A 288,358-nucleotide genomic window follows, 5' to 3' on the forward strand; every position below is an offset into this window, starting at 1 on the left:
GGAAGAAAACTCTGCTGAATGTGACAGTCATCTAAACAATATAGTCGTAGTGCCACTGTGACCAGGAAACTGCAGAATGAAACTTTACTCTTGTCACAAAGAAAGGTCAAGTTTAGGCAAATAACTTCTGCTCTTGCTAGTAATTCATAGTTTTGATTGACTTCAGTAATCAAGTGGTTTTCTTTATTTTGTTTTGAAGAAGTCTGAATAAAATTTTCCCTTTTCTTCATGTGCTTCTAGGGTCATTTCCTATGTAAATCTATTATTTTCTACAGCCATACTCATATTGTGCCCTGTACAGTTTGTTTTCACTTAAGCTTACATCATAATTTTTCTATATTGTATCTTAGTTTTCATCATCTCTTATTTTAAACAGTTTTATGAAAATAATCTTTTGACACATACAGGAATCTTTCAGGATATACAGTATATAAATACAATTTTTAAAAAACCAAGTAGCTTTGATTCCATTGCACCTCAGTATGTTTTTAATAAATGACTTCTCATTGCTCACATTATCAACCTTTCCCCAAAGTAGTGTCAGCTCATTTAGACATTTGCAGCAAAGAACATTCTAGAACCAAAACAGAAAAAAAATGTTTTGCTGTGTTTGTGAAAAGGGTGAAAGTGCTTACCAACCATAAATTTCCCCGTGACAGGGAAGAGGAGGTGACTAGCATTAGAGCGCTGACCATCATCTCCCCATCCGTCAGACCCCAACAAAGCCACTTGGCAGAGACAATGACGGACCCAAAGGTGCTCACACCTAAGTCACTTGGGGGGTGAAGGGTGGATAATGATGCCAGAATCCCTGGGGCATATGAAAAGTTATCTCTGGGACTAGAGAGATTGGTACTTTGTCCCGTTCAGTTCCCGGATCCCAAATGACCATGCATCATTTGCTTCTGGCTCACATAGAAACATCCTGCTCCAAAGCATTTGTCCTTAGAAGCCTGTACAACACTGCTTAGAACCAATTACATTTTATTAATTTTTATTTTTTTTGTAGTTCCAGCAGCCACTTACTCATATATAGGATCGAAGAATGATCCTCCTTTATCTAGGAAAAAAAAAAAAGACACTCTAACAGAATCTGTACCTTTTCACAGAGAAGCTATCAAATCAGCCAGATTTGGCAAAATAACCCTGGTAATCACTGCAGAAAGTGACACCCTTGCCAGTGTCTTTTGCATCTGTCCCTCTATTCTCTTAGGTATTGTAAGGGACAGTCACAATAGTCGTGTCAAACTAGCCTCCAAACTGATATCCTCATTTCTTTTTCTCTCAAGCTCCTTCAAGTAGAGTCTGAGAGCATTCGTGCGTGCATAAGTGTGTTTGTATTTGTGTGGGTTTTGGAGTCTGAATATCTCCGGTTGTGGAATATGCTTAATGTTTCTTCTGAAAAGATATCAGAGGAAAAAGAAAAGGATACTTCTGGGCATCATGCTGCTTTTCCACCTCCCCATCTGGTTGACTCTCTAATTTTAGGCCTCATTTTAATAAAAGACTTTGAATGACTCTGCTTTTATGATTTAAATGGACTTTGAAACTGGGATTTAGCCATCTCATACAACAAAGTGGGTGGACTTCAGACTTCAGAGGAAAAAGAATAAACATACCGAAAGCTGTAATTAAAAATTTCCAATTCCCGCCAACTCTCTTAAAGCAATTATTGTCAAAGTGGAAATCACCAGTGCCCAAATTCAAACCTCAAGCTTTGGAGAAAGTCTACAATCCAAGGGTGGGGTGAAGCAGTTGAAATATTTTTGGTAGGAACCCAGTTCCCCTGGAGAAGAGTATGAACTGTCTGATGTGTATTAAATTTGAAATATATTAATGGCCATGCTTACAGAACAGAGGCCATCCAATTTCCCTGGACACAGAAGACCCAACCAACTGTGAGAAGCCTGGACTCCACAACAGGTGGGCCGTGTGGCCCAGTGCAAGGGGCTTCAACTCCTAAGGGGCCACATGGAGGAGTTGCCATGGAAGGTGTGAAGAAGCGAGTCCTAAAGAAATATTGAGAGGAAAATTCTGATACAGAACAATTTGGATACAGAAGGGTGAAGACCTGGCAGGTATCACAGGTGAGCAAGAAAATGGCAACTCTACTCATCAGTTAAAGCCCCAAACCTTAGACCATCTTTGTCCCTCTTGTGTCTAAAACCCAGGGGCAAAAGCCAAGGTTTGTGGGACCTGAAGTGCATACAATGAGGCATAGGGCTTTTAAAAGTAATACAAGCACATCTCTTTTGGGGGGCAAACTTTGCAAAAAAGGTTGAAGCATACTGAGGGGACCCGAGCTTCATGGTACTAAGTTCCCACTTTGTTCACACTGCCCTTCTGTTGGTTCTACCTTCAGCATATGTCAAGAACCCAAACCCTTTTCCACCTCTACCATCCTGGACGCAACTGTCTTCATTTCTTGCCTGGACAACTGAAATAGCCTTCCATCCATCCACGTGGCTTTCCTTGTCCTTTTCCAGTGGCTTCATACCATAGGAGGTGAGTTACGTCATGTCCCTGATTGGCTCAAAGCCCCCCACCCCTTCCTTGTCATAGTAATATATCAAGTCGTTATGCCTGCCACGGTTCTCTTTACCCAGCCACCCCATGCCTGGTGGACCAAGTTTCCTCTCACCTCTTAGCTCTCACCCCCCAGGATTCGCTGCTGATTTTGGAACCTGCCAAACCTGCTCCACAGCCTTTGCATTTGCTGATCCTGCTGCCCAGAATCGTTTCCCCTGGAATCTTCACTTTCTCCATGTGGCCTTACCAGGGCTGTCTTCCCATATTGCTGTATATAAAACAACCGCACCCACACACACCCTGTCCTCTTTGCTCTGGGGTTTTCTCTAGGACTTACCCTCATTTGCTATGCATCTATTGTTTGTGTCTTACTCTCTCCTTCTAAGATAGGGATTTTCCTTTAATCATTGCTACACCCCCATTAGTAGAACAAGTAGGTGCTTGATTATTTGTGGAAAGAAGGAAGAAGAAAATACCGAACCTGGGAAATTAGGTTAATCGTGATGTCATTGATGGAGAAAGAGAAATTATTTGGGGGGAGATGGTAGAATTCTTTCTTCACGTCAAGCCTCAAGTGACAGAATTTCTTAAATTATCATTACACATTGTGAATAAGGACCTATTGGTTGATGGAGAAGAAAGTAAGCTCTAGGAGTTACCCACCATGAAGAGAACTTTTTTTTTTTTTTTTTTTAATTTCAGGTATGGTTTTGCAAAAAGTCACTAAAATTAAAATGTATTAATTCTCCATTCAAGCTTTACTATCTTTTGCTACATGTTTATTTTATCTTCCTTTCTTTCATTTTCCAAATAGGCAAGAAAATGTTCACAGACTGCAAGGACAACACAGTTTCTCTCAAGAGGTTTTTCTCAGACTGAGAACATAATTCAGCTGGTCACTTCCTCCGCTTGTGATTTTCCTTCTAGGTATGAGGTAGCAAGGAGCCCCATGGGCTCAGAACCAGTCTTCCTTCTCCAGGTGTCCCCAGGGGAAGAAGAGTTCCAGGAGGGGCGTTCCAGAGAGGACGCCGCCTGGAGCCTAAGGTAGTTTAAATGTGCAGTTGCTACTTTTGGATCGTTGCCAATAAAATACAGTCTGTGACTCCAGAGTACAGGGATGCACCTGGCCCCTTCTCCGTAGGGATGCTCTGCTCTCTGGGCTGCTGGCCAGCTGGAAAAGGAGAGTCTGGGGTGGACTTTCTCCCTGAGCACGAGGGTCTGAATTTCCTCAGCTTGGGAGGGATCCCAGTGTTTTGGGATACAGGACTTCCAAATTAGGGCTTTCTAAATAATATCCCCACTGAGGATCCCCTAGGGCTGGGGTCCCCAACCCTCATGCGCAGATGGGTACCGATCCGAGGCCTATAAGGAACCGGGTCACGCAGCAGGAGGTGAGCGGTAGCGTCATCTGTATCTAGAGCCGCTCCCCATCTCTCGCATCACCGCGTAAACTCCACTTCCAGCATTAGATTCTCACAGGAGCGCGAACCCTACTGTAAACTGTGCATGGGGGGATCTAGATTGCGCCTCCTTATGAGAATCTAATGCCCGCTGAGCTGAGGTGAGCTGGGGGGATGATGCTAGCGCTGGGGAGCGGCTGCAAATACAGATTGTCATTAGCACAGAGGTTTGACTGCACAATAAATGTAATGCGCTTGAATCACCCCCAAACCACCCCTCCTTCCTCCCATGGAAAAACTGTCTTCCATGAAACCGGTCCCCTGTGCCAGAAAGCTTGGGGACCGCTACCCCAGGGGACGATTGGGGACTTGTGAGGAGCGCGCCTCGCCCGCGCTAGTTCTATTTATCAGAAGACAAATGTCCTGCTTTCAAGGCTCTAAACGGTGGCCCCAGGAGATCGTGTCTGCCCGGGAGTCGCTTCCGGCGCTGGCGGTGTCTGTTCAGGCTCTAGCGGGTGAACGCAGCAGTCAAATGCTCATTCATTCAACAACTATTTAGTGCGCGCCGGCGGAGTGCCAGGCACTGGCGGCGCGCGGGCGAGAGGCGACTCCGGCTAACTCCCGGCCGCCCCCGGCCCGCGCACCGCGGGAGCGCAGCCCGCACTCCGCGCCCGCCGGCCGCCCCGCCCGGGCGCCGCCCGCGCCTCCCGCGACCCGGCCTCCGGGGTGTGAGCCGGCTGGGGAAGGCGGGGAGCAACCGAAACCCGGCCAGCGCCAGACAGACCCCGCCGGCCCCGGGAAGCTGCTCCCGGGAGGTGCGCGAGGCGGAGCCGCGGCCGCCCGGGCGGGCAGGGCGCGGAGTCCGGCTCGGGGCGCGGGGGCGGCCCCGGCGGGGAGGGCGCGGCCGGCGGGAGGGGCCGGGGCGGCGCGGCCGCCGGGCCCAGCAGGTGACCGCGGGCGGGCGGCGCGGGCCGGGCCCGAGCGAGTCCGGGCCGGGGAGGCGGGGAGGCGGCCCGCGCAGTCGGGCGAAGTTGGCCGGAACATGGCGGAGGAGCCCGGGGCGCGCGGCAGCGCGGAGCGGCGGCGGCCGGAGCCCGAGGAGCTGTAGCCGCAGCCGCCGCCGCCGCGGGGCGAGGTCGCCGCCATGGCCCGCTGGATCCCGACCAAGAGGCAGAAGTACGGGGTTGGTGAGTGCTCGCCCCACCGCAGAGTTCGCGGGAGCGGCCCTGCCCGGAGTGCGCGGAGCCGGGCGGGGGACGCCGGCGGGGCTCGGGCTCGGTTCCCGCCGCGCAGCCCGGGAGCCGGCGGCGATCGGAGCCCTCCCCCGGGGACTGGCGACTCCGAGTGGCTCAAAGTGCAGTTGGGCTCCGGGACGGTAGTCCCGCGCCCGATCCCGAGCTCCAGCGCTCGGCACGGTGGAAACGTCAAGGTGACGCTCCCGCGGGGCCCCAGCGGCGGGTGCGGTTTCCTTCGGGGGTAGGTGGCGGGCCGGGGTCGGCACGTGGGATGCTGCTCATTGTCGCGGTGCTTGCTGGCTTCCCTCTGCGTAGGATCTTCTCTGACGCTCCTAAGTGAGGAGTCGGGGGTCGAGAGTCCCTCTCCCCCTTTCCTCCAGGGACTGGACTCCTGGTAACAGTTGTCAACTGAACGGGAAAGTTGTGGTGTGGAGGTGATGGAAGGGACAGGAAGTGTGTGGCACGGGGAGGAGGTGGCTGGCCCTTGGGGCTGTTTGTGCGGACAGTGGTTCCCTAACGGGACGTGTACGGAGAGCATATAAGGCTGCCATCTGGATCCTGAGTTTCATCGGGGGACAAGAAGAGGATATTTTTATTAAGAAAACGGTGACAAGCCCCGCGCTGGGTGCTTGGCATTCCTAACAGCTGCGCTGGGAGCCCCTAGGATGTGCACAGGGATTGCTTGTTGTGTCGCTTTAGATCCTAAACAGAGGGAGGGGGGGTGGGGGTGGGAGGAAGTTTGACCCAGGTGAAAACCGGGATCCTTTCATTTTTTATCAAAGAGTGAGGTTGTTGAAGTCAGCTGGGAAGACTTCTGCCATTAGCGGGGGCAATTACTACGGGCTATTTAGACCTCGGGCTATGTCTTAGTATAAACACAGCTGACTGTGTTGAGAATTTTATCACCTCCTCTCAGGGTCATTCATTTGGCCTATTTGCAATTTAATCTTTCACTTTACTCCCCTTCTGAGTCTCTATTTTTCCTCACTTTACTGGTTAATGGGGAACAGTCCCTGAACCTGTTAATGCTTTCTGAGGGCAATGTCAGTTTCAGACACACTGTTAACAAACACATCTAGATGCTTTTCAATTCTGTAGCCATGAGTCAGGTTTTTTTTTTTCAAACTGTGTCATATTTACTATATTATTCGTAGATTGTGATCCTTCACATGAATATTATTCCTTGTTTTCCTTTTATCCAAAAAACTGATTCCCCCCCCACCATAAGTTACTTTTAGAATCTATGCTCTCAGAAATGAGTAGAGATGTTTCTTCTGCCCCAGGCCATCATGTCATGATTTAGTCATAACGGTTCAGACAGGGATTCCTAATCAAGTGCCAGCTAATTAAGTAGCTAGTAGTTATGGAAGTGAAATGCTTCAAAATAGATGAAATCTATTTCTTTGTTTTTGAGGACTATGGAGTACTGACTACTAAGTGAAAGTATGTTTAGCAATGCCTAATTACAAAAATGTTACCAATTCTAATTTTGTTTAAGAGGAGGAAAAGCTTTTTCCAAAACTATCGACTTGGGCGTAGTCAATGCAAATGTGTTCCAAAAATGTGGAACCAAATTTGCTATAGTCACAGGAGCAAGTATGATGTTTTCTTTTTAATTGTTTTTTGTTGTTGTTATTCCTGTTCTAGAGTCAGTTACTGTGTTCTGTCCTGAGTGGAATCAGTTCCGTGGTTTCAGTCAAGAAAAATATTTGGATTGCATTTCCTGGGCCCAGGTGTTAGGAAAATGATCCCAGGTTATAATTTGGGACGCTTATTTCACCAGAGGCAAAAGATTCTGATTGGTCTGGATTTGACAAAAGGACCCATGGTTAGGATAAAGTAACTGAAGAGCTAAGTCTCCCTTGTTTATTCCTGAAACTGTTTGGTGTTTCTGTCGCCTCCCTGCTTGGAAGCCTCCCCTGGTTTACAGGAAAAAGTCTTAACTGAGCCCAGATTTCAAGGTTCCTTTCATCTGGTTCAACCTATCTTCACCTGCGTTCTCTCTCAAGCCTTCTTTCATTAACCCTCCAATGCAGGCAAAGTGCCCTAATCGCAGTTGTGCAATGTATTATGGAGAATCGCTCCTTTGGGACTTTGCTCCCATCCTGCTTGTCTCTCGCCTGGAGTTCCCTCCCACCTCTGCAGGGGACAATCTTGCCTTTCCCTGAGGGCTCAAATCCATTCCTCCGGCCTCCTTCAAATTTACTGTCTGCCAGAGCTTCCCAAACCTTCATGCCTCTTCATCACAATTCTTCATTTTGCCAGCCTTGGGTTCCATGAATCAGAAAGTTATGGCTTTGTATTTCTATCATGCAAGAGGTCTACCAGGTATTTATATGGGTGCATTCAGTAACTACTTGTTCTTGATGATGGGGTGCCATTCCAAAGCAGACTAAGCCAATTTCTCTAGTGATGTAATGCAGGTTTTTTTCCCCCTTTAGGCTTTTAGCATTTCATTCACCCCAATAAGAGTTTCAATTTGTTTGGTCAGATGAAGGAAGTGCAAGCCTCCAGTCTGTCGTTATCTCTGCAAGTCAAAAAAAATGAGATATTCTGCAGAGAAAACAAGCGTGGAATAGACAGACTTGTTTAAATACAATTGGGAAAATTGGCTTGTTGGAGCGTCTGCTGGTCAGATTTGGTTTCTGGGTGCAGGAAACTGCAGAAAAGCCATTTTGGAGCATTCTGATGCCTCAGAGCTGGCCCTGGTTTTGCCTGTTGTGCTCTCAGAGGAGTTTGCCTCCGCAGAGCGTTGGTCTCAGTTTGAATTGTTCCTGGAGAAGCTGGCAGTCTCTCCTGCCTTATTTTGTCTTGGTGCCACTGTTGGCTGTGCCTGACATAGCCTAGATTTTTCTACAAGGACTGAAATGCAGTCTGTCTGGGCTTTCTTAGTTCTTAAACATAGCATTGTTGGGCCAATCTCTAGCATTAAGTGGGCCTAAATGGCTTATGCGTGTTATCTGTGTCATCAAGTGCAGTGACTGCTAGATTCTTTAAACTATGGCCCTTTAGTACCCCAGTGTGAGGTGCCAAGTGATTAGGGTAAGTGCTCTTTCCTGGAACCCTAGAAAACTTGTTTTTTCTTTCTTCCTTTTTCTTTCTTATTTTCTTTGTTTCTTTCTCTGTTTTCTGTTTTCCTTTCTTTTTTTCTGTTTTGCTGTTTGAGGATATGACGGTATGAAACACTTTTATTTAGATTTTAAGCAAACAGATAAATACTCAGAATACTCCTGTGATTATCAAAACATTTTTAAGCCTGTTTCCACACAAGCCATTAATGTTAAGAACAGCCCCAGATGAGGTTAATTATGGATTCTCTGCAAAGTCATTCATTATTGCATGTTGGGATTTGCAATTGTATATATTTTTATGATGGGATAAAAGGTAGTTTGGGGAAATACTAGCTTTCACTGTTAGCTCTTCAACTGTGTAGTTGTGCTAGGCCCAATTAGCCCAAAAGTATTGAACTCCATAGAGCAGGTCCTTGAATGCTGATTTAAGATTGACTGCAGACTCTTGCTCCTCTTGTTAATGCATTCAGGTGTGTATTACTTCCCATCCACTTCCTCACTGTGAACAGCATATTCCGTGCACGGTAGCTGCAGGGGTAGAGCTGGAAGGGAGTCTCAGAGACTAACTAGTCCAATTTCCTTTTCAAGAGAGGAACTTGGTGCCTCAAGAGGTAAAGTGAATTGCTAAACACCAAGGGTTCTTGCCCTTTTTGGCTGTGTGAACCCCTTTAGCAAGAGTCTGGTAAGCCAGTGAACTCCTTTCTCATAATGCTTTTAAATGCATAAAGTAAAATCCAAAGGATTAGAAATGAAACCAGTTGTATTGAAATGCAGTTGTCAAGATATTTTTCAAAATTTGTGTATTGTAATATCTGTGCTTTACTAATGCATCAAATAACAAGATCTAGTGGCAGGTCTAATAACTACCATCATTTTGAATTAGTGATGAGCGTATATGATTGTTCGAGATATTTGCAATAACCATAATATGATATGAAAATACCTGTGGTTTCTATTGGTGACAGTTATCTCAGGTGCTATTTGTTCAACTGTGGTTTATTGCCTAATTTAAGTAAATGCTTAGGGTCAGGAAATAGAGATGTAACTTTTTTCCCTATTCATGTTCATGGATCCTCTGGATTTAAACATAGATTAAGAATCCTTGTCTGACGGTCACACAGCTAATTAGTTATAGAGCCATCTGAGTAACAATAGTAACACTTGCTGGCCACCTCTGTACAAGTGACACTGTGCTAGGTATCATACAATTGTAATGACCTGAAGAAGGCTTTGCCTTAATGTGTTCATATTTTAATAACACTGAGGCTAAAAATAAAAGGAAAGGAGAATTTAATATGCATTAAGAACTTACCTTGTGGGGTGCAATTCTGAACCTTTTATTTCAGTATGCACGTGGGGGTTTTAGTGACAGTTTCCAGGGGGTGTCCATGAAATTAAAACATTTTTTGTGATAACACTAAGATGTTATTGTGCTGTTTACATTCTCATTGTCTCATGAGTATACAGTGGTGTTTTCCAGAGGCTATGCGAAGTGTGACATGGCATCGGATTGAATGCAGAAATAGATATAAATATCTGGCTGCCTTTTCTGAAGCCAGACATTAAAGAGATCTACAAATACACAAAACAGTGCCACTCTTAGGAGTGTTTTTGTTTGAAAAAATAGTTTTGTTCATTAGAAAGATATATTTTTGCTAACATGTATTGGGTTTATTATAGTTATCTTAAATTAGTTAAGAAATAAATATTTGGCAGGGTGTGGTGGTTCCCACCTGTAATCCTAGCACTCTGGGGGGCCGAGGCTGGAGGATCGATCGCTGGAGGTCAGGAGCTCAAGACCAGCCTGAGCAAGAGTTGAGACCCCATCTCTACCAAAAAGAAAGAAAGAAAGAAAAAAAAAAAAAAAAAAAAGCTGGGTCTGGTGGTGCTTGCCTGTAGTCCCAGCTGCCCGGGGGGCTGAGGCAGGAGGATTGCTAAGAGCCCAGGAGTTGGAGGTTGCAGTGAGCTATGATGATGCCACTGCACTCTACCCAGGGCAACAGAGTGAGACTCCGTCTCAACAACAACAACAAAAAAAAAAAACAAGGCAACTGAATGCTCTTCCTCACAACCCCCTACACCTTTAAAAAATATTTTATAAATGCCTCAACTTGAACTTCTGATATGATAAATACTGATAGATGGAACCCATATAGATGGAAACTCCTCAGGGGTTCTCAAAAACTGCTTTACATGTTACTCCATTAAATCATTGAGGTAGTGCTGTGGATGCTGTTGTCCCCTTTTCCAGATAGGGAAAAAGGAGGTTCACAGAAGATAAGTTTCTCATGCATGGCCATGTAATCATAAGACATACAGACTAAAAGTCTTTAACCTGTGTTGTTTCCCAAACTCTGCTATTCATCGGTCCTCTTGGTTTTTGCCATGTGCAGGTACCACTGTGTAGCAGCTTGGTGGCTAGTGCCACACCCTTTGCCATTTCATGCCAATTTCATTTTCTATGGAATTTTATGTTACCTGCTCGTTTTCCTTTTTCACTTAAACAATTATTGAAAAAGAAAGCCTTACTATATTCCTACCACCACTTGCTAGAGAAAGAAGCAGCTGTAAAAATGAAGGCAACAAACCTAAGAGCGGTGTATTGGATTCTGGCTAGATGCTGTGGCCTTGTCAAGGCTAAAGCCCGAGGAAATTGGTGCTCACTTGAATCGTTGACACAGTATCACTTCTCATTATTTGTGGTAGTTCTTTTCTATAAAGTCTCAACAAGTGCTGAGTTGGTGAATACTGAGCCATTGCTCCTAGGGGAAATGCAGGGTTAGGTTCCTGTGAGCCTTTGCTCACAGATGGGCATATAACTTTATGTGTTTCTATTTTAAGATAGTATCTATCTATATATATACACACACACACACACACACACACAGAGTTGATTCATTAACCTTATCTGACGCATGCATTTTCTCTGAAGGCACATCACAGCTCTTCTGCGCTCAAGAATGTTAGCACTTCAGCACTACCCATGGGGGCCATTATCAACAGCAAAATCACCAACAAAAAGCACAAAAATGAGAAAAATGTGGCGGTAAATAGACCCCGAAAAAGACGCTTGTTTACAGCAGGAGAACTGAAACAAGGATGTGAAACAGGGATGTCACCCTGTCCGGCCTCAGCTGGGAACTTGTGTGTCATCAGGAGTATTGATTTTGGGGTTACAAATAAAGTTTAGTGAGTAGGCAAATTCACAAATAAGGAATTAGTGAATAATGAGGATCTACTGTAGTTAGCTAAAAAGAGAATTGAAAATAGAATCACTTTTCTTTCCACCTGTGTTTTTTTTTTCCCCACAGATTTGATGCAGTTGACTATTTCCTTCTTGAAATACTTTCTTCTCTGGGCTTCTGATCCCATCTCTCTGTAGTTTTCCTCCCGTGTCCCCACCCTTCCTCCTCCTCCTGCCCTCCTCCTCTTCTGCCAGACCTTTAGATCTTGTCATACCCTGGGCTGGCCTCTGTGCCTTTTTATCTACCTGCCACCGAGTGATCTCATCCCCTGGCTCTCACTCCCATCAGTTTGCTGACTGCTCCCACTTCCTAGTCCCAGCTCAGCGCTCTTCCCTGTGCTTCATAGTCACCCAGCTGTGAACTGGGCAGCTCTCATTGGCTCCCTAACGGGCAGTTCCTGCTTCCAGAGCAGTTTCGATCCTCGCTAACCCAATGCCTGCACCTTCTCCGGTTCTGTCATCTCTGTCCGGTGGCTCAGGCAAAAACTAGGAAGGAGTCATCCACATTCAATCTGTCCTCCAGTTCAGTCTGTCTCTGTCCTACTCCAAATAGATCCCCAAACCCAACACTAGTGTGCGTTGCCTCCTGCAGGGCAGCGGCAGGAGCAGCAGCAGCTTTCTAACTGTTCTTACCCTTGTCCTCTTGAAGTCATTCTCCAAACAGTAGCCAGAGGACCTTTTTAAAGGCAAAAACCCTACATTGCCACTTCCCTGCGTATACCCTGCCATGCTTTCCCGTTGTAGTCAGGACGACACTGAAGCTCCTGCTCATGGCCTGCAAGGCCCCGCGTGGTCAGATCCACTCCTGACCTCTTTTCCCTCCCTGCATTCCAGCCACACCGGCTTTATTTCTGTTTTTCCCACTAGCCAAACTCGGTTTGACTCAGGGCCTTGGCACCACCTCCACCCTCTTGTGGAATGTGCTTCCCTACATATTAAAATGTCCAGTTCTCCTGGATTATTCGGGTCTTCCTTTAAATAATCTCTCCTTAGAGCCTTCTCCGAGAACCCTAGCTAAATGATACCACTGTCCTTGCCCACGCCTTGGAATGTCCAGCCCTGTCCCTTTATTTATTTGTTAGTGTTTGCTGTCTGTCTCCGGTACTGGAATGCAAAGTTATGAGGACAGCAACTCTGTCTTTTTCATCAGTGTGCCCCGGCCCCAGGAACACACCTGGCTCCGAGTGTGCACTCAGCAAATACGTGCTCAGTGAATAAATGCACGCTAGGCCTGTCCACCCACGTTTGTGTTACCTACCCTGAGAGCGATTTTGCCCACACTTGGAAGATACTGCTCTGTGTGTGCCTCCCATGAGGTGACATCAGAAGCAGTAGGAGAAGACGGAACATTTAAATAATAGAGTAATAAACTGTTTAAGCAAAGGATTGTGCGAACACTGTGGGGTGGGAGAGGAATTGAAATTGTAAGTGCTGCATCATTAGATGGGAACAATAGCCCGTGGATTTGCTCTTTGTGTTTATCATTATTTATGGAGGCTTCATGAAGGAAGGGGCATTGTAGCGTTGGCTGCATGGAAAGAAAAAGCTTGACCGTAGTGGTGAGTGGGGTTTAGGCGGTTCTGAGTCATTGCACTGGTGCTGTGCTGAGCACGAGTCGGGAAGGAAAGAGGGTGCAGTCTAATGGAAGGAACAAGACATTCAGATTCATCCGTTACTTCCCATTTCCAGAAAAGGGGTCGGGATGCCTTACAGCAGGAGCATATATACTGTACACTGGGTAATTAAAGAAAAAATCTAAGAGGTCACCGGTAATGTGGAGAAGAAGAAAAAGTAATTTAGAGAACTGGCAAGGGGCATCGAAGCAAAGGTAGTAGTTACTCAGAAACTGGTTTTTCTGAATTTTTGTTGTGGTCATAGCTGCAGTGTAGCCATCATGCCGTCTGAAAACTTAATTTGTGTTTTCTTCTCATCTAAATATTAAGAGACAGACCAGTGCGGCTTGTGGGATAAGGAATCAGGTCTCATTGCAATGAGTTTTCCCATAAAGCAAAATTTTTCCAACTTCTAGCTTATTTCCAGCAAGACTCAACACAGTAACATTATCATTATAACCCGGTGCATATAAAAGCTTTTAGTACTTTTGAAAGAATAAAAGGCATGATCCAGAACTTTGGAATGAGTTGTAATGAAATGGACCCATAACTCTGTGGGCCAGGAACTTAAGGCCACATAGTTTGTTCTTCAGTAAATATTTCAATGAAGGGAAAAATAGTTTTCTCCTTCATCAAATAGGTAGAACCACCGATAATATGCCTACTCTCTGTGGACATTAAAGGACATAATAAATCCTTTGGGAGTCCTTTGACATTGTGTAATTAGCCTCCAGCATTCCTCAGGAATAATGAAGTTTTTATTGTTAAGCATTAGGAAAGTGTTTTTCAGAAATCATTCTGGGGCAGAGCTGTGGATGAGCATTTTAATTGTATTTTTCCGAGCGATGTTCAGGACATGTCCTCTTGGAGCCTGGGCCGGCAGTCAGGGCTCACTCAAACGATTGTCTGGATGCTGGCAGCCGCTTCCTGAAAGAGAGACAAAAGTGGGCTTTGTGTTTTGCAAAGCTCTGTGCCATTGCAGAGCCGCCGCTGTTCAAATGGGTTCACGGTCTTTTTCACCTTTTCTTACTCATGCCATTGGCCCCGACATTCACACCCAATTGAACTCTGTGACTGTCCACATCAGATGATATTTGGACCCCAGAGATGCCCTGTCTAAGCATCCTGGGTGTTGACTGTTTGTCTTTTAAAACAACTTGAGGCAAGGATATTGCGGTAGAAATTAATTCTCTCTTGGAAATAGCTGTTCTGAGTCAGCCAAGGTGAGTAAGAACGCATCCTACCTGCGTATCTGCGCCAGGATGGGCTGGCTGTATTTGATTGTACTCTTGGAGCCTGGGATGGCATGGCTCTCATGCCCCAGTCTTTCCTGCCCATGACCAGTTATAAGACTAAGTCACAAGACTCAATTGTAAAAATCTAGCAGTGTTGCCCTTTTGTATATAGAATCAGAAGATATTAAGAGCTCAAGTATGTAAGCAGCACCTCTTGGCTAACAAACACTCTCGTTTTATAGAAGAAAAAAGCCCCCAAGGCATCAAGTGACTTATCTAACATCACACAGCCAGTAGCAAATTTTTGTTTCAACTTGTCTTCTAGCCCTTTCTCTTTATAGCTCCGGAGAAGAGCAGGTTTCCTTTATCAGATCTTCAAGGTTCTGGAGAGTAAACTCTCCCCTCTTCAATCCTAAAGGGAAAATGCCTGCGTCTCCGTGGAATTTTTTTTTTTCCCTCCAGGTGGAGGTTTTGTTATAAATAAGATTCAGAAAACATCTTCCCTTTTTTAAGCGTTCCGGGAAGGTAGTGTGTCTTGGGAGGTTAGAGCTGCAGAGTGGAAGTCCCATCGTGGGTTCCACGGTTTAGCCACTGACTTCTCATGTGGTTTCAGTCCTTAGCAGTGTGATACTGACATGATATCACCAGTTGCCAAATGAGTAAATAACCTCACATTGTCACCAGGTCACAGGCACGTTTGAGAACGAATGTCACTGTGTTTTTGCAAAGTGTTGCAGGGTGAAGGAAGGAGCATGTCTTGATAATAAAGAGTGATAATAATGACCTGAAAAGGAGAGGACATTTGTATTTTTTTAAGGCCTGTATTTCAAACAAAATGAGGATGCTACGTTCTGGAGACTAACTTAGTTAGGAGAAGTTTGCGTAAGGCATTTTGTTATCCTGCTCTGTTTCTCTTTTTTGGGGGTGGACAGCTTAGCTTTCACCTAGAGGATGAGGTGCAGCCTCAGCTCATGCAGGGATAGCTGCTGTCATTCTCCTTCTGCAGCAAACTCCCCTGAAGTACGGCATTATCTGTCACCCTGGTATCAGAGGCACTCTTGCTAGGCCTCGAGTTTCCTTCAGAACAGAAGTAAATATTACAGCAAGTTGCCCTTGCTCTTTATGGTAAGCAGAGCAGGCCTGTATATCAAATTGTGGTAGCATGATTTGTTTTAGATTGTTAGTTTCCATTTTGCAGGATTCTGAGGCCTGATTTCTGTGAACTTATAGGATTATACATATATTTCCTCAATCAGTGGACACTAGAACCATGTTTACACATTTGTTGTCTTTAAAAAAAAAAAAGGATCCTAAGGGTCACAAATGTTGGGAACTTTGATAGAAATGAAATGACAATGTGTTGTATCTTATAATATTACTGTGGAGTTTATTGTGGTTTAAAATCCAACTAACATTGGTATCACCTGTCAAGTATCAATTACAGTTAAAATGCACATGCCTTTTGACTTAGCTGTTTTATTTCTATGAGTTTATCCTAAAGAGGTACTTATACATGAGGAATAATATGTGGAGAAGGTTATTAATTACAGCATTGTTTATAGCAAAAACATGAAAACTTAAGTGTTGATCATTTGGGGATGGACTTAGTAATTTATGGCACATGCATACAATGGAATACTGTGCAGCCAACACAAGGAATCAGAGTCAGTGACAGATAAAGTGTCTGACAGTGATGACACTAGCATGCAGTGGTTAAAGGATGAGCTTTTAAAAAAAATGGTTCTGAAACAATTGCTTATTTATATTGAAAAAATGTGTCTGGACTTCTACTTAATACCATATAAAAATCGATTCCAGATACATGAAAGATACATCAGTGAAAGCTCTTTAAAGAAAACATAAGACCTCTTCATGACCTTGGAATAGGTAGAGATTTCTTAAAGGGACACGAAAAAACATTAAAAGAAAAAATTTACACTGGGTCATATTAAAATTAAGAACTTCTGTTCATGAAAAGACAACCTTAAGAGATTAAAAGGGCAACTCACAATGTGGAAGAAAAAGCATTCCCAATATACATGTCTGGCCAATACCTTATATTGAGAATATGTAAAGATTGTCTGCAAATCAATAAGAAACAATTACCCAATAGAAAAACGGGCAGAAGATTTGAATAGACACTTCAGAAAAGATGATTCCAAATGTACAGTGATCATGTGGAAAGGTACTGGTCTCCATCTCTTATCAGGGAGATGCAAACACAATGCCAGATGATTACAGCCACACCAACTAAACTGAAAAACAAAACAAAACAAAACAACAAAAACAGGAATACCAGCTGTTGGCGAGGGTGTGTGGCATGCACTGGTGGGAGTGTAAATTGGTACAACCACTTTGGAAAACTGTTTAGCAGTTCCTGGTAAAGTTAGACATACAACTCTCCTACAGTTCTACTCGTAGGGAAATGAAAATACTTGTACAAGAATGTTCATAGTACACTATTCAAAATAGCCCCAAATCAGAAACTGCACACATGTCCATCAGCAGTGTATTGGATATGTAAATTGTGGTATTCTCACACAGTGCAATTCCAGAGGACGGTGAGAAAATGCATGATTTACATGTACATGCAGAAATATCGATGAAGCTCACAAGCATGAGGCTAAGCGAAAAGATGCAGACATGTGTACATACTGTATTGTCCCTTTAAATAAATGCCAATACAGGCAAAGCTAATTTTTTTTAGAGGTTAGATGGGGTTTACCCTTGATGTCTGCAGGTTAGGGGTGGTGGATGTGCTGGAAGGAAGGACTGAGGGACATTTGGGTTATTTGTAATGTTGGTGGTATTTCTTGACCTGGGTACTGGATAGGTGGGTGTATTCAGTTTGTGAAAATTTAGTGAAATGTACATATATGGTATGTGTACTTTTCTGTATGAATATTAAGTCTACATAAACATTTTAGAAAAAGTGAGGCAGCTCTATATATGTTGCTGTAGACTGTTTCTAAGATATGTTTGAATAAAAGAGCAAGATACAAAAAGGGCACATACTATTAATTTTATTCACTAAACAAATATTTTTGAAGTACCCACTATGTGTCAAGCACTGTTCTAGACAATGAATGCAACAGACGAAAGTGGATGTTCGTGTATACTTGGAATGTTGGGCCATTTCTGAAAGTTATACACAAGAAATTGTTCATTGAGTATTTCTTGGAATGGGTGATTGGGTGTCAGAAAGGAGAATTGCTATGGAGTTTTTGTACCTCTTAAAGTTTGTGAAATGTGAATGGATTACCATTTTAAGCAAATAGGTAAATTGAACTTAATCCTATTATTATTAATGTAATTTGTGAGATGAAAGGAGGCAGCCGTCATCACTTCTGCTTTGCAGACCTAGCAACTCAAACACGCTGGTTTGGTGGTTTGCCCCAAATCACACAAGATGTCTTGGTTGGCTTTGGCAAGCAAGTCTCCCACGATATCTCCCAAATGATGTTGACTCTTGCATATTCTGGCAAAAGTCTAACTGTATATGTTCCTGTAAATCTTGATGGCCATCAGAAATTTAATACACTTTGCTTCCTACCATTCAAGTTAATTACATATGACACACTCCCTCTCTTGGTTTATAATTAAAAACCAAATCCAAAGATGTTGCTTTGGTTAAGGGCAAAATGGAATTTTCATGCTTATGCTAGTCTCATCTCTTTATAATCCTAAATTTTAAAACTTGTAGAATCACGTCACATTTCATTAATTTTAATTTGTTGGTTTTAAAAATCTAAATGACTTTCATGGTGGATAAACCTGTAGTTTCAGGCTTTGACTCTTCTCTCTGTTTGAAGGCAGGAAAGTATGATGTAATTGTCTTATTTTCATAAGGTAACGGGTAGTCCCGTGGCCTGTGTAACACTTGGTCTTGCATTACATAAAGTATTTCAATAATGAAATGGAACATTTATATGTAATTATTTCTATAGTCTAACCATGTCGCTAGTATTATACACCTTTTAAAAAAAATATGTCTGAGTTATGGAAGAATATTGAGACATAGATGTTGATTTGCTCAGTGCCACAAGTTAAGCTAACATTAGACCCTGGTTACTACTTCTAGTCCTGCAGACGGTGTGCGGTGTGGGCAAGCCATGCTTGAAATCAGAGTTGTTGAGGCAGATATAAGAACCGTTGGCTGCGGAGTGAAGTTTTGGACAGTAGCTCCTTGTCGCTGGGATTTATGAAATCCAGATCTATTAACTTTTATTACTCTTTGCCTTTGTGAAGTCATATAAGGCTCTAAGCCAAGGGAGAAGGTAGGAATAAAATGAGCACACTTCCTGGTACAGTGGGCAGTACGCAGTTGTTATCTGAAAGTTTGCCTGACGGTACGTTAGCCTGGCAGTCAGGTGTCCTTGTTTGCAGAACGGGTTGCTGACTAAGTAGTTAACATTGGTTGGCTCTGAACCTGTCCTCAAAGGTCCAGTCTAGATTTGAGTATATTGCTGATTTTAAAGCCTTATGGCCAGAAATGGCCTGATCTTATAAGCATCTTCCTGGAAAATGTTTGAACTCCAGGGGTCTTTGGGTGATGGGACATTTGCTTTCTGGTCCTGTGTTTTCAGGGTGGTGCTCACTCACTGGGTCAGAACAGTCTGGGATCCTAAGAGGTATGAATGAATGAATGAATGACTCTACAGACAACAAATTAGCATGGGTGTTTGGAGTCACACCAACTTGAGTGTGAATCCCTACTCTCTCTGGCTGACCTACTTACTGCTCTGAGGAAGCCCGTATTCGCCCGGCACCTTCTGTGTTCTAGCACCCACTGGGTGGTTGTATTATACAGTAGTCCCCCTTCTTTTGAGGTGTTGCAATCTAAGACCTCCACTGGATGCCTGAAACCAAGGACAGTACCGAACCCTATAGACACTATGTTTTTTCCTATACATACCTATGACAAAGTTTAATTTATAAGTTAGGCACAATAAGAGATTAGCAACAATAACTAATAATAGAACAATTATAACCATGTGCCAGCATCATTACTCTTGCGCTTTGGGGCCATTAGTAAGCAAAATAAGGTGACTTGAGCACGAGCCCTGCCATACTGCAGCAGTCAGTCTGATCACCGAGCCAGCTCCTAAGTGACTAACGGGCGGGGAGCTTCCACAGCATGGGTATGCTGGACAAAGGAAGGATTCATGTCCCCACAGGATGGAGCAGGTTGGCACTAGATTTCATCACGCTCCAAAGGATGGTGCACAATTTGAAACTTATGAATTGTTTATTTCTGGAATTTTCCACTCAGTGTTTTTGGACTGAGGTTGACTGCGGGTAACTGAAACCCTGGAAAGTGAAACCGTGGATAAGGGAGGAGTGCTATATAATATAAAGAACACATAGAACATGCAAAGGAAGAGTAGGCGGGGCTTCTTAAAAGCTGGTGTCCTTCTGTTTGGCATGTAAGAGTGCCACAAAAGACACTTCCAGCCTTATGAACTCAGACATTTGTGACCAGTAGCTCTACGCCAGTCATTTCTGGTCCTGCCACCCAGACTGTCATAGAATCTGAAGGTAGGAATCCATTGAGGACAGAATCCTGAATGATTATCTTTTGGGCCTGTAAGCCTGCCTCAAAAAACAAACAAACAAACAAAAAAACCAAAAAAACTGATGCCAACCTGAGTCAAAGAGTTGTTTGCATATAAAATACCCCAGAACCATTTTTCAGAAGACCCTCACAGGCCTTGGGAGAGGTTAGCATCCAGTTCATCTTTGGCAGTATCAGGATTGCTGCTCAAGATTGTTTTCAAATTGCTTGAGTGCTTCAGGGAGGTCTACCCGTAAGCTCACAAATTCGGAAACGGTTCCGAGTCTGTAGAAGAATTCTTTTCATGTTTGAGCTCTGATCTAAGTCAGCCAAGAGCCTTGGAAATTTTGAATCTGTCTCTTATATTTTCCTTCCTGAATTAGATATGGGTTTGCTTGCTCAGTTCAGATTTTGACAACATGATTTATTTCAAAAGCAAATAGCTCACTCTGTGAAGCAAGCCATAACCCTCTCACTTTCTCCTTTGGTGGCATTTTGATTCTGATTTAATGCAGTGACACGAGGGCAGATTTGAGGCCAGTGAAAGAAAGTGCTCCTCATTTGTTGCCCAGAAGAGTAAATTTTTGAAGAATAGATTGGAGTCTCTTAAGGAGGCTATGTGGACACGTGGATTTTTCCTTTCCTTTGCTCTCTTTTTCTCTTTACTTTTGGTTTGATTTCTTTTAGGTCCTGGGGGTAAAATTCCATGTTGGGGAGGCATTAGCAAATAGTTACAACACCTTAGGAAAAGTACAGCATCTCTGTGGTCCTGTCTTCCTAAAATTGCTCCTATCAAGAAATGACAGGTGAAGGGAATGAAAATAACTAAAATGAAACGTGTTCCACCGTCGTCTTATGTGTCTTTATCTTCTTGAATTTATCAGCAGCTTGGAGTGACAGGGTTTTATAGTTGTGGCAGATTAGAGAGTTTTGTTTGTTTTTCTTGTAGAAACAGTCACTTTACTTTGTTCTTTTGTCTGCCTTGGTTCTGAGAATTCTGTGCCAGTTTTTAAAAACATGTGTTTGGATTAAGCTTCAGGAATTATCGCCTTCATAAAGGTCATTTGTTTTTATATTCTGGGACATTTAGGGTTTTGGGGGATGATGGATGAATTGAAACTAACAGGGAAGTATCAATACCAGGCTTAGGAAGTTGGGTTTGTATTTTAGTCTGTGTTATAGGCACAGTCAAGGGGTTTGACTCTCTTTAGTTTTTCCATCTGTAAAACAAGAGTTGATATTTTCTGTTACCTTCTGGGCTCTCAGTGTGAAGAGTTTTCAGTGTTTGAAAATTGCTGCAAATGAACTAAGTAGTGCCCATAAGGCCACACTGATGGACCAGACATTTCAAGTTCTGAAGTTGACGTGCCGTTGAACTTTCTGCCTGAAGATTTACTCAGGAGGCTTTGTGCAAAGAACCCCAGTACTTGATGGCTGCATTTTCTTCCCATGCCACTACAATCCAGTAGTTTTTCTTCTAACTTCCTGGTGGCTTCATGTACTCTGCAGACTGGTGAAGTGATCTGTACGTAAAGAACTAATTTTCTCCACTTGATGCTGGACTTGTGATCTTGAGCATCTGGTTTCCAGTCCTGAGATTTCCCCAAACCTCTGAGTCATCTTTCCCAAAGTATTTAAAGGGAGATCGGTTTTAACAGGGTGCTCTGGACTAAATTATGACCCCCTAAAATTCCTATGTAGAAGCCCTAGCCCCCAATGTGATGGTATTTGGAGGTGGGGCCTTCATGAGGGGTTTAGTGCCCTTATGAGAAGAGACAGCAGAGAGCTTGCTCTTGTGAGGACACAGTGAGAAGGTGGCCGTCTGCAAGCCAAGAAGAGAGCCCTCACCAGAAACTGACCATGCTGGCACCCTGATCTTGGGCTTGTAGCCTCCAGAGCTATGAAAAATTAAATTTCTGTCATTTAAGCTATGCAGTCTGTGGTATTTTGTTATGGCAGTCTGAGCCGCCAGAGACACAGGGGGTTAAGCATGATTTGAAGTACGAATCTGCTGTTGCCAGATCGAAGCTTAATCTCTGTGGTTTAATCCCTGACTGTCCTCTTTTACAGGCATTTGGATCTAATGAAAGTAAATCAGACACACATCAGATACGCCTTTAGCAGGCTTCCGGCCTTGACAATCCTGTTGCTGATTCAGTTGTCAGGGCTCATATCAGCTGGGGGACTCATGAGCTAGCGGGTCTGGAATCGTAGGAGCAGAAAGGGGAGGGAGAAAGGTGTTACTGGAGACTTGTGGAAATAAGTTTCCTGAGTTTGTTCTTCATGTATTTACCAGGTGTCTAACTGAGGACCAGATGTACGCTCAGCACTTGTAGATTCAGAGAAGTGGGCATAGATTCTGTTCATGGGAAATTGATAATGAATTAAAAGACCCCAAAGTATAAAGCCATAAATACAATAACTATAGCAAAAGGAAGGCTGAACGTGAAACGAGTTGCAAAAAAGTACATTTGTGGTTCTGGGAATTTAGGAAAACAGAGGTTATTCTAATGGAAGGACTTGAGGCTTCAGGGAAGAAGTTGAACTTCATGGAGATGGACATTCAGGTTGGGGGAGGCTGGGGATACAGTTTGCCATGAGCGCTGGCTCCAAAGCAGGTGTTTGTGGCAAGTGGCTAATGAGGAAGTTGCGCATTCTGGTTGGAGCAAAGGGTGGGTGAAGGGGGGAAGACGGAAATGATACAGATTGTGGGGAGACTTGTTTACCTTGGTTTTTTTTTTTTTTTTTCTTTAACTATTAATGCTGCAGTGGTGTGCTGGTAAACTAGCTCTCCAGAGGGGGCTGGGGAGCCCTGATTTGTAGTATTTGCCCATATCTGTGGTGTAAACACTCCTGCTGTGGCCAATTTCAGACTAGCAGTGGATTAACAGATAGCTCATGGGGTTTCTGAAAATGTAATGGTTGGCCCTCGCAAACCATATACATTTGCTGCAGCATACTATGAAAAACCCAGGTTTCTTCCTATATTACAGTTGGTTACTGTCCCTGTCTGTCCACAGGCTCTGCGGAAGATCCAGGGAAGGCCTAGGTAGCCTTGTTTTACACCATGTAAGACTCCCACGGCCATCGCGGATTGGTCCCCCCGTGGGCACACCACCCTAGGGAGGCCATTGCATAGGCAGTGACGTATGGTTTGGCACAAGGAAATAGTCAATCAGATTCCCTGCCTGGTTCGTTTCTGCCAGAGGGAAAAGTTAAGAGGGTGCCATTTGAGAGTGCTGAGTCAGCAAACTGAAGTCACCTGTTTGCAATGTTATGAATGGAAAACCACGAGGAAACGGATTGACAGAAGGGAGCAGATGCGGAGAGACCCCACAGCCTGTGGGAGAGGGGGGCATCCAGCCCTAGAGGGGCCCCTGCTCTTAGCAGCTTCCCAGTTCCAAGTCTCAAACATCCCCTTTGTGGCTTGTGGGTCTCTGTTCCTTGCAACATAATGGCCTAACTGAAAAAGTTTATGTGGGACCTCAGGATACTTTGCAGAGCTTTCTGGGAATACAGACACACCTTGTTTGATTGTGCTTCACTGTATCATGCTTTATAGATATTGAGGCATTTTTAAAATTATGTAAATTAAAGGTTTGTGGCAACCCTGCATTGAGCAAGTCTATGGTTGCCATTTTTGCAGCAGCATGGGCTCACTTTGTCTTTCTGAGTGACATTTTGGTAATTCTCACAATATTGCAAAACTTTCTTCTTACTATGTATGCAATGGTGCTCTCTGATCAGTGATCATTGACGTTACTATTGCAATTGTTTTGGGGTGCCATGAACCATGCCCAGCGAACTTAATCGATGAATGTCATGCATGTCCTGACTGCTCCATGGACTGGCCATTCCCCTGTCTCGCTCCCTCTCCTCGGGCCTCCCTATTCCCTGAGACACAACAGCATTGAAATCAGGCCAATTAATAACCTCACAATAGCCTCCAAGTGTTCAAGGGAGAAGAAGAGTCACATGTCTCATTTAAAATTAAAAGCTAGACATAATTAAGCATAGTGAGGAAGGCAAGTCGAAAGCTTGGATAGGCTGAGAGCAAGGCCTCTTGTGCTAAACAGTTAGCTAAGTTGTGAATGCAAAGCAAAAGTTCTTAGAAGTGCTACTCCAGTGAGCACATGTATGGTAAGAAAGGGAAGCAGCCTTATTGCTGATAGGGAGAAAGTTTTCATGGTCTGGATAGAAGATCAAAGCAGCCACAACATTTCCTTAAGCCAAAGCGTAATCCACAGCAAGGCCCTAACTCTCTTCAGTTCTACGAAGGCTGAGAGAGGCCAGGAAGCTGCAGGAGAAAAGTTGGAAGCTAGCAGAGGTTGGTTCATGAGGCTTAAGGAAATAAGGTGTTTCCATAGCATAAAAATAAGGTGAAGCAGAAACTGCTCAAGTAGAAGCTGCAGCAAGTTGTCCAGAAAATCTAGCTAACATCATTGTTGAAGGTGGCTGCACTAACAGCAGATTTTCAGTAGAGACGAAACAGCCTTATATTAGAAAACGATGCCATCTAGGACTTTCATAGCTAGAAAGAAATCAATGCCTGGCTTCAGAGCTTCAAAGGACAGGCTGACGCTCTTGTTAGGGGCTAATGTAGCTGGTGACTTTAAGTTGAAGCCAGTGCTCATTGACCATTGTAAGAATCCTAGAGTCCTTAAGAATTATGTTAAGATCTACTCTGCCTGGGTTCTAGAGATGGGACAATAATGTCTGGGTGACAGCACATCTGTTGACAGCATGGTTCACTGAATATTTTAAGCCTAGTGATTTCTTTGAAAATATTACTATTGCTCATTGACAATGCACCTGGTCACCCAAGAGCTCTGATGGGGAAGTACAGGAGATGAGTGTTTTTCATGCCTGATGACATAACATCCATTCTGCAGCCCATGGATCAAGGACTCATTGTGACTTTCAAATCTTATTATTATAACAAATACATTTCATAAGGCTATAGCTGCCATGGATAGTGATTCCTCTGGTAGAGCTGAACACAGTATAAAAACTTTCTGGAAAGGATTCACCATTTTAGATGTCATTAAGAGCTTTAGTGATTCATGGGCCAAAGTCACAATATCAACATTAACAGTTCAGAAGAAGTTGATTCCAGCCCTTATAGATAACTATGAGTGGTTCAAGACTCAGTGGAAGAAGTAACTGCAGATGTGATAGAAATAGCAAGAGAACTAGAATGAGAAGTGGATCCTGAAGATGTGGCTGAATTGCTGCAATCTCATGATAAAACTTGAGGAGTGGATGAGAATTTGCTTCTTACGGATGAGCAACGAAAGTAGTTTCTTGAGATGGAATGTATGTGAAGATGCTGTGAACATTGTTGAAATGACAACCAAGGATTAAGAACGTTCCACAAACTTAATTGATAAAGCAGTGGCAGGGCTTGAGAGGATTGACTCCAATTCTGAAAGAAGTTTTACTGTGGGTAAAATGCTATAAACAGCATCACATGCTACAGAGAGATCTTTCATGAAAGGAAGAGTCAATGGAGGCTGCAAACTTCACGGTTGTCTCATTTTAAGAAATTGCCACGGCCACCCCAACCCTCAGCACCCGCCACCCCGATCAGTCAGCAGCCACCAACATCGAGGCAAGACCCTCCACCAACAAAAAGAGTAGGACTCTCTGAAGGCTCAGATGATTGTTAACATTTTTTAGCAATAAAATAGTTTTTAATTAAGGTACATACCTTTTTTTTTTTTTTAAGACATAATTTTTTTAGACACCTAATTGACTAGAGTGTAAACAGAACTTTTATAGGCACTGGGAAATCAAAAAACTTGTGCGACTTGTTTTATTGCAATAGTTGCTTTATTGTGATGGTCTGAACCTGAACCTGAACTTTCTTTGCGATACATCTGTGCAGCAAATTTCCTAGGAGTAGGGGACAAATGATGTGCTTCTGCCTGAGGTTAAAATATGCCCCAGATCTTCATTTCTTTGCCTTCCCTCCCTCCCTCCCTCCCTGTACTCTTCCCAAATGGCTCGTGAATATTATTTTTTCATTCTTTTTCATTCCAGCAGAGCCGGTTTGGAATTCACGATGTTGAAAGCAAAGCCAGTCGGACATGTGGTGGGCTGCTATTTCGTTGGCACTTACCGTTATAGGAAAAATCACAAGAAAGTTGGAGCCATTAGCAGCAGGGAAGGAAAATGAGCTCTTTATTTGCGGAGGGCATCTGGCGAGGGAGGGGATGTGAAGATGTCCTGGGTGGACCGCATTAATATGAAATGCCGTTTGAAAGGGGCCGAGGGCAGATTTGTGCCTTCATCTCTGTCTGATGCTCTCACCACACGCAAATTTGTGAATAATTAAATTGTTAGGAAGGGCAAGGTCATGCATGGCTGTTTTTGCCCAAGGCTCAGCCAGACCCACAATGAGGTGGCTTTTCTGGGAGTCCAGGGGCCCAGTCCATGGTCCGTTCTGGCCATGCAGGGGAAGGGACGTCTCTCTCAGTAAGTGAGCATTGTGGGGCACAGGGCGGAGGGAAGAGACCACGTAGGCATCTTTGGCAAATGTGGATTCTGCTTCGAACTCTCGTCACTCACCAGCTGTTTGTTCTTTGGGGGAAACTATAGTTTTCTTCATCTCTAATGAAAGATTTTGCCCAGAGGATCTTAACTGTTTGTTTGAGACATAAAGCTCCATTGAGACTCTAATGAAAGCTATGGGTTCTTGCCGCAGAAAATGGTGCACATGTGTGTAGATGACATTTCGCATACAATTTTAGGGAGCTTACAAATCATTGGGGACTCGAGGATCCAGCTTAAGGAAAAAAACAAAACAAAATCCTTGCATTAGATGATGACTGAGCTTTTTTGTGTCTCTGAAAATTTCATTTTTCCGAAACTTAGAGTCCTGGAGAGAGATCTGGGCTCAACAAGAGACAAGACACTCTACTCTCACAGAAATTCACACACAAGGCGCACACAGCACAGGAGGCTCGCGTGTGTTCCTCAAAGGCTCCATGACCTCTTGAAGTGTGCATTCTAGGCAGGAAGAAACGGGCAGTCAATGCAAAGTATGTATCACATAACGTCAGTGATAAGGGCTATGACAATATTGGTAAAGCGCAGTGACTCTGTAGTGCGTGATGGAGTGGGGGTGCTGTCAGCTCGAAGGTTCATCAGAGATAGTGCTCTGAGGAGGGGACATTTGGGAAGATACCTGAATAAAAGAGGGACTGAGCCATGCAAATCTAAAATAAGAATGTTCTAGGCAGATGGCTTGGCAGAGGTAAGGAGCAGTGAGCAGGGCTGCTGTGGCTGGAGCTGAATGAGGGGCGTGGGGAGGGAAGGAGACAGGTGGAGCGGTTGGCAGAGTTGGGATGGGGGTTGTTCTGTGTCCACTGGAATACCAGTGTATCTACTTGAGTGACCTCTAATGGTGGTTATTCATAAGCCACCCATTGATTTGATAAGCTCGGTTCATTGCCCGCCATGCGCAAGGCAGTCAGTTAATGGAGTAAAAGACAGTGCTCCTCCCACCTGGCTGTGTGTCAACAGCACGTGGACAGCTTTCTAAAGGGAAAGGTCCCAGAGCCCCACCCACAACCCGAATCGCCAGGGTGCGAGGCCCAGGCCTCTGTTGTGTTTCGTTTTAAAAACTCCCCAGGGGTTTCTGATATGCCAGACTTGCTTTTGGGCATGGCATTGGAATAAGATATCCCTGTCTTCAGGGAGCTTACGGTGGAGCAGAGGCATGGGACGGTGCCTGAGTTATTTCGTGCACGTGGGAGAACATTGTGTGTTTCGTAAGAGAAGCACAGAAATGTGCTAAATAGGGTTTCAGAAGAGGAAGGGAATACTTTCAATTGGCGAGGTCAAAGAAAGCCCCAAGAGACAACTAAGCCAGTTCATCACCTATGAAACAGGGCTGGTGTTAGAACTTACCGCAGAGCTTTGTGAGGGCAAAAGTGAACGAGCACCTAGAGAGCTTTCCAAACAGAGCCAGTCACGCACGTAGTAAGTGCTCAATAAAACACGAGCCATTTAAGTTGGGTCTTAAAGAGTAGTTATAATTTCTAAAATATAAAACGCTATCTACATACTTTATCATCCAGTAAAGATTTTTTTTTTTTTAAAAATACAAAGCTTCCATGTGAAGAACCATTCACATAGCTAGCTATTTTGTAAAAATGTTGGCTGGTAGCTCTATGAATAGTCTTAATTAACAAGAGGATCAAGATTTTCCAAATCTAAATCCATCAGTATAACCTTGTGCAGAGAACATTCTGTTCCGGACATTAGTAGGTGTTTCACGTGATATACATTTGAACCCTCTTCGCTATATTTATTTACTGTTTCATTTATTGGAGCAGTTTTTAAGGACCGACTGCGGGTCAAGCATGGTGCTAGGGGCAGTGGGCAGGTTTGGAGTGGAGGCCTGGGGGCGCTGACATTGGGGAAATGAGAGGTACACGTAGCAGTCAAGTTGAGTCTTCATTATGTAGGTACCACCGAGGAAGGGGTCTGGATCTACCTCTGCTTGCAACATCTGGATCCCATTTCAGTTGGAAAGTCTGTTTTGAAAGAAAATATCCAGATGTGTCATGTGACGGTAACTGATTCGCTCGAAGTAGTTAGAGTGTTGGAATAATTTTGTTTATGTCCATGCTTACGGGTGAGAGGGTCAAAAACCCCCTTGTGCTGGACTGTAGGAAAACCTTGGAAAGCGGGAAGTGTGTGCAAGGCCAGTGATTGTAGATGGGGTTGATACCTCCCTATGCCCTCTCCAGACGTTGCATACAGATGTTCAGGAAATAGATGAAGGCAGCGGTCCCCAACCTTTTTGGCATCAGGGACCATGGTCATGGAAGATAATTTTTCCATGGACCTAGGGGAGGGGGGGGGATGGTTTTGGGATGCCTCAAGCACATTTCATTTATTGTGCACTTTATTTCTATTATTGTTACATTGTAATATATAATGAAATAATTATACAACTCACCCTAGGTTGGGGACCCCTGGATTCAAGGCATAAGGGGTTGGCTGCGTTTAATTAACCCTTGAATTTGGACGGTCAAAACTTGGGTAAAGCTGAATCTGTTGCTTAGGACAGTATTCCCCGGCGACTTAAAGGATAGGCTCTTGATTCCCAGAAAAAGGCACGGTTGATCAGAAGCACGAGCCTTGGGGTTTGCTACTATGGTTGTGGGTGGGTGAGTTTGTTTGAAAAGCCCCCCGCTGCCTGGGCTCTTGGTGGAGGGGCAGGGTGTTTGCTGGAATGAAAGATGGAAAGTTCAGCCCTGGGCTCAGTGGGAGTCTAATCAAGAGAGAGGTTTCCTGTGGCTCAGGCCCAGGCCCACGAGGCGGGGACGGGGAGGTCTCTGCATTTCCGGCCTGAAACTAATTGGCAGCCTGGAGAGCCCAGATGGGCTGCAGTGACATCCCCAGGGTCTCCCCGGTGTCCAGAGCTTGCCTCACCTAGACAGTTGCTTTTCGCACAAAAGTCAGGAGCCTCTGGGAAGACAGACATGTAGCAAAACAAAGCTCATAATCGTTGGGTCTCAGCCCCGTCCTGGCTGGTGCAGTATTTGTAACTTTTCCTTTGTGCTATGCATCTGTTAGTGCCTCTTTTCTGAAGGTTTTCAGGACATGAGAAACGGGAGACCTGAGAGTTTTGTTTCTGTTTACTAGTTTTTACTGCTGTTTGGTGTCTCCATTTCCCTCGTGCTATGGCAGGGCTTCATTAGCAGCTGTTTCTCAAGTAGCCCTCCAGGAGGAATAAACTTTCCTTGTGACTATCTCCTCCGCCCCTCCAAGGAGAAGCAATAATGCAAATTAAATGCATATCCAGAATTGCAGTCACTGGAGTTCTGACATCGTAAACACATTTTGTCTAGGAAATGACTGCAGTAGAGCTGGGCACTGTCATGCTTCTTGCTCTGGCCTTGGCAAAGCAGCCTTTGTAGACACGTTGGAGAAGGGTGGAGAGAGGTTGATGGTTTGATGAGCAAACCTGTTACAGGTTGAGTGTCCCTTGCCGTAGCAGTCCCCAACCTTTCTAGCACCAGGGACCTGTTTTGTGGAGGACAGTTTTTCCATGGATAGGGAGTGGGGTGGGGGAATGGTTTTGGGATGATTCAAGCGGATTACATTTATTGTGCAAACCTTTCTGCTAATGATAATCTGTATTTGCAGCCGCTCCCCAGTGCTAGCATCACTGCCTCAGCTCCACCTCAGATCATCAGGCGTTAAGTTCTCATAAGGAGCGCACAACCTGGATCCCTCGAATGTGCAGTTTACAGTAGGATTCGTGCTCCTGTGAGAATCGAATGCTGCTTCTGATCTGACAGGAGTCGGAGCTTATGTGGTGATGTGAGCAATGGGGAGTGGCTGTAAATACAGAGGAAGCTTCTGATGCCTGTAGCTCACCCACTACTGTGCGGCCTGGTTCCTAACAGGCCGTGTACCTGGGGGTTGGGGACCACAGACTTACCTGAAATGCTTGAGACCAAAAGTGTTTTGGATTTTGAATTTTTCTGATTTTAGAAGACTTGCAAATGCATAATACTTACATATACATAATTTTAGGGAAGGGATCCAAGTCTAAACATGAAATAGCTGGAAGGTAAGTTTGTACTATATTTTCAGTAATTTTGTACATGAAACAAAGTTTGTGAACGTTGAACTGTTAGAAGCAAAAGTGTTACTATCTCATGTCGACCCTCAAAAAATGTTAGATTTTGGAGCATTTTGGATTTCAGGTTTTGGGATTAGGGATGCCTGTGTGCCAGGTTCTGTCTGCTCACCACCTACCCCTCTACTTTTAGAGAACTAATTCTTCACTTTGCTTGTTCCTGTTTTGACCTCGGGTGTTCTGCTCTTTCTCCCGGAGTGTTGGGCGTACAGGAGTGGGTAGGGACATGAGCCTGGAGACCATGTCTAGTGTGTGGGTGGCAGGTGGCTTGGGCTCTGGTGATCCAGGGCATGTGAGCCGGGAGTGCCATTTCCGAGCACCTCTGATAAAGGGGAAGTGGCATTTTCCCAGCAAAACATAGGTTGTGTCTAATCTGGTAGTTCCCAGTCTGAGTCTCATATTTATCTCTTCAGCATCCAGGTGGATGACACACACCGTCGATATTGCTCATTACGCACAGTGGGTGACTGTTGACGTGGGGGTGCTGGAGGAAAGCACCCTGGCTGTAAGGTTCTGTCACTTGCCAACCCCCGCCTCCCCTGACCCCCACCCCCACTGCCACTTGGCTGAGGTGGTGCCCAGCTCTCGTAACGCTTGCCTTCAATGCCAGCCCCGGCACCTCTTATCCTGTGGGAGTTAGAGTCTCATCAGTTCAGTGGACATTGCTTGGTTGTTCATCTTCCACAAACCGTGTATTTTGTAAACATGAAAGGGGCCAGAGAGGAACAGGACATGGGGTTGTAACATACGGGAGAGGCCCGTCTGTCCCAGGCCGCTCCACTGAGGTCATGGCACGGCACCGAGGACCAGATGGGATGCCTAGAATCAGTGTCCCAACCCCAACTTTGTTTTTATCCCCCACTGGCCAGCTGCAGATTTCCTCTTGCCAACACCAAGCTAGAGACTAGAATGAAAGACTTCCTATAATTCTGGCTGGACATACTTCTCCCATGCATCAGCCGACGAGCCTTTTGAAGGATGTGGCATGATCTGTAACTGGCGGTGGGAAAACGTGCCAGTCACGGAGCTGGGGGCGTCCTGGACTCTGGCGTGGGAGAGGGCATCATCCTGCCCACGGCTGGGATGTGCCCCTCCAGGCCGGGGAAGGCCTGAACAACGGTTCAGCTGGTCTCTTTGTGTCTGTTTGAAAAGCGTGGGGGACTTGGGTGACCGGTTTGATTTCAGCTTTAAAACACGGGTAGGCTAGAGTGACACTGCAGTCAACATATTCTGTGGGAACAGAGCACCTTTGAACAGTGACAGTGTCCCGGGGTGGGGCCGTGGTCGGGGAGGTGTCTTATCTCCTGTGTCCTAGATCCACAGAGGTGGAGGAGAGAGAGGTACAGAACTTGGAGTGCTTCAAGCATGGAAAATGGCTTCTTCCACACCCCTGAACCTCAGCACCCAGCCCAGCATCAGAGACAGGGGAAGGGCGCTGTGGGGACTTGGATACCGTGTGCTGGTTGGCGCTCATTCAGGGTGAGGGACACACCTCTCCACCAGGGCACAGGTCAGGAGAAAGGAATTGTTCTTCCCAGGCTGGGCAGGAGAGCGCTTTGCAGTCCACTCGATCCCTTGGACTTTGTGTTACTTCTATTTCTGGCAACAGCATTTCTGATGACAGTTGTGTGTCATGGGAGCACATTTTTTTTTTTTTGCTTTTAAATGTAAAACGGACCATTTATTAAAGGAGTATTGTTCTGTTTTTAAAGAATGTACAATAATAGAAAGTGACAGCTATTAACTTGGATATTATTTCTCCCAATTTGGATAGAGAAAAAGGTTATTGTCATTTCTATATTAGGTAATTAAAAAGTAACACATCAGGTTTTTTCTGAATCTTTTCAAACTCTGGAAACGTACACACACACACACACACACACACACGCACAATTTTATGTAATTGGGAGAAAAAATTTAAAACTATTTTGTGTTGTTTAAGTAATTATGTTGATGATTTCTAGACACCTTAATAATGAGCAACTTAAAAAGGACTAATTGAAGTTAGGGGTTTGAGTCACAATCAGTTTACTGAATTTACTGCTCATGGAACTTGCCCGATCAATGAGATTAGCTTATTTGAGAGTTTGGGGTTCTTCTTTCTGAGCCAGCTGATACCAGCATCGAATGTGCCAGACATCAGGCAAATAGTATATTGTTCTAGTGCATTTAGTTCCAGTAACCCAGAACCCAGCAATCAAGCTTGGGTGGGCTGTATTGGCAGAGAACAATGGCTCAAGGGTGCTGGGGGAATGTTACTGCCCAGGCCAGCACTTGCAAAAAAGAGAGCCACATCTGTGATTTCAGAGAGCCATAAGGTAGTTTTAGAGGGTACAATATACATGGCATTAATTTAACATTGAATCATATAGCGAGGAAACAATTCTTTTTAAATTCTCTTTCAATATGTGTGGTTTCACCAGATAGAAAGTCTCAGTGGAGCGTTACTGTCACCTCTCTAGCATTTGCAGTCCCAGTCTTTGCAGGCCAACCGAACTACTAAGGTTGTTCTTTGTTGTGTTGTCTTTTATTTAAGAGGAATGGTGCTGGTCTTCCAATTACCATAAAGAAATAAATTGAAATAAATACATTTCAAATGACTCTAAACTACATACATATTAGAAGAGCAGTGAGTTACTTGACAAGGATATTAAGGCGTTAATATTGCAGGTGGTTTGCCGATAGAACTAAAACCACGGAGGTGGTACGTGAACAAACGCAGTCTGGGAAATGCCAGCCCAGGTGATTGTTGTCTCTGGAGCTTGTTTTGAAATGGCTTTGGTGAGTCTTTTCTTCGGTGTAAGTGATACTCTTGTAGGTTCACCTGATGAAGTGACAGGGGCTCTCCGGCCTTGGTGGACAGGAATGGAGGGCAGAACGTCCGGGTGCCTTCAGGTTGGTGGCGAAGCTGTCATGCAGGCTGAGGTTGCCACAAGGCAGTGTGGCAGGGCCCGGGTGACCGCAGAGGTCAGCTTCCAGCCTGCTGACCACACACGTGCAGCCACAGCCACGGTGCCCTCCCAGTTTTCACTGCACTGTCCTGCCTCTGCAGTGCCTCTCTGTGACATGTGGGCCTTGCCATGATCCGGGGATGGCTGGCTCGGTACAAGGCGGTATTACTGATGTAACCTTAGTGGTGGCTACAGACACATTGCTAGTCTCCGACTAGTAGGATCTTTTAAATCCGTCAAATGGTGTTTATTTTGCATTCAGCTCTGTGCTGGGGGCAATGGAAACTGCAGAAGACGATAGCATCATTCACTTTCCAGTTGTGAGCATGGCTGGGGGTGTTTCACGGAGGACTTCACTCTGAACTAGATTTTTAATTTTTTTATTTTAAGACTTTCAAATGCCTTCATCTGTAGAATTCTCTCTGGAGCAATTCAGAGTCTCCAGGAAAAGACCTTCTGCTTTCATAGCTGGGCAGGACAAGCTTTCTGCCAGAGCTCTCGGCTCCAGCACCTCACGTGTGCCTGGTGTGCCCGAGGCTGGAACATCTCTCGTTCAGTTTTCACAGAGGAGGAACTTCATGTCTCTTGCTGGGGTGGAGAAGGGGTTGTTTTATGGATACGTGCAGGAGGTGGTAGGGATGCCATGCGTTTGTCCTACCACTCAAGTTTCCCTGTTTCCTGACAGCCTGCCTCTCTGGTCCGTCCACAGTCGGGGCCAGTCTACCGATATTGCTTTATTTCTACATGTATTTTCCAAAACCCCTGCTGTCATTAGGTAATTAGCTTATTTACTGTCTTTTCCCAATCACAGCTAAACTTTGAATCTTCTTGTCCCTCTGTTTCCAAAGGAATATTTTCCATAAATCAAACTACTGGATCAAAGAGTAAAAATATTTGAAATAATCTGAAGCTTTTCAAACACTGGAGCTACATTTTGCCAAATCTTAAATTTGTTATCCTTGTCCACATCATATCTGCCACCATAACCGTCACCCACCACCACCACCACCACCACCACCATCATCAGTTGAGCACTTGCAGGGACCATGCTATGCTAAGCACTTTTCATTCTCATCTCATGTAATCCTCATGGTGATGGTGCACAAAATTCATGGTTAGTACCCAGATGGGCAGAGGAGACCATGGAGGCTCAGAGAAGTTTAAGAACCTGTCCAGGGTCCCAGACCTAGTAGGGGTGTTGGAACTGGGATTCATATCCGGGTGTGAGTCCTGGCTCCCCACCCCAGGGTGCCCTGACTCCAGCTTCCTAGGGCTTGTCTTCAGGGCCTTTGGGAGTGAAGAAGTGTGCTCAAGTTAGCAGGCAGCATTGGCTTTCGCTGAGGATCTTTGCTGATTCTGAGGACACTGTATTTTCTCTGAAGGAAAAACAATGAGTTGGTGTTCTTGTGTTCTTCCTGCTGGTCCGCTCTGCACCGTTATTCAATAGGGGGAAAAAAAAATGTCTTTAAAGCTCCAGCATGTGGATGGTGCTTTGGTTTGGATCCTAGGGGTGGATGCAGATTTCTCCTGCTTTGACTAATTCCAACATTATTTCAAAGGGGATCTGAGAGGCAGCCCATGCCCTTGAGGGCCTGTGCCTTATCACATGTGAGTTAGTTCCCAGACAGTGTCTTTAAACTAAATGGAAACAGAATTCGTTCGGTCATATTATGTTCACTGCTGAGGTGGGTGGATATGAGAGCTCTCCTAGGAGACAGGTGGCCTGAATCTGCCCCTGGCTCAGACAGCCCTTTATTTTTCTCAACTATAAATAAAAGCATGATGGGCCCTGTCTCTAGCTGTTTCACAGAAGTTCCACATGAATAAGTAAGAGGATCTCTAAATTCGTCCTTTTACCCTCTAATCAGATAGGGCGAAGACCAGGAATCATAATTATTGCCTCATTAACACACTGAGGTAGAGCTTATTAGAAACTGTTCCTTTCTTTCTAATCTTCCTTTCATCCACCTGTTCCTAGCTTTCAGCAGAGGATGCTGGCAGCGCTGGCGTGTTCATGCTCATCTTCAGCACGCCCAGCCCACGTCAGCTAACAAAGACCTTTACAAAGCATGGAGCAGATTCCCATCGGCAGTAAGGGTGGCGTGTGCGGAAATTTGCCAAAAGCGTCTTCCACACTTGGTGCCCTCCACAGCTGCCTGCCTTGCAATCAGCACCCCACGTGCCCCCTTCATGGAGGGCATCTCATCCCACCTGGTGCTGCGTGCTCAGCTACCACTCAGTGTTTCCATGGAAAGCCCTGGAACTGAGGAGTGAGTTAATCCGTCTTCGCTCAGGCCCCTGAGCTAAGATTTGGAATATGTATCTGAGATCTTAGTCCCCTAAGTAAAGTACAAGTGCTGGAATGTTTTATGATTGGGAAAATGAATAATAGGTGAAGGATTTTTCATATGTCCATTTTTATGCCAACACTGGGCATGAAAAAATGAAATAAGAATGAATGATAAGAATGGTTTGCTATTATTGTCGAGAAGGAACTTCTTTTTAGAAAGAATGTGATGAGTGCACATTTAGATGTTAAGGTGGATTTAGGCCCTTTGGGATAGACGATTAATTAGATTTGTCAAAATCCTTCAGAGGTTAAATTTCTGTTAAGTGAAAAGACCTTGTGCTTTGTGGATGAAACATGGAATTCACATCCTTTCAAAACGGGGGAGGCTCATCGTATCAGAACATTTCCCTGACCATCCTACAGAAATATTACCCATCCCCCTGCGTTATTTTGTACAGCTTTTACCATCTGCCAACTTCTTCTGTTTTATTTCCTGCTACATCTCCAGCAACGGGAGCAAGGCTAAATTGAACCCAGTTAATATTTGTTGCATGAATGAATGAATGAGGCATTTTTACCTTTAGCATTTTTCATGCGTCTCACATTTATGTAGTATCTTTGAGTTCCTAGAATTCTTTGTAATACCTATATCTAAACAAATGTCTCCTTTTCCCCCTGTAGCATATATCGTGGACATTTTCATATCCATAAGAAAAAGAGCGAAGAATTACGTCACTCTGAATCTCATTCCCTTGCAGTTAGAAAAGTGCCAGTGAAGTACGAACAAACCTATCTTCAACCAGGGATGGGAAACCTTCATTTAAAACAGATAGTTTGAGGGGAGATGGGCAAGAACCTATAGGGGTTGCTTGGGGCTCCCTCTGCAATGAGAGACATGGTGCCATCTTTTCTTCCTGTAATGTATTAGATGTAAAAAGGCAATCCATGTGTTTTACAGAAAATCAAATAATAACAATTAATAAAGGAAAAGTTCTTGTCTTCACTGGGTCCACTCCCATTCTGGGCCATCCTGCTCAAGAGACTGTGTTCAGAAAGTTGTGTGTCCTGTAGCCTAACAATCAAAAACCTAATAACCCAGTTAACAAATGGGCAAAGGACTTGAGCAGATAGACATTTCTCCACAGAAGATATAAAAGTGGACAATGAGCATATGAAACCACTTGTCATTAGGGAAATGCAGATCAGAACCACAATGAGATACCATTTCACACCCCTTAGGGTGACTGCCATCAAAAAGTCAGAAAATAAGTGTTGGTGAGAACGTGGAGAAATTGGAACCCTTGTGTGCTGTTGGTGGGAATGTAAAATGGTGCAGCCCCGTGGAAATCAGTATGGCAGTTCTTTAAGAAACTAAAAACAGAATTGCTAGTTGCTCAAATAATTAAAAATAGAACTATCATAGGATCCAGCAGTTCCACTTCTGAGTATATATACAAAGCATTAAAAGCAACGTCTCAAAAAGATATTTATACACTCAAGTTCATAGCAGGATTATTCATCATAGCCAAAGGGTGGAAGCCAAAAACGTGTCCCTCAGTGGATGAATGAGTAAACAAAATGTGGTATCTACGTACAATGGAATATTAGTCAGTCCTAAAAAAGAAGGAAGTATGGCACATGCTACAACGTGGATGAACCTTGAGGACATTATGCTAAGGGAAATAAGCCAGTCACAAAAAGACAAATGCTGTGTGATTCCACTTACATAAGGAACCTAGAGAAGTTGAATTCACAGAGACAGAAAGTAGAATGGGGGTGGGCAGGGGCTGGGGAGAGGGGTAGTGGGGAGTTATTGCTTAATACAGAGTTGTGGTTTTACAAGATGAAAAAGTTCTGGAGAGTGGTTGCACAACATTGAGAACATATTTAAATAACACTGTTGAACTATACACTTGCAAATGATTAAGATGGTAGATTTTATGCTACATTTTTAAATTAAAAATGTGAAATAAAACTTAAAAAGAGGGTAATATGTGTCCTCCATACCTGTCTCAGTGCTGTTACAAGCCAAAGTGTATACAGGTTGCTTTTTGCTTCCTGTTTGTTTAAAAAAAAAAATTTTTTTTTAAAGGATCATATTACATACATTACTCAGCAACTTGCTTGCTTTTTTTTTTTTTTTCCTTTTTAATCCACACCATGGGCATTTTTCCAAGTCAGTGAGTATAGATCTGACTCACTTTCCTTTACAAGGTGACTCATTGTCCTTGGGATGTGTGTACCATGATTTATTTCATATTTCCTTTTTCTGAGCCTTTGGGTTATTTCCAGTTTTGTTGCTGCTACAAACGAGGCTGCAGTAAGCAGCCTTATTTGTATTCCTTTTCATAGGGATGCTCTGATTTCTGCTGAATTTCACAAATAATTGCCAGGTCAAGAGTATGGTCAGATTATTTTCCGCAAAGTTGAGAGCAGCGGCTACATTCACATCAGACTTTATGGGAGGTCTGCTTGCCAGCCTTCCTGCAATCGGTGGGTGGACGATGGCTCACTGCGACTTTTCAAACTTGCAGTTGTGAAGTTGAGTAGCTTTTACACACTCGTTAGTTACTTGCATTTATTTTTAGTATTTGAGAAAAGATAGGGAGTCTGAATTTGTCTTCTTTCCAGGTGAATAGCCGATTATATCAGCACAGTTTATTAAGTCCTTTTTCCCATGAAATTAAAATGCCATAATCATATATACCTCTGGAGATTTTCCTAGACTATTGATTGCATTGATTTATTTTTCTATCTCTGTGTCAGTGCTAAATTGTTTTGAGTATATAGAACCTTTATAGAAACTAATGTCTCAAAAGGGAAATTCCTTGCCATTTTCCCCTTTTCAAAATTTTCTTGTCCATTCTCAGATGTTTTTACTTTCTTATGAACTGTTAGACCATTTCGTTCAGTTATTTTAAAAAATCCTGTTGAGGTTCTGATCACATTTATTTTATTTATTTATTTATTTTAAGGTTGTTGCAGGAATTTATTATTTATTTATTTAATTTTTAAAAATTTTTAAGTTTTTTTATTTCAGAATATTACAGGAGTACAAACGCTTTGGTGACATAATTGCCTTTGCACCGACCGAGGCAAAGTTACAAGTGTGGTCATCCCCCAGACAGTGTGCACCGCACCCATTAGGTGTGAGTCTTCCCATCCCCTCCTCCCTCTCCCACCTGCCCAATCCCCAGTGAATGTTACTTCCATATGTGCATGTGAGTGTTGATTGATTAGTACCAATTTAATGGTGAGTACACATGGTGTTTGTTTCTCCATTCTTGGATACTTCACTTAGAAGAATGGGCTCCAGCTCCATCCACGTTAATACAAGAGGTATTAGTTCCCCATTTTTTTTGTGGCTGAGTAGTACCCCATAGTATACATGTACCACATTTTATTAATCTACTCATGTATTGGTGGGCACTTGGGTTGTTTCCACATCTTTGCAATTGTTAATTGTGCTGCTGTAAACATTCAAATACAGATGTCTTTTTTATAGAATGTCTTTTTTTCCTTTGGGTACATGCCCAGTAGTGGGATTACTGGATTAAATGGCAGGTCTACTTTTAGTTATTTCAGGTATGTCCATACTACTTTCCTTAAGGGTTGCACTAGTTTGCAGTCCCACCAGCAGTGTATGAGTGTTCCTATCTCTCTGCATCCACACCAACATTTGTTGTTTTGGGACTTCTTAATATAAGCCAATCTCACTGGAATTAAGTGATATCTCATTGTGGTTTAGATTTGCATTTCTCTGATGATTAGAGACGTTGAGCATTTTTTCCTATGTTTGTTGGACATTATCTTCTTTTGAAAAGTTTCTGTTTATGTCCTTTGCCCCCTTTTTAATAGTGTTGTTTGATTTTTTATTGCCGATTTGCCTGAGTTCTTTATATAGATTCTATTTATCAGCCGTTTGTCAGATTGTATAGCATGCAAATATTTTCTCCCGTTCTGTAGGTTATCTGTTTACTCTGTTGATTATTTCCAGTCCTCTCTCCTAGATGATTGATCTGGAGGTGAATATTTGTTTGCCACTTTCGATCCTCTCCGCAAGAGCAGAGTTGTATAGTCTGCTTCTAGCCTGCCATCTTGTCCCTGATTTTAAATATAGTTACAAAAATGCAATTTTTGAAAAATCAGATAAATTATATAAAAATAATCAGTTAACTATAATATTATACAATGAAACTGAGATTATATGACTGAAAACTATGAAATGGTTTGAGGGAGGGGTCTGGGAATGTAGAAGAATACTGATTTTTATCTCGTGTATCAGTTGACTAATGTTTAATTAAAACTACTGATAATGGATCAGTATAGGTTCAAGAGTTTTTTTTTTTAAGTGTCAAAGCAGTCACAAGTAGAATGAGCTTTTCTGTGTTTTCATTGAAAATTGTAAAAAGTAAGATATAGGTTGGGCATGGTGGCTCATGCCTGTAGTTTCAGTGCTTTTGGAGGACAAGATGGAAGGATCACTTGAGGCTAAAAGTTCAAGACCAGCCTGAGGAACATAGTGAGACCCCAGCTCTACAAAAAATAAAAAATTAACTGGGCACGACGGCGTGCACCTGTAGTCCCAGCTACTTGGGAGGCTGAGGCAGGAGGATCCCTTGAGCTGAGAAGTTTAAGGTTATAGTTAGCCATTGTACTGCAGCCTGGACAATAGAGCAAGAGTTTGCCTCTAAATAAATAAATAAAAAAAATAAAGTTAAGATATAGTTCATATACTGTAAAACTCATGTTTTTTAGTGCATAGTTCTGTTAATTTTGACAAACTCAATCATGTAGCTATCACTGTAATCAAAATCACCCCCAGACTGTCCCCATACTTCTTTGCAGTCAACTTCCCCAGCCACAGCCCTTGGCTATCACTCATCTGGCTTCCTCTCCTAGAGTTTTGCCTTTTCTAGAACGTTCTATAAATGGAGCCATGCAGTATTTATGTATCCCTTTGAATCTGGCTTCCTTCTCTTCATACAATTCATTTGTGGTTCATTCATGTTGTGTGTATCCGTCGTTGTCCTTTTTACTCCTGAGTAGAATTCCAGCGTAGGGATGGACCACAGCTTGTTTATTCATTCTCTGGTTGTAGGACATCTGGGTTGTTTCCAACTTTTGACGAGTAGGAATAAAGCCTCTCTATACAGAGAATGACCTTATTGTATTTCCAGAAGGGAAAATAGGAAACCAGAGTCCACAGAGCAAGAGATGAAAAAAAAAACTAAACAAAAGATAAACAAGAAAGCACAGAAAATGGAAAGCATAAAGGGAGATGGCAAAAATGAGATTTTTAAATGAAATTTTTAAAATTTTTAAATATTTCAAATATTTATAACAATGACAATATTGTTAAATGACAGAGAATTGAGAGGAGGAAAAATGGCTTTAAGATTAGGCAACTAACTTGACCCTTCCTGCAGTTTCTTCCAAGGGCCAAAGAGCTACCAAGACAGAGAAAACCTGGAATCAGCCCTGTCTGTCAGGGAGCTATGCCGTGTCCGTGTGCGGGCACATTCTCTGCCAGTGATGTACAGGCAGAGCTTGACCAAAAGGTGCTGCAGGAACACTCTGCTAAGCGGGAAAATATAATTTAGGTGAGCAGAGACTAATCTATGCAGGTCCTCTTTTGTGACCGCTGGGCAGGCAGCCCTGTTCAGGAAACTGTGTCAGGGAGACCTCGGCTCCCAGGTCCTTGCCACATATGAGCCTCTGGTTGGGGGATGGGGGGTCACTTTGCATGAAGCCTCTGGCTGGGGGGGGGTGTCACTTTGCATGAAGCCTCAGGAAGGGACCTGGACAGATCACATCGCACAGCAAGCTGTATTGATTAAGCCCTAAATTAGGTGGATGAGCTGAGTGTTGTAATCCGTCAAAGGCTGGGATCATCAGGGCGAGCCTGTGGCTGAGTTAGCCTTTTGTAAATTGAATTTATGGACAGGATTTGGTCCCATGGAGGAAAGTAGAGAGAGTCACTCAAGCGAGGAGATTGCAAAAAAAGACTCAGGAATAAGCTTTGAAAGTTCCTTAGTCACAGCATCAGTAGAAAATAGGGGACTATTGGAAGATGTTTGAGCTGGGGCATATGACCTTATATGTAGTGTCCAAAGAGTATTAGACTGGCAGGAGAATGCAGAACACTGTCAGAGTACCAAGAATAGCTGGTTCTTCTCGTGCTAAGTGTTTGAGAAGTGCTAATTAATCTCCACCACAAGCCTGTGATGTATTTGTTGTTGTTTGTCCTGTTTTATACATGAGAAGAGAGCAGAGGCAAGGCGACCCGGTCAGTAGGTCAGTAGCCAGTCTGGGTTTTAGAGGAGGAAGTTGAAAGATGAAAGTGGTAGGAATGGAGTTGGGGAGTGGAGATGGAGCCCTAAGAGGGCTCTGTAGTCATCTAACTGAAATAGACCCATCTTGAGTGGCTTGAGTTTTTTTTTTTTCCTCCTCACCTTTTCTATGCCCTGATATAAAAAAAAAAAAGATGTCCTGTAGGGCAGGGAGTGGTTTAAGGGATGTGAATAAGTGTGATACAATGTCTGCTCTTTTGGTGGTACAAGATCTTATCTTCCTCTGTTTGTGGTTCCCAGAGAAGCAGCAGAAGTTGGAACTGCCACACTTGCCGTTTGGAGCCAGTGCAGTTACTGAAGCCCACTGCTTACCGACGAATTCATTATATTGAAATATAACATGCCGATGTGGAAGATTGGGAAATATATTTTCCACTACTGTTAGAGTGGTTTTTATTTTTAAACTCCAGAAAACAAGTTTAAATTTCTGGTTGAAAACATGTTTTTTGTTTTTTTTTTTTTCTTTTTTCCTAAGAACGATTTAGATTGTGTTGTAAGTTAGGTTGTTAGATTTTGTGGACTGTGTTTCCTTTTTATGAGCATGCATGCCCCAGATATTTCATTGCTTTGGGGATAACTCAAGAGGCATGTTGAAATTGTTAAACTTCCCCACTCTGTTTTTGGCATTTTCAAGTGTATTTGAAAAGAAAGTGGAGTTCAGGTGAATTTTTTAAACTGTAATGGGATTGTAATGAAACGCCATCTGTGAAATTTAGATTTTTCTTTTCTTCTAAAATTAACTCATAGAAATACTGTATTTACCTTTCTGAAGACGAGAGGAAGGAATAAGATTGAGAAGAAGTTTCCATATCTTTGCATTAAATTGATTGCAACTAATTGTATTTTTGAGAAGAAAATTTTATTTGGTTGTTAAAATTATATATATGAAGAGGATACATTATCAGAGGGTTAGCTCCTCATACTACATAGACCTGATGTTTGCTTGCTTATTTGATTGATTCATTCACTCCATTGCATAAATGGTAATTGGTCATTTGTTTTTATTCCTCCATTGTTTTCATTGTTTACTTCAGAAGTGTAATTTAATACAGGGTGGAATCTATTATGAAGATCACTTATGTGGCTCTTGAAAAACAATTGTTCCAGTTTATTCATCCGAGACTACCTCTAACTAGCTGTATGATCTTAAGCAAGCTACTTTATTTGGGTTGTAGTTTTCTTATACATGAAAAGAACAATTGGATGTCTTCCAGTTCTAAAGGTTTCTGAAATTTAAAAAAATAACAATGTTTTATGGCACTCACCAATATTTTTTTTATGGTACCAAAGAGCATTTGTGTTGGCAATGAATCTGAAGCTGGACACACAGGTGCATGGCTATAGTACCAGCTACTTGGGAAACAGAGGTGGAAGGATCGCAAAAGCCCCACCTCCTAATACCATCCCACTGAGCATTAGATTTCAACATAGAAATTTGGGTGGGGACACAAACCTTCAGTCATAGCCCTGCACTGCTGAGTACTCAATACCCATGTATCATAAGGTTTCTCAACCCTGGTTGTGGGGACTGTGAACTGTTCTCAGCCTTGTGTGAGGGTTGGGAGTTGTTCCCTTGCTCTTTCCCAGTGGTTTTTTCCTTCATATACATGTGCTGACCAATACTGAGCTGCAGACTTGAGGGGAACCTTCTACACTTCTGTGGCACTCTCTCTCCATGCCATCCTCTTCCTGTTCTCTGCCCTGCACGTTCTGGCCACCGTGCCCTGAACTTTCAGCTCTCTTTCCTCATCTCAGGGTGACCACTGCTCCCTGCACTGTAGCCTGGGCACTCTGGCCAAGTAGGAAGCAGAGGCAGGCAGAGACTGGCCTCATGAGTTTGTCTTCTCTGGGGCATCACTCCCCGCATTGTCTGTGTTCACCCTCTGAAAACCAGTGCTGTAGATTTTGCCTAGTTTTGAGTTACTTAAAGCAGGATGGTTCATCTGGGCCCCTGGGGCCATGAGTGGAATTGAAGTGTGTATTTTTTACAAAGAAAAATAGTCCAGATTCATACTGATATTTCCAGTTCATATAGATCATCCCAGAGTTAGTTAACTTTTTTGGCTTTGTACTTGTCTTTGATACTGAAAAAATCTTGGTTCCAAAGTCATTACCATTTATCGCTTATTGTCTTCTTATTTTATTCTTACAACAATCATAAGAGGTAGGCAAAATACCAATTCACTTTATAAAGAGAAATTTGAAGCCTGAAAGATTAAATCGCTTGCCTGGAAGTCCGGGATGATAGTTTTTTTTTTTTTTTTGGCCAAGCTATTGAAAGTATCTTCAATTGACATGACTTTGATACTTTTGTTTCACCTTGGTCTGTCACTTTTCACCTTCATGCACACACATACACACATGTGTGCACACACACACACACTCTAAGCTTCCATGTCCTTATTGATTAATTTCTTTGCAGCTCAGCACCCTTGCTGGCCTTGTCTAGTACCATGATTTTAAATATCATCTACACTGTCATGATTTCTACATTTATTTAAATATTCAAAACCTTTGCATGTAGTCAGCACACACACACACACACACACACACACACACACACACACACATATACACACACGCACTGTCTCAGTATCTCTATGTTGATATCTAATAAGCCAAAACCAAGCTCTATACTTCTTTCCTAAACCAGCTCTCCCTAGATCTTCCCTCCTTTTCCAAGACTGCAACTTTCCTTGTGCCACGGGCAGGGAGAAGCTCCCTGCAGACACTACCTGACCCTCTGTCACCACACCCCACAGTCAGGTCACCCTCAGCTTTCCAGAACCTCCTATGACACAGGCAGACAGGACATACAGCCCGGTACTGTCACGGGTCCACACATAGCAAGGACAGCTGGGGGTTAGCAGGCCCCCCACCTCTGACCCACAGACAAAAGCTTCCTACTTCCTTGGCCCCTACAAGCAATGGGAGTCCCTGGAAATTGCCAGACACACCCCAGTGTTCGAAACCACCGGCTGTCGCCCCAACCCATGGCCGAGGAGACCTCCTTTCCAAGTAGACCTGGCCCCGTTATCCGTTTGAATTCAATGTTCCTTTCACAACAGAGATGGGCCGTGTGCTCATCTAGGAAACAGGAGATTTGACCAAATGATTTTCTCAGATCCTTCGGTTTCTAGCTTTTTCTGCAGCTGTCTGGCTCTTCTCATTCCACCTTCCTTCCTGGCCATGTGCATATACATTCTGTTTTCTCACTGCAGTTTCAGTGGTGTGGATAATACCGTATCTGAAGTCGAGATTCATTGTAAGACCCTCCTGAGTGAGATTTGAGGGGTTCAGGGCGTCCGGCCAGAGCCTGTCCTCAGACGGGCCCAGGGCTGACAGCTCTGCTGTGAAATAAGCCTACGTCAGAAGCAGCTGCTGTTGCGGTCACGTTTTCAGGTTGAGGTTTTCAGATGCATGAGTTTTGCAGCCTGGTCGGGGATCATTCCTTATCTCAGTGCAACGTGTTTAGTCTCAGATTCACGTATGCATGGAGAAAATAGTCCGCGACATTTTGGAGTCCAATATAAAAATACTTTTTCTAGGTTCCACAGTAATCTCTGGCGTTTATCTTAGATTCTCTATTCCTCAGTTATGAGTTCTGTTTGTAACTCAGATGCAGGAAACTTGACAGAATCTTAGATGTGACCATCTTAATCTTAGATCTGTTCAATTTTTATTTAATAAAGGCATCTACCAAGAAGAAAGGGCAGCAAGAAAATGGTTAATGCACTAAAATATTCCCCAACTCTGCTGCTTGGAGGAGCTGTGTACTTAGCTGCCTTCAATAAAATTGCTTTGCTCTCTTCAAGGTCACCTGTATTTCGTTGTCCAGCCAACCATGACCTTGGAAGGACCATTGAAGCTGACTGTTCTGTGACTTGTGCATTCCTTCCCGATTCACAGTTTGCATTGAATGACTTTTGCTGGCTTACTGATGAGGGCGGAGTGTCCATCTTTGAGGGTACAGGTGCCACCATGCCCAACATGGAGAGCGGGACAGTATAAGAGAGTGGAAGGTGACTGCCCTTTAATGACTATTTACGAGGTGTTAGTCACAGGCCTGGGACTCTGTACACATTCTCCTTTTTGGGCGTCATAAAACCATATGAAGAATATACAGTTGCCTCCACTTTTTAGATGGGGAAGCTGTGGGGGGAAGAAAAAAAACACCCTCCTGTATTTGTAGAACATAGAATTTTTGTTCCATAATTTTGAATTGCCTTGTTTTCACTTTCCTCTTTTAAACATTTCATGTAAATTTAATTTCCTATTCATGTAAATGAGACGGCTTATAAGTCATCATTTGTTACTAGTGAGTCAATCAGTAAACTACCATTGAGTTTATATCTGAGAAATATTTCAAGATATTTACCTATTTCATCCACAAATATATATAATACTTAAGATACAAATTTCTAAATAATAGCCAGTAAATTGGTCATGAAATCTTCTGTTCTCCTAAACGGTCCAGAAAATGAAGTTAAGAATCCTGTAAGAGCTTGCTCTTGCAGCGTACTATTGGCGAGAAGTCCTCACCCGATAGCCCCAGGGCCTGGATAGGTCTGAGCAGAAAGGCAGCTCGATGGTCATCTCCTTGCAGAAAAGCTGGTTTGGAATCTACTTGTAATTATCAGCCTAAAACTGCAGGTTTTTGCTTCTAGGTATCATACCTACTGTTGAATATGACCCTCCAATCCTTGTAGTATAATATAATTAAAGAGGAAAGAGAATGAAAATCTGCTTGGCCTTCTATGGGATCCCTGCATTAAAGCAGTGGTCCCCAGCCTCTTTGGCACCAGGGACTGGTTTCATGGAAGACAATTTTTCCACCGACCAGTGGGGGCAGAAGAGGATGGTTTTGGGGTGATTCAAGCGCATTACATTTCTTGTGCAGTCAGACGTCTCTGCTAATGATAATCTGTATTTGCAGCACTAGTATGACCGCCTCAGCTCCACCTCAGATCATCAGGCACTAGATTCTCATAAGGAGACACAACCTAGATCCCTCCATGCGCAGTTTACAGTAGGGTTCATGCTCCTATGAGAATCTAATGCCTCCACTGATCCGACAGGAGGTGGAGCTTACACAGATGAAGCTTCACTTGCCCGCCCACTGCTCACCTCCTGCTGTGAGGCCCAGTTCCTAACAGGCCACAGACTGATACTGGTCCATGGCTCGGGGCTTGGGGACCAACAGCGTTAAAGCCAAGATGCAAATCAAAGATGAGTTATGCCTCTTTAGTTTATATAGAATTAATGTCTGAAACTAGGCAGATCAAGATAATAGTGGAAAAGAATAAATTTAGTCCTCTTTTAAATACTGTGAATAGTATACAACTCATACTGCGGTCTCATTCTATGTTTATTAGGTCTCTCTTTTGTAGATTCTATCAGAGGACTAATAAAAATGTAATGTTTTAGTTATTCTTCAGAGGATCGTAAGCTGAGGATTCCTGAAAGAATCTCATTCGTTAGAAATATTCATTACTAGTCGCCCACAGACTTTTCATCTTCAACACTGATCCTCAGTTTGCAGCCTGCAAGTCTGTTCTGTTGGTTTCTTATTGCATAATCCCAGGACTTCAACTTTCTTCTCTCATGTAAGCCTGGTTTAAAAGAAAGAGCCAAATCAAGGATTTGGTAAAATGCAAACTATTATGTCTTGTCTACTTGGCTCTGCAGAATTATACTTTGCTGTTATAAACAGTAAGCTGCTTAGGGAAGAATTCCAGCAATCTGTCTTTCCCATCGTTGCGCATAGTATGTGCAGCAACTCCCTGTACTTGTTTAATTTTTTCAGTCAAAACAAGAGATTGTGGTGGTGCCTGCTCATTCAAAAATGATACAACATGTTTCTTTTGCCTCTTACCGTCACTCCATGCACCAGAAGACGTTAGAGCCAAAGGGGCCTTTAGAGCCAACCCCATTTTACAGATGAGAAACTGAGGCCCAGACTCAGTAACTCATTCAAGGTCACGCAACGTGTAAATGGTAACAGTGAGTCTTGAATTTTGTTTTGCTTAACTCTAAGGTCTTCCTTGGTTTCCCTTTTCTCTAGCTTTCTCTATAATAGATATTCACGTTTTAGGCAGAAAATACGGCCCGCTGAGTGCATTAGTTGTATTCCTGTTCTCGAAATTGCACTGCACTAGCAGGCAACATGATCACCAGTCACTGGTTTTACAATAAAGCTTGTTTTTTACAAGTAGGATTCTCATTTAATGAGAGAAATCTAGGCGCTTCTCTTTGTTTCTAGGATATTCCAGGGCATACTTTCACCATCATGCACCAGCCTGGTAAAATGCGGTGAATGGACCATCTTTAGGAATAGCTTTGCTGCTCACATGCTGGGTTTAACCCGTCTGTATCTCAGCCTCCTCATTAAGTAACGTGGCACCTATATCCACATCATACAGTTACTAAGATATATCGTATATAAAGTGAAACTGTAAAATAGAAAGGGGATATGAGGTGTATTAAGGTGAGGGATATGGAGGGCAAGCCACTAAGAGAAGACTTGGAATGAACAGACGATGGCTGTAGGTGATTGGGAATCTTGTTTTATACTTCTTCTGCCCAGAGATATGAAACACATTGTACAAATGTCCTCTGGTGACTTTTCACTCTGGTGAAAGGCGTTGTGGAAGGGATGTGCTTCCTACATGAATCTCTTGTAAGCTTAGGTTGGAAAGGCAGATTCTGATTCTGTCTTGTGATAAACAGAAAGTGGCCAGAGAAGTGATTTTAGTATCCCTTTCTTGAGTGATGGGAAACCATAGCTACCTCTCCACAAGAAAGCAGAAGTGTGTTTGAGTTTGGGGAAGAAGTGGTGAATAACATTTTGGTGTATTTTATAGGAGGAATAAAAATATTATTTTTTAAAAAATGCTACTTTCTAAAGTCATTATTGCACCTTGAGCACCTTCTTTGTGTCTAAGCTTGGACCTTGTAATGAGAAAGACACAAAAGTCATCTGTAATGAGGACTCCATTCATGAGGGGGTTTCTTTGTATTAATAGTTGTTGGCAGGCGATTACACTGCGATTAAAAACCCCAACTGTGCTGAAAGGAAAAATTGTGGGATGTCAGAAGAAAGATCCATGCATGTAACAGGGAGCCAGTAGTCATTTGATGAATTGAATTGTGGATGTGAGATTTGGATTGTTATAAAGACAAAAACAGGCTGTTTGTTCTAGGCAGGACAAACCACGGGTTGAGGCCAGAATTTAGGGGAGAATATACGAGTCATGACCGAAAAAGAGGTTGGAATTTGGCAGATGATGGAGGCAAAGATGGATAATTAAAGCTGGGATAACTTTTGGAGCACTTTGAGTTAGGCTGAGGGGTCTAGATTTGAAGGAAACATATTGGTCTTTGGTGCATGTGTGCATGTGTCATGCATGTTTCCAATTGTCCTTGGTAGCTTTTTTGTGCTTGGAGATACCAGTGCAAGATTCTGCCTTTGAGAGCTTCTGCTTACTTTCCCAGTGACTAAGAACCAGGAAGAGATGAAGCTTGGTCATTACAGAACACTGTGTGACACAGTGACCTCATACTTCCTGGTTCCATCTGAGAGGGGTCCAGTGGAAGGAACCGTTTCAACAGAAGGCCGTGAATGGGGGACTAGCGGGCGTCAAGGATGTAAAGTTTGCATTTCTGTAGAAAACCAGCCACACTCTTAGCAGGCAAAACATTCAAGAACCGGCAGTCACATGAAGGAGTTGAACTCAGTAGAATAGCTGCTGTGGCCCAGTGACCCATGAACAGGTCTAGGAATTGGGAACTAACTCTTCCTTCTGAGTCTTGTACAATTTCACTGCTTCATCAGCCAATCCCTGTTTGAAATTCATAGTCTAGACCAAAAGCTCAATAGGGAAATAAATTCCAACATAATTTGTCCCGGCTTTTGTGCCAGGACTACAGAAGAACACTATTTGGATGACTTCCTTCATAAAGGAGAGGCCGCTTGAAAAAAGGTGGGGGGACCTGTGTTCCTTCCCATTCACAAACAAATTGTGACGTAAGCCACCATGCAGGTGTCGAATGCACTCAGGGAAGAGCATGGAGCTCCCACCATTGGCAATGATAAGGACACTTTTCTTTCTTAATTACGAGTAGGATTTTGTTTTGTGATTGTGGGCTGTGCAGAGGGATGGAGTGACCATCCTCATGTGCTCATCGGGCTTGCAGAGACGGGGAGCAGCGTGGGTTCCTTGGGCCAGCGTATAAATGGCTAGAGCTGAACCTCCAAGGTGGTTCTTTTTCCCTGGAAGGGATGCAGATCACTCGTCAGTAGAGTCAGGGCAAGAAAGAAATCTACTTAAAAAAAAAAAAACAAACTCAAACCCCAGCTTCCTTGAAGTTCCTATAAAATCCACACAGTTTAAGTCTATAGTTCAGTGATTTTTACTAAATTTACAGAGTTGTGTAAGTGTCACCACAATCTAGTTTTAGGATATTTTCATGTCCCCCAAAAGCTCGCTAGTGTGCGACGTGCCCAATCCGCAGCCCCACCGCAGCCCCAGCAGCCCATAGTCTGCTGTAACGTCTCTCACAGATTTGTGAAATGCCTGTTCTCGACATTTCAGATACATGAAATCGTAACATATGTGGTCTCTTGCATCTGGCTTCTGTCATTTAGTGTAACGTTTTTGAGGTTCATCCACGTCAGAGCATGTGTCTATTATTCCATTGCTTTTTGTTGCTGAGTAGTGTTCCATTGCCTGGATAATGCCATATTATTATATCCTTTGTCAGTAGATGAATTGTTTCCATTTTCTGGCCATTGTGAATACTGCTGCTGGCCTGGTTTACTGTGGCTGCTGTAACAAATGACCAAAAACTTGATGGCTTAAAACAAGAATTTATTGTCTCATAGTTCTAGAGATCAGATTCGGAAATCAAGGCGTGGACAGGGCTGTGTTCCCTCTGGAGGCTCCCGGGGGGATTCCGTTCCTGGCTTCATCCAGCTGTTGGTTGCTGGCAGTCTTTGACTTGAGGTCTCGTCATTCCAGTGTCTGTCTCCATCTTATTGCTCTCTCCCTGGTGTCTGTCACAACTCCCTCTGTCTCTCTCGGAAGCATATGTGTGGTTACCTTTAAGGCCCACCCTGATAGTTTAGGAGAGGCTGCCCCTCTCAAGATCCTTAACTTAATCAGCTCTTTTGCCAATAAGGTAACATGCACACGTTCCAGGGATTTGATGTGGGTATCTCTGGGGGAGCCATTTTCCAGCTATGAACATTGACGTACACATATGTATGGTTTCATTTCTCTTTGTAGATACCTAGGAATGCAATTGCTGGGTTGCATGGTAAATGGATGTTTAACTTTTTGAGAAATTGCCGTACTGTTTTAAGAAGGGGCTGTATCGTTTTACATTCCTACCAGCAATGTATGGAGGTTCTAATTTCTCCGTGTTCTTGCCAATTGTCTACCTTCTTAAAAGTCATAGCTATTCTAGTGGGTGTGAAGTGGTGTCTCACTGTGGTTTTCATTTGCATTTCCCCAATGACTAATAGTGTTGAATATCTTTTCATGTGCTTATTAGCCATTTATAGATAATTTTTGGTAAAATATCTGTTCAAAGCTCTTGACTATCTTAAAGTTGGGTTGTCTTCCTCTTTTTGAGTTATGAGCTAGTCTCCTGGTTTCTACACCCTGGCCCGGCCATTGCCAGTCTTAAGGACAGTGGTGGCTGAGGTCACGGTGATTGGGAAGTGTGAAGGCCGCCTGGTGCCTTGGGCTGGGGCAGGCGCCATTCTTGCATTGCACCCTGTGCCAGTCTGTCACTGGGGGGTAGATGGGACTCCAAGTGGCTTTTTGGCCACCAAATACTGTGTCAGGGAAGCCAAGAGATGGCTCCCCTATGTCCTAGAGATCATTAGCCCAGTGGTATTGTAGGCTTGTCCGATGAACAAGGGCACTGACCAATAGACCCCACAATATATTCTCATTGTAGCCTGGTTTCTTCTTTCCTAGTGCTTATCGCAATTTTAATTACATAGTTATTTCTGTGATTATATATTTAATATCTTTCTCCCTTGCACTAGACCGTTACGTTCCCTGGGGACAGGGGTCCTGTCTATGTGATTTGTCACTCTGTCACTGGTCTCTAACACAGTATATGACCCATGGTAGGCAGTTGATCAATACTTGTTGGATCAAGGAAATGGGGGTCCCTTCTCTACTTCACAGTGGGGAATTTACACGAAATTATTAAATTGTTCACTAACCCCTGAATGTGCTATTTCGTGACCTATATTCTAATTTTCCCCTTTTATTTCTCATTTTCAGCGATCTATAACTACAATGCTTCTCAAGATGTGGAGCTCTCCCTGCAGATTGGCGACACAGTTCACATCCTGGAGATGTATGAGGGTGAGTCCGGCCGGCCTTCTGCCAGCCCGGGGCAAGGGCAAAAACAGTGGACGTTACTTATTAACAAAGCACTTAGAGTAAACATCAACACGCTTTACTTCCTGAAGCCGCGATAGTAAAAATACAGGAAGTACTTAGGTGACACAGTTTGGTACTGAGGGTGATTTCAAAACAGCCAGCTGAATACATGAGTGCAGACGTGCGCAGACATGGGAGTCAGGACACGTGGCTGTGTGAAGGACGCTGTCATTGTGCTGCAGCCATGGGGTGCAGAAGGATCAGCCACAGAGCTGGCTCACGGGAAGGCGCTTGCAATGTGGGTTTGTGGTAGCTCAGAGGAAGCATTGCTGATTAAGGGTCTCTTTCTACTCAGCACTTAATGTTGCCAGGTTGGGGGAAGAAATGAGGGAGAGACTTCCTGGGGTTGCTGTGATTCTTTCCGAGAATTAGGTCAAGACTTAAGCAGGTCCAGAAAACCTGCTTGTCTGCTCCAACTAGGTCGGACGAGGGTGGTGGTTCAGTTAACCTCTTTGTGGGCTTAGGACCACCTGTTTGGCTGCAAATCACCCAGCATGTCTGCACCCACCCTGGGTTTCTAGCTTCAACTCAGGTTCTCTAAATCCTAGGAGGAGGCTTCCTCCACATTTCCACATTTCTAATCCAAACCCCCAGAGCACAATAAAGCATATTTGGGCCACCGAAGTTGAGAATCAAAGCCAAGAACAATCTTTAGGGGCCCAGTTACTCTCTCTGAAGGATGAGGTAGGAACGAGGTGGAAGCTGGACAGAATCAACAGGGTCTCCGTGTTTGCAGGGTCCGGCCCCCCATGTAAATGCTGGTGATGGTGGAATGCAAGGTGGTCCTCCAGGACCCCGTGCAGGTTCCTAGGGTGGGACAGGATGATGCAGGATGAGGAAGGGGAGAAGGGAAGGCAGGAGGAAAGGAAGGGTTTGGGCGTAGAAAAGCCAAGTCATCTGCCTGTCTGCACAGGAGTCTCTGTTATTATTGCTGCTTCTCTTTAGTTTTTGGCAGAGGGTTGGGGTTTCACGTTGTCCTTTTCCCTTTCACACAACTCAGTGCAACCATATAGGTCCCAGGGGCAGGTGGAAGACAGAGACGGCTGTGTGCTCTCTTCCCTCTCCATTCTCTCCACTGCTTTTGCCCGCATTATCTCAGGCCCAGCCAAGCATTGATTCTAAGTTACCAAGACAGTCAGCTTATCTTTCGGGGGCTCCTTTGCTTATGAAAATCACAGTCCCCTCCAACCTCACCAGGTCATACCTCTTTGTCAGGGGGATAGATTAATCCACTCTGTGTATCCTCTATGGGCATATATTTTCCTATTGTGCAAGTGAAAAGCTTATGTTCCATTTTTCTAACTTTTCTATGTGGGCTTGGCAAGAATGTATATTTAAGCACCATTCGGTGCAAAGTTCTATATGTGATAGTTAGATTCGAATTTCTTAGTCATTTTTCAAATTTGTTACGTGCTTTTTCCTGCTTTTTCTATTACTGATAGAACTGTGCTAAATCTTCCACCGTGATTCTAATTTGTCCGTGTCTCTTTACAGTAATGTCAGTTGTTGGCTTTTATGCATTCTGAGACCTGTTAATAGGTGCCTACCATTTTAGAATTGTTACGTTAAACAGGTCCAACTTTTCATTTCTGTTTATTAAACCTTTTATCTGTAGTGCTGCGTTGTGCCTTACTCTGTTTTGTCTAAAATGACAGCCAACTCATTGGTAGTCCTGGACTCTGGTTTTTATCTTCCTGGCCCTACAAGGCTGTCGCAATGTTGCTTTGCTTTTCAGCCACTCGGATCTTTCCTTAAATCAGCAGATACCCCAAGAGAGAAGCAGCCCCAGATGCTCGGCTGGTCATTTTAGGTTTTGGTCTCTTTCAGGTCTTGACCTGATAATTCTTCCTTGCCCTGTTATCTCTCGTGTGCGTGTGTGTGTGTTTGTGTGTGTGTTTTGCCAAGGTCTTCTAATTATCCTGTGGAGTGTGGGAGGGAAGAATGGAGAGTTGGTCTGAAGCAAAGTAAATGATGTTTTTAAAATACATCATGGAAATTCTTTCTTCATTTTTATGTGACCCCAGTACATTTTTTTTGAAATGATTAACTGAAGAACTTTATCCGGTTAGGGCTCATATTAATAGTAATTTTAAGTGTGTCCATTGTTTATATTTATACTTTACCAAGTGGTCTCCTAATTGGCCAATGAACATCCCTAAAGGCAGCACTCCTGGGGACCAAGCTAAAGTGGCCACTGAGCTTAAATATAAATATAAACAGGCACACAAACACATCCATTTCAAATACCATGGACTGGAGTCCAACAACTCCAAAAGCCACATGCTTCTAGCATATTGCAGTTGACACAGTGATACCCTTGTAGGAAGTGCTGGCCCAGTGGCCAATCGTACAAAAACAGTTAACTACATCAGTGTTGCATCTTCAGTACAGTGGTCCACGTGCTGTAGGTCCTGCCAGCAAGAAGCCAATTTTCTTCCTAATTGCCGCCATAAAGTATTTCCTGTGTCAGCCATAGAACTCTTCCGTCTCAAAGGACATCAGTGCCTGTTCTTTAAAAGTGGACTCGTGTCAAGGTGTGAACGAGGAGGCAGATTTAGAACAGGAGTCTACATCACGAGTTCACTGAGTTCATTCACTACCAAGTGGGACGTCAGCTTGACAGATGGATTACTATATGGGATTATATTTTTCAATAGTATTTATTTTATGGGATTAGTTTTTTAAACAGTGCCTGCTTTGCCAGATGCCCAGCGATAGGTTCTTGTATCTGCTAAGTACCTAGAGTTCTTGGCTGGAGTCTCAAATTCCTTTATTATTTTGGGCAGTTCAGGAGTAGGCGAGGGCAGGAGGGCTTTGCAAACATGAAACACTGTGGAAATGCTGAGTAATAACTTGTGTTCTAGCCCTCCTTTGAAAAAATAAACAAAACGGAAACACCCACAGGACTGGGTGGAATGTAAGGGTGATGCTGGTGCCACGTCATGGCCCCAGGGGCTTTGTGTCTGTCAGCTTCCTCTGTCTGCACACTCTTCCCCACCCTGCCCCCGAGATACACACATACCAGATCTGCTTGTGCTTTTCTGGTGTGGACGTGAGTCTACCCAGACATGAAAAATTCTTTTTTCTCCAGGACCCACAACAGAATGCCTTTTTCTGTTTCCTGCCCAGTGCTTGAATGAATAATTTCTGAGAGTGACAGCTCCTTGAAGGCAAATGTGCTCCTCCTCCATCTACAGGGACTGTGCCTACCTAACTCCTGGCACACAGCAGGTGCTCAGCAAAAGTCTGTTGAGTGAATAAGAGAAAATAAGACACCAAGGCAAGCTGGTAACCCTGGATCTTACACAGCAGAGCTGTTGTTCTCCTTCCATGGAAATATATGGGGGTGCAGATGCTGCCCTGCCCTCTGTGCATTGTAGGAGGATTTAGTCATTGCTTCAGTTTTTGTGTTTAAATTGTAGCTTTATTGAGATATAACTCAAATACCACACAGTTTACTCATTTAAAGTATACAATTCAGTGGTTATTTACTAAGTGCACTGTACACAGAGTTGAGCAACAGTCATCACTGTCTACTTTCAGAACATCTTTGTCACCCCAGAAAGCAGCTCTATACCCAGCTGTCATTCCTCCCCTGGCTCTTGGCAGCCTCGAATCTACTTTATGCCTCTATGGAGTTACCTATTCTAGACATTTCATATAAATGGAATCTGACAATGTGTGGTCTTTTGTGACTGGCTTCTTTGACATAGCATAACGTTTTCAAAGCTCATCCATGTTGTAGCATGTATTAGTACTTCATTTCTTTTTATTGGTAAATATTCATTGTATGGATCTGTGACATTTATCCGTCAGTTGATGGACATTTGGGTTGTTTAGACTTTTCAGCTAATAGGAATATTGCTGCTATGAATATTCTTGTACAGGTTTTTGTGTGGACATATGTTTTCATTTCCCTTGGGTAGATACCCAGCAGTGGAATTGCTGGGTCATGGGGTAACTCTACGTTTAATCTTTTGAGAAACTGCCAGACTGATTGAGCTTTGGCTCCAAAACAGGAGATCACAGTCCAAATGAGAGAACTTCCATCACTCATTCCTGCTCACTGATTTCTTCCTCTGACCTCACCCCTGAACGTCATTTGTTACTAAAAGATGAGGGAAAGGAGTAGAATTGACTGAGAAGCTATATGCTGCTCATTCTTTATAGGTCCCCAAGAGTTATTTGCTTTCAGAGACTTTATCAGGGAACAGAAATGCTTAAGGACCGAAGCCAGCGTCCTTGCCTTTCTTCTCGGGTGCTGGCCTGCCTGCCTGTGGCTATTGCTGTATCTTTGTTTCTTTAACCACGGCAGGCATTTGGCAGGGAGATGGCTGTTACTTATCGTCAATGTTCTTTCTCACCCCACATCCACGGCAGAAAGAGCACTGACGCCTGGAGATTCCAGCTGTGGTCATTTGTTCATTCAGCATTACTTGCTGAGCACCTCGTATGTGCCACGTGCATTTATTGAGCATGAGAGATGTTGTAGGCACCGTGGTCTCTTGAATGACAAAGTCCAAGTTCCAGCTCTCGGGGTTTACACTGGAGGGATAGACAAAAAGAAGGAAACAAAGTAAGAAAACAGAAAAGTTCAGATCCATTCTTAGGATTGCCATGGGGAGAAGAGGTGGTGTGGCAGAGACCAGAGGTGGAGAGTGACAGAGGAGGAGGAGGACTGCTTCAGCTTAGGGGATTTCGTCCCTTGTCTAGGTTGACTGTCCCTGGTCAGGACACTCCATCTCTCTTTGTGTCACGGTCATTTCATCTAAACTTGGGTTGCTTTTTGAATTGAAAGTGAACAACTGTAAGTGCTTTGAAAAATATATAGTGCCTTATAAACATAGGGTTTCAGCATGTTACCATAGAGCTCTCCTCTCCTGTGATTAACCACAGTCTGGTCACACGTGGCTTCAGGCCCAGATGCTCCTGTCCCTCCTGTACTGGTTTTGTCTGTTTAATTCATATCCATTGAATAACTCGTTTTCAAGCTCCACAGACCGCTCACAAGCTTAAGAGAAAGGGTTACTGCTGTGAGCGCTGATTTCTGGGGTAAACACAATACGAACAGGCCTCGTTGGAACTAATACAGTAAGGGAATGTCTCAAAGGTGATCTGAGCTCTACAGAGGCAGGCACAGCACAAAGTTTTTTATTATCTCAGGACAATTTGGAAAGGATAGCACAAATACATGGACAGGAGTCAGAGGAGATGGGCACCCCTGAAAAGTTGAAAAGAAATAAAAAGAAGCATTTGCTTATGGACAAGAGATCCCCAATATCCCTTGTTATTTCTTCTCTGTAGAACAAGGGCAGTTTTAAAATGCACCTTAATCAAGAAATCCACTCCCTTATAACATGAAAAGGAATAAAAATGATTATGACTTTAGCTGCACATGTTTTGAATCTCATCTTCATATAGCCGGCCTTTGTGAGGAGGTATAGAGGACGTTGTTATGACAGGTATATTACCTGGCAATGCATTTTATCTCTAAGGCTGACAAAACTTTCTAACAGACGCATAAAAAAGGAGAGAGTGCTTTTGAAGATTTTTTTTCCAGCGGAGGATTAACAATCATCTTTCTGAGGTGCAGCGACGAGATTATGATACAGTAAGGTCCCTAACTTTTTGAGAACGTCTGATTCAGGAAGATGGATTGTCACGTTCTGCTATCCTGCGTGATAATTAATCAACCTGGTAACTTTGAAATCTCTTTCTTGTTCCTCCTTTCTACTTATTTCTTTCTCTGCTCAGTCAACCAATGTGCCCAATGGTCACAAGCCAAACAAGAGACAAAATAATCAAAATTGATTTTAAAAATCAGTTCTTAATAATGTGTAAAATTTGACCGAGTATAAACTCCACTAGAGCCTTCGAGGTATTTGGAACTTTTGTTTACTTTTGTCACCCCACTAATCAAGATAATTCAGTTTGTTGTTAATTCAGAATCTGTACGGTCACCATGATCTAGTTACAGAAAAAACTGCCTTTCGAAAACGTAAGTGGCAGTGAGCCCAGCAGCTTGGATTTTATGACAAGCACTGCGTGCTGCAAACATTTGGCATTAGCCCTGAAAGCAAATTAGGCCATGTGGCATTTTGTTGAGTGTGCTTGGTCACTTCCCACATCTGTCTGACCTTTACCTTAACTGCAGCTTGTAAACTACTGCTGTTGGGGACATATGTTCCCGAGATGTTTTTTTCCAAAAGAGATACATGGCAGTAGGAATGTGTTTACCAGAAAAAAGTAATTAAAAGGAGGAGGGCCAGTGAAAAGTCTTATTTCAGAATTAATCTTACAGAAAAGAGAATGCCTTCTCCTATTTTTCCTTTTGAGATATATTTGAATATGTTTTTTTCTTTCTTTCTTTCTTTTCTTTTTTTTTTTTTTTTTTTGAAACAGAGTCTTACTCTGTTGCCCCAGGTAGATTGCAGGGGCATCATCAGCTCACAGCAACCTCAAACTCCTGGCACAAGCAATCCTCCTGCCTCAGCCTCTTGAGTAGCTGAGACTTCAGGCATGTGCCACCAGACCTGGCTAATTTTTCCTATTTTTGGTAGAGATGGGGTCTCACTCTTGCTGAGGCTGGTCTTGAACTCCTGACCTCAAGCAATCCTCCCACCTCGGCCTCCCAGAGTGCTAGGATTATAGGTGTGAGCCACCACGCCTAGCCGAGATTTATTTAAATATGCTTCTAAGATTTCATCTTTAAAATGTACATTATTCAGGTATAGGCATATGTAGAATCTCCTAGTGTGGAGGTCAGAACTCTTTCTTCAGTGGTACCTTCATTCCTTTACTGTGTCTTGAACTGGTACTTGGAGTTGACCCTTTGGGCAGCTCCTATGCACTCAAGGAGGCAAGCTCAGCTGAAAGCCAAGATGCTTTTGGGAATGCTTTGGAGGAAAGTTCCCAGGAGCTTTCAGTGTTCTGCAAAATCAGACTCCAAGGGAATCTTGGTTGGATCAAGGGGTCAGAAGGGGGCATGTGGTGGAGCAGGCTTCTTCTACCGCATGCCACACATACCCATTCATGGCTGTCTTCACACCTCTGACTGCTGGGCCCCTCACATTATTTGGTGTGTAACCTTTAAAATGCCTTAGGTGTCTGATCTCCACATAAAACCACCATGGTGCTGGGTAGGACTCAGTTAAAGAGTGGCATAAGGTAAAAAATGAGTATAAGGAGAAAGTCTTAGAGGAAAGTTCAAAATGGATTGAGGGCAAATGAATGTAAGATATTTCTCCTCTTGCTTGTAGCTGGCGAAAAGGTTAGATACATACATGCCTCTGCCTTGTTCATAGTAATATAAGAGTAATTTATGATCTTTAAAAGCATATGATGATGACAGAATTCAAAGACTCAGTATTGTCGAAATGTCAGTTCTTTCCAACTTGGTTTATAGATTCAGTGCAATCCCAATTAAAATTCCCCTAGTTATTAACATCATCTCTTCTACCGTTTTCTTGGGGCAGGGAAGTTATTGTGTTGGAAAATACTACGCTTCTTTTTTTTTTTTTTTTTTTTTTTGAGACAGAGTGTCACTTTGTTGCCCGGGCTAGAGTGAGTGCCATGGCGTCAGCCTAGCTCACAGCAACCTCAAACTCCTGGGCTTAAGCGATCCTACTGCCTCAGCCTCCCGAGTAGCTGGGACTACAGGCATGCGCCACCATGCCCGGCTAATTTTTTCTGTATATTTTTAGTTGTCCAGATAATTCTTATTTCTATTTTTTTAGTAGAGACGGGGTCTCGCTCAGGCTGGTCTCGAAGTCCTGACCTTGAGCGATCCACCCGCCTCGGCCTCCCAGAGTGCTAGGATTACAGGTGTGAGCCACCACGCCCGGCCAATACTACGCTTCTTATCTGGCACTACAGCTCTGGTGTGAAGCATCCTCTTGCGTGGTGTTCCAGCTGCTTATGTATGTCTCGACTTTGTCATCAGTAATTTAAGAATAACTTAGAGAGGTTCTGCTCCTTCCGGGGAGCACAGATACAATCTTCAGAAAAGGAATTAAAATGAACTGCAAACAGAGTCATCAGTGTTGTCATCAGCGTAGGAATCAAAAGAGAGCCCTAAGAGCTGGAGACGGTTGGGTACCTTTAGCTTCTCACTTATCTGACGTTATTGAACATCCCTCTGTATGCTGGACATCGACCTAAGGACTTTGATATACCGAGTCTCAGTTATTACAATCCTGGGAGACCAGAGTTACTGATGCTCTTTTAATTGATGTGAAAACCAAGGTTAAAAAACTTGAGGAGGTTCACACAGCTGTTAAATGGTAGGGCTGTGTTTCCACCAGGGTCTCACGGAATCCAAGCACAATGTTCTTTCCACCACACGTGGCCCTTCGGGAAATGATGCTTATGCTTTGGACTTAACATACAGTTTTCCAAAAGGGGTGAGGTTCTTTTGCTTTTCAAATAGTTGTCAGACATTTTTACCAGCACCCCAAATGTGTCTCTATTGGGGTGAGCTCATACCTCCTCCCGTGGCTCTTCCAAACAAACATGCCACTGTGGCCAGGGGGTCCTGCTGCTGTCATGAGAGATCAGGGATTGGGGTTCATACTCCCAAACTCCCTGAGGCCCCATGGAGTCTAGTGTATTTCCTTATAAAAGACAGACCTCATTAAATGTATCTTGATTAATTATACCCTCCTCTGGTTTGTGTTTCAAACTCACAGTGCTGATAAATCCAGTGCTCCATCCTGCCATTTCAGCTATCTCCAACTGGTTGGATAAGTTAGAGAAATTCATCACAGAACAGCAAAGTTAGACTTTTACCAAGGACTAACCGCTAGCAGGATTACTTTACTTTAAAAAAGAAAGGGGGAAAAAAAAGCCACATGCAGAAAATATAAAGGGAATTGGCAAACCAGAGCGGAGATGTCGTCCAGCCTGGAGGAAATGTTATTTCCATCCTCTCGCTGAGCTCCGTGGGGCCTGGGAAGGTCCAGAGAGGTTTCCTAGCTTTGCAGTGGACGTTTGGATCTGTCACCTCTCCGTTCCATGCACTGTGATTTAGCTCCGTTCCTCCCCCGTCACCACCTGGGCCACATCCCCCTGCTTGTCTAAGGAGGTATTTGCTGGTTGAAAATAGAAGTCTCTGACATCACCACGTATCGTAGGCGACCACAAGAAACCTTCTTGGCGCTTTTAGCTACAGCGTTAGATTTGATGGCGTAACAAGATTTTAAAAAAACGTAAGGATATTTTTGTGGAAGGAAATGTAAGAGATCAAAGCCTTTGACAATGAGAGAAATGGAGTTTCCCAGAGCTGGTTATTGTGGAGCCAGGACAGAAAAGCAGGCCTTCTGATTTCAAAAATGTTCTCTTTATAAAGGAGCAGTGCCTTGTCTTTTCCGAACATTCTGGGCTCCTGGGCAGGATGCTCTGGCTCTGCCCGTCTCTGCCCACTGGGCAGGGGATCTCAGGAGAAAGAAGGTTCACCCAGACTTTGCAGTCCAGTTTTGTCTAGTAGGTGCAGATTTCCTTGCATATGTCTTGCAACAGTCTATTCTTTTATTTATTTATTTATTTATTCTATTGAGACAGGGTCTTGCTCTGTCACCTGGGCTGCAGTGCAGTGGCGTCATCATAATGCACTGCAGCCTTGAAGTCCTGGGCTCAAGAGATCCTCCTGCCTCAGCCTCCTGAGTAGCTGGGACTACAGGCATGCACCACCATGCCTGGTCCATTTTTCTATTTTTTGTGGAGATGGGGCTTGCTCATGCTGGTCTCGAATTCTTGGCTCCAAGCAGTCCTCCTGCCTTGGCCTCCCAGAGTGCTAGGATCACAGGCGTGAGCCACCATGCCCAGCTACAACAGTCTATTCTATAATATACCTGGCCAGTAGCTCAAGGGGACTTCTCATTCTCATTGACGTATTCATCGAACATTTATTGAGTGGCTGCTGTGTGCCAGGTCCTGCAAAGGACAGGTTCTTTTTTTGTTCATCAAAAATATGAAATGAAAGTTGGAAGCCACATCTCTTTCCACTTAGACAGTGTGCCTAGTGTGTGTGTGTTTTATACTTACCAAATTCCATGGCCAGACTCACCTCACCTGAGAGGCAGTGCGTTGAGCACGTGTCCTGTTGACTGTACTCTTAGCACTGCCAGGGAGGCAGCTTAGTGCCAGGAAAGGGTGATGAGCTGGCAGGCGGGATGCCTGTATTTGTGTCCCCAGCATAGGTAGGAAGTGGCTGGTTGACTTTGGACAAGCCTTTTCAATTCCTTGCCTGTCTCCTTTCTTTTAAGTAAGGGTGTTAGATTTCAGTGAGCTCCGAGTTGCTTTGCAGCTCAAATTTGCAACACCTACCAGATCTGCCTATCTCAAAAGCACAAAATGGAGCTAAGATAATTCACTTGGAGGACTGACTTGTCGCACACAAAAATACAAAATGATAGAATCACCTTTTACTGTCTTGGCATCTCTTGAACTTGACTTTCCAAAGGCCCAGTGAAGTGGTCAGTGCGTTTGGAGCGTGAACATCACGAAACTCGAGGCTCTGGAAGGCAGGGAGTGGGAAGGGACAGCCACTGTCCCTCTGAAAGGAGTATTTCAGACTGAGCCCTTTCTCTGTGAGGAGTTTGCACCCCGCTCTTCTGCTCACTGGCTTCTTTGTGGGACAATGGGCTTCTGTTTGAAGGACAGCTCTCTGGCAATGGAAGATTAGACCATGACCATGGAAATCGGACAGGTTTACCTGGCCCACAGGGGATGGAACCTTTGACCTAGGCCTAATTAACTGTATTTATCTAGAAGCTACCAGACAGTGGCTCTCAAAGGAGAAACAACAGGATTTAGCACCTGCTCCTCCCCTGTGGACACCTCCCCACTCCCCCACACACAGACACACACACACACACACACACACGCACACAACATGGGTGCATGTGAACAGCAGCTCCTTGTCTGTCTCTTGCCTTTAATTCCTAGGAGATTAAAAATAATTTGTTGTTTTTTTTTATTGTATACAAGAGGGAAAACTTAATTTATCTTGTGATCGCAAAATAAGGAGAGATTTTTACAAAATACTCCCTAACTTACACATCTAAATGATGTTTTCATCGTTAAAAAAAAATCCTCAGTCCCCCCTAGAAATGGCCCGAGTCTGCAGAGTATTCATGACTCTCTCCTTTGTGTGCCGATATCTCCAAGCATTGCCATTAAAAGCCCTTTTGTCTTTAGTGATTTGTTTATGGATCTGTTTCCTTCCTCCTTGCAGACGATGTCAGGCACACTGGTGTTCAGTAAGTGTTTTTATGTATAATGAATGAGCGGCCACGTTAGTAGTGTGAGTCCTCAGCTCGAATGCACCTACTCATAGAATTTTCTAACCATGCTTTCTAAAGTAGCACCATCCCTATGAGTCGGCTTCCCACATGGCTCTGTTTCACACCTTCATAACTTTTAGCCATTTGTGAAATTACTTTTTTTGTTCATATGCTTGTGTGTTTATACATACATGTTATTTTCTTTCCATTGTTAAGTAAGATTTAGGATATAGAGACATCGACGTCTTGCCTTTCTAACATGTATAACTGTTTGCTGGCTGAATAAATGAATCTCCAATCTGCAATTGAACTTTTAAAAATAGCAAAATTTGTCCAGAATGAGTTTTGGAGCATGGAGTAAGATGAATAATGTCTTCAAGAAGACTCAATACAAAGTCAAGTCACGGAGAAATAGTTCTGTGATTTTTTTTCATTCATGACTCAAACTTGTTTGAGAGGCAGTTTCAAACAGAAATAGTTGTATTTGTGCAATGCGATTCTATATGACTTGCAGGTGGTTACTTTGCAGAGTAGTATTCATTGGTTAGTGTAAATTTGCACATTTTTAAAAAAATGCCATAAAATTTGTATTCAGTGAAATACACTCATCTTAGGTATATAACTCAATGAGTTTTATCAAATGAATGCAGCCCATGTACCTGACACTCCACTGAAAACATGGGACATGTTCCTCACCCTAGAAAATCCCCGGATGCCTTCTTTGCACAATTCCCACCCTCAGCACACAGCCACTGATTCGGTTTAGATCACCATGAATTAGTTTTACCTATTAGTCAACTTTATGTCGGTAGAATTACATGTGTCTACTGTGTTTGGGTCTTTCACTCATCATGATGGTCGTAGAGTACAATTCACCCTATTTAGTGCGCAGTTCTGCCTGCTTTGACAAGTGCATACCATCGTGGAACACAACCACAGTCAAGATCATGGATCATTCTGTCGGCCTCCCATGTTCTCCGGGTGTCTTCGTAGTAGTCGACCCTGCAGCCTCTCCGCACTTGGCAACTATGTACGGATCTGTTTTCTATGCCTGTCATCTTGGATGTGCTCAATTCTGGCTTACCAGGATTTATTGCTGTATTTTTTTTTTTAATCAGCTATATGTGTCTGTAAGTTTAAAAGTCAAAATCATTCCTCCAAGGTTTATAATGAAAAACAGCAGTCCCTTCCTGACTCCTCCTGATTTCCAAGGAGTTTCAACTCTTTCAGAAATCTTTCGACTCCTTTAGCCAATTTTTGTGCTATATACCTCTTCTCTTCCAAATAACTGTGCTTTTAAACTTGATATTTCTGTTTTCAATTTTACTTATCTACTTTTTACTATGGAAGATGAGGAGTTCTCTCCCCTATACTCTCCACCAACTATCCAAACACCCATTTATCTCTAATGTAGATAACCAAATATAGATATATTATTATTTCTTTTGTTCTTTTAAACAGTTATTATTTGGATTATTATGCCTATGTAATATAAGCAGCAGAGGTTGTGGGATGTTCCTTGATTTGTTTTTATAGAGCTAATTCCTTTTTTTCTTGGTTCTCTGCAGACCTATCCCTGTTTCCTACTCAAGATTTCTGATAGAAGTATTTACCTCCTTTGAATATGTTCAGACAAACAAGATAATTTCTCAGTTCCCTTTCTTCTTGGATTCATTCCTCATGGAACCCTCTGTCCTCTTGCCTCATTTTGGACTGGTAGCTCTTTAGGCTGGTTTTATAGGTCTCTTTCTGAAATCTCCCTCTGTCATCTGTCACAGGGTCAGAAAAATAGGAACTAACTAGATCAACAGAGCTAGGGTTGACATGCATTTGTGTATATATAGATTAGCACCTCTGCTAATTTTGACCGATTTTGTCAATGGGAAGTCACACATTCACACGGATACCTTCAGTTCCAACCCAGCAGCACAGGGTTCCATCAAGTTTTTTCCCTTCTTGTGCTTGTAACTCCTGTGACAGTAAGAAACCCGACTTCCCATATTCTTAATCTATTGACACATTTGATCGATTCGCTAGTATATAACCAATCTCCCATCTTAATTAGCACACCGTGTCCCCTAAGTATTGAGCAACTCCTGTGGGTTCACCTTACATCCTGCAACTTCCTGCATCCTTTCATTGCTCCCCGTTTCCATAGCACCCACCAGTCTCCTCACTGGTGTGTTCCTCTTTCTACTGTTTGACCTCCCACAATCCATGCTCGTATAGCAGCCAGGATGCTCTTTAAAAGCATAAGGCGTGATGACATTTGAAGCCCTCCGATGCATCCTGTTGTACTTAGAATAAACCCCAGGTCCCTCTGTGGTGTATATTAATAATACCTGTATGTGTGGCGATTAATCCTGCCTGCACATTAGCGTCACCAGGGGAACTTTTGAAAAACACTAAGCCTGGGTCCCACCCAAGTCCAGTTAAATCAGAGTATTTGGGGGTGTGGCCCAGGCATCGGTATTTTTAACAGTTCCCTGGTGGGTCTCGTGGGTGCCCAGGTTGAGAACCATGCCTGCCTCTAACCACCTTCTGTTGCCTCCTTCCCCTGCCCCTCTCTGCACTGAGCTCTGGCAATTACATTTTCCTTCTGTCATTGAACTTGAAGCTGACCCTCTCCTCACTGTCTCCTCGCTCGATTTGTTTCTGTCTGTAAGTTTCTTTCCCCAGATCTTTTCATGGTGGTTCCTGTTAGCTTCTCAGAGTGATCCTTCCTTGATCATCTTATCTGAAATAATGTCCCTTGTGATGCTCCTTGAGCACTTCTTCGTACTGTCATTATCTCAGATCATCTTACTCAGTTTTTTTTTTTTTTACATCAGAGTGTAATCTTCACGATGACTCTTGCTGTCTCCTGTACTGTGGTGCTTAGATTAGTGCTTAATAAATGTTTGCTGGGTGACTGCGTGTAGCAGGGAGAAGAGCCAGGTAAGAGATCTGTCAGCGAGAAAGTGTGCAATAGCTGAAGAGACACTTGGGTAGGTGAAGTGACCTGGAACAGGAGTCTCAATGGATGGAGATTATCTGAGAAGCCAGGCAAGGTAAGTAACTGTGGCGGTGGAATTAGGAACTCCCTGATGTTTCCAAATCGGAGAGGACAGGTTTTTGTCTGGATTGGGGTAGTCCCAGGAAAACAAATGACTTATTATCCTACTGGAAGAACAGCCCTTAGCATAGAGTAACATTATGTGTTCACAGCGGTTGCTATGAAATCACTTTTCGAGACTGTCATTTCAGCTCAGTGTAGGACAGATTAGCTCTCTGGACTCACTCCCTCATTCCTTTCATTCCCTTCATTTTAATAACTTAATAACTACAGAAAGCCTCTGGGGTTCTGACAACCGGTTCGCACTCTACCCATTGATTACAGATGCTTGGTGATATACCTCTCGTTGTCTCTTAGCTTCAAGATGCAAAGCCTAAGAACATGCTGTATTTCATTACGATTGTCTTACTTTAAATATTTGGGATTAATTGGAAAATTGTGTTCTTGCTTGTATAACAGCCCACGTTTGTAATACAGAAATGAACAAACATACTCGTGAACTCTTACCGTATCCCGTGTGGTTATTAGCCATTGAATTTACGGAGTCCTGGCAGTCTGTGATTAAAACCCCAAAATAGACAGCATTCTCCTACTCCCTGACGCCAAGGAAAATGAGCATTCACTTTCACAAATCCAGCACGATAATTTCGTGCCTTTAGGTAGGGGTTATGCACACACTACAATTCTAGAGAAAACTTAGGAGGTTAAAAAAACCTTTCAACAATGACAGGTTTTGGAAGCATAATTCTGTGATGAATGGCTACGCAAAACACTGTTTACAAAAGTGCAGGTAAATTCTTCTCAGAGAGTGGAACGAAGTCTCTATTAGGACAGCTTGGCTTTGTAGAACATAGAAAGATGAAAACTGCTTGGAAGAGATGAAATTATAGTTTCTCAGCTTGTCGCCCCAGCCCTCCGACCTTGTCCCAGGATGACATTGAAGCCATTCATTTACGCAAAAGCCGTTTTCATGTTTTCACAGAACCAAGCAAGTGTGTGCAGATGGGTTCAGACTCTTGAGACCTGGGAGAGATGCTTACCTTGGGGGTGTTCTTACACCTGCACCACTTACCCATGGGCTTCCTAAACCCAGGACAGCGTTTCCTGTTCAGATATCTCTTTCTCAACCATGTGTCCTGATGCAACCACAAATGCACACCCTAGTATACCACTCCTGCCTGTAAAACATGGCAAAATCCTTTAAATTTGGGAATGCCATTGACAGTTCAAAATTTGTGAAAAGATTATTGAATCTGTGTCCAAAGAAGGTAAACTCAATTTTCTACTTGTAACATATACAAAATAGATTGTGTGTCTTTTTTTTTCTGGGTGATTTCATTTAGAGAAAATTAAAAGAGTTCTAGAACCCTGTTGGCAGATGCCTGAACTTTTAAGTACAGTTTGCATCTACTCACTATATATGATGCCTTACATGTGTCTTCTACTTACAACAGAGTTTAGTTAAGCAAACCGACCATATTGACACCTTAGTTGATAGGCATGGGAATGAGGGAACTTAGTACCATGAATTATCTATAATATAAAGTATCCAATAAGTATTTAGTATAAAAAGTCTGTTCACAGACAGAATAAGTTGTATACTCCCTCTGTAAGATGGAGAGTTGGAAAATATCCGTAGGTTTATTTGTCTTTATTAGAATTTCTAAAGAAGTTAAAACCTTTACCTAAAACCTCAGCAAGCAAACTCATAACAGCCTTTTATTTGGAAGGAAGGGGTGCTGATACTATTACCAAGAATTGCACAAAACATTATTGTATTATTTGGATTTTTTTTTTAGGTGTAAATATTTGTATATATAAGATTTGCTATTCCAGTTTAAAATTGTTCCAGAATAGTGATTCTTAACCTGGGAGCTCAGAGCAAATATAAATTATTTTACAATATCTATTTTAATAGTATAAGGTGACTTACAGAATGTATGTACACAGTGAAAGTTCATATTCATTCATGCAAAACCACTTACTGAAAGGAGCTTTTCATGCAAGGTGTTGAGGTGATAAGAGGTTGTGGCGATTTCCATCTTGGTTTTTTTTTTTTTTTTTGCCTGATCCTTGATAAGGTTAGGTTCTAAGTGAATTTTAAATCCTATTATTAAAAGAATACAGTTCTAAAATAGATCTAGATTTTTATTGTGTAATAAACTAAAATGTTCATATTCTAACATATCATCTACTAATCGTCTCTTGGGTTCCATCCCAGGATCACTAACAGAACGCGAGAATGTGTATTGCTAATGTATTACCCAGAAAACATAAAAGATTTTGTGTTCTCTTATGCCCTGACAGGTTGGTACAGAGGATATACCCTCCAAAATAAATCTAAAAAGGTATGGCTTATCATTGAATTTTCTATTTCGTTTGAAATCTGTCTGCAAGTTTTGTGTTGTGCTATCTGATCCCCTTATCTGTTCACTGCTGTCTCTAGACCTAGTTTGCTTTCTCTTTGATGTCTCTTCTTTTGATTTGAAACCAAATTCTCTGACCTCAATGCTTAAGTGTAATAATGCAAGTCCCATAAACCATATTCCTCGCCAGCCAATTGAAGGAGAAAGTCCTGGAGGACTTCTTGCTCCAAGCATGGTGGTAACACAGCAGCACTGCTCTAGTGGGGGTCTCTCTTTCAGGGAGGGAGGGACCTGTGCTTCTCCCTCTGTCCTTTACTTCCAATGCTAAAATCCCAGAACAAAAGCATCTTCCAGTTTCCACTCAGTTCTTTCCTTCTTTGTAAACTAGGATTAACCATAGTAGTGGTTTTCAAACTGTAAGCCTTACAACTCCAATATACATCATGAAATCAACATATAGTGGGTTATACCCAGTATTTTCCAAAAAATGAAACTGAAAAGTAGAGAAGAAAATAAGATGTAATGGTAAATATTGTTTCACAAAACTTTTGTTTCAGGTGTATATTTTTACGTATTTTTAAATTATATTTTATGTATTTTATGTTTAGTGCTAGGTTGCCATAAAAATGTGTCTCTTGCTGTTCCTCGTGGGCAGAGTTTGAAAAATACCAACCTAGACAGTTCTTTTTCCCTATGCCAAAACTATGAATCATCAGGCTAAAGAAAATCTATTAATTATGTTAATACCTCCCACGGTTTCTTTTCTGTCTTGTCAGCACTTTATTTTGGATACTGCTCGCTGGGGCAGTGTAAGTAACATGTCAGCACTTTCTTTTGAAAGAGCAAAGTTGATAGGGCCTTATTATTTCACAGTTAGTTTGCACGCCAAATAGTGAATTAGGAAAGGGATGAGAGAAATGTTTTAGAATTTATCAAAAGGGAGTAAAAAAAAGAACCCACAGTTTTTCTTCTTCCCACACAGCATGAGGTAGACGTGCTCCTACACAGATAGGCTTGTGCTGGGCACCCGACTCTCAAAAGAGCAGAGCCCAGAAAAACATCTTTCCACAAGGTATAGGCCATCAAAAACCAGGACTGTTTTCTGGTTTTGACACTTAATTCATACCCACTATTTGCACATGTGTGTGCACATGCACGTTTTGTTAACTTTGAGAACTTAATAATCTGGCAAAATAAAGGAGGTTTTAATGCAAATATCAGCTCCCACAATTTTGGTCCTTTTGTCTCTGCCCAAACCCTGATACTGAATTCTTCTACCCATAGTTAGATTCTTGAGCCACGTGTCTTCTTTTCCAAACTAATTAATTTCTTTTACTCTCTTGCTGACTTCAATTTCTCTCAGCCATCAAATGGAGACCTAAGAGGCAGACTTGCAGGAGTGAATGAGAACAGGGTAGGACTAAAGGGAAAATCTTTCTCTGGGGACCCGCAGTGACCCAGAGCACCTGGTGTACGGCCACTCCCGCACCTTAGCCCTGTTTAATTTACTCACAATGATGGAACCGGTGGTTATTTCAAAGCATGATTAGAGTTAACAGCTTTGATGCCCTGAATTTGTTAAAGAGTAGGAATTCACAATCCTTAAAAAACAAAAAAGAAGTTAACCCTTAAACAAAAAAACTATTGTCAGATAAAATCATATGATGAACTTACGGAACAAACAAAATTCTTGATTTTTTAACTGGTCGATGTCAATTATGTTGAAACAAGGCCCTATACCACAGGTCTTCCTTTTCATAGGGTCTATGGTATAGAAGAATCCTTTTGATCATAGAAGACCTTGGTTTCTAAGGCATCCTGTGATTTCCTAATACTGTCATCCTCTTTATTCATGGGGGACTGGTTCCTGGACCTCCCTTGGATACCAAAATCCATGGATGCTCAAGTCCCTGATCTAAAATGGTGTAGTATTTCCATGTAACCTACATACATCCTTCTGTATTCTTGAAAGCACCTCTCGATTACTTACAATACCTAATATAATGCAATGTAAATGCTGTATAAATTGTTGTTGTACTGTATTGTTTAAGGAATAATGACAAGGAAAAACTGTACGTGTTCAATTTTTTTTCCCAAATACTTTCAGTCTGCAGTTGGTTCAATCTGTGGATGTGGAACCCCCCCCCATATGGAGGGCCGAATATGTGGAAATCCATCCAGCTAGCAGTGCCCCTGTTGTCTGTTTTGAAAAGAAGATGGATAGGGTGCTGCCCTGCTAGGATCAGTCCCTGCTAGGACAAGTTCTGGATGTGTTTTTAATTTTTTTGTATTCATTAAAGTGTTCTTAAAACCTTTTAAGTTTAAAACCTCATCCTTTAGAAGAATTATTTTAGTAAGACCTATTGTTTTTGATAATTAGAGAAAAACTTTGTATTAATCATTGAATGAAATGTTGGCACAAACAAGGGCCATGCATTTATGTGTTGATTTTTTTTTTTTTTAAGTTGAAATATTTTTCTTGCGGAGGGAGCTGGGAAAAACAGAGAGAATTGAAACAGTTGTCATGAATGATGTTCAACTTTTGATACCCCTTCATTAAGAGATCCAGTCCATTAGAGATGCTGTCTTAATGCTCTTTGCCTCATTTCCCGCTCCTTGGAGGAAGAGCTGCTTGAAAGGCCTATTATTTTAATGGAAATGCGTGGTGTCATTTATAAGCTGACCCAGCCATTTAGAGTGGTGATAAAAGGAGCTTGTGGTTTTACAAATTGAAGAAGCCAAGAGCTTTTCCAAAACTGATTATCGATCCTGGAAGGACTGTGGGTGTGTGGGTAAGGGTGACGTCTAGAAACTCATTCATTTATTTTTTTATTCAAGCGAGTAGGTTGCATTGAGGAAAGAAAAGCAGAATTGAGAAATAGGCTATAAATCAGAACTATATTACCCAGGCTCACTCTGGCTCTGTGTGTCACATAGGAATTTGTCAGAGCAGTTAAATGACTGTAAATGGCAAGTGGCATCATGGAAAGATGATGCCTGCAAATGACAGGGTGGTATTAATAATACAGCAAAGTAAATATTCTCTTAATATGAAAATCATTGTGTCTGTACACCCAGTATAAATTATCTGCTTATGATCTGCTTAGATGCCACAAAATCCATCATTGCTTATGTGTATTTCTGAATACTTCTTTGGCTGTTTCCCTGTGATGAGGAGAGACCAGTCACCAGGTTATGAATGCATGAAAATTTTAATTGGTCCTTTACCTTCTTTTGTAAAAAAAAATTTTTTTTTTAATTGGGTTAAACTATACTTAATCCAATTTACCATCTTTAGCATGGTCCTTTACCTTCTTGATTTGAAAAAGATTCAGCAAGGATATTCCTTTGGACTGGCAGTGTTACGTTTTATTTTAACCTCCGGGTATGGATCCTTATAACTAAATAGTTCATCCCTATTCAGTGTCCTCTGCTGCCCTTTGTTTTTGAGTTGTGGAAATTTTTTTTTTCATTGTGGTAAAATACATGTAACATCAAATTTACTGTTAGGACTGTTTGCAAGCATGCAGTTCAGCATTAAGTACATTCACACTGCTGTGCAACCATCACCACCATCCGTCTCCAGAACTTTTTCATCTCCCCAAGCTGAAGCTCTGTGCCTGTCAATCACATTGTCCTCCCTCCTAGTCCCCGGCAACCCCCACTTGTCATTCTGTCCATGAATCTGACTACCCCAGGTGCCTCACAGGGCTGGAATCATACAGTATTTGTCCTTTTGTGACTGACTTATTTCACTGAGCATCGTGTCCTCAAGGTGAGTTCACGACATCCAAGCGATGGTGCCCCACAGAGATGACTGTCAACAAGTCATTTACCTCAGCTCAGCAGACAAAAGAAATTTCCTCGGGCGTCCTAGGGACGGATCTGGAGTTTCAGAACTCCAAAAATCAGGCCCCAGAAGAATTGCACACACATTGAACTTTGGTTTGTTTTCAGTGGTTTGATCGGTTTTCCAAAATGGCTCTGAATCCTGTCCCCATAGTGAAAGAGGTCATTGTCCGCCTTTTCTCTATGTGTGTTCTTGGTCTTGTCAATTACGGATTGGGATAGTGCTTTCTCACGCGCACACCTCACGCCTGCCCCTTTCTCAAAGCGAGGAGGAAGAAGGTGTGCACTTTTCTTTGGATCCTTCTTCATGGTAGGCAAGGATGGCCATTTGCCTCTGACTCGAGCAGTTACAGGATCTGCCCTGTCATCACCAGTGCTGGGAGCAGCTTAATCTCAAATGTTCTTTGCTGTTTCCTGTTTTACTGGCAAAGGATGAAAAGGGAGAAAGAAGAGTATTTCACAGACTAATATAGTACATGCAGCTGGACCCAAGATCAGCCCCTGTCAATGTTCACTCGTTTCTAGTCTTTGCGTGGATTAAGGATCACTGTGTGCACACTCATCTTGGACCATGGTCCTCTGGGCAGTGGCATATCCCCTCCCACCTTTGTGGTCAGCCACCCCTGATGTGCGGCACCCACGGAGTTCATGCCAGCTCTTACAGGAGCAGAGCTAGGGACAACTGAGCCAACGGTACCAGCTACACGGGCTCTTCTATATAAAAGAGCACATCATACAGTGATACAGCACAAGCTTGTGGTATTTAAGAAAATCCACATCTACGACTTGCTTCATCTTGGTTAGATCTGGTCCTCAATTCTTCAGTTCTACCCAGCAGTTTCCTGTCTTTTTCTGAGGTCTTTCTGAGCCTTAGTTTTTTCCCCATGGGCAGTGCCATAGTACTGACGTAGAATTGCCTCTTAGGGATGTAGTAATAGAATGAACAGCATTTGAGGCTGTGAAGTGCTTTATAAAAATAACAGGTAACTAACACTCATTGATTTGGGTGCATTTGGTTTAAGCGGAAGTGGAATTACTTTAGAAAACCACTCACATTTTAAGGGCGACTGAGCACTGCGTAGCCTCCGTCTCACTCATTATGTGAAACTGTTGAAGGGGAGCATCTCACGGCTTGTAGGGTCTGAGGGGTTTTAGGAGCCCATCATCAAACTCTTTATTTACCGTTATCGTGGCTCTGAGCTGACCTGGGCATGTTTGCCACTTCATTTATGACACATTTATCCTGTGCGCTTTGAACCCAAATCTTCATTTCTCCCTGTTGCATGTTCCCACCATGCCGTTGCTGAGGTGACCAATGTTACCGATGTCCTGCAGACCTGACTGCAAGGTGTAGCTATTGTCCAGGTGTTTCCCATTCATTCTTGCTGTCATTTATTCTCTTGACTTTGGGCTGGCGGTTTGTTTTATGGCCATCTAACCAAAGTTCTTTTCTCTGCAGGGTATTTTCCCTGAAACGTATATCCATTTGAAGGAGGCAACTGTGGAAGACCTCGGGTAAGTTCTAATCTTGAAGACTCCTAAATAGTAATGAAGATATAAGATTGTCATTAAAGAATAACTTATGTTCATTAATATCACTCTCATCCCATCAGTTCCAGCACTCCTCATATGAGAGAGAAATGAATAAAAACTTCTCCATGATATAATTCCTTCCTCTGTCTTCTCTTTCTATAATTGCACCTCCCTGGCATTTTCCCCCAGAATTCACTAAAGACAGAAGTGATGAACTTGTATTTGCTGCCTGCTCACTGATGGCATGTTATGGGGTGGGGGAGGGGTTGCGTGCATGAACATTTGGAGCTGTTTGGCTGGGAAGCCCTGAGAAGCCCCCAGTTTGGGGTCTTTGAGAGTTACGTGAGTAAGTGACAGCCTGCACATACCTGCTCTGAGCCTTGGATAAGTCATTTTGCCTCAAGTGCACCTTGGGGTTTTTTTTACTGCAGGTTGGGGAAAACAGTGTGGCCCCACGTTGGTCATGATCCCTACGTTGGTGTGAGATTCAGAGGCCATGCTGTGTGCAAATGTGCTCTGCAGATGAGATCTGTTACGCTTCGGGTGTTATTTCTTGCCCACCTCATTCGTCCTGGAAATTACTACCTTTGTGGTAGTTAAGAGTGAGATACTCAGCCCTAGTGACAGAGAGAGGCCGCCTGGGGGATGATTCTACAGGCACAAGAGTTCTGGAGGTTCTAAGGAGGGGCTGGAATAGGGCTGGGGTCCCGGGGCTGATGGGGAGGAGAGTGGGGCCGCGGGAAACACGGGCAGTTGGGTCCCAGAGCCACGCAGCCTGCAAGCTGGGAAGAGCATTCTCAGTTGTAGATCAGCAACCACATCTTACAGACGAGAGGCGGAGATGGGCTCAAATTCACCCAGCTCTTTGTTGGCAGAAGCAGAAGCAAAAAGCAGGTCTCCTGTCCCCGTGAAAAACCCAGTGGGCCATTCCCGGGCAGCCTCTACTGTCACTGCCACCTTGGGGGAAAGGTGGCGTGGGAGGCACATTCTCACGAATTAGGGTTGCCGGATGAGGTGCAGGTACCCCGTTACATTTGCAATTCAGATAACAAGTCATTTTTCATAGTGTGTCCCAGATATTTCATGAGTCAGACTTTATCTGCAGTGCAAATGCACCTGGAAATCCTGCGTTTCTCCTTGTTGGGTCTGGAAGTCCCACCACTGATCCTCATTCGTTAGCTTGTTCTTGCTCTCTCCTTTCTCCTTTCACTAATCATAAAAGTACCGGAGAGGATTTACATGAATAAACGAATAAATGTAGTGCCTACCTTTACATAGGTCTTCTGTGAGTAAGCGAGGACTTTGATACATGTGCATTTTCTGCTCTGTGAAACAGCAGATGAGAAGATGACCTAGGACCATTTCAGGAGAGGGTGCTGCCTCGGACCCTCCTGGCAGATCCCATGGGAGGTCACAGCCCTGGGACCTGGTGTGCCACACACACCTGTCCACCCACCTTCCACGATGAGACGGCTGCTTGGAAGAACCAGCTAAAATATGGGGTTTTTGCTTCTATCTTTGAGAATCAGTGAAGCTCAGTAATTGAAGCCCCCGAAGACATGCACCATGGGGAGGTTGAGGCTGGGCAGTGGGCCCATTGCATGGCAGAAGCATGGTTCATTTTGGGGCCCATGCTGTTCTAAGCTCCTTCTCCTTTCTCAGATGCTTAGAGGTGGTGAAGTCCCCTACACAAACCACTCCCCTGCCCCATGGACAGGCTTTGCACGTTTCAAGCCCAGCCAGCTCCATTTTTGTCCTTGAGTGTCGGGGAGTGTGATCCCCATTGAAGGGCGCAGCGCCAGTCTACCGGGAGTAAAGCGAGCATCCGTTTGGTTCTCCTTAGGCAGCACGAGACTGTGATTCCCGGCGAGCTGCCCCTGGTGCAGGAGCTCACGTCGACGCTGCGAGAATGGGCCGTCATCTGGCGAAAGCTCTACGTGGTGAGTTTCCCCCCGGGCCTCGGAGCCCTAATGTCACTCCTGGGCCCTCAGCCCGTAGGTCCTCTGCAAGGTGTCAGCCACTTATTAGCTGTCTTTGCAGAGCAGGACGCATCTTCCCTGGACCTCCTGTGGCCAGTAACCAGCAAATTTCCCTTCCCCAGAGTCGGATCGCTGACGTGGGGATTGAGCGTGGTCATGGCTCAATCTCTTCTCAACTGATAAACTTGCTGGTCGTGAAAGTGACAGTGATCGGAATCACCGCAAACACTTACGTAGTCCTTCTAAGTGCCACAAACTAGGAATCCTCAAAATACTCCTACAAAGTAGATGCAATTGTTAGCATCAGTTTGTCAATAAGGAACTTGAGGGTCATGCTCTTATCTTCTCCATGTATATGTACCAGTGATTAGAAGTTTGTAAATGTTTCAGTGCTCAGCCACGGGAGGGTGGCATTCGTTACCGTGGCCAGTGTACCGTCCAGACGCAGAAATTCGAGCAGTGCTAATCCGTGGTCTGAAAGTCGCCTTCCTAGGGCAGACTCACGGTACTCTTTCTCCCAACATGAGTTTGACCTCAGAATGCTAATATGACATGCTCGTTCAGTGGGAAATTATACAGGAACCACCATGTCTTCGCCACGATAAACTGTAATCACGAGTTGCATGCAGGTTTGCAGTCAGGACTAAGCAAATCTAGCATTTAATATTGTCAGACCGAGAATAGCTATCTTGCAAGAAACCGGAAATGCTCAAAGTCCACAGGTAGTGAGTCTGCCACAGGTCCAGTCTGGGAAACTCTTTCCTTCACACTGGAATCCAGAAAGACTGTTGATTCTAAAGTTGCTTCTTTCCTGGAGACCTCATAGTTAAGATCTTGCCTCTGTTGGTGGCATTTCTGAATCTTCTCTCGTTAGATGTGTGAATGAGTTTGTCGAGGTTGTAGACTAGACTCGGTGGCCCGAGAGCCACTCTCTTTCCTTTACGTGGCTTTCCTTATCTAGGTTTTTGTTCAGTCATGTGTTGATTCTTCATTTTGACTCTCCAGAGATAATCTTACTAAGTTGTTGGGAACATCTCAGTCTCGACCCTAAGTACTGAAAGCAGTCATCAGAAGCTCATTCTAGCATGACTTCTAAGCATCCACGTCACATGTTTGATTTTCAGTCCGGGCTGTTGTTTCCCATGATGAATCACAGCAGTAGAAATCACCAGCTCCTTTGGTAGAAAAGCACATGACATCTCCCAGCCTTCTCATCCTTCAAGACCTCATTAAAGTGCTTTGTTCTTAATGTGTCTTCGAAACACACCAATCTATGATGTTGCCTTCTGGATTATAGGAGCACTTACTGCTGAACCCATCGTCTGACCCTGGGGACAGACTGCCTTGTAATAAAGGTGATCTTTTGATCTCTTTATGCTTAGTTGAGCAGAGTTAAGTTCCTAAATCATAAGGAGGATGGCGATGCTGCCGTCAGTCCTGTGGCCGGCAGTGAGCATCTTGCACTTACGTGGGAGCTCTCTCCGTTTCTGGTTAATTGGTTGGTTAGCGGTAGATACAAGAAGGCTGATGGATGAGGAATTGTGTGTACCTGGGTTTGGTCCTTAACATGTTCTTTCTGGAAATTGGTAAGTGGTGAAACGTATTAGATAAGAAATATCAGGAAAGGAGAGTTTTCTGTTTGGTTTTTTTTTTTTTAGAGGTGGGGTCTCGCTCCTTAGCCCAGGCTGGAGTGCAGTGGCACAATCATAGCTCACTGCAGCCTCAAACTCCTGGGCTCAAGGATCCTCCACCTCAGCTCCCCAGTAGCTGGGACTACAGACACGCACCACCATGCCCGGCTAATTTTTTTTATTTTTTAGTAGAGATGGTATCTCACTATGTTGCCCAGGCTGGTCTCCAACTCCTGGCCTCAAGGGATCCTCCCACATCAGCCTCCTGAAGTGCTGGGATTACAGGTGTTGTGAGCCACTGCACCTTACCAAGGAGAGATTTTTAAAGATGTGTAAGAGTGAAGAGTATAAACAAGGTAGACTTTTTCTCTTGCACTGTTGTGCTCAGTTTCTGTGTCCTCTATACATCCACAAGTAATCCTGCCAGGGCTGCTATTGAATAGAACTGAGCAATGAGAGACTGAGGATGAAGAAATAGGACTCACGCATGTGGGCTAAGTCCCTTAGCACTTAAAGGTGGTAAGCTCTTGTCTAGGGTTTCCTGTGTGGGAGAGTTTACTAGCAACATTGGGTTTTCAGTGGGGAGAAACAAAAAAGCCATCCTCTCTCTGAGGACAGCGTATTTCTCATCTTAATTTAGATAGCTAATAAACTAATTATTTTGGCTTTTGTGAATATTTTGAAATGGCTTATAGCTGCTGTTGATTGGCTAAAAGACATTCACCGTGGGAATTCTCAGCCAGTCATCCGGGCTGGGCAGTCTGCTGCTGCCTTTGATATGTGATACCCAATGAGGGATAATCCACTTCAAATGGGCTTGTTGTTCATCCTGGCTTTCTCTGTGGTGTTTTTTTTTTTTTTCCCCCATTCCTTCCTAAAGCATTGACAATTCACTTTAGGCAGAATTTCTGACCTTCTTTCTCAAAAATTTGCATGTCAAAGTAACAAACCTCAAATATTCTGTTTCACTGGGAAACAAGTAAAAGATACCCAGACCTCTGGTTTTTATGTCCCACCCCGCTCCTTGTACACTTGCATTAATGTTTTTGTTTTCTGATTCTGTATGTAAGTAACTTTAGTTTGTGTGAAGGTAAATATAGATCCCACTAGTATACATCGTTACTTTCACTTTTTCTCTCATGCATTTCCTCCCATGGATTAAGAAACCAGGCATTCTGTTCAATGTCTTTTTTAAATTCTCTAAAATATATTTCTTAGTTCTGCTCTTTTCAGTGTAAGTTCACCAGAGATTTATATCAAGGATCTAGAGTCTTCTATGAAGGGAAAATGGAGTCCACTAACCAGATTAAGCCAAGCTGTATAGACACTGGTGTTTATTCTAGAAATGCCAGGCATGGTGGCTCGTACCTATAATCCATGCATTTGGAAGGCCAAGATGGGAGGAACGCTTGAGCCTACAAGTTCAAGACCAGCCTGGGGAACATAGCAAGACCCTATCTCTGCAAAAAATAAGAAAAATTAGCTGGGTGTAGTGGCACGAGCCTGTAGTCCCAGCTACTCAGGAGGCTGAGGCAGGGGGGTTCGCTCAAGCCCAGGGGCTCAAGGCTGCAGTGAGTTATGATGATGCCACTGCATTCCAGCCTGGGTGGCATAGCAAGACCCTGTCTCAAAAAAACAAACAAAAAAATAAAAAACCAGAAAGAAAAAAAAAGGAAAAATATTTGTCTAGCTATGATTTATTTTTAGCAATCGTTCAGTAACCATGTGAAATAATCATAAATACATCTTCAAGGGGAGGGGAGTATCTGCCCTAACAGAGGAGAACCCACTCATCCAAAGTAGGAAGAAGAGGTGATGGCTCCCCCAGTGGTCCCTCTTTTATTTTGTTATATTAGTGTTTCTGGTTTCTGTTGAGTTATCTTTCCTGGTGGTGTTGGTCTTGTGAGATGAAGCACGTTGTAGGCGTCGACACTGGCCTAGGAATGAGGATGCTCCGTGTCCCGTGCAGGTCCTGTCCCAGGGAGCTCTGTGTTCTTGGGAAGTCACTTGAAATCTTTTTGCTTCTCTGCAAAAGTGATGTAAAAGCTGCCTTGTTGACCCCACAGAGCCCTGAGAGCATAGAACGGATGGTGGTGGTGAGCCATTCTGCAGACAGACCATCAGGGATTCTGCATGTGGGAGCCTATGATTCTTAGTGTTATCTAAGCTGGAAACAGTAGCTGTTCTGGACGTCCCTTCTCCCCCCGGGGCAGCCTTGGGGCAGCTTTCCTCTCCCCCAGCTGGCTGCCTGAGACTCTGCAGCTCCCTTCTGTGTGCCCCCCACCCCCACCGCCTTATCCAAGGCCACTCCTTTGTCTTGTATAATCGTCTTAGGCGGAGTGGCCTTGAGCACTCAGTAGCCAGACTGGGTTTCTCACCATAGATAGCGAGGCCCCTTGGTTTAAGTTCAAGTCCAGGAGGCACGAATCCTTCCAGAATGCAGAGTGTGGGTTCACAGCAGTGTCTGGTGAGCTTTGCCTGCCCTGCTGTTCCTCAGTCGGAGCTGCCACTGGGTGTGTTCTCCGTGGGTGATCGGGAGAGGAGGACATGTGCTCGGGGAGGTCACCTGGGGAGGTGCCAAGACCGTGGACGTTGAGGTCAGAGAGGCTGGCTAGTTCTTAAGTTCTGGCTCACGCCCTTACTGGGTCTGCACTTTGATATTCAGAAAAAAATAACAAACCCAGTAATAGTTACTGAAAACAAACAAACCCAAACAGAAAGAACTTGGATTCGGAAGGCTACTAGCTGATCCTGCGGCCTGAGACACAAGTCCCTTGATCTCCTGAGTTTTATTTTCCTCTCCTAAAGTGTGGATGATATATAACATATGCCTTGCAAATTTCCCGTAGGAATTCAGTGGGATAATCTGTGTAACACCGCCAGGACGGTACCTGGCACACTGTCATCAATAAAGGACGGCCCCTGACTGTCCCCAGGCAGCTCTGCTTCTTGAAAGAGCTGACCGATAAAGAGAAGTGTCAGGAGAAGAGTGAGATGACATGGTGGCATCTGCCCTGAGGTCGTGCAAGAGTGCGCTCGCCTCCTCTTCATTTTCCCCAGCCTTGGAAAGTGGATCCCGTGAGCTGACCTTTGGCCTCTTCTCCTTTCCTGCTGCTCCCCTCCCTGCCTCCACGTGAGGTCCCCCCATAGATGGGGGAGTGCCAGCGCATTGACAGGACGTGGTTGTGTCTGTGTAATATCTAACTTTATCTTTCCAGTAACAAGCCGGCTGCACTTTCTGAACATAAACAATTCTACCTTCCAAGTCATCGTGTCTTATTGTCTCAACTAAAAATCTGATCTTGAAAACTGACAAGTGAGTCTATTCGTGGGGACAGTGGGACCAGAGTTTTCAAATGCAGGACTGGGAATTCTGCGATGTTTGGGTGCTGTAAACATACTGTATACCATTTTCAGTGAGTAGTGGTTGGTCAGGCTGTTTTCCCTGTGTAAGTTCGGGAGACTGGATCTAATCCTATCTCCTTGTAGAAACAAAAGATCTCCTTGGTGGTAGAAGGTGGTTAATACAGAGCATGGAATGAATCCAGCGAATTTAGTTGCTAAATGGAATTCATAGAAAGGACTGATCTTTCCTCATTTGAAATTTGCCAGTAATATGAAACCCTGTGCTGTCTACAGTTCTGGAAAAGTCTGGGGCAGAAGGAGCGCCTGCCACTGCGGTGGGGTGGGGGAGCTTGTAGAGCGCCCTGAATGGCCCTTTCTTCCCACCATGGCCCATCCAGGCAGATTACAGCTGCTCAAGTCTAATCGTTTTGAACTGGTGGTTATTACTAGCGGCCGGAGTACAAGCTCTGAGGTATAATTAAGCTGGTGTCATGGTTTGGAACCAGCATCTGATCGCTTATTGCCAAGCACTGCAAATTCCTGTAGCAAACTTCGTGCTCTTGTCAGGGCGTTTTACCTGCGTGTTGCAAGCCCTGCCTCAGTGTGGCTCTAAAGAGAGGTGACATGTGACGTGGGAAGGACTAGGACTGGACCGGGGCGGTGCTTTGGTTGTTTTTCCAGGTTTGCTTTTCTCTGACTTGGTTGCCCTGGCTTTCAAGATTTCTTTTAGTGTGGGAGGAAAAATGGGCTTTAAGTTGAATCTTTTTCGGGGGGGGGGGGGGGGGGGCGGAATCTAAGCCTTTGCGGGTAAGGCAAAGCTTTTGTCGGACAGCAGAGGCACTTAGGATGGAAAGGAAGTGTGTTGGGGCGGTGGGAATTCCCTTCCTCCCAGAGCTCCGTGGAGTCAGCGCAGCTGCAGGACACGGCAGGACCAGAGCACGTGTCTGCACGCCGGGAGTCCCAGCCACGCGGGAGAGACGTGCGATTCAGGGCAAAGAGCCCTGCACGGGGGGGGGGGGAAATTCGATATAGCACCGACCGAGCGTGCAGAGAAGTGAGGAGTGAGATGATCAGAGTCAGACACAGCCAGGAAGTTGCCCGGGAGGAGCAATTGGGTTTCCTGGCTCAGTCGTAGACTCAGAGACGCTCACCCCTGGGAGTAGATCTTACTTCCAATCCCTTTATGTTGCGAATGGGTTTACCGCAGAGGGAATAGTCTGCCCAAAGTCACATAGCAAATTAATGGTAGAATTAGAGGCAGGAGCCAAGCACCCACACTTCCAGCCAAGCACGTTTCCTCTAAACCATCAAATCCGCAAGGAAGAGGAGAGCTGGGTGAACAGAGTCTCTACTGATTCTTTTACACACGGAGCAGGAGAAGACCGGAGAAAGGGGTTTTGGCTGTGTTCTGCATTCTTTTGGAAAAGGAAGACTAGAATCCAGGTTGTCCAGCACCCTGTGAAGCAGAGCCTTTGTCTACACCAACGAATCTCAGAGTTTCCATAATGCTCAATGGTGATGTCTGCATTCCCATCAGCATGGAAGGCAAAGCTATTTTTTTCTTGTGACCTGTGTTTATCTCTAAAAATTCTTAAAGAAAAAAAAATAAACATCTGGACCAGGAATATAAAAAAAAGTGAGGCCTTAGACATCTTCAAGTAGGAAAGAGGGAGAAATGCTAAAGCAAATGTGGGAATGTCTTCACTCTCTGATAGAAAAATAGTTAGATTGCTTTATTTTGTGTAGCTACGGCCCACTCACATCCAAACCACAGTCTTAGGAAGGTGGCAACGAAGTCCATTTCCTTGAAGTAAATGGGGAAATGGCTTCCTTTGGTGTGTGGCAGCTTGTCTGTTCAGAATGAATTTGGCAGAGTGAATCAGAGAAGAATGGCTGTCTGCATCCTTCTTTGGGACAAGAACTTGGCAAACAAGGCTGATAGGGACAGGCAATAATTAAATTGCCGTGGATAGTGTCTAATATAATTGAGACCAAGAACTTGTGAACACGTGCCCCAAACAAAGCGCTGTCTCACGCAGTGGGTCCCTGAAGCCTTTGAGCGGCCCCTCCCCCCAACTTTTTTTTTTTTTTTTGCCGTATTATGAGAAGTAATATCTTCATTAAAATGAGAAAACGTTAAAAAAAAATGGGTGGCAAGAAAGAAAAAAGAGATGCCCTTTCTGGCTAGCGGTTTTGAAACGCAAAATTTGATAGGCTTATTTTCTCTCTTCTTTTTCCAGTTTGGAAGACAATGGGAAATGGAAACATTTATATAGGATTAAATGAAAAAAGCAGGATTTTTTTTTTCCTTTGCTTATTAAAAATAGAATTTTTAAAAGTCTCATTCTTTTGCTTTTTTAAAGACTGGCTGATGAGGAAAAGGCAATTGAGAAAATGCTAAAAGCACACGATGTAGGCAGTTTCATGACTTTAAACAGGCTTTTTTCTCTCTTTTTGAGATCAGCACTAGCAGAGCACATTGCAATCACAGATAAATGGATTCTGCATCTCTTTGCATTTCCACAGAACTTTGCACTTGTATTAGGGTTTTTAATCACACTCTGCTAATCTCATTTTTGTCTCCCGTCACCCCCAACCCCCCACTTGTACACTGGGGGGTTGGAGGAAGAGGAAAAAAGTGGTTCCAGGTAGATGAAATAGCATCTTGAGAGATCTGGAGCGTTCAGAAGAAGTGGACGTAGCTTTGCATGGAAGGGAATGTAAATGGTCCAGGTGGAAATTGTGTGCAGTGCAGCTGGGAACGTAGGCAGCCGCTAAGATGTGAAGGGACTTCCAATGTGATCCACTATACCTGGAGGACAGTGGAACCCACAGAGGAGGAACATGGCCAGAGTTTTAGGGTACATGGGTCATTTGGTATATTTATGATTCAGGACCAACCGTGTATCCTATGATTGCTTATTTGTTTCTGTAGGTGCAGTAGGGGCGGGTGCAGGAATGGCTCAATATAAAGCCATCCCTATTAATATTTTAAAAAATCCCTCAAAATGCATGGCTTACCGCATGACACAATTAATCAATTAACACCTTATAAGGAACCATCCTCCATCACAGTTTTTTTTTGTCTTTTCCTCCACCTCATTTTCCTATCTCAGAACAACAAGGTTACCCTGTTCCGCCAGCTGCAGCAGATGACATACAGCCTGATCGAGTGGCGGTCCCAGATCCTGTCTGGGACGCTCCCCAAGGACGAACTGGCAGAGCTCAAGAAGAAGGTCACAGCCAAAATTGATCATGGGAACAGGTAAACCAGGGGTGGCTTTTCACTGAAAACTTAGAAAATGACGAGCACGTTCATATAATAAGGACACTGTTTACAATGAACTTTTCATCTTAGAGTTGCCAAAGAATAATGCTCACTGCTATCTTTTTCTCTTAGGAGACATTTAATTTTGTTGAAAAAAATTTTGAGTCCAGGTGGTGGTGGCTCATGCCTGTAATCCTAGCACTCTGGGAGGCCAAGGCGGGAGGATGGCTTGAGGCCAGGCGTTGGAGAGCAGCCTGAGCAAGAGCAAGACCCCAACTGTACAATAAAATAGAAACACTAGTGGGCGTGGGGGTGCATGCCTGTAGTCTCAACTACACAGGAGGCTGAGGCAGGAGGATCACTTGAGCTCAGGAGTTTGAGGTTGCAGTGAGCTATGATGATGCCACTGCACTCTAGCTGGGCAACAGAGAGAGACCGTGTCTCAAAAAAAAAAAATTTTTTTTTTTTTTGTAATACTCTTCATAGCCAGACTTGCTGGATTTCTGGTGTCAGGGAGGTAACAGATGAACAGGAAAGACAGGGCTTGGATTGAAGCTGCTCCACTACAAAAACAAACCCATAAAACTGAAAGTGATTAGCCACCTGAAGCTGACACTTTCAGATCCCTGGAACTGTATCTATTTTTATAATATTCTAACAGTGGTTTCTAAACCAATACCAGAGTCTCTTTTTTTCTTTTCCATCTTCCTCTAACTGGGACTGTTCTTTACAGGGTATGGAAACCAGATTTGCCAGGGTAGTAAAACATGTTTATAGCCTGTTGATTATGTCCACAATCACCTCTAAATAGTTAATGACTTCCTGAATCTTCTGATTAGCTCAGGCAGAAATGGAGGTTATAGATATTACTGCCTTTTGGAAAAAAAAAATCAGACAATTTATCCAAATTTGTGGTGGCCTGGGATTCTGGCCTCCTAACCAGCTCTTTTTAAAAGGCCCAGGTGGTTCCTCGGTTAGTTTTTGTTGGTGATTCGTTTGGCATTTGGTTTCATTTTCCAAATTTCTTCAATGTGTGCATATGTGATTTTTTTCTTCCCCCTTTGCCCTACTTCTCTAACCTCAGGATATTTGGATATCTCTCAGAGACCTATTGAAATACAGCTCAGGCTGGGCATGGTGGCTCATGCCTGTAATCCCAGCACTTCAGGAGGCCGAGGCAGGAGGATTGCTTGAGCTCAGGAGTTTGAGACCAACCTGAGCAAGAGGGAGACCCCATCTCTACTAAAAATAGAAAAATTAGCCGGGCATCATGGAGCGCATCTGTAGTCCCAGCTACTCGGGAGGCTGAGGCAGGAGGATCACTTGGGTCCAGGAATTTGAGGTTGCTGTGAGCTAGGCTGACGCCACTGCACTCTACCTAGGGCAACAGCGGGAGACTCTGTCTCAAAAAAAAAAAATGATTAAATTAAAAAAAAAATTAGCACTTCCCTTCCCTGCTACTTGGCCACCTAGAAGAACATAGCTGTAGTGGTTGCACTGCCAGTCATGTTATGTCAAGGGACTTTTTAAAAAGCCAACTAAGGTGGGGCGAGGCAGCTCTCCATTGCACATATGCTGCCTCTGTCTTTGGGGTCTTGCTACAATGACATTGGCCCGGAGGTTCCCCCCGTTCTCCGGCACACAATGTTAACGTCCCATAAACGACAGAACATGCTCACTTCCCCATTCCAGGCCTTGGAACCAGCTCAGGAAATGAGGCTGTTCTGTCAGTGTATCCATGATCCCGTGTCTCAGCAGCCGGCAATGTCACCATTCAGGAGCCTGGGTGGCCTGCGGGTCTGGCTGCTGTGGAAAGGAACCTGCCAGATTAAACCAGTTGACGGAGATGCTGAGAAACAGGGAGAAGGGAAATTAGGCATTTTTGCTTTCTTCCCAAAGATTTGGCATATTTTGCTGTTATCCCCGAGTGTTCCTGCTCTTTGGACATCCCCACTTCCAAATCGCTGGTGCCTGGAATGCACAGTGGGCATTCAGATAGCAGTATCCCGTTTCCACCACAGTCCTCAGCTTCTTGGAACTAAGCAATATTTTTTCTACCTCTGTGTGCACATTGGGCACAAAAGCCTTGGGGGGAGGGATTGTGCACACCCTGTATTCCCGTGCAGCCTGCGGACCTACAACTTTGCACAGCCAGATGTTTCCTTGTTCCAGTTGCTGCAATAAGAGCTAACATGTATTGAGAGCTTACTATACGCTAGCCATTATATCAGGAGCTTTCCATGCATTAGATCATTAAATTCTCACAACAACCTTGAAGGGTAGGAAATATTTACAGATGAAGAAACTCAAGTTTGCAAAATTAAGTAAATTACCCAAGGTCATGAAGGTTGCAAGTATTAAAGCCAGAACTCAAATCCTGGTCTAAACAACGCCAGCGCTCATGCTCTGAGATGGGTCATGAGGTCGCAGTAAGCCAGGATTGACTTCGTTGACCCTCCTTTACGATAGTCTCGAATTAAGTGAGGAAATCAGGTCAAGCCCTCCAATGATCATGTCTTGGTCTTTCATAGTTCTGATGCCAAATAACCGAAGGCGAGGGAAAGGAAGCATTGGTTAGAGGAATTTGATCGAAATCAATGCCAGTTTTACTTTTCCTGTTGAGGTTTACGTTGCATGTTCTTACATGAGTTTGGCTAACATTATCTCAGGAGTTTTCTTAACATTGTTGTCACATGGAAAGGTGGCAGAAACTAAAAGGAGAGCAGCCAATGCGCTCTTCTTAACCTGGCTTGTCCAGCACTCGACCTTTCTAACTTTGACTCCCCTGGATTCCTTGATGGGGGCTCTTCAGTGAAGAGTCCGCCCCTGGTGAGGAGTCCCGCTGATGATGCCATTCTTTCTAGGATGCTCGGGTTAGATCTGGTGGTGCGAGATGACAATGGGAACATTTTGGACCCGGATGAAACCAGCACCATTGCCCTCTTCAAGGCCCATGAAGTAGCCTCCAAAAGGATTGAGGAAAAGATTCAAGAAGAAAAGGTACACTTCCTCACGTGTGCAGATTCTGGCCACTGAGGTTCCATTTTTGCTTTGGATTGTGATGAAAGAAAAGAGTTTATTTTTCTCTTGCTGTCTTTCTGTTCCCATGAGTAAAGATTTGTGTCGATTTTCTGCAGTGTGTAGTTTTTACTTCTTTAGCACAGTCGGGTTAATATTTGTGTTTCAGAATCCAATGGCAACCCATGCCTGAGGTGACGCCTTTCCAGGGGGATATTTTGTTTCTAGTGAGCGTTATTTCTATAGAGAGTGATAATGGATCATGGTTTTTGTGCTTTTGAACTTCATCCAAAAGCCATCGCGAGAGATGAGAACTTCTTAGAGTTACCCAAACCATACATTATCCCCTGTAGACAGCATTTATTGAATTATTTGGGTTCAAGACCCTGAACAGGACAGTCTCAATCATCTAAATAAAAATGATTCTATTTTGCTCGGTCCACGGATCATTGATGCCTTTACATACACTTTCTTTGCAAGCGTGTCTCCTCTCCGGTGATGGTTATGTTTATTCCCCATCTGCAGGTTGACTGCTTTGCCTTGCATTTCCTGTCTGCTGAAACCAAGATGTTTTTCTCTCTTTCCCTATGTGTTCAGTCGATGTTGCAGAACCTGGACTTTCGGGGCCAGTCCATCTTCAGCACCGTCCACACCTATGGCCTGTACGTGAACTTCAAGAACTTTGTCTGCAACATCGGGGAGGACGCGGAGTTGTTTATGGCCCTCTACGATCCAGACCAGTCCACCTTTATCAGGTAGCGTAGACCCAGATCACCTGCTGCTTGCTGACCTTGCAAAGACACTCAGCCTTCAGCTACCCCCTCCCGGAGGAGCTCCTTGCTAGATTTGAGAAGGGAAGATCGAGAAATCTTCTAGGCAGTGGAAAGTAAAATGCTTTGGGCTGTGAAGCCTTCACGTATCGCTCCTGAAACAGCACAGCCACGGTTTGTGGGATTTAGAGATCACGTAAACTCATCAAGACATACAGACAGGAACAAAGAATTCAAAAGAGGAATGAGGGGAGGGTGAGGGCGGGATGAACAGGTGGAGCATAGAGGATGTTTAGGGCAGTGAAACTGCTCTGTGTGACACTGTAATGGTGGGTACGTGTCATTCTGCATTTGTCCAAACCCATAGAATGTGCAACAGCAAGAAGGAAGCCAAATGTACCCCGTGGACTTTGGGTGATAACGGTGTGTCCAAGGTCTCCATGTAGGTTCATCAGTTGTAACAAATGTACCACTGGAGTAGGGAGGGATTGTTGATGGCAGAGGAGGCTGTGCCCGTAAGGGGTGCTGTGTGGGACTCTGTACCTTCAGCTCAACTTTGTTGTGAACCCAAAACCGCCCTAAAAAAAAATCAAGTCTATTAAAAAAAAAAAATTTTTTTTCAAAGACTATAGGGAATGATAATGGCCTTGTTCAGCCCTAGCTCTGGCACTGCCTCTGAGCAGCTAAGAACGTGTAGATTTATTTTTGAGAAGGTGATCATTAAAAGTAATGATTTACTAATTGTTCATTTCTTAAAAAATTTTTTTCAAGTGTGGTATTGGGGATTTACAGGATGCAGAATGATTGTTATAAAATAATTAAATTCTTAATCCAGCAAAGCTGAAATTTTTAGGCAAAGAATTTGGGATGGAAGGCAGTCTCCGGCGGTAGAATCCCATAGGAACAACTGTGTCTTCCCATCTCGAGCAGTGTTTGTCGCAGGTCTGTGTGGGATGTGCTCTGTGGAGCTGCAGCAGGGACGTCCCTCCAGAGCGGGTCACTGCAGGTGGCCGTTGATGTGGTCTCGGTTCCCACCTCGTTTCCTTTGACTCCTGCCTGTTGAGTTTCACGGAGCATTTCCAGCCCTTCCTTGTAGCCCTGTGAGTCTGTGCTAAGGGGAGCCTCCAGCCCCAGGCTGCCTCTCATTAAGAATAATTTTTTTTTTCTTCGCCAGTGAGAACTATCTGATCCGTTGGGGCAGTAACGGGATGCCCAAGGAAATAGAGAAACTCAATAACCTTCAAGCAGTGTTCACGGTAAGTCCTGCCTTCTGCCCAGTCATTTTCCTTCGTTCGGATGGGAGCAGATTCACGTGATGAGCAGAGGAAAACATGAAAGATGGAAAGAAACATCATCCTAATCCCCCTGGCAGGAATAACCCATTCATTTATTCAACAGACATTTATTGCACACCTAATAGATGCCGGGCACTGGCTTAGGCACTTGAGCTACATCTGTGAACAAATGGGGGTGGGGTGGGGAAGAACTCTATTCTCCAGCAGCTTTTGTCCTGATGGGGAAGACAGATAATAAACAATTCACTGAGAAAATTATGTAGAGTATTAGACGTCCTAAGTGCTTTGGGGGGACTGGTGTCGTCTGGGCTGGCAGAGGGGTGCTGTTTAGGTTGGTCAGGACAGGCCTCTGTGAGACGGAGCCATTTGAGCTACAGTGTGAAGTTGATTAGAGTGAGCTGTGCAGATAACGGGGGAGGGGGCGGGGGAGAACTTTCCAGAAGAGGTTACAGGTGGGACAAAGGGAGGATCTAGACTGGTTTTGCGTGCATGTATTGAGTGGGCTTTCCCTCTCCAAAGTGCTGCTACATGTGGCTCAGAGGAAGGACATGTATTGGGCTGTGGTTTGGGACAAGGTGACTCTCTCTCTCGGAAAAGGAACCTTTGAGGGGGCGAGTTTCTCACTTTTTCATGACATCAGTTCTTAAAATGCTCCAGAGCTGCTACCCCGCCCTGAGAAACCTTGGTGAGCAGGGATCACCCGCTCCCGTGTGGCCTGAGGGAGATAGATGCTCACCCCCAGTTTCCTTCCCTCCTTGAGCCCACGGGTCTTCGCTGCTGCTTCTGTTCCTCTTAGGGCTGGGAAGGCAGGCTAGGGCAGTGCGCCAAAGAAAGTGACAGGGAGGAGCGGCACAGGGTCACTTTTACTCCTCTGTGAGCGTCCCACCCCCAGGACAAGCTGGGCCGATCCCTGTCCCTGCACCGAGCCCCCTGTGTCTTCACCACCGTGTACCTGCAGGCAGAAAAGCTCCTAGAGCTCTTCCTCAAACCTCTCCGCCCCCCCAACACACACAGAGCGTTTCCTCAGTTCTAAGCTATGTGGGTTCATTCCTAAAATTAAAAGGCATTTATCAGTCCATTTGTATATTTACAAAAACACATCACAAGGGGTATTATTGACTATTTGGTCCATCTTCTCATTGATACTATTTTAAAATAGCTGCACTTCATGCCCCCCAGTTAGGACCATCTTGTATGTAAATTTCACATCCAGCCTTTTCTATTAAAGAAAATGTGATGACTGTTTCCTTGGTCACAAAACATTCTTCAGATACGTCATTTATAAATGATCACATATTATTTAGTAATACATTATCCGCAGTCTCGCTGTCCACAGTTTCAGTTACCTGCAGTCAGCCCCATGGTCCAAACATATTAAATGGAAAACTCCAGAAATAAACAATTTATATGTTTAAAACTGCACGCCATTCTGAGTAGCGTGATGAAGTCTTGAGCCCTCCTGCCCCAGTGCTGTGGGCCTCCCTGCCCATCAGTCACTTAGGAGCCATCTCAGTGGTCATGTCGACTGTCCAGCGTCACAGTGCTTGTCCGCGTCACCCTTATGGCATCTAATAATGACGCCAAAGCACAAGAGGAGTGAGCTGTCCATTCAGATGTGCCGGAGGGAAAATGTAAAATGCTTCCTTTAAGTGAAAAGGTGAAAGTTTGTCATACGTGTGTCCGTACATGGCACATGTAGCGTAGTACCGTCTGTGGTTTTAAACATCCCCAGGGGTCTTGGAACACATCCGCCTTGGCCCCAGGAGGGCTACTGTGTCAGTGTTCCACAGCTTATGTAACCGGTTACCTGGAGTCTTTATTATTATTTTTTTTTTATTAATAAAAGCCTTGCAGAACCTAGAATGGAAATTCAGGATAGATGTTATCATTGCTGTATGTTCCTATCTTGGAGACGTGAGTTAACTACATTACAGGGGCTGGATTTGGAGTGATGGCTTTAAAAGTAATTCTTGATTCAGCGAACCGGCCTCGGGCAGCTGTTTCATAAAAACAATTTGGGATCTGATTAAATTATTTCTGATGTTAAATTGAATGAGATACGTGAGCTGCTTCCTGGGTTTACTCACCCATCCTGAAGAATACAGACAAGTATTCTAAGAATATTAGCCACAAAAAAAGGACATTTCATCTACACGTCTCTCATTATTCAACATATACCGAGATGCTCTCAATGAATACTTCTCATAAGTCAGGTGAACAATTATAGAAAGCAGCATCTGTGTTACAGTTGCTTCACGGGATTGTTCTGAAGATGACATGAAAAGTCCCAGACTTGTGGCTACTCAGTAAACATCAGTGTTAAACAGGTTTTTATTTCATTTGACACTGAAATGCATCCTGTACTGAGATACGTCCTGGAAGGACATAAAGTAGCAGCAATGAATGTCCTGATTTTTCAATACCCTACTTAACTCGATAAACTGGAGACTTTAGATTGACTATGATCTGATTTATAAATTTTGAAGTAGGAACTGGGGAACAAAAAAGTGCTTTTTTTAGGATCACAAAGTCATTTTCTCTGATGCCGTGATAGTTCTTGGATGGGTACGGGGAAGAGAGGAGTCGTTCTGGTACTTCGGCATTGAGAACTGAGCAGTATTTTGTGGTAGGATGCAAAGAAAAGACAGACTCGGGTGGCAGCTTGACTCAGCCCGACCTCCTCTCTCGCACGTTCTCTGCCCCTTCAGGATCTCAGCAGCACGGACCTCATCCGGCCCCGCATCAGCCTGGTGTGCCAGATCATCCGCGTGGGCCACATGGAGCTGAAGGAAGGCAAGAAGCACACCTGTGGACTCCGAAGACCTTTTGGAGTGGCAGGTATGAGACACGCCCAGAGCTGACTGTGAAAGGTGCAGCCACTGTGGAAAATAGGATGACGGTTCCTCAAAACATTAAACGTGGAGCTACTGGATGATCCAGCGATCCCACTTGATAAGAATTGAAAGCAGGGTCTCAAGGAGGTATTTGTACATCCATGTTCGTAGCAACGTTATTCACAGTAGCCAAAAGGCAGAAGCCACCAATACATGAATCCATCAACACGTGAATGGATAAACAAAATGTGGCATATAGTATACGTACAATGGAGTATTCCTTGCTTTCAAAAGGAAATTCTGGCACATGCTACAACATGGGTGAACCCTTGAGGACATTATGCTAAGTAAAATAAGCTAGTCACAAAATGACAAATATTATATGCAGCTACAAGGGTCAAATTTATAGAGAAAAAGTAGAATGGCAGTTGCCAGGGCCTGGGGGAGGGGAGTGAGGGGCGAGTGGCTAATGGGGACAGAGCTTCAGTTTGGGAAGATGAGAAAGTTCTGGAGACGGATGGTGGTGATGGTTGCACAGCAGTGTGAATGTGCTTAATGCCAATGAACTATACGCTTAAAAATAGCCAAGATGGTAAATTTTATGTTATGTGTGCTTTGCCACAATTTTAAAAATTAGAAGAAGGAGGGAGGGGGGGAGGAAAGGGGGAAGAAGGGGACGGGAGAAGGGAGGCCTGCCCAGGGACAGTGAGAGAACACATTGTCATCGCCGGCATTAGGCACACTGTCAGCTCTCTCTTGGATTGTGTGTCCTCACCCGGCTCGCGTGCCTTCCTTCCCCCTTGGTGCCCAGGACACAGCAGAACCTCAGATGTGACTGCTGCGATACTCCTGCCTCCATCTCACCAGCACGATTATGTTCCAAGCCTTCTGCGTTGTCTGAGTTACTTTCGAGAAGGTGTTTCTTTCCTTATCTTTCTTTTTCATTATGAGTGCTGTCTCAGATAGCGGTATTTCTTTTTAATCTCCAAACAGGGTATCTGGGAGTGGATTGTTAATGTGTGTTTTATGGCCACACTGTAATTTATTAACCCAGGGATGACCTCTTGCCGGGAGCCCTGCCTGATTTTAGCAGCTTCGGAGTGGCCCGCTTATTAATTCTCTAGACAGCGGGGCGTAGTGGCATGTGGTTTGGCTCTGTGATCAGTGTGGGGCTCAGACCCTGGCTTTACCACTTCAAGACTTGGGGCAAGATCTTTAAACTTCCTGTGCCTCAGTTTCCTCATCTCTCAAAATGGGGCTAAGGTATCTGTATAAATAGGATAGCACATGCAGTAGGCTTGGAACACTGCCTTACTATGAAGTGCTCTTCTTGTGTGCAGAGGAGCAAATCACTGTATGATCTATTTTGTGCCACTGGTGACCCGGCTCACGTGGAAACCAGGTGAGAATATGTCCAATCAAAGCGACAGTTGACCACTTCCAGTCTAGAGTTTGTCTCTCCAAGTCTTTACTTCTTTGGACACTCCTGCCAAAAATTTATATTCTCTGTGGCTTTGAATGCAGGCTTACTGAAAAGTAATCCGGTGTCAACTTTCTCAAGAATTTAGCAACTTGATCTTGTAGAATCTTTAAAGGGGGCAGTCTGCAGGCTTGATCCAGTTAAATCCAGGCCTTTTCCGACCACCTCATGAATTGCCCTCTTACTGGGCTGGATGGATACGCTGGGAATCACGGTTGGCAAAGAAATAAAAGAAACGTCCCTGGTTGGTTGGTATCTTTCTTCCCCTGGTGTTTTATGTCGGCCGGTACTGTCCTTTTCCATAGTAACTTGCTGAGGCATGAAGCAATTACTGTCTTTAATTGAGTTTATCTCTCTCCTAGTGATGGATATTACTGATATCATACACGGGAAGGTGGACGATGAAGAAAAGCAGCATTTTATTCCCTTTCAGCAGTAAGTACTTTGGCGCTTCTCCCAGGTGACCTGCGACCCGGATTAGCCGTCTGAGTGGGGTGTTCACGCAGAACCAGGTGCAGGAATCATTTTCCTAGTTAGGGAAGATGGTCACATAGGAGCTGGACAGAAGACTCTTTTCAAAGTCCTTTATGTTGGACTCATTTAAGACGGTAAACAGAACTTTCCTGATTCTACAGAAATGCCCAGAGGAAAATATTAATAAAAATAAATCAGATTCCTGTCTGTCTGCACCGGAATCCTGAGGATGGTGCCATTTTGGTGTCAGAAGTGCTAGAGTGTAATATGGAATAGGAAGACAAGGAATCACGTGGGATAGCACAGGGCTTCTCCAACTGCGTCGTGCATACGAATCGCCTGGGGTCTTGCTAGAATGAAGAATTTGATTCGATAGGTCTGAGGTCTGTGTCTGGCAAGCTTGCAGTCGATTACTGGTGCTACTACTGGTCAGGGAACCACACTTTGAGAAGCAGGTTAGGAGATAAGAGAGTAAAGAGCCAAAGAACCCATGGGTTAGGGTTCTTGCAGGGGGACAGCCAGCCTGGCAGTGCATGAAAGGATTCCCCATACTGAGCTTCAGGAGCTGGAGCCCTGGGTGGGCTACTGGGGGGCTGTTGGGAGCAAACCTCAATCCCTGTAACTGGGGGCGCAAGTGTGACTGGCTCCAGGACCGGCGTGGGGGGTGGTGGCCTGGTGGCCACTGGGGACATTGCCAGAACTGACCCTTACCGGTGTGTCCTCAGCTGATCCTATCGTATGCATATATAATGTACTATATATGTATTAATATTGTTATATATACATAGTAGGAGCAGCATTCCTGGATATGAAAGTTACCTTAAATATATGTCTTTATATTTGTTTTCACCTTCACAGCGGGTTTCTTTCTTTGGTTATGTGCCTCCCTGCTTAATTTCTGAACCAGCTCTCCTCCAGCAGCCATGCCGCCACAGTGAGCCCTGAGATTGTCCCCACTGTGAAATAATACATGCTTTGAGTCCCCGGCAAACCCAGCCCTAATTTGATGACTGCACCCCATGCAGCCAGCAGCCACAGCAAAGCGTTCACCATGCAGATGGCAGCCTCTGGCACTTCACTGCTAAGATTTAGAACCTACTTCGTAACCTATTTCATAACCTACTTCAAAAACTTTATAGCGTTTTCCTCCAGGAGGGTTTTGTATGTGTATTTTGGAACTCCATCTAGAGAGAGTCATTTGGGGGGAAAAAAAAAAAACCAACATCTCAGACTAGAGCAGCCCCATTTTCCAGCCACACATGCAGCGTGTTTTATTGTCAGGGTACAAGGAGCCCCGCAGGGAAAGCTGGCCAGAATGTGGCGGTCAGAGAAGACAGGGGACTATTGTGCTGCGCCAGGCCGATCGGCAGTTACTGATAGCGTGTCTGCCGTCCACAGAATGGGGGCTGTGTTGGGTTCTTTGATCAGCCTTTCTGAGCCTCAGCCTGATGTGAGCATTCAAGTGAGCTTGTTTGGCCGCGCCCATGCCATGGCGGTCCTGGATGTAGTTTGTCACTGCATGGACATCTAAGAACACCCGCTAGACACCTGGCATTTATGCTGCTCTCATACATGGAGTGTCAGCACTGCATGGGAGCCTCAAAAGGCATACGACCCAAGCCCGTCTCCTGTCTGCTGAGGAAACTGAGGCCTGGAGGAGACTCTTGCAGAGCTCACTGTCAAAGACAAGTAGAACCGGAAGCTCAGCTTCCTGTCCCTCCCACGGGCTGTCCTTTATAAATTCCATTACGGCAGCCTCTTCCACCTCAAAAAGAGCATGGAGCATTGCCTGAGATTTTAGCTGTTAACATTTGGCTTTCAGTTTTGTTTATTGTTGGTTTTTTTTTTTTCTCTCTCTTTGCCTCAAGTCATTTCCAAGATGAATTTAGTGTTTCAGATAGACGCCCCATGGAAAAATAAAGTGACGATGGAAAGAGTTTAGTGTTGTATGTCCAAGTTACTCCCATAAAAGCCACCACTATCAGAGGTTGTGCTACAGACGCTTCCTGTCCCTCCTTACCCCTGATTTCTGCCTCTCCCAGGATCGCGATGGAAACCTACATCCGCCAGAGGCAGCTCATCATGTCGCCCTTGATAACGTCACATGTGATCGGGGAGAATGAGCCACTCACTTCGGTCTTGAACAAAGTGATAGCAGCGAAGGAAGTGAATCACAAAGGACAAGGTACACAGCCCGGTGGCCCTGTCTTACTGAGCTAGGAGGGGACTTTGCTTAGGGTGGGGGGACATGCAGAGCTGGGTCCTTGGACTCCTGCCCTTGCATTATCTTTCTCTGATACAAAACAGCCTCTGCTGGGGTCCGCCCGCCGCACTTCTTATCAGAGCCTTTGAATACTTGAAGAACATTGAGATACACCCAGTAGTGAGTTAGATCACAGTTGTATCTCGTATATTCTGTGGAACAAATTTTTACCCCCTTAATCTTGCCTCACTTTTGTCTATCCTTCGCTTCCGATGCCGACTCCAGGTCAACACACAAAGAAAAAGAGATTGGAGAATAATTATGTTCCACTCTGAATAGGTTTACCCCATTACATTTCCTAAAGTTGAGAGGAAGGAAAGTAATGTGAATATGTATGAATATAAAATAATGCAGAACTTTTAAAGTTGTTTACGTTACCTCTACATAACATTCTGTTGATACAGTTTTAGCTAAAAGAAGTTCTGCTTATTGAAACTGCATTTTAAATCAAATGGAATCTGAAAACAAATAACTGAATGTGTTTCTGGTTTTTTGGAGCTCTTAGCCTAATAGTCGAATATAATTTCAGTTAGAGTGGAAAACTCTTATACTAAATAGATTGTTATATATGTTTACTTTTAACAAAACTGGAAAAAAATTCATTTCCTCTCGTTGCGTAACAAAACAAGCACTTTTCAACTGTTTTTATGCTCTTCACAAATATTTTTTGTGGCTGCATAATATTTTGTTGTTTAGATTTAAGAAAATTGAATCCCCTAGATAAACACTTGAGTACTTCCTAATTTGTTACAATTATAAATTTAAATAACTCTGCTATGACTATCTTTATACATAAAACTGTTTGTATATTTAGGACTACCTCGACAAGAAAATTCTTAGAAGTCAGATTTCTGAGTCACATGGAGGAAACAAGCTTAACACATTGACTGCCACACTAGAAGAAAAAATTTTTTCCCTGGGGCATTTTATTTAAAACAAACAATCCTTTCTAGTTTGTTATTTTTTATTGTTTTCTGTGCTTGAGTTATATGCACAGAAATGCAATCCATGTTTTTAGAATTAAATTGTCGATATTAATTGTAACGATAAGGACATCAAGAAGTAAGATTTTCATGAACCAACTGCAGGGTTTTGCTTCACGTGGCCCCAGTTACAAAACTAGCCTGAATTAAATACAACTCACATGGCAGTCAGTGTGTTAATCCCAGAGATACACACATTGCCAGATTGCTGGCCATAGATTTCTATCAGTGGGTAGTAATCACCACGTTGGAGTGTTCATCCTACCATACTCTTGCTCACTTTGCGGACTGAGTTTTGAATGTCTTTATCTGTTGAAAGGTGAAACATAGACTCCATTAGTTCATTTGCATTTTAAGAAATAACTTGAAGGTGAATTAATCTAATCTTCGTATGTATTTGTGAGTTTCCTAAAGTTTTCCTTCTCAGATTATATGAGCTCTTTATGTAATGAGGATAATAATCTTTCTTATTTAAGACACATATTTTTCCAATTTTTGGTTTGCCAAATATTTATGAGCTTCTTTTACTTCCATGTGAATTGTCTGTTCATGTCCTACTTATTTGAGAGAATCTTGTTTTTCTTTTAATGGATATAAATTCACAATTCCTTATGTCACCCTTTTGTAGTGTACTTTTTACTTTTTTATGTATATCAAAAGATTTTAGATTGTATATAGGTAATTCTTTTGCTCTTATGATTTTTTTCATTTGTTTCTCTCTTTAGAAAAGTGGTTCATTCTCAGAGGTTTAATAACTGTAGATGTAATTTTTCTTTTAATTTTGTCTGTGTCCTACTTATATTGGGAATTTATTTTAATGAAAATACAAGGTGTGAAATTAAATTCTGCTTTGAGCAGCAAGAAAATTATCCCAGCACATTTATGAAATTATTGGGTTTTTTCGTGATTCGTTATGTCTCTTTTGCCATATATTAAATTGCTATATATTACAGTATTTAATTTCATTGTTTTATGTATCTTTTTTACCTGTAGTATCACACATTACTGTAGCTTTACAATATACTTTGGTATTTGATTTATATTAGTATATCTTTTTTTTTTACCACTAGGATCACATATATTGTTGTAGCTTTACAATCTCTTTTGGTGTCTGATAGGGCCTATTTCTCCTCATTTTTTCCCCAAAATAAACATCTGTTCACATCTCTGTCAAATTCTCAAAGAAGCCCTATTGTGATTTTGATGGGAGTGTTATTAAAAGTATATGTTAACTGGGGGAGAATTTATGTCTTTATAATAAGGTATCTGGTTATTACTATACAGCTTACATGTTTTTCTCAGCACTTACGTGTATGCATTATGTAGATCATACAAAGAACTAACAGTTGATCCTTTGTTTCTTTAAAGGTCTTTGGGTGTCCTTGAAGCTTTTGCCAGGTGACCTCACACAGGTTCAGAAGAATTTTTCGCACTTGGTTGATAGATCAACAGCAATAGCGCGGAAAATGGGCTTTCCTGAAATAATATTGCCAGGTAAACAACTTTTACTCACCTGTTAGCTTCCTCCTAGGCAGCAGTTACTTCTTTTTTTTTTTTTTGAGACAGAGTCTCGCTCTGTTGCCCGGGCTACAGTGCCATGGCATCAGCCTAGCTCACAGCAACCTCAGACTCCTGGGCTCAAGTGATCCTCCTGCCTCAGCCTCCCGAGTAGCTGGGACTACAGGCATGCGTCACCATGCCGGACTAACTTTATGTATTTTTAGTTGTCCGGTTAATTTCTTTCTATTTTTTTTTTTAGTACAGACAGGGTCTCGCTCTTGCTGAGGCTGGTCTCGATCTCCTGACCTCAAGCGATCCTCCTGCCTCGGCCTCCCAGAGTGCTAGGATTATAGGCGTGAGCCACCGCGCCCAGCCGGTTACTTCTAACTGGACAGTTGAGGCCATTGGGTCTGTAAGATTTGGTTGTTTATGTTCCGTGGCACCAAAACAGTGGGAGATGCAAACAGCGTTGCTTGTGGTACCTTAAAAAACTGCCAAGCGTACAAGCCCGAGATGATGCTTTTAAACGTCACTCAGAATTTTCTACTCACTCAATTTTCCTTTATACTCCACCCGAACCCTCCCAAATAGCACAGAGTTTCAGTCCAGGAGACGAATATGCTGCGTTTTTGTGTCCCTTTTCTCATGGTGACATTCCAGCATGTGGGCTCCTTGCTCTGCCCAGTCTCAGGGACGACCCTCTGTTCCTTTCTCTTACGCTCCCCCTGAGCTCTGTCTGTCCTCATTCTTGTTGGGGACAAGAATGTAAACATTCTCTGGTTTCTTGTTTTAGGTTCATCTTTTCTGCCACCATATGCTGGTGATCTCCATACGTGTTCTGTTGAATTCCCTGACTTCACCTGCTTAAGTTCTTAATCTTCATTCTAGTGAAAGGAAATTGGTCCGTAGAGGAACTTTATGTATATTATTATAAACTAACTGACATTAATAAAAATTCTAGAAAGCCAACCATGCCATGTTAGAAAAATTCTGGAAAACCAGCTTACCTATTGCATGAAAAACTCAGGTTATTTTCAAGTAATACAAAATCTTACTCCTCCTTTGGGAAATGAAAGGACAGTAATAATTGGTTGCTGCACACACTATATCTGCACCTAGTGGGTGTTAAATGAATATCTGTGGAACGAATGAATAAAAGAGTTACAAAATGAGGTTTTCTTCCTCATAAAAAAAAGGTTAGTTCTTTGCTTATTTCATCCATTTCAGAGCTATTTTACCCTAATACACACTCATCAACATTCTGGGAAAATGTTTTGTCTTGAGGATGAGATAAAGTGAGAATGCTTAATGGGAACAAAAATACAGTTAGAATGAATAAGATCTAGAAATCGGTCGCAAAATAGTGTAAATATAGTTAACAGTAATTTATTGTGTATTTTAAAATAACTAGAAGAGTGGGATTGGAATGTTCCTAACACAGTGAAATGATAAAGGCCTGTTTGATTATAACACCTTGTATGTGGGTATCAAAATGTCACATGAACCCTATAAATACATACAACTATTATGTATCCATAATTAAAAATAAAAATTTAAAAAAGCACCAGTGCAGGAAAAAAAAAATAACTATTGGTAATATCCCATAACTGAAGGCAGTTTTACTGCTATAGCAAGACAGGAATCTGAAAAAAAAAAATAGAGAAATTTATTTTTTGGGCAAGGTGAGTTTCTCTTTGAAATCTGGCGTGGTATGCGTGGAAAGGTAAAATGAGATAAGCTGAAAAGAGAAATATGCAGAGAAGACTTTTGTCGTATGAATAGTTGATTATAAAGCCAAACCATTTCATATTTTATTTATCTTCTATGTCTTATTATTACATTTTGAAGCTTAAAAATGTCATCTCTCAGCAACACTCACAGGGTGGGTTGTCATGTTGCAGGAGATGTTCGGAACGATATTTATGTCACCCTCATCCACGGCGAGTTTGACAAAGGGAAAAAGAAGACACCCAAGAACGTGGAGGTGACTATGTCCGTGCACGACGAGGACGGCAAGGTGTTGGAGGTAGGCGGCATTGCCCAGAAATCCTGCTGTCGTCATACCCAACTTTATGATAACCATAGACTTTTGGCCTTATTTTAATTTCTTCTCCACATCAGAGTGGGTTTGGTTTTCACAAGGAAAGAAATATAAAACCTGTTAAACTTGTGGTTAGCAATGACCAGTTTGACTACTGAGGCCACTGAGACGCTTACTTTTAAGTGTCCACGTGGTGCTAGGAAGTAACTCCAGCCACCAGTGATTTCATGTGTGTGCGTCCCACGCGGAGGTGCTTTGTCATTGCCAAGTCATTTAGCCACTTTCAAGCTTGATCGGCTCCCCTGGGGCTGAGCAAAGTGGCCCCGTGCTCCAAAGGCACAGGAAGGCACATTGCTTCTCCTGAATGAGCAGAACCGAAGGAGACGTGTCCGGCAGAGGCTGTTAACCTAGACGAGCCCTTGGGTGGAAGTCAGCTCCCACTGCTCTTTAGTTTTAATGGCCAGGAGACTGAAGGAGATCAGAAGGGATGAGTCCCTTCCTTTGGGAGACACGGCGGTTAGTGGCAGAGCTGGGAGAGGATCCAGGTCTCCTGATTTCTGGTCCAGAGCTCCTCCAAGCCTGGCAGCTTTCTTTCTGTCCGCACAGAGACATAAGTCCTGATTCTGACATCGGAGAGGAGGACTGGCCATAAGAGGTCTCCGTGGCCTTGACAGAAATCTGGCTCCTCTGGTATGAGCCGTAGCTACCGGCTTTGGAATCCAAGGATCAAGCTCTTGCTTCTTTCAACGCCCCATGTGTCCCATTGTGTCACTGCTTAGGGAGCAATGATGTACAATCCTGCCGTGTCCCGTGGCTGTTATCATCTTGGAAGGAAACACATATCCAAATGGTTTACAAAGTCAAGTGGGATCCTGTGTTAGGGAGATAAACAGACTGCTTGGACCACCATATGGGAATGTTTTATTTATTTATTTATTTAGAGACAGAGTTCGCTCTGTCGCCCAGGCTAGAGTGCCATGGCATCAGCCTAGCTCACAGCAACCTCAAACTCCTGGGCTCAAAGGATCCTCTTGCCTCAGCCTTCCGAGTACCTGGGACTACAGGTGTGCACCACCACGCCTGGCTAATTTTTCTATTTTTAGTAAAGACAGGGTCTCACTCTTGCTCAGGCTGGTCTCCAACTCCTGGCTTTAAGCAGTCCTCCCGCCTGGACCTCCCAGACTGCTAGGATTATAGGCATGAGCCACCGCGCCCAGCTGGGAGTGTTTTATTTGTGCCATTGATAAGAGCCCTCAAACCCAATGAGCTCATTTCAAGTATACGTCTTCTCCTGGCTGGTCGTTGCATAGCTTTGCCAACTACCTTGGAAGTGCCCCATGGAGTCCTGGTTCTACTGAACTAGCTGGTTCATTCCTAGGAAAGGATGCATCTCTAAGTCTGGGTGATGGTGCTGTACCCACACACCAACCCCCCAAAGCAGAATGTAGACAGGAAGGAGAAACCCCTTCCCCCAGACAGTGGTGTATCTGACCTACTGTAGTCATCGTCACCAGGCCTCCTGTTCCCTGAGAGAGAAAAGAAGAGGAAGGAGTCAGGGGAGTGCATGGCTAGGCATAGAAGAGAAAAAAGTTACGGGAAAGAGGAGTGTTCTAATGGTGCTGGGTCCTGGAGCTGCTACCAGATACATACACTCAGACCCTCAAATAAAGTGGTAGAAATTCTCTACTCTTCACCCCAAACTTAGCTTAGAGATGCCAGCGTAGGGTATATGTGGACATGTTGGGGGGGAAGGGAGTCATGCATGCTGTGTGGAGTCTCCTTACTTTTCTGGACAAAATTATCTCTTCCTCATTTTCTTTTTCCATCCAAAGAAAGCAATTCATCCTGGTGCGGGATATGAAGGCATTTCAGAATACAAATCAGTCGTCTATTATCAAGTCAAGCAGCCCTGTTGGTACGAGACTGTCAAGGTGAGAATGAGTCTTGGGCCACCCCTGTCAACTGTTACACTGTGTTTAGATTCCTGTCTTCTTTTCACCCCCAAATCATTCCTATTTCACCCTGATGTTTTAGGTAAGTTGCCTATGGTGAGCAATAAGAAATTATCTTAATTATAATTCTGTGGAAGAGCATGCATCCCTAATAAACTCAGCGTTCTTCAGTAACATTCTCATTCACAAATGTACAGAAATTTGAATAGAGAAGCTTCTGGTTGTCATGAGGTAATAGGCTGCCAAGATGGTCCAAAATCAAATGGAAATTTTCACACTGTGCAAGCAGTTTCCTAACATTTTTTTCCTCCTTGGCCTCTAACCAAGTTTTCTGGGCCTCTTTTCAACTTAAATGTGTGTTACAAGTTCCAAAGTGCTTCTCAGATCAGTCATCTCCTTTGAGCCCCATATCAGCTCTTGCAGCTAAAACAAGCAGGTGTCGCAATGCCCTTTCTCTGATTAGGTACTGAGACTCGAAGTTCAGTGACTTGCCCAGGTCCTAGAGCTAACTAGTGTCAGAGCCTGAACTGGAGGCCACTTCTGAATCCTAGGCTCCAATAGCTTTTTTTTCCCTTTTTTTTGAGACAGAGTCTCGCTCTGCTGCCCCGGGCTAGAGTACAGTGGCATCAGCACAGCTCACTGTAACCTCAAACTCCTGGGCTCAAGGGATCCTCCTGTCTCAGTCTCCTGAGTAGCTGAGACCACAGGTGCACGCCACCATGCCCAGCTAATTTTTCTATTTTTTATTAGAGATGGGTCTCACTCGTGCTCAGGCTGGTCTCAAACTCCTGACCTCAAAGCGATCCTCCCACCTTGGCCTCCCAAAGTGCTGGGATTACAGGCATGAGCCACTGCACGCAGCCTTCCAGTAGCTGTTTCTGATTGTTGAAGTCATGTGAGCTGTCCACAGCAAAAACAAAAAATATTGCACTCATCTCTTAATTTAGAAGTAACCATTTTCAACAATTTTATATAGTTCATATGTTTTGGGTGATGCTGTTTATACACACTTATATTGTGCTTTTTAAAACTTCTTATCTCAAGGCGTAAGTTCTTTAGACGTGTATTTTTAGCTACTTGCATAATGTTCCAGGATATATATGATCATGCCGTAATTAAACTACTCACCACAAATTTCTGCTCTTCTCATTGCCCCATGGCACTGTTTTCCTGCCACCTGTATATGTGTAATCAGCAGAAAGCTTCTTTGCCTGCAGTATTTTATCTTTTCCTTCTGTTATCGACCCTAATTGTTACCATATCAATATACACCTTGCCATCTGAAAAGTCCTGTATAGACCTGAAAGTAAGAATCTTTTCCCTCTGAAGTATTTACTGTTCATATTTGAGGAAAGACTAGAAACTTGTAATATTTCTGTACTCAGAATCTATGATAAACAGCAAGATGATCTTATCTTGAGGTTCTTTTGGTTTGAAAATAGCTGTTTTCCTTTGAATGAAACCTTATACCAAATCTCACCCTATAGTAATCAGCGCTGTTAAAATTGAACCTAATTCTGTAAAATGAGCCATGCATGCAAAGCACTGTGTATCTGTAAACTATTAATTTCTTGCTGTTATGCAGGTATCCATCGCCATAGAAGAGGTCACACACTGTCATATACGATTTACCTTCCGACACAGGTCATCTCAGGAATGTAAGTATCAGGAGATCTGTGACATATTTCTGTAAAAAAAAAAAAAAAAAATTTACTCTTCCTTGACAGCCCTTTTGTGGATCTAGAGAACAAGATACTTGGAAACTAAATACGTGGCAACTTTATGTCAGAATTCTTTTGTGCCAGGGAAATCAGAATCATGGATTTTGCTGGGCTTCCAGGGTCTGCATTAATCACTTTATATCAGAATTTCCATTGAAATATGTTCTGTGAACACTGACATTCTCGGACATGTGAATAGATGCTGCATGACAGAAAGGGTTTCATAGTCAATAGGTGTAGGAAATGCTGTATGTTATATCTCCTCCTGAGATATTCACAACACGTGTTGCCATATTGTTGAGAAGTCCTGCAGCAAGAAAACTGTTTAATCTCTTATCCCCAGAAATTACCATTTTAATCATAAAAGAACCTATTTCAAGTCTTGGGCCCTGATATGTGACAGCCAGCGGGACACTACCACTCAGAGTCTCTGGGGTCTGGTTAGGAAGATGAACAAGAAAATAGGTGATTACATACAGAATAGTGTTCCCAGACTGGGAGGTGTACGTGTGCAATTTCCTACATCTTAGCTGAGACTTGAAGGTGAGTAGATGATGTTAGCCCAGTAAAGGGTGACACGGGAAAAGTGAGATGAGCTCAGTATGGCTGAAGTGGGAACAGCAGGGGCAATACAATCAGGATAGGCCATGCAAAATTCCCATTTCTGTGGGTCAAAATAGTCAGATATCAGCCATTTCATATGGTTCTAATGTAGTACTAAGTTAGCAGTTACCAAGGTCTTAGTTTGTACCGGACATTGTGTGATGCCCTATTTGTACATGGCTCTATTTCATATCCATAATAATCCGATAAGGCACATTCTACTTTTATGAACATTTATACACAAAGACACTAAGGCCCAGAGAGGCTAGATACTCGCCTGGTGTCACAGGGCTGGCACGTGAGTGAGCTGGTGTGACACCCAGGCAATCTGATTCCAGCAGGGCTAGAGCTAGATTGTGAAGGATGAAGATGTCTTTGAACCATGTCATGGAGGAACCATTAAAGGCTGGTTTCTGGTTGGGTGTTTTTAGGTGATAGGACAGGTTGGACTATGTTCATACCAGCTTTATTCATAATTCCCCAACCCTAGAATAGCCCAGATGGCCATCGGCAAGAGAGTGGATAAACAAACTGAGTTATGATCATACGACAGATTACTGCTCAACCAGGGTGGGGACCCAAGAGTCAGAGCAGACCTCAGAGCTGTGTGACGAGAACAGGCCACAGGTTATCCCAGCCACAGACACCGAGGCGTGTGTGGGACCCAGTGAGCTCAGAGGCCAAACCCCAGAGACCCAGAGAGGGGCACTCTGACTCCTTGGGAAGCCACACCCTCCTCCTCAGCTGCCACAGGGCACACACATCTGCCTCTCTGGCACCGAGGCTCATGTGTTGACGGGGAGGATGGAGAGAAACCTTGGGCAGCATCGTAAAGGTGTACAACAAATACCTCGCAGACTCTGTTGTAGGACAACAGAAATTGAGACGGCTCATTCAAGGGTTTTGAAACAGGGCGGTTGACTTAGATTGGGTTTGATTTTGGAAACCTCACTCCAGCGTGGAGAGAGCACTGGGCAGGAGAGCACTGGAGACAGAGGGGTTAGGAAGGTCTTGTAGAAATAAAGGGAGGGGGTGAGGGTGGCCCGGATTCAGGTAGGGCCAGAGGAATGGAGAGAAGGGACAGGTTCCAGAGGTGTTGAGGACGTGGAGTTGACATGGGGTAGAGTTGGATTATCTCACGTGTTAGGGACTGTAGAAAGAGGAGCACACTTGGGAGTCCCAGCCTATTTTGGTGACACACACGGCACGTGTGTTTTTTTGCAGCCTGCCGAAGCACGTTTGTTGTGATATGGTTGAAGTCACACCCCAGAGCAATACGTGAAACCAGCCGTCATGGCTGTCGCCTCCTGGCGTCTTTCCGCACTGCTCAGACACATATTTCTGTCTTTTCAGCCAGGGACAAATCGGAGCGCGCCTTCGGGGCAGCCTTCGTGAAGCTCATGAACCCGGATGGCACCACTCTGCAGGATGGGAGGCACGATCTGGTGGTTTATAAGGTGGCGCTGACAGAATGAGGCCCAGACAATGGCTGAGAAAATATTTTGCTCCCTTTGAAACTGGCTTTTAAGGCTCCTTGCAGATTTATGTGTACAAACATCAGGAACCTCTCTAGAACTGTATGTGTTTGCCCATTAAAGTCTAGAAACCCAGGGGGCTCTGGTCACACCGGCTGCGTGGTCTTACACCCCCTTTCAGGAGAGAATGAGTTGCATTATTACTTAGTCTTCTAAGAAACGTCTCACCCTCTCCTGCAAGTGGGGTTGCACCGCAGTAATAGTTAAGGGCTGGCCTCTTCCGATCGGCTCTCTTCATCGTCCTGCATGGCACACAGACAGTTGCACTGTTGGGTGTGGATAGAGTGTGGTGAGTGTGGTAGGATGTGGTTTTCAGATCACTATGAACCAGATACCATTTCTCTGCTCTAGGGGCCTTGTTTCCTCCCCTACGGGTTTGGTCCCCATCCTTCCCTCCTAACTGTTGCTGAGTTGCTGAGCTATCACTTCCACTGAGGTTTTAGAATATCAAGCAGATGCTGGAAGATCTCATTTATCCAATAACATCTGGGGAGTTTTCACCCAACTGGTAGCTCGTTTGATTGCATCCACCTGTTGAATATTTTTCTTAACATCTTAGTTTGTAAATAGTTTTGGAAGGCAGAGCAAGTTATCTCCTCCTCCGTCAACCCAAAGAAGTGTCATTGTGGCCATTTATGGGTTCAAGAAAAGGAAACTCAACTTTATTCTGTAATATATTTATTATTTTTAGCATAGACTTAGATCGTCTTTCTCGTTTACAGCTAGAAACCACAAGTTCATTCAATGATGAAATCATTTTTCTGGGTTGAAACTCTGTGGAAAGATATCACAGTGTCTCAGAGGTAGAAGGGACCTTGGTGGTAATTAGATAAAGCCACACTTCTCATTCTGGAAATGCACTGTGCTCGTGATAGAACTAGTCTCATTTGCATGTAAGAGATGTCCCCCATCATTTGGTGGGAGCATCTAACATGCTTCCTTTTTAGGGCGACAACAAGAAAATGGAAGATGCTAAATTCTACCTGACCCTGCCTGGGACCAAGATGGAGATGGAAGAAAAAGAGCTCCAAGCATCCAAAAACCTGGCCGCCTTTACCCCCAGCAAGGATAGCACAAAAGATAGCTTTCAGATCGCCACCCTCATTTGCTCCACGAAGCTCACCCAGAATGGTAGGTGTGGTGACAACACTGACACACGTGAGCTTTCTGCTCGGTCCTCTTTTGCTCCTTAGTTAGACCTATGGGGCTGGACCGTCGAGGGCCAGGGCATCCGAGGTGGGATGTTGGATTCTGCTCTCTGCTTTTCAGATGTTAATCCGGGTAGTACTGATCAAATTGCACATCTGCTTCTGAGGTTCGGTTGTCTCTCCTCAAAACAGGATGAAAAGCGTTTCAGTATTTTTAAATATCGTAAAACCTATAAACGTACTCATTAACAGAGACTGTGAAATTCAAGCCTTGACGTTTCCTTCCTTCAATGCAAGGCAGCAAAGAGCCCTGATAATGCATTCTGTATATGCAACAAGAGATGTTAGTAATAAGGGTGGGAAAGACTGGCCAAGAAATAGAATTAGTCTCCTATCTCAATAGGTGTGGCAGGGTTTCTTGTTAGAGTTGTGGTTTTCTTCCACATATTCCTCTGTCCCATTTTTTTCCAAGAGTCAGGGGTTTTCCATAAAATCAGCTAACTCGTTCAAATGGGACTTCATTCTTTTTTTTTTCCTTCAAATCTCCGATACTGATTTTAACTTCTTTTGTGTCTATCAGGGCATTTGATAACAAATAACAGCTTATTATTTAAGTTATGTAATGTCTAAGGAGTCCTACTGAAATATTATAAACCAACAGTTAGCTGCTCAGGGGACTTGCTTAGAAATTCTGTCTCCCAAATGTGATATAGAGGATTACTGCCTTTGGCCTTGTGGACAATTTGGGTGAGGTGCCTGGCAGGAGCTCTGCTTTGAGGAAGTGCAAAGACAGAACAGTTTAGATATAAGGTACCCTCAGGGGCCAGATGCTGGTTGATCTTTAGAAGGGGTCAGTATTGAGTTTGTTTTGGTAAATCGTGGTTGACTAGAGAATAAGGACAGTATTTCAACTTGGACAAGGGGCTAGATGGAGCAGAGTGAAGTTCATGCCTGAGTCATTTGGAAAAGTAAGAGCACAGTCACCAAAAACTAAGCCAGAAAGTGTTCTGAGTGTCGTAGAAGACATGACAAAATTTTATCAGTAATATACCCCTTGTTATGGAAAAAGTAAATATAATAAACTGCTGGTAGATTAAAGGGTATGATATTTATGGAGGATTTTAAATATCTTCAGACCCTTTGGCTGGGCCATTTGACTCCTAGAAGTTGAACCTAAGTAAACAATGAGAGATGTGCACAAAGACATATGTATGAGGACGTTTGCCTATTATTTATAACAGGGAAATTCTGGAAATAACCCAAATGTGTCCAGTAGTCAGGGTCAGTTTAACTAAATTTTATAATATAACTAAGTGACAAAATATGTGCAGCTGCTAAATATCATCTTTCAAAACATAGTCAAGGACAAGGCGAATTTTTTGATAATACTGTGTGTGGTGTGATCTCAGGGTTGTTTAAATCCACGGGAACAATTGGGAGCCAGATTGCCTGGGTTCAGATTCCAGCTCTGCTACGTACAAGCTGTTTCAGGATGGGCAGGTGACTGGTCTCTTTAAAATGAGAGTAATAATAGTATATTTTGAAGAATGAACTAAATGAAAATAAGTGTCTAGCCCGTTGGAAACACTATATGAATATCAGCTATCATCGTCATCACCATCGTCGTTATTTGTACAAGACTAAAAGGAATAATTCCAAAAAATTGGGTAATTCTTCTTTTCTTTATTCTGTTTGGTATTTTCGAAATTTTTACCTATGCAATGTCAAAACGTTATTTTTTTAAGTATGGTGGTAGACGATACAAAGCATAAATGTACTTTTAGGACTATCAAGCGATACTCGAGAGGAACGGCAGTTATTAAACATCTAGTAGATTATCCTTTCCAGACTAGAGTTCAAAGAAGAACAAAGAAAATAAGAAAGTTTGTAAAGTTAGCTTGTAATGAAAAGCAAAAGGAATTTCTGTTAGAGGTAACCATATTGTTACATTGTTTGTTATCCAGAAGTCAAAAATTCAGGAAAGTTTATTGGAAAGTTGCAGTCCTCAGTTTAAACACTTGATCTGCTGTCTACTTTACCCTGTCTTCTAAATGTTCTTAACCTGTGGTGTCCTGACGTGGCAGCCACTACACACATGGAGCTTGTGAAATTTAAATTCATTAAAATTAGAAGAGAAGGGTTTGGGGAGATGTTGGCCACAGGATACAACATTTCAATGAGATAGGAGGAAATAGTTTAGGAGATCTATTGTACATCAGGGTGACTATAGTTAATCATATATTGTATACTTTAAAATTGCTAAGAGAGTAGATTTTAAGTGTTTTCACCACAAAAAAATAAGTGTGTAAGGTAATGCATATATTAATTAGCCTGATTTAGCTATTCCACAGTGTGTGCATATATCAAAATATCCTGTTGCACACCATAAATATACACAGCTTTTATTTGTCAATGACAAATGATAAAAATAAATTAAAGTTAAATAAAATTATGGATCAGTCACTGTAGTCACATTTTAAGTTCTCGGCTAGTGGCTTTCATATTGGACAGGGCAGATGTACAATGTTTCCATCATCACAGAATGTTCCATTGGATGACACTTCTCTTTGTTGTCATTCCCATTGAGATCTGCTGTTCCGATCTCAAAAAAAAAAAAAAAAACTCAACATACCAAAAAAAAAGAAAATCTTAAGTAATATCTTAGTCCGAAGGTTTGAAGAGGCAAACCTTGTCTGATCCCGAGGGGGGTGGTCTGCTGCCAGTGTGGACCGAGTGCAGGGAGAGGGGACGGTTGGAGACACCACCAAGACATTGCCAGCGTCAGAGGGAACAGGGCGTTCCAGGAGGCAGACAATCGTGGATTGTTCGTGCATTTGCTTTCTTCTGACTTGATGGAAATTATACAGAACCAATTTAATTTAATAAAAAGCCGAAGAACATTAATAAACCATCCATTCTTCAAGGGCGTTTACTGAGCAGAGAGGGTGGCTGTCCCCTCTCCCTGAGACCGTGACGAAAGGCCTTTCTCCTTCCCCTCAGGGGGAATCTCAGGCTCAAAAGGCTAAAAGCCACTGAGGTTTGTCACAAATAGTCTCAGAGACTCTCTTTTTTGTTCTGTTCGTTTTTAAAACGCTAGAACGGACCAATTGTGTGGGATCATTTGTTGCTTGGCCCAGATGGAGGGTGGGAATGGGTCTGTTTCAGGAAAAAGAGAGAGGAGTTTGTGTCCCTGCAGGTGGAGCCTTGTGCCAGGTGGGGCACACTTGTCATTTCACTTTACCCTCCACCACCTGGACATGAAGGCACTAACGCTGCCATGGTCTTCCCGAGTTTGGTGACCAGAAAATTGAGTTTTAAAGTGGTAAAATGTCTTGCCTAAACTCACAAGCCATAGCCTTGAGTTTTGAAAAAGATGTTTATAACTCCAAAACTTAGGATTTTTCTTTCTTTTCTTTTTAGAAGTATGTGTTCCCTAATCCTCTCCCAAAGGCAATTACTGCCCTAAAATGTGGGGATTGTCATATCCTTTCTTTTCTTTATAGTTTTACTATGTGTATAGCCCTGAAAAATATATTATCTAGTTTTGCATATTTTTTTACTTCATATAAATGGCACCATCCTGTATGAATTCTTCTGTAACTTGCCCTTTCACACTCAGCATTCCCACAGATTTCGAATATTCTATACTCTGCCACACTTCTGATGGCAATATAAACTGGGATAATACTTCGGATAACATTTGGATAATATCTAATATGGCTGTAGGATGGTCCTTCCCAGTGACCCAGGCATGATTGGGGCCTAAACAATATGGAAGCCAATAAAATAAATCCATGAAGAAGACTAACTATTCTAATGAATACTATACATTTGCAGCTCCTTATAGATATTTATACAAATCCATTGATTAAAAAGTGTACCCATTGCTACTTCCACTAGATAATACTCTGGTAATAGCAGCTTAACGTACTAAACAAGATGATAATATAGTCACAGTCCAGATAACTGCCATTTCCCTGTGACATTTTTAATAGCTCAACATTCATTAAAGCTATAAGTAGCTTAAAGATCCAAAATTCTGCATTTTAAATCCAAAAACACCTCTGAGGTTTTCATCCCAGATTTGCGCTTAGAGCCACAAATCTGTTCTACCTTCCTTTGAAATAGCAACCGGTCTGATGTGCTTGTCTGTCTGTTTCTTCAGAGAACTCTAGGGGAGGCAGTAGGATAGAGTAGCAAGGACTTGGTTTTTGGAAGCAGATAAATCTCTAAGTACATTCCATTTCTACCACCGCTTAGCAGCGTGCAACTTAAGTAATTTAGTTTCGTAAAGCCTCAATTTTGTCATTAAAAAATGGAAAAAATAAAATGTACCCTACGGTGCAGTTGTGACGTTAAAATGAATTAATAAACATATCTATATTCTTTATATATATATATATGTATATATATACACACACACATATATATATATATATATATATATATATATATATATATATATATATAAAAGTTCCTTTTTCCCTCTCAATCCACCCAGATGTAGATCAGGGACAAACTAAGTAGGCAGCAAATCAGAGGTAGTAAAATTACATAAGAATCCTTTTGTAGGTTTATTTCTTGTGACTATGATGTCATTAGAGAAATGCAAGCTGCAGTCAGATATTCTTTTATGTACTTGTACATTAGCGGGTCATTTTTTTTCTCTTTGAAAAATGGGAGAGGACCACAAGGTTTTCTCTGACTTAGATAAGAGATAGTTAATTAAAAGAATACATAAGATACACCTTGAATTAGCCACTGTTAAAGGCAATGGTTATTGTCTAGAGAACGTAGCTGTGTCCTGAGATGGTCTGGGCTTCTCCTTCTAATCAGTGTCTAATGTTTATGGTTTGTGGTCGTTCTTCCCAGTGGACCTGTTAGGCTTGCTAAATTGGCGTTCCAACTCCCAGAACATTAAACACAACCTAAAGAAGTTAATGGAGGTGGATGGAGGAGAGATTGTTAAGGTAGGTTCATATATTCATCGTGAGACTTATACCTACTGTATCGTTAGTTTACCATTTTAAATTCAACCATTGTAAATATAAAAGTTATCTACGTTGCTAAGGAAGTGTGCCAGTTTTTAGGAAAATGCTATTTTTAAACCTATTGAAACCTAATTGTCCCCAAATTTCTGCAGAATGGAGCTGAATGAAAGCGCCAAAATAACCTCTCTGTTTTTCTTACCTTCAGTTTTTGCAAGATACACTAGATGCACTTTTTAACATAATGATGGAAATGTCAGACAATGAAACGTATGACTTCCTTGTGTTTGATGCACTGGTAAGCAGTTAAACATATTCACTAGAGCTTATTCTTACAGCTGAGTGGTTTTCAGTATTTTACTATTATAAGAAATTGTGATAAATGTCCTCCTGCCTAAATATTTGTTTACATCTGTTTCTCTGATTATCTCTTTAGGCTAAATTCCTAGAAGTAACACTAGAAACAGATGACTTATATTCCAGGCCTTTATTTCTTTCTATCCTGCTAGATCTTGCTTTTTGATATACTTTCTCTTTTTCATTAGGGAAAACAAGGTGTTTTATGACATTAGAAATCAGGAACCACTTTATCCACTTTACTATTATCTAGTCACAAACCAGGAAATGACTTTAACCAAGAAGATTGTTGCATGTTGCATACATGTGCGCTTGTGTGTTCACGCAAGGGAGACTGAATTCATGAGTCAGAGATGAATCTTAGCCTCATTAGGTACAGGATGCACTCAGCAGACAGTTGAATTTGTCACACAGAGTAATAGAACGTACAACCCATTCTAGGAACTGAACTCGGAACAGGAGTAAGTGATAGCAGAATCTAAGCAGGCCAGAGGTGGCAGTGCAGGGCAGGAAGCCAAAGGGTCCAAACCAAGCCTGATTTTCACATTGTTGGGGTGAAAGTTCAGGACAGGCTTTCACCTGAATGTGGCAGCTGAGCAGGAAGGTCAGTTGCAGCTTTAGGTGATTCACCAGCTTGGAGAGATTGATCAGTTTAAGAAGTGGGCAGGGCATTAAGGCTCAGGATGTAAGATAAAAAGAGGAAATGCCACCCAGATGAGATCTACCCTGGGCAGGCTCAGGTTTTGGGGAAAGAGAGACAATAGTTACGGGCACTGTGCAACAAGGTCGGGAGACAGATTCCTGTGGGACAGAGCAGCTGGCAGTGGGCATGTATGGATGTCCCAGTGCCTCTTCCTTTGCACTTCCCTGTCTTAAGCAGGTGCAGTGTGGTTATTTGTAAGTTACGCACCTGTAGCAGTGCAAGGTAACATACAGTGGGCGGGGTGGGGGATTGGGAGACCAAACTCTGTTGACGTTCAGTTACTGGGGACACTCAGACTGTACCCAGGAGAAAAATGTCATGAAGTGTGTCACTAGCTCCATCCTTAGGTCAGAGAAAACCCCTTTCCAGGGCCTCCTTCCTCCTGCCCCATTTTCTTCCCTGACTTAGGTTACTTGTGCACCAGCCACCCTCTTTTTGGGACAGTCGGCTCCCTGAGGCCAGGGATGCTGGCTTGGATTGGTTTCTTTGCAGCATCTAATGCAGTGCCCGACACAGAGTAGTCTCCCTGTTCATGTTAAATAAATACAAACCCACAAGATTTGACTTCAGCTCTGGATTGGTGCAGTGGGAATGCCCCAGAAATGATCTAGGAAGGAAAGGAGGCACCGAGATGTTAAATTCCAGCTTGTACAGGGTCCCGGGGGTTGTGCTGTGTTGCTATTTATACTTTTCACCTTTGGCAGGTATTTATTATTTCACTGATAGGAGACATCAAGTTCCAGCATTTTAATCCTGTACTTGAAACCTACATATACAAGCACTTCAGTGCCACCCTGGCATACGTGTAAGTATGATCCGAGGGAACCGTGTGTTGATTTATTGGGTCTGTGCTCTGAGGGCTGGATGGTCGAGAAGCAGGAGGGAGCTGTGTTCAGCAAACGTGGCTACAGCGCAGACCTTCATCCTCCTGGCGGAAACGGGGAACCGTCTCGGTACCCTAACCCTGGAACAGGGGTCCATGCCAGCCCTCCCTTCCGGATAAGGCTACATCTCCTTAAGGATCCAGAATATCTAGGTGAGGTGCTGGAGCCACTTGGGAGCAGAATGAAGGACAGATGACCAAACTCAGGATCTTAGGGATTGGGTATTGGCGGGATGAGCATGAGGAGATAGCAAGGGGATCAAACAGTGTGTTAAACACTAAGCAAGACCAAGGCTGGAAGAAGAACAGGTCGTGCCCTTAACCCTATACTACAGGTGCTTTGTAAGAGGCATTTCTTACAGGATATGAGGAAATTTCATTGTCCTGCTTTTTGCAGAAGGAGGAGTGTCCTCCTCCTTTGGTTTATAAGCCCCTGACTATGGAAAGCAACTAATGTCCACTCTGTGCTCCACCCTGGAGCTCTCAGCTCATTGTGGCATCGTACGTGCATGTCACCCCCTTGCATCCTGGTTACTGTGCAGAATGTGATGAATGGAGCAGTCGGAGTATAGCTGGGATTGGTCAACAGTCTTTTTTTTTGCAATGGCTTGTACCAACTCATGTTGGTTGCTGTTGCTGATCTGTCAGGGCAACCACCGACCTGATCTCTCAGCAAATACTCCAGCCATGGGTTCTTTCCACTTAACGGCCTCACATTGCATGAGGGCAGTTGCCACACGTGAGGAAATCCTGTCCTTGTGGCTCTTAATTACCCTGAGACAGAGGTGACACTCCAGGTGGTATAATCTGGGTTTATTTACAAGACTTGATCAATTCTATATGTTTCCCCTGGATCTTTTGTTTTTTATAATTCTAAAAAAGCTCAGAGATTCCCAGAAGGGATGTGTAAAATATGAGCGCCCTCAAAAGTCTTGGGTTAGCACGAGATTAAGACCATTCCTAGCCCAAAACTCTGGAAGGACACAAAGAGCAATCTAAAATTCTAGAATAGTTTTATCTGTTGAGATGCTCAGAACCAGGAATGTTCTAGAGAGTCTGATTGAGCTCCTCTCACTGCACTCAATGAAGCTTCCATCTGTTTCCGTATTTATGGATCCCAAAGGGTTTTGGGTGGAACGGAAGGAATTAGACTTCTTCTAAGGCAACTGCTTTAGGCAAGCATAATTCCTCCCTTAAAGGAGAATCTGAGGCCTGGTGTGGTGGCTCCTGGCACTCTGGGAGGCTGAGACAGGAGGATTGCTTGAGGTCAGGAGTTTGAGACCAGCCTGAGCAAGAGTGAGACCCCATCTCTACTAAAAATAGAAAAATTAGCCAGGTGTGGTGGTGCACACCTGTAGTCCCAGCTACTTAGGAAGGTAAGGCAGGAGGATCACTTGAGCCCCGGAGTTTGAGATTGCAGTGAGCTATGATGACACCATTGCACTGTACCCAACGTGACAGAACAAGACCTTATCTCCAAAAAAAAACATCTGAAGGTGTCTGTATTATATCCCAGAGATTAAAATAGCCTTGAGATTTGGATCACTTCACCTCTTTCATTTCTTAACCCTTTCTGTTTCATCCCACAAAGAGAAAGAAACCTCCCACTATTCTAAGCAGAAGGGTAGTTCCAAACCTAGACTGTGGATGAGGAAACTAAATTGGAAAGGAGTTAATTTTCCTGTTCAGGGCATATTCTGGAAGATATCATTAGAGTCACAGCTTCTACTTCCAGTATGCCAGGCGCCCTTCTTACATAGCTTATCCAAGCCTCAGAGTACCCTGGTGCCCGTTGCCTTAATTTTTCTTTCTCACCCTTTTCAGGAAACTCTCCAAGGTACTGAACTTTTATGTGGCAAACGCAGATGACTCCAGCAAGACAGAGTTGCTTTTTGCCGCTTTGAAAGCCTTGAAGTATTTGTTTAGATTCATCATCCAGTCTCGAGTGCTCTACTTGAGGTAATTGTCACTGCACTAAGACGTTGATACTGTCAGTGCCTCCTTCATGTAGTTTCCCTCATTCTTCATGCTCAGGTTGAGCACTGGTTTTTTGGTACAACAAATTTTTTGTTTTAATGGGAAACGTGGGTCCAGCCACAAGCCAAGAGCACGTGCTTCCCAACAAATCTATCTTAAAATTCCTTTTAAAGATGGAAAGTCCAATTGTTCTTCTCTTTTTCTTGTGAAGATTTTACGGCCAGAGCGAAGATGGAGATGAATTTAACAATTCAATCCGCCAGTTGTTTCTCGCTTTCAACATGCTGATGGACAGGCCTCTGGAGGAAGCCGTCAAGATCAAGGTCAGCAGGGTGTCGTCATGGGTTCCTCTTCTAAGGCTGTCAGTGAGGATGTTCTGGGACAACTTAGATTGGGCCGTCACGGGAGAGAAAGCAAGTAAATGGTGGTTCACGGAGAGCTTGTGAATTTTAGTATGACTTGTAGAACGTAAAGGAAAAAGTCACTTATCTGTGGATGTTTCTATTTTCAAATGTCAGTTTGCCAAAGACAAGTTACCCTTTTCCATGACATCTCTTGATTGGCTGTCGTGACCCCCATTTGACCTCCTGATTTCAGCAAACTGATCCCAGTGCTGTTACAGGTGACGATTTTTTATTCTTAGTTCTCCTGGGTCTTCCCAGACGCATAAAGTCACCGTCATCGTCATTATCATCAAATTTTTAAAAATACGAAATACATAATCCCTGAAGACTCAGATTTGAACTTTATTACTTACACTCTTTATATCAAGTTTGTGAGGGAGACTTTAAGCATTTAACTACCTCCTTAGATAGAAAAACGAATTTCAAATGGACAGCACTTGCTAACGCTGAACACAAGGTAGCTGCGTTTGCAGGAAAAGGATTTTAGGAGATCGTGTATAGCAACACCAGCTTTCCTTTTTATTGCGAGGGTATCTGTGTCCAGTTCCCAATTTAAGTTCCAAGTACAGCCTTTTCTTCCCGGGATCACATAGCAATTCTGTATTTGTCCGGCTTGGCAACTGAATTTGCTTTTGGTGTTTTTCTTATAGGGGGCAGCTTTGAAGTACCTTCCTAGCATAATTAATGACGTCAAACTTGTGTTTGATCCTACTGAGCTCAGGTAAACGGCAAAAAAAATAATAATAATTTCTTGAGTTTAACAGAGAAGCAGCTCCCCCGCTTGGCTGGAGCCTGGGCTGCTGCAGGTAGCTTTTATTTATTTTTTTTAACAAGTATTAACAGAACACCTTTTTGTGCTCAGTTTCGTGGAAGATACAAAAGAACATACAGAATCTGCCCTGAGAGTGGTTTGCACTTTCTCTGGGGAAATAAGACATGCAGACATAAAATTAACTCTAAAATATAGTGCATAATGATATGCTTCCAGCCCTCCCAGGAATGCAAACTCAGACTGCCATCGACATTAGGACAGGGCATTTTGCCCAAAGGCAGGTCTGGAAAGTGACAGTGGACACAGTCAGCTGTAAGGCGGAGTCCCCCGGTGAGCCAGAAATACTGTCTCCCTGGCACTGTCTAAAGACACACCCTCAGGTCATTTGGGAGTTTTCCAGATAAACCTCGCCATGCCCAAATCTCAGAGTGGAGGAGAAAAGTTTGAAATGATGCCTTCAGCGTGGCAGATTGAAAACACTGACTCCGGGGTTCTCTTCCAGCGTGCTCTTCTGCAAGTTCATTCAGAGCATTCCGGACAACCAGTTGGTTCGGCAGAAGCTGAACTGCATGACCAAGGTAGTAGAGAGCAGTCTCTTCCGGCAGTCGGGTGAGTCTCCGCCAGACACTGCTGCTGACCGAGATGTCAGCCCCGTTTCTTCTGCAGCCAGCATTCCACATTTTTCTTTTAAATGTTAATAATGTCCTAGCCAGTCATTTGTTGGCAGTGAGGGACTTCCTGGAGGATCAGTTTTAAGGAGAAGCGGAGATTAGCGCGAGATTTCCAATAGTTGCTAAAAGAACAAAAGCATGGGTTCTGTAATCTTTAATTAGAACCGTCAGCAAGTGGCTTATTAATTTTGTCCTCAAAAAAGAGGGACCCAAGAAAGTAAAAGGCAAACAAGAAAGATGGTCCTTTTAGACAAGTTCATCTTCTTCACTCTATGCTCATTGCATAACCTCAAAAACCAGGGCGCAGGGAGGCCCGGCAGTGTGTCAGGTTCTACTTGCACCGGCTCGGGAGAGCTGGCCTGTACAGCTCTTCTCAACTCCATGTTCAGTGGTAGCCGGAAATTGACCACGATGGAAGTATTTACACAATGGCAATCGGCAAACACTATAAATTAAAGCTTCTCTTTAGGAGGCACAGGGGAGCCAGGGTACCAGCATACCACTGTGAGTGCCGTAGAGGGGAAAATGTCTTTTACGGTGATAAAATACTTTTCATTTTGTAAGTAGAGTCAGGCCTGTAGCCACCCTAAATCACTGTGCAGCTTTCCCAAAGCTGATCGAGGAGGAGGTCCAATACCTGGTCATTCCCCGTAAACCCAAGCCTTGCTAGAGCGGGGCAGCTGGGGGAACTTCTTCTGGAGCTACTACCAGGGCAGTGAGTGGCAGAGGGCGACCTCATGTTATGCATTTATATTGCCTGGGGGTCTGCGGATCGGCCAGCCCCTGCCGAAATCAGACAAGTTGAGTGCATTGTCGATGGGAGAACCCTCCTGGCCTTGTCCCTGGCTAGTGATGTAACTTTGGACAAATAAGTGACCTTCTCTAAGTCTCAGCTTCTATTTCTGCAGAAGGAGGAAACTGAACTGGATCATATTGCCGTAGCCTCTTTCGGCTCTGATATTTTCCAACCCTGTGAATTTGTGCTTAGAAATTTCAAATGTTCCTAGGACATAGAGGTAGAGGTAACACCTTCAAAAAGCTAGTGAATGTTCTTAAGTAGAGAACAAGTTATTATTAAACCTTTTAATGTGCATTGATAATCTCTGCCCCTAAGGATACAGAAGGGATAACAGATAATAAAAATGAGGTATTTTGAGCAAGAGAGCAAGTAAATACTAGATAGTTCTAGACAAAGTCTGATCACTGTTAATAGTCATTTCTGTAGCATCCAGAGTACTTGGACTCATAAAAAAGGTGTTATAATAGTGACGATCCCAGTAGGAATATATAATAGATCATACATTACACTTTCTGTAATCCACACCCCTGCAAAGACTGTGAATCATACCTAAATGTACTAGGGAAGCTCAGTATTTATAGGAATTTCATAGTGAATGTTCTCCAACAGGTGAAAAAAAATTTTGAAAAAGTGTTTGACTTGCTTAGTTTTCTTAGTTTCACATGACTCCACTTTCACTTATCAAATAGGCATTTTAAAAAGCTAGAGAACTTGTTAAGTACTTGAAACCTTTTGCCGAGTCCTCACATTTGCTCATGGGAGGAGTTACTTTTCTTAGTCTGTATAATCCAGTGACGAGGCTGACGTTCGGTGCCCAAAACCAGGTGGTCCTCGGTGGCCCGGGGGACCCCACTCCCGTAGGGCTGGCTCCAGAGCTCGGAGCGGCCGGGACAGGCCTCGAGAGAGCTGCGGAGAGACGGCAGGCAGGCGGCTCGGGGGTGGCACGGCTGCGTGTGACCCGCCCGTGTTTTCCGTCCCAGAGTGCAGAGACGTGCTGCTGCCGCTGCTCACAGACCAGCTCAGCGGCCAGTTAGACGACAACTCCAGCAAGCCTGACCACGAGGCGAGCTCGCAGCTGCTCAGCAGCATCCTGGAGGTGCTGGACAGGAAGGATGTGGTGAGTCGAGTCGTCACCGACGTGGCACCGAGCTCACGTGGCCCCTTCGCGGCAGTCAGGAGTGATTCCGTGGCCTTTCTGGGCTTGGGTCATTTTGAACCCGGGTGTTGGGGCAGGCTGTGCCCATTTGGGAGGTGATGAGAGAGGCCAGAACCTCCTGTGCACACCTAGGTCCAGGTGAAGTCAGCTCTCTGCTGGGGCCTCCCCGGGCTGCTTTTCCTGCTCGTCATTGACATCCCTGCGAGTACTCTTAAAAATCAGAGGCCTGCTGAGACTTTCTGATTTTGTGCAGAAACCTCTGCTCTCTTATCCTCTGGTGCCTGAGCTGCTAAGAAGTTCTCAATTTCATATCCTCTTTGACACGCATGCTTTCTCTGGAGCCTGGTGGAAATTACATTTCTTATCGTGGGTCTTCTCTGTGATCTGGCCCCCGTCCCTCCCTCAAATGGGGCCGACCCTGCCTGGATTTACCACGTCCCAGAGACAGCAATAGCCCGCAGACCTAGGCGAGCCCCAGGCGGAGGAGGCTAGAGAACTCTGCAGCATGTGTTCGGCTGAGCAGTGGAGGACTCAGGGTTAAAAAGAGATCTTGCCCCAAACCACAGTCCCCACATGCGTGCATGCTCTGTGGCACAGGTGTTGCCACAGAAGAGGAAAACCACTCTTGGTTTTTGCCTATAGCCTTTCTCTTACCAGTATCTTCAGATTCTGTTCTGCCAAAACACATGACGATCGCTCTGCCTGTCCCTATGGCTAAACCCTCGGCTCTCCTGTCAAAATCCACTGCCGTGTGGCCCCAGCCATGATTTAACTGGCACGTCTGCATTTCTGCTGATCCACACCCTGGTCTCAGAAGCACCCCGGCCACCACTGCTTCTCTAGCTCCTGCCCCCACCCTTGTCCCCCACTACTGAGCCCCTGCCACCCACTTACTGTTTGTACTGTTGATTTGATACCTATTCATTAGACATCATTCTCCCTTTTTTGATTAAATGTGTTTGTAGAAACCACATTATAAAATGGCATAAATTTTCCCGAGGAATGTTGTGATTAAGGGTTTGGTTCCTAACCAAGGATTTGTGTCATGAACACAGTAATTTTTTAAAAAGTTAACTCTTAGGACTCGATAATTATTTAAGATAAAGTTCTAAGCCCTATGAATTTGGCAGCAGTGTGCTAGACAATTTGGTTTGCCCAGAAATCCAGTGTTCTAGAAAGCAAATCTTTGTGATCCACAGTTAATTTGAAATGTAGGTATTGGGGTGTTTGGCTTCTGGTCCCATTATTTCCACCCTATAGCTTTTTGTCCTTAGGCAAATCTCTCAGTGCCTCAGTTTCCTAGTCCGTAATAGTAAGAATTATTCTAGATGACCTCTTGGGTCTCTTCCACTTCTGACCCTATTCTGTGATATATAACATCTCCACCTACCTTCCCTCTGCACAGAAACACCCTTTGGAAATGACTTGAATGTATTTAAATCCTGTGCAAGGAGATTTAATTGGCTTGATTTTTGTCTTCCCAATATAATATTCCCTGTAATGAGCAGAGGCATTCAAAATGATTGATCTTAGAGCTCTATGAAAGTACTAAGTCTCATAATTTTTTGTTGATCATGGTGGCACATTTTTCCTCCATAAGCATTTTTATACGTATGCACTGGGGCAATGTCACTGAAGTCAGTAAATGAAATAAAAAGCAAGGGAGGGAGGGAATGAAAGACTAAAAATACTTGATACTTTGATAAAGTTGCATATAGCAGTAGACAGATCCTACATGATCTTACTCATATGTGGAATCTGTACTAGACAGAAGCAGAGAGTAGAACAGCAGTTCTCTGGTTATCTGGCTGTGGGGGGTGGGGCAGGAGGCAGATGGGGGGATGTTTGTCAAAGGGTACAGAGTTGTAGTTACAAGATGAACAAGTTCTGGGACTCTAATGTACAGCATGGGTGGTGATGGATATGTAAATTTGATTATAGTAATCAGTACACAGTGTACAGGTATATCTAGACAACATGTAGTACACACTGAATATGTATAGTCTTTGTCAGTTAAATATTTTAAAAATAATAAATAAAATGTTAACAAGCCAAATAATACGTACAGCAATCATTTAGTTAATTGGAGCATTAACCAAAGCAAGAATGAATGAAGGCTTTGAAAAGTCAAGTTGAATATTGGTAAATTGGAGCTGAATGAGTGTGATACCTAACTACAAAAAAGGAAAGAAGGAGAAAGAAAGAATACACATTTATTAGACACTGTTGTTTACATCAGCCCAACTAATTCTTACAAGAAAACTATTATCATCCTCCTTTTGCAGCTATGAAAACTGAAGCTTGGTGAAGTTGAATAATTGCTCAAAATCATACATGATAGAGTCAGAATATTCAATCCTTATATTGGTCTGCTCAGTATTCCGTAGAAAAATACCACAGACTGGGTGGCTGAAACAACAGATACTTATTTTCTCACAGTTCTGCAGGCTGGAAGTCTGAGCTCATGGTGCCAGCGTGGTTCAGTTTTGGTGAGGACTCTCTTCCTGGCTTGCAGACGGCAGCCTTCTCACTGTGTGCTCACCCGGTGGACAAAGAGAGATCAAGCTGTCTGGTGTCTCTTCCAATAAGGGCATTAATCCCATCAGACCAGAGCCCCACCCCCATGACCTCATCTAACCTTAATTGCCTCCCAAAGGCCTCATCTCCTAAGGCCATCACGTTGGGAGTTAGGGTTTCAACATATGTGTTTGGAGGAGACACAAACATTCACTCCATCACAATCCCCTTGACTTGAATTACTTGATTTTCCTTCCCCAACACAGAAGGTGCCAAGAACTTTGTATTTTTGCCTTTCAGTTCCCAGACTTGTGCCTCATTGTCCTGGGCAATCCTGCTCTGTTCAGCATCAGAACCAAATAGCTCATGCTAATGGGGGTTCCCCCAAAACTATTTATTGAGGTGGTGGCAATGGCGAGCTCTCAGCGAACCTGAACAGTCTGGGTTATCTGGGAGGCATTTGTTCCTGCATGCCCATGTTCATCTTTTAAGTGTTACAACTGATCATTTTCAGTTGACTTCTTCTGTAAAGTTATATATTATTCCATGAAAACATTTTTCCTTTTTGGACAAGAGATGCTTCGTAGGGAAGAGCTGGGAAGAGATTTAAACATTTGTCCAGGTTCCCTAAAGGAAAGTGAAAGTGAGTCAGAAGAAAGGGGTGTCCACTCCTGTGTTTTGCCCCCAGGGCCCCACGGCGCTGCACATCCAGCTGATAATGGAACGGCTGCTGAGAAGGATCAACCGCACGGTGATCGGGATGAACCGGCAGTCTCCCCACATTGTGAGTGTCTCTTCGGTGGGTCACATAGCCGCCACTGCCCCTGTGTCCCATCTGTCTGCTGGGAGGACTCCGGGGCTGGTGGCTCCAGACCAACTTCACACGAGGCCCCTCACATCACAGTCTATGGGTTATAACCCCGAGCAGATCCCGGTAATGACGTGAATTTTCTATAGAGAGAAGGTGATCCAACATGAACCACCCAGCCCCTTTGGTTCAAGGAAAAAAAGCAGTCATTTTAACGACCTTGTGATCGGCATGCTTGTGGGAAGGCCTCATGTTTCCCGTCTACTACGTCTAAATAGATGCCAGAGAAAAAGTATTAATGTGATTGAGACCACAGGTAACTGTCGAAAGACCAAGTGGTGTCATCATTAAAATGAGGCATTTTTTGCTTGCTGTATTTTAATAAGGTTAGATTTCAACTAGGGAACATAGGAAAAGAACTATCTCAAATTGCTAATATAAATAAAAACCATCCATCTATTCAACAAATATGTATTAAGAAACTATTGTAAGTTGGGCACTGTTCTGAACACTGGAGATACACCCATGAACAAAACAGAGCAAAACTGCTGCCTTCGAGGAGCTTCCATTCTATTAAAAACAGTAACAGCCACAACTGCAACAAAATAACCTGCCTAGTATTAGAAGGCAGCAGGTGCTATGGAGAGAAAAATTGAGCCGCATAAGGGAAGTGAGGGTGAAGGAGTCACAAATTTAAATATAGTAATTAAGAATAGCTTCCCTGACAATGGCTCATGCCTGTAATCCCAGTACCTTGGGAGGTCAAGGCAGGAGAATTGCTTGAGGCCAGGAGTTCAAGAGAAGCCTGGGCAACATAGCAAGACCCTATCTCTACATAAAATAAGAAAAATTAGCCAGGCTAGGCACGTTGGCTCATGCCTATAATCCTGGCACTCTGGGAGGCCGAGGTGGGAGGATCGCTTGAGGTCAGTTCCAGACTGAGCAAGAGCAAAAATACAAAAAATAGAAAAGCCCTTCGGACCTTTAGAATGCTGCGTGATTCCAGTTGGTATGGTCTGAGCGTAGCTCACTGGGTGGGAAAAACCAAAGAACATGGCTCTCAAATCTTGTTTTGTTGGCGAGTGGTCTAAGGAGTCCTGGATTTCTGTTTTCTTTCTCCTTCCAGGGCAGTTTTGTGGCTTGCATGATTGCCATCCTACGGCAAATGGAGGACAGCCACTACGGCCACTACATCAGCACTTTCAAAACCAGACAGGACATCATTGTAAGTTGTCTCCACCGGGGCCTGGGAACATGAAGACTTCATATATGTAATAAAATAACTGGAAGTCAGCATCCATCATGAATCCAGGGCTCTCTTCCCATCCACCGCCAATGCTGTGTGACTGTCCATAGTGAAGACAGAAAGGAAAGGGTTGATTCTTTCTCTCTTTGGTAGGATTTGAAGACAAGTGCAACACGTATATCCAGCGTCATCACACACACCCTATGTCTCTTGGATTGAGAGAAAGCCCTTCTTTAGAATCATCTGTTTTGCTCTGACAAAAAGGATATTGTTTCATATGAGGGAATGGTGGTTGCTTGTGCCTGGCAAGGATTTTAGGAGGCAGGTTGTGCAAAGGCTTCTAATGGTTGAGGTCATAATTTTGGAGTGCAAAGCAAGAAGGGGGTAATCTCCTACCCCTTAAAACATCTAGAAGTTACCTTCAGTTGGAAATATTCCATTCTCTTTTGGTTTCAAGCAGGGAAATTGTTCCCATAGTTGCCATTAAGCACAACTCTAAGAGGCTGAGTTAGGCCTGAGCCTTCCCTTCAGGGAGCTGTTCCTGGCTGTTAAGCCATCCATTAAGATATTATCTGATTCTGGATTAGCAAACTGGTTCCACATCGCATGAGTCTTTGCTCTGGGTAACTTACCACCATCCATGCAGGTTCCAGCCTTTGGGCTCTAGATTTTCGACTTTCCGCCTATGTTATACTGAGAGTGTGTGGCCAGTGCACCCAAGGATATGTAGCTGCCTCCTTTCTTTGATGCCCAGGTAGACAAACACAAGGAACTAGAGAGAAGGTGTTGTTTATTATTATAGTTGGTCCAATGGTGGACGCTTATCAAGCCATGTTGAACATGAGCCTCCCCCAAGGCCCCGCTCTGGTGGGCACCATGGCTCAGGACCCACAGTGGCACGTAGATGTCCACATTTTACAAATGGTACAAACTGAGGAGCAAGAGGGTCAGGATGAGAGGAGGGGAGGAGAGATGGAGGCCAGTGGTATCAGTGCATTCTCCTCCACCTACAGATGATACATTGGATAAGAGCATGGGCTTTAGAACACCCAACTCTGGGTCTGAATTCTGAGTATTTCACTTCCTGCTTTGAAATTATGGGCAAGTTATTTAACCTCAAGAAATCTCAATTTCCTCATCTGTAAGATAGTTACCTGCCTTGAGGGTTAACATGAGTATCGATTGAAGCATGCATAGGAAGTACCTAGCTGTGTTCAAGTTGACATTTAGTTAATGCCCATGAAGACTAGCTGTTTATAAGAGTAATTTACTATTATTGTGATAGAAGATAAAATTAACAGTAAAATATTTTAGTGATTTTTTTTTTTTTTCAAATTTCCTTCAGAAAGCAGGTAGAATAGGGAAATTCTAAATTCAAACTCGTAACCATTTGGCTCCATTGTTAGGTAGAAAAAAAGAAGCATAATTCCTGCTTGCCAGAGGGATGGTGAGGTCTTCCATCTGTATTATCTAATTGAAAGAGGATCCTTATCCCTATGAGGCAACTTGCCTGAACTTACAGTCCTTGGTGGCAGAGCTACAGTGCACAAGGAGGCCTCTTGCCTCCAAGAAGACTGTCCTTTCGCTGTCGTGCTGCCTTCTGAGTGACTCACATGAAGGACATTGGGAAGTGGTGGATGAAATGAGGCCTTGGGATTGTCTGTGAGTTACCTTGATTATGCTGTCTCGTTAACTTAGATAACCAAGAGTTGCATGTAGGGTCAGTGTCCGAAGCAGATAGCTAACATCTAAATTTCATTTGAAAGAAAAAGTGAATAGAATGGTTCATAAATTGGTGGAAGCACTCAAAAATGTATGCTGCAAAATTTTAAACTCAGGAAATATGTCTAGAATTTCAGAATTGAGGGTGGATAAGTCTAAGTCGCCACCAAACCAGAGGACAGATCAAGGATGGCATGTGGCACACACTTCCTGGCCAGCATCAGTCACGTGGCCATGCCGTTGGGCATCTAACGTGCAGGAGGTTCGCTGACATGACCAATGTATCAGAAAAATATCATTGGAAATAGAACCTGGGCCTCCTGCCTCTCAGGTTCAGAGTTCTTACTGCTACATGTAGTACTTAAAGTAAGGACTATGCAGGTTAGTGCCAGAGAAATTGGACGCATTTTCATTTCAGGAATCCCAGTGGAAAATATCTAAATTTAGCTAACTAATAAAAAGGCTTGCAAAAGTTTTTGCTTTGATTCTTAGTCTGATTGTTCTATTTCTGAATTACTTTTTGCTCACAATCCCCTTTGGACTAAACAGGCTGCATGTGACAGCCTTCCTGGGATAGGGAAGAATTATGACTCTGCTTCTTGTACACAGTATTTTTATTCAGTTCTAACCATAACAAAGGGGCATTGAACTCAGATCTGTTAAAAGTATCCATTTTCTCACAATTGTTGGTGGATTATTTTTTTAAGTGCATGAGACACATCCAGACTACACGTGACAGCAGAGGACTAAAGAGATAAGAGCTGTAAATGTGGGGTCTGGCGCCCCGAGTTCTCATCCCAGCTATCCTCCTTCCTAGCTTCTATGACCTTAGTGAGTTGTTTAATTTTTCCCATCCTCAGTTGTACCATTTGTGAAATGTGGACAATTCTTTTAGTCTTGGTTTTCTTTAGAGGGTCCTATGATGTAAAAATCAAGTCATGTGATAGCTGTAAGAGTGTTTTCTCATCCCTAGAAATTGTATGAGGAACATGGGCCATTACTGTGGCCCTGGGAACATCTTATCTTGAGGTCTTGGTCCTTCTCGTGCACACGCTGGAAGAAAGCTTATGTGTGTAACCCAGTTTTCCCCCAACCATTCCTCTCTTCTCTGCAGGACTTCCTCATGGAAACTTTTATCATGTTTAAGGATCTGATTGGAAAAAATGTCTATGCCAAGGATTGGATGGTCATGAACATGACACAGAGCAGGTGAGACGGGCTGGGGCCGCCCCTGAGGCCTGTGACTGAATACTGGAGCCTGTTGGGTGAACTTTGGGAAGTGCTGTTCAATCTTTTTGCCTCCCTCCGGTCCGTCATCTGTAAAGCAACCCACCCTGCTTTTCTAGACATACCTTTCACTGTTTCCCCGTGGGTACAACCTGTGCTCCAGCCAAGCTGGCCTCTGCCCCGCCCCAAACACAAGCTCTGCTTTGCCTCACGTCACATCTTCCTTTTGCAACGCCTTCCCGTCCTTTCTGGCTGTTGGCCGTCCAGCCATTCCGTAAGGTCCTTCCCCACAGTCACCTCCAGAGGAAGCCTTTCTGACCTGGATGTCATCTTGTCTCCCTTTGATTTCCCAGACCCCTTTGAAACCCTCCCATGAAACTTTTTTCATATTCCATATCAGGTCGTGGTTAGATTGATTTACATGTTGTGAATTTCCCGCCACCAAGCTATAAATATCTTAGGAACAAGAACTGTCTTTCAACACAGCACCTAAGCCAGTGCTTTGCAGTTGCTGGCCCACAGCAAATACTTGCTGAATAGAAGTGAAATGAACTGAATATATGTTATATTGAAAGAGTTTTAGAATTTTTGATGAGCTTAAGCCAGCTGTGGTGGCGTGCGCCTATAGTCAGTCCCAGCTACTTGGGGCGAGGGAGGGCTGAGGTGGGAGGATCGTTTGAGCCCAGGGTTTTGAGGCTGCCGTGAGCTATGATTGGACCACTGCATTCCCGTGTGGGCAACAGAGCAAGACCTCATCTCAAAAACAAAAGAATTTTTAACGAGCTGAAGCAAATCATTATCATAAGCCTTATTGTTAACTCTTAATGATACCTGATTCTGAGTGATTCTACTCTGATACCCAATTAGAAAAACCTTTCCCACTGCTGTATGGATTAGAGAAAAAATTGTATCAGAGACCCTAGGCTTAAAAGGGAAGTATGATATTGCCGTTCTGAAACTGAAGAGGCCTGCTTTGTATTAACAGACTCAGCTCTCCCCAGCTCTGCCCTCATTTACCTACATTCTGATACAGCCCTGAGTGGCTCCTATGGTCAGTTCTAGAAACTGAACGTCCGTGCCCTCGTTGGTCTCGAAGGACATTGATAGATCATAAGGTCTGATGTTGTCAAGTCCAGGTTCAGTTTGGTTTAGTTTTTAACATAGGTGGGAAAATGTTTCAAAGGTCATGCAGTTGCCTTTTTTTAGCCAATGATTTCCTCCCCCAGGGTCTTTCTCCGTGCCATAAATCAGTTTGCCGAAGTTCTCACGAGGTTCTTCATGGATCAGGCAAGCTTTGAACTTCAGGTAAGGCAGTGACCCACCCACAGTACACGTGCCTGCAGCTCTTAGCCCCGGCAAGAGAATTAGTCCACTTGGAAAACGTCGCCTCAGATGTCACCAGTTTCAAATGAAAACAGTTTTCTTGTGTTTTCTCATTTCCTAAAGCACCACACTCCTGTCACACTGTTCTCTCGACATAGTAAAATAGGTTTCTTTCCTTCTGTCTGTAAAATACATGTAAAAAAAAGTTAAAATGATAGAAGATATAGCTAAACAAAAAGAAGAAAATGAAAAATACAAATAGTTCTTTTCACTGTAAACATTTTGGTGTCGATCCTTTGTATATATACACACAAATACCCATATATATTAATAGTTACAAAAACACAGATAACTCTCCTACCTGCAAATGAGTTTAGTTCTAAAGAGCAGTTGGTATGCACAATTTTTTAAAATTCCAAAGTATATATATATATGTTAATACTTATATGTGCGTGCATATGTACATATGCCAAAATGGAATTAAGCTGTGTAATTCTTTGGTAACCTATTAATCTACTTTATTTACTTTTTCAATGATCTGTGATCTTTTCAATGATGATAAATATTTTCACAATATTTTTAATGGCCGAATACAGTCTGTTACGTGACTGGCCCGTGATTGATTTAACCAAATTCTTCTTATGAACATTTAGATGGTTCCCGTTTTCTGTTATGTTAAATAGCACCATAATGGCCTTCCTTGTTTTAAACATTTTAAAATAGCCATAGTTATTTTTCAGGATAAATTCCCAAAACCATTTACTGATTCAACAGTTTGGCAAAATTTTAGGGCTTTTGATGCATGTTGGCAAACTACCTACTATAAATAGGTTGCACGTCTTGGCAGCAGTTTCCTTTATCCCAGGAGTAAAGAAAAATATAATCATTTGGATTTTTTTAAAAAGCTGGATATTAAGTCTCAAAACTTTCAGGACTGAATAATTGAAACCCAAGAAAAAGAAGTCTTGTTTTTTTGTTTTTTTTTTTTATTAATCCCTGGTTAATGACTTTCCACCATGTGACAGTGTTTTATTATGACCCTTATTAATGTTATTTTCCATCTCTTTTTGCCCACACAATTAATTCTGAACAGCTCTGGAACAATTACTTCCATTTGGCAGTAGCATTTCTCACCCATGAGTCTCTTCAGCTTGAAACCTTCTCGCAAGCCAAGCGCAGCAAAATTATAAAAAAGTAAGTGTCCTTTTAACCTCGTTTAAGGTTGGGAAGGGGATTTTTTTGGTTTATATCCAGAGCAATGTTTTTGGAAATATTGATGGAAATTACTGTTCAGTGGCTGCCCACGTTGTTAGTGAGGTAGATTTTTAAATAATTACTTAATAGACTTGATAGTCCCCCAGGTTCACGTCTCTTTTCTCAAGGCCCCGTCCGTCTTCCCATCAGTCCCGTGCTTTTTATCAGATCTACCTGGAGGGGCTCTCACCTGTCAGCATGCTCATCCCCAGGTGCAGCTGCGCCTCTGCTGGCAGCTCCTGCAAATTGCAGGCATAGTGCCCTCTCCGCACACTCCAGCACAGTTGCTCTGCCTCTCGGTCACTTCAGCAGAGAAGCTAACACTCAAACGTAACCTAAAAATGCCCTCCAGATTCCTGGCCTGAGTTCCAAAATGGAATGATGTGCAAGAGTGGTGAGAAATGTAGGGAAGCTTTTCTTTGCTTTCATCTTAGGTCTGTTTCAGAGTTAATCTGAGAGCCTGGAAACTCAAAGACTGTGTAGTTAAAAAAATAACTTGAGAAATTTATTACTTAAAGACTTTGAAACTTCTTACTGGGATATCTGGGATTCTAGATATCTGGTATTCTATTCTCTCTCTCTATATATATATATGTACATATATAAAATCTTCTTTAAAGGATGGATTTGATTGTGGTTAAACAATCATAAGTGAGGTTAGTTGATGCCAGCTCTTATCAATAAAATAGCTAGTTAGGATTAATGATTCTGGTTTGGGATCAGTAGGACTGAATCCAACCTATATAACAATATGTATGAATATGGGCAAAGATAAAACTTGGAAAATAAATCCTTTTATATTAAGGTAGAGATACGAATGAAGGTTTTTTCCACACGTTCTCTTATTTTTAGAAGTAGCATCAACACTACTTTATCATGTAGTGTCTATTATGTACGAGACCTTAACTACATTTGCTTACCTAATATTAACAATGAACTTAGGTTAAATATTTTTGTTAAGGTGAAATCGTAGGAGAAGTTTTAAAATGTGATTTTTTTTAATGATGACTCATGAAGACATTTCCAAAGGAGGAATTTGAAAAAAATATTGAGGGCAACATTAGTGTGAGTAGAATGATGTAGAGCAGTGGTTGTAAGGTGAGGTGTAGGTCTGGGTTCGTGTTCCTGGGGAACATTTGCAATGTCAGTGTCTTTTGACTGACTTCATTTCCGATTTTCCAACCCCCCAGCCTCTGCTGCGGTATGTGGGGTGGGGTTGCCTCGGGCATGAGTATTCTTTAAGGGATTTCCGGGTGATTCTGATTCACTTCCACCCAGGAATCACTGTCTAGACCAGTGTTTCTCACTCTTTTTCTCATTATGAACTCTGACAAAGAGCCCTTTTAGACACTGTTCTGCTCATCATACCCCCCCATGAGATTCAAATATGACAGATACCCCGCGTATCATGTGATGTACTATATGTCTATCCATGCTGTATACATAAAAACTATAAAGGTTTTGTTGCCCCCACGGACCAATTTTCACCCCTTTATGGACAATCTCACCTGCATTGAGAATGCATGGTCCAGAGCTTTCCAGTGTGAGTACTTTGAAGAACATACTGGAATGGTTGTATGTTACCAAACATAAGTATATGAAGTCAGCATGTTTGTTAGACATCAGGCACTGTACTGTGTAAATCATCCCTCATTCATCTTCCTTTTCCCGAGTGTTTATATTTTATTTGGTTGTTTCTTTGTTTCACAGCCACCAGAGTGTTTCTCTCGCCCTTCAGTAAGGTTGTTAATCTCACCTTCTCAGTTTTTGTTCAGCGTTTGCATTTGGCTTCTCGTGCCTTGAAAGTCCCCCGTCTTCCGTGTGACACAGTTCTGTTTGGGGCTTGTTAGGGAATCAACCTCGTCTCTTACAGCGAGCTTGCCTTAAAGGTGACCCAGAGGGACACAGGCTGTTTTGATACCCCTCATGGTTGTGTTATTTGCATCTCAGTTCCACTGCGAATTCTTCTCCTGGTTTGTGATCTTCTTCCTAGATACGGGGACATGAGAAAGGAACTCGGCTTTAGGATCCGGGACATGTGGTATAACCTGGGTGAGTGTCCAGCCTCAAACAGGCCCCAGCACAGCTTCTGTGTGAGAAGCATCCCACGGTGAATTCTTTTTTTTTTTCTTTAATTTTAATCCAAAGAATCCTGAGATTTATTTGTCTGTGAAGTGAAAATTGATTTGTTGGTTTCACGCCCTCATCTCCACTGGGACATTGATAATGAACTCTTACTTTTGTATCCACATGTTATCAGAACATAATATTTAGTCACTTACTTCTGAATTGGGTTGATGTTTTTTCCCACATAAATTTTTCTTACGGGCCCTGTGGAGGAAGATTCTAACACTTTACTTGCGGTGAAATGATGTTTTAATGTCCTCCTTTACTTTTATTTCAGGTCCTCACAAAATCAAATTCATCCCAGCCATGGTGGGTCCCATTCTGGAGGTCACTCTGACCCCCGAAGTAGAGCTCCAGAAAGCCACAATCCCCATTTTCTTTGACATGATGCAGTGTGAGTTCAATTTCAGTGGCAATGGAAATTTCCATATGGTAAGAAGTGGTAGGCCCTGTCAACTTAGAAATGCACGTGTAGTCAACTCTCATTTGTTTTCTTTCTATATAGAGAAGCAGTAGCCCGAATAATACAAATCAAAGTTGACCTAAAAATTCACTTTACATTTTACTTTGTAAAGCAATTAGATATATAATCAGATATTCCAGCTCAGAGCCTGGAAGAAATCTTTTTGCTGCATGTCTTTCCAAAAGCAGCACTCTGTCTCTGGGTAATTAAAAGTAAACCTCATGCACTTTAATCCTGTCTCTTTCAGCATCACTGAGAGAATAATGTAGTGAATTAAATAAAAGAATTATCTGGTATAATACAGCTGAGGTCGTGATGCCATAGACTGAGGTCCGAACCATTACTCCAGCTTTGAGAACGTGGTTTTCCTTATGCCTCTGCTCTATGCCTCAGTTTTCTTATCTACAAAATGCATCAATATTGAAAGGAAGATTTTGCAGCTACGAAGCTCTGCAAACCAAGACTTAGATAAGAAACAAAAATAAAATAGAAAATTAGAATCATGAAGCTATATTTATATGCATGGTTGTAGCAGAAAGTAATGTTTTAGATAATTTTTTTAAAATAAATGTAAAGCAAAGGACAGAGTAACATGAGACTGCTTTAGAATGCTTCCATGGGGCCTTGGTGCACTGTTCATGAATGACTCCAAGTGTGATACTTCCCTGTATATGTTGGAAACAGTTCACAAGTCAGTAGAGGGTTTGGACCAAATCTAGAAAGACTGGCCATAACCTCTTCTAAGGATGGAACATCATGCTGTGAACTTCTCACTCTGCTTTCAGTTTGAGAATGAATTGATCACGAAGCTGGACCAGGAGGTAGAAGGGGGCAGAGGGGACGAACAATACAAGGTTCTTCTGGAAAAACTGTGAGTATTTCAGAAACAAAACCTCGACTCGGTGGCATCATTTAGTCGTGGAGCAAAATGGAGCTTTTGCTGCCCCAGTAGAGCGACCGAGTAGTCTCAGCTCCACCGGGGTCCCCCCGACCGTGATCCTCGGTGCTGTTAATGGGGTGTGCACCATCCGCTGCTGACACTGTTTATCCGATGTGAGTCAAATGCTCGTGTTTTCCTGGCCGGCCTGGCCCTGGAGAACACAGCAGATGGAGGGAAGGAGGAAACGTACAGAACGGTGGCATTGTGCCCAGTATTTGAATTTTTGAACTTCGACAAAAGTGTTAGCACCTCTAATTATGGCTTCAAAGCAACAAGCTAAACGGAAAAAAAATTTCAAGGTCCACTTTAGATGTAAAAATACCTTATGCCCCATAAACGTCACCTCGACCACCCCCTCCCCACCTCCACCCTCCCGCCCTCTTTGTCCTCCTCTGCGTGTGGGGAACAACAGCACAAAGAGCGTGAGAGTGGTGAGAATCACTTGGGTGTTGAGCTTTGGGGAGAGATTGAGCTTCAGACCCTGTTTTCACCAAACACTATGAGTTCGGGTTTTGACCAGTGATTCAGCCTGTCCTACACCTCATTTTTCCCCATCTCTGAGAATAGCATCTATTTCTTGGTATTGTTGGGAGGGTTAAATAAGACGGTGTGCTAACATAGCGCCTATAGCAGAGTTCACGCCTAGTAAATGTGGGCTGCCCTGTTGTTTGTGGTTGTTACTGTTATTATTTACAAATCTTCCCATCATTCGGTTCTAACTACTCTATTTTATCACTTTCTCATGTTCTCTGAACTTTCATAATATTGACCAACAGTGTCACCTACTGAGCACTTGCCCCAGTTGCTTTGTTACTCACCTATTCTGTGGACTAGATACTGTGCTCGAGGACAGGGACTCCACCTGTTTTCTTTCTTTTTTTGAAGATTCTCTAAGGACCCAGCATCCTGAATACTCAAAATGGAATTGAATTGATGAAAAGTCTGTATTTTAAAAAACTAGAAGTCTTTCCTATTTCATTTTTAATGATGAGACCTTTTGGTGGATTTTTTTTTTACCATGTTTCCATTAGGTCTCTCTGTTTGAGCTTCAGACCTCCCAGTTTATAACTTTGGCAATTGTGATCTACTATGGAAATAAATGAAGTTACATGTATATGTGCGCGTGCACATAGACACTATTTACACATGATAAGCTACTCTTTTTTTTTTTTAATCCTACAGCTGATTTTTCACATAACGATCCTACTTGGCTTTCTTGGTTCTTCCTGGATCACTAACTCAGAAAAATATAATCTACAAGTCTCCTGTGTCCAAGAAAAATCTTAGAGTCTGGGCTAATTTTTGGACCCATATCTCTCTCTTTTTTTCCTCCCTTTTCCCAAGTTTTTTTTTTTCTTCTTTAATTGTCTAATCTGAGAAGCCCCAGAACTTTGCTCTGTGTGGGTCCAAAGGGAGAGGATTCAAACCAAAAGTTTAGCTTCAATTTGCTGCATTTTCATCTGAAAATAACACTTTTATCTAAAGAGCCACGTGTCTGGAGGTATATCTAGTTCCTCAGTTCGGCATCAGTACAAGGGTTTCCAGGATGCCCAGAAGATGCCCTGAGTACCAGGCCTTAGGGAGAATAAAGATGTAGGAAAGATGGTCTCATTCAACTGGATTAGAACCCTCAGACAGCAGGGCTCTCGCTCCTGTGATATTGACTGGAAAAAACAAAAACACCAACAGTCAAAGGAGGACATTGTGGGCTGGGATTCTAAGTGACGGTGGGACTAGAGTTAAGTCGTAAAGAAAATGTAGAACTTGAGTAGAGAGTACAGCAGAAGTGGGGCTGCCAGGCTAGGATGGTGTCCACCCAGGGCGTGCGTCTGCTGACCTGGCACGCTGGGCTGTCTACTCTTGTACCACCTGCTCCTGAGACCTTGGTCGGTGCTCATAAATGGTGCTGGAATGGCAGAGTGGAACACAGGCGTTTGTCTCTCCCTCCGCCCCTCCAGGCTCCTAGAACATTGCCGGAAACATAAGTACCTCGCCAGCTCTGGGGAGGTGTTTGCGTTCCTGGTCAGCAGCCTCTTGGAGAACCTGCTGGACTACAGAACCATCGTCATGCATGACGAGAGCAAGGAGAACCGCATGAGCTGTACGGTTAACGTGCTGGTATGTGCCAAGCCCCTGGGCTACTAGAGGGCACTGCCAGGCTGCCCCTGCACCCCCCGGCTCAGCTCTAGGCAGGTCTCGCAGACACGGAGGCACTCGGGGGGCACCTTCACGGGGTCTGTGCCCTGCCGAGTCTAGCTGGAACACCTGGCTCAGCTTTGGACTTAGATACCAGCAGCCACAGACCTTGAGGATAAATTTGGAAACAGGGTGGAAAATGCAATATAAGCTCTCGATTCAACTCTTTTTTCTGAAGACTGTCTTCAAGCTGTCTCCCTGTTGTATTTATATGTGGTTGGTTTATAGGCAAAGTCGAATATGCGTCAGAAATGCTACACCCTGAATAGAGAGTTAGTATGTGACATCTTGGTGACCGCAGGACTCTTTAGTCTTGCCTTTTTCGGTATTGTTAACTGGGACCACAGACCTCAGAGGTTTGGCTCGCCATGCCTTCCTCTGCTTAAACAGACCCCAGGAAGACAGTATATACGGCAGCTTGAGTATGAGTCTGGTATCCATTCCATTAGGTTTCTCACAGTCTTCAGAAGTATAGTTTTTAAAAAAAATTCTTCAGCTTATCTTCGCTATAACCTGTTGCCTCCTTTTCTTGTGGGGGTATTCATTAAAGGGAAACAATGCCTTTTGGAAAAGTGACACTGTTGAAAAGCAATGATAGTGGTTTGGCCATTTTCGTGTCGAGCTCGCCAACAGCTCTTGATTTATGGTGGTATTTTGTGATCCTGGTTTTTTTCTTTTTTTCTGGCAGAATTTCTATAAAGAAAAGAAGCGAGAGGACATATACATAAGGTAAGGGGAAGGAAATTTTCAGCTTTTGCTATTTACGTCATGGCTTTGCGACTTATTCCTTTAATAATAAACAAATACTGTGCCCCAACACCTTGCTTGTTGCTTTGAGAAACACCTAAAGGTGTGTGATATAGTCAGTTTGCCCCGAAAGGATAAACTTTTTAGATAGATGCACAAACAAGTACAATATGAAGGCACGTGTAAGTGAGGTCCTGTCAGGATTGAGGGGAGGGATGGAAGCCTTCTGGCCGGGGTGTTGAGTAGAGGCCGTGGAAACCTATCAGTGAGTCTCAGCCTGGAGCCCGTGAATCCTTGAACATAAAACAAACTCATACATAGCCAGTACCCGTGTTCATGGGGAGACATTCCATAGCCTTCATTGGCGTCCCAAAGGGGTCCAAGACCTAAAAAAAAGAAAATTAAACACCACTGCCTTAACGGTAGAGTAGAAAGTAGACTGGATGGGACAGGAAAGATGCAGAGGCGGCAGGAGGTAGCGGGCAAGTGTGTGCCTGTACGGTAGCAGGGGACGGGGTGGGCAGGGGATCAGGCAGGGTCTGGATGTGGAATGGGCTGAGTGCTGGGTCAACGCTCGAGCAGCAAAGTAAATACCTATCTCCCCCTCTTCCCAGATATTTGTACAAGCTTCGCGATTTGCACTGTGACTGTGAGAACTACACGGAAGCTGCCTGCACGCTCCTCTTGCACGCCGAGCTTCTGCAGGTAAACGGGCTGGGGGGTGGAAGGCACACGCCACATGGCAGCTGTTCAGTCCTTTGGGACTAAATTGTATCCCCTTCATGATTTTGACGAACAAGAGCCTTACTCCAGGGATACCCTTTTATCCGAGAATATTTTTATCCCTTCTAAATAGGCACAGCTAATTTTCAGGTCAAGATTGGGGAAATGTTGGTTGTCTTTTATTTAAGACTCCTTAGATGCAGAGGACAAATTACAGGCCTCTGGTCATTGACATTCTAATTAAAGAAATAAAACACGCATTGATTAAGGTATAAAAAGATCTGTAAAACTGCAGAGAGATGAGTTGTGAGTGAATATAGTACCAAAGAAGTCCTTTCTTTTTATACTCTCTCCTTAACTAAAATGATGCTTTGGCATGGGTTCAGTACACCTCTACAGCATGAATCTCAAATAATTATTTCTGGCCCTGACCTCCTCCTCTTAACTTTGGATTCATGTACAAATGGTTCTTTCAACATTGATGTTTGAATGACTAACAGACAGCTCAAGCATGACATATTGATGACAGGAATCTATGTCCTGCTCCTGCTACTTCCCATCCCATCCTGCCTCCCTTTTCCTGTCGTGTCACTAAACACCACCATCTACTCAAGTGGCTCAGACAAGCTTGTAGTCGTCTTTGATTCTTCTCTTTTATTCACCGCCTCCCACTTTCTCCATGAGCGAAGAGGGTGGCCCCTGTGTCCACACTGTGCCCCTGACCCACCCGCTGCCCGTATCCCCCTTGCCGCCATCCCAGTCCATGTCACCAGCATTGCTCACCTCGAGTGCTCCAGCAGCCTCCTGTTACATCTCTCTGCCTCCATCCCTGTCCCCAGCAGTTAATCTTCTTGTATAATTTAATTTTTATTTCACACGAAAGTAACACATGCGTTGTTCTAAGCTACTAATTCAAGACAGGAGTCTCCTGCCTCACCAGTTCCCATGGGAAATTCACAATTCATAGTTAATATTAGGGCACAGAAAAAGCTTATTGTGTCTGGGTTAGGGGTGAGGCTTGGTGACTGTGGATTTCGCTGTAGAGTGGCCAGAAAGCAACCCCGGCGTCTGTAACTGTAAGTCTTTTCATTTGGGCTGCTCAGAAAATTAAACTCTTCCTCTCCTGGTGTAAGGTACGAGATGTGAGTGCTATTCAGTAGGGATGCCGCTTGTTAAGTGTAGTTCAGATTTTCTTGCTGGTATAAAATCCCATCTGTATCATGTACTAAATTCCCACGTTCGGAGGGGGTCTCTTTCTAGTTTGCTTATGCTTTTGCACGGGTCTCTGTCTATTCATGCCCCAGGACCACAGTTTTAATTATTAGTTCTTTATAGTGTTTTATTATCTGGTAGTTACTCTCGATTGCTCTTCTTTTTCAGAGTTTTCCTACCTGTTCCTTTTTGTTTATTTTCCCATATGGACTTTGGAATCATGGAATTTAAAAATTAATTTAGTGAGAATTTACATGTTTATGAAATAGAGTTTTCTTATCCAAAAGCATGATAGGACTTTCCATTTGTTCACGTCTGCTTTTGTGCACTTTCGTGGTGTGTTCAAGTTTTCTGCATAAAAGTCTTGCGTTTTCTTTGTGATGTTCGCCGTTAGAAATCTTACCTTTTTGCATTTATTTTTGTTTGGTTTTCCTCTATTATCTTCCATATGGTTATTTCCTGTGTATCTGAAATCTGTTTATTTCCAAATATATTAATTTTTTTTACACTGCTACGACTTTTATTGTGTGTGTGGTAGTTTTTCAGTTGACTTCCTTGTATTGTGAGGAATACAACCATGATGTTTGCAAATTGTGCTAGTTTTACCTTCACTTATCCATTTTTATTCTCCTAATTTGTTTCTTTTATCTGATTGTGTTAATGATGCCTTTCAGTACAGCAATAATCATATTGGTTGGCAGCCTCACTTCGTTCGTGCCATGGGAATGCCATGATTGTGTGTCCATTTGGCATGATGCTTATTGTGGAGCTTGTTTGGGTATATGTGTGTATATGTGAGTTTTGTGTTTAATAAATAACCTAACATAAGATATGGATGAGTCAAATATACATACAAATTTTTTTTTTAGCCGAATATTTGTTGCATTGATCTCTTTAATTACTTGGTTGCATTAACCTCTTTTGTTGCTTTTGTTTGATTTCAGTGGTCTGACAAGCCCTGTGTGCCCCATTTGCTTCAGAGGGACAGTTACTATGTTTATACCCAGCAAGAGCTTAAAGAGAAGCTGTATCAAGAAATCATATCGTATTTTGACAAAGGCAAAGTGAGTACTGGGTTGTTTCCTTACTAGGGGAAGGAGGACAATGGCTGCACTGTTGCAGTACAGTTCTGATGCTCACCACCTGGACTTAGTGCAGACTACACGAGTTAAGGGCACCGTCCCCAACAGGACGGCCCACACTGCAGACGGCAGCCACGAGTTTGGAGGGTCTGAAGGACCATCTGCACTTCTGACCAACGTGCCCATTAATGTCGGAGGTTCCCATGGCCCCCTCAGCTTTGATAATTCGCTAGAACAACTAACAGAACATAGTAAAGTATATTTAGTGATTACAATTTTATTATAAAGGACATAGAGCAGGACCAGCCAAATGAGGAGTCATCCAGGGTAAGGTCTGGGAGGATCCCAAAAGCAGAGCTTCTGTGTCTTCTCCCCGAGAACTTGAGGCACATCACCTTCCTGGAAAATAGATGTGCTCTCCAACCAGGAGGCTTACCTGAGCCTCAGTGTGCAGAGTTTTTATTGGGGTTTCATTGTGTGGGCGTGTTTGGTTCATTGTGATTTCACTTGATCTCCACTCCCTCCCCCCTTTCCTAGAGATCTGGCTGATACCATGTGGCTCAAACCCCCAGCCCTCTAATCAGATGGTTGGTAAACTGTTTAGTGCTAAACTGTTTAGGATGGTTTTTTTGGACTTTTTCTCTAATTTAATTCTTCCTATAACCCTGTTAGGTAGATAATATCTCTATTTTACAGGTGATGAACTTGAGGCCCAGATGGCAAGTGAAGCTCAGACTTTTGGGTCCCTGCAAACTTTAACCCTCTTAAAAATTATTGAGGACCCCAAAACACTTTTGTTCACATGGGTTATATCTGTTAATATTTATACTCTTAGAAATTAAAGCAGAAAAAATTTTAAGTATTTGTTCTTTTAACAATAATAATAAAACTTATTTATTGCCTGTTAATATGAATCATATATATTTATGAAAAATCACTATATTTATCAAAGAATTAGTGATATGAGTGGCATTATTTTCACAAATTTCTTTAATGTCTGGGTTAATAAAAGATAGCAGGATTCTCTGATTTGCTTCTATATCTGTTCCATTGTGATATCACACATGTAGCCTCATGGATATTCATGAGAGAGTGAGTGTGAAAAGGGGACAATAATAGCATCATTAGGAAGATAGTTTTGACCCCATCAACGCCCTGGCCCCTGTAGGAGCCAGAGACCACACTTTGGGAACCTCTTTGTAGACAGTCTTCCTGTCTCTTACGTAACTTAGCATTTGGGGAAGGGAAGAGGGGACTCAGGAAGGCCACATCACTGGATTTCACCAGTGGTGGTGACTGGCTTCCTGCACCAAGTCCCGCTGATCTAGAATGGGTTCCAGATGTCACATCTCAGAGCTTTTCGGTGACCCAGCCCTGCAACTTCAGAGCGGGCAAATGTGACAAATGATGCCTTTATGAGATTTAATTTTAGAGTGTTTCACGATTGTGGGCTGCGCATACATTCCTTCAGCAGCCAGAAAGGATGGGATACAGCACTTCGTTCCCGGGAACGAAGCAGGAAGTGAGCAGATGCTGCGCTTTGAGTAATACCCATCTAAGAGGCATTTCGTGAAATACAGAAATGATTAGAAGGCTCGATCTGGGATGCTGGCCTGAGACACCGGATGTGTGCATTAGCCTGTGACTCACACAGCTGTTAACGCTCTAAGGCATTTCCTAAAACTTCTATCCACTTAGTAAAGACTTCAGCACCCTACATGAAAATGCAGTTTGCCAAATCCCATGCAACAGTACTGTTAGCGTCTTCTCTGTCCTCCCCAAACAACCTACCTGCACACACATGCACCCCAGAACCAGAGTCCCATAGAAGCTTCCTTCCTCCTTCAGCAAGACTCTCATGTTCTCAGAACCTGGGCTTTGGAAATAGTTCTTCTCTCCTTTCAGTTGTCCATGCTTTGCCCTTTAAACTCAATCTTCTTTTGTCTGGGGACACGCACATGGTGTTGTTCATGTTCTTGCAGACAGACTCACTGACAATGCCAGGCAGCCAAGATCCACGATCTTTATGATGTCAGGAAAGAAAGGTTTAGTTGATCCAGGGGATGAAGCAGGTTGGGAAGATCTCCAGAAACTCAGCCCACCTGCCCGCTCATTCCCGGTGACTCTCCCGTGGCTTTTGCAGCTGGATCAATGACTGCTTCGTTCTCCACTTTTAACCCTACTTTTGTTTTCCCGAAGATGTGGGAGAAGGCAATCAAACTGAGCAAGGAGTTGGCCGAGACGTATGAGAGCAAAGTGTTCGACTACGAGGGCCTTGGCAATCTCCTGGTGAGTTGGGGTCAAATATGTTAGGTCTCCAATGGGGCTGCTAAAATTAGCGTTCACCAAAATGTTTTTGCAAGTTGAAGAAAGTCGGGATAAATGGTGTTCTTTACAATGGAAAAGTAAACCTTGCTGGAAATAAAAATGAAAAACAATGTGGTCCAAAAGCTTGGATCATTATTTGTCCAGATTATCCTTCATGGAAGGCTCCCTTCCGTGGGGCAGGCAGGGTTGCCTCGAAAGGGCGGTAGATACTGAGCCTCAGATAATAGTGACTTGGAGCTGTTTTCCTCTGCACAACTTTCAGGGACCCCTGTCTGCAGCTCTCTCTTTCTTCCTGGTGCCATTTGGAAGATCTTTTTGTGGACCTTCCGTACCCTCAGCCATCAACAAAGCAAAACAAAAATAGCAAACATGATATTGCATTTCATCATTTTTAGTGGACGAGTTACGAAAGGTCAGGTCACCTGTTGTCATGGAATAATAATTTATTTTGAGGAGCTGTTTGTCAAGATCACCTTGTATTAATAAAAAATGTACCACTGTGCTATGCCAGCTTCTGCCATGGCATGCAAAAATATTCACATGTTTTATCAACCGAATTGCACTGAGATGTTAGTAATGTAACATGGTACCCATCTAAGAAAACATTATTCTGACAGAGACCGTCACCTAGAAAGGGTAGTAAGATAGGCATGCTAACCATTGTGGGGGAGGGGGTTAGGGACCTCCCCAAAGCCCCCTGGGTCTGGCTACCTTCCTATCTTGCCTTCTCTGTGAGCCTGAGCTGGGAAACCACTCCCCTGGTGAAGAATTCAAGACAGAGGTGGTACCAGATACTGAAAAACAGACCGTCACCACCACCTTCTGGGCACTTACAACTGAACCGAAGACTTTAACCCAAACCACTGCACAAACTGGAACACTGATCGTCTTCTCCCATGTGTCTCCTTAAGTGCAACTAACCTTTTAGAGGTCCGGACCCCCCTTCGAGAAACTGCTGAAACCTGTGCCCTGCCTCCCCACGCTGAAAAGTGAGTGTGTGCACACGCTTCCATGCACAGCCTCAGCGATTCGGGACCCTCCAAGGCACATTCGTGGACCCCAGGTCCAAAACCTCTGATCCAAGAACAGGATAACCCTCTTGCCCACATGATGTTTCCCAAAGACCTTTCGTTTCTCTGTGTTACGTGGGAAACAGCAAAGCAAACAGTGTGATCTTTTTTTTTCCCCCATAGTGTTCTTGTGACCTCCCAGTGGAATGTCTTGTTTTGTTTTCCAGAAAAAAAGAGCCTCGTTTTACGAGAACATCATTAAGGCAATGAGGCCTCAGCCTGAATACTTTGCAGTTGGATACTACGGCCAGGGCTATCCTTCCTTCCTGCGGGTAAGAAACCTGAGGGTGGTCCCCAAAGCCCTTAGGCCGGGCAGGGTGAAGGAGGGAAGATGCTCATTTCTTTTCCAGATGGACAACTGTGTGCTAGCAGCTGCCCACCGTCTTCTCGCTGTGGGAAGTCGGGGAGGGAAACCACTTCCTGAGCGGCCGCCCCTGCACCCCACACCCCACACCCCCGACACCCCTGGTGTTCTGCCAGGTCTTTTGTGAAATGACTTTCCTCAGGTGGACGAACAAAAAAGGGGAAAAACAAAACCATTCCGTCCACTTGTCAGCGGCTGTGGGTCAGGCTGGGGGAAAGCATGGACTGACTTTTAGTTGCTTATTGTATTTCCAGCCAGAGCTAGTTTGAAAACAAGTATCTGAACAAGACTGCAAGAGTTTCCCCGAAATAAAAAACATTTTTGTTGCACTACTAGTGAGGAGGATGGCATTCTTCTTCCATCTCAAAATTGTCTATAATGTGATATTGATTTTATGGTTTCAAAATCAAAAACTCTTATCTCCTACAAAAAGGAAGCCTCTTTTGGAGCTGAGCTTTGCTTAAACATATATTATCCATCTGCTTCCCCCTAATGTAAAAAAAGAAAAGAAACAGTGATAAAGGAAGCAATTTACAGTCTTAACAGCACTTAACAAGGAGACAATTCATTTGCTCCTTCAGTCAATATTTACTGAGCGTCTGCTCTGTGCCAAGCACAGACAAGGCATTGGAAATATCATGCTGATTACTCTCAGACGTGGTCTCCATCCTCTTGGATTTTACAACTGAATGGGGGAGATGTTAGTAACATGTGAATGTGAAATGTAGACTGTAACCAAAAGAGGCATCCTGTGCTGGAAGCATCACCAGGGAGCATTTACCCAAGTGAAATAAAAACCTATCTTTTTACAAATATTGTACGGGAATGTTCGTAGCACCCTATAGCAGCTTTAATGATAATTACCAAAGAATGGATCCAACCCGGATGCTGCTCTGGTGAAGGGGTAAACAAACTGCAGTATATCCATGTGGTAGAATACGACTCAGTGATAAAAAGGAATGAACTCCCAATACACACAGCCACAGGGATGATTGTCAAATGCACTGTGCTAGGGGAGGGAAGCTAGACTTAAAAGGCTATATACTCTATGATTTCATTTGTATGACATTCTTGCCCAGGTGACACTCTCTGTTGGGACAAAACAAAACAGGTTGGTGGTTGTCTGATGGGTGGGGCAGAGGCTGGGCTTCAGAGGGGCATGGGGGAAATTTGGGGTGGTGATAAAAATGTACTATTTTTTTATTGTGGTCATGGTTACATTTGTCAAAACTCACAGAATTTTACACTAAAAGGGTCCATTTTATTGTATGTAAATTATGCCTTAATTTTTAAAAAAGAGGAAGGATTTCCCAGGGAATTTGTGCTTTAACTGCAGTCTGAAGGGTGCGCTGGGAGGGCAAGGGGATGGGAGAAGCACTCCAGGCAGAGGAAGCGGCAGGCGAGGGCATGGCAGTGCCGAGGAGGGAAATGGGACAGTGCAGCCGGCACAGACAGCACTGGGGGAGCCAGCAGGGAGAGGCAGGAAGGGTGGGAAGAGCAGGCGATGCCCTGGGGCTGCCTCGGTGTTCTGTCTGCATCCCTAGAGCAGTGGGGAGCCGCTGCAGGTTTTTCGTGTTGGAAAAGTCATCTGGCTTTGGTTAAGAGAGTGGATGGGAGGTGTGTGTGGCTAAGCCACTACGAGACCATGGCAGATGTTCAGGCAGGAGATGACATGGTGGACTTGGCAGGTGGTCCTGGTGGCTTTAGGGAGAAGTGGAAACACTAGCCTGGTGGAGATGGAGTCCCAGGGTCGGATGATTGATGGGCTACGCAGGTGAGAAAGAGGGAGGTATCGAGAATGAGTCCTCATGTCCAGCATGCATCCTAGGAGGGGTGGTGGAGCTATTTCCTGGGACAGCAGGACTGGAAAGGGACAGAGCTATGGAGGAGGAAATTAATTTATTCATTGAGTAAATGTTTTTTGAACTCTTGCTGTGTACCTTGCACTGATACAGGCATGCAGGCAGAGTCTAAAACAAACCAACCTCCTTAAATTATCAAGCTTATATTCCAGCTTAGAGAAATCAAAAAGTAAGATAAATCGGTCAGGTATTTAGTATGTCAGATGGCCTGCAGCACTGCCTTGTACAGTGCAGGCAGGCATTAAACGTGGAATAAAGGACTCTAGGGAGGTGAACAGAGAGGCAGGGGGCAGGGGTGGAGGTGCAAGTTTAAATAGGGTGACCAGGAAAGACTTCAGTCAGTTAGAAAATGACACTCGAGCAAAAACCTGAACGAAATGCAAGAATAAGCCATGCAGCTGTCAAGAGGCCGAAGGAGCATCCTAGCCCATGGGAACAGCAGGTTCAAAAGCCACGAGGCTGGAGAAGTGTGAACGAGAGGGAAAGCCGGGTGGGATGGCTGTGGGTGCCGGATCACAGAGGGCCCCTCGGATCTTTGTCAGTTGTTTGTCAAGGTTTGGTTTTGGATATACTCAAGGTGCAGTCAATTTGGAACATCCCAGAGACTTGAGTCAACCGTGTGCTACGTGGATCTGGAATGCCAAGGAAAGTTCTAGGCTGGAGATGATAGTGAGTTATTTACCTGTAGTTAAAATAACCATGATTGGAGATGAAAGACCACCATTCAGACTCTGGCTCGTTCTCCCAGTCCAAGTTCATTTCTTCTACCCGAACGCTGGGCTTTCTGCCCCTGGGCCGTGTCCCTCCCACTTACCAGGCCTGGTTGCTCTTGTCCCTTCTCTTAACCCCTCCTCACTCTGTCTGTCCTGCTAAGCCCAACCAAGGCCCACATCTTCCTTGAGACCTTCTCTTTCCCGCCAGGCTCATCCTTGCTGACCCGCTTCTGGTTCCTTGCACAGTGACCGTCCACATCATGCAACTAGCATCTTCTTACACTCTGCTCCCTTGCCCACTGTGATTTTGTCTGAATGATGGAATTTCATAAAATGCGTGAATCACGCAGCTCTTTCCCAAGCTTGGAAAAACATTATCATTTATTCCAAAAGATCTGGCAGTTTTCACGGCCTCCATTTAGTGTTTGCCCAGGAGGTTGTACTGCCTTCCCTGTACTTACGTTATGTAAAATTAGCAGGTTTACTTATTTGTTTACTTGTTTGTTTTTTATTCTCTCATGAGAGCAAGGTCACCATTTCCCTAGTGTCCTACGTATCTACTGTTTGCTCAATTAATATTTTTTTATATGAATAGACAAGTGATTTTCAAAAACGTTTTACAAGATAGCATGGACCCAAGTTTTGGTTAAAAATGAACCATGCATGGGCTACCAATGTAAGCTATGCATCCAAGCTGACAACCAGATGAGAAGAAACCTTTAAAACGTGGCTGTTTGCACTTGTACAGGCAACAACGAGACAAATTACTCCCGTGCCTGGGGCCTAGGAAATGTCTTTGGGAAAAAAATCCAATTTTATTAAAGAGATAAAATCTGCAATTTGGAATGGGAGAATAGTATTTATTTTTTATTTTTTAAGAGACATGGTCTTACCCTGTCACCCAGGCTGGAGTGCTAGTGGCACGATCATAGCTCACTGTAGCCTCAAACTCCTGGGCTCCAGAGATCCGCCTGCCTCAGTCTCCTGAGAAGCTGAGAATATAGGTGTGCACCACCAAGCCTGGCTGTTTTTTTTTAATGTTTTGTAGAGACAGGGTCTCGCTATGTTGCCCACGCTGGTCTTGAATTCCTGGGCTCAAGAGATCCTCCTGCCTCAATCTTCTGAGAAGCTAGGAATATAGGTGTGCACCACCAAGCCTGGCTATGTTTTTTTTGTATTTTTTGTAGAGACAGGGTCTTGCTATGTTGCCCACGCTGGTCTTGAATTCCTGGGCTCAAGAGATCCTCTCGCCTTGGCCTCCCAAAGTTCTGGGATTACAGGTGTGAGCCACTGCAGCTGGCCTGAGAAAATAGTATTTAATGCTCTTATTTTCTATGAGACTTTCAGGATGGCTGGGGACTGCTGTCTCCTGTGCTGTTACTGTATCACTGTGTGATTCAGTGATACACGTCTCATCATCCTATCCTAAAGCAGTTCCATTTAAAGTGCTGATCCACAAACTGTTGGTGGATCACAATTAAGATAGATAAGAGTTTTTACCTGAGTGTAAATAATGCATGCACTTCTTTCATTGAGAATGTCTTGCTGTGAAAAATATCAGCATGCCTGGTAATGTTGTGGATTCAAATTAGGGTGCAAGCCCCCTTTTTTTCTGAACAGACCATTTGCAGACTGGCTCTGGTCCATGGGCCACATTATGAGTGCACCAGGCTGAGTGTTTTTTATGCTTGTGACTTAACTCCCCAAATACACCACAGCTGTGGTCAGATATGATGGTTGCTAGAATAGATACTCAAGGAGAACTCGATGATGGTGGATTGAACGTTGGCCGGGGAGTACAGTGGCTCTCTCAGTACCCAGAACTCCAGCTGCCTCTTCACTCCTCCTGTTTGATGATTTCCCGTACTGTCTCTGACCTGCAGAATAAAATCTTTATCTACCGGGGGAAGGAGTACGAGAGGCGAGAGGACTTCAGCCTGCGGCTGCTGACGCAGTTCCCCAACGCGGAGAAGATGACCAGCACCACGCCCCCGGGAGAAGACATCAAGTCCTCCCCGAAGCAGTGCATCCTTGCTGTGGGGAAGAAAGACCCAGAGGCTCTTCAACCTGGTGCAGCCCCAGCTAACCCAGAGAGCCCAGGGGTTGCGGTCCCTTCTTTGCAGACAAAGGTGTCCTGTGTCCGCAGCCCGCCCATTTAGACATTCTGCTGCAGGTTCCCATTCTATGTAAAGTACTTGGGACCCTAATATCCTTAGCTGGTGGGTATGAAGTCATTAAAGGGGAGAGATGATAAGCCGATCTTGAACGTGAAAGGATACAGTTTGTAGCCAGATAGGGAGCTTGAGTAGAACATAGACTTCCTGTTCTGGATTCTGTTGCAGATTTTGAAACAGTGTATCTGCAACTGGGGGTGATGGCGGGAGACCTCTTTCTAAGACGAGATCATTAAATCAGAGAAGGAGCCCTTCCCGCTGAGCTGGTTTTAAAGCCTGACTTTACCCAGTTACCGGGTGGGTGGCGTTGGGTTTTAACCTCTTCATTTTCACACTCTTCATCTGTAAAAGGAGGATAATAATATCCATCTTGTGGTGTTGTGTATATTAGAGAAACATGTTCAAAACACCCAGTGCAGTGCCCGGCTGTGGCACTGGAGAAACAGACGATATCCAAAGAGCAAAGCAATTCCTGTTGCCTGGGCTCTGGCATTCAGAGGGATGTTTGTTCAAAAGAAATTATTTGAAACCATTTCTAACCACTTATTTCCCGATATCTCATGGATGCCTGTTTTCCTGTGGCGAGGATGTTTGCCGGGTGTCTGACCCATGGAAATGTCCTAGGATCAATGCCTGACTGAGGCATTTCAGTGATACATAAGGGAACCCCATTTTCAATGCAGTCCTGGCGTTCGGGTCAAAGGGAGCGATTGGCGCCGGTGGCATTTCCGGCGGGGAAGCAGGAAGAACAGGGGGCCCTGCTGCCTGACACCTTCCTGGCCCAGTTCCTTTCTTTCCTTAACGAGCTTCTCAGACATGCAGTGCTTCACTGTGAAGCCCGTGATGAACCTGCCGCCCAGCTACAAGGATAAGCCAGTTCCGGAGCAGATCTTAAAGTGAGTGGTTCTATATTTTTTAAAAAACATAGCTGGGTGCTGTGGCTCACGCCTGTAATCCCAACACGTTGGGAGGCTTAGGTGGGAGGATCACTTCAGTGCATGAGCCAGGAGTTCAAGACCAGCCTGGGCAATATAGCAAGATCCCATCTCTAAAAAAAAAAAAAAAAAAAACAAAACAAAACTTTTTTTTTTTAATCATTAGCCAGGAATGTAGTTGTTTGCAGTCCCAGCTACTTGGGAGGCTTAGGCAGAAAGGTCACTTGAGGCCAAGAGTTTGAGCTATGATCATGCCACTGCACTCCACCCTGGGCAACAGAGCAAGACCCTTTCTCTTAGTTAAAAAAAAAAAAAAACTTTTGTTGCTTTCACACCCTTTGTCAGAAGTACATAAAAACCCAAGCCTTAAATTCATTACAGTTTGGAAGACCTGTCTATTCTATTCTGAGCATAAGATAAAAGCTTAGTAATTCAAAGGGATGCAGTGGGGGTTGTTTTTTTAGGCAGAGGGAAATGACTGCTAGGTTTCAGATCCCTGAGTATTTTCACTCAGAAGCATCACTGGGGGATTAGGCCCCAGTGACTGAGGGCCTCTTCCCTTCTCTTGAGAAGCTAAATGTTAATGGGATTGCTAGAACTTTTATAAAACTATACAAATTTGGGTGTAAGTACATAGGCCTTTTACAATTGTGAGCTGCGAAATAAATTCATAAATTATATGAAAGTAAGATATGAAATATAATCAAATCGTGCACTGCCTCCAGCCTTCAGTGTGGAGAGTCTGTTGGTTGTGAGGCAGCTCAGGGGATACAACTCAGCCCGGGGCAGGTGGATCCCAGGTTTTGTTGAAGTCAGGTCCAGGAGTGCTTGTTTGATGAGAGGTTACAGCCTCGTTGCTGTGTCTTGCTCCAGCTACTACAGAGCCAATGAAGTGCAGCAGTTCAGATACTCCCGGCCGTTCCGGAAAGGAGAAAAGGACCCGGACAATGAGTTTGCTGTGAGTCCACCCCTTTTTCCTCTCTACAACACGGTAAAGTAGACATCGAAAAGGGAGCCCTTCTCTCTAGCCAGCAAAGGAAGCAGAAACACTGGCACCCCTGGGAACAGAGGCTTCCCCTGCAAATTACCTAGATAGCAAGTTACCAGCGCAATAGAAAATTCTAGACTGGAAGTCTAGAAACTGGGCTCTGCTCCTGGGCCAGCTGCTAATAGGACCCTGGACAAGTCACACCTGTCTGGGCCTCAGGCTTCCATCTGTAAGGTGAGAAGTCCCAAGTGGATCTCTTTCAGCTTTAAACATCCAGAATCCTTAAATTGTATGAGAAAGTGTGGCCCACTCACGCAGGAGGCGTTTGGGAATGCAGTCTCACTTCCCTGAACCCGGGAGTTTGGCTGTTCTGCCCGGGAACTGACCAACATTCCATGTTTTCCTTTCCTGCCACCAGACCATGTGGATTGAACGGACCACGTATACGACGGCCTATACCTTTCCCGGGATTCTCAAGTGGTTTGAAGTCAAACAGATTTCCACAGTGAGTCATTCGAAATGGGAACTGAGAAAAAAACTTTGTCTCCAAATATAATCACGGCCTTTGTTCGGTGCCCTCTGCAGTTCGCACCAGCGAGGCCAGCCTCCTCCGGCCAACTTTGTTTTTCAAAAGAGAAACAAAAGGCATGCTTGTATTATAGAGCTCCTTTGTAAAACTGATGTTACAACACCAACCCTAAAGGTTACTCGCAGTGAATGACTCTTTTGTGACTGGAGGAGTGTTGTCTCCTCCCTGATCCTGCCAGCCGCAGAGGCATGTTTGGAATGCCACTTTGGAGCTTCCTGCCCGGTTCCATCTTCTCTCCCAGAGCCCTTTCTCTTCTCTTATTCTCAGCTGATCACATCACCGGTCACCCCAGACTCCTCCCTCTTCATCTTGCCCAGAAGCTGCTCATTTTACCTTTTCAATACTTACTAAATCTGTTTTATTTCCAGCCTTCTAATTGGCCTCCCTGCCTTGGTCCACTTTCTTCACTGCCTCTGTGTGAATCCCATTGAGGAAACCTGACCATTTCATTCATTCTGATGCTTAGAGCCCTCCGTGGGCTGCCCAGGGCTGGAGTATAAAGCCCATACTCCTTAGCCCATGCATATAGGCCTTAGCCACCTGGCTCTTCCCCTCACCTCCTAGGGAATCTATTGGAACAAAACTGCTCGTTTCATGCTGTTTCAGTCCTCCATGACCTTGGATCATCTCTGTGTAAAATGTCCACTCGCCACTCCTGAACCTCGCTAACTCCCGTGAGGTGCAGTTTAGGCACCATCTTCTCCATGAAGCCATCTCTGGAACACCCAGGCTGGGTCGGAGGGCCCGTGTCTGTGTGTTGTTGCATCCCGGGCATGTTTCTAACCTACCACGTTTCCATGTCTTGAGACCCCACTAAAACCGCAAGCTCCTCCCAGCCGTGAAGTGCATCTTAATCACTTTTGTAACTATGGTGCATGGCCTGGTACTGAGCACAAAGCAGGTGTCCAAGAAATAGTTCTGGAACAAATCTGAAGTCTGATGGGTCATAGATCATCATTCTTCAAGCATGGGTGTGATTTTTGGACAGAGACTTTTGGAGTCAAGTGTGGAGTAGGAGGTCAGCTCACTGGCGCTGGCTAAAATGAAGAGGAGATGGTTCTTCGCAAAAGCTGGCTTTGAAGGCGTTTCCGTAGGAAGAGCTCTCTCTGACTCTGTGCTGCATCTCATTTCATTTTCATCCAACATTCAGCCAGAACAATCTAACACATCCTGTTATTTCTGACCTCCGTTAACCACGGGATCCATGCTGAGGTTACTTATGTGTGGTCCGAATCCTCGGCTTCGGGCATCACTTGCGTTTTCTCACGAGGAAGCATCAGACGTTCTGCCCGTGGACATTCTTGGCTGTGCAGATGTGTCTCAGATCTGATATCTGCCATTCTGTTGTCACTGACCTCACAAATCGCCAAGGAAGCTCCGTCTAAGAAATAGTTCTTACTACAGCTCCAGTGTTTTTCTACTCGGGTTTTCTGCAGCCACTCTGCCCGGAGGAATATTCTTTACTGTAGCTCCAATTTTTAAGTCCTCATTCTACTTCCTAGGGAGATTTTAAATAGCTACTTTGCATCTTACCGCCCTGTCAGAAAACTGCAGAATCCTAATATGCATGACCTTGAGCAGCAACACTTCCCTCTTGTGTAGCTTATGGGTGTGTTGCAACTCTAGAGGGGACTGGTTGAACTTTTTTTCTTTCTTTGCTTGGAGCTGACCAATGTCCTTGTCCCCCCATGTGCTCTGTCACGCAGGAGGAGATCAGCCCTCTGGAGAACGCCATCGAGACCATGGAGCTGACCAACGAGAGGATCAGCAACTGCGTGCAGCAGCACGCCTGGGACCGGTCGCTCTCCGTGCACCCGCTGTCGATGCTGCTCAGCGGCATCGTGGACCCTGCTGTCATGGGCGGCTTCTCCAACTATGAAAAGGTGGGCTGGGCCCCAGAACCCCACTGGTGGCCATTGTGCCACTGGTGAATTCGTTTCCTGCAACTTCTCTGGGAGATGTCTCCTCTCTGTGTGAACAGGCACGTGGAGTTAATGCAAAGATTGGCCCTGACCTCACACCTCTTACAGCCAGGGGTGCAGACCACTGCCTGGCAAACCCTCACTGAAGTAACCCACTGTGCCCCTGGTCACTTCACCTGCTGTCCTCTCTCCCACTGCCCCTGAGAGGTATGGGGTGAACATGTGGACCCCAGAGCCAGGATGCTCGGGGAGGGAAGCAGCATCTCTGGGGAAGGCAGAGCCTCTCTCTTCAGAATTAGCTTCTAGCAACCCCTGCCCCTGACTGGGTGTGCCATGGGCTGTATGGACAAATGGTGGACCTGGGTCTACAAGTAAATTAGCTAAGTCTTCTATCTGTTATTCTGAGCAAACATAAAAGGAGTACTCAGCACAACTGAATCCCTTGTGTAGGGTGTGGATATAGCACTGTCTGAAATGCAGGTGATGCATTCGATGTATGTTAAGTACAATTCATAGGGGCAGCATTTTTCATTGTTACGGAATGCATTCAGTAGCTAAATATTTTTGGAGTCCTCTTGAATATAGAGTGACACATTTGGCAAGGAAACCCCCGTGGAGTCTCCTGGAGAGTGGGTGAAAAGAAAGGGGTCAGCTGAGAAGAGCGAGCGCTAAGTGGGCTGGTGCTCTGGGGTCCCCTGGGAAGGACAGGGGCTTTGTGGTCAGTCTCCCCTGGGCCCCAATTCTGACTTCCCATTGGCTGCTGTGTACTATTGGGCAACACACTTCACCTCTCTGAGCTCCCCATATCTGTGAAGTGAGGAAATTACCTAGCTCACAGGATTGACTGGAGGACTAAGGGAGCCCTCCTGCACACAGGGGCCTTCATGCAGTGCTTGCATAGAGTTGAGGCTTCACCAGCGTCAGTTTCTTCCTACCTCCATCTGTCTGCTTGGAGCAGAACATGTAATTGAAATGCTCTTCATGGGTGGTACCCCTGATGCTCTGTGGCTGCTGCTATAGTAATCTTCATTCTTCTGTTTTCCTTTAACTTTTTAGCCTTTTGTAGTCTTACTATACTCAGCAGTTGGGAAAGACTCAATGCCAGAGAGAAATCCCAGTTTGCCCATGTTAGGTTGCAATGATAATAATGTCCAACATTACAATGGAAGTCAATGCAAAAATAGGATCCAAAACATTAGTACAATACTTTTTAAATACTATAATGCTTTAGTGTGTACTTTTTCATATACACTCCCTGGTGCTGATTTTCATGTATTTTTCCCAAGTATCAATTTTTACAGAATGCCCCTAACCCATAGATTTATATATGCCATTATGTGGAATAATATATAATTTCATGTGAAGTTTTTCCAATGTGACAGTCTTCTAATTAAAATGGGGAGGGGGAAAGCAAGGATAAGCATAAATTTCAGGACCTTTGGCTTAAAACACTAATTTATACTTTTAATTAATATGTATGAGTTTGTATATTTCTAAACATAAGAAAAAGGTAAACTCATTCATCGCTAGGACCTATTGTGATCAATTGAGAAACACATCGTTGCATACTTGATGTATGTGACCTATTTTAAGGCAACTCTTTGTTCGTCCCCTAAGTGATAGGAACACAGGAGCTGTGTGCTGTGAGTCATCAGCCTTTTCTGTTATGAGGCAAAACTCTGCTAGAAAAATGAATTTCGGGGCACTCTGCTCTGATATTCCCTGACTGAAGTAGTCATTGCTTTTGGAACTTCAGTGCGGTTTATCATTTATCAAAAAATTGCTTTAACTTTCAAATATTTAAACTGCTCGGATATTGAAAGGTAAAAGTAGATGCAATGTGAGTAGATACTACTTTTCATTTATGTTGACCCTCCCTCAAGATGGGATTGTGGCTAGAATGAGCTGCTATGTGGTTGTATTGTTCATGCTTCCTTTTTTACTGTACTGGGGCTGCATATGTTTTTATTCTTTGTTTTATTAGTTTGTTAAGGCTGCTGTAACAAAGTTCCCCAAACTAGGTGGCTTAAAACAAAAGAAATTTATCATTTCACAGTTTTGGAGGCAAGAAATCTGAAATCAAGTTGTCACAGTGTTGGTTCTTTCTAAGGGGAGAATCTTGGTTCTATCCAAGTGCCTGTGCCTCTCTCTAGCTTCTAGGTGGTTTGCTGAAAAGCCTTGGTGTTCCTGGTCGAGCAGATGGCTGTCTTCTCCTCACACCCCCCCCCTTTTTTTGCCCCACATTGTTGCCTTGGGTAGAATGCAGTGACATCATTGTAGCTCACAGCAACCTCAAACGCCTGGGCTCACGAGATCCTCCTGCCTCAGCCTCCCGAGTAGCTGGGACTACAGGTGCTCACTAGCATACCCAGCTAATTTTTCTATTTTTAGTAGAGATGGGGTCTCGCTCTTGCTCAGGCTAGTCTTGAACTCCCGAGCTCAAGCCATCCTCCCACGTTGGCCTCCCAGAGTGCTAGGATTACAGGCATGAGCCACCATGCCCAGCCCTCCTCGCATCGCTTCACCTCGTATTCTCCCAGTATGTGCACATGCCAGTCTCCAAACTTCCCCTTTTTATAAGGGCAACAGTCATATTGGAGTAGGGGTTCATCGTACTCCAGTGTGACCTCATGATAACTCATTACATCAGAAGACCTATTTCCAAGTATTTTGAGGGCACACATTTCAACCCCTAACATCTGCCCACAAGGTAGAGTTTGCATGTATTCTGTTTGCCACACAAAATGAGCCAATTACTTTTGTAATTGTATTCTGTAGTTTCAGGAGTTCTTGGGTTTCATACCATGGGATTTTGGCTTTCCCAGCAGTGAGGCAGATGAGTGAAGGGGAACTTTGAAGGTTGGTCTTTGATAGCACTTCTAGAAGAAGGTTAAGGTCCAGGGAGGAAACCTGTGACTCCCGCCTTAGCCTCTGTTGGAAATGTTTGCTGCAAAATTCTGTTTCTCTTTCCTAATGAATTCTGTCTTTAAAATGGTCTCCTACATAAGGCCTGTGTTTGGAATTTAAGTTTGGTTTTTATTTGCCTATGCTAGGGCCTTAGCTGGAGGGGCCATGAATGTTTATTGATGAACATGGTCCTGACATACAATGATAAGGGCAACCAGCATTTCATATTTTTAAAATGTCTTCACATCTATCCCTCATTTTGTTTTCAAAATAACCTTTGGATAGGTGATTAGCGAGAAAGTACAGATGTTAATATTCACTTAAGATAGGGGAAAATGTGATACAGTCCTTATCACACGGAAGAGCAGAAAAACTGTCAGCTACATCTCCTGCCTGTTAACTTTTTGCTCCTTCCCTTATAAAAATCTATGCACTTAATTGAATTAGTAACCTTAATTCAATTATTAACCAGTTGTCGTTTGGCCTTTTCTTATTTGATTAGTGAGTTTGTGTGTGTGTGTTGATCATTGAGAATGTAACCTTGTAGCAATTTGCATGATTCCAGAAAGACTACAGAATAGCACATACTTTTTAAAACTGTCTACTCTGGTATGAGGGCTATCCCAGGAGAGGAATGAATTTTTAGTTAGACATTCCTGATTTATCAGAACATAAGACATTTTTCACCCTTCCAGGCTTTCACCCCTCCCTTTTAGGATCACATGCACAAATGGGAATGTGTTCTAGTTAATTCTAATTAATACTTGCACTTGCTCTGCTTTTAGGCTTTCTTTACAGAGAGGTACTTGCAGGAGCATCCTGAAGACCAAGAGAAGGTCGAGCTGCTAAAGCGACTGATAGCATTACAGGTACCGGGGGGCGGTGTGGGGTGGCCGGCCACAGTGAGTGCAGGACTCCACCACGTTCCCCTGGGCCTAAGTCTGCAAGGCCATGTTCAGGGTTGCTTTTCTTTTTCTAACCCTTATGGAACTGCGACCTATCTACACATTTGTTTGTTTGGCAAAGTGACTTAGGAGTGGCATGTGATTAAACTGCACAGGGTTGACAGGGGCCTTCTTAGAGCTGGGACAAAAGTCCATCCATTGGTTCCCTGGCCTGTGTTTCTAACTGAGAGATGTCGGCCTTGGTTTTTTTCTCTCTCACGACTTCAGTGGACATTGGTGAAAAATGCAGCCGTCCACTTCAGCCTAAGGCTCAAAGCTGTCAGTCGCTCACCCGCGGAGGTACCCAGGGCTCTGTCGGGTTTGCCCCTCAGCCCTTGCAAGGTTGAGGGCCGACTGTACCTTTATTGTGCGTGTTTTTCCACATTGTTGACCAAAGTCCGTCCGGTTCCCAAGCCCTAAGCTGAGAAGTGGCCTCATCGGACGGTGCTGTGTGTTCTAGCCCCCACCCTGCCCTTCCCCAGCCCCCAGACCTCAATGATTCTTCTCCTTGAGCCCTATCTCATTCCTCCTGTGCCCCTCTCGGCAGATGCCTCTGCTGACGGAAGGGATCCGCATCCACGGGGAGAAGCTGACGGAGCAGCTCAAGCCGCTGCACGACCGCTTGTCTTCCTGCTTCCGGGAGCTCAAGGACAAAGTCGAAAAGCTCTATGGGGTTATAACGCTGGTAGGCTCGGGCTAAGCAGCCTTCATGCTTTTTCTGGCTTCTTCCATCTTTTATGACGCTGATCAGTTTTGCAGACGCCAGATGAGTCGTAATAGCTTAGATACGGCATGAAAGCACCGGGGCAGGTGGGAGAGAGCACGTTCCGCTCTTGATGGCTCTGAGCAGTCTGTGAGCCGAGACGGAGCTGCTCAAACTCAAGCAGCCACCAGACCCACCGGGAGGGCTTATGAAAACACGGGTCGCCGGGCCATATCCCCAGGGTTTCTGATTCCGTAGATCGGGGCTTGGGGCCCACGTAGTTACATTTCTAACTAATTCCCAGTTGATACTGACCCTGCTGGTCTGGGGCAACAATTTGAGAACCACTACCTTAGAAGCTGAGGTTTTCCTAAGCTTAGACCCTGCTTATTCCTTCCTGTCTAGCCAAATTCTTATAGTTTTCGCTCCTCTTAGAAATATCATCTACTTTGATGAAAAGTTTATAGTCTTAACACCTTTGAAGGGGAGAAAGAATGGTGAATTGCATTTTTCAATGCATGTAGCTGATTTTGTGATTTTTTTTTTTTTTTGGACAGCTTTAACTTTCCTCTAGCTTCACGGATCTCCTTTTTCTTGAGTTCACCCTGTTCTTTTTAGTCGTCTTATTCTTCAAGCCCTGATTTTCAAATTCCTTCCTCAAATCAGACCTGTGAATTTCTTTTCATGTTCTCTTCTCCCTTATTCCCATACATCCATCTCCGCTGCAGTTTCCGCCGGAGTCTCTTTTTAATCATCTTTTCCAGCCCTCAGAGTTCATTTTTGTCTTCTTCCTAAGAATTTGCCTTCTAACCTGCTGCTAGTTAAGAGTTTTCTTCTCGGAACATTTGTCTTTGGCACACGATTTTCTAGAAAGCAAAGACTGTGATTTTGACTTAATGAACTTAGTCATTATTAGAACGAGGCCAGTATTAGTACATTTAATGCAGTGGTAGCTGCGGGTAATACTACTTGTGGCATTTCTTGTGCACCTAGATCAGTGTTCCAACACCGCTTAAGATTCGCCAATTTAAGCTTCAGGTCTTCAGCTTCCATCTACAATTTTTCTCTTAGGCCAATATTTCATTTAAAAAAAAAAAAAAAGACTGGAAGAAGCTAAGCTGGAGAAGCAGACAGAGGGTTCTGCTGTTTCATTGGTGGGCAAAACGCATCTTAGTTTTTCCTCTGTCATGTGTCTGGATAAAAATCGTGACGACTTTTTCTCTAGTCTTAGAAACAAGGTAGGTTTAACCGAAGTTGTGTCTGTGGCTAAGAATATAAACATTTACAGTATTTAACAACTGAGGCAGCACAATCACCAACCAACCACTCAGAATGGGGTGCCAGCCCCCAGATAAACAGGCAGCCATGCCAGCTCGTAGGGGCCGAGTTGCAGCCACCTAACCCCGAGGGGCTGTGTGTTTTTCAGCCACCCAACCTGACAGACAGGAAGCCAAGCCGCACGGGCTCCATCGTGCTGCCCTACATCATGTCCTCCACTCTGCGGAGGTTGTCCATCACCTCCGTGACGTCCTCTGTGATTTCCACCTCTTCAAACTCCTCTGACAATGCTCCCTCCAGACCAGGATCTGATGGGTAAGGGTTTGATCTTTCACTTTTAGAAGGGGTGGGGTGATGCCTTATTGATACTTGCCTCTGGTCACCACAGTGAAGCTTAGTCAATGTAGGTGCGTCACCCCCTGAGAAAAATAATTCAGAGTTCATGGTTATTAGCCTTTGGGTCACTGTCACTATCTCTCTCCTGAGGAAATGTCATTCTTAACATAATGATAACAATAGTTACTAAAAGTGAAGAATGAAAAAAATCACACCACCCTGTTCCATACCTTATATAATTTTTTCATTATTTCAGTTTTTAAAAACAATTGTTAAATTCATATTTATTTCATGAATAGGTAATATAATCACATGGTATGAAATTCCAAAAGTACATGAACAATCTCCCTTCAATGTCTGACTGTCAGTGACGAATGTCACTTCCCGGAAGCAAATGATGTTAACATTTCAGGTTCTTAGTAAGCAAGTTCTTTGTAAATACACAGGCAATACCTAAATACTTGTTATTCTCAACACTTTTTTAAATACAAATGGTAGCATTCTCTTAATCTTTGTTTCATTTAATATATCTTGGAACTTATCCCGTTTCAGAACATAAAGAGGCTCCTCCTTATGCTTTCTGTAGTTGTAGACATCTCATCATGTGTCTGTACCGTGATATAAGTTGAGTATCCCTTATCTGAAATGCTTGGGACCAGAAGTATTTTGGATTTTTGATTATTTTTGGATTTGGGGATATTTGCATTATACCAGTTCAGCATCCCTAATTCAAAAATCTGAAATCCAAAATGCTCCATTGAGCATTTCCTTTGAGCAACATGTCAGGACTTAAAAAGTTTCAGATCTTGGAGTACTTGGGATTTTGGAGTTTTGGATTAGGGATGCTCAAATTATATATTCCACCCATGCCTACTGGACATTGAGTTGGTTTCAGTCTTTCACGGTCACTGCTATGTGGCAATTAATAACCTTAAATGTAGATTATTTTGCATGTATACTAGTCTATCAGTATGAGAAAAATCCTGTAAGTGAAATGGCTCTGTCAGAGATACATATTTAGAATTTTAAAAATTATTTCTAAGATGACTTCCATAGGGATTAAATCAGTTTACATTGCTGCCAGCAACATACAAGAGCACCTGGTTACCCATCCCTTGCCACCAGATTCTATTAATAGTATCAGTCTTCTTAATTTTTGCTAATCTGATAAGTGGAAAATGTTTTCTTGTATAGGTTTTTTTTGTTTGTTTTTTTGTTTGTTTTTTTTTTATTTCTCTTGTTTTATGTGAACTTGAGCATCTTTTCATTTGTTTAGTAGCTGTTTGTATTTTATTTCCTGTGAACTGTGTTCAAATGCTTTTTTCTGTTGGATTGTTGGCCTTGTATAATATGAGTTGAAATATTTCCCGCAATTTCTTTTTCATCTTCTGACTTCTAAGTTTTTGCTTCACATGTTTTGTTTGGGTTGTGCTGATTTTTTTTTTATGTAGTCAATAAAATCAATATTTTATTTTATGACTTCTGAACTTTATGTCACAATTAAAGGCCTTTCCCACTCTACCTTTTTTTTTTTTCTTTAACTTTTAGGGTTTCACTATTCACAATTAAATCTGTGATTCTTTGGAATTTATTCTAATATAACACATGAAGGATGGAGCCAAATTTTTTTTTCCAAATGGCCACCCAGTTTGCCCTATAACATTTAGTGAGCAAACCATCTTTTTTCTACTAATTCGCAATGTCACTCTTACCAAAATTCAGATTTCTCTATGTTCTTTAGTCTGCTTATGGACTTTTCCCCTATTTCCTTGATCTGCCTATCTATTCATGCACCAAAACAGTGTAGTTTTAATTACTGTAGATTTAAAACATTTTTATTTTCTAGTATTTCTTTTCAGAATTTAATCTGTCTAGTTTTGCTCATTGCTCACTCTTGGATTAATTTGTCTAGAATCCTATCACTGTTTTTATTAGGATCATGTTAAATTTGTGGACTAACTTTAGGAAGATTGATGGCTTTTTGATGTTGAGGCTTCCTTGCCAAAAATATGAAATGCCTTTCTGTATGTTTAAATTGAAAATATTTGAAAGAAGTTCATTTATAGTTGTGTTCTGTCTAAGGTTACTATTAATGTTTTTAAGCAATCTATTACTAACATACTAGAAACTGTTAAAAGAAAAAATGCTTTATAACTTCACTTAGAGATAACCATGTTAAAGTTTAGTTATATTGATATAACACAAAAAAGTATGTGTCCTTTTTATACCAGTGGAAAAGTACTATGTCTGCCATTTTGTGGCCCGCTGCTTTATTTAATATAAATGAGTATTTACACATCATGAAGTATTTAAGATAGTGTTAAATATAAGTCAAGTCACTTGACTCATTCCATAAATTTTTAATTCTACATTATAATAACTATATCATAAAAATAACCTATCCAAATGGCACCCTACCTGGAAATCAAATATATAATTTTTCTTAAATTATTTCCACTTTCTTTTCCATTTACATAAATATCTTTACATAGCTCCAGTTATAACACAGATAGAGTTTGGTAGTTTGCTTTTCCTCCTTGTCTTATTAGCATTTTCCATATTGCTGTGTAATCTCTATTGGTATCAGTTTTTATTGCCCTTTCTGATGGCAGTAGACCATTGCATCATACAAATATACCATAATTAACCCTTCCCCTACGGTAGACTATTTAAGCTATGTCCTTATTTCTGAACAATTAATCATAAAAGTTAATTATAAATTTTAATGCAAAAATATTGTATCAGTATAAAATATATTTTTATTATTAAAAATTGTAGGAAACACATGTGTACATATAGCTTTCTGGGTATTAGTTAGGATGCATTCTAAGAAGTGTAGTGTAGGTAGGATTTGAATGCAAGCTCTCTGGCTCCGGAGCATGTGCTGTTATCTGTTGCATAAAGCTGTTTGTGGAATTTTTTTACTTGGTGGATTCTGTCTTTGCCCGTGTGTTTCATTAAGACCTTTTCCTGCGTCAGATAAATATTGACTAAGATTTTCATCTACTCATTTGATGGTCTCATTTCTGTATGTTCACACCTTGAGATGTTTGTTCAGTTGGGATTGAAAATTTAGATTTGGAACCTGAGAGCGAAGTCATGGATCCAGATTAGTGATATGAGCCGTCAGAACACCCCCAGACCTTGTGGAGTGAATTTTGACTGCCAGGTGCTCCATGTTTGTGACTTTTGTCCCTTTTCCCGGCTTGCAGGTCAATCCTGGAGCCACTTTTGGAGCGCAGGGCCTCGTCAGGTGCCAGAGTCGAAGACCTGCCCCTCAGGGAGGACGGCGAGAACCGGATCAGCAAGTTTAAGAGAAAAGACTGGAGTCTGAGCAAGTCCCAGGTCATTGCAGAGAAGGCTCCAGAACCTGACCTGATGGTAAAAAAAAAAAAAAAAGAAAACAGAAAAAAAAAACATGAGTGCACCGGAGGCTTGCTGCCACCCACCCTGTCCCCAGGCACGTCCCATGCCCTCGGTGGCAGTGCAGCACCAGACAGAGGCCTGGCTGTGCCCTGTCTCAGGACACGGCGGCCTGTGGTAGTGTCAGATTGCAGATTGCGGTGAGAAAAGCACATAGGGAGAATTTCAAGTCTCTAAATCAATATTGGTGCAAGATCTTGGACCCACAGCATAAACGTGCGGTTGATGCCTGGAGTTGTGGTTCTCGCCACTGTGTTCCATGAGTCAGTCCAAACTTCTCATTTCTATTTTGTAATTTTTTTTTTTTAAATGTACTTTTTCTTCCATTCGCCACATCGAGTGGTTAGTGTGGCAAGACCAACTTTCCCTGAGAATCGAGGTGGCTTATTTCCAACATAAATGGCACACAGTCCAACGATGGGCAAAGTCACGTCCAAAGCCAGCCAGGAAATAACCCGTGGTTCCGTGGTCTTAGGTAGCGTCTCCGGCCTGGTGCCCACCAGATGACAATGCGGGAAGCTTAAAAATGGCTCCAGGAATTAGGTCCTTCTGCAGGTTTCTGGGCAGCAGACAGGGCTGCCCAGAGCCTTGCTGGGCTCAGCCTTCCTCCCCGTGAGACCGTTTTGCCGTGTTTTCCTCCTTGGTCCTAGAGCGCGGCCAGGAAAGCACAAAGGCCGAAGAGTCTCCAGCTGGTGGACAATCGGCTGACGCCGTTTCACGGTTCTTCGCCTCCCCAGTCGACGCCCTTGAGCCCGCCTCCGCTCACCCCTAAAGCTACCAGGACCCTAAGTAAGTTCTCCTGTATCCCTTGTATTCTTTTTACTAGGGAACGGAGCATGTTTATGGATCTGAGCAGTTTTAATTAAATCAGCTACAAAGTATGTAAGACCATATTGGTTCGATCCAGTGGTGGTGGTGTGAGTGTATGATACAGTTAGCCCAGATTTTAGCCAGGAGGCCTTGGGCCACAAGGACTCGTTAAGCTTTTCTGTATAGTGACCCCAAGGGTCTTAATGTCCCTTTTCCAATTGTGAAGGTATAAATGAGGTAGAGCTGGACTAAGGCCAGACAGAAAGCAAATAACTTATGAATGAACCATTGGGTACATAGACCTGTATGGGGACAAGTATACTGGTTCCATATACTACTTACAGTCTAGCTTGGGGAACCGGGGTACACAACCCTTGAAGAGAATTACAATGTACCCGTCGTACAGAGGCACAGTGGAGGCATCAATCTGTCAGTGCCAAATGGCAGACAACTGTCAACCGAGTTTTAATCAGGTAGTTTCCTGGAGAACTGGGTATTTTCCTAAGCGCTTGGGAATATCAGAGAACACAGTACTACCATAAGTTCCAGAAAATAGTCTCATCTTCAGCTTAATAGTAAAACACCTTCAGCAAAAAAAAAAAAAAAAATAGAAATTTCACTTCAGAGCATGTGAAGCTTGTGGAGCCTTCTGGCGAGTGAAGGGTGTTACCTTTGTCACGTGGGGCAAGAGGTCTTTCTCATTCTGTCCACAGAAACCATAGAATATGGCTTTATGGCTCACACCTGTAATCCCAGCACTATGGGAGGCCGAGGCGGGAGGATTGCCTGAGGCCAGGAGTTTAAGACCAGCCTGGACAATATAGCGAGACCCTGTCTCTACAAAAAATAAAATTTGCCAGGCGTGGTTGGCGCTTGCCTGTAGTTCTAGCTACTCTGGAGGCTGAGGCAGGAGGATCACTTGAGCCCTGGAGTTTGAGGCTACAGTGAGCTATGATTGTGCCCTTGTACTCCAGCTTGGGCAACAGAGCAAGACCATGTTTCTAAACAAACTGAAAAAAAAAAAAAAAAAAAAAAAAAACAACCAAGAATGTGGCTTTAGTAATTTGATTGACCAGGTTGATTTACGTCAATGCTTAGATCTGCTTATAATGGGAAGCAGAATTTTTATGAGATTCTTTGACACATTCTTCTCTGTGTACTTAATGTCATTTCTAGGCTCCCCGTCTTTGCAGATAGACGGACTGGTGACTGCTGCTGTCCCGCCCCCACCGCCCCCCAAAAGCAAGCCCTATGAGAGCAGCCAGAGGAACTCCACCGAGGTAGGGAGACGATGGCTGAGTGTGGCCAGGGAGCACCACTCTGCAAAGACAGCAGTGGCTTTTGCAAGCTTTTCAGCGGGCAGGTTTGCCCGTAGACCGAATCGATTCTCGGTTCATTCTTGAAACCACAAGAGATAGGAAAGTTTTCAATAGGAAGAAAAGATAGGCAAGCAGACCTTTTCCTACGATTGAAGGTAGAGCGAACATCCTCTCTACCTCACCGTAGGGACAGGGGCGTGAAATAAGAAGTGAGTTCTAGTTCATATTGGAAAAGTTTACTTCTAAGTGAGGGACAGTCATTCTGCAATGGCCTCACGTGGGTTTCCTTCATTCACTCAACAAACTTCTGTTGAGTGCCTTCTATATATACATGCCAGGAGCCCGAGTGTTGGGGATGTGGCAGTGATTGTGTGTATGTGTCTGATTAGCTCGAGGAGAACAAGGGAGGGCAAGTCAGTCTTATTTCCCTTTACACTTTGCAAAGGCTGCTCAGATAAACTCAGATCAATTGGAAGCTAAAGAAGAAAGTGGGAAGGAGAAGGGAGAGTTGGGAGGGAAGGTAGGACTCACGTCCGATTTCACGTGTCTGCTCCTGCAGATTGCTCCTCCGCTGCCTGTCCGAAGAGAAGCCAAAGCCCCGCCTCCCCCACCTCCAAAAGCTCGGAAGTCTAGCATCCTCTCTTCTGAGCCTGGCTCCCAGTAAGGACCTTGCCCTCTCTCTGAACCTCCGAGTGCCTTGGCCACCTGCCGCCTGAGACCTGGCCTCCAGGAGCCGGAGTGCTCATCACACGGGGCTCCCTGCTGACTGCGCTGCCTGATCTGGGATGCTTTTGTTCTTCCGAAAGCTCCTCTTTGGTCGCTGTGTGAGGCCATGCCACGTCCCCCTCCAGTCCACAGGGAGTTCCAGAATTGGCCAAAAATCTTGTGTATTTTTCAAAGGAAAGATCTCCTTCACCGTTAATAAATTTCAGCCTCAACCGCAGAGACACGGGGGTCTGCAAAGTTCTCCTGCAGTGTTTGCAGAGCACCCCCGGTAACCTATGCCTTGGAGGGATTTCTCGCTTTGCTTCTGAAAAGCTGTGCTGAGACTCGGTTATTTTTCTCTTGTGGACACACCTATCCTATCCCATATAGCATCTTGGAAGAGGTGGATGTCAAGTTCACTTTGGTAGCCAAGATAATAGTATCTTGCTAAAGTCTACCATGTCTCCTTTGAGCAAGAAAACGCACTTTTTTCATGGAGGTTGGCCACTCTCGGGCATGAGTGGCTATCATTATTGAAAAAATCGTGAGCCCTGAGCTCTTGTGTCCCCTCACCCCGTCCTCTTGTGGCACAGGAAAGCTACCCTCTTCCTGTCCCCGCCAGAATCCTGGCACACTCCCGACTAATGGCCCTCACTGCTCCCTCGGACTGTAGACCCCTTGGAAGCTCTGCCTTTTGCACGTCCAGTTTTTGTCCTGTTACCTCCTCTGAGCTCAAATCACTGGCTACACGGGACTTAGGAGCCTGGTTCAGCAGCTGCTTTTCCACATCCTACCTACATGACTCGGTGGCCCCTCTCTGCTGCCTGACTTTACCCTGGAGAATACAGTGCAATATTTTCCTTTGATTATTTATTTCTCTTGATTGTGGAATTAATTTGATTACTTGCTAATGGTACTAATTGTCAGTGCTCCTTTCAGAAGGAAGAAACGGGGTGATTTTGATGACCAAATATTACATACACATACATAAACAGACACACAAAGCTGTAGACGTTTTGAGCTGGCAGGGCCTCAGAGGTTATACAGAGAAACCCCTTTATTTAGTAGATTAGGAAATTGAGGCTATACACAGAAAATCGTGCTACAGATTCTTACTAATAACCCAGCTTGCTCAATTAAGTTATGCCCGGGGAACACTTAGATCTAGAAGACAACTCTGACGAACTGTTTAATGCCTACCCCCAGTTGGAACAATATTTGGAATGTCCCAGATGTTTCCAAACTGCTTAGGTATTTGTGGCAGCGTCCTCTCCCCGGGGAGGTCAAGAGAGCAGAGACAGATTGCAGCTGTGTGACGTGGCATCTGCCCGCGTGCCTTGTCACCCCACCCCGTCTTCCGGAGAGACGTGATCAGGTCATCCCAAGGGGCAAGGAAGCAAAAACCGGGGATAAGACCTTCCACACAAGTTGTCGTGAGGTTCAAACGAGATGGAGTACGTGAGGGAGCAGATGCTTTTGCAACGGTCCTTTCTTTTCTCTGCCAGGCCTGAGTAAGAGCTGGAACTCTCTAAGAGCATTATTGATGCTCCTTTTTTTTTTTTTTAAGGTAATTTGGAATGTGAGCGCAGGTTAGTTCTGCACTTCTCAAAAATGTAGCATCTTTTGGAGGCTTTTGCAAAATTATGTCTGAGCCAAAGTGTTAATAAGACCTGAAGAGGATTTTAAGTGGGAAGAACTCAAGCTCCATGGAGAAAGGAGGAGGCCACAGAAAGTTTGTGTGGAGCTACGTGGAGCCTGGAACAACTTCTGAGAAGTCACTTTGCAGACTACCGAGAGGAGATTTGTATGCCTCACTCTACTTTTTGGGCTGCCATTAAAACAGAAAGATAATCTAGGTCACCAAAAAACCCCTCAAACCTCAGGCTAATCCTTCCAGCACAGTAGAAGTGAGTCCCACAGTCTGGTCTTTGAGTGGAGACTGGGGAGAGAGGATCATTAGTGCCCAGATGCCTGCCCTGTTTTGATAGAACGTGTTTTTCCATATGATTCCCATCCCACATGCATGGAAACGATAGCTCTCTCCTGCCTGAACACAAAGGGTTCCAGGTAGTGTTGTGGATAATAGGTCAGAGAGGACATCGAAGGTTCGTTGCTTGGGAAGCTATTGGGTAGGAAGGAGTCACGTTTGACAAAAAGTTATAAATAATGCCTGTGCTGAAGTCAAAGAGGAAAACTGCAAAGAAATGTCTCATGATTACTCTAAATATGGAAGAGATAAGGAGCAGGGAGGAAAAAGGAAAATATCTGGTCTTTATGTTTCTTGCTTAGAACTCTGGAGTATTAGAAGACATTGAGATTAGCCCCCAAATTGTCACAACGTTTGCAAATATTGGTTTGTGGGTTTGTGATGGTATTTTTTTAATCCCATTTTTCTCTCTCTGTCCTGGTGACTTGTCTGGCTTTGAGATTTTTTTTTTTTTTTTAAGAATTGTGAAGAGTTGTAAAGAAGGTAATATTCAATATATATTAAATGTTCTTATGGAATGCCAGGCACTGTACTAGTCCCTCGAGATGTGGTAGTTTGACATGTTCAATGGGAACAGCCCCCGTGTATAAAGGCAGATCACACTAGTGTGCTGTAGGATTGGAAAGTGAGTAGTATGAGATAACAGTGAAACCCCGAACAAGGCTGTCGGGCCACGGGTTGCTTCCTCCTCCTCCACCTTACCCCCTTGACTTTGACAGAAATGCAGTCATTTGCTCCTGCCAGAAGAACCCATTGAAAACTGCAGCCACACAACAATGCATTAGAGAAAACAAGATGTGAAGCCAGATCTAGCTCTTTCCTAGCTGGGAGAGTCCTTCCCCTCTAGTTGCGTCGAGGTCTCCGGCCAATTTCTTATTTTAAAATTGAGAGGGAGCTTACATGCAGTGAAGTTCACACACCTTAGGTGTGCAGATGGGTGAGCGTTCACAGAGCTTTACACCGGCGTCCCCACCTTTCAGTTACAGGCGTTGGTTATTTCCAGCACCCCAGGTTCCCGTGTGCCCATGGCACCGTTTTCTGGAAAGGTATTTAGAAGCCCCTTCAAATCTGTGCCTTCCCTTCCTCACGTCTCAGGTATAATGAAGGGGGAGAAAAACCCCGCCGTCACCACAAAACAAGACTAGAAAGAGTTGGGTACCTTTTAGCAAGTCAATTTGTAGTCAGTTCCTGGGTCTCAATTTCCTCATCTGTTTAAAAAAAAAAAAAAGAGAGACTACATGAGTTTTAGAATTATTTCAGCCCCAGCTGCTCTCATTTTAAATGAACAAAAAGAGGGAGAATCAGACGGAAACTAAGTTATGGACAAAAGCTTCTAGGTCCAGGCACTGTACTTTTCCCATTTTTCATCCCAAGTTGGTGCTTTGATCCTGCCATGCCCTGGCTATTAAGACAAAAAGATCTGTGGACATTAAAATTAGGACTATGCCAGTAATCCAGTACACATTGAAATATTGACACAAATCACTATAACTCTCTGCAACAATTTATAAACAATGTCATTTCCATAACAGTCTTCAGGCTTCACCAGCTATATGCCTGTGTGCATTGTAACTAGACTTTCAGTTCATTTTAACAATTATGCCTTTTTTTCTCTATATCATTTGGGAAGTTGATAAATATCACTTCCTTGGAAACTTTCATTCAGCTATATGTCTGTTTTTTTTTTTTTTTTAATTAAATTGGAAAAGGTAAGTTTCTCTTTGGATGGGTTGAAACTTGAACCATCAATTCTGTAATAATTTGCAGAAGGAAGAAAGTGGTTTTTCCTTTCAGGTGAATGATTTCAGTCTGATTCTTAGGATCTAACCAAAGCTGGTCTCCCGTATGTGCTGTCCAAACTCATCTATGAGTCACATTTTTGTGTCAGTTGTTCACCTAAACTTTGTGAAGAATTCCTTCTATATGATTTTGTAACTAGTTGGATTTCAAACATGGGCAGTTAGGATGGCGTGCATTGAAGTAGAAGACTTTTGTTCAGATTTGCTGTTATTTATTTTTTAAATTAAAAATGGAAGTGTATTTTAAAGTTTATCGTGTGTTTAGTTTGTTATTACTCTTAGATTAATGAGATGAGATCAGTCCCAAATTTGGTAACTGTTCGTCCTTTGGGATACGCCACACCCAGTGTCTTTGCTTGTTCCCTTGCAGGTGCTGCTGTTTTAAGCCTGGAGTCTTGTTGCCCAGAAGTGATAAAAACTGCAAACCATTTGGTTCATTTCACCTCTTCCTTCCAACCCTTTGGCAACTGAGCTGGCAGTTTTCTGATAGCTCATTTAATGTACCTGGGTTCCATTTCTTTACTCGTTCGCCACGGATAATTAGGCAGAGGTCAGGAGAGAGAGAAAGAGGTTAAAAGGGGTAGGACTTACGTGGAAAGGAGAGGAACTGCTTCTCAGACTAGGTTGAATGCTGGTGTCACACCCCAGACCGATGACATCAGAATTGCTGAGGGTGGAGAGTGGGACCCCAGGAATCTATGTTTCTTTTCAGTCTCTCCCCCATGTTATCCCAGTGTTGGGCCAAGGTTGAGAAACCTCTACCTTAGAGGAAATACAGCTTCAGAAAATTGGTGTTGTGTTTAAGATGTGTTTCATAAAATCCCTGCTGGTGGCACGTAGGATCAAGTTGGAGTAGGAAGGCAGCCACACTTCAATGAAAGTATTAATAGCCCCACTGATTAGTCCTGGGCTTAGGCTTAAGATTTTTTTTTTCCCCAAGAAAGATTCACTAAAATAACATTTCTCCCTGAGGACCCTAGATCCCAAAAGAATCTATTCCAGTGCTTTGAAACATCTTCAATCTGTTGCTTTTTAGAAGCAATAGGCTCCACTCTGTGTGCATGAGAATCACCGGGATGCTTGTTAAAAACATCCCAGTCTTTGGGCCCCAAAGACTGAGACCATAGAGCTGGGGAATGTTTTGGGATCTAGGGTCCCCAAGGAGAAATACTACTCTAGAGCTTTTTCCAGTCATCTATGAGATACGGCAACTTCTAAAACTTGCTAAAATGATCAATTTTTAAGCCTCTTTTTTTGCTACTTGATCTTTTAAAGCCATATACTTTCAAGAACCCATCTCATTAAATATATCATTTGGTGTGTTTCCTCACCCTTTATTTTGAAAGACTGAAGATTTTTTTTTTTTTGGAAGCCATATTGATGAGTTAGATGGCTCTTCTGATGTAGGAAAACATTTATCATTTTAATAAAGGGGCCATTTTCACTTCTTCCTCTTGGACATTTGGGCCATTTGAGAGTCAACGGTATCCAACGTGCTCACATGACCTGCAAGCTACCAGATGTCACTGAAAGCCTCTGACATCAGCATCAGGCACCTGCACAAGCATCTTTTTATCCCACTCGGGAAGGCCCACAGCTGGATCCAAAGAACTCATCGCAAAGACAAACTTTGGCAAAGGAAACCTGGTGCTCCGAGCAGGATGTATAAATTAGGTGGGTGTGTTGTCAACTAATGTAAAGATTATAAATTATATTATTTTCCTTAAAAAAAGGCAGTTGGTGAGTGATTGGCAAACGGACGCCTCTCACCCTGCTCGTTTGTATTGATGAATGAAATAATACAGTTTTGCTTTTGTTTCCTAGAGCCAGTTGTGGATCACATCACTGCCTAATTTTACTAAAGAGGTGAAGAAGTTCTTTGATTCAGTTTTAGAGATTCTTCAAATGCAGGCATTTGGGTAAGCTAGCGTTGTGCACTAGCAAATATTTATATTAAAAAGGAACAGTTTTTTCCCCCCGTGGAATGTTTCTGCCCCGTGTTTTCAACTTAGCACAGGTCTCCCCCTTTTCTGAGATAGAGGGAGGGGGGAGGGGAGAGGTTTCATTTGTCTGATTAAAAGAGAAAAAAGGGCCTGGATCTTTGCCATGTCAATTTATTGCTGAGACATTGGACACGTTATTTGAGATTTGAGTTTTTCAAGTGATCTCATAGCCACTTGGAAGTTGTGTGGGTAAATGGGAATATTACTGCCAGTGCCTGGGACCTCACGAGAAATGGTCACCAGTAAAACTAAGTTGACTTATGAGCCCCAATGTCCTGTTTCAGCCCCAATTAACAAAATAACCCAGCTTCCAAAGTTCGATTCCACTGACTGCTCATCCCAGAGCGGCACCGGAGCAGTGAGCGTGGAACTGGAGAGGACTGAGTGGGTCTGTTAAATTCCCTGAGCCCAGGTTCTTCATTTTAAAGTGAAAACAATATCTGCGTTCCAAGGTTGTTACGCTGGGTAGTGAAAATAGGTGTGTGCATGTCTAGCACTAAGCCTGACGCTGGTCTCCTTGGGGAAGGAGTGGTGGCCGGGCTGTTTGACCAGAGGACGCGGGGACCACACAGTCCTGTCTCCAGTGGACTATCTGCATTCCTTCACGTTTCTCGAATGAAATACCAAAAGATCAAACAGGTAAACATGCTATCATTTTTAGGCCTTAACCTTAGTGTGCAGCACTCGGACAGACCCCGTGGACTAGGAGTCCTGCGAGGCTTCCTCTCCCCCAGCCTCTCTCGGGTTCCAGGTGACTTTTAACGGGATTGGGGGTGTTCTAGGGAGGAAGCCTTGGCCGCGGCCCCACCTTACTCCTGCAGAGTGTGTCAAAGGGGAAGTTACAATCCCATAGAAACTGTAGCTGAATCGGTTGTTTCTGGCTGGACCAGAATGTGGCTGTCCTCCTCGTGGGTGCAGGGCAGGGGTGCTGGACAGCCTGGGGAGCTCATCAGTCCACAGGAGACACTGTCCCCTCTCCCTTCTGCCACCTGGGCCCACACGTGGACGCCTCCCTTGGGTGGGCTCACAGCGTCCCTCCCCCCAGAATTCTGAGTTAGAGAAAGACTTCACATTTATGCCACTGCATTCACAGCACAGCACTTTATTATGAAACACGTGCAACTCGGTGTCAGAATTTCTGAAATTCACACAGTTGACAGACACTCAGTGGGTCACGAATTTCAGTGTCAGAATTATGCTTAAGTATTGATCCTTCTGGCCCAGTGGATTTAACTCTTCTTCTGCCCAGTTTCCTCTTCAATCAGACTTTCCTGGAAAATAGTTGAGTAACAAATATGTAGAGGTTGGCTTTAGTAATTGAATTTCCTTACCTTTTTGACATTTTAATCTCTAAAAGATTGAACGAGAAGGAAAAGGTCCATTTGCTTTTGTGTGCAAGAGAGATATGATCGATTGTCTTTTTAACCTGCTTAAGAAACACAAAATCTTCATTAATAGTTAAAGGTTAGGATGTGAGGGAGTAGATGGAAAAAAGGTCTGATCAATCAGTTTGCTAATTTTTTTTTAAGAGATGAGGGGGTCTCACTCTGTCACCCAGGCTGGAGTGCAAGTGATGACCCTCCTGACTCAGCCTCCTAAGTAGCTGGAACTACAGGCGTGCACCACCATGCCCGGCTAATTTTTAAATGTTTTTTAGAGACAGGCGACTTGCTATGTCACCCAGGCTGGTTTCAAAGTCCTGGGCTCAAGCAATTCTCCCACCTCAGCCTCCTGAGTAGCTGGGATCGCAGGTGCAAAGCCACCATTCCCAGCTTTAATCAGTTTGCCAATAAGCCAGCCTTTGCTTTCATTCCTTCATAATGTCATGTTTGGGAAATTTCACTGCTTGCTACTATTTTTATCATGTAGTAAGCAAGATTAGAAAAAGAATGGAAATAAAGATGTCTGCCCACTTCTTTCTTTGTCCTGTGGGTATGGAAGTTGAAGTCACAGGCGAAAATTAAAATTATAACTTATCTTCATATGTGATTTATTCAGCCTTTCCCTGGTCCTGGCTGTAACTGATAATTAACTGTAATACCTTCTGACTACTGCAAATAAGTAGACCATGAACTCAGAGAACACCAATATTGAATTCGGATTCAATTTTTATATTAATTCTCTTTACACTTTCTTTCATCAAAAACTTTTATTAGATTATTAGATGTCCATTTTTGGTAGATGTGGCTATAGTCCTATAAGAAAACTGGACATCAACACTGTGGCTTTGAATTATAACATTATTGGTTTGGAATTTTTATATTCCAAATGATGGGGGGGGGGAAACAACCTAGAGCACTATCTCTGATTGCTGCATTCCCCAGGGTTCTGGAAAATCATGTCTTATCAAGTGCAATTGCAGAACCAGGTGGAGGGGTGTGGATTTGCCTACAGAAGAGTAGTCGAGGGGCTTTGAGGATTATACTTGAAGAACTGAAATATAGTGGTGGGAAGAAATTTGTCAGTCATCCCAAAGGCTAGAGCCAAGGTCAGCAGATAATGGTTACAGAGATTTAAATTCAGCTTTTAGGGGGGAAACATGGAGAGGGGGGTTCCAGCCCTAGTGCTGTCTAACCACTGAGCAGGAGTGTCATGAGGGCCCCAGCTCAGGAGGTATCCCCGCAGTCAGGAAGGTAAGCCCCGCGGTGGCAGGGAGGTGGCCGTGCTAAGCGGTCCCCAAGGGCCTTTCCACCTCTAAAGCTCTATGTTAAGATCACTGTAACTCACCAGGGCGCCTTTCAGGTCCCCGAGGGGTGAACGTGGATGGCGGATGGTGCATTCAAAGTGCTGGGGTTCTGCTAGTTGATCCACCTCTTTGGCTATCTGAAGAAAGAGAATGTCATTCTTGGAGACGGAGATAAAGAAATGAAATGGTATTTTTTTTTATTTCCACCAAAAAGTGTCTGTGCGGAGTGAGATCAAGGAGGTTATGGGACCGCGTGAGGGGCTGGGAAAACTGCAGGACTGGGGTGGGGTCTTTGAGGACACAGATCTGCCAGCAGGCGAGTCTGCAGAGGAGCTGGGGCCGGGAGGTGACGGAGACAGTAAGAGGAGACGTTTTCTCCTTAAAGATGATGACAGTAAAGTACTTCGTGCCTCAGGAGGGGACGGTGCCTGCAAATGAGTTTACAGCTGCGAATAGCGTTGGTTTTTATTTTCTATATTTTACTAAATAATGTCATAGTAAATGAGATTTGCTTCACGTCTACTCTGTGGAGAGCAGACTTCGGATTGTCGGGCTTCCTTATTTAATACTAAATTATCTTTATTATTTCTCCCAGAAGAGAGATTTCTTTCCAATGAAAACGAAATGGTTTTCAGTTTCTCTAGCTAGGTTCCCATTCTCAGCCCTATGTTATTTTTTTTTTTTTTTTGATTAATGAGCGAACATAGATGGCCTCTTTCATGAAATCCTTAAGCTCATGTCTATGAAATTAAATCCACCACGTTTTGCACTGTACTATTTTGTCGTCCTGAGTTTGCTAACTCCTATATTCTCCAACTTCTTTGCTTAGATGCCCTTGTCAGGGAAAGGAAATTCTAGGGCATGCATTCTTGAGAAGGATACCTATTTATAAATTATAAAAATGCACTACTGATCTATTATCATAGATATTTTTAAAAGATAAAATAAGAAAAAGACATAAACAGAAGGTCTAGGATTTTCTTCCCAAATCCCAAAGAATCATCTTCTAATAGAGAGACCTTGACTCCATCCCATCGTTTCTAACTTCTTTGGCAATTCCATACTCTCAGAGGACGACGCGTTATCTTGTGCTGGTTGCTGTATTTTCTTGGAATTTGTCCTGCTCTTTGTTTCTTTAGTCTCTGTCTGAGTTGAAAGTAGGAATGGGACTTCTACCTGGTGAGGGTCGTATCTCCCTGGAGTATCTGGGGTGGAGCAGAGTAATGCCACTGCAGCTTGTGCCGAGTGTTTAATATAGTTAAATTGAATCAAATAAGCTACGTCTTATGTTGAAGCTAAGAGAAACTTACCTCGTGGAAAGACTCAATCACGTTTTCGGCATTTCTCTTTCCCCCGGGGCGCAGTCCGTAGGACCAGTGCTGGCTGGAGCAGCCCTCCACGCATAAAGTCAGCAGGATGAGTCCAACTAGAAGTTTTGGAATTGGCGCCATTCTAAGGAACAAGAATGTACAATCAAAATAGAGCCAGGCTGGGTTAAGTAAAAAAGGTAAGACCTCTTTAGTAAAAAGGCTAGTGGTATCTGCTTCTTCAGCCCTACAGGAGAGGGACGTTGGAGTCATCTAATTCTCCCACACAGACACTGAAACGCAGACCCCTGCTTGCCTGCCTTGAGTTTCTTAGCCATTGGGGACAAAAATCAGTACTTGAAACTCACATGTTAAGGACTTTTTAGTATTAAAGTGGTCTATTTTTATTTTTATGATTTATTTGGCTATCCAAACCCCATGTTTCATCCCTTAGAAAATTCACCTTTTTGCCTTAACATTTTCCCCATCGGGTTAATCTTCACCTCTGTCCTTCCTGAGATAAAGAGAGCCGGGACATCTGCTCTTACTAAGGCTCTCTGGCTGATATAAAGTTGCCTGACATTAAATAGCTACACCATGGTACTAATGACATTTTACTATCTGTCCTCTAGTCCTTCAGGCATTATTGCTGGCTGGACCATCTGTGGGAAGGAGCGAGGACTCAACGCTGTTCAAAGCGGTAAGTCCCAGACCAGGTGCCTCCCTATCAAAGGGGGCCTCTACTCACCTAATGCAATGTGTCTCCAAATTAATTTTCATTTGATGAGGAAGAGGCTACAGACAAAGGCAATACTGGTTGATGACCTGTGAGGTTCCCCAAAGGCTGAGTTGTGGCTCGTGGTGAAAAGGACAGTGAAGGTCAAGGCTTCTTTAGATACCATGACACCTGGACTCAGCCGTTGGGGTATAAAGTGCCCTGCAGACATACAATCGCATGCAATCTGAAAAGGAAAATTAGTGCTGGAAACAGAAAGCACGTTACCTGTTTAGAGGCAAAGAGGCAAAAGGATCCCAGGCTTCCCTCGAAGTGTGTTGAGACTGACTTTCCTATTTTCCCAGCTTCCTTTTTATATGAAGCTTTTCCAGGACATTGAAATCTTTCCCGCTGGTAAATTACACTGCACATTGGACTACGCTTTCTTTTTAATAGTATTTTTTTTAATCCTCACATAAAACCCCTTAATGGTGTATATAATTGGAACACCCCCTGGTGTATCTGTTAAATGTGCTTAAGTCTGGCCATTAAAACTTCAGCTGAAACTTTTATAGCTGAGGCCACAATTCAAACAGATTAAAATCTAACTAGGTTGGACTCCCTTGAGAAAACTGGCAGACTTAGCAAGAGTTCAGGGAAAATAGATGGCTTAGATTAAGGGAAGTTAAATGCACACATAAAAACTTTCACCAAAGGAGGCTATGCAGTGAATAGAGGAACTTGAGTCAAGATGCCTGGGAGCTGGGCTCAGCTCATAGAGTCCTCATTGTAAAAAGGTTTAGACTAGATGATTGTAGAGTTGCTTCCAATTTAAAAAATCTGATGTAATGGCCAGGCACACTGGCTCACAGCTATAATCTTAGCACTTTGGGAGGATGAAGTGGGGGGACTGCTTGAGGCCAGGAGTTTGAGACCAGCCTGGGCAACACAGTGAGACCCTGTCTCTACAAAGAATATGAAAAATTAGCTGGGCATAGTGGCACACACCTGTAGTCCCAGCTACTCAGGAGGCTGAGGCAGCAGTAATGCCTTAACTTAGTAATGCATTCACTAAGGATAGGTTTGAATGAGTCAATGAATGAATAAAAAGTGGGAACCTTTTAACCAGATAAAGCCTAATGCTTTCTCTTTCAGCATCAGAGATAAATTTTATCTGACATAGAATTAAAACTTCATGTACAATTGGCTATAAGGCCTGTTACATCAGCTAAGCTTTAAGATGGTTGAAAAATAATTGGGTAATTGTTCATTGTAGAGCTGGGATTGGCAATTTCCCTGCAGGTAGGATGCTAAACTGCTCAGTCATGGCCCAGTACCTTCTGGAGTAATTCTATTTGCAAGGATTACCGAGCAAAAAGAATGGCATCTTGCCCAAATACACTCCGTGGCTTTGCTCTGCAATGTCTGTGGAGGTTGTTCCATCCTCATGATGGGGTAGAGAAGAGGGTAAACTTTAAAGTGTAATTGCAAATAGAGGGGAATTTAAAACCTAAGTATTTGACTTTATTTCATTTAGACATTTGGACTAAGAAGTGCCATTCTGATATGAGGAGTGGAATCTCATCTCAGTGTAATATGTAAGTAAGGAGAGGCTGTTTTTCAACAAGAGTTCATTATGTTTGAACAGCGTTAAAATTGGCCAATTCATTTCCCATTTGCTTAAAGAGATGTGCTTCTAAGTGTTGCTTAAGCAGAACATGTGGTCTTTGATTAGGACTAATGAAATGGGAATTAAGACTTGTGACCACTAATGTCAGGTCAGTCACTTCTCCCTGCATAGGCACCACTGGATTTATTTTAGGTTATTTCTGTCAGTATTACGTTTTTGAAAAATGCTTTGAAGATTTTAAGATGAACATAGCAACATGGTCTATGAATTCATTCAGTATACTGTGTGTCCACCAATTCTGCATCGGCATTGTCTTAGGTCACACAGATCTCAAAGGCAAAAGCCGGATTTGTTGCGTCTTGCTTTCTTTGGAAACAAATAGGTTATCAAACAACTACACAATTAATGAGTTTTTGATGTTTAGTCACAAACTTTGAACCCTTTTATGATTCTGCTGTTAGGTCAATTTACCATGGAGTTAAACTTAATAAATTGGGTTTAAATAATTGGATTTTATATTTGTTATAATTTTTTCCCCTAAATTTGAAAAAATGGCTTTAGAGGAAAAACTGCTTCATTTTTGACATCAAAACACCTCAAAATGATTATAACAATGATGATTTTGTGATCTTGCTGACAGACGAACAACTCTTTTTTTGCCCTAATGTAAAATCTCAGCAGGAAGAACTCAAGGTGCTCTCCTGCCGACATGTCTAACCGGGTTGTGAAAGGGTTTCAGAGAATTAATCTTAGGATAAGGTGCTTTATACTGAAATAATGGAACCACTTTTCTTTGTAGTAATGAACCTTTTAATTTTAAAGATACTACTTCCTTGGAGATTTAATACAATTCTAGCGTTTCTCATGTATTAAAGATGATTTAAAGTGGACTTAGAGTAGGATTTACAGTATTAACTGATTCACAAAATGAACAACTGGAGAAAATTTTCCAAGTCTTGCTTTATGATAGAAACCCTCATGGGAATGATAAATTTACATTTTGTACTAAAATTTTCTTGAGACTAGTTGGGGGAACTAGATAGACTACATTAGAGTATAACATGTATTGCTTTAGGTAATTACTTGAGTACCAACTTTTATCAATGTACATAAAGTAGCTAATTTAAATTTAAAACCTTTGTCGAGTCATCCTTCCAACAACTCTATTTTTACTTATGTGTACAGAGGTTTCATACACATGGGGTTAATGGAAGTTTTACTATTTTGAAACTCTACTCCCTCCTTAAAATTCTGTCTCCTAGTTGGTCAGGCACAGAATGTTTTGGGGGGCATACTACTTATCCAGCCTAAAAAAGCTAACTGTTCATCACCTGAAGACAATGAACAGAAACAGATGAATTATTGGGAAGGCAGTCTTTTTCTCTGTTCAGAATTAATAAACTTTGTGGTGGTAGCATGGTGGGTTTGTATAAGAGGGTCCTAAAATAATCATGTTTAAATCAATGAATTTACTTGAATGGTACTTAAAGAGACTAATCCATAGCAAGTGTTATGCTGTATTTCCTTTTCTACCCACACCCTCAGGGCTGGTCACGAACACATATTGAAGAAACGTAAGCAAAATACAGAAAGTGCTGATTTTCAAAGGTAAGAGAAAAAAACGCCTTTCAACATTTTATATTGTTTATTAATGCAGAATACATTAGATCTAAAATTTGTAGCTTCTACACACACCGTGTTTAGATCTTTCAGATCCTTCTGCAGTTTTAGGTTATGTCTACAGAGGTACCTTTAAGTAAATGAATAACACAGTCTATGATTATTGAAAATATAGTACAGAGTGAAATGATTTAAATATAATTTAGGCACATATTGATTATGAAAATAGATATCTCTCAATACAATACTTCTCTGTCTTGGTAAAAATAATAAAGCAAAGAAAATAATTCATTTCTGAAGTTGCTTTCCTTCACTTGTAAAGGTCCAATCTCCTTCCAGCTATGCATATGTACCCTTTACTGTTAAGGAAAGCTTTGCATATGTAGATATAGAAGAATAAGCTACGTAAATACTGAAGATATGTCATTCTCCCAAAGGAGACAAAAGTGGTTTTTAATGATTCATTGCCTCAAGTTGATGAGTCTACAGAATTCAGAACCCATTTGGACACAGCTCATATCCCTGCTCTTCGGGTAGACCTAAGGACACCAGGTTACGGGTAGGGAGGTACGGGCCCTATTTCTGCTGCTGCAGTGAGATAATGACTCAAGAAAATTGGACTAAAATTTGTTAGACACAAAACAGAAAATATGAATAAAAGAACCACAGGTGCTGACTGGTATTACATCTTAGACTAGCCAAATGTCTTTGCTTTTAGTAATTTTTTTTTTTTTTTGGTGGCTATAATCAAACTGTCAGGTTAAAATTCCTCCCTCCCCATTGTCGGGGTCTAGCTGGAATGATGCTGCCTTCTGAAAAGCAATGCTGCCATATTCACTCACATTGTATAGCTTTGTAGTGGATTTAGATTTAATACCTATCTCTAAGCTGGCCCTGTTTAAAGCTATTTGGCATTTGAATTAAATTAATATTAATGATGCACCTTGGTTTTTTTTGGAAGCACCTGCTTATGCTTCTGTTGATTGTATATGAGAAAACTAGGCTAGTAGTGTATGTAAACTAGATAGAATTGCCTGGTCTGATGTTGAGTGGAACTTGCCTAGAATAAAATTCTGAGAAATCTTCATTTAAAAGTTGTAGCTATAAGTAAATTATTCTTCCATCTGGAGCGTTCCACTGTACCTACAGAATGACACTGATATAAAATGATGTCTTTCTTTCCACTCTGTCTCAATCAGTAAGAACTGGATATTTCTTTAATTTAGCTACTGTTTCGTTCTAAAAAATAAACATTATAAAAATGAACCTGAAAAGAGAATCGTAGGAAGTCTGACCTCACCATATTCATACGGTGTGACAGGTAAAGAGGGAGCCATCACTAAAGCTATTTATAAACCTGAACAACCTTTTCAAAGTTTTCATAAAGTGTAACAATTTAAATATCCATACTGCATCTAGGTATTCAATAAATATAATTGCATATGTTGTGCTTTTCATAAATTAAAATCCTCAAATGCATCTCAAACCAAGATGGTATTTCCACATCATGCCTATTTAAAAGCAAATATAATAGCTACTATTCCTGGTCATAAAACCAGGCAAATCCCCCAACCCCATTCAAAAGGCAACAATATAATCTAGTTTCCCTACATCTATTAAATGGGTGCTTTTTCCATTAAAAGCAGAATGTGGAAAAAAAGTCAGTTTTTTCCCTTTTGCACTGCTGAGAACAAGCATAATCCTCTAAATGTTTTTTTAAATTCCCTTACAGTGTTATTTCTTCTAGACAACTGAGTGGGTGGAGAAAGAAAAGTGATAAGGAAAACATGTTTCATCTTGGACCTCTTCCTCCAGCCCCTGAAATTCTCATCTGACACTCTGTGACATGTGTAGTGGCGTCAGCATCTCTTCAAATATAGCTCCCTTCACGTTGGAACCTCTCAGGTTGGCTTCTTGAAGATCGCACCCAGACAGATCACAGTTCTGTAAGACAAAAACAGTATGCATGTAACTAATAGGGAGATTTAAAGCCTTATTTGTTTCTTCTGTGTCTTTGTTAGGAAAATGTTTCCCTATAGTAAAACTCAGTTAATGTCTGGAAAACTTCTGACTGTATTTCCTAAAGTCAGATTTTCTTCTGCCTGTATTTGTTATCTCTAGTTGATATTCAGGTTGACTACCACCACATGAGGGGTCTTCAAAACATTCATGGAACATTATGGAAAAACTATGCATGGATTTCAACTCATAATGCCTACTACTGGTATACCCACTGAGAAAAAAAAGATAAACTTGTTATATAACATGTCTGAACAGGATCTAATTTGAGGCACTAAGAGAGATAAGACATCCGCTTGAAAAGAGCCTGCAAGAACGAACATCAACTTTATGGTGAAGCTTGGGTGGAAGAATGGTGAAATCATTGATGCTTTATGAAAAGTTTGTGGGGACAATGCCTCAAAGCTCATTTTAAGAAGGGACAAGATGATGTTGAAGATGAAGCCTGCAGCGGCAGGCCATCCACATCAATTTTCAGGGAAAAAATTCATCTGGTCTGTGCCCTAATTGAAGAGCACCAAAGATTACGGCGCTGGTTATTGTTTCTGCTGTTAGACATCTCAACTGATGCAGCTTACACAATTCTGACTGAAAAATTAAAGTTGAGCAAACTTTCCACTCAGATGCCAAAACAGTTGCCCCCAGGGCAGCTGCAGACAAGAGCAGAGCCTTCAGTGGAAATTTTAAACAAGTGGGATTCAAGATCCTGAAGCATTTCTTCAAGGAACTGGAACAGGAGATGGAACATGGCTTTACCAGTACAATCCAAAGGACAAAGCCATGGCTACCAACAGGTGGACGTGGTCCAGTCAAAGCAAAAGCAGAGGGTCAGGAGAGCAAAGGTCAGGGCAACAGGTTTTAAAATAGGCTTTTCCTGAACCTAATTTCAAACCTGGACATCATTTAAATTTCTCAAGTACTTTAAGAAATAACCTGGCTCATTTAATTCTGTCTGGAATTAAATTTTATGGAAAATACAATACATTAGATTACTAATGCATCAAACTTATCTACTTAAGAAGGACCCAAGGGAAAGAAGAGAAATGAAATCAATGACGGATGTGTCTTCCACTCTGGAACTGGCACCTATGACTAGGTAACTGAATCCTGCTCTGGAATTCAAATTTCTGTAAATATGCAAATGTAAAGAAAACAGTCCTCTGGCTGTGTGTCGGCACGTTACCTGGCAGTTTTACCAGTCAACTACTTTGTTTATTACTTCAATAAATTTCGCATGGGATACTCAGTAATGCTAGATTAACAAAAACTCTTTAAATGTTGGTGAACTTACCTCTAAATCAGTTCCTGCTAGGGTTGCTCCTCTGAGGTTACAGTTCTTCAACTTTGCATTTTTTAAGGTAGCCACTCTCAGGTTAATCCCTGTCATTTGACTTCCTTCCATATCCACACCTTTCAGATTAGCACCTGCCGTGAACATATTTTGGGAGTAGTTTAACTTAAACATATTTGTAATTTTCTTGAAGGTGGATAGCTGTAAGATAACTTACTGGAGTTGAAAGATGACAGCCTCCTTTAACTTTTGGAAATGAATCTGAAATCTCAGTCTCTCAACCAACTTACACTTACAAAGAGTTCAATGTTAGCCATTTGTCTCCTTACACTACAAGAATGTTTTTGTCAATACTTGTCAGGGAGAAACTCAACTCTGTCATGCGATAAATAGCCCTCTATCATAAGCCCCATAGGTTTATGACAAGGGCGATAAGTACTATCTCCTAAATATACAAGTAAACAAAGTGACCAATTCACAAAACAAAGCAATGACGAATTAATAAATACATTAAATCTAAAAATGACAAACCTTGCTAGCTTTGTGCAAACTGAAATTCTTCCTGTTGTTCAGAATAAGACTGCTTTGTGCTATTTGAAAGTTAAAGATGTTGATATTTAATTCTGCAACTAAAAACTCATTAAACATTTCTTCTGAGTCCTCAGTTATAATTAGCATATGACTGAGACCAAATGGAGGCATCCTATACCTTTGCAAATTCTCCATATATGATGAGAGAAACAGCTATTGTGTTTTATCCTTAATAATTACTTTGCTGGGCTTTTTCCTCTACTGTCTGCCTTCACCGTAGAGCAGGCATTTATAGGATCTTACCTTCTAAATTGGCTTTAAGACCAGAAGGATCCTCAAAATTACACAGTTTCAGGGATGCTCCTTCTGCATTAGAACAGAGCATCTTGACTCCCTGGAGATTTGCACACTGCAAAGAAAAGAGAAATGTTTTTTTCAAATTTGTTCAACTAATAAGAGAAAAATATAAAAAATGAGAAAAACCTCAATTCAACACACTATCAATTATGTTCTGTTTACAATACAGAATTTTTTAATCAAACCCAATAAGAACTGAGAATGTTTTAAGGAAATAGTTCCTTTAGAACTGTTTTAAAAGAAATAAACACCAAAGTAACAACAACATGCACATTTCACATGAAATTTAAGGGTTTAGATAAAGAAGTTGGAGAAGTCAGAAGTGTGACATTGCTATTTCTTTTTTCTTGTTTTTTGAGGCAGGGTCATGCTCTGTTGCCCAGGCAGGAGTGCAGTGGCACAATCATATAGCTCACTGTAGCCTTCAACTCCTGGGCTGAAGCACTCCTCCCACCTCAGCCTTCGGAGTAGCTGGGACTACAGGTGTGAGCCACCATGCCCAGCCTCCCTATTTGTATTTTTACATGCAGCTCTGGCATGAAAACATGATGGCCAAAATGCATGGGTAAGGAAGGCATAAAATTGTTATGGGTATGGATTTTCTCTTCCTTAATACTGTAGGAATCAGTAAGTGAAATCTTGATGTTCCAAGATGCTACTACCACCTTCATGTCAAATGTCACAATACTAATACCAGCAAATAAAGGAATCGTATAGCTACAAAACACAAACAAGTTGCTTGTCAATCCTTCTGTACCAACCATTGCTACACGTTGTTAACCCTGAGTACCTAAATCACAATGCATGATGCAGAACAAAGAGGTAGAAAATATGTTAAGAATTTTAATTATGTTCATTCATCTCAAAGGGTTCAATGCCATTAGATCTGAATTCTGACAACCACTAGCTAAGCCAGAAAGCTTATCAATAAAAGTGACATTAACATCAGATCTTTTTCATAAATTGTGCCGACAAAGTAGAAGAAGATTAAATGTGAAAGTGTTCTAAAAATGAAGTCACAGTATGAACAATAATTACATTTGTTGTTATAATTAGATCAGTGAAATAGTTTAAATTCCTAAGGCTGATCAAAGTCGTTATAGCCTTACCTATCAAGAAAAATCTTTTTTACAGATGCAATTTCGTTCACTCTACTGTCAATTCTAGTAAAAGGGAGATGAGAACGTCAAAATCACAGATAACTGACAAACGCTCGCTCATTCCCATCTGTGCCTATGCCTTAACACCAGGTACGGCAGAAGCTCTGACTAGACAGGTAAGATAATAAGGATCTGGAGGGAGCAAAATAACTAAAAGAGGACTGGATTTTATGTACTTGAAATTATAACCCAAGAAGCTGACATATGCAAATAAACCTCTCTGGTTCTTTATGTAGTTGCTAAACCTTTCAGATCTATGTTTAGTAAAGGGTGTTGAAATTGTAAAAACAACTCATTTCACTTTCAGACCCCTCAGTTTTATCATCAACATAATAAACTGTTTTCAAGTAAAAGCTCCAGTGAAAGACAGATAAAATTCCTGTTCCAAAGGTTGAGACTGTTCAACAAACTGATTTTCTCTTGTAACCAAAAATGATACTTACGTCAAGCACTGATCCAGAGAGATCAGCTCGTTCAAGATTTGCACAGCAAAGATTTGCATGTGCAAGATTGCAGCGGCTTAAATTGGCCATTTTGAAGTTAATGTATCGAAGGTCCAACCGAGAAAGATCAGCACCACTGAAGTTCAAACCCTGAAATAAAAAAGCACAAATTGTCAAAATAATTAAACCATCTGTTCATATTACACTTAATTACTACAGCTAACCACCAAACTTTTTTAAAAGCAACTAGCAGTTCAGTCACTTGGAATTTATTATACTACACGATCAAATGGAACTTAGATACATCAAATTAAGTATCCTTAATGAGTTCATCAAAAAAGAAACCCCAGGCCGGGCGTGGTGGCTCACGCCTGTAATCCTAGAAGTCTGGGAGGCCAAGGCGGGTGGATCACTTGAGCTCAGGAGTTCAGGACCAGCCTGAACAAGAGTGAGACCCCGTCTCTACTAAAAAAATAGAAAGACATTATCTGGACAACTAAAAGTATATATAGAAAAAATTAGCCAGGCATGGTGGCACATTCCTGTAGTCTCAGCTACTCGGGAGGCTGAGGCAGAAGGATTGCTTGAGCCCAGGAGTTTGAGGTTGCCGTGAGCTAGGCTGACTCCACGGCACTCTAGCCCAGGCAACATAGTGAGACTCTGTCTCAAAAAAAAAAAAAAAAAAAAAACAACCAGAAACCCCACTGGTAAATACATAAGAATATAGCCTGGCTATACTTCATTTATGTACAGAAGTTTCAAAGAGGGATCCCTGTTAGTTATATACCTGCTGATAAGTGTTAAGTCTAATTATGTTTAAATTATGTTATTAATCCAATAATTCAAGACAGTTTTATTAAGAAAAAATGAGTAGAGTGAGGGTATGTGTTTTAAGAGGCAAGGTCTGTCTCTGTACCCAGACTACAGTGCAGTGGTGCCATCATAGCTCACTATAATCTTGGCTTCCTGGGCTCAAGCAATCCTCCTGTCTCAGCCTCAGCGACCACCAGCGTGTGCCACTGTGCCCAGCTTTTTTTTTTTTTTTTTAATTTTTGTTCTTCATAGAGATCCCGGTCTTGCTCTGTTGCCCAGGTTGGTCTTGTACTCCTGTCCTCAAGCAATCTCCTGCCTCGGCCTCCCAAAGTGCTGGGATTACAGGTGTGAGCCACTACCTTCAGCCCATATTGTGGTTTTTAAAATTTGTAATGCTACAACACACAAAAGTAAAAGTATCTGCCACTGACCAGGCCATATGTAGCAACTGCACAAATACTGACTCTAAAAAAAATTGCTACAATTTTCATGCAATACTCACAAACTGCTACATAAGGCATAATTAGACAATAAAAAAGGCTACTGCCTCCCTTTTTAGCCAACCACTTCAGAATTAAATCAACACTATAACCCTTAATTAAATTATATCTTGCATGAAAAAGGAAAATAAAGCAAAAAACATAAAAAACCCTAGAAGGATATAAAATTAAGTCACAGATTTGCTCATACAACTAACTCTCATTAGAAGCCTGCTTTAATTACCTGGCAACGCAATTCTGACTTGGTTGGAGTTGCTAGCAGAAATCGGACAAATTCCTTTCGGGATATTGGTGAGTGATCCTCTGGTGGTTGAGAATTCTTGAAAAAGAGATTAAAAAATTAATGGGGCTTTGGGGGGGTATTCTCCAATAGACGTAACACTGGCTAATGTAAAAAGAGCCTTACCTTTATTGCCACTTCTAGGTGTTCAATCAGTGAGTCAATACCAAAAAATCTGGCTTCTTCTAACACACCTATCAGAACAAAAATGACTTGACTTTTACAGAAAACTATTCATTTTGATATTTAAAGAATTTATGTTAAATTCTCACAATGAAATTGAAATTTAACAAGTAGTCAGACAATATAGAAGAAAAGTAATGTTTAGAACATTTAAAAATATTTGTAAAAACAAAGGTCTAAATTATTTATATTCTGAAAAAGGAAAAATAGAAAACTAATGAATTTGAATGAAAGCCTTTTCAAATATTGAAGGTGATGGATATCCCAATTACCCTGATTTGATCTTTACATTGTATGACTATTAAATTATACATACCCCCCAAATATGTACATTATGTATCAATAAAGATTTTTACAAAAGAATGAAAGCCTTCCATATTTCAAAATTATTTGATAATCAGTTTAAATAGGCCACAGACAAGAATTCCTAATACTACATATTCTTAAAACTGACTTCATTGTAAATTCAATAAAATATGATTAGTTCACTTAATATTTAATTGACTTTTTAAATGGAGCAGATCTGAATAGTTTGCCACAAATACCTTTTACATACTGAATCAGAAAATGATAGAGGTGAATAAAAGTTTAAAGTTGGCTTCACAATGGAAGTCAGAAGTATAACTCAGAAATTTTTCCCATGGGAGAATAAATTTTAAAATTTCTAACTGATAAAAGGGATTCATCTATTATTTACTTTTAGGTGACTTGGTATGCTTACTTTCTCACATCATCAGAGTGTGTGGGAATAAATCTGGGATCCATTATCTTTCAAATGAAGACCTCAGTCTTTCAGGTGGTTGTTTACTTGGTACAAAACTAAGGACTCAGGAATTACACAGAAAGTGAGACATAATCCCGCCCTTCAAATAGTTCCAAGCTAACAAAGGTAACTAAATATAGCTATAGAAAACCATAAGCAGTTATTTGGGAAGAATAATATCTTTTCTGTGAAAACCAGCCACCCTGGCATGGGGTTTCCAGTCCACCCCAGAATGCCTTGATCTCTGGATTCCTCCTGAAAGGGCAGCCATACCACAATATCTGTCCCTGGTAGAAACCCATCATAAGAGTGGGTCTTGAGGAGGAGAAGGTAGAAAAAAATAAATTAAAAAAATAAAAAGAGAGAGAGGGTCTAGTGGGCCTCACTCTCAATTTGCCAGGATTTTCTGGGTATATTATAACCTCTCGAGGAATGGGGTAAAGATGCTTTTCTCATTCTAGGTTTAAAATTAAACCTTTAAAACTTCCAAAAAGCCTTAGAAATACAAAAAAACATACATGGAGGACAGTAGAGGAAAGGAGTGCATTTTCTATTAGCACCAATAAGACCTGGAGTTGAATCCCAGCTCTGCCGCTAACTATACCTTTTTGGTCTTACAGATATTGCTGTAGATTATTTTAAAGCATATAACAACTTGGGACAGCCTATGGGCCATGTGAAAAGTCTGGACTGAAACTATACTAACTAAAAATAATGCTTTATAAAATGAATCCAGTGGAGAGCTCTGCTTTTTGAACAACTCAATAAATAGGAGAAATGGTTGAGAAACACGAAAAAGAAAAAACAAGCAAATCTTGGTAATTGCTTACATAGCGGAAGTCTGAGATAGCATGGATATATTTAACATATTCCTCATGTTGTTTTCTAGGCAGGGAGGATACAAAATGCTATCAATGCTATGAGGAATTAAAATGGGAGGAATAAAAGAACCTATACGACATCCAACGGTGAGGTGTAACATGTACTCAGAATAGGGTGGTCATTAGCAGGAGAAGCCACAGGGTAACACAGGTGCTGAAAAGAAAACGCTGTGTACAAGAGCAGATCACTGGTTATTTTTATAATAGTAACTTCTGCAGAATAACTAAGATAATACAACAGGTTGTAAAGGATTTAAAGCAATAGTTGGTAGAAAGTAAAAGAAAAAAAAACAGTAAGAATTGAGTTGCAAATAGTTGATGGATCTAGCTGACAGGGTCAAATAATGTGATTTTTTTTGCAACAGGTACATTTGAAAGGGAATAAAGTTTAAATAAAGCCACATTAAAGTTACTGGGTGTTCTGTATTTCACTACAGCGACTGTAAACTAGTAGTCTGTGGACTGATTCTGATACGTTCAGCACGTAGTGTTTTCAAATCAGAAAATGTCACACAGAATTTTAGATATCCAGCTTTGCTTTATAAATCAAGGCTCTGGCACCTTCAGTCCACATTCCAACATGGCAACAATGTGCTGAAGCTAAACAAGCAGGTGAACTCAAGACTGTCACACTCCCCACCTCTCCTCAAGTACGAACATCAGATGAAATTCAGCCACTTGGAGGCCAATAAACTTCCAAATATGCAACCAGTGTTTTATAATGGCTTTTGTCTACATCATCTTCACAAACGTTCACAAAAATCTTGTGATGTCGGTAGGGATGAGAGTATTTTTAATGCCCTCTTTTCAAAGGGGACTTGGAGAGACTTTCCCCATTTAATCTTCTAGTAAATTGTAGAATCGAGACTCTAATTGAGGCTATTATCCAAAGCATGATTTTCCCTTTTGACTACTCTAATTCTCAGTATAATGGGAATGTCCATAACTTGGAGCCAAGTTACAGTCACAATTCAACTAAAAAAAAAAAAAAAAAAAAATGAAACAACAAAATCCCTTAAAGTCCTTTCCAATAAAATTGAAATCAATTTAGAATTTGAAATTGAAATTTATGGGTTAGATACAAACCTATATGTACGAAGACTACCTACCTGAAAGACCACCTGCCTGTGTCTGTATCTGTGTCTACACCTATAGACATTCATACATAGGAAAACATTCATATACATAGTTCAAAATGTGGAAAAGATGTACTTTCAACTTTATGAAAATATACTAAGTGAAAACAAAATAAAAATTCTAAACTGATAAAAATGTGAGGAATTGTATAATTATATTGAAAACTCACCCAATAAATTAATGCCATCATTTACAATGAGCTGTCCGTGACGCAAGTAGTTCAAAATGGGTTCAAAGTACTCAGGACTCCGGTCAATTAAGAAAGCTCCTCTATGATCTTGCTTATTTCCCCAGACGCCTGTGTTACCATTACAATGAAGAAAGCCCCACATAAACAAAAAAGAAAGTTAGAAATTTATGGGAAGAAAATTGTGTAATTTACCAGTAAGTTTTTACTCTTGCAAAAATTATTGACATCATTAAAAAGTACAGAAGGTCAGGAGTTATAAAGATCACATAACATGTGAAAAAACTCACCTTTGTCCTTAAACATGTGGGCCAGCATACTGTCGGGTTCTTTATTCACTAAAGTGCTCCTAAGAATTCAGGGAAAAAAATTGATTTCTCCATTTGTCTTTATAAACAAACATATTTAAGTCAAGAGTATACTCGATCCCAGCTGCTCTCTCAAAAAGATGCATGCTACAACCTGGTAGGAGTAATGCTGGGAAACAAAAACGTGCAATAAGTTGCCACTTATCAAAATCCCTTCTAAATTGGCACTTCCTTTGACTTACATATTGTTTTAGTTTCCTTTACTTTAAATGTTAATCTGTCTTGCTAACAAACTATTATATAATAATATTCTTGATCTTCTAAACTTACATTTTTCTGATCACTTTAATAAAAGCAGTTGTAATCTCTATATATTCCAGTAGTGTTCATTTTTACTTGTATTGCATGTGTATTACCGAATACCGAAAAAGCACACTCTAAAACACAATTCATGCTTTTTATGCTTTCTCTAGAATGATTTGTGACCATGTTTTACCTTTTTCTTCAAAAAAAGTTCTAAAAATGGTTTCAGATCACATAGTATATCTAAGCAGCATTTGAATATCTTTTAAGGAAATCAGTAGATTGCAGGAAAAAAAAATGGTATATAGCATTCCTTTTGGATTCTCTTTCTCTCTAACACACATACACGCACACCTACCGTGTAGTTGTAAAGTACCGCCCTCCAACATTTAATGTTAGCCAGTCTGTGTGGGATCCTGACAATCCTTCAGGTGGTTTAGAATCTGTCTGAGGATCTAGAAATGACACGTAGAAAATAATAAAAATATTAAGATTGGTGATTCTGGGAAGATGACAGTTACTTAATTTTTTAAACTAAATATACACATACAAGTATACCAGAAATACTAGGAAAGCAAAACCCAAACCCAATGACTGCATCTAAAACAAAACTAGGTGATAATGTAGTCCCACCAAAACCAACAGCTGTAAGAGTAGCATGCTCTCAGCACCTGTGAAGGAAAAAGCAGACAGAAGCTACAGGGTACGTGATGAACCCAAGAATGCCAAAGCAGTCCATAAATATGGACTTCATAGCTCAGTAAGACTATCAGAAAACAGCACCCTAGAAGTGGGAGGGGTATGTCTACACAAAAAGTGGGTGACGCAAGTAGTTGACAGTAAGATCTGAAGGGGCTACAAATAAACTCTCAAAACCCACCTGCCAAACTCTCTTCTAAAGACAAAGCCCCATACTGATACTAACAAGATGTTAAGAAAAGAATCCAAGTTGAACAGAACGAGACAACAGAGACAAAAAAAAAAAAAAAAACAGTCCAGATAAAAGTTAAGAAGGTCTACAGACCAGAATATGTCAGAAAGCGAGTCAATTTTTTTTTTTAACACTTCACAAAAACAACAGAAAAGAGAACTAAAGACCATGAAATTAGAAAAACTTAGTCCTCCTCAAGTTAAGGAAAACTAATTTCACATAAAAATGAGTAACAGAAAAGGATTGAGATCAAATACCACACAAAAGTATTAAAAGAATAAGAATTACATTCTTGTAGACAATAAAAACATGCCACAAAGAAATGCCCACAAAAAAGATAAAAACTAAAATCTAACATTCCAAAACACATGAAACGAAATAAATAATACCATATATAAAATAACAGCCTAAACCAGAATTATAAAATTCAGAAATGAGGTGAGAAAACTCAGGATAAAGTTAGAAAAAAAAGAAAATCCATTTTGAAAATGGAGACTAAACTAGAATACAAGAGTGAATAAACACAACAGATAATGCCTTAAGGGAAATAAAAGGTAAAAAAGAAGAAAGCTTTAAAAATCAAAAAGAAATTAAGAAAGAGATAAAATGGATTTAACAGAAGGTTCCAAATTTAAAAGACAAATGTAGAAGATCCAATATATATATAATAAGGAGTCCTGAAAACAGGAAATCAAAGCTAGGGGGACAAAATAAACACATAATTTAAAGTTCAAGGAAACTTTACTGGAATCTAAAAATACATATATTTGAAACTACATATTGAAATGACCCACCACATACCTGAGAAAATCAACCCAGAACACCAAGAAATAGTCTATCCTATGGGTGATCTAGGAAAAACAATCACTTAAGAAAGATCGGATTTTTTGATACCACCATCCATGCCAGAATAAAACATAGTAACATATTCCGAGATGGTCAAAGAATGAAATGTGAACCACGGATTTTTTTTTACCACTTACTGAGGTATAATTGACATACAATTTTACCACTTCACTGAGGTATAACTATACATATTTAAAGTTCATAATTTGTAAAGCTTTGACCTGATTTCATATCCAACCAAGCTGATTTTCAAGGATAGAAGCCATATGTTATCTACTCTCAAGATGTCAAACAATATTGTTCTCACAGGTTCTTGGAGAGGATTCTACTGAGATCAAGTTTCAGATAACCACTGGACACATGAACAAAAGGAATGGAGATAAGCATTAAATACACTTAAACTAAATGAGGGTGCTAAGGGAGAGAGCACAGTATACAATGAGTGTATATTCTGATAATGTAGAAACAATACAATTATTTCTTAAGCAACGGAAAAAAGGAATTAGCATACATAAAAAAATGTTCAACTGTTTTTAGTAATCATATTGGTGTTCAAAGTATTGGGGTTGTTACTCTGATACTTTTATGTGTGTTTTGCATGGGATGAAGTAGATAAGTAATTATGTGACATTATAATTCTATCAATCCCTATGTCCCTGAAAATCAGGATTATTGATATGGAAGAAACGAAACACAGATGTAAGATAGGAGGGGTTAAGTAAAAACCCTATGGTCCTGAATATAAACTGGAAGTATTAATATGAACCCATGCGATATTAAGTCCATCCATATCTTATGTTATTCAGCAGTCCCCAACCTTTTTGGCACCAGAGACCAGTTTCATGGAAGACAATTTTTCCACAGACAGGGTGGGGATGGTTTTGGGATGATTCAAGCGCATTACATTTATTGTGCAGTCGAACCTTTCTGCTAATGATAATCTGTATTTGCAGCCGCTCCCCAGCGCTGGCATCACCGTCTCAGCTCCACCTCAGATCATTAGACATTAGATTCTCAGAAGGAGCTGCAACCTAGATCCCTCCATGCGCAGTTTACAGCAGGGTTCCTGCTCCTATGAGAATCTAATGCCACCCCTGATCTGACAGGAGGCGGAGCTCAGGCTGTGATGCAATAGGGAGTGGCTGTAAACACAGATGAAGCTCCGCTGCGTGGCGTGCTGCTCACCTCCTGCTGTGCGGCCTGGTTCCTAACAGGCCAGACTGGTACCAGTCCATGGACCAATACTGGTCCGGGGGTTGGGGACCCCAGTTATATATGACATATAAACTTTATATCAATAATATGTATTACATTATGTATAAATTTTGTTTCTAGCTAGCTATATATTTCCAACTCTGTCCCCCAAAAGGCCTAGTAATGCTGATGAACAACCCAACAGCGAAGAGCCTCCCTAGCACCTAGTGTCTCTAAATGACACTTCCCACTAAAAGAAATCAAGACTTCTTGGAAAAAATGTAGATCCAGGTCTGGGACAGGAAAACGTTAAGATGAATACCTTGTTATTCTAGATAATAAGAAATCTATAAAAGACAAATGGGGTTGTGGTAAAAGGACTTAAAGAGGTTTCCTATGGCCACAGTAAGACAATCTAAACATCAATAAATGCAGGGGATGAAAACATAGCAAATATTTTTAAATCCAAGAGTTCGTAACAATAGGACAAAAATAAAGCCAAACCTTAATTGATTACTTTTCATTTTGTTTGTTTGTATGCAGTGAACCAATTAAGTGACCACTGTCTGCCAACCACTGTTATGTCAGCAGATAAAAGAAGATGAGGAAAAATTTCAGTTCACAGTTTAAAGGTAGAGACACAGAGAAGAGAATGCACTGACTTACAAGTTGGCAAGTGTCTGAGCAACCATCCTGAGAACTACTTCCATGCATCAAATACAATTAATGTAATACTTTAAGAATAAGTAAACAGATATTCAGGGTGTGACTGTATGGAACTAAATAAATCAAATACTTTTAAAAGAATATTTACCTTAAAGCTTTAGGTTTTTTCTTTTGAGATACACAATTGTATAAATTTTCTTCCAAATCAAAGGGTAGTGCATGTGTGTGCCTGTGTGCACAGCTGATGCCAAATCATTTTTTGACTGATCACTATGAAGAATTGTCAAACACTACTTATGCAAGCAGTATTTGCTTAGAAATATGTAGTATAATACTTAAGAGAAATTTTGACAATTACTATCAAAGAAAAAAGTCAACAAAACTGTAGTTTCAGAGCATTTTAAAGGCATGTAAAATATGAAGTATCCATATCAAAATATGATCATGTAATTCAAATAAAAAATTTAACACCCTGAGTGCAGACTCAAAAAGGATGTGAAGAGCTGAATACCACCACAAGACCTTTTTTAGCGTTAAGCTTAATAACCTCATTTAAAATATGTGCCATTTCATCTTTTTTATTTTAACCAACAAAACTGGTTTTTAAGGAAGTCACTTACCAATAAATGGCTCTCCTTCACACACAAACAAAACATCATCATCCCTGGAAAAATCAAAATTTAAAAAGCCACCATCAAAATCTAGAAATCACATTGATCATTTGTTGATTATAGGAATGATTCCTTAGAATTATATAAAATAGGTTTTTCTATCAGTCTTTTTTAAAATTTAAAACCCTGCACAATTTTGGTTTGGCTATCAATCTATACAGCAAAGAAGTTACGTTTCCAGTACTTTATCCCCGCAACTTAACTATCCCTGGATTTAAATTCAAAAATAAGATCTTACACATGAAAGTACTTTCAAAATAGAAAATAAAAAATTCCACTATACAAATTATGTGAATTCAGCTTATTAATTGAAGAATGTACTATTAAGCCCAAAGGATATGATTAAAGCCACAGCCAACTCTTTCTGTTTAATTTTTTACCCCTAAATAAATGATTGAGATTGTCTCCTGTATCATTACTTGCTATGTGCTTTGGAAATGAAATAAAGCTTCATATTAAATCTAGGAAAAATATAACTGGAAGTAACTCTGCTATAAACACTTACCCGCAACACATCCACCATAGACCCAAATGTAAATTATTACACATAACTCACAATTCTGGATTATCAGTGTATATCCTCCTCTTCCTCAGCCCTAACCTATCACATGATTCGTATAAATGATCAGAGACTGTACTGTGAACCAAAACCTAATAAACAGGTAGCTATTTTATAGCTCAGAAGGCTTCAGTTATGACCTTCTTTTGTAGAAGTTTTTTTATTTCCTATAGGACATCAGAGGAACACACTGAGTGTTTCTAAGCAGAGTCTGTAGTCTGTGAAGGAGAAAGCTAGACTGATGCAGATCATCCAACAATCGGACTCAGTTATCCTTAGAAACTGAAAGAAGCTGGGAGATAGATATTAAAAAACTAAGAAATTCCCCTAACTTATTTGGATTTCAAATGTAGCCTATAATATTTTCTACTTGTTCACCATTCAACTTTTTCAGATTAGTATAAAAATTTCTTTTCATACAAAAATCAACTGCTAAGCTGTACGAGCTGGGTAAGTCACTTCACAGATGCTCAGTTTCCTCATTTATAAAATAAAGGAATTAGAACTGATTAACTTCAAATGCAGTATATTATATTGAAAGTTCATTTGGATCTGGATTTATACAGAGACTAAACTTTGTATATACTATAATTTAGAGCATCATCATCTTCACACCATCAATTAAAAAAACCCATGCTTTACAATTAAATAACTTGGGCAAAGCAATTTTAGCTGGTATAGTCAGTACTTAATTTGTGTTCCCTTCACTATCTTCTTTGTTAAGTTTCTTCCTGCTCCAAAATTCTACCCTGTGAAGACTGAGTGAGGTCAACTACACACTTCTGTTAATCTGCCTAGGATATTTAAAAAATAAAAAACAAGCTCACTATTGGGGTGGATCACTTACGATATCTCTACCTAGAGTTCTATCATATTTAGCAAGTTTTCACAAAAACTGGTCTCTATAATGTTTATAAAATTCAAAGCAGTTTTAGGAAATGAATTTAATAACAAGCAGTTGCATATAAAAGTAAAGTGATCAATTGGATTTTTAACATTAGAAACTGCATGTCTTACTAGGTTCATCTCTAGTACCACAAAGAAGAAATTTCTCATGCCATATGTGAACTATGCAGAAAGATGATAGGTATACTGGAATTACTAAGGGTTTTCTATCTGATCAATATGCCCTAAGTCCAAATGACTTAAATTTCAAAGAGCAAATTCTAGGCAATCACTTGCCCAACTCCTGTACACTTGACAGTGATTAAACTACTGCTTAAGAGAAACAGCCTAGCACCAGGAAGATGAAGCACACTGTTGACAGCTTATAAAAAGGTGAAGGTTACCTGATCAAAGCAATATCATCAATCAGTCCACCTTTCCCATTATACACACTGGTGGCTTTGATGCCAAGTTTACTGCTGGCCACAGAAAGCAAATCGGATAAAGTTCCATATACAGCAACTACCTGTAAACACATCAGATTAATTTGAACAACTTCTTTAATAAATTTCATCACTCACAAATTGTAAATCATCATACCACAAACAGAACTAAAAAATCAGATTATCACATAAAAGGAGATTTCAAGAGGTTCTTTACAGTGTCTCTTTTTCTTCTAGACCCATACATTTACTTAGTGCCTAATACTGCAGATTGCAGAATGGCAAAATTACAGAAAAAGAAATCACCTCTGACTAAAACCAATCTACAATCTTAAGGTATGTTAAATATTAATAGTGCTCCAGTTCTGAAGATAGACCTGTACCAGAAGAGTGCTGTCAACTGGGGCATTTTGGGGAAGGATTGAAGGCAAGAACAACGTAAAGGGAAGTAGGTGGATTATAAACTATAATGCATAATCGAAGTGCCCATAAACAGATGAGTGGGTAAACAAAATGGTATATACATACAATGGAATATTATTCAGCTATAAGCAGCCATGAATTTGACATGCACTACATATACATGCTGTATATGGAAACCTGAAGACATTATGCTAAGTGAAATAAGCCAGACACATAAAAGGACAAATATTGTATGATTCCACTTACATGAAGGCACCTAGAACAGGCAAATTCATACAGACAGAAAGTAGAATAAAATGGTAAATCTTGGCATATTTTACCACGATTAAAAAAAGAATGCAAAGCACTTGGCAGTGTCCTGCACACAGCAGGCATGCCATAAATAATTGAAGCCTGAGTAAAATAGGTCTCCCATATTTCCTTTCACTTTTCACCTCTGCAACAGAGCCTGTAATTCTGTTATGGCACATACACATTCCTGGGACAAAGGGAAGAGAAGTACAGCACCTAGGGCATTATGTACAGCAAACCTGATGTGTTAAGGCAAAGACCATGAAGAGTACAGAGAGAGAAGAAAGAAGCAAAAATGCAAAAGATTAAGGGATCAAGTAAGGCAGGTGCAAAACAGCTATTACAGTCAGGAAGGTGCCATGAGGGGAGGGTTAAGAAGCTCCTGCTTTCCAACATCAATGTTCTTGTCATGATTGCTGTTATACTAGAAAATTTTCTAAATCTTTCTTTTGCCTCTTATTTGTTTCCTGTATTTCTCTACAGGGCTTTCTTCTGCCACATGTCCTTGCCCTAACATCCACTTTCTCCCTCAGCATTTCTTTCACTTCTATTGGCCATACTGTAAAATAGGCACAAGTTTAACGTATCTGTCTACGTTATGCTCCTGTACTTCATTTAAATGTTAGAGCTTAAGATTTTAAATGACTTATTTTTCAAAATATATCAAATTAAACTGTTGTCCACTCCTGTGTATTAATAATTGAGTTGGGTTTTCCTATAGGTCAGTTGTCTTCTAATGAAAATAATGGCTACTCACCATGTTCTAAAGCTGCACTGCCCAATGTGGAAGCCACTAGCCACATGAGGCTATTTCAATTTTAATTTATTAAAATTAATTAGAAGTTAAAATGCAGTCCATTAGTTACATTAATCATATTTCAAGTGCCCAACTGTGAAAGTGGCCAGTGGTTACCATACTGAACAGTGCAGACATGGAATATCTCCATCGTCACAGAGGTTCTATTGGACAGTGCTGTCCTAAAAAGCAGAATACAACAAAGAACAAAAAATAAAATCTTTTTTGATTGTTAGGCTTTCCTATGACAAAGCAATCCAAAGTAACAAAATGATGGACTCTAACTCAGACCTGTTTGTTGTTTTTATGTAGTGTTCCCTTTCTCGCCACTGAAGTCAAATTTGACCCTATGACAGAAAATGCATACTGTTTGGCAAGGACTTTTCTCAGGGTAATCAAACCACAACAGGTGTTTCCTTCTGGGCCACAAAACTGCTAAGGAGCAGAGTCTAGTGTGAACTGAGTTCAACTTTTATTTGTCACTTAAATCAGTCCTAACACAGTAGCAAAAACAATTTACCATTTCATCAAATATTTTCCAATCTGACTTTCTATGTGCAGCCTAAAGCTACAATAGAATAGTTTTAATTTGTAAGAAGTTGTTCCTAATTCTGTGAATGTAGGTGAACAACTATCCCTTGGCAAAGCTGATGAGCAGCACTAAAGAAGTACATCCCTGACTGAATGCTGCCCAATCTCTGACTCAAGAAGATTACTCCCGCCAGCTTACTGGAAGGATCCACTTGGCTAAATGTTACAAAGCCTGGCTTATGGCAGGCCTTTGACAAATATTTCTTGAATGGGGTGTAAAATTTTGATTCCTTTCATAGTGTTGAACTAGGACACACCTTTTTGGGTAGGAGTCAGTTATATTTATTTAAGTCTCTTTCACTAAGTTGAAAAACAAAGTACACAGCATAAACACGATTCTAAAGTGATATTCATATAACTATTAAAAGTGGCTGTCTTTGAATAATGGAATTATGGTTGACTTATTGTGAGTTTTTTGTTTTCCAAATTTGTTACAATGAACCTGTATTACTTATGCAATTAAGGGGCAACGTTTTAAATTATTTTAAGGTCTCCATAGCTCCATACTAGTTTTACAAATAAAATTATTTTAGCATTTGGCAGTCTAGCAGTTGACAATTAACCAAAGGGTCGTCAATTAAACAATTAAAATTAATACGAAGAATCTTAGAATTCTATAAATTTGAAATTTCCCTTAAGTTGAGGCAATATATTTGTTCTTCACTTGGAGGGCTATTCTTGGCATTTATTCTTCAACTAGAATCACCGAAGCATACTAACACTACCAAATAAAAAAGGAATTATACTGCAATACTAATACTCAAAATCTCTGTATTTTATGTAAACTAATTAGAAATCAGGTTTAAAAATACAGATATCAGCATAAAAATGTCCTACACGTGGAAAAAGATTTTTAAGTTACTGAGAGAGTTTCAAACAGACTGGCACATGTACTTTGCTTTATGTCACAACTCTGTTGGGAAGAAACAGCAATGAAAATATTGCGTATCATGGATATAAGCTCTAGTTTATTTTTTAGGGCTTACTTTAGTACTCATACTGAGCCAAAGAGAGGCCAAGCATTTATAAAATAATCATGCTGATAAAGGTGATTTGCTCTGTGTGTTATTTCCATCATGTGGAACTGATGTTTCCATGTCACTGCCATTATTTACTTTAATAACGTAGGCACTAAGAACCGAAGCATTTTATGGAATAAATTGAGATGCACATCTATCAAAGTTTATGAAGATTATATTATACTATGATTCAGACTTAATCCTTTCTAGATTTCAGATTCCATGACAAATGAAAGCTATTTACCACTTGGGAAAGTAAACGGTATACTATGCCTACCAGGATTTGCTAATTTTAATTTGCCTTTAAATCCATTTTTAAACTGTAAACTATGTTATTTAAATTTAAAAATTAAAATCTGCCCATGTATTTAAAACATTTATTTTTTTTAAATCCCCACGATATTACATGGTACACAATCAATAAACACTTGTTTAATTTCTGCTTGCTGATTTACACAACAAAACCATTAATCATAATTAAAAACTATTATTTATCTATTTATTTTTTAGAGACAGGGTTTTGCTCACTACAGCCTCAAATTCCTGGGCCCAAGCAATCCTTCTGCCTCAGCCTCCTGTGTGGCTGGTACTACAGGTATGCCACACCCAGCTGATTTTTTTTATTTTTTGTGGAGACGATGTCTATGTTGCCCAGGCTGGTGTTGAACTCCTGGCCTCAAGCAATCCTCCCACCACAGCCTCTCAAAGTGCTAGGATTACAGGCACGGAGCCCAAACACAATTAACAACTAAATGTAGAACTCAATTTACTCTACCTATACTTTTAGTCTAATACATTTTAAAAATTAAAATTATTTTAAGCCTAAAAAAGATGATATAACTAACTCTAAGGTGAAGAAAGGTAATAAAAATTGAAACTTCTAATCATACCAAGTGTTGGAGAGGACATGGATCAAAGGGAAGGTTTATTCAATATTGGGAGGAATATAAATGCAATGACTTTGAAAAGCAATTTGGTATCATTTTGTGAAATTGAACATTTACATAACCTTACACGTGGTAATTACACCTTAGAGTAGGTGGTTCTCAAACCTGATTAGAATCACCTGGAAATTCCACATAGAAATTAAAAATTCATGGTCCCAGACCTACTGAATGTTAAACTCTGGGGATAAAGTCCAGCAACGAGTTTTTTCAAGTCTTCCTGGTGATTCTGATGCATGCTAAAGTTTGAAAACCACTACCCTAGAAAAATGCTTACTGACGTGCACCAGGATACATATACATGAATATTCATGGCAGTACATATACAGGAATGAATATATTCATGGCAGCATCGTTAATGGCAAAATATAAAGAAAATAAACAACCAAATGTTCATTGACAGGAAAATCATGGTAAGATTTTTAAATAATGGACTTTAATAGAGCAGTGAAAATGAATAAACTATCACTATGTGGGACATTACAGATGGAATTGAATGAAAAAAAGCCAGTCCCAGACGACTATACATTACGATACCAATTTGAGACATGATATTCCCAAAGCTGGCAAAACAAAAAATATGTAGTTTTCCTATACATATATATGACAAAAATATTAAGAAAAAAAACACGAGGCAAAGAGAAATACAAAACTCATAAAAATGGCTGCTTTTATGGGAGAGGCGGAGGAAGAAGAAAGCGGATGAGCATGTTACATTACTGGTAATAAGCTATTTCTTGGGTTTTGTGGCAGGTTTAAGGATATTTGTTATATGATTTTTCTTTTCATGTTTATGTATATTAATATCCTTTACTATATTCTTTTGTACATATCACATACATTAAGAAATATTTAGGTTTAAAGAGTGAACCCTCATGGGGTTCTTTCTTATTAATGTTTAGATTTCAAGAGGCAGAGGTTCCCACAGATTGTCACCTTTCTTCAATTCTAAAAATGTAATGGGTTCAAATCTGGATACTCAATACCAACAACATATTTCTGACCTAATATCAAAGCCAGAAGAAAACAGTTATTTCCTGGACCAAGAATGCAATCATAGTAGAGAAGGAAGATGTTTCCTATCCCACTATGTTTGCAATGTTTGGCATGGTGCCTCACACTCAGAAGGTACTCGGTAATTGTTGGCTGAATGAATGAATGATGAATGAAAGCATCAGTATACAAAAGGCCTATGACTTGCACAGCTCATCATTTAATTTTCTGAAGTAAAAACAAAAACTGAGATCAAGTTGTATAGAAACTTTGCACTGACATCAGGTTGCTCAGAAGCCACAAACTACATTCAATTTCCTTAATACAAACTTTTACAAAGAATACTAAAAAGAGAACAATGGGAATTTTGAGGCACATGGAGAAAGGAGGATTGGTACAAGCACAATTATTAATAACTCCTCTAGAGCAGTTTAAAAAAACACCCAAAACTTAAAAGATCCCAGTGTTTTAAAACTGTGGCCTTCAAACGTTTCTTACTATGCACCTCATTGGTAAAACATTTTTGGGCATGTGCTCAAACATTTGTATATTTATTTATTAATCAACTATATACCACTGTAAGAAAGTATATGTTTTCCCAAAAATGTGAGTACTTTTACTGACTTATCCTATGAGTTGGCCAGTAAGAATCTTCTAAATATTTATCATTAAATTTAGTGAAATTCTGCCAAATACAAGATTGACTTTAAACATTAAAAATTAAAAAAAGAAAAAGAAAGAAATCTGAAGCTATTTGTCATCATGTGCTAGAAAATATTTCTAAATATCTTGCTAATTAGGATGACCTCATCCTATCATCGGCTAATATTTCAAAGAACAATATACACTTAGGAAGAGGTTAATTGTTAATAGCAGTTATTAAATAGCACTTCAAATGGTCTCTAAAACTTGGGACTGGTTGGACTTCTCAGATCCAAAGAGATCCATTTTTTTAATCTCATAGTTTGTGTTAGGAGAAAGGCACTTCTGCCATTTTCTTGTTTACTTGTGCTTGCATAATTAATAGTCTTCAATCTGCAGTTTCTTTGAAGGAATCCTTTAAAGCCACTTGGCATTTTGGTGAAGATTAATTTAGTTAACACTGGATATAAATCCTAAAGTGGCACTTGTAAGCTTCTGTAACAAAATACGTCATGGCAAACCAATCAGCAAAGAAGTCACTATCAACCTATTCACATGTCACTGCCCTCCCTCCTCACAGACCTGAGACCAGCTGATACATTCAGTGACTGGAGGAACCTGTGGTTTTCTAGAGCAGAAAAATCAAGTTTTCATATTATTTTATGTTTTTAAAAATATAAACAAAAGGCATATGCTAAACAAAAGGCATATTCCTAAACTCCAATGGATCGTCTTGCGCACCCTCTGTGGTGCGCCACCTCACTCTGGAAGTTAGAGAATGCATAACCCTCACTTCACAACATCAAATACATTCACTAGTTATACTGAAATTTATTTAGTACACAGAAAATTCACAGGGAGCATATGACAGAGTACCCTGTAACAACTTGTTGCCTCCCCACTCCCAGGCTTCATGGCCCACAGTCTGGCAACCACTAAACAAGCTATGAGAGGGAAACTTATTTGAAAAAACAGAAATTATTTCTAAGATCAAGAAACAAAAACAGAAGCTAGGTAAAGGAAGTAATTTAAGTGATAACAGATATTCCAACTGGTAGATGGGAAATCAAAGTCTATTTGAATAGTACTTTTTCTCCTGCACATTCTTAATGAACATTCATATCATGATCAAGCCAATCCAACTAGTCATTTTATATATCTAAAATGCAGGCTGCTATGTATTATTCTGCTTTGTCACATACTAGTAATTATAATAGTACGTTTTAATCAGCTGAAAGGAGAGGAAACACTGACACCTTTGGCTTAGCATAGGTTCTCCATTTGAGCAGTAAGGATTACGGCATTCTTTTTAATCCAGTATTCTCCAGTTTGAATTTTTGTAATATAAATATATTTATCTTAAATTATTTGAGATGCATTTTTCCCAATCTTCTGAAATTCTCTAGCAAAATATTTTGAAAGGAAATAAAAGTTAAATCCAAAAATCTAACCTAGTCAAAACTATACAGCTTTAAGAGCAATATGGAAAGACCATCTCAATCTTTGACCTCAACAAAATTCGGTGGATTCAGAAGAGATTTAGAGCATAGTTAAACATCTACGGCTGGGTCTAAACATTGTCTTCCATGGAATAACAAAGCAGAAATAAATGTTGGATAAAAAGGTCAATCCGAGGTTTGTTTTTGAGAGATTACATTACGATTCTAACTGTGGATATAGTACTAAGTCTTTCTTACAGTAACAACATGTGTTTCAGATTATGAGCAGTAATTAACTACAGGTTTACAAAAGTTAATAATGGTCAGAAATAAGGTAAACTTTGTGAAACTTATTTCTGAGGTAGCACTCATGAAAACTCAAGAATTTGAATTTATACCAATTCTCTTTTTGCACGAGTATTAAATCTCCAAGACCAGAAGAACACAAAATTATAATCAACAAACCACACTGTGGCTCAAATTTTCTGAGCATGTTTACTCAAAAATTGCAGAGTAGTTGGAAAGCCATTTTTAAGGCCACTGCACAATTACGCTATTTAAAAATTTACAGTGTTTCCAGACTATGCAGGAAGCAGAGTATTCGCGCAAATAACAGAGTGAGGCCAATTCACCTTTACCTTCGACTCTACAGGCTTAATCACTTCTGGTAATCATTTAGCCACTCAATAAATGTCTGCCTTGAACAGTCAAAATTTTCCAAAGTAGAGCAACAACTTTCATGGGTGGGGCAAGAGGCTGAGAAGGCACAGAATTTATTTTGGCTTGCTCCGGCGTTGGAAAAAATATTTAGCACCACACCCTCGACACAGGCCTAACACGGCAAAGGCTACTACTGTCAAATCAGCCCATTCTGATCTGTTGTCACGGTCCTCTAAGGAACCAAAACAAGGCGAAATAATGAAACAGTACAGAAGTTTGGCGGCAGCGGGGCTTGGGGGATCGGGGCACCTAAAAGAGAGGGAGGAAAAGCATCCTGACGGTGTCCCAGGTTTTTTAAATCTTCGAGGATGGAAGAACATTTTACTTATCCGCCGGTAGTTTAATTCTTTCCACCTGGCCCATCTCACATGCTCTAGTCATCACGGCTACCTTCCTGAGCAGACCATTACTCAGCACGCAGGTGGACGGGCAGAGCGCCGGCTCCGGCCAGCCTGGGGGAGCGGGCCCTGGGGGACGCGAGGGAGGAGGACACCCCAGTGCCCAGCGCTCAGGTGACAGCGGCCCGCCCCACGCCCTCTGTGCCCTCTCGGACCCGCAGCCCGGATTCGGGAACCGAGGAGGGAGCGACCCGCACCGGCCCCCCGCGCAGCCGGGGAGTTGCAGGCGGGCTCGGGCACGGAGCCCGGGGGTCCAGAGGAGGCCGCGGGGACGCGACGTTGCCCCCGGGACGCCCCCCACCCGGCGCACGCCCACCTCCCAGCCCTCAGCCCAACTTCAGCCGCTGCCCGGCTAGCCGCGTCCGCGCCCGGCTGCTCCGGCCCACAGCCGTCCGCCGCGCCCCTCACGACCCCCTTACCTTCCCGTTCTTGGGGCTGCCGTTAAGGAACAGGGTCACCCGCCTCATCGCGCTGCCCCCGCCGGGTCCCGAGTGAGCCGCCACCCTCCCACCTTGCCCTCCTCCCACCTTTTTCTCCTCCCTCCCGTCCCCTCCCTCCACCCACTCGGGCTCTCCTCCCTTCGCCACCTTCCTTCTCTGGCGGACACACCACACACACACACTCTGTCCCACACCCCGGGGTTGGCCGGTCCTCCTTCCCACCCCGCCCCTAGGCTCCTCAGCTTGTCTGGGGCCCTTCCCCCACCTCTGCGAGACTGACACTGCGCCTCACCAATCAGCCCGCCGCGCTGGCCAGAACTCAGCCAATCGGCACCCTGCGTTGGGTGGGCTCTGGCTAACCCTGTCGGGACGGTGGGAGGGAAAAGAGGTTGCAGGGTAGCAGACGGGAAGGTATTTCGGCCAATCAGAGCAGAACCTGGAGCCGAACGGCGGCGCCAAGCGATACTGAGCAGGCGCAGATCCAATTCTAGGTGGTGCTCATCTGCATGCGGAGGCGGGGTTTGAAGAAAGGAGGTGGAGCGCTAGACGGGCACCAGTCAGCACCTCCCCCTGCATTAGCCCCGCCCACTCGCCCAACCTGAGGAAACGGCCGCCGGGGGGACTGACTCATTGGGTAAGAGCCATCGTCGTTCTGCCAGGATTGGCCCAATGATTCTTTTCGAAGTTTGCAGCATCCAATCGAAAGATGGGAGGCGGAGCTAAATGGATAACCGATGGGTTAATCCGCGAGACGCTCATGGAAAGTAGTCCCCGCGGGCCCAAGTTAGCAGCTGGTGTCTCCGGCCAGCGGGTTGAGCGCGGCTGGCGGCGGTTTCTCCTGGAGCCCGGGGGAGCAGCTCCTGTGCCTGAGACGGCGAGGAGCGGGGCCCAGGAGCGCTCGGGCCGCGCTCGGACGCCAGCGCGGCGGCGGCGGAGAGGTTCGTGAAGTAACGCCGAGGGGCGGGGCCGCGGTTTGAATCCGGCGGCGGCGGCCGGGCCCGGGCAGGGCTGGGGCGGCGCGGGCTGCATGGGTGCGCGGCTGCGGGGCTGCTGGACGACCCGGGGAGCAGTCCCGCTGCCGGCCAGGCGGGCAGCAGGTGCTTTCCCCGGCCGGTCCGGAGAGCTGGGCTCTGGAAGGCGCTGGGGACGCCCGGGGCTGCGGCGTGCGAGGCGGGCGAGTTGCCGCGACGGGACGACGGTGCCGCTTCCCCGGCTGCTGCTCGGACTCTGTTCTGCTCACCCCGCACCGCGGAGCCAGCGGCCCTTCGAGCACCTGCTCTGGGTCCCCGGGCCCACACGGACCTGCTGAGGTAGAATTCCTGGAAACGCGCGGAGCTGCGTCGTTCTCGGGGTGCCCTGGTGGTCCCCGCACTCCCTGAGGGTGAAAGGCCTCGGCTTCTGTCTGGGCTGTGGTTTGTTTTAGCTCGAACTGCAGTTTCCTCCCTTTCTTTCTCTTGGATTTGAGCTTCAAAAGCACTCCCTTAACATGTGTTTTCATGCCAGTATGAATTGTATTAGAATTCAGTCATGAGTGAGGTTCTTGATCGAATCACGTTAATTTTGCTGGTTGGGTTATTTTTTGTTTGTTTGTTTTTCTTTCTTTTCTCTTTTTCTCCCCCTCTTCATCTTTTAGATGGATGCCAAGTCAAAAGACAAGCTCTCGGAAACCAAAGAGTCTGCTATCACTAATGCTGGTACGTAGTGATCTGCTTGTTGCCTCCTTGTGAAATTTAAGATGTAGGCATTTATTTGTCTTGGTAATGATGTTTAGCCCCTGCAACGTGTTTCTGTTTCAGAAAATGCCTCTTTCATTTTGGGAACGGGGAAGATTGTGACTCCTCAGAAGCATGCAGCAGAAGTACCTCCTAATCTTTGCACGACAGATGCTTTTAAATCACCTATGAACTTTTCCACAGTAACCGTAGAGCGATTGGGAATTACATCTGAAAGCTTTGTTAAGAACTCTTCAGGTAAGAGAAGTTGTCATTGTAGTGTTTTTCAAGTTTAAAAGTAACTCGTAAAACTCAGCTTTGTTTGTCTATATGTACTGTTTTACTACTGTAGGTGTCTAATTTTTTGCAAGCTTGCTTTTTCAGGGAGACTTCCGTGCACATGCACAGCTCATTTAGCATGGCAGGAATTAACGGGATCCCGGGACACCAAGTGTAATACTGTTCCTAGGTCAGAGTTGTGCTTTATGCCCATACCGGACAAGAATGGTGTGTGATCACTTTTTGACCTGACACAGGGATACAGAAGAGTGTATGACATGAATAGTAATGCATTTTATTTTCGTATTTGGCAAAAATAAGAGAACGTTTAAGAGCAATTAAGAAAATACAACATGGAAAGATTGGAATGTGCCTCCCTCAAAAATCACAAACTGAAAATTGACTCGGGCTAGTCTTTAAGCAATAGAAATGAAATTCATCTGTGGAGTCTAACGTAGATGGAGAAGAAAGAAATACTGTATGGGAATCTAATTGACTTAGAGCAGCCGTCCCCAATCTTTTTGGCACCAGGGGCCAGTTTCATGGAAGACGATTTTTCCAAGGACTGGGGATGGGGGGTTGCGGAGCTCAGGCCGTGATGCACAGCCCGTTTCCTAACAGGCCACGGCCCAGGGGATGGGGACTGCAGGCTTAGAGGACAACATTTAGAAATGGAGGATAATGGAGGATTTTGGAGTCACAGGGCACTATAATACGTGAATGAGATAAGGCCAAGGGGCACACCATCCTGTCTTTCCTTCTCAGTAATATTAGTCCCTTACACCTTTAAAAAGCCAGACTCACTTTGTGTGCATATGCCAAAATTCAGGGTAATGCTTAAGGTAGGTAGATATCTAAGAGAAACAAAATCTTCTTCAAGAATTAAGAGTGTGAGAGTGCCTACGTGGAGATCTTGCCTTTCAGGCCAAGACTGACTAATTCAGAAAGAGAGAAATTCTTAGTCAAAAGCAAGACATTACCCACCTGTATGTGCAGGAAATATGGGACAAGAAAGAAAACTATTAATTAAAATGTGTTCATGTATTTATTCAATAACTATTTAATAAATGCTTTCGATGTACCAGGTTCTGTTCTAAGATTGTGGACTCAATCAGTGGACAAAACAGAGACCCCTGTCCAACTGATTATGTATGAACAACTTGGCCAGTAATTCTCTACTTAGATTTCTGTAGCATGTATTTATCTTGTTTTCTCTCTCAGGCTGGTACATCACGAGTCTTGGACATGATTACTAATGATTGCCTTGTTTTGTTGCAATTTATAAGAGTGTTTCATTACAGGAAAGTCATCATCCTATCTTAAAAAATCCAGACGACGATCTGCAGTTGGTGCTCGGGGCTCACCTGAAACAAACCATCTGATTCGTTTCATCGCTGAGCAGCAGAATTTAAGGACTGCTAAGAAGTCTCCTTGGGCACGGGATTCCCCTGCACAGGTATGATTTTCTTCTAGGTTCCATCATGAAGCTTTTGTGCTATGCTTCTGCCTTCTCGTGTATCTCATCTGTTTTGGATCTGGAGAGAATTTTCTCTGTGTTTTAACAGAGTATGCAATGGATATTTTAAGAGTTATGAGACCCTGGATAGAAATGGCTTTCTAAAGGAGCTTTCTGTTTTATTTTGCAAATTTTTTCTAGTCAGTGTCCATTTTTCTATAATGAAGTGAGGCACTACAACCTTTTTCTTTTAATAGCTTATTTCTGAGCTTCTAGTTTTTTCATGACTACTATGTATTAGTTTATAGGGGCAAGGGTTTCCCAGGGCAAAATGTATTTGGGACAACCGTGTGGAAAGGAGCAAATTATTCATCTTCTGATGGGGATGTATGTAGCTATACAAAGCAGTCAAAGAGGTGTCATTATTTAAAGTAGAAGTTGGATCATTCACCCTGCTGCTCAGAAACATCCCGTGGCTTCCTGTGATGCCGTGAATTACACCAAGACCCCTTCCTGGAGCCTCATACCCTCCTCTGGGCTCCTCTCCCCATGTCCTCCCAATTGCTGGGCACGCTGGCCTTCGTTCTGCCCTGTGCTCTTTCCACCCAGGGCTTTAGCTCTTGTCCTGCCTTGTTCTTGCAGAATGCTTCCCTCCTGTGATGTCTTCCCTTAAACCACTTTCTCATTATGAGTTTTGGTTTCAACTCAGATTTTACTTGAGGCAGGGTTCTGTCCTGGTTCTAGCCAACACAGCACTTTTAGGGGCCTGGCCACATTACTGTTTTATCTTCTCAGTAGCACCTCTTGTACCTGGAGCTATGTTAATAGGTTTTCAGAATTTCACTCTAGAATGTAATTTCTCCCCTGGATACTGAGCCCCTGGAACAGGTTCTGGTCCATGGAAGGAATGTTGAGTGACCAACACAGTTCATAAGGCAAAAGCATCAAAAAAGCAGTACATTTGGGATGTTTCATTTATTTTGTATATGAGCATTGGTCTCTTTCTCCAAGAGGAAATAGAGAAAAAAAATTTTGACTAGGGAAACTTATGATTTACTTTAAGCAGCGCGTCTCAAAGTGCTCCAAGTTCCTAGGGTATTAAACCTACCCCTACCATGTTGAAATAAGTACCAAAAAAAGCACATTCAAGGTAAATTGTATGACCTTGAGATAATTTTTCCTCTATCGCTCATATGTGGATGAGTTGGCCACAAGCCTTTTCTGAATGTTATGTGCTGTTTATGTCATAAAGGTTGACATCATCAAGCATATTTGAATTTAAAATGTTCTGTTAGCGTGTAATAGAGTTTGCTTTATGAGTGTTCACTGGGGATAGAATCAGTATGTGAATACAGCACCATCACACATGGCTTCAAGACTTTCGCTGCTTCTCCATACGGTAACTTAAAGAGAGGTAATTTTTTACTTTTGCCTATTGATGTAATTTTTTAAATTGTCACATGCTCTCCATTGGTGGAATTGTGTTCACAGTCCAAATGATAAAGGAAAAAAAAATCTGGATAGAGAACTTAGTCAGTGACTTATTTTATATGTAAACTGAACTCTTAAGTTTTATATTACTTTCCCTTATCTGGCACTTCTATCCCTGATAGTATAAATTTCATTTTAATCAATCTTTGGTTGGAACCCTATTAGTGGGGTTTCCAGAGAGCTGTGCTTACACCATCTACCTTTGCATGTTAAGCAAATGGCTGGCTTCAGCCCTAAGGAAGCAAGCATCCTCCAGGCCCCATGCAATCAGGAACGTTTAGCTGGGGAGAGCGGGAGGGGAGAGTAATGTGAGCATGGGTATCTGAGCACATATGGACCTTCTGTGTCCCGTCCTGGCCTCCTGGGCTGGAGGGTACAAGTGGACTGATGCAGGTGCACTGAGACGTACGTGTGACACATGTTTTGTACAGATGACTTCTCATGGACACCTACAGCATACCTTTGGTAGAATTTGCAAATGAGCCGGTTCCTCCTGTTCCTTGTTCCTTGCCTCATCCCAGGCTTCAGTGGGTTTTTTGTGCCTTCCATATAATCTCAGTCTAGCCTTTCAGCATTTTTGTGCTAAACATCTCTTTCCTTTTTCCATTCAAATTTGTTTCACTGAGATGAATCAGGCAGTAGAAGCTAAGGTATGAATGAAAGCCCAAAACCCCTCAGAATCCTTCTAAACGTTGTTTATTCCCCAAATAATGGGGGATACACTTTTTATGAGTCTCTTTTTAAAGCATGTTCTACCTACTCCAGACATCTTTTAGTATGATCCAGGGATTCATCAGTATTAACCGGCACATAGCTGTACATCTCTGTACATATAACTCTGTTCCTCCTTGCTCAGGCTTTGCTAAAAGTTGGAGGAAGAGCAGAGGGGAATCTGAGATGATTACAGCTCACCGACTATTCAAACTGGAAATGTGTAAATCCACGGTGAAGAGGCTCTGCCACACGAATCCATTACCCCTGATCTTCAGAAAGCCTTTGGTGTGCTATATTCGCCTTGAATTCAGTGGCTGTAGGCCTAGAATATAGAAACTGTGTTTGATTTGATTTATGATACCCTGTATGTTTTGTACTTTCACAGGGCAGCCCTGCACTGTATCGAAATGTTAACTCTTTAAGAGAGCGAATGTCCTCTTTCCAGTCAGTTTTTCACTCCATAAAGGAAAACGAGAAAATGCCTGACCGTCCAGAATTGTCAGAGGCAGAAGACACAACAGACTTGAGTAAGTAGAAAGAATTCATGTGATTTTGACTTATGTATTTATAAAGATAAGCTTCTAAGATGTGAAACAATTTCGTTCTACAAGTGAAAGCAATCTTTTCAGAGCCCAGGTGTATTTTTTGATGGAGCCTAATATTTAAAATTTGGAAGATTTCACACAAAAATAGGGATTTCTGTTTTCTGTTAAAAACCCTAATATCAGGCATTCCTGATTGTACATTTCCACATGGTCACAATTTTAAGTTTTAAAATGTCAGAGCTAATTAGCTCATTTCACCTATAGACTAGAGCTTATAACAAATCTGAGTTTATAAACCTTGATTTTTACAAAATTGCTATTAAGTTTGGCAAGCATTTATATGAATACTGAACACCAAACCTTGATGTGAAAAACAAATATGTACAATCTGATAATCTACCATATTTTAACTCTTAGATTGTATTAATAATTCATTTACTTTTTCAGTAATTTTTTATTTTTTATTAATCACAAAGGATTTCAGACCAGAATTCAACAAAATCTTGGCCTTACTGTAATCATTATAACCATTTCTCTGGTGCTTTACATTCTAAGGTTCCAAACGATTTTGTTTTGACTTCTTGAACCGTCTTCAAGTGCACGTCTCAGTACCTACTTGCATGCAATGCTCTATTAACCCAAGACTGGTCCGATTCATCTACCTCTATGGTACTTGACCACAGAGGTAGATGAATGTACTAATTTGTGTTTGTAGTTTGTAACCTATCTTTTTGGTTTTTCCCTGAGTTTTAAGATTTATTTTATTTACATCATTGTTGTAATTCTGCAGACAATTAAATTCCTTTTTTGTAGCTAGAAAGAACTAAGGTATATTGTAGTTGTATTTTTCACAAATCATGCAGTGTTAGAACGTAAGTATATCCTTCAAAATGTTCAAAATAAAAGGTTTTATTGTAAATTTAAAAACAGATACCATATCAGACATGCAAATGTATTTTAGGAGATCTTTGTACGTTTTAAGATCTGAAAAGACGTAATTCAAATAATTAAATTTATTATTTTCTTTTCAATAGTCATATTCTCTTGCCTTTCTGTTAGATTTCCTTTTTTGAGGAAAGTGTATCCTATATTTTCATTTTTATTGATTTAGACTGAAGCACTAAATTTTCCTAAAATTATTACAATGTACAAAATTTTAAAATTATAATGTAAAATATTATACCTGTGTCATTTTTAAAAAAAAACTTGTTTTGTGCGTATAGCCAAAAAGGAAGATCTTAGTGAATGCCAACAGTCTGGGTTCCCTGCAGAGTTACCATCCAAACGTCGGAGAATATCCCCTGAGAGCAACTCTGACGAAAATCAAACCGATGCTGAAGGAAAAGTAATTGATCTTCAGATATTGAGTATTGATACAGACAGAACATGTACAACTGAAACTTCTGCTGATCTTTCTCAGGTAATTCATTTACTTTACACATAGGGAAATGAAGCTTTGGTTTTGTGCACATACAATTTTAAGGTTGTCGGTGTCGTTCTTCAATTTTAGCACTTTCTTCTGCAATGTCATAGCTGGGGTTTTAAAGTGTGTGTGTGTGTGTGTGTGTGTGTGTGTGTGTGTGTGTGTGTGTTTCCTATCTGCTAATTTTATTATTATTGGTTGGTATTTGTTGTTACCAGAAACAGTTTGGATGGATATGTTGCTTTTGATTCCTAACCTTAGGTAAAGGACTTTGTTGCAAGGGTAAGCCTTGTTGTCTTCTGCAAGTGAGGGATTGTTCTAGAAGGTGATGGTTCAACGGGGAGTAGGTAATAGTCCTGCCCTTAAGCAGCTTTTTTTGTACTGGGGAAGGCGATGTATAAACAGATGATTTAAACATAACTGGTGAATAGAATGAAGATTCGTATGGGGGATACTCCTCAGGCCTGGGGTTCTTACACATCTTCTTGCTGCTACTGACTACTGAGAAGTAGGGTGCTATTTAGCAATTTCTCCTTTGCTCTGTTCACTTCTTTCAAGTAGTTTTAGGGATTTTTGTGGTTTATAACTACCTAAAGCCTGTCAAGATTATCAAAAGATGATAACCGACGTGACTTACTAAGTTAGGAGAAAAATAATACTGTTGAAAATCTGTTGACCTTCCCACAGATGTAAGCAGGGAGCTAGTCTCAAATGACTGACTTTTGCTTGGTACTCTTAGTGCCAGTTTGACCCAGTAGGTTTTCATTTCCTTCGAGAGAGGAGACACCTAATGCCATTGCAGTTGGAACTCTTTCTGTACCTTCTCTTTCACTTAGCTCCAGCAGTCATCCTGCTCATCTTATTTGGACTGGCTGAGTAGAAGTTTGATAGTTATTAGAGATTCTTCAGGGTCCAGTGTGTTTCATTTGTATCTCGTGGTCCCTTCTTACCTCTGCATTATTCAGGTTACTGTGAAATCACCATCGGACAGAGGCAGTAGTAATTTTTTGTTATGAGAACGTTGATGAATTATGTGGCCATACACCACGATTTAGAAATTATTTCTGAACTATATGAGTGTGTTTTCTATCTTAGCTGTTAATGTTCTTCCCAGCCTAGCTATTGATATCATTTGGTGTCTGACTAATAATTATGTAACACATTTATTTTGAGAATTTTTTTCTTTAAAGGCTAGCAAGTGACACAGCTTTCTAGGCTTTAATAAGGCAACAAAAATGTGTCCTTTAAACTTTTTCTAGGGGATTGAAAATTGTCTTGTGGGATGTTTAGGATGCAATTAGGGTGCATACTCCATTGTTAGATAGCTGGATACTTTGAGTTCACTAGTAATGAAGGTGGTTGAACACCAGATTTCCAGGTAATCTATGATGCTTACTCAAATCTTCAAAAAGCTGTCAGTAATACTACAAGTAATAAAACGTGATACTTCTCTACTCTTTAAATGTTTTCCCCAAGAAATCATCTGAACTTGCTTCAACGCAGTCTGGAGCTTCAGTTGAAGAGTCTCTTCCCCTCACAGAGTTCACAGAGGCCTTAAGTGGTAAGTGTTTAATTTTTTCTTAGCAAATGTGCCAGTGCCCCACTCAGTGGACATGCATGATTAGTGTTCCTGTTCACGCTGATGGGAAAACTAAAATGGTTCTCTACTTTTTAGCATCTCATGGCCTAGTAGAAATGTGTTAGAATTCTTGTTATGTGAGGGATATTCTCTTCTTGGAACTGCACAGGTTTGTCATAAATGTCCTTTATTCTGTTAAGGTGCATTCTATACCTAATCTGTTGAGATTATCTTGAGATGGTGTTGAATTTTGTCAGATGCTTTTTCTGTGTCTATTAAGATGATTGTATGATTTTATTTTACATTTTGTTTATGTAGTGTATTACATTTATTGGTTTAATAATACTGAACCATCCTAGCATCCCACAGATAAATCCCACTTAATCATGGTGAATGATTCTTTTAACGTGTTCCTGAATTCAGTTTGCTAATATTTTGTGGAGTACTTTTTTATCTGTGTTCATCAGGGATATTGGCCAATGTTTTTCTTGTAGTGTCCTTGTCTGGCTTGTGTTAGGGTAATGCTAGCCTCATAAAGTGAGTTTGGAAGTATTCCTTCTACTTTCATTTTTTGGAAGTGTTTGAGAAAAATTCCTCTTAGTTCTTCTTTAAATGTTTGGTAGAATTCAATTGGCCATCTGGTCCTGGGCTTTTCTTTGGTTTGAGACTTTTTATTATTTCAATCTCTTTACTCATCATTGGTCTGTTTCAGATTTTCTGTTTCTTCATTATCAGTTTCTTCTATGTTATCCAATCTGTTGGCATATAACTATTAATAATAGTTTCTTATGATCCTTTGTATTTTAGTTATAATGTTTTCACTTTCGTTTCTCATTTATTTGAATAGTCTCTTTTTTTTTTCCTGGTTAGTCTAGCTATGGTTTGTTTTGTTTTGTTTCAAAAAACCAACTCGTAGTTTTGTTATTTTTCTATTGTTTTTCTAAGTGTTTCATTTATTTCTGTTCTGATATTTGTTATTTCCTTCCTTCTGCTTTGGGCTAGTTTGTTCTTTTTGTCATTCCTTGAGGTATAATGTTAAATATTTTATTTGTGAGCTTTCTTCTTTTTGGATATAAGTGTTTGCAACTATAAATTTCCCTCTTAACACTGCTTTTGCTGCATTCCGTAAGGTTTGGTATGTTGTGTTTCTATTTTTGTTTGTCTCAAGGTATTTTTTATTTCCTTTTTGATTTTTTTCTGTGACCCATTGGTTGTTTAGGAGCACGTTGTTTAATTTCAACATACTTGTGTATTTTCTATGATTTCTTATACCATTGTAATCCAAAAAGATACTTATGATTTCAGTCCTCCTAAATATAAGATTTGTTTTGTGGCTTAACATATGGTCTATTACGGAGACTGTTCTGTGGACGCGTGAGAAGAATGTGTATTCTGTTGCTGTTGGATGGAATGTTCTGTATATGTCTCTTAGAATCATTTGGTCTAACAGTAGTTCAAGTCCAGTGTTGACTGACTTTCTGTCTGGATGATCTTTTCATTGCTGAATGTGGGATATTGACATCTCCTTCTATTATCGCAGTCTTTTTCTTCAGATCATTTAGCAATTGCTTTATGTATTTAGGTGCCTAATATTGGGTGCATATGTATTTACAGTTTCTATGTCTTGGTGAATTAACTCTTATTATGTAATGACCTTTGCTTCTTTTTATAGTTTTTGCCTTAAAGTCTATTTTGTCTGATATAAATATAGTTATCACTATTCTGTTTTTGTTTCCATTTGCATGGAATATCTTTTTCTATCCCTTCACTTTCAGTCTGTTTGTGTTCTTAGTAGTAAAATGAGTTCTTGCAGGAAACATGATTGGATCTTGGTTTTCTTATTTGTTTGGCCACTCTGCCTTTTTTGGTTTTTTTCCTCACCTTCCTGGCAACTATGGTTTCTATTAAAACGTGTCAGTGCTTGACTAGTACTAGTCAAGAATTAGGCTGCTGTTTCAAAGACCCCAAAATATGACAACTTAAATAAGATGGACATTCCCTCCCCCTTGCCCCCCCATGCAGAACTCTGGGAGGCAGTCCAGAGCTTTCACTGGGACTTAACTAGGATTTGATCTTATTACTTGTCTTCCTCAAAATGGAGCTTCCCTCCATGGTCTAAGACAGCAGGTCAAGCTCATGCCATCATGTGCCTTCCCGCCAGCTGGAAGGAAAAGGGAAGGAAGAGGGAGGTGGGTACAGACCCTTTAAAAGTGCCATCAGCTTGGAGAAAGATCCAGGTGCCACTCTGTCTTTTTATTGGAGAATTTAATCCATTTACATTCAAGGTAATTACTGATAGATGAGGACTTCCTGCTGCCATTTTGCAATTTGTTTTTTGATTGTTTTGTGGGTACTTGTTCCTCTCTTGCTGCCTTCCTTTGTGGCTTGGTAGTTTTTGTGTTGAATCCTTTCTTTTTATATTTTGTGCATTTACTATAGATTTTTGGTTTATGTTTACCATGAAACTTACATAAAATATCCTTATAACAGGCTACTTTAAGCTGATAACAACTTGCCTTTAATCGTACCTGAAAACTACATTTTCACTCCTTTCCCCCCACCTTTTAGGATTTTGTTGTCAGTATTTACATTGGTCTTTATAATTTGTATCTCTTAATTTACTGTAGTTACAATTGTTTTTAGTAGTTTTGTCTTTAAATCCTCCTACTAGGGATAAACTTGCTTCATATTGCCACCCTTGCAGTATTAGAGAACTCTTGAGTATGACTATGTATTATACTGTTGAGTTTTTTACTTCCATATGTTTTTTGTTATTAATTAGAGTATTTCCTTTAAGCTTTAAGAACTGTGTTTAGCAATTCCTATAAAGCAGGCCTAGTGGCGATGAACTCCCTTAGCTTTTGTTTGTCTAGGAAAGCTTTTTTTTCTTCCCTCATTCCTGAAGTATTCAGGTGAAATATTCTTGGTTGGCACTTTTTTAGGGTTTTTTGTTTTTCCTTTTAACACTTTGAATATATCAGCCTACTCTTTCCTGGTCTTTAGGGTTTCTGCTGAGAACTCTGCTGAAGGCCATATGAGACTCCCATATGAGAATCTGACATGTTTCTTATTTCATGCTGCTTTTAGTATTCTTCCTTTGTTCTGGTTTTTAATAATTTGATTGTGACGTATCTTGGCTTGCTTCTCTTTGGGTTGAATTTGGCAACCTCTGAGCCTTTTGTACCTAGATGTTGTCGTAGTTCCCCATATTTGGGAAATTTTTAGCCATTATTTTCTTAAATGTCTTTTCTAGGCCTTTTTCTCTCTGCTTCTCATGAATTCTTACGATGCAAGGATTAGTTTACTTGATGTTTTTTTCATAATCCCCATAGCCTTCCTTCATTCTTTTTCATTCTTTCTGCTCCTCTGCTTAGATAATTTCAAATGCCTTGTTCTATAGTCCAACGGGGTGTCTCAGCCTTTCTCTCAAGTTCTAGGATATTTAGGATGGTATTTTTGTGTGTGGATAATTGGATTTCTCTGGGGGACAGGGGATGATGCCAGAGAACCCTTATTCAGCCATCTTGCTGACATCACTGTAGTGTTTTCTTTTATACCAAAGTACATATGAGTAAGAAATTAGATAGAATTCAGATTTAACTGGGCCCCCTGCATCTTTATGTGCTAAGTCTGGCATTACAAACAGATTTAGACACCTTCCACCTCTCATGTTTGTGTTTTTATCTCTAAGAACCCAAGGTTGCTGACTGTGTAGAGGGCAGAGGATCCAGGGATGCTCTTTCACTTGACGCCTTCCCTGCAGCTGTGAGCCCAGACTCAGTCCCTGCCTTCGGGTCACCAGCTACTCCGGTGTGCAGGAGGGACCTTCCATCCCATGAGACCTTTGTGCTTCGTTCTGTGCTGAAGAAACCCTCTGTCACAATGTTTACAGAGAGCTTACAGGTAAGAAGAGGGTTACATTTCCTAAAGCAAATGAATAAAAATTCATTTTGGTTTAAAGCAATACCTCTGAAATGTCATTTATCATACTGGTTTAAAAGGAAATGTCTTACCATAAACTTTTTCCTCATCTTTTCTCATTTATAGTATTATGTGGAGTTTTTCTTTTTTTTTTTTAAATAAAGTATGGATTTAGTATGCAGCATTTAATGTAAGTAGAGTGTAATTTACAAAAGGTTCATAATCTTAATTATAATTATCAATGCATTCACATAATTATAGTTTACTGATTAGTTTTATATGATGTTAGTTAATCATAATTAATGTGTCAGTCTGTTACCTGTCTATCCACCCGAAATATCTGGTCTTAAAAATACCTCTTACAGCTGTGCTTTTTTCCCTATGCTGAGTTAACCTGAGGAAAGAGGAAATTGATGGAAAGTAGCTGGCAGTTCTTGAGTGGTTTCCACTGATAGTTCTGGCATGTATACAGCAGTACTTTAAGAAAGGTATTGGCCCCATTTGACACACACTTAGGTTTGCAGGTTGTTATGGGAACCCAGATAAGTTTGACTTGTTCACAGTGCCTTGTTCAAATCCAGACTTGCAAATTAATAGCTGGGCAAATTATTGAACCTCTTTGTGTCGGGTTTCCTTGTACGTAAAAGGATAATACTAGTAATTTAGCCTATAGGGTAATTTGAGCATTAAAGGGGATAATAATATGAAATCGCCATCAGTACGTGGTACATCAGAAATACAAATCTTTTTTCAAACCATAAGCATTTTAACATTACTATGCCTACAAATCTGTTTCAAAAGCCAAAATGAACTAGGTAACCTTCCATCTACATGGATAATTGGTATTCAATTGCTATTTTAAGTGTTTTAACAACATTTTGGTTAAAGAGCTGATTTAGGTCTGTGATACATACAATATTGCGTGTTCATATATTTCGTTTATCTTTTCCTCAAAGGGACTTGACATACTAATGATCTGTATAACTCTTACTTATTAGCAGTATGGCACAGCAAACATCATCCTGTCATTAGTATCAGGTGAAGATTTGGACAACTAATGATCTTTATAGTAAAAGGCCACAGTTGGTAGACAAAGAAAAATTTGAGTTGTTTGCTAATTTTTGTGGTTGTTTTAATTAAAAATGAATCTAAAAGTAAACATGAACTTAGTTGTGTAAGTTAGCTTGGTTCACATATTGGTATTCCTAACACTGGTCAGGAAAACGAACTGACTTGAGAGATAACAGATTAAGGAGGTTTGCTTGGAGCAGGACTATTTCTTAGAGCAGGTGCTATTTTTGGAATGGGTCTGTTGAAGAAAATGAATAACTCTCAATAACAAGGACTGGTCAGGGCTTCAGGTTGATGCTGGACAAGCTGGTGGTGATTAAGGGAAGACTTTAATCTGTCCACAGATCTGGCAGAACTCTAGTGGCCGTGTGTTTAGGCTTGCCCTAACTTTTTCTATAAGGTTTACAATACCCCTTCCTTACTAACTTGCCTACTCTGTAATCTTCATTTGGAGAAACACAGGGGCAAATACCACCTTCTTTCCTTTATTTCTTTCTCAAGAATATACTAATGTAGATGGGAGATTTAAACGTTTATAAGAGGTGTCGTTCCCTTGTTTAAAAGACAAAATACCCTGTTATATCGTTTAACCTGATGGGGTTTTTTCTTGTTTTAGTGCAGTTCTTGTATCTCAGACCATTTATATAATTTTTCTTATCTGACACTGTACGTTGTACATTTAGCCCTTCAAATCCACTGGTTCTGCACCTGTGGATTCAACCAACCACAGATTGAAAATACTCTGAAAAAAATCAATTTAAAAAAATCACAGCACAACAGTAAAAAGTAATACAAACAATACCATGTAACAACTATTTACATAGCATTTACATTGTATTAGGTATTATAAGTAATCTAGAGATGATTTACAATATACAGGAGGACGTTTGTAGGTTCTATGCAAATAGTACACCATTTTATATAAGGGAATTGATCTGTGGATTTTGGTATCCACTGGGTCCTGAAACCAGTTCCCCCTGGATATTGAGGGATGTACACTGTACACTGTAATTCTAGCCATTCACATGTTCCTTAACTTCATTTGCTAGATCAAAGATGAAAGGAATTTAACCCAAATTTATTGATTTCTGTTCTTTAATTTTGGCCTAAAATACCATCTTCTAAAGTAATATCTAGGGAACATTGTTTTTATTTGTGCCTGATATCATGGTGTTTTAAGCCTGAATGATTATGAAAATAAAATTAACCTTCAGTACTAGAGTATCTGTTTGCCCTTGGTGGAAAAAACTCAAAATTGCCATTCTTAATAACTATATATTTTTTATAGGTAAACATTCATTGATATTTATTTTGTTTAGGAACATTGTAACAACCTCTGTGATGATAAGACTCATTCAAGCTTCATCTCAAATCTTGCAAATTGTTACGAAGAACGAAAAATGGGTAAGAAATTCATATTTATTTTTAAGCCTGAGGATATGATTTTCTTGTTAATAAAATCTGATCTAGCATGTGGAATTTTAAGTGATCTGTTAATGCCTTGATGCTTCTGAATTTACATGGGAATGAAGAACAGCTGGGAGGGAGAGAATCTCTTTGGAGAGCCTCAGAATTGGTCTGTCCATTTCACCTATCCATTTTTACTTAATGGTGGAACTTGTAAAGAAAATTTATATTCCAATTTTATAAACTTTTAAGGTATTCATGCAAAATTTTACTTTAAAATCTATTACCATATTTTAATTGGAACGTTGTTTATTTTTTCCATTTTGTGTTTGTTCTACAAACTGTTTTGTATGATACAAATAACAGCTGAATATAATCATGTTAAAATATCCCAGTATATGCCTTTTGGATAAGAAATACAGCTTAATTTTTTAAGGTATTGCCCTTTATTTTATAGAAGATCAAGAAAATTGTAAGGCACCGGCCTTTGTGAATATGAGGAAGAGGAAGAGAGTTACTTTTGGGGAGGACCTCAGCCCTGAAGTGTTTGATGAATCTTTGCCAGCAAATACTCCGCTGCGTAAAGGAGGAACACCTGTTTGTAAGAAGGACTTAAGTGGGATCAGTTCCGTACTAGAGCAGTCACCAGTTCCTGAGCGATTACCTCAACCAAATTTTGATGATAAGGGGGAGAATCTTGTAAGTGTGAAAAGTATACAATAAAGTTGCTTATATTTTTACCAGGCCTCACATGTTTTGCATGAGCAGTAATTATGCTTTGAAGTCATTAGATGGACTAATGGATATGCCATGGTTTAATCTATTTTCTATGTAGGTTTTTCCCTATTACAAACAGTGCTTTGATGACTTTTTGTGAGGCAAGAGGATCGCTTGAGCTCAGGAGTTTGAAACCAGCCTGAGCAAGAGTGAGACCCTGTCTCAAAAACAAACAAAAAAAACCAAAAAAAAAAACACAAGACGAAATAGAAGAAAGGAAATAATTAAGATAAATGCAGAAATCAATAAAATAGAAAACAAAAATCGTTGAAATCAAAATATAGTGCTTTAAGGAAAATTAATAAATCTCCAATTAGACTATTCAGGAAAAAGGGAGAGAATATCAGGAATGGGAGAGGTGACCTAAGTACATATCCTAATAAATATTAAAAGGGTAATAAGAGAATATTATGAACAACTTTATGCCAATAAATTTGACACCTTACATAAACTAGGCACATTCCTTGAAAGACACAAATTACTAAAACTCACTAAAGATGGAATCAATCACTTCAGTGGCCCTATATCAACTAAAAACACTTAAATTGTAGTTAAAATCTTATCACAAAGAAAGCTCCTGATCTGGATGATTTTACTGATGAATTCTACCAAACATTTGAGCAAGTTATACTGTTTCTACACAAACTCTTCCAAAAATTGAGGACGTGAGAATACTTCGTAATTCATTTATGTCAGCATCAACCTGATGCTAAAATCAGACAGAAATTACAAGAAAACTATAATTCAGTGTCCTCTTAGACATAGCAATTTGTAAAAAGATGATACATTGTAACCACATGAGATTTAGCCTAGGAATGCAAAGTTGGTTTAATGTTTGAAAAACAATCAGTATAATTCACCTTATATATACCTTACATAGATGAAGACAGAAATATGATCATGTCAGTGGATGCAGAAAAGACATTTAATAAAATCTAGCATTTATTTCTGATTTAAAGAAACAAAAAACCTGAGCAGGGTGGTGACTAAAGGGAATTTCTTCAAAGTGGCAAATTTTATCTTTGAAAAATCAACAATTACTGTCTTACTGGCAATTATATAGGAAAGAAGATTTTGATATCTGTGTTTATATTGCCATTTTACCTCAAAGTTCCCTGAATAATACAGTGTTAGATTGTGTTTTTTAATGAATTTTCTTATTTACTTCATAGGAGTTAGAATGTTTTAAATAAACAAACCAAATAGTAACTTATCAGTGGATCATTATGGCTACTTTCACTTAAAATTTTATTGTTTAGTTTGGTGGATTACAGTTAATAAACATGGTTTCATTATAACGATGATTAGATATATGTAAAGTATCTATATTTTTGTTAGATATCTTTGTTTTGTATTGACTTTAATCTTTTATAGACTGTCCATCTTTATGCTTATTACAGTTCCCTCCTATCAAAATAAAGTCTTAACCATTTCTCTTGCAGGCACATTATATGTTCACTGAATTTAGTGATGTCTTAAGTTCTACTCTTTTTTTTCCTTTGTTTAGGAAAACATAGAACCACTTCAGGTATCATTTGCAGTTCTGAGTCCTTCTAATAAGTCTTCAATCTCTGAGACTCTTTCAGGTAGTAACTTTTGTTTATCTTTTCATAACTGTTGTTTTCAAAGTGTGTATATGTGAAACTTAATCTTTTTATTTTCTTTAAAAATTTTCATATTTGTTATAGTAATATATACTTGGTTTAAAAAGCCTAATAGAGCTGGGCATGGTGGCTCACACCTAGAATCCCAGCAACTCGGGAGGCTGAGGCAGGAGGATACCTTGAGGCCAGGAGTTAAAGACTACCCTGGTTTATCCATAACCTTTCATTTTTTTTTGAGACAGGATCTCGCTCTGTCAACCTGGGTAGAGTGCAGTGGCATCATTATAGCCATTTAACTTTCTTAGACAAGTAGCCTCATTCTTCAAGTTGCTATAAGCAGTGGAGTTGGCCTCTCTACTCTTACATATCAACAGTAAGTTTCTATTTACAGTTTGCACAATGGCAATGATCTGGATTGTAAGGGTCATTGTTAAATATCCAAAATTTTCCACATATATTAATATGGTATTTTTATCACGTATACATACTGAGGTCTCTGGATTTTTATGATCGTGATATGGCAACAAAGATCTCTCCCAGCTTTTCTTACAAACCAGGATTTGGCTGACAAATGTCATGGGGTGGGCCCTTAGGATGGGAACCTTTATTTGTGTGTTTTCCTTGGTCATAATCTTTTAATGGCTTCTTGTTGACACAAACCAACCTTCCTAGCACAGAATCCAAGCCGTGTATTATTAAGTTAGAGTTAAAATGTGAACCATAGTCTATCACATTCCAAAGCTTACGCTCTTGAACACATTACTGCCTTTCATTCATACTATTAAAAGTGATAAAATTTTCTTAAACTTTGCAAAATTAACTAAAGTATTTAGATGGTCATCTTAATGCCCTTCATTGCAGTTTCATTGTGCAAAATGTAGCTAGGACTAATTGGACATTCACAAAAATACATACATTTATTGTAATATGATTTAGTCTGCTGTCCTAACATGATAATATGTTAAGCAGTCGCCATGCAAAATGATGAAAGTTTCTGAGTATTCAGTAAACCTAAAGCTAAAAAAAAAAATAGGTTTCAAAATTTATTCCTCTTAGTAATTAATTGTTTATGTTTAGATATGATATTAAACGCTAAGGTGGATGTACAAAAGATTATCCAGTGTATCCAAAAGGTGATATGTGTTATAATTTTGTGTTCGCTACCCTGATTCTGCTTGTGTCTTGCTTATCAGGCACTGATACCTTAAGTCCTTCAAATAACCATGAGAAAATATCCTCTTGTAAAGTTGGCAGAATAACACGGACTTCTAACAAAGTAAATGTAAGTGCTTGTATTTAACACAATGTATTTGTTTTTAAATCTTGCAGGATAGTTTTTCTATTTTCGTGATCACATGCTGATGGATAAAATCTTGGCTTGATCAATGTCATTAAGAAACTAATATCTTATCTAGCTTATAACCTAGGGTAATGTTTTCCTGATTTGATCTTAATTAATTCACTTAGAAATAAAATCTGATAAAATAAAGTGCTTTCAGAGTTGCATTAATGTGGAAGGCAATCTGTTTGAAAAGTTTGTTTGGGATCCATATGATTTTATGAATTTCATTGAGGTGAAAATGAAGAAGAGCAGCATGTAGTTAAAAGAACCAGACAATGACAAAAATATAACCTTTCTAAATTGTGCTTTGGTTTGTTTTTTACACTGGATTTTAATATCCATTGAATGCATGTATCTTTTGCTATTTTATTAAATTAGATAAAATTGGATTTTTATCCATAACATCGTAGTGTACAAACATATATTATGCTGTTATAGTTGAAATCATAGGGGTTTTAGCTGATATGGTTGGATGATAAGCACAGAATTCAAACATAAATAATCTAAAAGTTCATGTTTTTTTTTTTTCCTGTAACCCAACAGCAGTTAGGTGTGCTAAATTGTGGTTGTCTAATATTTGATGAATGAATAAATCAACTAATTCTTATGCTGTTTCTAAATATAATACATAATTTTCTTCCCTAATATGATTGGGTAGTATATATATGTGCTTCTGGATCTATGTTTGAAAGATCAGCAGTTGGTCATTTATTTCCTCCATTTGAGTTTTGGTTAAAATGCTTCTAATGGAATTTGAAAATTAATAAGAAGTGGGATGTAAAATGGTAGGAGCATCATGGGAAGAAAAAAGTGAGAGCTGTACATTAAAATGTAACTGCTTGTGCTTTATAGCGTGCTTACTTTAAGTTTTCTTTATAGCAATGGATCGATTTTGCAGAAGAGAGTGTTTGCAACTTATTTAATACAGAAGTGCAGCCCTGTAAGGAAAAGAAGAGTAACAGAAGGAAGTCTCAGGAAGCCAAGTGCACACACAAACCTAAAAGGAATCAGGTAAGTGGATGTTTAAATATACAGTGAAGAGTAGAAGTGATATATTTCTTTGTTTTACGATTAGGAAAATATAGAAACAAAATGGTTGCCAGTTAACATTGGACCAAGATTATTAAAATCATCTTATCCTAGAGAATAGAATGATCCATAGAGGTTATACACTCAGCTGTTAATTACCTACAGGACATCTTCTGCATCTTTTTCATGTTTGTGTTGCATATGTCCGGCAGGGTAAATAATGGGCACTCAGACGGGAAGTTGATTCTCATCTTTGAATCTAATCTGAAGTCTCAACCTATTGGGAATCCCCTGATATTTTAGATAGGGATGATTGTGCCGTCTGGTATTTGTTGAACTTCTCTTCCTGTTGCTGAATTACTTTCCTACATTTAAGAAAATTTTGGAAACCAGGTTTCAGTCTTCCTTAATACTGCTAGTCATCTCAGGTGCGTCACCATCCGTGTGGTTATGGCCAGTCTAGCACCGTAACCCACTTCCTTTCCCTCCACTAAAGTGACCCGAAGCCACCTGCTCACTCTGCCATTTCTACAACTTGTTCCTACCTAACACCTTCCCACTTGTATTTGTGCACATGTATATAGCTCATTCTCTGACTCAACCTCCTGTCTGTCCATCCTGCTCACTCCCTTACTCATGTATAGGTTCTGCACTAAGATGAATCCTCCAGCCCTCTGTTTACACTCTCAAGCTTTCAGATACCCCTTAGGTTCACACTTCTTTCTTCATCTTGAACTGCATTTAATGTTTTCAACAGCTCTTGTCAGGCATCTCAGCTCTGTAGCCTTCTCCATTCCAGCTCATCCATCCCACAGAATTTCCACTCTATCCAATTTAACATCGCCACTGGGGAGACTCACAGGTGTGGGGGCTGGTGCTACTACACATTCATTGTTTCAGATACTATCTGAAGTCTGTCCTGATTTCTCTCCACTTTGCCACTTCACTTTAATTATTTTCCCAGGTATTTAGTAACTTTGTTACTAAAATCCGATGCATACTGTTCAGTCCTATTCTCACTTGACATCTCAGCAGCATTTGACATAATTGAACACTCTTTTACAGTCGCTGTTAAAGGTTTATATTCTTCCCCTCATCCTTAAATGTGTGTGTGTGTTCCTAAGAATTCTACTCTTTGCCCTTCTAAATTGTTTGTTTTCTGGGTGATTTCATATGCAGTGTGGTTAAGTGACCAAATTTGGAGGCCAAATCTTCCTGACCTGTAAATATACATTCAACTACCTACTAAACATCTCTTCTTAAACAATCCTATAAGCCCTTCAAAATCAACATTTCCGAAACTAAACTTATCAATTTCAGCACCCCACACACACACCACTGAAAACATTTCATTAACTTCCTACCCCTTCCAAGAAATAAAAATGACCGATTTGCTTAGTTGAATGACATGATATCCTTGAGTCATTAAATCCACAAGAAACTGGGTATTTTCCTGATTTAGTTCCTTTTTTTAAGTTCCATTTTATCTTTTGATAAAATGAAAGATCCTCTTTCTGAAAAACTGCACATATATTTTTAAATATGTGTACAACTTATTGCATTAGGAATTGACTTCATATATTTAAAAAAAAAAAAAACTGTTACAAAGATTGTATTCCTATTTCTTAAGATAATAAGTGGCCAGGAAGTTCAAGAAGGATTGAGCATTAAGTTGTTCCAACCCCTCCCAAGACTCTGCTGAATTACTATAATTTATGTAATAAAAGGAACAGACATAGAATAGCAATGAGGAGAGGAAGGGAATGCGGAGGGGTATTAAGCAACAGATGACAGCAGCCTTCAGTGAATTTCTAGAAGACAAAGCAGATGGGAGCATGTTGACAGATAAAAGAGGTGGAAAGATTTACAGCTCAGATGTGCTAGGAGGGAGCTAGAGAGGAGCTGGGAACCAGCCTGCTTATGGGAATCCCAAGAGACCCTGGGCCCAGGATTGGCAGGTACGATGGATGGTGAGAGTGAGAAGTGGTACTGCAAAATAGAGAGATTAATTGAAGTCCTATATATGGGACAGTTTGCACCAGTTGGCATGCTATCGACCCCCCACCCTGATACTCAGAACAGATGTTGTCATCTAGGTTAAAGCCCTCATCCTGGCATTTGGGAAGTCCCACAGTCTTGACAGCCAGCTCTTGCCCTAAAGCAAAACCTGAGAGTTGACACTTTCCATTCTGCCCTGCCCTGCCGTGCTCTGCACAGAGTTCCTAAGTAGAAACTTAGATGCAGGAAAGAGACTGAGCTGGAAAGCAGAGGAAATGCATACCAGCTTATCCAATCTTTTCTGAAATAAGAATTAGATGTCTAGAGAGTAGAACCAATAACATGAAAGAAAAAAGACCAATATTAATGAGTTAAAAACTGACCCCAGAGAAGTCGGTTATTCAAGGAATGGGAGAAAATGTGTGATATACTCTCATATACTCAGGTTTAAGAAACTATTATTTGCATGAAACTAAGAAGGGAATGCTGTGAAAAAGGAATAGAGAAAAAATAATTGCAAAAGTGTAAAATTTAGTAATTGTACTAGAGAATAGAGTTAAGGAAAGGGCTTTGTGCCCCAAGTGCTTTTTTCCACCCCATCTCTCCACTCTAAGTTAATTGGCAGTGACAAGATAACTCCATAAAAATTTTCACAAGCCGTTAGGAAAACAGTATGGAGGTTCCCTAAAAAATTAAAAATAAAGCTACCATATGATCCAGCAATACCTCTTCTGAGTATCTATCTGAAGAAAATGAAGTCAGTATGTTGAAGAGATAGCTGGACTCCCATCTTCACTGCAGCATTAGTCACAATAACTGAGATGTGTACTCAACCTAAGTGCCCATCAGCAGATGAATGGGTAAAGCAAATCTAGTATATATGTAATGGAATACTATTCAGCCTTAAAAAAAGAAATCTTGTCCTTGTGACAACATGGATGGACCTTAAGAACATCATTCTAAGTGAAATAACTCAGGCACAGAGAACCAACTGCAAGATCTCACATATATGGAATCTAAAAAAGTCAAACTCAGCAAAGAGTGGAATTGTTGCCGGGGGAGCTGGTGGGTTGGGGGTTGAGGGATGGGGAGATATTGATTAAAGGGTACAAAGTGTCAGGTGGGATGAATAAATTCTGGAGATCTGTTGTACAACCTGTTGACTAGTGAAGTATACATGAAAATTGCTAAGAAATTCCATCTTCAATGTTACCACCAAGTACGTGAGGCAATAGATGTGTTAATTAGTTTGATCTCATCATTTCAGGATGTTTACATATATCAGAATATCATGTACACTAATATATGTAAATTTTGGTCAATTGCACAAATTATATTTAAATTGATCAATCAAAACGGAATCTAATCAGGCTCCTAGATCTAGTTACCAATTTATAGGACGTACAGGGGACAGAGGAACATAAAGACGTACCGTGACTATGGTCAGCCAATTCCAGAATTGGGCTAATACTGTGGAAAGGATGCCTTAGTTTGTTCACCAAATAAATGGCAAGGGAAATAAAAGAAGGAACCATTAGTAGAAGACTTAGGAGCTACATCAACCAAATGGAATGTTTGGGGATCTTATTGGGACCCTGATTTGAGCAATTGTAAAAAAAAACATTTATGGGCCACTTGGAGAAACTTAAACTCTGAGGAGATATTAGGGAACATTCCTGTCATTAGGGTTTTTTGTGTTTTGCCTAATTACATTTTTTACTTACAGATCATTTTAGATACGCATGCTGTTCTAAGAAGTAATGCAGGCAGATCCCAAGTACCCTGTACCCAGTTCCCCTGATTGTGATATCTCGAAAAACCCCAGCAGAATATTGATGCAGTCAAGATACTGAGGGCTCTCCTATGGCCCTTTGGTAGCTATATCCACTTCCCACCCATAACCCACCTCGGCCCCTGGCGACCAGTGATCCCTCTCCATTTCTATAATTTTGTCATTTGGAGAATGTTATAAAAATGGAATCACATGCTATGTAACTTTGAGACTGGCTTTTTTCACTTAGCACAATTCTCTGGAGATTTGTCCAGGATGTCACATGTATCAGTTCCTTTTTTGCTGAATCATATTTGTAATTGTCTTGAAAAAGAGCGTGATGGCTTGCACCTGTAATCCCAGCACTCTGGGAGGCTGAGGCGGGAGGATCACTTGAGGCCAGGAGTTTGAGACCAACCTGAGCAACATTGTGAGACCCTGTCTCTGCAAAAAATAAAAAAAATACCTGAGTGTGGTTGTGCGTGCCTGTAGTCCCAGCTGCTTGGGAGACTGAGGCAGGAGAATCGCTTGAGCCCAGGAGTTAGAGGTTGCAATGAGCTATGATGATGTCACTGCACTCTAGCCCAGGCAATAGAGCAAGACCCTGTCTCAAAAAAAGACACTGCCAGGTTTCAGATGAGATGATAATTAATGCCTGTGCTATGCTTTAAAATAATCCAAGGGAAGGGTAGATAAATGAATCATTATCATATGTTAGTAGTTGTTGAAGTTAGTTGATGGGCTGCATGAGTTTCAGTGAACTATTCTCTCTCTTTGGGGGAGGTTTGAAATTTTCCATTATACAAAGTAAAAAGTATAGCACTATTAGCCCCTTATTCAGAGAGAGGGAGCTGGCCACAAGAACTAAAAATGGAACCAGTAAATAAGTAAACAGCAGGAGTAGAGGAGTGTACACTTTATCATTACAAGCCTTCCTGTACAATTTGATTTGTTGCCATGTACGTGAATTATTTGTAACTAATTTTAAAGCTATTCTCTGAAAACAATTTGTCTTAATTGTGCAAATAAGCCAGAAGATAAACATTTACTTCTGTTTCACGACCTCCTTCACTATGTGAAAGGTATCAGTGATTTGGGAGTAAATGGGGCTGCTTTAGGGTAATACGTTCAGTTGTCCTTTGCTCTGAGTCATAAACCAGCCTAACCACTTCTAGATCGAATGGCTCCCCCGAGGTTCCCATCATATAGAGCTTCTTTTGTTTATTACACTATAAGCAAAGCTTTTATACTGTCGTAAATTCAAATTTTGGTAAGTTTCTGGTCTTTGCTGATATAATCTTCTTATGGACAAGATCAGCACTGCTAGATAAATTTTTAGGACGAACAGAACTGAGGTGCTTTAATTATCATGGAGGGCTGGGTGCTTCCATTGGCCCATGACCATGAAAAAACGAAATTTTAGTCTTTCAGTCATGTTTAGCAGATTTTATGTAAGCTGAACTGTACTTCTTTTTCTTTGGTATTTATTCATTCATTCATTCATATTTGTTGAGTAGCCACTATGTGCATGGCACTACTGTAGGTGCAGGGGACATCTTGTATTATACAAACAAAAATTTCCAAAATCACGCTAAATGGGAATTTTTTTTCCTTACCTATTTGTCAAACTGTTCTAGAGGTTATGACCTGGTGACACTGACCATAGTATATTAATTGACCACATAAGGCCTATGTCCTACAATAATACTAATATAATTTGGTATTAAAAATTAAAAATTTGTGAGGTAATAGATATGGTAATTAGGTTGATTAGCCATTCCACAATGAATACATGTATCAAAACATCATGTTGCACACCATAAATACATACAACTTTTGTTAATTAAAAAATATATTTTTCCTCATATCAATTCTCAGAGTAATAGGAAGCAGTGTGAAAGAACAAGAACAGCCAACACATAGCTCCTCCTGTGGGTCGAGCCCTGTGTTAACCATATGCCACGTGTTGACTCATTAGTGCTCACCACAGCTGTAGGTGATGGTACGTGCTATTACGATTCCTATTTTGGAGAGAAGGAAGTTGAGGTAACTTGCCCAAGATTATAAAGCAGTTAAATGGCAGAGTCAGGATTTAAACCCAAAGTATCTGGCACCAGAGGCCAAATGTTTCTCTTTTGCATTTCATCTATGAACCCCAAGTTAGGGCTTTTCCTTTCTCTTGGCTTCCTCATCCACTGACCACGCCAGCATTTTCCCGACTGTTCCATATAATGTCAACAGATGTTCCAGGAAAAAAAACTTAATGGAAAAATATTTAACCCAGCATTTTCCTAATGTATATAGAGATTATTTATACCAAGGACTTCTCAGAGAATTTCATGTTTGGTGTATATTGTAAATCACCAAGAGGAACATTCATCTTGTACAGTTCTAAAATTATTTTTCCATGGAATGTTTTGTTTTGTTTTGTTTTTACAGGATATCTATAGATATCTCTAGGAACACATAGTTCTGTGCCATTTCTGTGCTCTTGAATCTCATTAGTTTCACCCAAATCTTCTGTGCTCCCCCAAATGATCTTTCTTAAATATGAGATCAAGTGTTGCTCCCTGAGGCACCGTGCAGTGAGCCCTTACTGCTCTCATGTGGTCCACTGTGCACAAGGGCTCTGTCTGCTCTGTTAGTGTCTTCTGCCACCCCCGTGTGGCTCCGCTGGCTACACACTGCCACGGGCAGCCTTCCTCTGCCCTGCTGCCTGACCTTGAGCTCGTGCCTGTGCCTTGCCCTTCTCTGTGAAAAGCCCTCTCCCCACCACTGCACTTGGCCAAAAACAGCTCTCCCTTGTTTGACATTTGCCTTGGACATTGCATTTTCTGCGGAGTGTGTCTTGAACACTTTCCGCAGGCCACGTACCCATCTTCTCAGTCTGTTATGGTACATATGGATGGTAAGTATTTGCCTTAGGCCGGGGGCTGCTCGAATACCATATCCTGTTTGATTTTAGATCCCACACCTAGCAAGTTATTACCTGGCATGCAGTGATTTCTCAATAAGTGTTTGATGAATTCCACTTTCTGGAAGCATTAATTGTTAAAAACATTTTACGTTGACCTAAAGTCTGGTTCTCGCCCACATTTCATGGCTTTTGCTCCTAACAGCCTTTCTAGTATGTCAGTATAGTGTTTGAGTTTCCCTGAAGTCTCTTTCATATGAAACTTTTTTTTTTTTTTAACAGAGAACATTATTTCTCAATTGCTGCTATGGCACTCAGAATTGAATATAATACTACATTCTGGGTATTACTAAAGCAGTTTTTAATTTGTATGGAAACCCACATATTTTCTATTATTGTCAGACCTTTGTCCCCCCATCTTTTACTTGTGCTTGTTAAAATCCATGTCGTTTTGACTTGTTCCTCCTACTCTTGATTAACTCATCTGTTTGAATCAGTTCAGCTAGCTCTGTGTTATTTTCACAATTTATGTTCATGCCTATTGTTTCTTCTTCCAGACCTAGGAACAGAAAGCCATGGCATTGCAGTGGGAACTCATGCCAGGTTAATCCTGAATCATCATTACTACACCCTAATTATAAATATCTCATGTCTTAACGTCTGTGCAATTCTACAGCACACTGAGCACTTGCCAAAACAAGAGCTGGGTAAGGGAAGAAATAGATAGATGCTGAATGATGATTAGAGATGTTATAGAAGTTAAAGGGTCAAAATTGTACATGGTGCTACATCTTTCTCAACTGCAGTGTTTTAATACATTTTCTCAGGTTTTAAAAAGTTACAGAAAGAAGAAAGGAAGGAAAAAGAAAAGTGTTGAGAAATCTTTATATGGGGAAAGAGACATTGCTTCTAAGAAGCCTCTCCTAAGTCCTATTCCTGAGGTGCCTGAGGTCTCTGAGATGACACCCTCAGTTCCAAGCTTCCGAAGGATGTGTTCAGGTATCCTGTCCTTTTCCTGTTAGTTATATTTTATCTCTTCTCTTCACTCTTTTTGTTGCTATTTCACTTTTTCCCCCATTTTCCTGTTCACTGCCTAAGGAGTACATAAGTAAAAATAGCATGTTGCCATTTCCTCATGTTACCATAAAAATTTTAAGTGAAGGAAAGCTGTAGTTAATAACTTTCAGGTAGCTTAAACCCTTTGCAGAATCTGATAAAAGCTCTGGATCCTCTTCCCAGAAAAGTGAGACGCAAGATTTTACGTATAATTTCAGGGGAAATAATTTCTGCTGATCCTGTTTATTTATGCTTTTTAAAGGATTTTGTTAAATTAAAATGAATTCCATTTGGTGATATGGTCCATCAGTTAAAGCAAGCAAGGTGATGGTTCAGTAATAGATATATCAGTTAAGGACAAAAATTTTTAAATTAAAAAAAAAAATCACCCGATGGATGTTTCATTCAAGTTGGCACTGCTAAGCATCTTCTAAAAATAATGTTTATAAATTAAGTTCAATGAACTTGAATGTTTTGTTTATAAGTTAAGAGCAAGTCAGGTGATACCCTGGGTAGGTAAAAAAATGGATTGGAGTTGCTTCTGGTTTGTAATACCTGAGTTTTAAATGGATGGAATTATGCTGAAAGTAATAAGGATATGTGTCCATTTGGCTTGTTGATTTTGTATAGAATCATTTTACCAATAGCTGCCTTTGTCAATCATCAGATATTTATAGCCTGCCTTGTATTTGCATATACTACATAGGATTAATAGTAGACTCGAGGATGAATGAGGTACATGCCACTACAGACTCTTGGCTTCTGCGTTAGGATAGTGCAAGAGTTTAAATAAACAACCACCTCACAGTTGCACACACACCAGCTCACACTCTTCTCCTGCCCTGCCTTTTCACGTACAAGGGATCTTCCCCCCCACCTCTTTTTAATTTGGCCTGATATTGCTTGTCTTCCAGGATTTCACTGTGCTCTCTGCCTTTCTAGGGAAACTGTTCGCAGTGCACCTTTACCACCTGGTTTTGTGATGGTCTCTTTTCTGTGTGCACTCCCATACCTGAAATTGCAGTCTCTTTGAGAGTGGAAACAGTCTTTTCATTTTATCCCTAGTTCCTGACAGGAGTTTGCCAAAAGGTGTTTAAACAATGACCGTTGGTATAATTTTCCACCTTGCATCCTATTAGAGAATTTCTTTTTAAAAATACCTGAAGCATTTTTTTAATCTCTAACCATTGGTATCACCTGCTACTTGGTTTTAAAGCAATTTAGTTCCTTGCTTTCTCCCTCTTTCCCTTCCTCCCTCCCTCTCTCTCTTTTACCTTCTCTAGTATGTTGAATTTTTAAAACAATACATAAATATCAATTTCTAAAGAAATATAAAGAGCCCAATGTTTAGAGCTGTGTAACAGTATAAAGACACATTGATTGACACTAATTGTACCTGACCTGTGTTAATCTGTGGCTTTACATGACATGATTTTAAGTACCCTAATCATACGTACGTTTACAAAGTGAAACCATATGTTTTGTATATCTTCCACTTTTTATTTTGTTTAAAACACTTTTTATATTCATCTCACTGGCCACTTAAAAATATTATTATCTGATATAACTAGAGAGATGGCATCCAACAGTACTGAGATTGAGAATTCATAAAGCCTGGATTCATTTAGGCTGTGTCACTTACCAATCTGAAAAACCTTGATGATGGGTTTTTTTGTTTTGTTTTGTTTTGTTTTGTTTTGTTTTGTTTTTTTACCTATGATATGCCAGAAACACAGGAAAGGCTACCCATGGCATATCTTCCTGAAGGGTAAATTTTTTCAAAGATTGAGGAATAAGGGGTAGATTTTTAGAATATTGAAACATGGTTCTACTTGAGAGTACAGTGTATTTATAGTAATATTTAACAGAGGGCATGAGACCTGCGTGTCTTCGGGCATTCCCTTTTAGCTGCTAAGTCCTCAACTCCCCCAGAATTCCAAATTTTCTCTCTTCTATTTCCAGAGATAAATTGATAGCAAAGTTGCCTATTTTTAGTAATTAATTTTTAGGGAAATGGGTAATGTTGCTGCCTCATGCTACACAGACCTTGCAGTGTTGGAAGTATGTTACAATGGAGGAAGCAATTTAAGATGCCGTTCTCCTTTTCATGGTCTGAGGTTATATGCTTATTAATTCAAGCGTTAAATACCTGTTTTCTTAACTTGTGGGTTGGAGAACAGCTAAAAAAGGAGGAGGAGGGAGGATGACAGATGGGGACAAGCACAGTGTAATAAGAGGTCTTTGATTTTCAAAGCTTAAAACATAATAGGGCACCTGTTTATTTAATAAAAGTAAAGTTTATTTCCATTGTTAATTTTTAATTAGACTTAAATTTATTTATATGCCTCACAGATGATTTCAACTCAAATGGTAAACTTGAAGAAGTACAGATGCCTAAAAATCTAGTTGAAAGAAAGAATCTTACGCCTCAGAATCCAGAAGATTTGCGTATGAATCAAGCCTTTGGTAAACATGTTTCTGAATTCTGCTCTTACATAAAAAGTTCTTCATTGCTTGATAATGCTACTTCCGATGAAGATCCAAATACAAATACTATGGACGCTGATGAAAACAAAAATATTCCAAAAGCAGAAAATAAGTTGGAAAGTAAAAATAACCCCCAAACTGGGACTGACAGTCATGTTTCTTGTGCTTCTGTGACTGAAGAACATACCGTATCAGATAATCCAAAACCTAATTTTATCACGCAGGGTCAAGAATTTTGTGCTGCTGGTCAAAATGCGGAAAACCTTTGTCAAAGCTTTAAAATTTCAGAAGATATAAAGTGTGAAAAACAAGATGACTGCTTAGTAGCTGTGGAGGGAAAACTGCAGTGTAATCATTTAATGTCTGACTCACAAAAAGAATTTAATTGTTTAGAAGATGTCTTAATTGAAAATATGAAGGAAAGTGAGGATTTGGGAAGCAAATCTGTAAAAAGCAGTATTATGCATTGTAGAGAAAGGAAACATAGAAGACGCTCTGTGTATTATTCTGATGGTCAAAGTTTACATTTGGAAAAAACCGGAAATCACGAACCTTCCTGCAGTGTGGGCAGCTCTGTAGAGATGAGTTTAGAAAATTCTGAACTGTGTAAAGATTTATCTGATGCCATTGAGCAAACCTTCCAGAGAACAAACAGTGAAACCAAAGTGCGACGTAGCACAAGGCTGCGGAAAGATTTGCAAGATGAAGGGCTTGTATGGGTTTTACTTCCGTTTCCTTCCACTTCCCAAAATACCAAAAGGAGAACAATATGTACATTTGACAGCAGAGGATTTGAAAGTACAGCTCCCAGAAAAGATACCATGTCCTCCAGACCACAGCCATGTGTGGCACCTTCTATCTCAGATAAAGAAAACATCCAGGGTCCTGCTGCTGATTCTTCTAGTTTACCTGGCAAGAGGAGGAAGAGCTTTTGTACATCTACACTCGCAAATACTAAAACCACCACCCAGTCAAAACGCTGCAGAAGAGGTGAGAAGGAAGAAAGCTCTCCAATGGACTTTGGACAGAATGGAGAACCAAAGCAGTGATTGACATTTCCTGCACAGCATTTGGTGAGAGAGAAGGTAACCATCTATGCCGAAAAGATTCATCTAGTTCCCATCCTTTGTTCAACTTCAATATTTTAAAAGTTTCAAATAAATAAAATCATTTGAGTTGAACCTACTTTTAAGTAGAAATAAATTTCTTCATCATTCAAAAAGGAAACATTATATTAAATATGCTCTTCTCCCCCCCCAGATAGTAAATGCTTTATTACTGTTGTGCTTAAAGGATTGTTTTTAGACCCAACAATGTCTCTGAATTTTTACAGAGATATATTTCCTTAAGTACATACATTTTTAAGTACGTATTTACCACTGAAGATTTAGACTCTGTTGTAAAAAACATCTTTTAGAATTGACTGATTTTATCTGGGTAATAGGGTTAGTTTTTTTACAAAAGACAAATTAATAGAATTAGTGGAACTTTATGAAAATTGGAGGTAATATAAACTTAAAATGGGGTGAGATGTGTATTTTAATTATGGCAAAAAAACTGGTTAAAAATTTTAACTAGGAGAAATGGAAATTATAAAACTTGTTTTTGGTTAAATTTAAGAGAAGCTTTGATGATTTGGTTTATCTGTCTCAAATGGCATTTTTTATTTTAATAGTTAAAATCAAATCCTAAACAGATTTCAGAAAATTCAATAACCAAAATTTTATAAATCTATTATTATAAATGAATATGTAACTAAGGTGAAGCCGTTCTTTTCTTCAAAAAGATTCCTATATGCCTTGTATGGAAGGGTTGTTTTTTGCTGAAAATATAACAGTTTAGTTAAAGATTGAACTCCCAGATAATTCTCATTAGTCACAGATAATTTAGGATTTAATTCACAGTATTCCATAAAAACATTTGAAAACCAGAAACTCAATTGTGAAGGGGCTCTGGAAAATTAGTTTACTAACGTGAAACATGGTGGTAGGTCACTGATTTCTTTAACATGGCATTTTTTCTGGCGGCTCTGACTTTTTATTTTGGAATATCTGGTACTGTCGCTTGTCTAGGTTTAGTTAAGCTTTTGCACTATCTCCTATGACTATTTTGGTGATAGCAGTTTGAAAATCTAAATTGCTATATAATCTGGAATTTGTGAATGCGTATAAATCATTATATCATTAAACAATTGTCTTGGAAATCCTTTAAATCATTAAACTTTCCCTCTCCATGATAGCAGAAACATGTTAACAAATAGAGCTCTCTATAAATAACACAACAGGGAAGAAAGCTCCCGCTGAGCCGCCCATTTCCCCTCCTTAGATAGAGACTATTTGTTACCTTGTTGGCACCGGCGGGTCTGGAACTCCTGCTGCTGAAGACTAATGTATTTTACATTAACACTCACAGTGATCCCCAATTTCTTCTGCTCAAGGGTGGATTGTTTTAAAAATTCTTTACATGTAAATTATTTATAGGCCTTTTTTTCCATTTATGGTTGTGGGTTGGTGTGGTTGGTAAATCCAGTACTATTGAAAACCAACCAACCAAAAAAACTAATTAGCTTTTTGGTTTTGGTAATTTAAAAAAAAAAAAGAGAGAAAAAAAAAAAACAACTTTCAGAACCCTAAGCTGTTGGAGGGTTTTCAGTTTTTAAAAATTTTTGCATTTCTTTTTTGTTTAACAAGAAGGCTAAAGACTATTGATTGTTATTTCACCTTCTTCCTACTGTCTTATGATATACGATCCTGACTGCATTTGAATTCTTACAATTTCGCATGTTTTGTTTCATTTCTCAACAAGTGCTCCTGAGAATGAAGGAAACATTGGGACCTGTGATTCTGGCTTGGTTTTTCAAATGTGAAATGGTTCTCATTTGGTAGCAGCAGTAAAAAATACAAACACATTTAATAGTTCTTTTGGTTTTCAAAATGTTTCACTATAAGTATTTTTGTTGATATTTGTAAATAACAAACAGGCAGTTTTCCTAAAGAGAACATACCTGAAAAATCAAAGTGATTTATTTAGGTGTAGTTCTATCCACCAATTCTCACTTGTATGAGATTTGTGAAAAGTTCATAAGTTCTGTGTTTGATCATGCTGGCTTGTTTTTTTGTTTTTTTAGTTTCTTTTCATTAATGGTTAAATCAAAAACTTGGCTTCAAAATAGTTTTTTACAACCTTATCTTTTTTCTGCAGTAACCAACCCTCGATGTTTTGCTTAGAATTTCTCCCATCATGTAGATTCTTGGTAGTTCCAGGAGATGGCAGCATGACATCTGAAGTTTTTCCTTCCCTGTGCATGCCTTAAAAAGCTGGGTAGCTCTTAATTGCTGTTGCCTTTGCTTACCTCTATTTTTACTCATTTTTATTACAAAAATAATATGTGGCTATTGGGGAAAAAAAAACAGGACTGTACAAAATTTAAAAGTAGGAGAAATAGGACAAGTATCTTCCTTTTCTCCACCCCAGGAAAACATTCAGCCAAACCTTCCTCTCCCCAGCTTACTGTATAAAACTGTTAACTGGCATACCTCTTCCCAACCCTTCCGGTATAAACCTGAGTGTACAGTCTTGTTGTTTTTCTAACAGGATCACGCGTATGTGCCATTCTGCAACTTTTAAAATTTATTTTTATTTTTTTATTATTCAACAAAATATGCCATGAGTATCCTTCAGTCTTATTTTTGAAAAGCCCTGTGCTACCTTGGTGTTTACAATCCCTGCATGGAATTACGCACTTGCAATATTTGTAATGACAGTAGCCATCTCCTTAATAATGGATTTGTCTCCAGCTTTTGCTATGGAAAATTACAGCAATGTATTTTACAGCAAATTTAAAGCCTCACTGGACTTGTTGAAATGTCTGTCAGATAAATTCCTTGAAATTCAAAGAAAATGGTTAAATTCTCTTCTGTATCTTTTAACTGGCAGATTCCCCTTATAAACAGTTTTGTAGCCTTACCTTCTTTCTGCTACTCATTCTCTCCTGCCACTTAATGCCTCTTTGTTTCCACCTCCTCTGGCTGCCCCAACCTCCACGTGAGCCACGGACCTGAGGGCGAGTCTTAGACCTGGCATAACAAGGAGAAAAGGATTAATAATGTCTGGCTCATGCTTTAGATTGAAAGAGTTTTTTTTTTTTTTTTTGTCTAGTTTATTGAGGTATAATTAGCCTACAGTAAAGTTCACTTTTTTTTTTAAGTGCACAGTTTGAATTTTGGCAAATGTATACAGTCATGTAACCAGGGCCACAGTTAAGTAAGAACATTTCCATCCCCCCAAAAGAAGTTTCCTCCTGCCTCTTTGCAGTCACTGCCTTCCCCCCACCCCTGCTCTTCACAACTGCTGATCTGATTCGTATTATATCATTAGTTTTACCTTTTTCAGAATGTCATGTAAATGGAATCATACAATGCATGTCCTTTTGTGTCTGGCTTTTTAAACTTAGCATAATGCTTTTAGATTCCTCTATTTTGCATGTTTTAAGTAATGTTTTAAGTAATTGATACCTGTTTATTGCTGAGTACTATTCCATTTTATACATGTGCCAGTTTGTTTATCCATTCACCATTTGATGGATACTTGGATTGTTTCTGGTTTGGGGCTATTACAAATAAAGCTGCTATAAACATTCACATGTGGATCTTTTTTATAGACACATGTTTCCATTTATCTTGGATAAATACCTAGAGGTGGGGTTCTGGGATGTATGGTTGGAATATGTTTACCTTTTTAAGAAACTGCCAAATGTTTCCATAGTGGCTGCATGATTTTGCATTCCCACCAGCAACACATTAAGTTTTATTTGTTCCACATCTTTACCAGTACCTGATATTATCAGTCTTTTTCAAAGAGCCATTCTGGTAGGTGTGCAGTGATATCACATTGTGATTTTTTATTTGTATTTCCCTAATGACTAATGATGTTGAACATGTTTATTTGCCATCCTTATGTTGTCTTTGTTGAGGTGTTTATTCAAATCTCTTGCCCATTTTTTTTGTTACTGTTGTCTTACTGAGTTGAAAGAATCTATATTTGGGTTAAAGTCCTTTATTGGATATGTTTCTTGCAAATATTTTTTCCTAGTCTGTGGCTTGCCTTTTTATTTTCTTAGCAGTGTCTTTTGAAAAACATTTTCATTTTGATGCAGTCTAATTTACCAGTTTTTTCCTTAATGGTTCATATTTTATGTGTCCTAGCTATGAAACCTTTGCCTGACTCCAGGGCACAAAAGATTTTCTTCTCTGTTTTATACTAGAAGTTTTATAGCTTTAGTTCTCACTGAAGTCTTAGACTCACTTTAATTTACTTGTGTTTAAGGCGAGGGTGGGTTTTTTGTTTTTTATTTTTAATGGCAATCATCCAACACAATTTGTTGAAAAAAAAGTGATCCATTTCTCATTGAATTATGTCAAGCACCTTTATTGAAATTATTTGACCTTATGTGTGTAGGTCTGTTTTTGGCCTTTATTCCATTGATCTTATGTGTCTCTTCTTAGACCAATATCATGCCATCTTGATTACTATAAGAAAGTTTTTTTTTTCCTTTACTGTGAATCTTTATTATAGTTTATGTTTAAAGTTCTTTTGGCGGGGCAGGGGTGGGGGAGGAGGCCAGTAGAAGCCAAAGGTTCTACCAACCACACCTATCTGGGGCCTCAGTTATACCCAGACCTGTACTGCCATTTGGATACAAGAAGCCAAGTCAGTATTAATAAGCTATAAACTAATTTATAGAATTTAAATTATTTTCATGATGTAAAATTGTGACCCTGAGTCGTTGAAAGATTCAGTCATCAAGAAATAATTCTTTTTAGACATTATACAGCAGTAAGAAAATAAAGTAAGGTGAATTAAAATAAGGTTAAAAATTAAATTGGCTAAAAATTATCTAAAAGCCTCCTTCATTTATTTCCGTAAATTGAGATTTTTATGATAGTTTGGTTTAGCATAAGAATTGTCACTCTCCTTACTCAGAAAGTAACCTTAGCATTTGAGAATTATTTCTTAACATGGGAAAATTTCCCTGCACCTGGTCACTCCAGGTAGGTAGATCATGGATTCTTTAATACATGTGCCAGGTAATTAACAACTACTCTGTGCCAGGCATTAATTTGTAAGTGTGATCCCTGCCTTCGAGCTGCTGAGATTTCCCTAAAAAGGCGGCATCCAACACAGGATCTGGCTATGAAGGAATCCCAGACTTCCCAGCCCTCCAGGCGGCACCAACTGCAGATCAGGTGAGTTTATTTTGTTTCTTCCTGGAAGAAGCGCTGCTGGGGCAAAGTTCACTAATAGGAGTTTTAGTGGAATCCAAAATGTATGTTCCATTCCAAATGTCCTTTCATTGTTACTTAATGATTTAAAAAGTTCATTATTCATTGTACTGAGACTAGGCAATATAGGCTGGCTTCATCTCAAGTTTTTGTTTGAAGTATTTTTCTTCCATTATATTTTAACCTATAAACACATCTGGACAAAGCATGGGTTTGACTCTCTGGGTTCCTAGATCAAGTGAGTAGAATTTGGATAAAATTAAATTACAACAAATAATTGTACATTTAAAAAAACAGGGTTTTTTCCCCTTTCAGTTTTAAATGTATTTGAAGATTATTGCATGGCCTTCATTTGGCCCTACAATGGACTAATTGCTAATGTACCATGGCCTACAATTTCAAGTTTGTCTGGTATTGTACTGGTGTGTTCATTTTTGTATGTTATTTATGCTTTTCTGTTTTTTATGAAATTATGCAGACTACAGGTACCATAACAGCTTAAATGAAAAGATGATTGATTACTGCCATTCGACTGACACATATTTTTGTTTCACATCTTCAACCAAGATCATACTTAAGCTGACGGTGAATTTAAAGATTTATTAGAAAGGTTTTGGGAAATTTTTAGGAAATGGGAAAGTGAGTATTTCCTAGAGCTTCCTCTATTTTTTTTTTTTTTTTTTTTTTTTTTGAGACAGAGTCTCACTTTGTTGCCCGGGCTAGAGTGAGTGCCATGGCGTCAGCCTAGCTCACAGCAACCTCAAACTCCTGGGCTTAAGCGATCCTCCTGCCTCAGCCTCCCAGGTAGCTGGGACTACAGGCATGCACCACCATGCCTAGCTAATTTTTTTTTTCTATATATATTTTTAGTTGTCCAGATAATTTTTATTTCTATTTTTAGTAGAGACGGGGTCTTGCTCAGGCTGGTCTCGAACTCCTGACCTTGAGCGATCCACCCGCCTCGGCCTCCCAAAGGGCTAGGATTACAGGCATGAGCCACCGCGCCCGGCCTCTTCTCTTTTTTATGATACTTTAAGCATTATATCACCTGTATGGTTAGAGAACATAAGTGGCCGTGCACATTAAAGAAAAATACAAGTTTGCATTTAAAAGCGGTATGTTGGGATTTCATCACAAAATTTCCACTGACCAGTTGGAGAGCTGACTTTAATAAAGTCTTTTTTCATTTGTCCAAGGCACACAAATTGTCTGAATAAATGGTTTAATTTACATTCTGTGATAAAAAGTGGCCTACAGGGATGCAAACAGCTGTCATTTTGGTTTTAGGTATAACTGAAGAAAATTCAAATTATAAAGTTTCTTTAAGTTCCAGATTCTTAAATGTTTGTGAATTTTTAAGGTCTGAAATTTAAAGGTAGCTGCTACATATATTTCGTACATCTAATAATTTCTTTATTCTCATGGGTTTATTCACCTACTTAAAATTTGGTTTAAAAAATTCTTTTACTTTGGCAATACTTCATAATCTGAAATGTAGTGATTTGATAGGGGCATTCCTATTTTTGCCTTCTAAAAACAAACTGCATTTCCAGTGTGCTGATATCCCAGGTTGTTGTTCGTAAACAAGGAAGTAAATGTCATTTTCTTAGTTTGGGCACATCAAATAACTGCTAAGTAGCAGGTGTTTATAAAAACCAGTTCGTCCAAATGTCCGATTCAAATAGTGGGATAATTTGTCCCACTATAGTCAGTATAAAAATTGGTGTCAAACAGTTGAAACTTTATAAAGAAAACAAGTAAAAGGATTTTTTTCAGTTCAAGTAAGTTTCCTTCAGATGCCAGGCGCTTGAATGTAAAATTTAAGATTTTCTGCCTGACCCTTTGTACAAAACACAATGTGTCCATTTTCTAATTGTTCATAACAGAGAAAGAATCTAAGGCAACCAGTCTTGTCTTTTCTTGCTTTAGGTGTATGCTGGGAATGAAGATTTCAGAAGCATTCCCTAACTCAAACCTGAAAAACCTGGTGTTAGTTTTGGGCGATTTCCCGTGACCCTCTGCCTCCCTTCTTCCTGCCCCCTGTGTAGATTTGGAACTGGGCAGCCATTTTTGTTTTTGGAAGGGAAAGGAGACAGATATAATGAATGACTTTTATTGTGCAATATTTCAAACTCTCTTGAATGCATTCGAAGGGATGGAAACTGTTCTGCCCTGTGTCATAGCCAAAACAAACAAAACATATTCCCTAAACCTGGATGTGTGTTTCTCTGAAACTGGCAGTAGTTAGGGTTCAGCTCTCAAACAAGAATTTGGTTTGACAATTTTTAGCTCTTGTTCAACTGAATATTAGGATAGGTCACAGCCAAAGCAAATACTGTGGGGAAAAATTAATGCACATATTTACAGTTTGCAGGTGGCAATTTTTCCTTAAAAATTGGAGATTTGTCTTAAGGAATTGCATTTGTGGTAATACTTTTAATAGACTTTTTTTTTTTTTGCTAATATTTTAAAAATGAACTCTCTGATAATAGTAACTCCAAATGTAAATAAATTCTACAGAGGTCCCTGAAGAGTGATAAATGCTTGAATTTAAGTATTTAAACATTTAGAGACCACTAAGAATCTGAGACTTCTAGGAACATCAGACCTAGCAAATATGTGCTAAAATCCCCTTGATAGTAACCTTCTATGACCCCCCAAAGAATCCACTCTAGAAGCATCAATAGCCCCTTTATGACACAGCCTGTAACATTGTTTACTGACTCCAGCCACCCCCACTTAGGTTGTTAAGTATGCCCCCCTCTTAGATCTGTGGGGAAAGTATTCTGCACCATCAAGATAATTCATTTTGTAATGTGCCATTGTGCTTCATGACCCTGACAAAAATGTATTTATTATTAGTCACAATAATAACTTTGAATTTATGGTTACCTATAACGAATAGGCTTGTGGTTTATGTCTTAACCAAGAAACACTGGAAACAAATTTGTAAACCAGGCAGTCTATCTCTCAATGGTAGCAAAGGCCTTCCCTGTAAAATATGAAATTCTAACTTTCATCGCTTGTTTTACTGAACACTACCAGACATCTGTGTGAATGGAAATAAGCCATTGGATAATTCCATTGGCTGTTAACTTCCCATCTAGTAAACACTACAGATGAAGCATTGCCCACATCTTGCATCTCAGTTAGAAACGTTCATTGCATAATGATGTAGAGATCCCACTTCCCAAGCACTGTGAAGTCTGGTTATATTCCTATCAACTACCCTGACTGGCATGTTCTGGATAGAATTCATTGTAAGGAGTAGGTGTTTCGTAGTTTGTCATGAGTGGGTAAGTGGACATTCTGTGGCTCTCAGGCTGCCGTGGGGCTGATGTGTGTGTGAGAGGGGAGAGGCGCCAGAGTCTTGAGGAAAAGCAGGCTCTTTTTCAATTTTTAAGTGTTTAGGGCCCGGCGCGGTGGCTCACGCCTGTAATCCTAGCCCTCTGGGAGGCTGAGGCGGGTGGATAGCTCAAGGTCAGGAGTTCGAGACCAGCCTGAGCAAGAGCAAGACCCCGTCTCTACTAAAAAAATAGAAAGAAATTATCTGGCTAACTAAAATATATATAGAAAAAATTAGCCGGCCATGGTGGTGCATGCCTGTAGTCGCAGCTACCGGGGAGGCTGAGGCAGTAGGATCGCTGAAGCCCAGGAGTTTGAGGTTGCTGTGAGCTAGGCTGACGCCATGGCACTCACTCTAGCCTGGGCAACAAAGCGAGACTCTGTCTCAAAAAAGAAAAAAAAAAAGTTTTTAGGGTTCTTAGTACTCAAATGCAGTAGATGCACAGAGCTCTTTCTTTGGGTAGCAGGACTAATTGAACACTCTAGTTTATCCAAGCTCTACTTGTTATTTTTTTAACCCTGTGAGAGCCGAAAGGTTCCTTTTAAACCTAAGTAAAGTTATTTGGGCATTTAAAAATAATTGACCACCTCCAATCAAATTGTAGCCTCTTAAACAAGTCCCACTGTGGCTTTCTTTCCCCTTAGAGACAAATAACCCAGTTTCCCTTGAAATAAATAGCCTACCCTACCAGCTTATAACCCTTAATCTAGGCTTTGTCCCTCCAGTTTTCACTTTTTTTTTTTGCAACCCACACAATAGTAAAACATAAAAAAACACCCTTCTAAGATGCTGTCGTATATCCTCCTACCCTGGAAGCACAGAGCAGGCTGTGCTGCTGTCTCTGCCTCACACATAAGATAGCCAGAGGGGAGCACTTGGAGCCGCAGGGCAGAGCCTGCACGCGGCTGGAGGCCCCGGACCCTCAGCCTGTGGTTTATTTCACTTGCCTTCCAGGAAGCCAGGCCATTTGGATACTTGTTGGCTGTTCTTGTAAAAAGTCTGCTTGATGGAGCCATTGAAATCAATAGCTACGACAGGGTTTGGGGGCAGAGAGGGTATTGGGAGCCGGGAAGACGCCAGAAGCCAGGGCCGTGTCTGCATTCCGCTGCCAGCACTGCGAACTAGCAGCATCACAGCCAGTCCCTAAAGTTTGTGCCCAGAGCCCCGCAGCTGTCCTGTAAATGTCCGAGTGGATTTTCCACCCTGTACTTCTCCAAGAGAAGGAAACAATCCTAGGCACATCCCCAACCCTTTTGCGGTGTGTGACCCTTTGACATTTCCCTGCCTTCCTTCCCCGCTCCAACTCCGCCATCCACAAGCAAAGCGCTGTTTCCACCAGGCCAAAAGCTGTAACAATATTAAGATGTTTTCCTCAACCTTGTCCCCAGAAAGATACTCTCTTTCCAGAAGATTGTTCTCCCCTGGGCATTACATCATGAATTGATTCAGTTCTTGGAGGAAGAAATTGGACAAAATATAATAGATAGCCTCCTGGGGAAACATACTTAGGTTGTTAAGTATTCCCACCAGAAAACTAGGAAACTGCTTATATATTACCACTCTGTCCACATTTAACCTTTCACCTTATTGCAGCTGAGCAGGGTGCTTTTTTCTGTAAAGGTTTTTGTTTTAGCGGGGGTCAGAGAGAGCATTTCTCCGTTATTTTTTTAAGGAATACAAGAATTCTTTGTTTTTTGCCCCTACCCACTGTTCTTCCATTTCAGGAGTCAGGAGTCCACCAGCCCCTGGAACAGGTTGGGCCGCGGCAGCTGCAGAAGGGTGTCCCTCCCCCGTGTGAGTGCGGCGTCCCAGTGAGTCGGGAGAAGGGGAGGGGCTGCTCGATATTTAATTTTCCTTAAGGATTTTTTTGGCCCCTGGGGCATCACGGCCACCAGAAAAGGGGGCAACGCTTGTCGAACATTTGGAAAGCATCGCCGTGGCCGTGTGGATGGTGTGGCCTCGCGAGCAACCTCCACGCCGGCGAGAAGGATCGAGTTTCCTCTTTCTTGGGAACTGGTTCTCAGAGAAAGATGCTAATGATTGATGAACTCACTCCCATCCAATAAACAGTGCAGTAAGAAACGTGGGAGCTGTTTTCTTTTCCCAGTTCACAAGTCGGAGCGTAGAAGAGACGGGGCAGCACGAGCCGTGTGCATCTGCCCGCCTCGGAGAGTGGGGACCCGGGCGGAAGGGCCGGGGAACTAACTGGTCCCAACAGAAAGCCTGTCATCGCCGAGTGCCCAGCTGGCGCCTGGAAGCTGGTCGGTGCCCAGAGCCTCGTCAGCCAATTGCAGGGCGGTGGGGCGAGCTGGCTGTCATCCCTGGCAGAGCCACCGAAAACTAGACCGGTAGAGCCAGTTTCCTTTTCCAAGGCAGAAGCATTTTAACCATGTCAGCAAATCTCAATATTGTATTCTCATAAATCTCCAAGCAGAGCATTAGCACAGGCTCCCCAGCGCACCGAAATATATTCCTGTACCCCGATAAAGCCCTCCAACGGCCCCACCGGCCCGTGCCTCGGCCGCAGAGGGTCGGGCTGCACCCCCGAGGTGGGCACGTGAGGAAACGGGCGGCCTCTGCGGGCTGCAGCGAGGTAGGGCGCGGCCGGGGAGGGAATCAGGCCAAGGGTGCGCAGGCCTCTCTGCTACTTATGCAACCTCCTATGAATCCATAATTATTTCATAATGAGGTATATGATAAATGAAGTTTAAGACGAATTTTTTTTAAAGCCTGTCTCCTAACGCCCTTTGGAAAAGCTACTGGGGAAAGGAGGGTAGCTCTTCCTTGGAGGCCAACTCCTTCCAGGGAGAACTCCCCTTCTCTCCCCAGAATGCCTTGGTACTACTGTTAGAAGTAGAGCAAGGGGCTGGAGGGACCCCTGAACTTTAATAAGCCTCTCGACTTTGGCATGTTCCTGTGCCATGGATATTGACAAAATATTGACACAATAAAATGTCAAATTTTAAAATTTCAGGATATATCATTTTATACTTGTACTTTGGAAGACTTGCAATACCTGACAGTTGTATAAAATCACAGAATGATCAAGATGAAAACCAAAAATATCAGGGGCTATTTTATCCAACCTTCTTACTCTACAGGTGAGGAAACTGATAACCAGAGAGGTGGGGTAACTTGCCCAAGGTCGCACAGCCTCTAATGGCAAGGGTGCGACCAGGTCTCCTAGTCAGGCAGAGTTTGCCTTTTCCCTCTCCATGTGGCTTGCATGTGATATATGGTATCTATCAGTCAGCCAGCTTCTAATCTCTTGAAACGGAAGCCAATTAGGCTTTCTACTGCGTACCATCCACAGCAACCAGCTCATCGCTGGAGACCGAACGCATTTAATAAGTGCTAGTTGAGAGTTTGAGGTGTTATACTACTGCCGCAGTGATGGGCCTGCACCAGGGGTGCACCAGTCACTTCTGTCTTAAAGGCATGCGATCCAAATGCATCCCACACCCTTGGACAGCAGGGGGTGGGTGAGGGACACTGGATAAGGAGCCTCACCCATTCATTCTAGTATTTCTAAAATGTGATCCACTTTAAACAGGGGACTTAATTAAGGCCAGGCGTGGTAGCTCACGCCTGTAATCCCAGCACTTTGGGAGGCCAAGGCAGGAGGAACACTTGAGGTCAGGAGTTCGAGACCAACCTGAACAATATTAGGGAGACTTTGTCTGTACAAAAATTTAGAAAAATTAACAGGGTTTGGTGACATGAGTCTGTAGTCCCAGCTACTTGGGAGGTTGAGGCAGGAGGATGGCTGGAGCCCAGGAGTTTGAGGTTGTAGTGAGCTATGATGATGCCATTTAAAATACATGCAAAAACTAATCTTGTCCTATTTTTCTTTTTTTTTTTTAAGAGACAGGGTCTCAGCTCTGTCACCCAGGCAGGAGTGCAGCAGCACCATCACAGCCCACTGTAGCCTCGAACTCCTGGCTCCGAACAATCCTCCCAGCTCAGCCTCCCAAAGTGTTGGGACTACAGGCGTAAGCTATCACCCCTGGCCTTGTCCTTGCTTGAGGTCAGCATTTTACCTAAGGACAGTGTCTCATTTGACTTACTGCTCTAAGCACCCCTGGACCCCAGGTCACATTGATCCCAACTGTTTAAGCTCCCTGCTTTCTCATCCTTTTGTAAACTTTGCTTAGTCCCTTTGACGCTGTTCACCAACGGGACTAATGTGAGTTAAGAGAGTGTGATTTTAAGTTTGACCTAAGTGTGAATCTCAGTGCCCCAATTACTGTGTTGTTTGTTAAAGTATTTAACCTCCCTGAGCCTCAATTGTCACATCCCTAAAATGAGGATATTCAAAGTATATTTCTCTTACCACTATTGTGAGTGTTGAATTACATGGTGATAAAATATGCAAAGTTCCTTGTTTGGAATTTGGTATGTGACAGGGATGTAACAAGGTAACATTCATGTTTTACTTTTTATTTTGACATAATTTCATACTTCAAGAAAAGTTATAGGAATAATACAAATAACCTTCACTAAGATTCCCCAACGTTAGCATTTTACTGTATTTGCTTTCTCTCTCTCTATATACACGCACATATATTTTATATATATATGTAAATATATTTTCTGTCTAGCTATATATATGTTTTTTTCTGAGCAATTTAAGTAAAGTTGCAGACTTGATGCCTCTCTACCCCCAAATACTTTAGTGTGTATTTCCTAAAAATAAGAGATGACTTATCTAAGGTGACAACTTATTTAAGGTGTTGCGATTATAGCAGTGGCAATACACGAAGCAGTTCCACAGCGTTTCTGTGACTCAGATTCACATCACCATCCAATCAACTTTTACAAATCACATACTATGTGCCAGGCACAGTGCTAAATGCTCTGAAAAACATTTCCTTGAATTCTCTCAACAGCGCGGTGAAGCGCCGGAGTGTTAACTCTACTTTGCAGATCGTAGCAACTGAGACTCAGGAAGTTAGTAAATCGCCCAAAGGGCTTTAGTGAAGTGGTAGAACTGGGATTTGAACCCAATGCACGCTAGTAACAATGGTGCTTTTTGTTAACTAATAGATGGCGATGTATTCTGTTATAAAAATGAGAAGAAAACTATTTAAAGAAAACAAGAAGCAACTCTATAAGGACCCTTGAGTCAGTGTGCTCACCTCCACTAACTGTCACATACTTCTGTGGCCTGAGCTGTAGGGATTTGGTTTTCACAGTTCTTCTAATAATTCTGACGAGCTCTTCAGTTTATTTCAAAATAATCGTAATCCTTTTGCACAGTTTTGTGGCTGGCTGGGAGCCAACTCTTTTGTCTTCAAATACCTTTAGTGGAGTTTATTTTTGAAATGAAGGTTTATTTTCCCAGGGAGTGAGGACCAAGGACTAAGTACTAAGTAACATATTGGGTGGTTGGGCTTCACTTTGGAATCTGGACATGTCATCTGTTGGCAAGGCTGCGGCTCTGCTCCGAGATGCTAGGGGCAGTGGAGAGCTGTCAGCTTGTTGTGTCATTTCCCAGGTAAATGTATTTACAGTCAATCGGTCTGGCTCAGTCCTCCTATGCCTAAGCAGAGAGAACAACAAAAACAACTCAATACATACGGCTGATATATCCTTTAGTCCTGAGGAATTGTGGCAGGACACTTTTGGTACCATTATTAATTCTGCGTAAATAAAATCCTGTGCTTGAATCAGCAATTGTGGCTATCAGTTGCATTAAAATTCAACGGGGAAAGAATCTCAATTTATAGACCATACACTTCAGTAGGTAAAGAACTCCAAGTAGCTTGGGCACCATGGTTAGGATTGTTTGGCCACATTGAGAGTGCATTTGTGAATATGTGGGGCCCCAGCCTATGGAGCTTGGAAATGGGGAAATAGTCCTCCGTAGAGGTTCAGGACTTAAGATCTGGGGTCAAACTGACCTGGATTTGGACCCCAGCTCCACCACTTAACTATGTGACCCTCAGCAAGTTAATCGCAAATTCATTGTCTGAAATGACAATGTCTACCAAGTTTTTTTGTAGGACTTAAATAATGTAAGTAAAGCACCTAGGATAGACCCTGGGCCTTAGACAGTTCTCAAAAGGGTGGTTAATTATACTAACAATAAATTTGAGTGGGACAAAAACTGACTTCTTTCTCTATTCTGTTCCTTTTTCTTCTCTCTTCTTTTTTTCCTCCCTTCCTGTTCTTTCCCTACTGTTCGCACACCCTCCTCCTACCTTCACTTTCCCTCAGTCCTGCTCTGGGTGATCTGAAATAAGATGTTAATTATTAAAGAACGTCCGGTTCTTGGGAGTCCATACAGAAGAAATCAATGATGTTAAGGACCCCGAAGAGAATCACTGATTTCGTAAAGCCTCAATAAAAGTCAACAATCAAACATAATGCCTTTTCCCCCCTGAATCATTACACTCTGTTGTTCCTGAACATCTGGGCGGCCGAGAGACCTGCCTTCACTTGGGCCGCCTCAAAGCACAGCTCCTTGAGCTGCGGCTTTGTCTGTGTTTATGCCTCATTGGGAACACAAGCCATCAGTCCAGGATTCTCTTTCTGGAGCCGCCACTAACTGTGCGGGTGAATTATTTCCCAACTTTGAACTTCAGTTTTTAAAATGGAACAAGTCAGACGAGACTTGCCGTAATTGATGATAGTCGATAAAAATACCACTCAGATTTAATGCTTCACCATATACTCTTACACCGTTTCCTGTGTATTTGTCTCATCTTGACGACAAGCTCCTCAAGCAAGGGGACGGTGTCACGCTGCATCGGAAAGAGCTTAAGTTGAGAAGTGAGAGGCCCTGGGTTCAAGCCTCAGCTCTGCTACCTGGTAGACCAGGCGACCTTTGGTGAGTCACTGCACCTCTGCCATCATGGTTTCCTCTGCTGTAAAATGGACTAAATAAGATAATAATGGACACAGCCCTTGATGCTAATTACTGTAACTTGCATTGCTCACACAGCTTACCACCATACAGTGCTCATAAGCTTTTGTTGAAACCCATCTGTTTTAAGAACAAAGCTAAAACTTTCGTTATTATTGATTTAAAAATCGCTAAAGAATAATAATGTTGGTGTATAATTAAAACTGATTTCCTATCCAGTGCAAAAATTTTAAACAATATGCTCTCAAAAGCAGCAAAGGCTTTCAGCGATGTTTTGTAAATAATATTGATGTTAATACCCTCTAGGTGCCTTAAGATTCATGTGGTAAGAATATCAAAATTAAACCTGAAACAAAATACTGTAGGAATGTTTATAGTGGGATTAATTCTGTTAAATTTTCTTTGCATAGTCCATGGTTCTTCTTAAATTTGCATGGACAACTTTTAAAAATTATTTTCTAATTATATAAGTAACATTGGAGCAGATATTAATAGTAAATGTGTAGATGCAAAACTAGTTGTGGGAAAGTCACGAAGATTTCCATATGCCTCTGATTTTTCACTTCTAAAGAAAGCAGTTATAAGAAAACCTACCTTGAATGTATAAAAGACGCTGTTATTAAAACCAAATAAAATGAACATGGCCCACAACTCCACGTCAGGGTTTTCCAGGGAAACAGAACCAATAGGAACTATGTATATATGAAGAGATTTATTGAAAGGAATTGGCTTATGCAGTTATGGAGGCCGAGAAGTCCCAACATCTGTAGTCAGCAAGTGAAGACCCAGGAGAGCTGATGGTATAAGTTCTGCCCTGAGTTCTAACTAAGGCAAGAGATATCCCAGCTTGAAAACATTCAGACACAGAGATTCCCTTGTGCTCAGACCTTTTGTTCTATTCAGTCCTTCAACTGATTGAACCAGGCCCACCTCCAGTAGGGAGGGCAATCTGCTTTATTCACTCTGCCCATTCAAATGTTAATCTCATCCAGAAACACCATCACAGACACACCCAGAATAGTGTTTAACCAAATACCTGGGTGCTGTGGCTCACTGATATTGACAGATAAAATTACCCATCATACTAGAGTTGTAGAACATCTGGGAAAGCAGGAAAGAAGACAAAACCCCCAAATTCTGCTACCCAAAGATAACCATTATTAAAGTTGGCACATTTCCTTCTAGCCTTTTTTTTAATATATTGCAGATCAATATTTTAATCACCCATTCTGTTTGACTAGGGATTTCCTGTAGCTTCTTATTTACTTGGGAAAATCACAAAGACTTCCATTATGCTTCTAATTTTCCTTTTACAAAACAATTACTAGAAAATTTGCCTGGAATACCTAAAAGACAGTGTTATTATAACCAAATAAAATAAACATGGCCCACAACTCCATGTCTCTCCCTAAGCAGGGAGAAATGTTTTTCTTCTACTTTATAAATGTGGCGAGGGTGGTAGGTGTTTGCGGTTCCCAAGAGACACCAGGGACTCCTATCTGCCCTGCAAAGTTGATGACCACCTTGGGGAAACGTCCCCTGATGGCCAGTCTATTGCTTTTTCCCCAGTCGAGCACTGCAGGTGTTCATTGCCCATCTCACCTTCCCTGCATCCCAAGGTGGGAGGTGCCAGTGACTCTGGAAACCCCCAATAAATTAAGGGCGGCAGCATTTCTGAGGAGGGAGAGGTGGCTTGTTCAGCATTTTAAGCCTTTTAGCTGGTGTCCTTTAGCACTGATTGATTTATTGGATATTTATGCAGCGGGCAGGGGGATTTGAAATATAACATAAGCGCTTCCTGAGATGTCAGTACTCTAACGTTAGTGGTCTGAACAAGGATGTAATTCATATCTGCAGGTGCTTACTCTAGTATCAAATACTTCAATAACATCATGCCTGTGGAATCCACTCTTCCCCAGGGCCCTATTTGTATTCTGATATGCCCATGTCTTTTCCTATGTGTGTTTTCCTTTCTTAAGGAGCACTCATTTCCTTCAATAGGATATGTTTTATTTCATCCCTTTTCCTGCATTTACTCATATTAATGTCACTGCATGCGTTGGTAATAGCCGGGCCTGGAAATAACCCGCATGGCCACGTAAATATTAGCCAGAAAGGCAACGCCTGGGATGCATTATTAAGAAAGAATGCAAGGGAACGGGGTGGAAGGAAGGGTTTCTTCTGGAGTTCTAAAACTAAACGCAGCCCAGTGAGAGGAGACGCTGGAGGGGACCATCGAGACAACGTGGTGGCTTCTCCCCAGCGCTGGCAGCGTTGGGATGAGGCGGGAAAATTTAGGGTTTTGGATACTTCATTTCCTGCTAGGAAGTTCTTGGTTGATCGATAGAAGCGTAGCACAGTCAAAACATCCTTTTGGGTTTTGCGTTTCTTTTCTTGCTCTGTCCCAGCGTAATAACTGAGCGTTACCGATCGACTACCGCAGAGACTCCTAAATGTTAAGACTCCTGGGTCTGCAGGGCTGGATGGCGGTGATAAAACACTGTCTTTTGGACAAGGCTTGCTTCTCTGCTTTTCTCTCCTTTCTGTTCGTATTTATTGATCTGGGAGCCTTGTCGGTGCTGGAGAGGCGGTGTTGCTCAGCACAAGGACACACTGCTCTGGGCCTCAGGAGAATTTCTTTTGTTTCATTTTCTCTCTGTCCCTCAAGTTTTTCATCTTTGAAATGGAGCTAGCAATTTGCCTGCTATTTATACAGGAAAGTAGAGAGAGAGAACATATTTCTGTGGAATGTTACAGGAAATGGTGTATTATAAGCTTATATAAAAGAACTAAGGGTTGTGTTGAAAGTTACTCATTTAGAACACAAAATGAATCATCTCCAGGAACTATTTGACAGTGTGGGATGCATATAATTACTGCACACCTCTAGTACTAATATGCTTATAAATTTAGAGATACTTTAATTCAAATGGAATAGCTTTGTTCTTTCCTGTACCTGTTAAATTCTTATTTTATTTGCTACTATAAATGTTGGGGAGAGAGGGACCCTCATCTTACTCTTAGGAGCAAGGATTCAGGGGGGAAGTCTTAGGGGAACAGGGAGATGGGGCAGCAGACATTCATAGGCATGGGCTGTTAATATTTAAGCTATTTATAAGTCAAGGAACACAATACTAAGTGTTCTATGTTATATATTATCTATAATGTATGTATATATATATATATCATATTGTATCATCTATGTGTGTGTGTATCACATAATGTGATACAGGCTTTGATCCCTGGGGTTCGCCGTGGGTGGGCAGCTTCCCATCGTAGTCTGCTGGTTTAGAAATACTTCCTTCTTGCAAGAACCACTGTGGTGTAGGTTGGGAAAGGACAAGTGTAGATACTGTGAACTTGAGCCTGCCAAAGAATTAGTCCTGGGATCTTGGAAACTTTGAGGAAAAAAAATTAATAGAACACATGGGGTCCCGAAAGAACTTCAGGACAAATATTTCTTGGTTGTGGGAAAACCAGCTCAGTGGAAACTTTGTTTTATTATACAAACTTAAAGATCATTTTCCTCTTGGAAAGTATAGTTTTCAAATGGATTAGAGGCTCCAAGAAGATAGGCTGTTCTGTCTTCTTTGTAGGCAAAGTTGTATCTCCACAGATTATTTTCTTTTTTAGGACAAAATTTTATATATACATAGGGATTTTTGTAGTTTTCTTGCCAAAACTGACCTCGGGTCTTGATGAAGCCATTCGCAGGGGGTGATCAGAGCAAGCCCAGAGAATGCGGATGGAGGGAACGTGAGATCAGAGCTGGGGGTGGGTGGTGCTCAACAATCAATGAACCACACCCCACCCAGCCCCCAGATGTTATTTCAAGCCAAATAACCCAGCCTCCTACAGAGTACTGGTGGTGGATCACCTGGCTCCTACAGGCAGGGAGACATTTAGGGTGAGACACCTTTGTGGCCAGGAGGCTCTTTTCCCTGAGGCTGAGAATCCCTGTGGCCAATCGCACTGCAAGGGGACAGATCTGGGCGTGCAAAGGAGACCATGGGAGGAGGGATGCTAGAGGTCCTTCTCGTTCCAGAGGTGAGGGAGGAGCTGGCTGGGACAGGCCGGCCTGTAGAGTTGGAGTGCAGCTACGTGCATCCCTTGCTCTAACTTCCTCTGCATCTCGTGCCCTTCCGCTCTCCTTGGGGCATTAGTGTGACTTCGATGAAAATCATACCCTGGTCTTCGCTGAGCCGGAGGATTAAAGGACTCTGTCCACACCGGGGGCGGAGAGCCATGTGGGAGAGCAACCTCTCAATCATTGCAGAGATGGCAGCTTCTGTTCTAAGGAGGACAGTGGTGCCAGAGTTCCTGAAGGTCACCAGCAGTTCAGAGAGTGGTGCCCAAGGAAGGAGCTTCACTGAAGTTCAGGAGTGAGGCAGGAGTGAGGGCCGGTGCCCCTGGGTTGGCACCTATCACATGGCCTCTTAAGAGCATTCCATAGTAAGGGAAGCGAAAATGTAAGGGCTGTCTGGAAAGTATCCAGCCATGTAACTGTTCTCATTATATTAACAATGGCTGGATACTTTCTGGACAGCCCTTGTATGTGTGTGTGAGCTTGGTCTCCTCTGTGAGGTTGGTGCGCCTTTTTTGTCCAGGAGGAAACTTCTTAATTGAAGGAATAATAAAGTGCTGCCGTGTATCCACTGGGATACAACGGGGGTGGGGAAATGCAGTTCTGGGTGGAGCGGTGACTTCCCAGCAAGGACTCTGGGCTAGGAGAAGGGAGACATGACTTTTGGGGGCCAGCCAGCTGCTCCACCACAGTGCTCTTATCCTTATTTTACAGAGGAGCAAACTGAGGCACAGTCAACAGAAGCCTCAACCCAGGAAAATGTCTGGTGACGGTCACGGTCGCATTTGCACTTGCAGCTCCTGAAGGCCTCAGCCTCGTACATAACTCATGTTTCTGTTGAGGGCGTCGTGAGAGCCATAAAACCAGTTGACCTCACAAACTATCTGTTAGAGCCAGGAGGAGTCTTGATTGTGAAAACAACTCTCTCAGTGTTCCATGTGGGATTGCGTATGTGGTGAGAGAGATTTTTAAAGCAAAACGGAGTTCACTTTCTAGGGAGCTGAGCTTTGCTTTCTTTGTTTGACTAAAACTTCAAGTAAAAGAAGAGAATGTAGTGGGAACAATTAGCCACAACGGGTGGTATAAACCCAAAGAGAAAAAATAATTCATCAACTTTAAAGCAACTCATTTAAAGCTGTGAGTGTGGTTTATTTGACCTGCATTTGGGAGCAAATATTAATGAAGAAGTAAAGGCAGCTTATGGCTTTTCAGTTCTTTCATTTCCCACTAGATGTCTTTGATAGAAACTAATTATCAATGCTCTTGATTTAATTTGGAAAAAAATTGGATGAAGGTTTTTCTTAAGTCCCATGTCAGTATTCCTAACCCGGGAGAACTAAAATTCACCTCTGATCCTTCCTTAGTAACTGCTCTAGCCAGGGGAGTCCAAGGAGTCTACTTTAGAAAACAAGAAAAATTATTATTATTATGGTGATTATTATTTTTTAAATAAAAATTTCTTGTGGGAATGCGGAAAGACGAGAGGAAATTTTCTCAGTGCTATAGCTGCTTTTATTAACCCATTAAGCAGATCCCACAAAACTTTCATTAATTGAAACCCAACCAAATTGAACTCTTTTTTTTTTTTTTTTTGGTGCATTCTACTTTCAAGAAAAAAAAGAGTCAAGGGCAAGCACACAAGATGCTGTCAGGAATTTATCCTAAAATCAACTTTCAATACCATATTTAGGATGCTTTACATTTGTAGCCCAATCGTGTATACTTTCTCCATTATATAGGCAGTTTATTCTCTTTTTTCTCCTTTTTCTTTCTTTTTTACTATGAAATATATTGAGTATTGAATACAATTTATTCTGAATTATTTATGTTCTCCAGGGTTATTAACATATCTCCGGTTCTCTTCTCTCTTTTGGTAGTTTTAAAATAGGGATTAAGAGTGTGGGCTCTGGGTTTGAGTCCTAGCACCATCTTTTGAGACATCCTCTGAAGGCTGGGAGAAATATTAATACCTACTCATAGGATTACTTGATGAACTGAGTAGACACATGTCAAGTGCTAGAGCAGAAGCTGGCATGGAGGAAGTGCTCGGTAAGTGTTTGCTATCATTACTATTGCTATTCTACGTGATACTCCCAGATGGCACTTTTTGTCGTTTATATCCATAGCATCAACTTTCATTTATATGCTGGTATGGATAGTACCCAAAGAAAAATATAAAAATGTGCATGTGTGTTTGCGACTATGGCTTTGTCCCGTGGTTTATCTGCCGAGCCTTTCTTTTCACTGACCGAGCAGTCAGCCCTATATATGGGGTTCTACATCCTTACATTCCACCACTGCAGGACAGTACGATGCTGCCCACGGACAGCACACATCTTCCACTCTGTTGCTGTCTTCTTCTAGTGAAACTAGAACCGACTCATCCTGCAGACTAGGCCACCCTTGCAAGTGGAATCCATCCAGGCTCTGGAAGACTTCACAGCCTGAATGTCCCTTTCCTCATGCACCAGGGGACTGCTATGACATACTCTTTTAGAAAGTGGACCACCAGTAAATCCATCACGCCTCCCCTCCCTGTTATTCTTGGTTCCCATCCAAGATCTTCCAACTTTCTCTCATCGTATAGCTCTGTGCTCGCTCTCCCCAGCCCCACCTCCTCCCGAGCCTTCCACTGGCCCCATAGTGAGCAAATTTCCTGCATCCTCAACCTCTTCCCTGAAGGCTCCCCCAATTTCCATGCCTTTGCTGAAACCAGGCTGTGTCCTAAGGCCTCTGCTTCCCCTGTTCATTGTCTGACTCCACACATGCCCAAAGGTGGAAAAAAGTCCCTGCTTTCATCCAGTTTTTGTCATAGGTGTATCCCTAATTTGGGAAATTCTCAGCCTATGTAGATTGCAAAAGATGCTAAAATTAAGAGATTCACGGCCAAGCATGGTGGCTTATGCCTGTAATCCTAGCACTCTGGGAGGCTGAGACGGGAGGATCGCTTGAGGTCAGGAGTTCGAGACCAGCCTGAGCAAAAGCAAAACCCTGCCTCTACTAAAAATAGAAAATATTAGCCGTGCGTGGTGGTGGGCACCTGTAGTCCCAGCTACTCAGGAGGTTGAGGCAGGAGGCTCGCTTGAGCCCAGGACTTTGACGTTGTTGTGAGCTAGGATGGTGCCATGGTACTGTAGCCCGGGTGACAGAGCAAGACTCTGTCTCAAAAAACAAAAAAGAGATTTGCTGTCAGGAAAGCTGTGCTCTGGAGAGAAGGCCAATGGTGTGGCTGGACAGCCTTTTGCTAGTCACTCCTCCATGAGTTACGACATCAGACATGTGCCAGCCACTGTCCCCGGTGCTGTGGCTATAGCAGTGAATAAGATGGACACAGTCTCACGGACCTTCTACTTGGGGTCTGAAGGCAAAAGTAAGAAAAAATTTAAAAGCTAAGTAAGATGATTTAGAATAATAGAAGTGCTGTTAAAACTAACTCAGGGTGCCGGAAGAGAAGGTGGCTGGGCAGGCGTAGAGTTGGAAGGCTGCTTTGAATACAGGGATCAGGGAAGGCGTCTTTGAGGAGGTGGCCCTTAAGCTGAGCAGGGCTGGGACGAGGTGAGGCCGGTGAGCGCAGAGTTTAAGGGAGTACCTCTAACTCTCAGTAATCAAAGTAAATACCATCTTAACACAATAATTTTAAAAAGCAGAATCAATGCCGAAAACATCTTACCAAACGTGTAGGTTAGGAGCACGAAACCAAAATTTTCAATAGAAAGGATCAATAAGTTGAAGTTGATTACAAATTATCTAAGGTCATCACTTGGTCAAGAGATGTCAAATATGGTAACTCACTCAATTGAAAATGAGATAAACAAAGAAATAGATATTGAAAGTACTGTTGATGAGTTTGCTTCTGTTGAAGCCAGGAAAGTAAACTTACAATAAATTCTGAGTTTTGGTCAAAATAAAATCTTTATTTTATTTATTTTTTTGAGACAGAGTCTCGCTCTGTCGCCCCAGGTAGATAGAGTGCAGTGGTGTCATCGTAGCTCACTGCATCCTCCAACTCCTAAGCTCAAGTGATCCTCCCGCCTCGGCCTCCCAGAGTGCTAGGATTACAGGTGCAACCCACTGCACCGGCGTATTTCTTTATTTATTTGTAGAGACTGAGTCTCGCTGTTGTTGCCCAGGCTGGTCTTGAACTCCTGGCCTCAAGTGATCCTCCCACCTTGGCCTCCCAAAGGGCAGGGATTACAGGTATGAGTCCCCACGCCCTGCCCAAATAAAACCTTTGAACTTAAAATAACATTGTGAGTTTGGATATACTTACTTTTCAATTTTTCAGTATTTTTCCAGCTACTTTAATGTTCTGGGAAAATATGAACTGTTTAAAAGACACATAAAAACAAATATAAGGGAGCATGTTTTCCTTAGTGCCTCAGGCTCCTGTGGTTGTGTACAGACACACTGGCATTACTGGGAAGAGCCCCCTAGACAGAGGGAGCACCTGTGATGGCCCTGGGGACGAAAGGGGCTTGACGGAGTCACGGAGCTGACAGATGACCAGCGTAGAAACGAAGATGTGTGAGAGAAGGTCAGACACAGGCAGCGGCCAGATCCTGTGGACAGGATCTTCCCCTACACCTTCTCCACCTTATTACAAGGGTCACTGTCCACCTCATTGCCCAATCAAGAGACCTGATCCCTGACCGCTCCTTCTCGCTGGCTTCACAAATCCGGTCCACGAGGAACTCCTTTTGCCTGGAGCTGGTGATCTGGGCCTTCCCCATTCTCCAGGCCCACTGCTGTCCCTGTAACTCAAGCCAACGCCATCTAGCTTCCGTCTTGCTGCACGAATCCTCCAACTGCGCTTCCTGACTCCCTGTTTGCGTCTCTCCTGTCATTCTCCATCCCGCAACTGATGGAGGTAAGTTTCATCACATCCCTTCTCTGCTTAAAACCTTTGGATAGCTCCTCTTTCCCTAGACTCCCTAATCTTTCACCTCTCTCTAGCCTCTTTCTCCTCATTTCCCCTGCACACTCCAGACCCTACGACTCTAATGTTACATTGTTTGACTCTTTGGGTTCTTCGTGGTGCTGGTCCTACCCTCCTATGATTTGTTCTGCTTTCTCTTTTCTTTCCTCATCAACATTTTCCTTATATTCTAGGTTTCAGCTCACACATCGCCCCCTTGGAAAGCCTTTCCTAAACTCAAACCCAGATTTGTGGTTTCTTGGCACCCCCTGTTCGTTTTTCTCACCATGTGTCACACAGTGTCATGGCCATTATGGTCACGGCATTGACTTGCCTGCAAAACCACTTCTCCAAAAGCTCCATGAGGCCGGGGAGTATCTCCTCTGTGGGATGTATCCCAGGCACAATGGCTGAATCTCTCCCTAGTTTCCTATTCAAATTCTGATGGAGAGAAAGGCTGGCCTAGCTAATTACCTGAGGGTGGAATGTTTTATGCCAGACTCCCTCACTGGTTGGGCAATCAGCCTATAGATTGGCCAATTTGGCTCAGGTGCCCATTTCTGATCCAATTTAAAGGCTTTCTCTTGTTCAAGGAATATCTGCCATCACTTGGGGAGTTTGGGTGCTGACGTCCCCATAAAAAGAGCTGGTGGGCCTGTTAAGCATTCAGTATAGACAGCAGCTTTGGAACAGTGGTGTGAGCTTGATTAATCCACCTTTCTGTTTACTTCACAGCACTTACTCTTCCCTAAAGAGAGTATTTGGTTGGATCAGGCTGCTACCATTCAATTTAGAGCACTTCCACTGAGCAGTGTCTACCTCCCAACCCAGCCCAGGCCTTCCTCATGCCTGGAGGATGTGTTGCCCGGGGTTTGCATCCACCTCTGGTCCCGTGTGGCCCATACGGGTTCACCTAACTGAGAACACACATGCAAGAGTAAGGCGATCTATAAGGGAAAAACTCTCTTGGGGTTTGCTTCCCTCCCCTCAAAAGGAGGCAGTGTACGTGGCAGAACTCTGAGCATTCCAGAGCTCTCCGGCACATTTATTTATCAACATCATTAGAAAACAAGGGGTTCTGTGTCAGCGAATCTTCCAGACAACTGAACACGCTCCATTTTAAACAGCAAAACATTTAAAGCATCTTATGAGAATATTTATAAAAGGTATTTGATACTTTTCTGCTCTCATTAACTAAGAATATTGGAGATTATTTAAGTTTTAGAATGACGCCTCCATGCCTTTATTACGTGCATCCGTCACCGTTCTGGGCCCTGGGGGCCCCTCGAGCTGTGAAGAGCTGTTTGCTCCAGGACTAAATGGACTTTTATTAGTTTTATCTATGCTTTTAATCATTATTCAATATCTTTGTAAACTCTGCATCTTCTTCTAACATCTCTTCTGTTCAGATGTGCTACACTCAACCCACTGTTGGCTGAAAGACAGAAAAACAAGGCTGGGAGAGGTGGCTGTTGAGTGCCAGTAATTTCTGAGCAAAGAAATTTTCTTGTCCATGGGAATTCTGACTTTCCACCTTGGAGGTATTTTCTCCCTACCTCCTCACCTGCTTTGCTCAGTAGCTCGGCTCCTATGGCCTATGCTGTGTTTCTTCTGTGCTGATACTTAGAAAATTGAAAATCAGTGTCCAAATCTAGATTTGAAAGGGTCTCTTAGCTCGGTTCCACCTCCCTTAACATATTTTAGGTTCTCGCTAGCACACGCTCTGAGAATAGCTGAATATTCTTTATCTTGGCTCGTTTCCTTATCTGTTAAAGGAAGTACCTTCTGGTATTGACACTGTGAGTTTTTAGGAAATGGAGATGAAAACAATAACGATTATATTAATCCTACCTTCCCTGTCTGAAGGCAATCGTCCGAGCCAGATCTTCCTTCCCAGGTGAAAGATGTGTGGTTCTGGATGGAGATCCAGCCAGGATACTCCCTGGGGAAGAACAGCCCAGAGGTGTGGGAGAGAGGCAGGGAGTCACCTTGAGGCTGTTTGGCCAGAGAGATGGGTCCAGAGATGAAGATAGCTCAGCAGTTCATGGCATCTTCTGTACGGTCCCCTCCTCCTTTCTCTGTTTCCCTTATCATCTCATCCTGACACAAACCAGAGCCCATCAGGTCACTGGTGTGGGTTCCAGTGGCTGAGTAAGTGAGGCCCCTTCCACCGAGCTTGGCCACAGTGTCCTGGAATGGTTCCCATCTGTGCAGAGGAAGGCTTGGGAGAGAAACTGATCTGTTGAACAGAGTCTGATAACAGGACAGGATTGAGGTCAGATTACAAAGAACTCAAGGGAGCTGGGGCGAGGGCAAGGATTGTCACAAATGAGGAGAATTTTGGAGACCCCGACAGATATTTACCAGCTGTATCTTCAAAGATACAAAATGAATCTTGGTCTCTTCCAATTTTTCTCTGTCTGGCCTTCCAAACTCAAAAAGAGAGGTCATATATCTTCTCCAGAATATATCCTTGGAATAGTAGATGAGGAGTATTAGGAAATAACAGCCCAAATTAAATCAGATGTATAGTTATTATACAAAGTCACAGGTCTAGGTTGTAAATGGCCCGGAAAATTTTCTAGTTGACTACATGTTGGTTCACGCACTCCCACTGTAACATCGCACATAACCGTCTCTTTGGAGCACCTCTAGTGACAAGGAATTCAGAATATCCTAAGGTAGGCTGGGCCAGTCTTGGACAGTTCTGATTCTTAGAGATTGTGGTAGGACATCTGACTGCCTGTAGATTTCACCTGTCGATGCTTGCTTGATCTCATAGAATAACTCCAATTCTTCTTCACATGCCAGACCTAAAATCCGTGGGTAACTATTAGGATCTTTTCAAAGCTAAACATTTGAACATTTCAACTTTTGTTTTCTTTCATTGGTTTCAAGCTTCTTAACTCTACTAGCCATTCTTCTCCAAGGAGGTTCGGGAGTGTTTCTCCACGTGGTGCTTGGCATGGTCTAATCAGCACAAGGGAGCAGGACAGTCACTTGCCTTACGATGGACTCATTGTCTCTGACAGCAGAGCTAGGATCACATTGGGTTTGGGGTTCGTAATCACATGCTACTGAGCACAAGCTACTGTTGTTCCGGTGATCGTATTATTGGTTTTCAAATCCAACAAACTTTGTCACATCTCACAGAGGCTTTTGTCTCAAGGTGTTCAGGGGCAAAGCCCTGTTGGTGAAACCTTCAGACGACATCAGAGATCAAGCTGAGCCCGCTGGACAGAGGATAGTGCAGCTTCTCATGATGAACCCAGGATGGTCACTGAGGACAAGCCCTCTCCAGCCTTATCACAAGGCAAATTGCAAGAACTGGCCTTGCGGGGGCCTCCCAGGAAGGGGAGCAGAGCACCAGGGCTGTAGCTATGGGTTGGAACTTGGAAACGTCCTCCCGGGGAGCAGGGTGCCAAGACAAGGGACTGAGGAGTTATCCAGAGGCCCGTCCTCATGGGAGCCAAGGGATGACATAAGAGGTGTTTTGCACGTTATGCCGACCACAGAGCATAACCGGTCACGAACAGGCTGGAAGACAAATTGTTTCTGAGGGTCTGATCACAGAAAAATGGTGGAAGCTGGGTTTTAACTGCTCAGGCAAGCTTTGTTTGGCTTCACCCCATCTGGTCTTTTAAGGAACCGAAGGGGCGGTTGTCAGCGCAAACTAGGGCAGATATGCGCGTTGCAAATTTATGAAAGTTGGCCCATTGTCTCAGGCCTGAAATCTGTTATCTATCCCTCCTAGTTTCCTGTCATCTGCTGATTTAATAAACATACCATCATAGGCCTCATCTAAGTCACTGCAAATGTTTGGCAGAGGAGGCCAAGGACAGATAGTTCTACGGCACGATACAAAACCCTCCCTTCAGGTTGTCAGTCATCTATTAATCATACTCTTTGAGGACAGCCATCCAAGGGCTTGCTAATCTAATGGTACCAGCACTGAGCTCAAATTTCTAAATCTGGTTCAGAGGGACCTGAGGAGAGATTCTGTCAAACGCCTTGCTGACATGTAATTTACTATGTGATTTGCAATTCTCTGTGCCCAAGGCAGAATGGAGGTTAGGCTGGCATGAGTTATTCCTAGTGAACCCACTCTGACTCTTGATGATCACTGCTTTCCTTTCAAAATATGTCTACAAACCGCACTCTGGGAGGCCGAGGCTGGAGGATTGCTTGAGCTCAGGAGTTTGAGACCAGTCTGAGAAAGAGCAAGACCCCGTCTCTACTCAAAATAGAAAAATTAGCCAGGTGTCATGGCGCACGCCTACAGTCTCAGCTATTTAGGAGGCTGAGGCAAGAGGATCGCCTGATCCCAGGAGTTTGAGGTTGCAATGAGCTATGATGATGCCACTGCACTCTAGCCAGGGCGACAGAGTGAGATTCTGTCTTAAAAAAAAAAATAAAAGTCTACAAATGATTCCTTTAAAACCCAATTTGAAATTGTCCTATAGATTATCCCTAAGCCCATTGGTCTTCAGTTTATGGAATCATTTTTTTCTACCTTTTCTTGAAAACTGGAAAAATATTTAATCCTCTCCAGCCTGCTAGACTTCTCTCATTCTCCGTAGTTGTTCAGAAAGTATCTACAGCATTTCAGCTTTCATTGTTTCTATAAGACCCTGGTGGTATAATTTGTTCAGATCTGGAGATTTGAACTCATTGAGAGCAATGATGAAACCAACTTTGCCTTTTCTCTTACAGTGTTTGTGTTATCTTTACTAACATGAAGATTAATTGCCTTGAGATAAGATAGAAAAAAAATAAACTAGAATTGAGTAGTTCTGTTTCCAGCCACAATGAATTAATATTCAACCTCTGCCCCACGCACAAGACTTCCTTATTCTTTTTGCCCTCAATATGCCTTTACAAGCCTCCTTGTTTATTGTTGATACTTGTCCGGGTTAAAACCCAGAAAAGTGCTTATACAGTGTTTACAGGTATCTGACTTGGTGTTCTTTTTTTTTTTTTTGTATAATTATTGAAATTTATTCCAGAACCACCCAGTCACTGTGAGACCCAATTCTATTTAGCTCCTGATTTTGGAGACCCACAATATCCTACCCTCTGGGTAGAACACGTGTAGCCTTTCTACAGCTGCCTCCATCATTTGCTCACACTAAGGTGAGCGGGTCTCTGTTCTTCATAACAATCAAATGAGCCTGACCAGAACCACAGCAACCTTCGGCTCTATTGTCTGTGGGCTCCTGAGGTTGTCCATGTGCATGGTTTAGGCACTCCCAGTAGGGACTCCTTTGTCCCCCCAAGGAACCACAGTTTCCAAACCAATGGGAGCCAGTATTTCCCAGGTCCCACTAGTGGCCATTGCAAGGACATTGCCACGTCTGACAAAACGCTGGCACCCATGGTGCCCAAAGTATCTGCTTGAATGAAGAAATGAACGAAGAGAGGAATCTTTAGCCCCTGAAAATGCTCTCCTGAAAAGTTGAAGAAAAGTACCATGGGCTTAGGCAGGGAAAAAGAACCGAAGCAAGAAGGAGAGAGAGGAAGAAATGAAAGATTCTACATACCTATGAATTTCTCTCCTCTCCATCTTTATTTATCTGCTTCCACATCGGAGAAAGACTCAGAGATGGGCCAGAACACAGGAAGAAGAAGGTAGAGATGGAAGGGAGAAGGTAAGAGAAAAGAGGAGAGGGGCGTCGTATCAGAGGGGAGCCACAGCATTTCAAGCCCAGGAAGGACCCTAGCATCCATTTGGCCTAACTCCTTCCTGTCACTGAGGAAATACGAGCATTTCATCTGGCATTTAATACAAATCTGCTGGAAAAAAAATGAAGAAATTGAGGTCGAAAGACATAGGTTAAGCGACTTGTCTAAAGTTACAAAGCTAGTGAGTGTCAGAGCAAGGGCTAGAAGCCAGCCCACCTATCGGGGCGTCTCCCACCACGGGGCGCTGAGGGTGACCGAGGCAGGGAGGGGCACCTGGGGGGGGCAGCTAAGCGAGAGGAGAAAAAGCAAATGTGTATGTCAGCCCCCCGCCTCCTGTGTGACTTTCTTTTTTCTAAGCAGAAGAAAGTTGACAGCCGCTTCGCCTACTCAATCTGAACTCCACGGTTTCCCCATCCCTCCAGAGAGTTCCGGCTGGCAGGAGGCCTCCCCCCGCCTGCACCGTGGCGGGCCTAACTGCAGGCCCCGGGTGAGGTGCTTCTGGGGTAACTCACACCAACAGGTTGCCGTTACCTTAGTAACCACGGGTCCTCCGTAAGTTTGGTCCAGTCCAAACTGTTTTCAAAAACGTCTTGGAGCTCCTAAAACTTCACCTACCCTAGAATATAAACACACGTTGGAACAGAATCCGATGAGGATTTTAAACAGACTCTCAAGTGAGTTCTGTTCAAGGGAGTCCCCCCACCCGCCTGATCGGAGACGATTAAGAACTGGAGAGGTTTTCGAAAATGTGTCACATTCCCTTCGCTTCTCATGTCTAGAAAACTCCAGGTCGCGAACTTTGGCATCGGCGTCTATGGAGTTTGAGGTCATACAGATCTGATTTCAAACGCAGGTTGTCACACGGCTGTGTTACCATGGGGAGGGGACTTATCCTCTTTGATACAGTTTGGTTAGTAATAGCAACGTGGAAGGACTGGGGTGACAGTTATTATTATGTGGGACCACAGAGCCTGGGAAGTGTCACGTGGTCCATGCGTGTTGCTCACACCTGGGCTTGAATCCAGCCGTGTGAACTTGGGGCGAGCTACTTGATTTCTTTATGTCTCAGTTTTCTTACCTGTAGTAAGGGTATCTTATTACAGATAGCTTACCGGGACACTAACAGTGACCCACAGATGTGAGGACAGATTGAGATAATGCACGGACGATGCTTCACACGAAACCTGGCACACGACAAACATTAGCTACCACGATTACTTGCTAATGGCGTGTGATTTCTTGGTGTCCTGGGGGGCCGCCCGGCAAGCTGGGTTTAAAGTCCTCGGTTCACACATCTGCCAAGCCCCAGCCCTGGCACCGCACTTGGGATAAATGTCTTCACTCCAGCACAGCCTCAGCTGGGCCACGGAGTCAAGCATCAGGTTTTATGGGTCTGACGAAGATGTTTGAAATATTGTAGGAGACTGTCAAAGAATACTTATACCCACTCCGAAAAAGGGCCGTTCTTAATTTTCATCTTTCCTGCAAGTCAGAAAGATATATACTCTCCAAATAATGGCAGTTTCCTCGTCCTGAAGTTATGGCAGCTTGGTGATACAATAAACAGCACCCTGTCATGAGGACCGCATAAAACATGGTCTGACATTTCTTTAAAAGTAAAAAGAAACACGGCTGCGGCAGATGACCCTTCCTCCGAGGGCACAGCTGTTTTGTGTGGTTAGAAGGACCCGTGGTTTCGTACTTAGGGGCTAGAATATATGACTGGCTTTTCACAAAGTGTTTCCATGAGAAATTACAGTACGTTCCAAAGGGGAGCACCGATTCCGCTGCACACACGTTAGACAGGGGGAATTTTTCCCCTCTTGATGTTTTCCAAATGATGTCGTGCTGAATATTCGCTATTAGAAACTCCTTTGGTGTGTGCAGCGTGAGTGGTATCAAGAATACTGAGGTGTCTTCTGTTTCCTGGGGGAGTTTAATGACGAGCCTTCTGTCGGGGGGTCAGTGCCTTTGAAGACATTTACGTTTATGAAGAGTCACCCAAGACATAGTGGGCTAAAAATTTCCGGAGAAAATTTAAAATGGTCACTTTGTTAGAGATGGTTGGTGGTTTTCATCTCATCTAAAAATGTTTATTCCGCTTGCAAAACGTTATTTGTGCAATGCATTAAAATGGGAATGAAAATGTAGTAAGTCTAAAAAAAGGATTTCTAATTGTGCATGTAACATGTTGGTGAGACTGGATTTTTCTTCTTTTGCTTGTTCTCCAAATTATCTTTAACATAGTTTTATTTACTTCATAATAAACAATGAAATTCAAAAGAAGTGTTCCATCTCTGTTGAATTTTTGGATGGCGTTCCCCTAGGCATCTATAGTAACTGAAAACATTCCCGTCAAAGCCCCGGACCCCAGCCCCCCAACTCCTATCCTCTAAATTAGAATAATAAGTCCTTTGAGACAGGAGCTTGGCAGCCTGTCCGCAGGGTGGGGGGGAGCACATGCCAATTACTGAGGGCCGTAGTGCCAATACGAAAACGTGCTCTTTCTGCTCACATCCAAAACCCTGCTGCTGACCTGCCAACAGCGGGGCACCGAGTGCACGTCCCAGTATGGCGGGAGATTTGTTCTGATTTATCTCTGGTCTCTCACTTCGTCCTCTGCGCGACCAAAGATGGGCATATGCAAAATGGCTGGCTTGGTTGAGAAGCATAAGCCGAGGCCCCGAAACAGTTGACTTACTGGTAATTAGACCACACTGGTATTGAACCCATGACCTCCAGCCTCATTAGAGCTGCATTCGGGCCAACCGAGTTGACCAGAAACAGATTCAAAACAGTGAGTGATAGAGGTGTTTGGGGCAGGGTCAAAGGCCTATTTACACTACCCAATAGCATAAGTGGATTTTTATTCTACCGTATTAAAGGAGCCGCAAGAGGGTGTGAGATGGCCCAGAGCACAGGTCACCGCCGCTCTCCGCTTCCTGTGTGTGGCTCACACAGCGTTGCTGTCCTGCCAGCTCTCGTCCTCCTTTAACTGGCTCTCCCGGTACCTCAAGGGTTAAAAACGGGAGAGACAAGTGTTTTAACAGGACTATTCCCCCCCAGTTGCTAATGGCTAAAGGTGACAAAAACACTAGGATTAAAGTCCATTACTTTAGGAAGGTGTTCCTTTGAAATGACACTCTTTGATTTAAAAATATCCAAGTCTGAAGCCGTGTCCCTGGTTAATCATTATTTTCATCCTTTGCTTTTCAAGGAGATCTAAACACAGGTGACCAATCCTCACTTTGGGTAGAAAAGGAATCGGATTAAATGGGGAAGGCCGGACACAAGAATGCCAAGTGTGCTTGTGTGCTCCACCAAGGAAATGGAATAGAAATCAACTCAAAATACGACAGAATTTTGTGTGTGGTAACACCAGAGTTTCAACTCAGTGGGAAGAGAATGGATTGCCTGATAATGTCCAGCGGTTTAATAAGATAGTTTTCTGTTTCTGACCACACCCAAAGTAAAGATTTAAATGTGAAAATAAAACCTTGCGATTCGATTCTGAAAGATAATTAAGCAATTTTAAAAATAATCTTGGAAGGCTTTTCTATGTGTGCATAAAAGTACAAAACCCCCAAACCATAAAGAAAAAGATGAAATAATTTGACTCCATAAAAATTTATCATGAAAATTTATGTATATATCAAATCCTAGATAATATTAAAAGGCAAACTGGGAGAGAATATTTTTGGTGCCTATGGAAGAGTTAACCTCGAGATATTTATTATACATATGGAAGATTTAATAAGAAAGCATTTAGAAATCAACAAGAAAAAGATGAACAACTTAATAGAAAACAGATGAAAGAAATGAACATCACATAAGAAAAATGTAAATGGCCAGTAAATCCATGAAAAATATATTTAACCTCCCTGGTAAATGTCAAGAATTGTACATTTTAAACAACTGAAAGTTAAATTTTCTTCCCCCAAAATCAGCCAAGATAGAAATAAAAACACTAGCAGTGTTGCAGGGAAATTAGAATTTTTTAATACCACCTGTGGCCATGTAAATTGCTATAACTTTTCTAGAAGGTTCTTTGGTAATCCAAAAGAAAGATCTTAAAATTTTACATGTGCTATGACCTAGAAATTCTACTTGTATGAATCAGTCTGAGAGGAATAATCATGGATATGTGCAAAGATTTTGCTATTAGAATGTTGATCAAAGCATTTTTATAATAACTAAAAATTGGAAACATCTTAAGTCTCCTACAATGGGGAATTGGTTAACTATATCATGGTGTATGTTGTGTGATGGAACTTTATGCAGCCATAACAGGTTAGAGAAAAAAATTATATTTTATATCATGGAAAAATATTCACTACTGTGTTATTAAGGAAAAAGTAGTTTTAAAATTATAATATAAATTATATATGCATAGAAAAAAGTGATAAAATAATATATGTATGAAAATGCTAAAATAGTTTTTCTCTAGGTATAGGAATTATAGGTTTTTTTTTAATTTCAAAATATTAAGGGAGTACAAATGTTTTAGTTTACATGGATCATTTGTGTAATGCTTGAGTCCCAGCTAAAGGTGTGCCCATCACCCAAATAGTGTTCATAGTACCCATTAGGTAGATTTTTGTCCCTCCCCTGGGTTAATTTCTACTGAATGTTACTTCCCTCTGGGCACAAGTGTGCTTATTGGTTAGTTCCAATTTAATAGTGAGTACATGTAGTGTTTGTTTTTCCATTTTTGAGACACTTCACTTAGAGGAATGGTCTCAAGTTCCACCCAGATTATTGTGTTAATTCATCTATTTTATGGCTGAGTAGTACTCCATGATACACACATACCACATTTTATTAATCCACTCATGAACTGATAGACACTTAGGTTGACTCCACATCTTTGCATTGTGAATTGTGCTGCAATAAACATTCAAGTGCAGGTGTCTTTTTGATGAAAAGTCCTTTTTTCCTTTGGGTAAATACACAATAGTGAGATCGTTGGATCAAATGGTAGGTCTACTTTTAGTTCTTAGAGGAATCTCCGTACTGTTTTCCATAGAGGTTGTACTAATTTGCAAACCTACCAACAGTGTATAGTGTTCCTTTCTCTGTGCATCCATGCCAGCATCTATTGTTTTTAGACTTTTTGATAAATGCCATTTCAGCTGGGGTAAGGTGATATCTCACTGTGGTTTTAATTTGCATTTGCCTGATGATTAGTGACGTTGAGCATTTTTTCATGTCTTTATTGGCCATTTGTCTTTCTTCTTTTGAGAAGTTTCTGTTCATGTCTTTTGCCCACTTTTTAATAGGGCTGTTTGTTTTTTCTTGCTGATTTGCTTGAGTTCTTTGTAAATTCTGGTTATCAGCCCTTTATCAGATGTATAACTTGCAAATATTTTCCCTCATTCTGTAGGTTGTCTATTTGCTCTGTGCAGAAGCTTTTTAGTTCAATCAAATTCCATTGATAAATTTTTGTTGTTGCCATGATTGCCATTGTGGTCTTTTTCATAGATTCTTTGCCTAGGCTGGCAGCTAAAAGAGTTTTACCTACATTTTCCTCTAGAATCCTTATGGTTTCATTCCTTAGATCTGAGTCTTTTATCCATCTTGAATTAACTTTTGTGAGTGGTGAGAGATAGGGGTCTTGTTTCATTCTCCTGCATATGGCCAATTTTTTATAGGCCCCAACCCAGTATTGCTGTCTTTTGTTTTGTCATTGGACTTTCTATTTCAGTGGCTCATACATCTCTCCATAAGATGGCAGGCAAGAAGCAGATAAAAAGAAGTGGATTCCAGTCTGTCATTTTAGGATAATTCCCATCATGTTCGTCTTCTTTGATGTACTGTAAATCACACTATATTGTGACTCCCTTCTTTAAGGCAAACGAAAGCAATAAGTCTTCCTTCCCAGGCATTACTGGATCCAATAGCAATTGTTGTATTATTTATGATGCTACACAAAAGTAGATATTATCTCTATGTAACCAAAACATTGAAGTGAAGCACAAGGCTTGTGACCGGGGGATTGGTTACAGAAGCCCAGGGAAGTTTTGGCTGATAGAGAGGGGAGGAGCGCTGGGCAGGTGAAGTGGATGCTCAGGCAGCGGGGGGCAGAGAAAAGGTTGGTGCACAGCCAGAGGACGACCCTGGAGCTGTCTTGGAGCCTGGTCCTCTGTCAACACTGTGTGTTCACATCTGCGTCCATGGGAAATAAAAAGAAAGGAAATACATATGGGAATGGAAAAAGTGCTCTGTACAAAGGATTCCCTTAAGATTTGGGGTAGAACACACGGCTTTTGGGGGGATCATTGTGACAGACCTCGTCACTAAGGGTGTGTGTGTGTGTGTGTGTGTGTGTGTACGTGTGTGTACTCACAGGGTATGGTGCTAGTGGTTGGGTGGTTGCTATAGGTGGGCATTAAGAGTTAGAGGAAGATTTTTCCTGACGTCTGTGGAGTGTGGTGTTGGTGTGACGCTGGTGGCTGAAGGACACAATGGCAGTCCCTTTTGGTGATATTAAAGGAGCAGTGAAAGAAATGCTGGAACAAAGAGTACGGATGGTAGGGATGCCACACTGTGGTTTTCTGGGCTTGTTCTCGTGTGTCATAAAAGCCTCTCCAAGGTCCTGAGACATAACACTGGGGACTGGGAAGGGGGCTGGATATTCCACTGCAGCAAGTGGGGTAGAAAAACTCCGCACTCTGTATGGATTACTGCTGTTCAGTAACTCCCCTGGAAGTCCCGGGCTTAAATGTCCTGGGAAAATGTGTGTGACACAGACAAGCGTTAGTTCCTATGATTGATTCAGCTGGCTAGAGCTTGACACTAATGACTCCAAGGCCAAGGCACTTGAGTCTATCCCCATAGGAGCTGTTAGCGTCTCATGGCTCCAAATCTGAGGTGATGCCCTTCACCCTTGCACATGGTGGGCACTGGGTGAGAGAGTATGGTGTCTGACTCCAATCTTACTGCTATTCCAACACCATGCTTTCCCCTCTAACACGATGCCACTTCTCTGAGTATGCTTTTATAGCCAGACTTTTGTAACAGGACAATCTAGTCAGTGACATTGTGTCCAGAGCCACATTGCACTTAAAAAGCAGAGGCTGTCTGTGTGAGGGACAGCACAGGTTTCTGGTCATTTCAGTGGGTACAGGTCATCCTACCAATTGGTATTCACAGACAAATATAGCTTGAAATAGACCAAGCCCACGTTACCCTGCTGGCTGAGTGTTTGACTAGGATCTTCCATAATGCAAGCTTCAGTTCTTCCTCCACCTTCTAAGAAGTAGGTGGCAATCTCCAGCCATGTAAGTCTTGGAAGGAATCAAGTTTGTATCCCTGGAATCCTCCACCTTGGGGTGTCCCATCACTACTCAGAAGCCTTTCCTTTTTTGTCCCATCCTCTAGAACTTGTTTCAATTACCCCCACATCCTTTCCATCCCTGTCTTTATCAGGAGGGTTTGAATTGTGAGTTTCTGAAAGTCAACTCAGACCAGCCTTATTTATGGATGCACATACCTGGAAAGTGGGTATCTTGGTTATTCAAGGCCGTGTAACAAAGCACGCCCAAACTCAGCAGCTTAAAACAGCAAACATTTATTATTAATATCGCCCAGTTTCTGTGAGTCAGGAATCCTGGTGGAGCTTAGGGTTAGAGTAAAAGGGCCTCTGGTCATAAGAACAATAATGATGGGAGAAGGAAGGAAACAAACATGTGTGTCACATGCTTTATGTTATGTCATTAAATGCTCCGAGAAAATTCATGTAAAAGGTATTAGTCCCATTTTACAGATGAAGAAATCAAGGCCCAGAGAGTTTAAGTATTGGTCTCAAGATTGCACAGGTATTGTGGTGGTAGTTGCACAATTCTGTAAATATACTAATAATCATGGATGGAATAGTACACTTAAAACAGATACATTTTATGGTATGTAAATTATAACTTAATAAGCTATTTTTAAAAAGACCATGAAGGTAATATGTGGTAAAGTAGGAGATTTCAGACCTAATAATTTTTGACTCTGTATTAGTTTGCTCAGGCTGCCATAACAAAATACCAGACTGTTTGGCTTAAACAGCAGAAATTTATTTTCTCATAATTCTGAAGGCTAGAAGTCTAAGATCAAGGTGTATACACTTTTTTAGACAGTAGTAGTTTATAATTATGTTTGCTCATAAAAACTAGTAGTAAACATCAATGTATAAAGAAAGAATTTTTATTCCAGCTTTATTAGTATAGTATTTGTTTTGTTCTGGTAAAACAATATTGGGAAAATTCTCATCCCTACATTTGCAAATGGTAACAGTTTAAAATAAATAGTTCATATTGCAGTCTCTGGAGACTCTTCAAATATATTGGTGCAGAGCCCAAAAGAGAAATAGTTGGATTTAAAAAAAAAAAAAAAAACTTCGGTTGAATTACTACCAATATTTAACATCTGTTAATATTCTTTATCGCTAAGAGATAAGCGAAATAAAAAACATCCAAAACTGTATAATGAATGCTAACGGTATATGTAATGCGATGTTATCGCAAGTCTTATCCTCTCTCTCGGTTACTGTACAGCTGACAGATGCTGGCAGAGCACACTCTGGGCAGATACGTGGGAGCCCAGGCCGTTTCTGTTAAAATTAGAACACACGTACACGTACACTATTACACGAGGAGTCAGCCGTACGCCTGGGTTTGTAAAAAGTCCAGACACACAGGTTAACTTAGGGGTGTCCTAACGTGTTAAGATTTGACATGAGAGACATTTGATAGTGCATTTAACTTTCTTTATAAGTAAAATTAATTTTTAAAGATATTCAAATCAAATACTTGTGCAACTTCTGAGCAACCTGGGGTTCAGGGGTGTGCAGCTTGAAAATGCCTGCAGTATATCTTGGGGTTCCCCACACTGCTCATGCCATAGACAGCTGACCCTGGGACTGGTCTGGACCCGACCCCACAGACAGACAGCTGGTTATATGGGCAGGACCTGGCCGTGGGCTTATCCCAGCGGCCCAGAGACGTGTGAGCGAACTCAACACTCCATCCTGGGTTAACTAACGCAGGGGCTTCCAGGGCCAGGGGAGGACCCCTGTTATCGGTTCCCCAGATCAACCACAGACCTTCGCATTCCTGGGGAAGAATCGAGTGTGACTCAAAGGCAGCCGTTGCCTATCTGTCTGCTTCCGCCCTCAATTAGAGCAGCCTTTGTAGGCTGGGCCCAAATGAGTCAATAAAAAGGGTTTATTTACCATTTGGCACTCGGGTGGAGCTCGCGCCTCTCTTGCTCTGCTCTCTCCCTGGTTCCCATTTATTCGCTCCCCACACCCCGTCTCCCCCGTCTTTTAAACCAATTAAGGGAACTGTAGGTTTGGTCCAAGTGCCACAAAAGCTGTTCTTTCGGAGTATTGAGTTTTTCAGTCAACAAGGAGAGGCCAGCCAAGATCCCTTTATCTCAAAGACAAACAAAGGAAGCTAATGAGGGAGGTGGGAGGGCCGGGGAAGGAGAGGGGACATTCTGGAAGCTTTGGCAATTCTTTGGAGGAGCTAATGTGATTTTACGCAGACTGAATTTTACGCACGGAATCATTTTGGCCAAGGCTCTCGCGGTCATGCGGCGTTTATCCACTGGGTGGCAACAGAGAGCCGTCTACGCCGCCGTCCCGGCTCCTGGAACCGCTTCACCTCTGTGCTGCTGAGTTGAAAATGCCCTCTCTTTATCCAGTGGAACAATACCAAGAATTTTGCCTAAGAGGTGTCTGATTCTTGCTGTTTAGACCCTCCCTTCCCACCCTTTGCTCTTGTTCTCTGTCTTCACATTCAACTGTGGCCACACTGGCATTTTTCATTATTGGGAAAATAGATTTGCGTATGTACTGTAACTCCCGTTTTAACCTCTTAAGGAAACTTCCAAGCAACCTTTTTGCTCTTTCTCTTTTAGACATAGGATGTGTTGCTCTTCGGGGGGGGGGGGGGGGCGGGGACAAATCAACCCCCCCCCCTTTTTTTAATAGCAAAGAACTAAATAGCCAGACTTGCTGGATATGAAATTTTTTGCCTCCGCCCTGCATAGAGCAATTAGATCTGTCCTCTGTCGGACTCCACATTCAAAGTCTCCTGCCTTGGGCAAGTCATGGCCCCCTTGGCCCGATTTGACCACCAGGAAGGTAATATGAAGTTTTGTGGAAGGTTCTAGCAAAGCGTGAGGAAGCTCCCGTGGTTTCCTGCTCATAAGAGGGAAACCCAGGGTTACACAGCCAGCACCAGGGTCTTGGGGGTTGCTGTTCTCCTGGGACGTAATTGAGGGTGTTGTTCTAAAAACAAAAAATTGCTGGGCAGGAGCTGGAGCAAGATGGAGAGAGAGAAAATACAGGGACTTGTTGTTGTGGCCATATGGCTAGTTTGAAATAGCCAGACACCCTTTTGGCTCTGAGTGCCACCAGGAAGGTGTAGGTACCACTGGCTTGGCTGTCACTTTGGAAAGGAAAAGAGAGAAGAGAAAGTTAAAGAAGAAGAAGAAGACAAGAAAGGAGAGGGAGAGAGAGTGTAGAAGAAGGATGGAATGTTCTTGGGCTAGAGGTCACCTCCTGGTGCTTATATGACAACCCTGGTTGGAACTCCCAGAGCCTTCGGGCTTGTGTCAGCGGCCGCTTGCCTGGCTCTTGGCCCAGGCTGTGTGGCAGTGGCTGACCTCGTGTGATTTTCCTTGTAGCCTGGAGACCTGGAGGAAGGGTCTGGGACCAGGAGGAGAGGCAGGGTGGTCCAGATGTCACCCTTAAAGAACAAGGGAAAAGGACAGAGGAGGGCTATGAGTGGAGTCTGTCTGAATGCTGGGGTGTGAATATTAAGAAGGCTCTTAGGTGGGGAGGTCTGGAAGAAGTTAGAATGAAGGAAGAGACTTCTCTGGGGACATCTTTTGAATCATATCGAATATAATCTTCTATTGAATCAAATAACATTGCTTCACATTTGTATAACGTTATATAACAAACAAAAGAGGAGCGTTCCTGGCTAAGAGCATATTGGAAGGACAAGACGGGTGACTTCTCTCAAGAGATGACAGAATTTGGTTCTGCGTTTGGAGTAAAGAAGACACTGTTTTAATATTTCCAAGCCAGATTCATTCCCATTCATTGTGTTCAAAGCATCATAGATTTCCTGAATGTTTCATGGCTGGTAACATTGAGGTCAAAACATGATATAAACTGTGTTTCTCAGACCATTTGATATTTCTGGCTTGACCATTGGATTGTTCTTGTTTGCTTCAACCCTCAGCAAACCTAATACTACATATTTGTACAGGACTTAAACTGTTTCATAGCATAGTCATCCTCGTCAACTGCCTTGATCCATATGGCAACTGTGATGTAGGGAGGGCACTATTAGCTGTCCTGAGTCATCAAGCACAGATACTTTGGCCCAGAAAGAATTGGGTGACTTATCCAATGTCACCTGTAAGGTCTTAAAGAAGTGGGACAGAATTCAGGTCCCCTGTCCCCTAAATCTAGTGGTTATTTTACATTTTAGCTTAATAGTTATTTTTATATATTTTGCAGGATATCACATTTATGTTTATAAGATACTTTATTAAATATTTTGTATTTTAATTTTACTTCTTAGCCTCATGGTTGTTCTCAATCCCTTTGATTCTGTAAAGTAACACCTGAAAATGGGACAGCGGAGAGCATGGTCACGTCCCACAACTGTCCTCGGCTGCGTGTGTGTGGCAGGGTGTGGTTAGGGCGTGGGAAGCCCCTTAACATTCCCAGTCTGGACAATGCTTACTGTCTTCCTTCTGTGACAATTGTTTCACAGACGTAAGACACAGCTTTTATGTATCTTAAAATGACTACCTGGTAAACTAAAAAAATTTCTTCTTCAGCAATGGTGTCTGATTTCTAAAAGTCACAGGTTTTTACCTGGGGAGTAGAAGAAGGAATCATTTCTTAAGGTGAACACATACAAGGTCTCATTATCCTGAAGGATTCTTTGAATATATTTCGATAATTTTTAAGGTAATGAGTTTGGGAAATCTCTGAAGCCATAGAACGACATTGGCAGGCAGTAAAAGGGTTTTTAAACTCTTCTGCAAGTTACCCACTCTTTGGTTTCTCTCCTCATTCTAACTCACCCCAATATCCAGCGGGACTTAGAACTGGCCCTAATGGAACCTTCGGCAGCAAGACTTCATTAGACTATCCCTCGTTTAATCTTCTCCTGTAAAATATTCCTAACACCGGGTCCCTTGGCAAACGCCCTCTGAGAAGTTTCATTTCAATAATATTGCTTTGTATTTATATAACCTCTATATCTAAGGAGCTTGAAAACACTTACGGCCCATGCTTCATTACTTAGTTTAACCAAAAAGACAGTCAACCCATTTCATATTAGCAAATTTAAGCTCTCCCTTTGGAGATAGGTAATAATAAAAGCACTTTGACTGCATGACACATTTCTCTTCCAAGGAGCGCGAAGTAATTTGGACAATGAAACTACAGACTAAAGTGAGTGCTCAGTCTAAGGCAGCACAGTCAAGGGGGAAGAATGGAAATCAGAGACAGAACTACTGACGCCTGTCACGATTCCATTAACACTGTTTGCAAGCACGGTGAATCAAAGAAGAAAAGGGGAAAGTGATTTCCTCTTTGTTGTTCATTGTCCCAAATCTTGTGCAGTTTCATTTTTTCTTGATGACAGGGAAGGATCTCCAACCCCAGCCTCTGCTTCCGGATGTGAGGCTGTATCTTTTATCTCTGTGTCCTGGCTAGTTCTGCCGAGATGTTGACAGAAACAGTGCAGAACATTGTCTATGGTAAAGTCCCAATTAACCGAAGTTCAGGTTGCCATGTCTACGCCAGGCAGCCCAGAGGTCTCCTGCTATGGAATGTTTGCTGTAAGAAGCCTGGAGTCTCTAGACAATTAATCCCTCTGCTTCTATTAAATATTTCCCTTTAGCTTAAATCCGACTCATCTGGGGCAAGAAAAACCACCCTAAGACCTCGGGAGTGGCAATGAACCTGGTACTCGGGGAGTGAGGCATTTTACTCCTGTGAATTAAGTGGTAAGTGAATGCCACGTGGTAAGTGAATGCCATGCAGCAAACCCTTCCTGTTTCGATGCGTATTACATATCTGGAGACCTTGGCTGCCTCTCTCTTTGGTGATTCAGGCTCTCTGAGTTCCCCATCGGGCCAGCTCTTCATTGTGAGCCCTGCATCAAAGATGCATCAAAGATGACACATGGGAATGACCACGGATGGGGCCCTGAATTGTATTTTCACAGAATATGGGAGAATCACAGTTGTGTGTCTGATAGTTACCTGTCCCTCAGGTCCACTTCTCTCTTCCCCTAACCCAGTTCTTCCGGAGTCTTGGCATGGTGACTTCTTGGTCCACAGGGACGCACCACAGTGCAAAGGCACAGGGAGTGTGGAGCTCGTGGAGGTGAGTGACATGGTCACTGCGAACTGTCCATCTGGGCTTTCAGTCCTTTGTCTGAACTTTGGATTGCCCTTTCTTTCTCCATGTTTTTCTTGTTTTGTTTTGTTTTTGAGAGACAGGGTTTCTCTCTGTTGCCCAGGCTGGAGTGGCACGATCATAGCTCCCTGCAGCCACCAAATCCTGGGCTCAAGGGATCCTCTTGCCTCAGCCTCCCGAGTAGCTGGGACTATAGGCGCATGCCACCATGCCCAGCTAGTTAAAAATTTTTTGTTGTTGTTGAGATGGGGGGGGGGGTCTCGCTGCTTCCCAGGCTGGTCTCCAACTCCTGGCCTCCTAAAGTGCTGGGATTACAGGCGTGAGCCACCGCACCGGTAATCTGCACCCGGCCTTGATATTGCATTTTTAAAAAAGTGCCCTTGATGCCTGACCTCACACCCTGTGCCCCATAGCTGCACAATCCCTATATATGTTGCTAAAGTTGAGGGGAAAATAATAAATTTTCAGCCTCCTGTAAAGAACACTCTAATGCCTCCTGAGAGAAATCTGTCTTCCCAGCTCCCCTCAACACGAGCTGGTGTCTCCAACAGAGCCCAACGTGGGACTCCCCAGGCGCACACAGTGTAACTGGCCGCTCCCCAGGTCTTAGGGTGGTTTTTCTTGCCCCAAATGAGTCTGATTTAAGCTAAAGGGAAATAGAAGCAGAGGGATTAATTGTCGAGAGACTCCAAGGCTTCTTAGCGCAAGCATTCCATAGCAGGAGACCTCTGGGCTGCTTGGCGTAGACATGGCAACCTGAACTTGGCCCCCGTCTCCGAGTGCATATGGTGTTCCAAGTCAGGATCGCACACAGCCATGTACCATACTGCGCATGGGAAAATATTTATGGGATAATAAACGTGAGCAAAGCATGTTTGTGCTCTGTGCATAATTGGCAGTAGAATATGTAGATGAACTGATTTCTTCTATTCCCCTTTAAGGGGCAGTGGCCAGATGCCCTCCCAGACATGCCTCAGAGCAGAGGGTCTTTAATTTCAGGGCAAGGGATGAAGCTGGGGGACAAGGACACTGTTAACTGGTTTAGGACTAGTGCTTTGTAAAGAACACAAGGACTTCCACGTGTGATCTGGCTGAACAATACATACAGATTTCTTTTCCTTCTAAAAGTGGATTATATGTATCGTTTATATGTGGACTATGTATCCACCCCATGAAACAAACTTTATGTAGAGCTTTGCAAGAGTAAAGAGGAAAGTTAACATGATATAATTATTGTTATGGCAAATAAAGGCAGGGGTAATTGCCTTAGTCAGACAAACTATTTGGGATGTAAATCTCATTGTGCAGAGATTTTCAGACAAAAAATTCAGAAAGTACATTTCCAACCATACCAAATGCATTCACTACTACGTGATCATTCCAACATTACTGCAATAATATCCAATAGTTATTGTGCCTTTATTTTTAAAAAGCCTATAGATGGAACAATTAAAAAGAACTCAAAACAAACCAAACAAATTCCAAAGGTTAGATTTCTAAAATTCTACTTTTAGTAACTGTTTCACAAGTATATTAGCAGAGGGACAGATTTATTGAATAAAAGCAATATTAGTCTTCAAGGATAATTGGTAAAATCGTCCGTGTACATTTTTCAATGAAATTTAAAACTGGGGTTGCATTTCTTTTTGTGAAAGAAAACTCTTAGAGTTTTCCTGCCTGCTATTGTTATATAGTGGGTAGATTTCTCTTCACATTCCTTCTGCATTATTGTAACAGACAAGTCTAAGGCACTGTCTAATGTTAATTCTACACACTGCTGCCAATTATAATCAGAGCTAGTCAAAATAAACAAATTAAACAAATAAACATGTCAAAACATCTCTGATTTAGGGAAAATAAGCCAAGTCTGAACTCTCCCAGTGTTTCGGCATAAATGATGGGCTGTGGGTTGTAAAACGGTCCATAACATTTTTTCACCTTTGCTAGGGGGAAGGTGGGTCAGTTTAGAATTACAGCACAGCTCAACTTTGAGAAAGAGGCCTGAGACTGAAACCAAATCAAACCCAAATGTTGCCGGCTTCACCTAGGGTAGTAATGATCTGCCGCATGCTCTAAATGCTTTAAAGAGAAAGAAGGAAAGAAAGAAAAAGCAGTTTATTCTTTGTGGATGTGCTGCCAGAACCCCTAAATCACTGGCGAGGTTGAACACAACACAGGTGAAAATATACCAAAGGCGGATGTACATTTCAATACGAAACATACTGTCACTGTGATATTTCCCAATCAGCATGTTGAAAATACTAGGCAATTAAGTTAGAAAGCTCTATTGGCTTCAAGAAGGAATATAAAACATGACTTTGCTACCCAGGTAGGATATCTTGGCTAGAGCTATGCTTAAATAATGAGTTAGAAGCTCTGTGTGTGTGTGTGTGTGTGTGTGTGTGTGTGTGTGTGTGTGTGTGTGTGTAGTGGTATGGTAACCTATAAAAATATGTAGAGAGGTTAAGGGAGAAGGCTGTCATTCTGGCAGGTGGTTCTTGTAAAAAGGTGATCTCTTGAAGTCAAGAAACTTCTAAATATCTACACCCAGCCCCGGGCAGCAAGCCACAAAGCAGGTGATTTGTATGGACTCCTTGGTGTTCTTCCTTCAGCCGGGACTGATCCAGCACCAACTCTGTGCCAGGCACGGGGGCAAGAAAGACTAGCAGGACTGAGTTCATGCCTTCAAGGAATCTCCCTTGTTTCCCACCGGGAAGTTTAAATGTTGGGTTTGAGACAGAGCAGTTGGTGGTGGGCAGCCAGGAAGTGCCCGGAAGACCAGGCTCTGACATCTCTTGCCGTTCCAATTTCACCTTTCACTTGTCAGGGAACAGGATTTGGGTAAGGTTATACTCCAGGGAGAGGGGCTTTGCAGAGGAGTGAGAGGAGTGACAGTCCCTACCTCCAAAATTCGGAGGAGGGCTTGATTATTCTCTCATCTCCCATGGCTTTTATTTTTAATGTGCGCTGCGTTTGGAAGGGAAGGGGGCTGGGGGTGGAAATCGTGGTGCCTTTGAAATGTTGTTTTCCGAGGACAGTCTATAGAATCTTGGTTATTAACAGCCTCTCACAAGACAGTTATTTTTGGAGTGGCCTCTTAGGAGGCAACCTCTTGGAAGTGAACTCATTTATTTTGCGTCTCACTGTCCTGCCATTTCCTGCGGAGAGAGGGGGAAAAGTGAAACCACATGTTTTGAGGAGCGAATGGAGGAAACCTCTCCGAAGACAAATGACGACTCCTCTCCCCTGGCAATTAGTCAAACCTGGGCTTCGGGCCAGCCCAGGTGTTCCCGACTGTGTATAAATTTGCCAAAGAACAATGAAAATAGCAGCTGATTGTGCTGACAGATTCTTCTAGTAATTTCCTGTTGTTTGGCATCTTCAGGTTACTTTCCCACAATTATGGCTGCTGATGAAGTCTGGGGCCCTTCGAAGTTATTTTCTACCTCTCTCCCTGCCCCTCTCTGTCATCCTACCGACAATCAGCCTCTTATCCCCCAGCTTGAAAGAAACGAAACAATCAAAATCTGAAACCGAGTTAAAAATATTTCAGCGTTGTGGATTTTCTTCCCCCCTTTCCCAGATGTTTGAATTTAATCCCCTTGCAAAAATACATATTTTAATGAGTCTGAATTTAAAAGAGGAAGAAAAAAATGATTTGCACCTGCATCATATAGAGTTTCTTGGCAACCGTGAGCTGGGATTCAGGTTCCTTCTGATTCTCCAGCTTACAAGTTGGAAGATTTCCTCGTGTTGTCCATTAATATCTAATCTCAGTGAAGCTGGGCTCAGCTGGTGGTGCTGCGAAGAGATTGGACTCCACTCGAGCGCTCACTGCAAGGGCAGCTCCAAACGCGCGCTTGGACGTCACCTTGATGTTCTTCCTGCCTAAATGAGCGTCTTTGCTCACCGACCGCTCTCTGTTGCCACCCTTTAGTTTAAGAAAATGAAACTACTATTGTGTGTGGGTGGAAGTTGTATTCGCACCCAAAGCATTTGGGGGTGAAATGAAAATAAGAGGAATTGCACAATTTTCTCAAATCTCCACATTATCCAATCTGTCAGGAAGCTATGCATACTTTCTTGGTTACAGCAACTATGTAAAAGATTTCTTTCTTTCTTTTTTTCTTTTTTTTTTTTTTTTGGAGGGAATGGGGAGTTGGAGCTATTGTTGAGAAGCTGCCAAGAAGCTGGTTTCTTTCTCTTCACTTCTCCCTTCCCTGGCCCCTCAACCCCCAGAGGAGAGAGAGTCAACGTGAACGCTGCAATGTGGGTTTGCAAGAGTGGCTTAGGATATATTAGACTAGAGCATAATGTATTGAATTTTTCTAAACAGGGCTCTGTGTCCCCTATTAATCAGGACTTCTAGTCAGGAGAATTGCAAACGAAATAAAAAAAAAAAATTCCAGGATAATCCACAGCATTTGAGAAGAGGGTAAATCTCAGAAGCGATCACATCTGAAAAATGTTCTTGAGATTGGCTTTGAATAACTGTCAGTCTACTCAGTTCTGTGTATACTTTCTGTAAAAAGACTGTGTTTCTTTTTGTGTTCAGGTGAGAACTGTGAGACAAAACCTCACTGAGTGTGTGTAAAGTCTGAAAGCGACTGGAGGATGTTTTTCTAAATTCCGGGACCTCTTAAAAAATAATAACAAAACATCCAGGTGAAGGTAGGGTTGGAGGATGTTGGAAATGACGTGGGACATCGAAATGTGCTGGTTATTTGTGACCTGTCAGTAACACTCTACCTTCCAACCCTGTACACATACTCGATGACTACATGCTTGGGGCTGTTGATAAAGGAAACTGGTCACATTTTTAGAAAAATGCCTTTAATTCACATTATTTGTTCTTCCTTTCATCAAAAAAAGCCATTCATTTATTCATTCATTAATTTATTCACTAATTTACTTACCCTTTGTTGGACCCCCTCCGTGTGTTGAATAGAAGTCAAAGCATTTTACTTCTACTATTGATCATAATTTAATCTACCCGCTCCCTTTTTGAAATCCTACTCACCCTTAAACGTTCAAATCAAGCAGCTCCTCTTACACGCAATCTTCCTTTCTTTGTATTCTGGTCCTTATTAATCTTCATTTTCTCTAACTATCCACAGCACGCGTTCCTTCATTCTGACATGTTGAAGGAACACTTAAAAGTGTGCATCGTGCCAGGGGAGGGGATACCACGCGAATTAAGACAACCATGGTTCCTGACTTCAGGGATCTTACAGTTTAATGGTGGCAACAGCCAGTTGAATCAATACTTAGATACAGTATACTACCTGCTGTGATGTTTACCGCTAAGACTTGATGAGTAAGCAGTCGTAACCCACCCAGGGCGTGTGTGTAAATGATCCAGGCCGAGGGAGCGGCATGAATAGAGGCATGGAGAGAGAGAGTCATGCCAGGAAAGGACATCTCAGCCCCAAATGCTTTGAGGACAGTGCGACATTCTGGGCACACAGGGAGGACCAGGGAGGAAGGAGAGTAGCAAAAAAAAAAAAAAAAAAGGAGGGGGAGGGTGGAGGACCCCAAAGGTAAACAGTAACGCAATCCCAAATCACCTTTAACACCATGGTAAGAATGTGGATCTTACCTGGAGGTGAAGCTGTTGAAATGTTTTAAGCAAGGAAGGGGCATAATTAGATTTGTGTTTTGGAAAGAGACCCTGCCTTTGGGATAGAATGGACTGGAGTGGGGCTGTGCAGGTGAAGGTTGCCTTAAATGAAAACCATCTACTTTTGTGCTCAATTATATAGTTCTCTCTCTTGCTTTGTTCTAGGTGTATTGGCCTTCACTCTTTAGATTACGAGCATCATGAGACCAGGAACCATATTTTATCCTTCTGTGTACAAATGACGGTGGACGCTCAGCAAGTACTCATGGTAGTTTGATTTTATTTTCATGCCTCTTCCTTTTCGGTGTGCCATTTCCACATGCCGGGCGATGCGATACCCCTTCCGTGGGCAATAAACAGACTCTGGGTGAGTCTCATAAAAGCAATATCCGAACCTCAGTTTACCAAGACAAAAATCCACGCTTCGCCTTTTCGCTTTGTTAATTCTCAAGAGAGGAGAATTGTGATTTTATGTACCATGTGCAGGTCCCAAGATTTAAAGTCGAAGTGCGTTTGCCAAGACTCTGGGCAGACTCCAGCTGAAGGAGAGCTGAGCAGGAAGCGAGGGTTGGTGTTGTTTGCGAGGCCAGGGAGGTACAGACCGGTGGTTAATTCCCCTATACTTCCCTGGCAGAGGGGCTCCCCTCCACCACCCACCAGGCACATTCCTCAATGTCCACCAGGGAATCTGACCCCGTTAGCACTTAATATTTATGACCGACATTTGCCAGTGATTATATTAACAGCCCAATGATTATACTTCTAAATGCAATTGTGTGTGTGTGTGTGTGTGTGTGCACGTGCCCACATCAGGGGGAAGTTGGTATTCTTGAAGCTAATATATTGTCTCTTTTAAATCGTATCCCCTTGACACTGAACTGGAAATGTTGCTAACGTACTTGTTTAAGAAAGTAGCATCAAAGTATCTAGTCACTGGATGGAAGGGGTGTTTTATGGGTCAGGAAATGGAAGCCCAGAAAGAGTCAGTGTTTGTCTTGGGCCACACAGTTAGAGACAGCAGAGTTGGAACCAAAACTAGGTCTCTCGACTCCCAACGCAGTGCTCTCTCCGGGGCACCCCAGGGCTTTCAGCCTGTGTGTTTACTGCCTTCCCGCAGTGCCTGTCTGAAACGGAGCCTGGGTGTTTTTGCATTTACCCAGGCATTTCATCTGCCCCACACTTCTTGCCATCTCCTTGGGCATCTGAAGCTGCTCACGTCCCTGGAGGGTTGTAGGTATCACGTGCTGTGGGTTTCTCTCCTGCAACCACTTGGCCAGGAGCTCGGCCCCCCAGAGCCCAGATTTCAGTCCTGGGGGGACAAGGGCATTTGTTCCCTTCACAGATCCTCTAAGATTTCTCTCTAGCTCCCCTGACGACCTCCTCCACTCTCTCTAGCACCTGGGCCACCTGTATTAACTTCTGTCTGTCTTCGTGGGCCATTAGCTGTGATTCCTAATCTCCATACATTCCTTTGCCACCTTCACAGATGTCATAGTTGTAAACAGACTACACTGGATATTCTCCTTTAGATTGCTTAATTGTTTTTTTTTAAACTTAT

The 288,358-nt window shown here is 42.1% G+C and overlaps 4 protein-coding genes and 1 long non-coding RNA gene across 10 annotated transcripts; 3 read left to right on the forward strand and 2 right to left on the reverse strand.

Annotated features, from left to right (window-relative positions):
• The first annotated feature begins 5,013 nt into the window (after positions 1-5,013).
• DOCK5 (dedicator of cytokinesis 5) lies at positions 5,014-170,230 on the forward strand. The gene is made up of 52 exons (XM_045535787.1): positions 5,014-5,116; positions 52,440-52,523; positions 69,246-69,286; positions 74,613-74,668; positions 76,530-76,626; positions 84,758-84,906; positions 87,774-87,909; positions 88,525-88,682; positions 89,872-89,953; positions 92,701-92,830; positions 94,669-94,741; positions 96,823-96,965; positions 99,395-99,520; positions 101,428-101,552; positions 103,400-103,498; positions 105,105-105,177; positions 107,197-107,300; positions 108,326-108,509; positions 113,399-113,496; positions 113,723-113,812; positions 115,279-115,379; positions 117,282-117,416; positions 117,646-117,757; positions 118,489-118,559; positions 119,113-119,219; positions 121,061-121,197; positions 124,442-124,537; positions 125,688-125,786; positions 128,644-128,738; positions 129,983-130,061; positions 131,173-131,273; positions 133,327-133,385; positions 133,738-133,892; positions 134,709-134,794; positions 136,822-136,981; positions 137,748-137,788; positions 138,421-138,511; positions 140,686-140,805; positions 143,023-143,112; positions 144,389-144,493; positions 149,044-149,185; positions 150,149-150,230; positions 151,143-151,227; positions 151,676-151,762; positions 153,553-153,729; positions 157,461-157,544; positions 158,167-158,304; positions 159,749-159,915; positions 163,149-163,317; positions 164,010-164,148; positions 165,346-165,449; positions 166,048-170,230. The coding sequence occupies exons 1-52, from the start codon at positions 5,074-5,076 to the stop codon at positions 166,150-166,152; spliced, it is 5,610 nt and encodes a 1,869-aa protein (XP_045391743.1). The 5' UTR covers positions 5,014-5,073; the 3' UTR covers positions 166,153-170,230.
• A 1,187-nt stretch (positions 170,231-171,417) lies between these two features.
• On the forward strand, positions 171,418-179,928 carry LOC123626636. 2 transcript variants are annotated; one of them, XR_006730948.1, is made up of 7 exons: positions 171,418-171,653; positions 171,804-171,898; positions 172,509-172,621; positions 174,725-174,855; positions 176,608-176,675; positions 178,228-178,288; positions 179,866-179,928. It is a non-coding gene; the product is annotated as an uncharacterized LOC123626636 (long non-coding RNA). The 2 variants fall into 2 exon arrangements; XR_006730949.1 differs by lacking the exon at positions 172,509-172,621.
• GNRH1 (gonadotropin releasing hormone 1) lies at positions 174,513-176,831 on the reverse strand. 2 transcript variants are annotated; one of them, XM_045535786.1, is made up of 3 exons: positions 176,724-176,831; positions 175,979-176,120; positions 174,513-174,805 (listed from the first exon to the last, which is right to left on the reverse strand). In XM_045535786.1, exons 1-3 carry the CDS (start codon positions 176,753-176,755, stop codon positions 174,677-174,679), a joined length of 303 nt encoding a protein of 100 aa, XP_045391742.1. In that variant the 5' UTR covers positions 176,756-176,831; the 3' UTR covers positions 174,513-174,676. The 2 variants fall into 2 exon arrangements, with proteins under 2 accessions (XP_045391742.1, XP_045391741.1); XM_045535785.1 differs by lacking the exon at positions 176,724-176,831 and having other exon boundaries at positions 175,979-176,248.
• Positions 179,929-179,951: 23 nt separating the features above from the next.
• Positions 179,952-206,230, reverse strand: KCTD9 (potassium channel tetramerization domain containing 9). Of its 2 annotated transcripts, XM_045535781.1 has the most exons (12): positions 205,967-206,230; positions 197,253-197,374; positions 195,354-195,397; positions 191,455-191,551; positions 190,776-190,834; positions 190,468-190,596; positions 187,461-187,528; positions 187,278-187,373; positions 185,742-185,891; positions 184,085-184,190; positions 183,251-183,384; positions 179,952-181,884 (listed from the first exon to the last, which is right to left on the reverse strand). In XM_045535781.1, exons 1-12 carry the CDS (start codon positions 206,012-206,014, stop codon positions 181,768-181,770), a joined length of 1,170 nt encoding a protein of 389 aa, XP_045391737.1. In that variant the 5' UTR covers positions 206,015-206,230; the 3' UTR covers positions 179,952-181,767. The 2 variants fall into 2 exon arrangements, with proteins under 2 accessions (XP_045391737.1, XP_045391738.1); XM_045535782.1 differs by lacking the exon at positions 197,253-197,374 and having other exon boundaries at positions 205,967-205,986.
• A 766-nt stretch (positions 206,231-206,996) lies between these two features.
• On the forward strand, positions 206,997-237,748 carry CDCA2 (cell division cycle associated 2). 3 transcript variants are annotated; one of them, XM_045535788.1, is made up of 15 exons: positions 206,997-207,297; positions 207,621-207,681; positions 207,784-207,957; positions 209,280-209,434; positions 212,025-212,166; positions 213,408-213,604; positions 215,084-215,168; positions 218,878-219,089; positions 221,498-221,582; positions 222,043-222,284; positions 223,870-223,948; positions 225,160-225,248; positions 226,188-226,319; positions 233,848-234,019; positions 236,429-237,748. In XM_045535788.1, exons 2-15 carry the CDS (start codon positions 207,621-207,623, stop codon positions 237,610-237,612), a joined length of 3,009 nt encoding a protein of 1,002 aa, XP_045391744.1. In that variant the 5' UTR covers positions 206,997-207,297; the 3' UTR covers positions 237,613-237,748. The 3 variants fall into 3 exon arrangements, with proteins under 3 accessions (XP_045391744.1, XP_045391746.1, XP_045391745.1); XM_045535790.1 differs by lacking the exon at positions 236,429-237,748 and having other exon boundaries at positions 233,578-233,866; XM_045535789.1 differs by lacking the exons at positions 206,997-207,297; positions 207,621-207,681; positions 207,784-207,957 and adding an exon at positions 211,782-211,924 and having other exon boundaries at positions 209,381-209,434.
• The last annotated feature ends 50,610 nt before the right edge of the window (positions 237,749-288,358 follow it).

The sequence above is a fragment of the Lemur catta genome, chromosome 22 (genome assembly GCF_020740605.2).
Source record: "Lemur catta isolate mLemCat1 chromosome 22, mLemCat1.pri, whole genome shotgun sequence".
NCBI lineage: Eukaryota > Metazoa > Chordata > Mammalia > Primates > Lemuridae > Lemur > Lemur catta.

Excerpts from the sequence above, each read along its gene's own strand:
- GNRH1 (XM_045535785.1), bottom strand. The coding sequence starts at position 176,248 with ATGACTCCAACGTCCCTCTCCTGTAGGGCTGAAGAAGCAGATACCACT. Across the intron at positions 174,806-175,978 it reads TGATTGAGTCTTTCCACGAG|ATAGCCAAAGAGGTGGATCA; the intron begins GTAAGTTTCTCT and ends CTCTTTCTTCAG.
- DOCK5 (XM_045535787.1), top strand. The coding sequence starts at position 5,074 with ATGGCCCGCTGGATCCCGACCAAGAGGCAGAAGTACGGGGTTG. Across the intron at positions 96,966-99,394 it reads AGTGAATCACAAAGGACAAG|GTCTTTGGGTGTCCTTGAAG; the intron begins GTACACAGCCCG and ends GTTTCTTTAAAG. Across the intron at positions 101,553-103,399 it reads AGGACGGCAAGGTGTTGGAG|AAAGCAATTCATCCTGGTGC; the intron begins GTAGGCGGCATT and ends TTCCATCCAAAG.
- KCTD9 (XM_045535781.1), bottom strand. The coding sequence starts at position 206,014 with ATGAGGCGGGTGACCCTGTTCCTTAACGGCAGCCCCAAGAACGGGAAG. Across the intron at positions 190,597-190,775 it reads CCACATGTTTAAGGACAAAG|GCGTCTGGGGAAATAAGCAA; the intron begins GTGAGTTTTTTC and ends ATGGTAACACAG. Across the intron at positions 181,885-183,250 it reads TAGCAGGAACTGATTTAGAG|AACTGTGATCTGTCTGGGTG; the intron begins GTAAGTTCACCA and ends TTTGTCTTACAG.
- CDCA2 (XM_045535788.1), top strand. The coding sequence starts at position 207,621 with ATGGATGCCAAGTCAAAAGACAAGCTCTCGGAAACCAAAGAGTCTGCT. Across the intron at positions 215,169-218,877 it reads GTTCACAGAGGCCTTAAGTG|AACCCAAGGTTGCTGACTGT; the intron begins GTAAGTGTTTAA and ends TTTATCTCTAAG. Across the intron at positions 234,020-236,428 it reads CTTCCGAAGGATGTGTTCAG|ATGATTTCAACTCAAATGGT; the intron begins GTATCCTGTCCT and ends TATGCCTCACAG.